The sequence below is a fragment of the Hippocampus guttulatus genome, chromosome 12 (genome assembly GCF_054856545.1).
Source record: "Hippocampus guttulatus isolate MCC_2025c chromosome 12, RoL_Hgut_1.0, whole genome shotgun sequence".
Lineage (NCBI taxonomy): Eukaryota > Metazoa > Chordata > Actinopteri > Syngnathiformes > Syngnathidae > Hippocampus > Hippocampus guttulatus.
In genome coordinates, this window is record NC_141272.1 from 15,571,035 (window position 1) to 15,782,732 (window position 211,698).

The window sequence follows — 211,698 nt, forward strand, 5'->3', positions numbered from 1 at the left end:
ATGTAGACTCCGTGGACCGCAAAAAACGTGGCGTATTATGACAGGCTTAAGGTGAATTTGGACACCTCGTGTGGTTGAGTCGCGCCGGGAGTGACGTCATGCAGCTGAAAATGCGGCTTCTGGAGAACCCAGCCTGCGAATTTGGACACAGCCGGTATAACGAGACAAGATGGCAGAGTTTGCTCAGGCTGATAGATTTGTCATCCCGAAGGCGGGAATGATTTATTCAAGTGACGAGAGCAGACAGGGTGACCTGGGATTAACTGCGGAGGGATGGAGAGAGAACAAGCACTCGTCTATTATTCAAAACGTCGCCGGATGCACAGTGGATGACATGGACGATGACGTCAACACCGAAATGATTACTCCCCGCTGTTTGAGTAGCTAATAAAGGTACTTCATTCATTACAATTCTGTTGTATCTTTTAATGTAAATTATGTAATATAAATGAACGAGAAGCACCTTTTGTCCTGCACAGCTCTCACACTGCTTGCAGGTCAGCATTTATAAAATATATTAATGTGGTCCAGAGGGAAAAGATTTTATTGCACCTCATATGCATATACTGTATGTTAGTATTACAGTTTATAATTTTTTGTTTGAAAGTCAAAGCAAAAACGACGGCTCATATCTCAATTTACCACTGTACAGTATTTTGTATTCGAAAAATCTCACGGTACACGACCAAACAAAAATGTCATGAAAATTACGCATCGCAAAACAATGAGCATCTCATCTCAATTTCCCTACAAAGGTTTCATTGGGACATTAGGCTATTTTTAAGAAAGATACACAAGTTAACCGTCCCTTTTTCTTATTCTTTCTTTTCCTTATTGGCGTAAATAGAGGAACACTGCTGGCAGCATTTCTGTCCATGGTTCTGTCTTGTGGGTGTCCTCAGCCTCTTTGACTCCCTAACAGTCGGAGGAATACTTTCTCGTAATCTGCCTGCGTTTACCACCGCAGCACTCCACAGGGAGGATATTAATCACTTTAATTGCCCGAAAGCCTGAAAACAGAATCCCCCCAACCCCAACCAGAGCGCCCCCTCCTCCCGATCCCTCCCCTCCACTGCTTCCGTGCCTCCATTTTGTATTGTTGGCTCTCGTCTTCCTTGACAATTACTTAACTCCATCCTCACGGAAAGGACTTTTAATCCCCTGACATGACCACTTTGGCTTTGATGTCATTATTTGCTTCTACTTCGATGCCACCATCACAACCCATGCGGGCGTCTGTGTTTGTGAGAGTGCGTGTGTGTATGTACAGTATGTGTCTTCCCAGTGTCTAACTGGATTCGCGCGCATCCCAGCCCGTTTCCTCGCAAATGCCCGTAACGAAGAGCTGTATCAATTCGCAACGAGGTCGAAAACTCGCCAAATCCAGAAGGAAAATATTCTGAGCCTCTCAAGGGCAGGAAAACAAAATGGAAAAGGTGAGAAAAAGGGAGAGGGGAAAAAAAGTGTTGTTGTTTGTTTTTTTTGGGTGACATGATTGGGAGCGAAGCAAATCAAACACAGGTGCGCTGTTGCATTTCAGACATTTTGCCTGCCAGCTTTGGTGGTGACCACCCTACCAGTGTAGACATCAAGATTGGGAAGAAATGAAGTAAAAATACTTTATCACTGTACCTAACACTTGAATACTGTTCCTTTTCCATACACGTATGTTCTAGGTCAATTTTGGCCCAGGCCAAGAATGTCATCATAATGAACTAAAGGTCTTTTTGAAATGCTTTGCTTCTCATCCATCCATCCATCTTCTACCGCTTATCCGGGGCCGGGTCGCGGGGGCAACAGCTTTAGCAGGGAAGCCCAGACTTCCCTCTCCCTAGCTACTTCTTCCAGCTCTCCCCGGGGGATCCCGAGGCGTTCCCAGGCCAGCTGGGTGACATAGTCACTCCAGCGTGTCCTGGGTCTTCCTCGGGGTCTCCTCCCGGTGGGACATGCCCGGAACACCTCACCAGGGAGGCGTTCAGGAGGCATCCGAATCAGATGCCCAAGCCACCTCATCTGGCTCCTCTCGATGTGGAGGAGAAGCGGCTCGACTCTGAGCCCCTCCCGGATGACCGAGCTTCTCACCTTATCTCTAAGGGAGAGCCCGGACACCCTGCGGAGAAAACTCATTTCGGCCGCTTGTATCCGGGATCTCGTTCTTTCGGTCACGACCCATAGCTCGTGACCATAGATGAGGGTTGGAACGTAGATCGACCGGTAAATTGAGAGCTTCGCCCTTTGGCTCAGCTCCTTCTTCACCACGACAGACCGATACAACGTCCGCATGCTTTGCTTCTGAAATTAATAAATGATGATTAATCCTTAGTGTATCAGAACAGTTAATAACTATTTTAGCCACACTCTCATGCTAATTGGGCGCAAAATCAACTGTTGACCCCTTAGTGGTGACACCCTTAGTCTGCTCCCGTGTAAATTTAAAAGTATTTCAGCACAGCTGAGTTTTTGTTAAGTGAGTGTCATCTGCTGTGATCCTGCTTTTTACGCCTACACACATTTTTATAGTGTACATCTTTGGGCATGATAGTTGTACTGCAAATTGTGAAATTATAAATTTTTAGTTTGGGAAAAAAAACGGGGGATCGGTACCATGTACAATATTTTTGTGTTATCTATTGCTGTTGCGCTTTCTCAGTATATATGGTTAACGAGGTTTTTATTATTTTAAAATGTGTTTAAAGATCTCTGAAAAAAGTGAGTGCTGTAAATGTAAAGACATCTACCATTAAAGTTTTGTCTAAACCTTTGTTTCATATACCTGATAGCATATTTCGTATTTGTACTTTTTTATTATCTTAAGTACAGAAGCTGGATCAGTTACTTCTTTTTTTTTAATCTGTATTACTTCAGTACAGAGTGGGGCAATTGAACCGTGGAATTTCCCTGTTTCGAAAGAGCTGACATTTAGCAAATGTCATTCGCTGTGCTGCTGTTTGATAGAATGTATCCAATTTTAAGTCCTGCAGGAAGCGCAATTCCCCAAATGTGCTTACTTGCTCGGGGCTGCTTGAAAACAACAAAAGCCAGGTTGCAATGGAATCTAATGGGAGCGTAAAGATTGAAAAGGCAGGCCATAAAACATGTTTTGCAGTTCTGCGGGAGAATTAAATGAGTTGTGTTCTCCTTATTGAGCTACTTACCACCTCAGGCTGTCAACCTCTCCCCATCCTACCTATTGTCGCCCCCACCCAAGAAAGACAGGGTTTGCTGAGGTGTGCTTTCGGGATGCTGCAGCTGCAGCGTTCCTGGTGGGAGAAAAACACAAGCTTTCTATGTATTTTCTATGTACAGAGCTGGTTCAAACTTCTATGTAAAAGTAAAAGTAAAAGTACAATGAAGTTAAATGTCTTGTTGGTAGTAATTGCGGGACCCTAAACCCAGTGCCGAGTTATCTTGTGCATTGAGTCGGCTCTCTCCATGCATCAAGCCTCTTGCATTCCCAGCATGGGGAAAGTTAAAGGCCTAATGGTTGACTGACAGCAAGGTGGTCGTGGACCTGTGGCCCCAATCCCCTGTTAGCTGATTATTCACAAATTGGCTTGTAGGGAATGAGAGATGGACCATGAGGTAAGAGTCTTATTGTCAACTCTTCACCTTTCCTGACTGAGGATGATGTACCCTTCGCAAATTATATTGAACACCTCTCAAGTCCCCTGTTCACATTGCAGTAATGATCTACATACCCCAAAAGTGGTGGTCCCAACCACCGGTACGCGGGCCATTTGATACAGGGCCGCACAACCCAATATCCAGAGGTGGGCATTGCGTCAGTACAGTCTGTCTTTTTTTGGGGGTCTTTTTTACCTTTATTTAAATAAAGAAGTTGAATTAGCATTTCCCTTTGATAGAGTATAGACAAACTCAAAGTTATCATGTTTAAAGTTTTATTTTGTTGTACGCTTGAGCTGAATGGAGCTGAGGCCTTGTGAACTGATCGTACAGACAGGAAGGTTCAAGTTCGGGTAGGCAGCACGATAAGATGTCCTTGAGTTTGTTACAGTGTCTCAATTAATGCGAAATCTCCCCATTGAATTAACAAGGTATCCATTGTTTGTACCGAGAGATGTTTTGGCCCCCAGGTGCCCACTGAGGGGCGTATCGGTGGGCTGGGCTGAGAGGCGTGACATGTAAATGAAGAAGGGAGTGTTTTTCTGATACTGTATATCACTTGTAATTTGCACACACGATCAATAAAAATCCGGCAGAGGCTGCAGAGGTCAGGCGTCAGTTGAGAAAGAAAGAGAAAGTCGATCTGTTCCTTCGTTCGAGCCTTTGTTCAACTGTCCGAGCGAATATCTCTGACACCCTTCTAACCTGAATCTAGATTATTTTTTCACACAAGCAAAAGAAAAGAAGTGAGAGCCAAGAGGAGTGATCCCTCAGTGCATTGCGTCCTTCCCCCATAGTGGATTCAGAAGAGAAATATGCTTTCAGACAAAGGCTCAAACAATGACATTAAAATAAATAAATAAATAAATAAATAAATACAACATTCTAAGGTGTGTGTGTGTGTGTGCGCGCGCGCGCGTCTCATTAAATAGTCAACATAAGCCAGCGGCGGCCAACCAGGCCATTGATTGCTTGGCTGCGGCGTACTAGCCACATGCATGCTGATGCCTTCTTGAGTGTGACTCAGGAAGGGTCAGAGAAGTGGCGAAGTGGGCATGGAAGTGAGATAACACCACACACTCACGCACACACAATCACTCACGATGCATAACAACGGACCTCGAAGCAACTCCCCCCTCCATGTTTTTCCTCTCCCACCTCTCGATTGCTCACGCCTAGTGAGCAGCTTTTGCACGTTATTAATTTGGGGTAGGGTGGGCAGCCGGACGGATGGAGACACACAGTGAAAGAAAAAAGAAAGGCAGGATCGATGGAACGAAAGGCAACATGGATGGAAATTCTAAGATGAGTGAAAGAGGATGGATGATGGACAGACAGACCGGTGGGCGGAGAGACAGACAGATGGACAGAAAGAAGGGCGAGATGCTTAAAAATAAATGATAGACGGTAGGGGTGTGCTCCCTCCCCAAAAGACGATTCCCTACAATTCTCTATAGATGGGGTACGATACAATTCAAGGATATAACGATTTTAAAATATTACCATTCGTTTTGGTTCAGTGGGATTACGATTTGATTCGATATGGTCGGGCTGAAGCTTTTCTCACGTTTGGATGTTAAAACTCATTCAGTGCCAGCCATTTGAGAGCATTTTGACATTTTCAGAACCCACCGGATATTGTGTTCACTGATTATGTATGCACCGAATATTCACCAAATCTACCAAATGAATGAAAACAGTCTTTCCTTTTGCCAGGGCAAAAAAAAAAAAAAGTTTGATTCTACCTTTTTTCGTTCTTTTATAATCAGGAGAAAAATTCAGCCAATTCTACCAGTGAATTCACAAACTGTGCTAATCTCATATAAAAGTGAGGACATCAATGTCATCTTTTGGCGGTTGTGCATTAGTAAAATGTTTCCAAGTTTGAAATTTACAGTGGCGCAGCATCAGATGCACCTCGACGGTGAAAAAACATAATTGACAAGTATACCTGTTTGTAATGTGAAATCTTACTTTTGGACTTTGTTGATTTGTGCTTTCTTAATTTAATTTTTTTTTTATTGATGTGTCATGTTTACGTCCACTTTTGTTCTTTTGAGATTAACCCTTTGAGGAATAGCGGTTACTCGAGTGGACAGCTATTCAAATGTTGTTTTCTCTTATATTCATTAATCTTAATGTTGAAGTCGTACATTAACTACTACAATGGATCCTGATGTGTGTTGCATTCCACTGCCATTATTTTTTTTCATGCCAAAAGACTAATAAAAACACTTGAAAAAAATGATGTAGATTGTCATTACTTGTGCATGAAAGGGTTAAATTTCATTTTTGGAGTGCAATCCTGCTGTGTTTTTAGGCCCTCTATCATATCACACAAAACTGCAACAGAATTGAATACCCAACAACAGGTAAAAGCTCTTCGAAGCCCAAACTATCCAAGTCAATTAAATTCAAAGAACCAACAACGGTGCAGCGATGTGAAACCTATTTTCATATCTGATAGATGAGTAAAAACAATGTCAACAGGGTTCGAAACAAATGATGGACAAATGAAAACACACACACATGCACGCACGCACGTACACACGCACGTGCACGCGCGCGCGCACACACACACACACACACACACACACACACACACACACACACACACACGCTAACCTTAAACCCCTCCCGGCTGCACGTCTGGTCTTAACCCCAATCCTAATTCCAACCCAAAATCAAGCCTTGACCTTCATAATCCTCTTAAACAAGTAAGAAAAGGCAAAATGTCCTCACTTAGCATGCTTGCCGCTATCCCCCCCAGCAGTAATCAAAACATCAAACACACATATAAATATGAGGTTTTAGGACCCAGTAGTCTTGTGGCTTTAAAGCGGAGGCGGTGAGCTGCAGTATGTGGAAACTCAGCATTATTGAGAGACATCGAGAGAAAGAGAGAGAGAGAGAGAGAGAGAGAGAGAGAGAGTGAGAGAGGGTCACAGGGAAGTTGGGGAGTCAGGAGAGAGGAACGCCACGCTTCCTCCACTGAGGAGGAGCCAGGAGTAGACGAGGAGGAGGAGGAGGATGACGGGAGAGAAGATGACACGCGGGGGGGTGGGGAAGGGAGTCCGATGCAGCATTGACGTCCTACCGTGCGCGCTAGCGTGGATGCAAAACGATGCAGGACAAGTAGCCGATGCTCTCCTTCCCTGGTTGACGATTTATTGAGAGGACACAGCAGCCGACGTGGCCACCTGAAGGTGAGGCATCAACATGACAAGATTACTCTTTCGCCGCATGCAGTCTCGCAACATTCATTCGATTTCATCCGCTTTTTTATGACATCCATTGATGATTATTATTGTTTACACTTATTTTTCTGGATCTGTGTACAGTATTTACCGCTATGAGTGTCATGCTTTAGTATGGAAGTACTGTGTGTATTTTAATAATAATAATAATAATAATGATACACGCAAGGTATATGAGAATAATGACACTTCCATTCACTTTAGATATTTTTCATTTAATTGTCATCCATCATAACACACGTGATGTATTACAGTAATGCACTCACACATGTAAACATATGTATACTGTACATATATACATGTGTGTATATATACAGTATATATATATATATATATGTGTGTGTGTATATATATATATATATATATATATATATATATATATATATGTATACATATATTTCTGTATAGATAGATAGATAGATATCTAAAATGATGAAAATTATGATGCTAATGATAATATTAATGTATAAAATTGAACAAGAACAATTTACTCATATCTTGTAGGTGTAGACATACTTACATAAGATAATAATAATATTAATCAAAATAATAATACAGACAGTGTCATATGATATACTCACATATATATGCTGTATACACAGAGGTAGATAGTGTATAACACTACTACTACTACTACTACTGCTGCTGCTGCTCCTGCAACTAATAATAATAGTAATAATAATAATAATAATAATAATAATACACACACATGGGATATCATAATAATGTATAGTGATAATAGTCACCCACGTAGAACTGATTAAAAAAAGCTTGAGATCACATAGGAAGATATGTCATTTTAATAAAAAGTAAACAAAAAAACAGTTAAAATAAAGCAATAAAAAAAGACTCTAAATTCGGGTTTCGGTAATAAGATGCATGGTTACAAATAAATAATGTCAGAAAAATGATGAGAGAGATGAGGTCAACATCGCCACTACTTTTCAACAGAATGTTTTTTTTATTTACAACAACAAAAACAAAATAGATACAAAAAGATTCAATATTTTGTGTTTCGACTTCATCAAGAAAATGAAATGGAGTTGAGAAGGTTGGTGTCACGTATGTTATAAATGACACTACACAACTTTTTGTGTGTGTGTATTTGACATGCTGTAAAAACAAAAATGCAGTAAACAGTACGTCTACTTGTTTTGTCCCTGTGCATACCACTATGGGTGTTTCACCTGAAACATTATACACACGCTTCTTAAAACGTGTTTTTTTTTTTTTTTGGTATGTTGTGGTGGATGTTTGGCTTGAATGTGTAAGTGACATCACCCTCACAATTAAAATGTGGGCACGTTTGGAAAGTAGAAGACATGATGAATGCAAACTGGGTTGAAAAACAGCTGCAGGAGGCAGCGACACACACCGTTAGCTCATTTGCACACACACAAGTGGGCGTGCACAAATGACAGCTACGCACTATTGTGCTCCACACAGAACACTGTGTCCAACACACTTCATTGCACGCAGCAGTATTTTTAGATTTTGTGTGTGTGAGTGTGTGTGTGCCTTGAACACTGGTTCTCTTTTTACAAGTACCACCATAAAAATACAAACAAGATCACCAAGTAGCATCATAACGACCAACATTCAAATAAAGTACAAGCCTTTGTGTTCCTCAAAAACGAGGCAAAAGAAAGTACAGTATATTTGATATTACGGGACGCTCCCGTAATGATGCACATTACAAAAATTAACCCGCCACTTAAATACAATACGAGCGGGAAACTGGACTGTGCTGTTCTGTATTGTACTCTACATAAGTTAAATACAACTGAATTCCACTTAAAAAAACAAAAAAACAAAATAAGCTTGAAACGTCCAAAAAAAAGTACTCCAACTACTTGAAAAGCAAATTATGGACTGTACTTGAAAAGTAAAACACAATATATTCCTTTAAAAGATCAAATAAATGTACTGTACTGTGTTGAAAAATAAAATAAAATAAGCCCCTGAAAAAATCTTAATCACAGCTTGACCAGTTTAATTTAGGAAAAATTTTAAACGTTCTTCAATTAAAATAAAATGTACTGCACATAAAATTTGAATAAATTTTTCCATAACTCAATGTTTAAAAACAAACAGTTCTTGATGATTAAAGCAAAGGTATTTTATCTAAACGTCAAATACAATTCAACATCAAAACAAACAAAAAAACAAAATGCACTTAATGAAAAAATGAACATGTAGTCAAAATAAAAGTGAAATAAAAGTACAGTGGTACCTCTACTTACGAAATTAATTGGTTCGGGAAGAAATTTCTGAACTCGAAAATTTTGTAAATTGAGACGCGTTTTCCATGTAAATGCCCTAATCTGTTCCAAGCCCCGCCGAAATTCAGACATAAATGTTTTCTAAAGCATAAAAATGCATCAAAATACCTGTATGTAAAAAAAATACATGTTGCAGTTTGATTATTGTACAATAAATGAGAGTTGTGCATAATGTAAAAAATAATGAATAGAGTAAAGAACAGAAATGATGGTCATTCAACATTTCACTGCGTCCTCATCGTTTTTTTGGCCTCTTCAGCTCATGTGAAGATAAGATAAGAAAACATTTATTGTCTCATAATGGAGAAATTCGCAATCTACAGCAGCAAAATTTGGAGGGAAGAAAGTAGGAAAAAAACAAAGGATTTGCATGCACAAAATAATAACACAATTTTAACGAACTATACACAGTAATTGATCCAAGGACGTTTGCTTTAGTTGGCTTTTAACAATCCTTCGAAAATGTCCAAGGCAAACAGCAGCATAGTGAGCGATCGCCCGACTGGTGAACACTTTTTCTGGGTGATTTATGTAAAACTATCGGAACGCCACATGGCCCGAGGGGCGAATGACAAGGACGCTGCATAGGCACATCTATTTATCTATCTAATATCACAAAGACACATTCGGTAGAGGTCCCTCTTAGCCAATGGGATGCCAGGAAGATGCTCGGTAATAGCCAATGGCAGAGCAGCTATAGGTATCTCACGTTCAGGAAACTCGGAGGTGTGAGTAGCAGCCCATACTGTATTTTTACCTTTTGTATCTTGAAATTTCTTTCGTAACAAGAGGCAATATTTTCCTGTTGAGACACTCCGTAAATTGAACATTTTGTATGAAGAGACATTTGTAAGTAGAGGTACCACTGTCGTACCTCAATAAATGTTTACACTCTTGAGGTTGTCCCAGTGCTGTGCATGGACGGTGCAATATTTACCTTGGTTGATTAACCTTTGTCAGACAAAATCTCTCGTACGGACATTGCAGTACAGCAGAACATTTAATCACGAGCACGCAGCTGATGGAGGGAGTGCATACATACATATACTTTCACAGGGACGTGCGGGCGTTTAATCTGCGGCAACACGACGACACTTGCACAGCACTGCCAAACTCAAGACTGAATTAAGGCCCATTAATCATACCGTTTGGTCTGTTGTGTGTGCTGCCAAACCGGTGGAGGGAGCGCACACACACGTACGCACGCACACGGACATACACACACATACCAAGACATGGATATAAATAAATGTCGGTTAACCATATTTCCTGCTTTTATCCTAGTAAGGCTCAGAAGACGAGTTGGGCTTTCTGATGTGTGTGTTCCAAAACTGTGCTTGGCATATCATTTGAGTGACTCGCTGCGGCAACCCCTAACAGGAGAAAGTTGCTGCTGCTTCTTCTTAGAAAATGTTGCCAGTAAAATGTGTCGTATTTCTAACCACAGCTACTGTATACTGGTTACCTAGTAATCCATTTCTTGGTAGCTATAACTCATCAGTATGGGTAGATTTTACGCCTTGTTGGATCAAAACTCTTGATCCAAAATGCTGGCTTAAATCCACAAGCCAATGCACTGGGTCCAAATAACCCAGCATTGGCTCAATCCCTTTTGGACCCAGCGTTATTTCAACCAATTTGGGTTCATTTTAACCTGGAAGGGCCGTTTTGCTGACGAATGATGAGAAATTAAAAAAAATAAAAAATAAAAACGGATAGACTAAACAGCGACGGAACTTACTGGAATCGTCACTAACCGGGTCAATACCGATGGACCTTCTCAGCTCGTCACTGATGGACTCCCATTTGGAGTGATGAAAACGCTCGCCACGTGTCTCCTGTATTTGTCCACGGGGGCATGAGCTCATTGCTCTCCTCTCATTGCACGTTTCTCACGCCTCTGTTTACTTTTAGCACCTCCTAGCACAAATTCCATCGATGAGGGAAGAGGTAGAAATGTTTTGGGTAAATGAGACAATTGCTCCTCAATGTCATCATTTGATGTGGACATCTACCGAAGATGACATCACATCATTGACCCGTGTCACAAATATACCGTCTGCGTGTCAGAATTATAAATATCACCACAAATGTCCAATGCTCAAAGCATTTCCCTGGAAACAGGAAGTGGTTATTTTGCAAATGGCAAGAAAGTTCCGTCCAACACACAATAACAGAGATGAAATCAATGAGTCCGTTTAAGTTCCACTGTGCCGTGTCTCCGAGCAAGGCCGCTCGGCTCCGATTGGCTGGGGGGGACACGTACATGTGTTTTCATTTGCAAATGCGATTACTCGCATCCCGTCCCTGGCTGCTCGTTTGTGGACAAACTCGACTGGTTGACCAATTACTTCCATCACTGTGCATTGTGCGTGTGCGCTGAAAGACATCGAGTAAGACTGCAGAGTGGCTGAAAATCAGACTAAGTCAGCTGCAGCAGCAACAGCAGTTTAGCTTCCTTTTCCCATTCTACCTCAAGGTTTGCCTCCCTGATAGGCTCGCGTGTGAGATCCTTTGTATACATGTCTTCCCATAGGAAATGATGGAAATAATAATCGTCTTTTTGCCATCATAAAACCGTTATTAACTTTGCAAGCGATGTTTTAAATCAGTGATTCTGAAACTGGAAAGTTGTAGCTTGGGGCGATGCAGAATAATTAGCAGGGTTTTCTTGTTTTGTTTTTTTTTAATTCCCATGGAAGTTAGGGGTGCACATGGTAGTTTAAGTGGTGATAAGATTATGAGGGTGTCCTTGGAAAAACTTCTCCCCTGAGCCCAAAAGGTTTGAGAACCCCTGTTTTAATTATCATCATAAAAGTATTACAATCATAATCAAGCAAAGTAAAATGACTTACCCATAGAAGATGCCTGACCAAAACGTTCATCTCAAGTAGCAATCCAAAAGAATTTCTGCAACAGTAAAATAAAACACAGCAAGGTCAAACGTGTATCAAAGCTATGTGTCATGTATCCTGTTCAGTATCTATACTCCAAATTCTGTCTCGGCTAGCTACGGACATCGATCAGGTGTCATCATGCATTTATCAATTCAATATCAGTCATGAATGGAATAAAAACACTTTTCTTTACAACATCAATGAACTGTAGAGACTGCTGGTCTAACCCCGAGCGCACAATGCGATATGACGATGCAATAGCGAAATCAAAACAATATACTGTATCATTCCCGCCTCGTAGTTAAAACACATTGTTCTGATTGAATAAAAGCACAGAGGTGAGTGACAGAGGGCAAGAGGCTGCTCTTGTTACGCGGTGTATGTGATTTGTGGTAGCGTCCTTGTCACCACCACCGTAGCAGTTTTATTAGCGTTGCAGAATGCAAAGATGAGGACGATGAGGAGGAGGAGGCGGGTGGGCGTAATAAGAGGAGTGCATCGCTGCTGGAATGAAGGTGCGGTAGTTGGGAGTGTGTTTGTGTGTGTGTGTATGTGTACGCGTGAATGGGAGTGCAAGTAAAGTAAAAGTACAGTGAAAGATGCTTGATGATGCAATCACACGTTCTTGTTTCTCTCCCAAGTGCAATGAAATGCTCCGTTAACGCGCCATTGATTGCCTTCATGCTTCACCCCAACACTGCAGCATCTTCCCCATGACACAGAGAGCATCATGTCTTTTTGCCACTAAGCCACTGTAGTAGACTGTGACATCCCATGAATACAAAAAGCAAACGTGCATCATCAAGTAAACGTTGATTATCCTTTTCAGGAAATTTTCTGGTTTTCAACATGTATCAGACCTGCATCATCGTGTATTCATCTGGTATCACAAAGTATCGTCTTGTATCGTGTCTCTGTGACTTGCCATGTATCCATCAGGTATAGTTATGCATCGACTGTGCGTTCATCTATAATCACGTAATGGTCGTCTATCAATCACGAATCCACCCGGTGTCCATTTTGTATCACCATGTATGCATGAATCCTTCATCGGCGATCGAGCAATCATATGTTCATTAGTGTCTATTATGTGTACGTAAACTGTCGGAATGTATCTGTGTGACTCATGTTGCATTTAATGCAGGTCTGCCGTTTACCTTCCCTTCTGGTGTATCATACAATCTTCCAAATACATCAGCAAAACAAGATGTCATCTTTTAAAGTTGCTCTGGACTTGTTGTAGTGAAGATCTCAAATATTGTTTTAAATATAACTCCTCCTTTGTGAGTTTCTGCAGAGCCCTTCCTGATCTTGTTTGAAGATCTCTGGAACACATCAAGCTGAACTAAGTAAGTCTATTGATCCAAAATCTAACTTTCTAAACTTTGAGCGAGTGCCGTTTTACCCAAAGGTCCGCTTTATATAACGCTTATGTAGAACAAATCTGTTCTGCTCCAGAATTGAATTAAAAGTTCCTCCTTGGGATTTTGAGGGTTTTTACACTTCACTCAGCGGTTTTCACCGAGACTGACTTTAAAAAGGAAATGACCATAGTTCTAATGATGCGCATTGATCAGTGCACTCCTGGAAGACGATCGTTTCTTGATCAAGGAAACGTTGACGCTGAAATGTCTTTCTTGCTTCTCTTTAATAGACCCCCGCTTCCAGCCCGGATAAAGAGCCTGGCGCTGCTCATTTGACGTGACTTAAACTTTGTGAAGTTTGACAGACGACATCAAAAATACACATCCAGAGGGAGCTCGGTTGTGGCATTAATCAACAAGGAGGCTTTTTGATTTCTTCATGATGACGTGGCGCAGCGATGGACGCTGGATGCCGGCGGGCCAGTTGACCTGCCGACGCGTCCCGTAGGATTCTATTTCTGGAGCCTCATTGCTTTTACAGATTAACCGCCCTCCAATATGGCCCCAATCCGCACATGGCGCCACGACTTTGATGCTTGGGCATAATCAACACGCACTATTTATCGGCGCAGCCATCTGAAACACATCATCAAGCCGTCCATTTTCCTCCACATATTCTGTTCAGTGTGACAGCAAAGCAGGAGTGTATCCCAGCTGACTTTAGGCAAAAAGCATATCAAAACCTGGATCGGTTGCAGGTCAGTCGCAGAACACTGAGACAGACGACGAACCTGCACCTTGAAAATCACAAAAGGCTCATCCATGAAATGACGATCATTCCGTAGCTGTTATTTTTTAGAACTTTCGTTCAAACCCAAACGGTAAAGTTTGATGTGGTACTCCTAGACCCTGGATGGGTCGTTAGTCAGTCGATCAGTGTTTGTCGAGATAGAAACAAAAAGAACCTGAGCATTTAAATCAAGACTCCTCTCAAGCACTTTTTTTCTGATCCTTGACGGAAAGGATTGATGTAATAGTTCTAAACCCTGGAGCACATTGAGACAGACAACAAACTCAGACTTTGAAATTGCAGTCATTCGTGATCAATCCTCAACTCTCATTACTCCCTGCCCCGAAAAACAGAAACAGACTGGAAACCTGACCATTTAAATCAAGTGTTATTCTTTTGCAGTCATTCCCCAACTGTCATTTCCACACAGAATTTTTTTCTAACTCTGGGCGTAAAGGATTCATATGATAATCCCACACCCTGGATTGATAACTACTCAACCGCAGGGGACATGGAGAGAGACACCTGGAAATCACAACAGCCTGTGAGTCTATTGCCTTAGTTAGTGTTCATTGCACAACTGTTTCCAAAACCAGAACCTTTTCTGCGATCTTTGATGCCAAGGATAGATGTGATAATCCGACACCCTGGATTGGTCGCCCGTCAATCGCAAGGCACAGAGACAAACAACTAAACTGAGCATCTAAATGAAGACAGTCCAGAGTCTCATCCATTAGTTAGGAATATTTCTCAACTCTCAATTCCACCTTGATCTTTTTTTCTCCCACGCCATCACAACACTGCGTTCTGTTAGCATTGGACTGTTCCAGGATTTCCAAAAAGAGGTTTTCATTGGTTGTCCATTATCAGAAAGGAGACGTGAACTGGAAAACCAAATACTTGAAGATCAGAGGCTTTGGAATTCTTCAGCCATAACCTGCAGGGGACGACGGATAGAACGTGTGTTGTCGTCCTCGGCAGCTGAGCTTTCACCAAAAGAGAAATCAGCGAATTGGATTAAAGATGGATTATCGCTGAAACACTAGCAGCCGGCAAAGCATCTAATCCCATTGTGCACTCTTCGGGGGGGAGCCACTCCGATTCTGCAGATTACATTTTGGGGCGTGGATGCCATTCAAAGCCAGCGATGGAGAACCGTGATGAGCTGGAGCACCCTCTCCTGGGAGAAAGCCCGCATCGGCCATCGGGACCGGCTCCTGGGGGAGTCTTCAAGGGAATGCTGGTCAAGTGCGAGGAGGACATGGCCTACCCTCCGTTGGCATGGAGGGGCTACTGCGGACACCCTCCAGATGTTCAGCAGCCGCATCAGCTTCTGGACCCGTGTTCCTTACCCCGCACGTTTGAGTCTTTCTACCCGGCTGCGCCCATCTGGAGCCACGGCGACTCGCTGCTTAGTAAGGACTACCTGGAGACCACCTTTGTGGACATCGGTCCGGGATCCACGCTGGAGCGTAAGCTGTTGGCCGAGGCGCACGGTGACTTCCACAGCGCCTCCTACAGCATGGACGAGGAAGACGACCTGCTCCCCGATTCGGACGTAAGTCGGCATGTTGCTTGAACGCTCTGTGTTTGTCTGCTTTTACTTGCATAATAGATTAAAGCAGTGGTTCTCCAACTAGGCTCCCTGGACAATATATTTGGGGTCTGCAAAGTAATTTACAATGAAGTAAACACAGTAAGCCAATGACTCTTCCCTACCTCGACTTTAGGCCAGTGGAAAGCTCTGATATGAATAATAGAAACAAAAGGGGGAAATTCACTGAGTGAAGTCATTTTTAATAAAAGACGTATTATTACAGACAGTGGCACCCCCTGACTTTTTCTCTTACAGCTCAACATCACCACAATACGTTTGCAGCCATGACATCCATCCATCCATCCATTTTCGATCCGCTTTATCCTCACAAGGGTCGTGGTGGTGCTGGTGCCTATCCCAGCTGTCTCCGGGCAGTAGGCGGGGGACACCCTTAACTGGTTGCCAGCCAATCGCAGGGCACACAGAGACAAACAACCATCCGCGCTCACACTCACACTTAGGGACAATTTAGTGTTCCATGAAACTGCCATGCATGTTTTTGGAATTTGGGAGGAAACCGGAGTACCTGGAGAAAACCCACGCAGGAGAACATGCAAACTCCACACAGGAAGGCCGGAGCCGGGATCGAATGTATTTGTTGCCAACTTAGTCATTTTGATAGTAGGCTAATATAGTTAATATGGATACATACAGCATGTGTTGCCTTCTTTATAAGGCTTATATACGGATTTTATTTTTTTGCGGCTCCAGACATATTTGTTTTGGGGGTTTTTTTGGTCCAATCTGGCTCTTTCAACATTTTGGGTTGCCGACCTCTGGCAAGTGATTGGATGCATTTGAATGATTTTGTGACGGCGAAAAAATAAATCTATTCACGTACCGTTTTGCAGCTGCACATATTGCACATACCAGAAACCGCCTCCAGTTACAGGAATAGTCTTTTTTTCCCCAAGAATGCAGTTCTGCAATTTTTCAAGAATAAACTTTTCCCTTTTGGTTCCCCTTTAAAAAAAAATCTCCCCCCCCAAAAATGAACTTGTTATGACACTGGACATTTTAATTATTGGGGCATTTAACCTTAATTGGCATTATTATGAATAGGTCCTTGGAAATATTTCTCCTGAATGGACACATCAAAGAAGAAAAAAAAGTACATTTCTCCATCACACGGCCCCATTAAAAGTGTGATATTTCCGCCATTCCATGAGCCTCGAATGTCGCATTATAAGGCAGACAAGATCTAATAGTACTTCGAGTTCGTCAATTGTGAGTTTGAGAGTCCAAGCAATATTTAATCACATCATTTAAATGTGTGACACATCCTTTGCTGCTGCTGCAGCTGCTGTGACGAAGATAACTGCATTATAAGCACAAGCGTCTCTCGACTTATTAATAGAGGCGAGCTATCAGAGTATTTTGGGGACAGCGGCAAGGCAAAACTGTCAAGCGAGTCACATTACATGGAGTTTGGCGCAGGTAACGATTGTAGGATGACAGCTCTGTTCCAACGGCCAACGGCGTGGTCAGGGGGCACATGCGGTAAATAAGAGGAGGAATGAATTTGAGAAGTTAAATCAGTATGCCAGAACAGATTATTTTACATTTGCTTTTACATTCACTGCCAAAGCGTTTTGTCAAGAGTTTTTGCTGCTCAAGGACAGACAAAAAGCTCATTCGGAATTCTGGCGGCGGTGCGGTCATGCAAAACGTACGGGCCGGCGGGAGGGAAACCTCACCGTGACCTCAAAGGCAACACGGCATCTTCTTCTCCTTCATCGCACTCTGCGAAGCCCAAAACGTTTTGCAAAAGAAAACGACGGACGTTGATGAATTAAAGTGGACAGGAACCACCCAAGCACAAAATCGCATTATTTATACTTCAAACATGAGTATTATTATCTTTCCAAAGGCCCAATTTTCCCCATACAGCTCCTGTATCATGATGCCACATATCGAAAAGCGAGACTCATTTGAGCATTTTCCATCCTTAAAATTAAAGTCAACCAAGACCCGAATCTCAGATGTCACTGAAAGATAATGTTAATTTGGTCTTGTTTAATGAATAAACAAAATCAAAGAAACTGAGGGCTGCTTCCTCTGTGCTAATTAATGGAAAGAACGATTAGCTTGACATCCACTTCGGAAGCTACGCATCAGGTTGAAGTACATTTCAGGTTAGTCGCACGATAACTGCAAATAATGACTGTTGGTAAGACAACAAACTGATTTTTCCGGAAATTGATGATGATTCACTTACTAGTTTGGTCCGTAACATGCCAGAAAACAGGCAAAAAACACTGATCAGTGTAAAAGCAGAATTTTGCAAATTTTCTGATTCAACAGTTTGCTCTTTTTTAGACAAGTACAGTCAATTAATTTGAGGATCAGTTAATTGATTCATTTTGACTCGTCCAATTCAGTCTTTGACAGGCCATTACTCATACATTTCATTTTGATACAGGTGTTTTTCGACATTGAGTAGATAAAGATTTGATGAGAAAAACTTTCATTCATTCCTAGTCATATAGACACACACGAAGAAGAATTTCTAGGCTACTAGAAGTGACCCAGTAACCCGAATTAATATTAGTTGTTTTGAGTATTGTTATATTTTCGGACTACATGTGTTGATGCACCGTTTGTGTTCAAATATTCGTTGCTTCAAGCAGTGATCGCAACCAGGGTTAAGTTGGTAGGTTAGTACAAAGGGAACTTTTGTTGTTTGTTTGTTTGTTTAAATCTCTTTGGTTTATGTTTATTTCAAGAGTATACATCAACTGTGAGTGGCTTGAAGCTTCTTTTTGAGGAATTATGCACAAAGTGACTTGAGTTGAACGAAGAAGTTCAAAATCGGTCCGTGGGTAGTGGTGCAGAGGTGCCTCGTATTTGGTTCAGATCACTAAAGCTGCAGCTGGAGCATTTGCACACGTGCATTCATGCAATAAAGCGAGACATACAGGAAGTCAGATTGAATAAACCCTTGCTTGCCAATGATGTATGAGTCACGAGCGACCGACCTGTCAGAGCTCATTCGGGCTAACCTCATTCAGTCACATGACCTCATTCAGTCACGTGTCACCAGCAAGATTTCAGTGCTGCCAGATATAAACACCGCCAAGGCTTTTTTTTGTTTGTTTGTTTTTCTCCGAGGCCTCTTTTAGAGCAGAAATAACATCAATCGTACATGCATTAACACTGTTCAGTTTGCTGCCCTTATATAACTGTGTGTGTTTTAATGTACTGCAGGGTTGCACTGTGGTTGAGAGAGGAAAGTAATTTCATCTGTGCTGTATGTTGCACATAGAGCATATTTGACAATAAAGCTTGACTTAACTTGACTTGAATACTACTGCAATGGCACGCTTTGCATTATACGACATTCATTCCCAAACGATGCACTGCGGGAAATTAATCAATTTCAATTAACTGGTCCATAAATGATTCATGCTTATTCATTCACCACAAATATTTCTTTCTGCATCTAGCTATGCCAATGATGAAGAATTATATGCAGAATAAAATAAAATGCTATCCCACTAGAGGGCAGAAGGCACAATTAACCTGGGCACCTGTTGCCATTCAAATTACAGAATTAAACTAGACAGGCTAAAATTTCACACCAAGGAAGTCACTTTATGTGTAAACCGAGAACATCATTTGTTTTTATGTAAATGATGCTCCTTGCCTCAATAAAGGTTGGGAAACACTGCTATGGAGTATAAAACTGTGTGCCTTCGCACTGCCCAAACAACCCTTAAATCAGGGGTGTCAAACTTATTTTTGTCGCGGGCCACATTATAGTAACCGGTTCCCTTGGAGGGGTGTTATGATTGTGAAACCATATAAGGAAATCAAGTATAATCGTTTATTCAACTATAGTTTAAGTTACTGTAATGAGGGTTTTGGTAACACCAAAACTTACAATAGATCTCTTATATATTACATATGAGAATTTGAAATTTTGGTAAAAATGTTTGTAACAATAATAGAAGTCAACATGATTGATTTGCTTTCGCGGGCCACATTAAATGATGTGGCAGGGCAGAACTGGCCCCCCGAGCCTTGAGTTTGACACCATGCCTTTAATCATTTGTCTGACTTTGCCGAACTTTAAGAATGATGCTATCCTGGAGATCTCCTGAAATGCGTCCTTTATGTAATTCGTTGGCAAATGTTTGTCTTTATTTTTGCGAAACATGTAAATGACTTCCCAACTTATTTTCACATTCATTGAAGTTCTGCTCTTGGCTACATACAATTTACGTTAGTATTTCCTTGTTAAAATAAATCGTCTGTCTTGAATTGATATAATTTGTATTCCTCATCGATATGAAGACACCTGATGCTTCCTCTTCTGTGGTTATCGTCACACGTATGCCTCTCATTGATACCCACCTGTGATGACATCACCCCCCCCCCCGCAAACAAGATCAATTAATTAATTAAATAAATAAAACCGCACACAAGTGGAGTTAACTAAATGCTCAGTTGCGAGTTTTGTTCGACTTCAAAAACAAAATACTTGTTTGAACTCCAAATTGCTCAATTTTTTGGGCCTCTGACATCCTGAATTCCACTGTAATGGGTCAGTGTTGACATTTTAAGTGGCCAACTCACTCTCTCTCTCTCTCTCTCCCTCTATATATATATATATACTGTATATATATATACTGTATATGTGTGTGTGTGTTTGTTTATATACAGACATATGTTTATATATACACACACACACACACACACACACACACACAATATTAAGGGGTGAGGTACCAGAATTCAAAAGGCCTCAATCCTGTGCATGCATGTGGAAAAGCGTCCTTTCTGACCTCTCGCCTGGGTCCACTCGTGCCCTCAGGACTCGTCCATAGAAGACTTCAGCGATAGCGACAGCGAGAGCAACTTCCCCCTGATGATCCCTCAGGACTACCTGGGCCTCGCCTTCTTCTCCATGCTCTGCTGCTTCTGGCCCCTGGGCATCGCCGCCTTCTACCTCTCGCAGAAGGTAAACACACACGCACACATAGACATTTGTGCCAAACTGACAAGAAGTAACCTGGCACTTAAATTGGCAGCAATGGAATAACAAAAGCTTCGCTCTTAAAGGCACCACAAGTGTTGGGATTACATAGATTTGCGGGATTAAGTTAACCACAAAGGATCAAAAAACACAGACTGTGAGCACAATTTGAAGATGTAAAACAAATGAAAGGAAAGATGGGATTAAATGTTGAAATCTGGGATTTTTCAGGTCCAGTTTGTTTCAGTGTCTCGAGCAATGTTTCTCAAACTGTGGTCCCCGGACCAAGCGCCAAGTGTGTCGAGTGGAGGCAGACAAGGAACATGAGGACAGTCAGAGTCAATGGAAAAACATGTGGCAAAAAGAGCCTCATCGGAGCAGTCTTGGGTTCAGCATGTATTCGGTGTTAAGAGTTTAAACTGCGAAGCAAAGAAAATATCTTCTGCTACATCTCTGGCAATTTTGCAGCATCTCAGTTTGAAAGAGACGATACTAGCTCTGGAGCCGAGAAACGAGCACCTTGACTTTGACACACAAACACAAACACACACACACACGCGCACGCATGCACACACACACACGCACACACACACACACACACACGCACGCACACACACACACACACGCACGCACACACACACAGCCCGCCTGCCTACCTTAAGCTTTTTGGATCCTGGATGAAAGACATTTTTCAAAGACTTCATCATACTAGCCTCACCATTACGCTTTATCCCCAGAAAAAAAAAGTATTTGTACATAAAAGATTCTCACGACTGGCATGCTTTTATCCGATATATTTAGTCAGTTTTAAATCTGCTCTCTGCTGCTGGATCACTTGAATTTCCCCTTTGATGTCATTAAGAATTATGTTGTTGTTTTTTTTTAGGATTTTATCATCCTACTTCACTATACCTATCGTCTTAATTAACTTTAACAACCATTTGTACTACAAAATGCCATTGGAATTAAAAAGTTAAACAACTTTTTGACAATTAAAATACAAATGTATCACTTAGACAGAAAAAGCTGTAAAGTCATTTCGTTCAAGACAATTCTTCTTAAATAAGAATTTGTATTCATCTAAGATCAAATCTTAGGTACAACAATAATAGTACGATACTAAAGTCACTGTTTACTGAGGGAAGAAAGTCAAGTTTAAACAAGTGAATTTCAAAAATACACCTATTTTACTGTAATAATACTCCTGTAATTCTGGGAAAGATGCTTGGAAAAATATAGGGGGGAGAGACTTTTTCCCTGTAACCATACGCATTTCAGATAAGAAAAATACCCCACTCATGTAAAAAAAATCAGATTGCAAATTATTTTACCAAGCGACAGCTAGCGGGCTCCATTTTGAGAACCATTGCCCAAAAGAAACTGATCACTGACTCAAAGTCTTCTGTCCTCTTTCAGACCAACAAAGCTTCAGCCGAGGGGGACCTCCAGGGGGCCAACGCGGCGTCCCGCCAGGCCCTGTGGCTTTCCGTGCTCTCCATCGTGTTTGGGATCGTCACCTACATCTGCGCCATTGCCGCCCTCATTTCCTACTTGTCTGCCAAGCCACCGTAAAAACATAAAATAAAATAACAATTGATTTTAAAAAAAAGCTGTGAATGCTCTCCTGGAGCTAAGAAAACAAACAAACAAAAAAAGATCTTGTGTACATGCTGTCGACAGGTACTTGTAAAATAATCACATTTTAGCGCATCGGCTCCTCTACCTTCAATCATAGTCTATTGGCCTTTCGCTAAGACCCACCCGCCACGGGTCTGGTACACGCATGAATTGTTTGACATTTTAAGGGATATTTTATCTGTTACAGACCCAAACATTAAGATTAAAAAAATTAAAAATTAAAAAAATCTGGCATACAACAGTTTTGACTGTGCGACCTAAACTCCGGTAATATCAACACAGACGCCACAGACGTTAAAATTATGTTCCACCGCTGACCGAGAAAGTAGTCTTCAAAGACAGAAATCTCACATGATCAAATATGATATAACATAAAGAAAGAAGAAAAAGCTAGCAACAACCGGGAAACACTACTCTAGACTCATCATGGAAGAGGACACGAGAGAAGGGAATGAAGGTGGCTTTGGGCCTTTTTTTAACAACAACAACAACAAATCCTGTACTACAAAAAAGAAATAATTGCGGTAAAAAAAAAAATCTTGGAGGCAGGAGAAAACAGACTTTTTAATCTACTGAGCCAGCTACAGTAGAAGCGTTTTCTCAAATCAAGCTAACGGCTAGTTTTATTATCCTTTGTGTTTCGGGTTAGACGTTTGCTTTCATTTATGTCCGCTTCCTTGTTCCTCAGTCAGGTGGCTGATTGGCCACATTCCGTTCCACATCACAATTCATATAGTCATGACTCGGGAGAATATTGAACATGTTTAATATTTAGCATTGTCGACTCGGCCCGTTTCAAAATCTATTGTTGTTCCAACTTCACTCCACAGGACGATCTTATATGATTATCCGACAAAACGTAGGATAACTTGCCCGTTTGTCGTCCTTGGTCGTAAAGGGGCAAAGTCGGGAGAAAATTGAGAAAATTCACGCCTGAGTGACTGGTGTCAAACCAAATCACGACAAATCTTAAAATTCAACAAATGAGATGAAGGACATTGATATTAAGCAGTGACACTTCTCCTGTAAAGTTGGCTAGCACTCAACCTGGAACATGTTGCTCGCCTCGGTAACTTTGTGGCTAGCCCTTTATTTCTATTAGAATCCTTCAAACGTTTCAACCAGGAACACAAGCAGTAGCTAGCCACTCACTCACTGTTTACTATTACACAATGATACAAAAAAAGCAAATCTCTGTTCTGCGTTGCGATTGGCCAATATGCGTTTAGGAGGATGTGGCTTCGCGCAAGATCAATTCTAAGCTGTTTATTTATTTATTGGAAGTGGAAATGCGCTTGATTTACAACCTGCAGCTCCCTGCCGCCCCCTGGACTCTCATTAGCTGTACCGAAGTTAGTCGAGAAACACACTCTAGATATCATCCTCACGGTAAGAACAGAGTGCGTAGTAGAGAAGTGGATTCTAATGGACCTCATCCTGGGGTGGTGACGTTCTGAAACCACACCACAACTCAAATCTTAAAAAAAACAAAAAAAAAGAAAACATAAGTGATGAGGAAAAAATGAATACCCCTCAGACATGATGTTGCCACAATGTAATTGTTTGCTTCGTACAAATGCTAACTTGTGACCACAAAATGGGCATAAAGTGCACACAAAATATGAATTAACTAAAAAAACTTGCACATCAGGATAATCAACTGGAACACACCTTTCCTACCTAATTGTCCGGAATGACTTCTTAACGCTTGCAACGCAAAGCAACACTACATTCATTTGTATTTTGTGGTCTCATTATTTCTACTTTGTGACCATGATTTAGTATTTTGTGCACGCGTTTTACTTTGTTGCCATAAATTAGTATATTGCACATTATACAGTATCTATAGTGTGGCTAAGACAGTTTTGGGGGGTTTTGCCCATGGGACTAAACAGAGGAACACTGCTGGGTGGAAGGAGAGGAACACGGAACACTTTTAAAAGAAAAGTGTAATTCAGGAAAAAAAAATCACAAATATGTTGACTTGTTTGCTGAATAGTTTTCTCCTGATAGGCCATATTTCACATACACAAGCTAGCATCTTGTGCGTTTGAGTTAACATCTCATGTACAGCGCTTTCACCTGTTTTGAATTTGCAAGTCACAAATTGCTCTTGTTATGACGTCCTGAGGTGTCGCAAAGTGATGGCGAGTAGGAAAGTAGTATTGCAAACCCCCACCATTCGCAAATTCACGTATGCATGTTTTTTACCCCATGGGATCTAACCTACTCTCTTTCTGGAACACAGTAAAGTGCCACAAGATGCCGCCAAAGCACTTGGCTCAGAGGAAAGCAGTCATTAGTGTTTTTTAGTGAAGGATCACTGGATCCAAATTTTTATGGAGACAAAAGTATTCAGATACATCTTATATTCACAATACATAAAGCATATGTGCTTATAATTGGCCATGTTTTTTGTTTACATTTGACTGCAATGTCTTTGAGGTATTGTGCAGACAACTGGGATACGTCTGATTTGATCCAGACTACAATGAGTGCACACACAGCACAGAAATCTCTGTGTGAAATCAATATTCAATCATTCGCAATACCTCGCCTTTGTCAAAGGCAAACACACACACATCTGGGGTCTTCCGTCGGGACTGTGATTTGGTCACTTTGCAGGACCTCAGTGTGAAACAGGCTTTGGTCTCAGGTCTTAATCTAACACGAGCACATGGGCACGGACAAGTTACAATCATGCAGTTTAACATATTTCACTTTTACACAAGATGCTAACTCGTGTGCTCAGGTTGAAAAATGTCATCACCCATCAGGACCTAGTGTATTGAATTTTAATATTTCCAATGTGCAGTGTGAGACAAGACAGCCGGAGCATGTGGGATGGATGCAAGTGCCAAAAGAGATGGGAGTTATGTTTGTTATATTTAGTCCATTAAGTTTGCAACATCAACAAAAAAAGAATGCTCAACTTATTACTTTTGAAGTTCCAGAGAGACAAAAAGATGTCCAGCATGAGTCCCTCACCTGACTTGGCTTGAGCTTCAGCGTGCCATTAATGTAAGCCAGTGACTATTTTAAGGGAAAAGTCCACATTTTCTATGTAGATGTAGTTTTTATATCATAGAATGCACCGATGATTACAATAACCGTGTGTGAACAGTAGACAAAGATGACTTGTGGTACCTCGTCAGCTTCCTACCTCCCGACAATCCTCCTCCACCATATCATCTGAACCGGAGCAGCTTCGACTGGACTGCTCACTTCTTCTCTTATGACATGTGGACTTCTTCTCTGGCCTCACATTCTTCTTTTAAATGTTAACAAAACAAAGTGGAAGAAAAAAGTCAATCCCAATAAATAAAAATGCACTTCTTTGGAATTGGCTTGGCTTCTTCTTTTTATTTTTTTCAATTATTCACTTGAAGAAGTAAATGCCGCACTTGAGCCCTTGTTAAGAAATCCTTTAACCATCTAATTTTTAATTTGTCAATTCTGATGAGATACTCTGTGGCTCTGACAAAAATCAAGAGGTTCCTTGATTCCAGCATCCAAAATCGCACTGTTATTGTATTTTGACACAAGTGAAAGGTAGTTTGACAATATGAATTCGTATTATTGTTTTCTGTTAAATCTGAGGTTAGTTTGTTCTTAGCAGGGTCTTCTTAACTCAATGAGAAAGATATGGGGATTTTTCTACCAAAGACTGAAGGTTTCGGTCACAAATTTACGATTGATTTACATTCACTTCAGTACAAGTCACTATAGGCGGATTTTTTACATAAGAGTGACCTAAAAATCCTTAGTCAATTCTGACAAAGTCACTTTATTTTTGTTTCAAATCTCTATCCAATGATATACTGTTTTTTTATATACACCGACATTGATTTGAAATGTTCTGTCACTTCCCTACTGAATGCATCCTGATGCTTGCAGCAACGTGTGACATATGTTCTTCTGTCATCCCTGAATGAACCTTTTCAAGAAAATGTTCCGTTTTTATGTCACTATTTCAACAGGTTGTCGCTAAAAAAACAAACTTCTGAGCTAAAGGCACGCTGTAAAAATGTTGCTTAGTGCAATTTTGCTACTTTGGCGCTTTAAAGTTTAAATTGTTGACAACCACGTTGGACCTTACTGTATAACACACAACAAATAGAATTACACACACCGTATATTTAAATAAGATACATTGTTTTATTTACCTACATTGCCATCTCGCTAGCATTGGCTAGCAAGAATTTGTATTAGACATCATGGGATGTATTTATTTTCTTACAAACAACCCACACGTTGTATGACCACAGACAGATAGGTAATATAACAATACTCACGGGTTTAGATATTTTCAAATGTAGGAAAAACTAGTTAGATAAATAAAATTCACCACTTAATTCTTCTTTTTTAAGTATATCTTCATGTTGGCACTACACTGCCCCTAGGAGGCTAAAGCGAGGATGGCAGGATTTTGAGAACGACATAATCGATCAAAATCATCCAGCCGGAGCCACACCTGAAATAAAATATGATTTTCTTGATACAGTATATCATACAAATGCATCATTGTACTAATTAAGGCCTCCAGACAATATTCCGACATAGTTAAATACTGTATTTAACTATCTCATGGAAGAATTTATAAAGACATAACCTTGTGACCACTGGAGTTCTTCAGGTTTTGGTCTCACTAATCTCATTCCATCTCTTTCATTGTGTTCCAAAATGAACAAAGCACCCATCGACATCCACACAGACACACAATCACAAACATGGCCTAGAAGTGAACTGAAGCAGAGGAGGCGCAAAGTGGCTAATGAATATTTTATTAGAAAAATTGCTCTTTATGCGGCGAATAGAGTAAAAAAAGATCAGACGCTTTTGGAGTAGCGCCGCCTGAGCGACTCTCTGTGGAAGCTGAAGATCTTTTCGGACGCCGCCTGACTGACAGCGATGCACTGCTGCATCTGTACACAAAAATGCACGTTTACCCAAACATACGTAGATAAATACATATGTTTATTATGTTGGTCTCCATATGTGTGTGTGTGTATATGTGTGTGTCTACACACATACACACAACATTTATTGCAAATGGTTTTGCGGACCCCCAGGATATACAGTAGCTCACAGACCCCTGAGTGTCTTTGCTTTAAGAACCACTAGTTCATTTCACCAACCTCTTGTACTGAAAACGATCCTTTGGTTGAGGTCATCATCACTTGGTGCTCTTTGCTGTCGATGGCGAAGGTCATCAGAGCTCGACTCTCCTGTTAAGGGTGAAAGCAGACGAGCACATTCAGCATTCAAATAGCATTGATAGTGCAGTCGTCTTTTGCCATATCGTGCTTCACATGTTGCGGAGTCACCATATCGTGGATTTCTTTATCATACTTTCATAGTGGATTATTTGCTATATCGGGGGATTATTTTTCCACACAGACTGTTACTGAATGCCCGAAGCTTAAGTGGGTGTCCCTGGTTTTTGAATCTGCCCCACATAAGGAAATCACACTCACCGCTTCCTGAGCAGCGGTCGGGTCGGTGATGATACTTCCATCCGTGTGGATGGCGCAGGTGACGCCGCAGAACAGGCAACTCATCGGCAAGCCGGCGTCCATCATAGCCATGCAGCCGGCGTTGAGGAAGCAGGACAATAGCTGGACAGTGGGTCAGGAAGAAACACACGTGCATGCATGCCAAGCTGGCCCAATGCATTAAATAAAGATGTATTGTATTGCATAACCTACTAAACATCTGCTTTGGGCTCCATGACCACAAGGGGCCCCAGGAGAAGTTTTCAGTCAACAGCACAGCCTGGAGTATGACTTTTTTTTTTTTAATGAATGACACTGAAAGGGTTCAGACTAGATTAAATATATATTTGGAAAAAAAAATACTTTGGTAAAGATGTGCAAAGCTAACAACAGAACAGTTCCAGAGCTCCAATGACTTTGTAGTATAGCAGGTATATGAATGATCAATGATCAATATCAATGGAAGTTAAAAACAAATTTTGCTTTAGATCCATGGAAGCGATGGGCTGTACAGAGGAAAAACTGCAGAGGTCTTGCTGTGTGAGAAAAGGATACAGAGCCATCGTTATGGAGCTCCTGTAAAACCAGCGTGAGGGATGATCGAGGGTGAAGGGACAGCAGTAGGGATGCCTCGCAGGTTTCTCGCACACACTGCTCCTGAGCTCGCTCCTTCACACCTCCAAGGGAAAAAAATGCTTGTGAAACAATGAGATACACTATTAGCACTCCCAATCAAAATATGTGCTTGTATAAGTTGGTTCCTTGATTTTATTGTTTTGTTTTGTTTTTGTAACTCCCAGTCTTCCACTAACATGAAACACACAGCCGTACGAACTTTCAGGTCTCCCAACGGACATGTCATATCCACCTATTTTGCGTATGTTAATTAATTAAGTTAAAAGGGTGAAACCTTGTCATATGTGTGCTTGTGTTACCAGTAGTTGAATGTGTCATATCGTCACTGTCCTGTGAATAACACATAGGTCCCATTTTTGTCATTTTATAAATATTACTTTTTTTTTAAATGATAAAAATGGACCTACATTTTTTTCACAGGAGAGCAACTGTGACGTTTATGTTGCAATGCTTTTTTTTTTAAACAAACCGTGACACTGAGGGTGGAAAAAAAAATTCTGCTGCGCCAACATTTTCAAGCAGTGTAACAAGGCCCACAAATTTATTTTAACAAGTGTTGAACACCACTACCACCACCTGGTGGTGATGTCTCGTAAAAAAAAAGCTCCCAACAATTGGACGGTCAATAATGACTTATACAATATCTTAGCTCAGGACTTACTTGGAAGTCCAACTTTGGGTTGTATGATCACCTCCAACGTTGAGCGGTCATAAATTTCCTTACTGACTTTAACTTCAGCTGGTCCGTACACTGCAGCCAGCACACTGGTGTTACCTTGGAACAAACGATATTGCAAATGAACTACAAAATATCATCTGTGATCCAGATTTTGTTCAATGGTAGTTATGAATATACACTCACCTGCGATCATCACATTACATTTAATTTAGAACATTGTTTAATTAAATACTGTCTGAAAGTGTCACTCAGAAATGAACACTTGGTGTTAATTACGTGATCCAATATAGTAACATACTACGGGGGCCAAATGGAAACGGCTCAGACATTGATTTATAAAAGCTCCTACGGGGAATAATTAAGCATAAAAACGCGTGTTGGTTTACAGACCTACACGTCATACAGTGTTTGCCAAATGATACAATGAACTAGACTAGCCAGCAGGTCTAAACACTACTCACACTGAAAACTAGGGACATGCTAAGTCGCTAAAGCTGAGTCATAATTCTGTGTTGTTACCTTGTATGAAAGACGCCGAACCGTCTGAACGAGACAGTAAATTTTGCTCGCAGCCAAACTCTCGGATGGAAACTGTGGACGGACTACACTCCATCATGCCGTCAAATGTGTGTGTTGGTCGCGAGAAAATTGCGTCACTCGTGTTCATCGTTTGTGGAGGCGCTCATTGGTGACATCACAGCCTAGTCTGCCACTGCGCGCTGTTCAGGTTCCTTCAGCGAAAAGAAAGCCCGGCACAAAAACGCAGAAATAACATCAGCTATAACTGTAGATATTTGAGTATATTGTATTATATATTGATATTTTATACACTTTTAAACACTAATATGAAAAGCCACATTCACACAGTCACTGAGTTGGAACCCCACGCTGCTCGCACACAAATTAGTACACTGCACTCAACACCATCAGCGAACATACAGCCTTACAGAGAAACGTTAAATGTCTGCGAAAATGATTTGTGGCGAATGTGTTCTAATCAAACATTAGGTTTAAAAACCAAATAAGTCTTATTTTGAAGCCTCATTTGACTTCCGTTGTGGTGCTTGTCTCGAAGTTGTGTATGTAATTTTTTCCGGGTACGTGCGATTGGACATTGGAAAGTGGTATTCCTGTGTCGTGATCTGATTACTAAAACTAACTTCCTAAGACATACATTGGCCGCTGAAAGTTTGGGTCATTCAAACATAGTGTGAGGACGGTCTTAATGGCAGCTGTTAGCACCTTTAGCAATATGAACAAAATGTATAGAGCATGTTTCCACGCTAGTCGTCAAGCGGCTGCCCTAAAGGCGTCGAGGCTACTTAACAACAGAACTTTCAGAATCAACGTGAGTACATAAATATATTATATATATACCATATTTGTATTCTGTAGCGTCGTTTAGCTTTGCAACCTCGAAGGTCGTGTTAGCGTAAATGCCCCCCAAAATGTTGTTTCTGGATCGAGCGTGGCAACCCGGAAGGGCGATTTGTCCCATTAACACGCAAAGCTATGTGGGATGTTCTCCTTCATAGTGTGACCGAGTGTGTGATTTGCAAAGGAAAACAATGTGGTGATTTCAATTTAATGTTAATTCAGCCACGGTGCGAAGCTAACGTCTTCAAGTCTCGCGATACTTTGGCAAATAATCTGGCCAAGCGACAGTCGAAGACATAAAATGTTTAAATCACAAATAAGGCTTTGTGGATTCTCGCAGCGAAACATACGGGTTTTACAATTTAAAAAAAAATCTTTGATTTCACAGAAATGCGTGCAACCCATGTCAGTTGGGGTGCTCGGAGCGATTTAGATAGGTGAGTAAGTGGTGAGCGAGTCGGTTCGTGTTACAAAGTTGAGTGTGATTGGTCGAGCAGTGGGAGCGTCCGAAAGTGTCGTCACAGCAACGAATATGGTTAGATAGATAGATAGATAGATCGATCGATCACAGCAACAAATGGTGTTATCATAAATATTCAATAAATATTTAATGAATCAATAAAAATGGATATCATCTTTGTGTTAAATCTGGTGCAAGCATCTGTTCATGTCTTGCTATTGATTAATAGATATACACATTGGCCATCCAACTTAAAAAAAGAAAACCCTCATTGTGTATGATATACTGGTATATTTTACGATATGTTTTTTTTTTTCGTATCTTCAATATATGTGGTTTAATGCACAATTTAACTGGCTGATGGATGAATAATGCCATAAATTGATATTTTCCAGTCCACACACAGACAACAGCCGTTCGACTCAACGCTGGAAAAGCCTCAGTTTCCCGGCGCCTCCGCGGAGTTTGTGGACCAACTGGAGTTTATCGAGCCCAATGTAATCGCAGGCATCCCGGTGTACCGGGTCATGGACCGCCAGGGCAACATCATCAACCCCTCCCAAGACCCTCAGGTGGGACACGCCTTTTAGCCCAGGCAAAGCTAAATTCTTTTGAGGGGGCCCTCTGTTTATGAAAATAATATTAAATATTGATAATTCATTGTTATGTTTGTGAGAAATGCAGATTTGAAAGAAGTTTTGTGATAGGTGAAATGGCAACACTCCTTGTGACTGGCTCCAAGTCAGCCCCAAGAAGATTCTGAGGCTCCAAAATTCCATTGCCTGGTAGACAAAATGTCTCAATTTTAGTTTCTGGCATGTTTCATCAGCTCTCTAAAGAGACGGTTCTGAACTTCTACCACAAAATGACGCTGCTGAACACGATGGACCGCATTCTCTATGAATCCCAGAGACAGGTGCTTCCTGCCTGCCGCTCACTTCCTGTTTTTAAGTGTGGAATAAGTATGAATATGAATGATTTTAATGTTTTCAATCACAGGGAAGGATTTCTTTCTACATGACCAACTATGGCGAGGAGGGCACGCACATTGGTAGTGCCGCCGCTCTCGAGCCAAACGACCTGGTCTTTGGACAATACCGAGAAGCTGGTTGGTATTTCTTTAAAAAAAACAAAAAAAAAACAGACCCCCAAAATATAGAAGCCTTTTAATTAAAATAGTTGTGTACGTGAGGACTTATCTACAAAAACATGCAAACTCCACACAGGAAGGCACTTTGAGGTAGAGCATGAAAAATGTTTCTTTTTCTACTTTAAAACCCCAAGCATTGTTTCTAAATCTAACCCAGACTTTAAACTCTAAGCCTGGCTTGATATCTTACTTTGGAACACTAGCCGTAGCTTGATATCCGATTTTATAACCTTAACCCTGTCTTGAAATCACAATTCAAAACCCTAACCCGGGTTTGAATCACGAATGTGAAACCTCAATTTGAAACCTAAAACCCTTACTTAAAATCCGATTTTTGAAGACCTTGCTTGAAACCCTCAGCGGGGCTTGAAACCACGCTTTTGAAACCCATCCATTGAGGCATCCATTTTTTGATCGGACGTATCCCAGCTGTCTTTGGGCATTAGGCGGGGTAGACCCTGAACTGGTTGGCAGCCAATCGCAGGGCACACCTAGACAAACAACCATCCACACTCATAATCACACCAAGGAACCATTTAGAGTGTTCAATTAACCTGCGGTGCATGTATTTGGAATGTGGGAGGAAACTGGAGTACCCAGAGAAAACCCACACGGGCACGGGCAGAACATGCAAACTCCACACAGGAAGGCACTGTGAGGTAGACGTGCTAATCAGTTGTCCACCGTGCCGCCACTTTTGAAACCTTAATTTTAAATCATAACCCTGAATGGAACCCTATTAACACCTGAATTTTAAAAAAAACTCATTTTATTCTGTAACCCTTATTTGAATTTAACTGTAACCCAGATTTGAATCCTGAACTTGGAAGCAAAGTAAATTATCATACATGGTCATCTTGTGATGAGATCTTTTCATTGCTTTCGTGACCATTGAGCTGTTGTGTGCCCCCCGTCCCCCATCCCCCTGCAGGCGTGCTGATGTATCGCGGCTTCTCCCTGGATTCATTCATGGCTCAGTGCTACGCCAACGCGGACGACCTGGGCAAAGGCCGCCAGATGCCTGTGCACTACGGCTCACGGGATCTAAACTTTGTCACCATCTCCTCACCGCTGGCCACGCAGATCCCGCAAGGTGAGTTTGCCGTCCCGCAACGCGCGGGTCGAGTTTTGACTTAAGTCCCCCTCCGCGGCACACGGCAGGTGACGTCCTATTTCCTGTCATTCAGCGGTCGGAGCCGCATACGCCATTAAGCGTGAAAACATCAACCGAGCTGTGATTTGCTATTTCGGCGAGGGGGCGGCCAGCGAGGGAGACGCCCACGCCGGCTTCAACTTCTCAGCCACACTCGAGTGCCCGCTCATCTTCTTTTGCCGCAACAACGGCTACGCCATCTCCACACCCACCAACGAGCAGTATCGTGGCGACGGCATTGGTAACAAAACTCTTGCTTCTGGGGATTCTTTTTGTCTGTTTTTCCATGTTCCACCCTTCTTAAAATGTGAAATAGATGGACAGATAGCTAGATGGATGGGTGGAGAGATATAGTAGGTGGTGATAGATATGTACCATGTAGCATATTTTTCTGACTACAGTATAAATACTACTTTTTTTGTCACAGTTTGGCTGGTCCGATGACCTTGTAAATATTAAGATGAGAGCTTGGACAAGCACCCCAAGTCCCCTTTACTTGAATTGGGTTGACAGCAGCGAACAAGTTCTGGTTGGCTTAGAAACTTCCGCATCTAACTCTGGAAAAAGTTTTTCTTTTTAGTTTAAGATTAAGATTAAGATATCCTTTATTTGTCCCACACTGGGGGAATTTACAGTCTACAGCAGCAATTTTGGGGGGTAGAAAGAAGAAAAACAAGAAAATGGTAAATGACTTACCTTAACGACAAACCCCAAATCCAATGAAGTCGGGACGTTGTGTAAAATGTAAATAGAAAACGGAATAAATACTATTCGCCAGATGGAAGAAGTTGCCACGGCAACTCACATGTGACATATCGCTAGTTTAACCTGCGGCTTCCACCACAACAATGATTTACTATTTACAGCACCAAAAGGTGCAATAACCCACCAAGATTCTACCTTTGGCTCCAATGTGATGTGGAATTCTACTTAAGGTAGGCCATTTTAAACTAAAAAGCAAACATTTTCCATCGATCCAGCCATTCAGTGCCGTCAACACGATTTGGGAACAGGGATTTTGGGTGCCAGTGTTGGTCTCAGTTTTAATAAAATAATTTTCGGCCAAAAATGCAATTTATACTCCAGGGGCAAAATACGGTAGATGGAACTATAGACAGGCAGACAGATATACAGTAAGTAGAAAAATGGATGAATGTACGGATAAACAGATCGATAGTTGGATCAATGTTAGCTGGATATATTAATGGATAGATAGGAAGATCTTATTGATGAATGGAAAGATAGGTGAATAGATTGACGCATAGATGGGTGGGTGATACATGGATAAATTGATTAATCCACAAGAGAAATTTTGAGTCAGTCTGTCCTTGGGGCAAGACAGTGAGATCAGCCTGCCACCAAATGCTGATATTAACACTGCTACAATTGTTACTACTACTTCTAACAATAATCATAATACTAATAACCTAAATACTGGTCAACAGCTGCTCGCGGTCCGGGCTATGGCATGCTGTCCATCCGCGTGGACGGAAACGATGTGTTCGCCGTGTACAACGCCACCAAGGAGGCTCGGCGCAGAGCCGTCGCCGAGAACCAGCCCTTCCTTATTGAGGCCATGACATACAGGTGGGTATAAGCAAAGCGTCGCAGGTCGCCACGTCTCACGCTGCACGATTCCACAAAACACTTAGGTCACATTAAATTCCAACCAGAGCATTTGTTTTCACAAATTGTTGGTCTTTTTTTATTTATTTTTTATTTTTTCCTCCCGCCTGATTCTTGTCTATCTTTTCAAGCAAATATTTTTGTTCAATAATTAGCATTTTTTTCTAATATGTTGATTTTATTTTGGTATATTTGTGTAATATTTTTCCATTCCTCTATTTGCATTTTCAATCAATTTTTCTATGTATGTGTTTCTGGCAAATAGTCGTGTTTTTTTCTAATCATGTCAACACTTTACAAGACAAACATAATGATGTCCAAACAGTCGCCCTCCCCACAAAAAAGTCTGATTTTTGCGAATATTCTTTGTTGAAATTACAAAAATACTAACTGACAACATATTGTTAAACAGTCAAATGTTCTATCTGTAATATCTTTATTGTTCTCCAGCATTAAGTACCTCCAGCCGTACCCCTGGTACCTCCGCCATTGAGAATGAATGGGGAATTTTCTTAAGGGAAAATATATATATATATATCCTGTATATATATATACAGTATATATTTTATTTGTTACTTACATTTCCCTTTAACTCACAGGTCGATAAAACCGTCATTTGAATTTCATTCTTCAAATAACAGAATCAGCCCCCCCTAAATATCCAAATCAGCCGGACCCTCGTTAATAACATTGCGTTTGGGCTGATTTTCATTCAGAATCGGCCACCACAGCACCAGTGACGACAGCTCGGCGTACCGTTCAGTGGACGAGGTCAATTACTGGGACAAGCAAGACCACCCCATCTCGCGCCTACGCCACTACATGGCGTCGCGGGGCTGGTGGAGCGAGGACGACGAGCGCGCCTGGCGCAAGCAGTCACGCCAGACCGTTATGGAGGTGTTCGAACGGGCCGAGAAGCGTCTGAAACCCAACCCGAACCTGCTCTTCACTGACGTCTACGAGGAAATGACGCCCGCCCTCACCAAGCAGCGCGAGTCGCTCTTCCGCCATGTGCAGCAATACAAGGAGCACTACCCCCTCGACCTTTACGACAAAGACTCTCTCTGAATATTTATTTTCCATGGGTTTTCAAACAGGGGTCCGCAAAATAATTGGTAATAAATTGTCATGTGATCCCCCTCCCCCAAAAAAGTGCAAATTGCTAGCCTAATAGCATAATTGTCCATGTCAATTTTAAGTTACTGTCACAAATCAATAAAAATAACAATATGCTTGCTAAAATTGTTTTACTCGTTTCTTTGTAACTGGACACTTTAGTTTGTTGAATTTCCTTTTTCTCGTTTTCTTTAAACGGTCAAATATGACTTAGGCAACCATGCTATTAGGCTAAGGACAAGGGGCACATAAGCCAATTATTTCCCCCTATATTTCCTTTGGACCAATTCCAAGCTCTGATAACATTTTGCTGTATCATGACATAAATATGACTTCTTTTGGCGTATTACAAGAATATGTTTTTTTGGTATAATAAGTTGCTTAGAACGTATTGCCAGCCTATTTTGTGGTGGGAGGGGTTACAGAATAAAGGCATTTATCTCCAAAGACTAAACAGTGTACAGTAATGTCAAAAAAATTTCTTTGAAATAAATTTCTCTCCTCAAACTTTGAATGTAATATAAGATCTTGACCTTGAGAAAATTCATCTTTAATCTGATTACAGCTTTTTATCCCGAAAAATATATCTCACGTTCTTGTCAAGAAAAAAGTTCCCCAACAAGTACTCCTGTATTCTTGGAAAATAACACCTTTTATCAACAGTGTAATTGCTCTTTTAAAGATTGCAGTTTCTCTTCATGTAAAAATTCTTTGTTCTTATTCTTTTTGCTGTCTTTTTCCTCAAATAAGCAACTTCTTAATTCTTATGGCATTCAGAGGTAGTCATTAGTTGTCTCAAAGCACGATTGCCTAATTCATTTTTAACTTACTACTGTAAAAAAAAAAAAATCTTGATAATCCACAGAAGTTGAATTGAGGCTGCTGAACTCGTACTTTATTTTTCCCGAGGCGATATATCAATATAGGTCAACATGACTTAGGCAACTATGTTATTAGGCTAACAGAGCTCACGGGAGGGAGGGGAGTAAAAAATTGTTCCCTCTAAGATGTCCTTAGAGACGAAAAGTTTAAGAACCCCTGCTTTCTTATGATGCACAACAATGTTGTTTTGATGAAAAAGTGTGTTTTCATAGATGTTCTTCTGCTTGGTGCCTTACGGTTAACACACGTGTTTATCATTTTATCACTAATTGGAGTGAACGTCGCATGTCGACGGGAATACTTTTTGTGTGTAGATGCAAATACTTGTTGTCTCCTCTTCAGATTTGTTTGTTCTGCTTTGCAGTGGGTTGTGGAAAACTTGTTACACATTAATACATAGCAGACAGGTGTAGCTCCTTTCATGCCGTGTTTTGTGGAGGAATAAAAAGTTTAATTCTTCTATCCATACAACTCCACGGTTCCTTTTTTCTTTTAGCTATACCCTAAACCATGTGTCAAACTCAAGGCCCCGGGGATAGATCTGGCCCATCAGGTCATTTTCTGTGGCCCGCGAAAGAAAATCATGTGCGTCAACTTGCTAAAATTTGTACCAAAATTCAAATTGTCATGTGCAATAAATAACGTTGAGATTGAGCAATACATTTGTTGCCTGGTTTACACTCACTTGAAGAATAATTGAACAAACTATTATAATTGTTTATTGACTGTTTTCAAAACTAGTAATCTCTTAATTTGTTGTGTACAAGTAATAATTTTGCAGTTTCACTGTCATAATGGCCCTCCGAAGGAAGACGTAACTCCAAATTGGCCCGCGACCAAAATTAGTTTCTGCCCCAAACGTATTGAATTATGTTTTTAGCTAGGAGGTTACGTCCTGATTTGTAGAGGATGACATTTGTTGGCCATTCTGATGACAGCTTTTATTCACACATCTTCATCTTGTTGTTTCGACTAAACATTTCAAGCACCGTCTTTGTTAGCAAGAAGGCTACTTCCTAAACGTGCAGGCGTTTGTCGGCCATTTTTAATGGAGTCTTCCATTCACACAGAAGTTTCTAAATTGACTTTCTTGTTTGTGAACGATTACACTTGTCATAAATTTTGATAAGATCCCAACACTTTGTCTCCTTGTATCAACTTTCTCACAGTGTAGCCTACGAAAGTGTGCTCCAAAGCAGCCTTCGCTCATGACCCATCTCCATGGAAACGAAGATACAAAGGCCACCGGTGTGCGGTCAAGGCACGGCAGAAGTCACATCATGTGGCTATGAAATTCGGCCTCTGGAGGAAGCGGCTAACAAATTTTGATACAGCCTTTATTTTTTAGCTAGCAGGCTACTTCCTGTGTTAGAGGCGACGACCTTTGTCAATGATTTGAATTGGACTGTTCAACACAAACGACTCCCGACAATTCGTTTCCATGTTTCTCATTTTCTCAACTCTGTGTTCCATCTTTGTTCTTTAGCTGGCAGGCTACTGCCTGGCCTGTTGTCCACCATTTTGATTGGCCTTTCCCATTCACACCAAATCCCTCAATCCACAAATCTGGGATTGTTTTAGTTATACTTCCCAACATGCAAAGCAAGGAAGAAAAATACTGCAAATATATATATATATATATATACACAGTATATATTTCATGCCTTTCGAAACTGAACATAATTTAAGACTTTAAATAAATCCATTATATTATTACATTTTTTTAATTGTGTCACTGTGTTTAACAAGGTATGATCCTACATTTGTTCTGTTGGTGGAAATGTGATCTGAAGCCACTTTGTCAGTCTTCAACCACCCCGCATACAGATTTTCGCTCAACAAGTCAGTAGCGGACTGTGGATGCCCTGCCAGATCTTCTTTACCTGCCGGGGGGACCGACGGTGGACAAGAATCAACTTCTTGTAGGCGCACAGGTTCCCACGGTCTCTGTCTCGGATGTCGAAGGTGTAAAAGCCAGCGTGGGCCTCGGGCAAGACGCCCAGGGCACTGAAGCACATGCCAACGTAGACATCATCGATGGGGAAATAGGGAATGGCTCCGCAGGTGGAATAAAGCGGTCGCAGCAAGCCCCCGGAGATTACAAAGCCGCCACCACCCACGTAGGCCGGGTAGGGCCCCTCATAGAAGCTCATGGGAATGAAGTATTTGTTCTTGGGGTCCCGTTGGGGACTCGCCATCTTTATCACGTCTCCGGCGTACAATCGAGAGGCCTTGGAAGAGTCGAGAGAGCTGAGGTAGCTCAGCAGGGCCGGAGTGTTGACCATGACGTCGTCATCCCCGCTGAAGACAAAGGAGACCCTCGGACACTTTTCCAGGGTCCAACGGAGAAAAGCGTTCATCTTGAGGGTCAGGTTGAGGAGAGAATCGTGGAAGTCGGCCTGCAGGATGTCGCCGTAGTGCTCTGCTTCAAACCTGAGCCATTGACACCAATTTAGCACTTTAGTTGCTAGATCTAGCAACTTTTCAGACAAACTTAGCAACTTTTTTTCAGGGAAGCAACAAGTGTCGCTACTTTTTAAAATTTGCGGTTCAACTTTCTTTGGCACCAACATACCACCAAAGCAATACAGTCCTGTTGCTGCTTTCACCTGAGCACGAACCAATACAGTAATGGGTCCATTTTTCCACATGGACTCATTTGTGGGAACGAAGTGCAAATATGCCAGGTTTCGCTGTAGCATAATAGATGTTGGTAGTATAAGTATAGAAATTTTAAGCCATTGAGGCAAAAAAAAAAAAGAGGAGGAAAAATAATTTTTTAAATTAAATTACCGGTAGTAAACATAACTAGCCTCAATAATTGTCTATTGTCTTACAAATTAATGCTATCGAAACTCAGATAATGATGCCTTTTCTTATTTTAAGCTAAAATTGATCATAACAAGAAATACAATTGTAATAAATTTGAATCACTTGAGGGCTTGAATCAAGTGAAATGCTTGGCAGCAAAAAAAAAAAAAAGCATCTTCTCCCCTGACTTCAGATTTTAAATCTTGCTTAGATTTTTTCCCAATTATCATGATGCAACGGCAATGTAATTGAACAAGTTTTAGCACCAAATAGTGATTAACATCTCCTAAAATTTAATTGGCAACACTGACCTGACCAGCACACTGAGATCTGGGTCATCCGGTGAAGCGGTGCCCAGCAGGAACGCTGTCCTCACACGTAGTCCCCTGTTATAGAGGCGCTCCCGTCCCCAGGTGTCACGCACTGCCTGCGCGAAATAAATGAAGTGCCAATTAAGCATATTTTTGTCTTTTCAGTGATTATCAACGTGCCGTGCCACTAGCGGTCGACGCCCTCCTTCTACGGTTATGCGGGAAGAATCACTGCCCAAGTACTGTTCAAATGTATTTAACTTTTAAGCTCAATACAATAAAAACCGTATTGGCCCGAATATAAGACGGCCCTGACTATAAGACAATCCCCTCTTTTTCAAGACTCAAGTTTGAAAAAAAGACTTTTTGAACACCAAATAAATTTTTATACAGAAAATAATTACAGTACATCTGAAACAAATGATTATAACAATATATTTGAGAGAAAAAGCATGTTATTTTGCCTCATTCAAATCTTAATATCTGAACATTTAAATATGTAAACTAAAGTGCAATCATATTCGTAAATGAATGGCTTTTGGTTTTTGAAATGTAAATTACATCATAACTTCTCCTGAACTGCCGGTTAACCTGGTCGATCTTCAGCCCACTTTTCTCCAGATTGTCGCTACGTTTCTCCATTTTCTGTTATCTCTTCTATTATGTTCTTCTCTTTCTTATCGCAATTTTTTATTTTTCTTCTTCGTGCTACTGCTATTTTTATTTTTATTCTTCGTGACAGGGGTTCACTTTGGCTTGGGGAGTCAAGTTCAGCATTCACTTCAATGATATCTGGCGCCATCTAGCGTCGTGAATGGGTATAATGTCTAGACCCTGAATATAAGACGACCCCCACTTTTTCAGTCTTATTTCAATGGAAAAAACACCGTCTTATATTCGGGCCAATACAGTAAAGTGTGAATGATTCAATTCAGTTAAATGAAAACCGATTTCCCAATTCAAATCGTTTTTCCTTACACCCCTCGTAGGTACAACATTGATTCCAATTTTAAGGGCAATACATTTGAATTCAATATGAAGTCACCACACCTGCCGCCGTTCAAAGTGGGCCGGCATGGATTTGATGGCGAATAACAGGAATGTGGCGTTCTCCTTGCACTTGTTGGGCTGGTCCATGAGGAACGGAGGCGAGCGGCACTTCATCCCCCACAGGAAGTTTCGCAGCAGGAGTGGATAGGAGTCTACATCCTGCACGTTGGTCTCAATCAGCTCTTGATTGGTGTTCCGGCAGTCAGGCCAAGGCGGAACTCGACTCAATGGGTTCTCGCCCTGGTCTGCACGTTTCAGACTGGAGTGCAGAAGTCGATTCCAATATGCTCCATTTTCCGGGATCAAAGTCCGGAACGTGGAAGATATGTTGACACTTGGCAGGGTTGGGACTTTGGTTTGGACTGGGATTTGGACCGAGGTGTGAACCGAAGTTTGGATTGGAGTTTGGACCGAGGTGTGGACCGGGGTTTGGATCGGAGTTTGTACCGGGGTGTGGACTGGGGTTTGGACTGGAGTTTGGACCTCCATTTGGCGCACGCCAGCACTCTTCGGAGGCTCTTTCATGCTGGAGTTCACCTCCTTTCGAATGTTGGAGTAGAGGAAGACGAGGAGTAAAGTGGACAGGAGGAGCAATACTCGGAACCTCTGAGTGATTCTCATGAGGGCGTTAGAGGGGGATCATCTTCTAGGAGTGGAGGACCAACCTGTGTGAAAAATGAAAGTTTTGGGTCATTCTAGAATTGCAGGACAGTTTATCACGCCGTGTCGGATGTCAAAGAATAAAAATGGGCTCCTTCCAAAGCTTGGGACCAGCGACAGAAAAAGCTCTGTTCCCTCAGAGCCTCGACTTGGGTGCCATTAGCTGACCCAGTCCAGAGAGGTTAGGCACTGTGAGATGATTTCAAGATTGAAAGAAATAAATAGAAATTTTAAATGAATTCTAAACCAGCATGTGGAGGAAATCCAGAACCTCAGTTACGTGGTCCCTCTTATGTGTTCCAGTTAAGAGGCTAGCAGCAACATTTTGAGCCAGCTGGACCGACGTCAAAGGTCAGGGCTGGCTGACTCCAAAATTAAGTGCATTACAGTCATCCAGCGGAGATGTGACAAAAGCATGGATTACTGTTTCAAATTGCCGTTGTGCAATAAAGGGTGCCTTTGTCTGGTCACTTTTGCTTGAATTGTTAAAACATTTTATTTGGTCACAGACATATTTGAAATAGTAATAATGCTCTGAAGTTGAGTCTCAACATACTGATACTAGATGCCTTCTCGAGGAAGAGAACATGACATCAAGCTAATTGGTTGCGTGTGTATGTCTTTTGAGTTGGGAAAACTGGATTACAGTACAGATATGGCCATCGCATGCCCATCTTTGAAACGATGAAGTCATTTTTTTTCTCATAACATATCATCCATAGTCATCTTTTCATGAAATAAAATGCCCACAATATCCAGAAGCATGCCCATCACAGTCATAATACAAGCCAGATCACGTCTAAGCAAAAAAAGCAAGGTTTTGCTGAGCTTAATTCACAAGATAATGCCACTTTATTTGCTGTCGCTAGGTTTATTGTCTACGATCTCATGCATTGATTTGCATTTCCTCAGGAAGGGTCAATCAGAGTCAACACCATTTTATATACTGCAATTAGTAGCCCTTTCATTCAAATCATCTCTAAAGGTTTTAAGAAAAATAATTCAATAGCACCACAACGGCCTCTCAAGATACTAGCTCACTGAGGATCTCTGCCTGCTACACCTGACATCCAGTCCAGTCCTGATCGCGGGTTCCATCTCAGGGTTGGTTCATGTGTTGTTCATTTTTCTTTTTTTAATTACAGTGAATTATTTAGTGTGTTAAGTAATTAAGTTTGATAGGAATTTCTCTTTTTTTAATTACAGTGAATTATTTAGTGTGTTAAGTCATTAAGTTTGATGTCTAACGTTGCCAGTGGCCCAGGTCCAAATCTGCACAGAACATACTAAGCATCCAAGGAAAATGAACAGTATTTCCGACATTCTAGTTAGTTGTCAACATAAATAGGAGCGCTACTTTCTGGATCATCATGTGCAGGCTTACTGAGTGTTGCCATAACTAAAGTGAACCATCATTGTGTTTCCTTGGCTGGTTGTCTGTCGATTGCTATTTATTGTTTTATTTTTTTATATTTATGTCTTTTTATGCAGTTCAGTTTCGCTGCCCTTATTGTTAGCTGTGTGTGTTTTTAACGCACTGCATGTTTGCACTGTGTTTGAGAGGAAAGAAATTTCATCTGTGTTCTATGTTGGACAAAGAGCATATTTGACAGTAAAGCTGACTTGACTGAACGGTGGAACAAACGTTTCCCCAACAGATTGGCTCGACACAATTGATTATGGCCTAAAGCCTTTTTCAATCAATCTAAAATATTTCTTGTTTTGCACAATGATTTGCCTTACCTGCGAATGCTGTTTTGTAAACAATGCCGATTATATTGTTAAAGAACATTTTGGCAGCCTGCTGTTCCATAAATTATCGTGGTGGTCTTGGTTACTCTCTCCACGGGTGTGCATCGTGTGTTCAACACGGCGCAATTAACCAGGGACTTTGTACGGCGCTCCTTCGTACAAACAAGTACTGTACGCATTAAAGCAAAACGGATGCAACCACATCATCCTTACACATATTTAAGCAAAAGAGAGAGAGGGAAAAAAATAAACTTACTGAAAGGTGACTTGCACGAGGGTTTTTGGGGCTCGACGACTCCGAGGATCACGTGACCTTACCTGGAGTGTTTGTGCAAAATATCAACAGAGTGTAGGTTTGATGCTACCACCAGCGCAAAGGGACTACTTTACTCGGCGGAGAAGACGGTGCAAGAGGCCAAGTTCAGTTTGCGGCGTATTTTCGGTTTTTCATTTCTTTTCAGTTTATGGCCATAAAGCGGTTTTTAAAACACGTTTTCTTATGTTTTTACTCTACTCCTCAGGTAGCAGCAGGGGCATGCAGAGGACAATAACCTATGCATGAGAATGATGCTCCCAACATTTGTGTTTGTCTGTCCATGTGTGTGTGTGTGGCGGCACAGGTGTGTCTGTTATTTTTACAAATTACTCACCAATTTAAAACATAGAAAATGGTTTACTTTCTTTTAAGATTCCCTTTAAGGCATGAACAGCCAGCGATATCTCTAGAGATAGATAGGCGAATAATAAATTTATTTTATTATTATTGGTATGTGAACCTCCGAAGTCAAACCAAGTTTGAAAAATGCCACAAATAAAACCTCGAATCACACGCGATGTCGCATTACGTAAATCTTGTGAGACTTAAATCCAATGAACATCGAAAGGTAGCATGTAATTTTCATTGTGGGTCTCATCATTAGGTTCAAGTTCAATTCTTATCCAACATATAAGGAATGCGATATCACGTTGTGTGGCTTTTTGCGGGATACCAACACCAACAAACTACGGTAGGCTACATAGTTTGTCAAATATTTTTATGGAATGGGACCAACAACACATCTCGTCGAAAGTAATATGCGCACACAGTACGGCAATCGTACGCAGTAATGCTCTGCCATATTTCTGTTGAACAGTATAAATGTTTGCAATACTAGACGTTTACGTGTACAGTATTGAATGTGTTTGAATACGTTTCAGTGATTACATGGTGTGAAGAGGTCTCAGATCTGCGATTCCCAGTGTGATACACAACTGCAATTCAGTTGATTGTCTTAATTTAAATAAATTAGCATCTTTAGTAAATGTTTTTCTTTAATTGTAAATTTAATTTAACTTAACCTGCTCGGCTACTGTATTTGAACGTTTTCCATGATGATTATACTAGGAGAGCCACATTATTGTTATTATGACTGTATTTAGGTGGTACTTGGGTGTAAAAAGTTTGAGAATCACGCAGTTAAATTATAAGGACAAAGGTTTTTCAAATATGTAAATGTGGCTTTAAAACGCTTTAAATGTGTAACACGTGCATGAATAACTGAACTGGAAGCTACAATTTTTGCTCTTCCGTTCCTTTTAATGAGAATGTTGGTGGCGCAAAATGTTGTAGAACGACTCTTAACAAAAACGGAGTACATTATTTGACATTTTATGATAAAAAAAACACCGTATAACCCTCATTAACCTGATGTCAGTACCTGCAAAAGGCCACTAGGCGTCAGTATTGCTTTGCCAACGCTTTCTTGTTCAATCTGTATTGCGTCTGTCAGGCGTCGACAACGGGGTAGGAGTTTGACTTTATTATAAGAGAGTTTTGTAATTTATTATACAGTGAGTGTCAACTTCTTGTTGCACTCGTACGGCAATTGGAGTTGGGGGGGGCATTAAAATGTGAATTTAAACATCGCCTGTAGGTTCGCCAAGGTTTTTACTTGACTTCACATGATTTCCTGCTTTGGTTGGGTTGGACATCACTTTGGAGGTTTCCACGCTATCAACACGCACGTTAAGACAAGAGTCGGAGATTGACCAGGCACGTGTAAAACAAGACAAACAAAAATGAAAGAAAGAAAGGAGAAACGCTAGTCTATTGCTATTGTCGAAAACCATGCAAAATATTCATCATGATGTGAGGGACAAAACCACACAAAGTCCTTGGGGGGGAGGGGGGGTCAAATGAGATTCTCATCCCGAGGCGCTGAAATGAAGACATCACGGTTGTTATTATAAGTGGAGCCATTGTGCCACAATAGGGAAAAAGCCATCTAAGCACTTTGCTTAACGTTGTTCAGTTACGAAAGTCACAAAACATTTAATAATTTAGATAGGGTTGAGTCTATTTCCAAAAGTAGTACAGTTGGCAAAGGGAGTATGCTGAAGTGATACATGTTGATTGGTGGGAGACTAAGTTCAGCCTGTGTTGTTATGGAGTCTTTACCGCATTAGGTGCTTTTTTTTTTGTAATAATCTGTAAATTGTTTATTTTTAACAGAAATGTAAATTAAATTCCAAATGAAGTTCAAGTGTTTTGGGATCACAGTTGGTGGTAAATTCAATATTTAAACTATGTACATAGGCAATTTAAAAAAAAAACCTTTTTTTGCTTCAGTTCATGTTTGAGGTTCACCGTTTGTGAATTTTACTGATTTTTTTTTTTAAACCTGCTCCTCCATTATTTGTTTAAAAAAAAACTCAGATTATGGGGATTTCTTATTGACTTATTTATGATTTTCCAGACACTTTGGTTTGGTATGGTTGATACCACAGGTACCCAACATTGAAATACAAACAGTTAATTTTCCCATGTATTTTAAAATATGGATGATTGGTTTTGCTAACCTTCTAATAGTAATATAGATTTTTAAAAATAATTTTTTAATGCCTAGTTACTTTTTCACCAAACCTGGAACACAGTTGCTCTAAGGAAGAATTTATGAAACGATACATCTCAACAAGAGACCAACACTGGATGTCAGGGAGGAGCCAAGTTTAGTCCAGGTAAAAGCAGAAACTCTTTATCGCATATGCATGTTCATGTGCAATTCATCTATAAGACATTACTTTTAAGGGTAGAGTTATGGGATCAGTTTAAAGTGTTGATAAGATGTTTTGGGCTCATAGTTTGTGCTTATATTTATAGTTTAAACCATTAAAGGGACTTTAAAGCATTATTTGGGCATCGGTTACGTGCATTTTTTTTTCACTCTTCGTAGAATGGCTCCATATCTCGTCATGTGCTGGCAATCTGACAACAGACTAATAACCATTAGTGCACTCAGGAGGATAGTGTTCATAGAGATAAGATCCCGTGGATGTTATGAAAGGTGGATATAAGGGCTTAAAGGTAAGCAAAGATGATGGGAGAGAGAAAGAGAGTCAAGGCAAAAACACAAGGCGCAGTGGTGAGGGCGGAGGTCAAGTCAGCGCAGGTCGTACTCGTCCTCCTGTATGGTCTTCTTGATGCGCAGGAGCATGGTAGTGAGCCACTGGTCAAGCCGCGAGATGGTGTCAAACTCCTTAACCTGTTCAAATTAAAAACATCAATCAATCAATAAAACACGGTTTTATTTTAGACCAAAGTTACTATACTTAAAAAAAAAAACTAATGAAATAACTGAATTTAAAATTGAAAAAAACAAAATAAAACCAAAAAAAGTAAACTGAGAAGTACATCTTTCATTTATGAAACTAACTAAAAATTACAGGAAAAACGTTCTTTGTTTTTGTCTATGGCAATTAATATCATACGTGAGCTTTCAGGATTTATGTTCTTATTTTGGTTTTGCTGCACATCCAGACAGAAGGAAGGTTCAACTGTTGTTTTTTGCAGTTTACTTCATTACACAATACTGACTTTAAAAAAAATATATATATATATATCATTGTGTACTTGACAAGAACTTTAAATATTAAAAAAAAAACTAAAATTAAACCTAAACAAAAATGAAGCTAAATAAAATTGAATAAAAACTAACAAACTTGCTCTAAAAAACTAATTAAAACTAAGTGAATTTAAAAACAAAACAAAAGATACGGCGAAATTACAGGCTAACCATTATGAGAAAAAAAAATCAATCACAACTATTGTAATCCATGTCGAGTCAGAAATGCACAACAGCACAACACAAAGGTTTCCACTCACCGAATCGGTGTAGGCGTCCACGTTCTGTTCTTCATAAGCCTCAAGGAGTTTCTGGTCAAGAAAAAAAAAAAAAGCAGATTTTTCAAGCAAGAGTGCAGCACAGTACCACGTTGTGGGCAGCACTGAGGTCAACTGGATGAACAGGTAGTGTAAATAAATGTATGCCTCTGAGTAATGCTGCACTCTATGATTGAACATTTTGATGTCTCAATGTACAATGTTTAAATCTCTTTTGTTGTTTGTGACGGAAGCTACCTTCAACAGTTGCTTGAAAGTTTGTGTGTTGAAGGAAAGAGAGATCGAAACACTTAAGGAACCGGAGTTCCCTACCCCTGATCAAGACTAATTTCCATTCACAAATCTAAGTGGTTCCACATCACATGTTAGCATTAAGCTAGCAGGCCTTCATGAAAATTGATGTGCGTTAAAAAAAAGAAAATAAAATCCACTCCTATTAATTTTAATTGGTGTCAATAGTATGTGGAATTTAGAGATACGATACCCTCTATGGATGTCCCGATCAGCTTTTCTGGCACCAGAGTCTGATTTGCTTTTAAGTACTGAATCTGCTGACACAGAGTTGCGATCCAATACCTCGACAATGCATTAAGGGGAAAAAAAAGCGTTCTGACGTGTCACAGTTGCTAACCTGTCTGTCACTTTCTCAGCTCTCTCAACTCTTTAACGATGTTATTGCACGAGGACGCTTCTTTATATCAGGCAAGGCAGACTTATTTAGGGGCATTTTTGGGGTTGCTTCTCCCTCCATTCAAGCTATGAAGACAATCCCACCGCTCTGTCTCTGCCTACAGGAAAGCTTTGCACAGCTGAGAACACGAGTCTCCGGGTGTGTGCGGGTCACACTTAACTACATCGCTTAAAAAAAAAAAAATTGGCATTGTGAAATTTAAAACGAAGCTAATACTGTTCTATTTGGCAAGATATTTGCTCATTTGGATTATTTTGTAGCTTTGTGACCTTTAAATGCTCATAAAATAATAAAACCAATCTTTTTCACCCAAAACCAGATCAGTTTAAAGTCACGCGAACAACCCCAATTTCCGATCGGATCGGGACAATCCTAGTACTCTAATTTCCAGCTGATATCGTTAATATATACATTACCAGTAAAATACATAAATAGACAGTTGACAAGTTCATGGTTGAGTTAGTGTTTTTCCAAAGACTTAACAGGCGACCTTGCTCCAAAGACGGAACCTACCTTCAACAGCTTGCACTCTCGAGAGTCCGAAAAGGCCGGGAACATTTCTTCATACTTCTGCACAGCCAGCTAACACGGTGCGAGAAATGCTGAGTATTATTACCGTGACGGGAGGCACAGTTCAAAGCGTCAGTGCGCAGTCACCGCGACTCACTTTGGCATTGAGCATGTCCACGCAGAAATGACAGAGCGCCGCTTTGAAGAAGTGATCCTTGGCGCTGTATTTGAGCAGCGTGCTGTCCATGGCGTGAGTGCCCACCTTCAATAGACAAGCAAAACACTACAGGGAGCCAAATTCACGTTTGTGTAAAATGACCATTCAAGGTTGGCACAAAACCGCCAAACAGCAAACCAACATTCATTGCCAGAACTCATTTTGTATATTTTTTTCACACACACAAAAATGATAAAAAAATCAACTCACTCATAATGCGACTATTATCGAGGTACTATGTGTGTCATGCATGAAATGCCAAATATTCCAAAAATTAGGCATAATCACATTGTAATCACATGCCTGCCAACTATTGGTGAATGGTGATGTTACAACATAAAACTACAGTCAACCTCTGCATAGTCACAGTTCGGCATGCACATTCACATTTACGGTACTCAGATTTATTTATTTTCAATTTTTTTTTATTTTTTATAACGACTAAGTTGTTGAAGTATCATACTCTCCGACTGTGTCAGGTGCAAGTGTGCATTTGTTTGCATGTATGAGAACACTTTTTAGTTTGGTTGGAGCTCGATGATGGGCCCCCTTGTCAGCCAGTGAGTGTATCGGCATTTGAAGCTGACCTGCTCATAGATTTCAATGGCTTTGTGGTATTGCTCCAGCTGGGCAGCGTAGGTGGCGACCTTTAAAAGGCACTTGTTGGCCGAACTGTGAAAAGTCAAGCAAAGCGCTGCTCAGTCTAAGGTGCAGGATGACAAAAAAGAAACCTGATGATGACTACAGTAAGACTGCTGATGGGTTTTACATTCACCTGGTGGATTCTTCACCTTTGTAATAATCTGCGGCTTGTTCATAATGAGCGATGGCCTGCGAGGAAAAGATGCATGTGGGTCATTTAATTTTGAATTTCACTTGATATATCTAAATGATGTCTGAAAATTTTTTCAGACATCATTTGCATTCATGCATTTGCATTCATGCAAATGTAGCATCTCTGAGAATAGCAAATTTAAAAAAAACTGTTCAAGGAGTAAAAGAGGAAAAGGACAAAAAAAGAAGATGTCAGACGCCTTTGTTATGGCACTACGAAACATGGCAGGAGGAAGCCTTCTATTTTGTGGTCTCATGTTTTTTGTCCAACATTTTGGTGTACTTATCCAAATATGTCTTTATCTAACGTTACAAATATTTTTTCAAAAGGTGCGTCAAATATTTGCACACATTTGTAGAATATTTGGCATTACAGTTGGACATTTCTGGATTTTTCATGTACTGGTAATATCGATTTTTTTCAATGCGTGTTCTTTTTTTATTTAAAAAAGTGCATATTTCAGCAAAAGGTTTTGTATTTTTTATCTCATGCCTGTATTAGTTTCTGATAGTTTCTATAATTTTAATATATATAACTTCTTACTTTTTAAAAATGGGTGTATTTTTCCATTTAATATTTGTTCATTTTTGTCTACGGTGTTCGACTGGTTGATACTCTCAAAAAAGGTTTGAGACACCAACTGCATGTTGATGTCACAAGATGTTTTTCTTTTTGTCGACTACTTTTGTCTATACGGAGCTCCTCAACTCAATTCCTCACTTCCTGAGGCTGCTGAGGAAGCATGGCCTGCCACAGGAGGTGCTACGACAGTTCTACACGGCAGTCATCGAATCAATCCTGTGTTCTTCCATCACGGTTTGGTTTGGGGCCACCACAAAAAAGGACAAAATCCGACTTCAACGGACAGTTAGGACGGCGGAAAAAATCGTTGGCACCGCCCTACCCACTCTTGAGGACTTGCACACTGCAAGAATCAAGACAAGGGCACGGAAAATCCTCCTGGATCCCCCGCACCCTGCCCACCACCTTTTCCAGCTACTCCCCTCAGGCAGACGCTACAGATCCATGCGCACCAAATCCAGTAGACACTTAAACAGCTTCTTCCCTCTAGCCTTAAACAGTCACTGACGTAGTCACTCTTCTTGTACTACAAATACTGCTACTGGTTACTCTAAAATGGTTCAATGATTTGTTGTTTACGATGATACTAATGCAGCGTGTTATACCGGAGACAAATTCCTTGTGTGTTCTACATACTTGGCCAATAAAGATGATTCTGATTCTGAATTCAACATAGTTCCTTGGTCCCAAGATGTGCGCACAAAAACAACAAAAAATTGGTGATAAATATTTTTTTGCAAACTACAGACAAGACTCCCCCCCCAAAAAAAAACCTTGATATGTGAACTTGCTAAAGACGAACCACAAATATGCTTAGTTCAATGTATTTTGGAACATTTTCTAACAATTTGTAATTTTTCTCAACTTTTTGTTGAATATTTGGATCTTATTTTAATTTCATATTTTTGATTTTTTTTCAACAAACGGTGCACTGTATTCTAAATTTTCAGAATTTTAAGTTCTTTTCCATGTCTTTTTTACCATTTTTCTAATATGTCTGGATATTATTTTTCCTCATTACTCTTGGATGAACTTTTTTACCATTTTTCTAATATGTCTGAATATTGTTTTTCCTCATACGTTTGGATTAACTTTGGCTCTTTTTAGACAGTGTAAGCATGACTGAGGTTTTGACTTTAGGCACCTTATCGATGTCCACCATCTCCGTCTCGTAGATTTCAGCGATGCCCATGTGATGTTTGGCTGCAATAGTGAAGCGGCCCTGAAGTGACCCAAAAAAACCCATAATAAATTATACAATTGAATAAACACATACAATTGGAAAATAAAAAATAAATGCAAACTCACCATATCTGTGTATATCTCAATAGCTCGGTTTAGACAGTTTATGGCCTCTGTTGACACAAGGAATAAATAAAATACATTCACCAACCACAAAATAATGACATCCAATACAGCAATCCCCTGCATATTTTTTTTTCAAAGATGGTGCCCGGGTCGGCAGCAGTCTGCAAGTGCTCTTCAAGAGCCTTGCTTTTTTTTTGTTGTTTTTTGTTATTTTTGTGTTTTCTTTTGTCACATGGTGTTGTTGTTACATCGTGTGGACCTGATGTGGATTTTTTTTCAGCATTTTTTGGCCATGACATTCGTCAAAGGAGAAGAATCTGTGCTTGGTGGTTGCGCCTTCTCGGCAGCATTTGTGTACCAGCACTGATTTTTGATTGGGAAGAATGTCGGCGCTCTTTGACTGCCGGTGCCGGCGCTTGTGTTTTTTGCGCCTGTAATGGGCAGCATTTTTCACAGCCCCGTTTTGTTCAGCGGAAACGTCGGTGCTGTTGGACAGTCTGCGGCTGCGTGGATGGATGACAAGGTTAAGAACCACTGTTTTATTCAGTAAGGCTACTAAATAATTTGGGAAAACCCAGGTGATGATGTCACATCATCATGACAACATTTGCCTTAACTGGAGGCACTGCCAGTGACGGTGCACAGAAACAAGTGCCAACAAATGACGCGGCCAAAATGGGAAGCTGAAAGAGGGTTTCGTGATGCAAGATGTACACACAAAGTATAAATTATGATCGAAGGTAGTGGAGCTGTTGCAGCAGGCTGCCAACTCTAGAGATTTCACTTTTGAAATCATTCAGACTCATAATTGGCCACATTAGAGTCATTTTCATTTAGATGACGCAAGAGTATTAGAAATACTTCTCGGTGTCATGCCAGTGCAGTTCTACAATCACAATAATAAATCACATGGTCAAATGAATACGTCTCAAAAGTCAGCAGTCCCTTTCTTTGTAAGGGCAGAATGTATAATGATGCCATTCGGTGTCAATATCGGACACTTTTACCTTGCGGGTCGGCTTTTTTGAAGGCGTTTCCGGCATCTATGAAGTTGGTGGCCGCGTCGTGTTTGCTCTGCATCTGCAGGTGGAGGCGAGCCGCCTGGGAGAAGGCATTCCCCGCCGCTGCAAAAAGAGGACAGTCCGCGTGAAAACAGAAATAAAGGAGCAAGAAAGGTGCTGGTGATAAGGAAAAATCAACATACCACACCAGTTCTTTGCCATCTTGAACATGTTGGCGGCCCTCACGTACATGTCACAGGCCTCTTCCTGCTTGGAGGAACCCCTGCACATGACATAAAGCAGATTTATAATTAATATTTATCATGACCTTCTTGAACAACTGACCTGTAATTTCATAGCATCTACCATCTTTCACATCACTGTAATGCCATTGTTGCTGGAGTTCTTCTTGCTTTGTCGCCCTCCATCATTTGCATTATTCTGTTGTTGATCAGTATTACTGCACTGTTGCACACTTTCTTTTGCTTCATGACTGTTTACTTGGATCTAAGGACCTCTGCGCTTGTACTAGTGAATACTATGTCAGGTAGGTAGGAGCCCTGTTAGTCATTTGGAAGACTGAAAATTATGTTCTGGCATAATTGCAAGCACACAGTCCCCACCCATGAGTTTTGAGCGCAATGGGCTGCTCCAGCTCATCCTGCTGCGCTTCTGGCACAACGCCGCAACAACAAGTCAAATGAATAAATGTAAGAGAATATTTGATAAAAACATCACTTCATTTGTCACAGCTTTATTGTATATATTGTGGTATTGTCAAGAAGGAGTCTTGGATTTCTTTCGACTCACTGTATTCTTGGTTGTTAACACACAAAGTTAACATGTCATTCATTCTATGTGTAAAGTCACCACCGCCGTGAGATTTTTTTAAACGTAAACTCTGCCTTGGCTCAATAAAGGTTGAGAAACACTGCTGTAAACAAATGATGACTGACAGCTGCTGACGAGTACGGCCTATTCCACTAGATGGCGCAACCTGATGAACATACAATATTAGCCGTTTTTGGCACGAAATACCGGTAATTCATGTTAATCATTCACTATTCTTGTGGTGAGCATTGTGGAAAAGCAAGCATGCTTCCTCACAACAAGCAATCCTCCATTTCATTCTGTGTGTATTGACAATTCCAACATCAGCGTCCACGCAGTTTTAAGTCGTTTAAGCAGTAACCACATTAGACGTAAATGCCTTAAAATTCTCCGTAACGACCAAATCACACATACAAAACAGACAGTGGGAGTAATAAAGAGGATTTTCATCAGATATTACTTGTCACGTATCGCCGCTACCTTTTCCGCTTAGTTGGCCCTTTAGCTAACGCGGCTACAGTGGTGCCACTCACCCGAAAAGTGCCCCAAAAAAAGACTGTGATGACTTCAACTTCTTTTCAGCTTCGGCCATCAAAGCCGTGGCTTCCTTCTCTTTGCCGCTGTTGTCCATGCTGGGGGCGAGTCTCTCAGTTTAGAGAGAGGAGGTGACAAAAAAGGGGAGAAGTCAACAAACTTTTAGCATAAGCGACAGCCGTTGATTTGATTCGAGTCGCCAGTTCCCTGTCACGTGACATGGAAACACCGGAAACGCTCTCTCGGCGCGTTCAGTGACTGCCAGTAAAACTGATATGTCACCAAAAAATACTTTGGTACATTATTTCACATTGGCAGTGCAGAAAATGCACAAACAAATTAATGATGATGATATAGTGACTGTTTCGGCCCATTACGTCAGAAAATAAGCAAAAATGTTGATGATTGTTTTCTAAAGTAAAACCAAATGTTTGAAAATGGTTTATTTTGATTCAACATCAGTCTGCTTTAACGGAGGACGACTCAAATCTGAGAATATTTACTGTCGAGACGTTGAAATACCAAGAATTCTGACATTTCTCTAAATTAAACGACGTATCTAAATGATTGTCAAAAATAATCATCAATGAATTTGAAAATAGATTACTTTTCGATTAATCATTGCACATTACAAATAATGATTCAATTAAAAAGCATTTGCACAAAATAAAGTTAATTGAAAGTGGAATCTCAATGAAAGTTTGAAAGCAAATACTCCAGTCCGTAACTTTTTTGTGTACAGTATAGGGAAAAGAAAACTAATTTTCCCCCATGCCACTACTAGAAGAAATAATACAATGCTGACGAAGCCTGTCGACTCCTGTAACATTTTGCTATATTTTCCAGTATTTTATCTTTTATATTTGGTGTCGACAGGTGACATTCCCACTCTGGCACACAGAAAATGACACATTGGACATGACACAATTTACTTTGCAATGAACAGAGCGTGGCCGTTTCCCCCCATTTATTAAATGATAACTAAACATATTACTTTGCATTTCTGTTGCAGAAAATATTCATACAATTACCTCTTCAAACAATTCATCTTTTTTAACACATCTGCTAGAATAAACGTGTTCTCGAAGCACACAGTGGGGAGGTGGGGCTATGCATAACTATGTCGACGGCTCTGTTGTTGCAATGCATAGTTTCAGCCTTGGGGGTGACAGAAGCTACGAACTGCAACTTTATAGATCAAACGCAAATGGATTGTGATTAAAAGTTAAATAGAACGGAATTATACTAAACAGATGCACTACATTGGATTTGAAAAAGCCCTTGGAAAACGATGCACAGATTGAATGTTTATTTCAGTGCTTCCTTTTTGTACCACGAGAGGACACTGCATACCACTAGTGGTACTTCTACCACGCGTTGAGTCTCTACACTCAAAAATAAGATCCTTCGGATTTACCGGTACTTAATTTGAACATGTACATCGGTTGCACATGATTCAAATTGTGGTACAGATGTCATTTTCTTGTGTTTTCCTCCAAAATAAACAAAAAATAAGATTTTGTTTAATACAGTCTGATCATTTGCAAGCAAAAAGCAAGCACTTTTTTCAGTTTTTTTTTTACTTAAGTAAATGCACGAGTCATTTACTTAAAAGTAAAAAAGTAAATACCTTGAGAAGTGCAACTCTAAAAAGTGAAAATATTTTTTTATTGTCGACGATACACATTACAGTCTTTTTTGATCATTTGTTTTGGGTAAAAAAAAAACACCCCAGTACACAAAAAGGTTTCCCTTATTTATTAAATTGCATTGTGCTCGTACTGAGATGAAAAAAAATCTCCGAGCATGGCTTTAAACCCAGCTAAATATTGAGAGGGTAATTAGGACTCCACTCACTATATGTCCTGCATTACCAAAACCAAACAATATAAGGAGTGCGAAAGTGCGAAATTAGCTAATGATGTATTACCTGAAAAAAATATACCTGACGTTTGTTTTTGTTTTTCAGGTTGCAAAGAGAATTTTCTAATGGCAGTAGCCAGGGGTTTTAGGCTGCCACAAGACAACACATTGACTATGAATCATTCTCGGACACATAACATCCATCCATCCATTTTCCGAACCGCTTGATCCTCACTAGGGTCGCGGGGGGTGCTGGAGCCTATCCCAGCCGTCTTCGGGCAGTAGGCGGGGACACCCTGAATCAGTTGCCAGCCAATCGCAGGGCACACAGAGACGAACAACCATTCACGCCCACACTCACACCTAGGGACAATTTAGAGCGTCCAATCAGCCTGCCATGCATGTCTTTGGAATGTGGGAGGAAACCGGAGCACCCGGAGAAACCCCACGCAGGCCCGGGGAGAACATGCAAACTCCACACAGGGAGGCCGGAGCTGGAATCGAACCCGGTACCTCTGCACTGTGAAGCCGACGTGCTAACCACTGGACTACCGGGCCGCCCGGACACATAACATAACATTAAAATATATATGTCTGTGGAATATTTTGCTTCTCCAAATCCATTGCATCATCATTGCTAATGTGCCATGGTTCACATTTCTTCATGTTGCTGTTCTCCTTGTTTTTTTTCCCTACCCCAGTTGATCAAAAGTTCAGCCGCACTTGACTGTATCTGTTTCTATTTACATGTGTTTTGAGTCATGTCATCGTCGTTGGAGGTTGAAAACAGTAATGAGCCCATTTAGACAAAGTAAGGGTTTGGAAGAACAAATATCAATTTTCAAAAGCAGAAGGTAAAAGTATGAAGTCATCAGAATAAAAACCTCAAGTCAAGTACAGAAACCTGAAAAAAACACTTCAAGTAAAGTAGCTAATTATTTATACTTTGTTAATTCACATTGCTGGGGACTTGAATCATTGCGATTTGGATTGGAGTTGACTTCTTCACAATTTAGTGTTCAATCGGCCTGCCATGCATGTTTTGCAATGTGGGAGGAAACCGGAGTACGCGGAGAAAACCCACGGAGGCCCGGGGACAACATGCAAACTCCACACAGGGAGGCCGGAGATGAAATTGAACCACTGCACTGTGAGGTTGACGTGCTAACCACTGGACCACCGGGCCGCGCAGGCCCTTGGTTTCAGCATTTAAATCAACCTGGTTGTGGTTAGCAGTAAAGCAGTTTTCGGTTTGGCATGCTATTACATAAAGAGTAAGATGTACAATCTAAGATATACAGTACATGCATCTTATCAAAGAGTGAATACAGCCCACTTACATTCAATCCACTCCAATAGACAATTTGGATGCGGAGATGACAAACTTGTTTTTCCCAAAGGCCACATTGTAATTTTGGTTTTGATTAGAGGGCTGTTGCACCATATTGCGTATTATCGCCCCATCATAATATTACATATCAAGTCAAGTCAACTTTATTGTCAAATGTGCTGTATGTGATACAGCACACATGAAATTCTTCCCTCTCTCAACAGAAAAGTTAACATAAAATGACAAAATAATACAACACAACACATAAGACACAGACAGTCATGCAATCTGAACCACTTTTTCTGCATACATTTTGTTGTTTGAAGCAGTTATAGATGAAAGAGGAGAGAATCAATGTGTCCTTTCACCTGTGGATCAAAGACGTCATATAAGCAACAAATTGATGGGTAACTGTTTTTTAAATCTCAAGTCACTTTCAGGAGCAAGTACTTTTGGTTTCATTTCTGTTTGGTGATGTGCAGAGATGTGTGTTCCCCGAACGTAAAATATGTGCCTTGGCTCAAAAAAGGTTGGGAAACACTGCACTAGTCCTCCATGCTGCCGAATTGCGTTTCCTTCCCCTTTGTTTGTTGTTTGAATAAAGTCCTTTAAAAAAATACTTATTTTCATGAATAACAAAGAACAAAAAATGTCAACAGAATCCTAGAAAAAAGGGGGAAACACTCGTGCGCGGAAATCACAACTGTAACGAGTGTTGGTTTTGCATCAGGCAGAGCGGTGGTCGCCTCAGTTCCTTGCCCGTAGTTGGGTCCTGTGCGGCAGCCCGTGCGAGGCTGTCCTGGAGACCCCGCACTGCTTGCACCTCCATCGTCTCGGGTGAGTTTGTTACAATGTAGCAATTTCTCTATTAATCGCAATAACTGCAACAAAGCTGCATTTATTCACGCACCGTGTGGGCCGCCGCTTATTGCACGGCGAGCGGCGTCGACTCGCCACACTGCCGCACGGCCCGCCAAAAACGGGGGGGCTCCTTTTTCCCAGCGAATTCCCAAGCATACCCCCTCCATCCAAGAATATTCCAACATTAACTCATTTATATACACACACACGCATATATAGCTCGCTGGGAGACATAGGTTGTCTCTCCGCGCTTTTTGCTGTCTTTCACGTTCCAGGTACGAGTAGTGTCTCGGGCCGAGTGTGGACGTGCAAGCCCGGGCGTTTAAAGCGCCTCCGCTGGCGGTTTGTTTTGAATGTCAAAGGCTGTCGAGCTAGCGATACACGTCCGAATATTGTTGGTAGCCTAGCTTGGGCTAGCAGGCTAACCAGCTAAGGCTAATCAAACGGAGCCCGGGTGATGTGACAAATTTCGGGCGTTACAGCTGAAGGCTGGTACTTTTATTCGTCACGCGAGCACCTTGTGCAGTTTTTGGGGTTGTTATCGTAAGCAGAACGTGACGGGATAAGTGTTATTACGCAGGCGTAGATGCTGAGGGTAGACTAGTTAGCATGTAGCTCGCAGCGTCTCCCATTCATATCCTGCCCAGTGGCGCCGCTAAATGGCTAATATCCGCTGTCTTTGTAGAGAAGGCAAGTGGGTGATATGTTTGGATTCTGGGGGTACCGTGTGGATGGTGGATTATTGTGTGTGATTATACCAGGGTCGTCCCGGGGCAAGACGACGAGAGACCGCAAGCAAAAGGTGCTCGAGATGCGTGGAAACCGCGCGATTTCAATTTGTTGACTTTTTACCTGGACGCTGTGCTGCTAATTTGTCGGAAGCATATTAGATTATACAAGATGTTATAAAACTACAAATACTTGTGTAATATGTTTGGTTTGTGTGTAAAATGTCAAATAGTAATTGATACATGAGACGAGCATTATCACGGATCATTTACAAATAATTCCGGTGACATAAGTATCATTTAACCTGAGACTAATATGAAGAACGTTATGACATTTTAAATCCAATTTCTTGCCATTGTTTTCATGCAAAGACAAATGGGTGGAGATTTCTGGTGTGACCGTATTTTGTTAAACTTGAGTTTCAAAGTTTGATAACTTTTTTAACTTTTACCGTGTTTTCATAAGGTTGTTGTCATTGGAAACTTTGCTAAACATAGAAACGGACAACATAGAATAATGATGAATTTAATCTAATGGCCCAGGTTTGTGAAATAATGGCCAGAATTCAAATATTTGCCCCAAATGACTGGTCAGAGGAACATCAAGGCACCTGGCCATCGGTGGGTCCAAAAAATGTGTCTACAGTTCTACCAATTTACATCAAATTAGGCATAAGCATAGAAAAAAACATAATAAAGAGGTTCCTATGGGTTTGGAAAATGGCCTTACATACGTTTGAGGGGGACTTGTCAACTATAAATTAGGGAAATCTTATCTGAATAGTTTAACATGTGTACTTGCTCTTTCAAGAAATTTGGATATCACGATTAAAACCAGGGCACATGTTCTCATCAGTAGTGGTACATACTGGTAAGGTGAATGATGCAAACAACCTAGTAATCATTTTTTCCACTGACTGCTAATAACTTCCTGCTTCTCCAAATTGAGTAATCCCTCAGTTATCGTGGGGGTTATGTTCCAAAAACAACCCATGATAAGTGAAATCCATGAAGTAGTCATCTTTATTTTTTTACAATAATTACACACCATACAATAGTGTATTGAATGAAACGAAAGATTTAACGTTTTTTCAGGCCCAGCATGATGTCTTACAAACAACTGACATTTTTTTAGAAATCCTCTCCAGAACATTTCAATGATATTGTGATTTTTGTCCTAGACAAAATTTGGCAAGGTGTACAGCGATGAGGCGCTGAGACTTAGGGGGGAAAAAAATCCCTGTTACTCTTTTGGCTCAGCACAGCCTTGCTTACATCAAGCTGAAGCGTACTTTATGCGTTATACAGACCACGCTAGTGAGTCCACATTCATTCATAGGCTGGATCATGTTACATGCATTGTCCCTCGGGACAGCATGTACCATAATTCTTGCTTATGTTCCACTGTCGAAGCACGGTTGCGAAAGCCTCACAGATCGCCGTTGCTGTGTGTGACCTCGACAACTTTTGTGAACGCAGTTTCATCTTTTGCATGTTGTTGTCCTCGTCCACCCATCGCGCCATCTAGCTCAGCAGAGTCAGTGCACTCATGTCAGAGGTCCATATGTCCGTGTTAAAGCTGATGTCCCGGAGAAGCCACAACATTGTAGAGTTCTGGCAAACACCTTTCTCCAAAGCAGTGTCAGCTGGAAATAAAATAAAAGTAAATAGTCTTGCAGCAGAGGCTTGGCGCTCAATCCTTTTAAAGTGAGAGTAACCGGGCGAATTTTGGTGTATTTGTGGCGTATCTTGTTGTCGCCTCACTTTATCATTATTATTATTTTTTAAATCGCACCAATGAATGTGACATAGAACATTTGTAATAATCAAAAGAGCACAACTGTAGGATTCGGGGGGAGGGGTGTTATTTTTACAAGAAGTTGGAATATGATGAGCACAGAAAGTTCTTTTTGATTTTTGTCTTGTACTCAAAACATTTTCCCCGCTTCTGCTCATCTATGAATTCTGAGGCAGCAAGTCACAAAACAGTAGAGTGTATTTCTTTTGGTCTCTCTGTGATGACTGACACCATTTAATGTCGTCCTAAATAGTTGTCATGGATGATGAAGACGGCAGGTGCCTTCTCGATGTGATTTGGTAAGTTGTTACCAAGAGGTTGCACATCAGAAACACTTTTTAATTTTTTTTGCCCCCTCTCATGATGCACTGTTGTGAATGTCACTCTTGTTTTCACTGGCAGTGACCCTGAGGCTCTCAATGACTTTCTTCATGGATCTGAGACCCATGTGAGTATGACAAGTGGCAGAGGCTTTTTTTATATGCTGCCCCAACGATGACGATGATGATGATGGTGCTGGTAGATAGTCGGGGGGGAAAAAAAATCTGGATTTACAGTCGGGGTCAAACTTCTGTGCTGAGAATTACTGACTGTTAATGTGTACTTTTAACACTTAAACTATCAATTCATTCGGTGCCAGCCATTTTCAGACCCCTCTTTATCCAAAAATGTAAAAAAATCAAGAAAAATAAAATACATAAGGAGGATTGAATGCCTGATTTCTTATAAATGTATTTTGTATTACATTTATTTTGCATTTTCTATACATGTTATGCTTGCAGTTGTTTTGTGTTGGAAATGTTTACAATGTGTAAACAAGTGCATTTTCATGAGTTTAAATGCCTTTAGCTGGAGGGGTTTCTCTATTTTGCGGCCTTTCCCTTATTGCGGGTGGGCCTGTAACGTAACCATCGCGATGAATGGGGGTCACTACCAATTTTGCAAATATAAACATTACATACCGTGTGTGCCGGCCTTGAATGACCCCCATCGTTTTAAGTGTTGAACTCTGAATCTGCACATAACAGCTACTGTTCATAGCAGGCTATTGGTCGATGCGTCTTGCGGTCACATCCCTTTTTGCTTACTCTTTTCCCTCCCGCTGTTTTGGCTGTTTGCTTTTTGAATGCACTGTTTATGGGTTCAGCCTGTCCTATCCCTTTTGACTCACAAAAATGAGAAACTAACGCTTCCCAAGCCTGGAAAACCCTGTCATTGTGCCTCGCTTTCCCTCAACTTTTGCCTGGTTCCTGACAATCTTGGTTCTCTTTTCTGTGTTCTGTCCTCTTCCTTGCCACTGGCTTCCCCTCCTCCCCACCACCTCGTCCTCTGATGTTCTGTTTCCCTGTCCTGTTGGCTTTTGCCTGCTGGTTTTGGGGCACCTTGGGGATTCTGTCTGTCCTATCCTGGGTGGGCGTGTGTCTGTAGTTGGACACTGACGACCTTTTGGATGGTTCGGGTGATCCCACCACCTCGTTCTTCTCTTCCACTGGGGTGAGTAAAATCCCCCAATCCCTTTCTATCTTGTTTTTTATCTGTCTGTGTGGCCTGCAAGTCCGAATCCTCAACCCCCTCGCCCCTTCTGTGCCTGTCCCCTCCACTAACACACCTTCAAGCTTTTATTTGCTCGTTTGTGCATATTCACGTCTGAGGAAATAGATGGAATTTGTTGATTTGATATGGACAACACAAAAACAGTGGACATAATAGGTAGGTGCATTTGGAGCTTTAGCTCTCGGGCGAATTCTCAACCGTTGTCCACAGAAGGCTTATTTGAAGTTAGGAAATATACAAGAAGGTAGATGGAATACAAGAAAATAACCAAGGTACAAGTGGGTAGATTAAATCCAACAAGGCACCAGGAAATTGAATTTTGACAAGTCTATTTTTAAATTTAGTGTCATGGCAGTTACTTTCAGTATCAGGCATCAAAATGACCATGAAACTTTGTCCAGACTTAAGGCATTTCTTTAGGTCCTTGGGAAAATGTTAGGCTTGACAGAGCCTCAAGTAGCGGATCCGTCCATCAAGTTAATTATGAGATGTACGACCGAACGCCTCTCTTCACCCTATCTAGACACCATAGTTTATTAATGGTGGGAAGAAGTGGGAATCCAAAAATAAGTTGGAAAATGGGAGAATGAAGTCTCATATTTGTTTTCTCCCTGCTTTCAATGAAGCATTGCAACGCAGATGCATATTACACAAAGCTCATTTGTGTTATCAATGTATTTTACACTGAAATCAGCTCTATTCACTCTGTAATGGTAAATATGTGCACCCGACGACTGAAGCGTGACTGTTAATCAGACCCATTTCAGTGGAATTACCTTTTATTGTCAATCATTAGCTCAAAGCAAGACTTTGAATGTCCAGGATTGTCAGCACGTGGCCTATTAAAAACCAAGTAATAACAAATAGCTCAATTCTGACTTTGCTCTTCATCAAACAAAATGGACCAAGCAGCAAATGTAGATCAGTATAAATCAGCAATCTGAAATTCAAATTAGAATATGCGGTGGTCCATATTTTGTACCACGCCTACATGAAATGATCCTTTTATTTACACCTCGATTCCAGGGCCATGTTCCAGAGGTCCAGCCTACGGTTCAGCTCTCGGCTAATGAAGCGGCAGGCCTGCCCAGAGTCAGCGTTGACCTGGACTTCCTGGAGGATGACGACATCCTGGGCGGATCCCCAGACGGAGCAAGCGGGAGCAATGGCATTGGGACGAATCACGAGCCCTGCGACATCTTGCAGCAGAGCTTGGCCGAGGCTAACATCACGGAGCAAAGTTTACAAGAAGCCAATGCAGAGCTGGACCTGGAATCATTTGGGATTCCAGGTCTTCCTCAAGTGGTTCAGACGCTGCCTGATGCCAGCCTCTCGGGAGCAGGGGGCGCGGCCGTTGGTGTAGGCATCAGCGTCGGGGGGGCGGCGGCGGCGGCGATCTTTCCTGGGTCGGCCCAAAGTGCCACCGCGACTCCCCCGAACGCCACCGCTGAGATGCTGGGGTCTGTGCTGGCTCAACAAGGTCTTCAGCTGCAACCGCAGGTGATGAATAAGGCCATCAGCGTTCAGCCCTTCATGCAGCCCGTGGGCCTTGGGAATGTGACGCTTCAACCAATTTCAAGTCTTCAAACTCTCCCAAACGGCAGCCAGTCTGGACATTTGGGGATCGGACAGATTCAGGTTGTGGGTCAACCCGCAGTCATGACTATCAATCAGTCTGGACAGCCCATTCTGGCGAAAGCCATGGGTGGATACCAGCTGCATCAGTCTGGGCCGGAGGTGTCGGGGACGACAACTCAGACGGGGCTCGGGGCGTCAGGACCTGGACTTCTCATACAAAGCAACAAAACCACTTTGGGATCTCCAGCGTTAAATGGACCAGCTGCGGTTGTTAGCAGTGCAAACAGCACCAGTAGCGGCACCATGACCGCACCTGGTGGACTTTTAGGCTTTGGAAGTACGCCCCTGAGTTCAGGAATGGCACCCCAATCTCAGACTCAAGGCCAAATCATGCACAACGTGATTATCCAGCGCACACCAACACCCATTCAGCCGAAACCGCCACAGAGTGGAGCCCTGCAAACTAAACTTTTCAAGCCACAGCAGCAGCAGCAGCCGCCGCAACAGCAGCAACAGCAGCAGCAGTCGACACCCCAAAACCTGCAGAACGACACCACCAAGGCCCTCGGGTTGCAACAAATTCCCGTTTCTGCACCCCAGAATGTAACTTTTCTGGCTGGAAAACCAGGCTCAAACGTTGTACTCAGCACTCAAACCACAACGCAAGGCTCGCAGTTCCAGCAAACGTTGTTCAAGCAACAGGCGGCGCAAGCGGCAGGCAAGCCGCTCAGCGTACACTTATTAAACCAATCAGGCAGCATCGTTATTCCCTCACAGACAGTTCTGCAAGGGCAGAACCACCAGTTCCTCCTGCCACAGTTGCAAGCGGGTGGGCAGATCCTGACCCAGCACCCCGGGGGCCACATCATAACCAGTCAGGGACCTGGGGGGCAGCTCATTGCTAACCAGATTTTAACAAACCAGAACATCAACTTGGGCCAAGTGTTGACTTCCCAGGGACATCCCGGGGCAGCCCACATTCTATCGGCACCCATTCAGCTTCAGCCTGGCCAGATGGGCACGCCCACCCTGTTTCAGATGCCGGTCTCGTTGGCCCAGACGCAGAGCCAAGTGCAGACCCACACCGTCTCAGGACATGGCCCGACGGTCATCCAGGGCATGCCCATCCAGAACTCCTTGACTATGCTAGGTCAGGTGGAGGGCTTGAGCCCCACGGTCAGCCTTCAGACAGCTTTGCAAGCCCAACCAGGTGGAGTCCCTAGCAGCAGCAGCATCAGCAGTAGTAGTAATAGTATTAGTAGTAGTACCAGTAGTAGTAATAGTAGTGGTAGTAGTAGTAATAGTAGCAGCAGCAGCACCGGAGCAGCCACGATAACACAAGTGCAGCCCGGAGAGTGCGTCACTGTACTGGGGAACTCCACCAATCAGGTTGCCCAGCAGGCCTCTATCCTCTCCATGCAGCAAACTCCTTCCGCAATCACCACCGTATCGTCCTCCGCTCCATCCGTGTCCTCGTCTTCGCCGGTGACCGCGGTTGGGCTGGTCTCCCACCAGGCTCAGCACAGCCCAGGAAGGCTCCTGTTCACCAACCAGGGCTCCAGCATGATCCTCAGCCAGGAGTCTCTGCAAATGTTCCTGCAGCAGGTCAGTGTGTTCCTCTTGGCACGCCTGGTCCTGAAACATTCATTAACATTCTCATAAAGTGGGCTGTGTTGGGAATCACTCCTATCAATTAGAAAGTGTTGTGCCCTGATTAGTGAGTTTGCTGTTTTGTAGCGCTGTTCAAATGTGGCGTTAGCATAGGCACAATCCTTCATATTTTGCCCTCAATCATCTTGAAAAGTAATGAACAACAGATGGTCTCTGAAAAAGGAAGATATCCAGGATGTGTTGTGCCAATACAGTAAAATCAATTTTTGTTTCCAGATTTTTGGTATGAGAAAAAACAAATAATAATGAGTGGTGGGTGGGTTCAGTGTATGTGTGTTGAAACACTGAGTAATGCTGCATTGTAATTTTGCGACAGCATTGATATAATTACCTAACAGTGAGGCTGAGTAGTGTTTGCCAAGTGGTTTTCATTTGACTGCTGACTGAATTATATACCGAAATTTCCAGACAACAAACCGCACCTAATTAAAAGCCGCAGCAGTTAAATATAGCCATAAAAACTACTTTGTTCCTACAGTACATTAGCCGGTTCGGACCAATAGCCGCGGGTCTCCACGCTGTTAACTGGGATATTATCAATATTATAAACCCACCGGTTAGACGGTCTTCCTAAAACAGCAATGCTGAACACCGTTATAGTTACACAGCATCCCAGAACCTTTCTCAGACTCTTCTTGTCACAAGAGGCAAATTTGCAGATGATCTTCGACTGCGGTCACACTGCATGGATGGCTGTGTTCATTGCACTCGTTCCCTATTTCTTATAAACTCAAATCTGCTTATTTTGACTGTTAATTCCTCCTCCAAAAAGCCATACGCACCGCCAAGCACAAATGCTTCTGCGTTTCTGTCGCTCATACTCCTCCCGCAGCTGTAAATTGTGTCGTTCCAACCGCAAATAGCTGATGACTACTCCGTACGAGGGCCGACTGTGACACTTTCATTGGTTCATTGTGACGTGTTTGGTAATTTCATTGGTCAGATGGGGCAAGAATGGGTACATCTATTGACGGTTTGAGCCCCGTCAGTAAAAATCCATCAATAAAATGTGTTTCATTAAACGCCGCAGGCCTCAAAGCTTGAGAAAGAAGTAGCAGCCTCATAGTCCAGAAAATCTGGATGTCGACTATTTCAAAATCCGTTGCTCGTGATTAGGGAGTCGGGACTAAGTACATGATTCCGAACACAGCCTTGGTCTGACCTCTCTGGCTCACCATTCTGCTTCTCATCCAACCCCCTGTCATTCCTTCTCTCTTCTCTCACCCCGGGAACGGTAAACTATTAGCCGGAGAACAGAGAGGGTGAATCGACCCCCTCTGCGGGGGTCCCTGCATCTGTAATCGTCAGCAGCGCCTGCGTCACAGCTCCGGCCCACACTGTCCATGACAGCCAATTAAGTGATTCATTGGTGGGTCAGAGCCCCCCAGTGGTAAAGCAGGTAGATGTGCCCTCTACGTTAAGCCCCCACCTCCACTTGCTGTTGCCGCCACCGCCACAGCCCTTAACGTTATCCCACCCCCCTCCCCGATCTGCCGTGCTATTTGTAGTTTGGCTTCCATGTCGCTCCAGTGCACAAACGGCTAACACGCTTGCAGCTTGTGTGTGTTACTAAAACTGCTTTGCTGTGTGAAAGCATGAGACGTTTTGATCATTACGCTCTTGTAACGTTCCGTATGAGTGGCAAATCAAATGGCTTTCTTTGAATTGAAGTCAAAGGGGATGCTTATTTTTTTATACAGTGAACTATAGCCCGATCGATTCATGGATTTTATCGATTACATCAAAGAACAAAGTTGACTGATAACGGGACAAAAATATTTGTTTGCAAAATAGCGTCCCCATGAATCCGGAACCCGCGATGATGTACTGTCATCTTCATTTCTCATTTAAAAAAGTAAATACTATCAAGTATCCCACAGAATAATGTCCTTGCGTCGTTTGCACACTAGAGGAAACTCCATTTCATCCAATTCACATCTTTCCTGAGAAGATGAAATGGTTGTGCCTGTCTCTCACGTGACCATGGAGTGTCGTGTTAAATTCTTGCTGCCAAAGCTCGTGAGTATTAAAATTGAAATCTTGAATTTGGGGGGGGGGGGGGGGTCAAATAATCACTATAATCAATTATGTCAAAAGATAATGATAATATCCTTGTCAAATCATCAAATGCATGGTGTTTCTTCTTTCTTTACTAACAATAATCAAATCCTACCAACTCACTCCCTGTTACTGTGGATAACGAACAGGTCAGTCAATCAGATCTGATAATGATTTACGAAACCAAGGCGAAGTGTCCCTTGCTAGTCGCATCTTGAAGGAACCGAAAAGTGAAGTTTCTCATGCCTAAAGTAGTCCAATCCATCCAGAATTCTGATCACTCAAATTATCATTATCATAATTTGTTGGGTTTTTTTGGGGGGGGGGCGTATTAGTTCCCCTATGAGGTGTCATCATTGTGCTTTTTATCATCATTGTGCTTTTTAATCTTTTACATTTGTTTAGTTTGTTTTTTCTCTCAATCAAGTGTGTGTTGAAGGTCTATTTTGAGCAAGAACTGTATTTTATAACATTGATGTTTTGAAGAAGACAATATTCTGGGAGCTTTTTGGAACATAAACACATACTCACCAGCCACAACTCCTTCTCCTACTCCTAATTATACACAAAATTCACTGCCCCTTTGGAAACTCTTTCCCCTCCAAATGTCTACTTTTCCCACAGTTCCACATTTTCCATGAAAGGAAATCCTGTTAAAATGACCGAGACAGTTAACAAATTGAATGCACCCTTTAAAAAAATATATTTTCAACCAATTCAAACAGTCCAGCTTCAAAATAATTATAAACTTCATTCCCACTTTCTCGAATATTCCATATTGTTCAATTGTTCAGTTCCCTAATTAATAGTCCAGTTAATCAAAATGAATAACTCTGTTTAACTCATTATTTTTTCAGCCTTGTTGTCACTCCTTTCCGCCCAAATTATTCATTTTATTGTTCTCTCCACCCTTTTGTCCTTACAGAATTTCCACCTTTGTCAATCGATTCAACCCGTTGCAATGCCAAATTGTTCAACTGTTTTTCCACAATCCCAAAATTCCCACACTTTTCATTATTGTACCTTTTCCCAAATATCTTCAAACTTGAAAAGGTTCAGCGCATTCACATCATCGACTGAGCTTTGTATCACATTCCTAGAATGCCCACAGTCGCAAAAGTCACCAAATTAAGAGATATTTTTACCTCGTCATTCCACATCACTTAACCACATCAAGCAATTCCAACACCAAACCGCTAAACTCAGGCAAATACCAACATTTCCATAATTTCACAAAGAAAAATCCCCCAAATCCAGAAGTATTTTAAGTTACCTCCTCTTTCCTCAGTTCTTGACCGATTCAAACAGTTCCATCCGATTGTCACCTTTTACATTCAACAATTCAATCAAATCTACATTGCAGTTCAGCATCAGCTCGTCGGCTTTTTACAGAAATTTCACTTTCTAGTTCGTTTTGTGTGATCCAAATTACACCTGCCCAATTTGTATATTCCACGGCCACAGGTACCCTCCAGTGGACACCAGCAGCCCTTGAAGATCCAGGGTTTGTCTCCCTCACCGGCCTTGACCAGTCACGCTGCAGCGCCCCCTGTGGCCAACAGCCCCCAGCCCTCGCAGTCGCCGCTGACTCTGAGCCAACACATCCAGTCGCCGCACCATCAGCAGTCACGTCCTCCCTCGCAGCCCCAGCCGGCGTCACAAACGCCCTCCCGCTCCTGCACGCCCTCGTCCCACCCACCGCCCCTCTTCATTGTCCACAACCAAGTCACCGAGTCTCCCTCGCAGCCCCAAGTGGCCCAGCCGCAACAGACCCAAATCCAAGTGCAGCTCCTGCCCCAGCCGCGGCCTGCCTCCCAGCCGGCGCCCTACCAACATCAGGAGCAGCCCCCCATGTCGCAGTCGCCCAAGCCCCCGCTTGCCCACCCTTTCACTGCCCCTCCCGCCGGTGCACCGGCCCCCGCTGTGTTAAAAACCCAAGTTCCCGTCCACAGCCTGACAGCGGATCAGCAGCAGCACCTTGCGCTGTTGGGATCGCAAATCCAGACGCTGTCGGCCATCAGCCAGCCCTCGCTGCAGCAGAAGCAGTTGCTGGAGAAACTCCACCAGGTATGTGCTGACCTTCAAAGTTCTTACCTCCAGACAACACAGATGATACTACTAGACATCACATATTTGATTTCATGTTTTTCTAGTCAACATTGTTGTGTAACTGTTGAATAGCATTCACAAATTTCACCCGACGACGGCACCTTGAAGATGTTCTTCCTCAACCAATTCCAACCATTTCAGCATCAAAATGTTCAGCCCAGTCAGGACATGTACATATACAAAGTACAGTAATAGTAATGGTATGTTTGAATAGCTTAAGTAATACAGTTCAGGCAGCTCTTTCATCCATGCATTGATTGGTATCATGAGTGAGTGCATGTCACAAAAAGGTAGACACTGAGCTTTCCCGTGACTTGTGTTACCTCCTTCAGGCTTGTGGTTGGGGAAAATGGCCTCGCGGATGGGGGCTCATGTTTCACCTTTTGCATTGAGTCTCACTGTTCTGCTGTCTTTGGCCGTGTGCTTCCAGATCCAGCAAAGCATCCTGCTGCAGGTCAAGCAGCCCACCCAGGCCCAGGCTCAGGCCCAGGCCCAGGCTCAAGCTCAGGCTCAGGCTCAGGCTCAGGCGCTACCACCTCCCAACAGCCAGTTTAGCGTGCAGCAAGACGTGCCTGTCGAGAAAGCGGTGATCACCTCATCGGTCTGTGCTGCCGCACCCGCCCAGCTTTCCTCGGCATTGCAGCCCACCTCCGTGCTCATTACAAGTCCTGCTACAGGTAAGCCTCCAGCACGTCCTCGCAATGCGAGGTGGCAGTGTTCTGGCTTTTCTAACGGTCTGCCTTGTCTTGATTGCAGCCTCAAGTGACTTACACGTAGTCTCAGGAGTCCAGGGACCTGCTGGAGCCAAGGTGAATCAGACTATCGCTCCTGTGAGCCTTACTCAGCCTGCACAGGTGAGCGTTTTTTTTTTTTACTTCATATGAACACGGAATCTCACATCAAGTGTGTGTGTGGGTGAAGGGGGTGGGAGGGGGGGGGTCTTTCTGGAATATATCCCCTGTGATGATGAAAGAGTGTTCACGGAATAACATCCTTTCCTTTTTTTAATACCACAGATTCACCCAAAGCCTGGAGTGATCAGCTCAGGCGGAGGGATGACTCTTAGTAAAGGTGGCATGCAGATCCACGTGTTAGGCACCAATGTCACCCAAATCCCTGCTCCACAGCCGCCAGCCCCTCTCCAACCTCAAGTAAGTGAAGAGTTGTGTTTGTATGGACACCCTTTCACCATGCGCAACAATTGGGTTCGGTGCAGGTCAGCATCGCAGACATTACGTTTTGGCAAGTGGCACAGTGGTTTAGTGGCTAGCAGGTCTCCTTACAGGTCGATAAATTGTGGGTTCAAATCTCGCCAGACTGCATGACAGCTACATCTATCAAGTGTTTTTAAAATCTTTTTTTAGACTTATTATCTTCTGGACCTCATCTCGTGCCGGGCACTTTCCTGCACTTTGTGTTAAAAATGTTAAAACAGACTTGTATCGTCTGTGATAAAAATCTAACATGTCAAAAGGTTGTTGTTTTTTTTTTTCTTTAATTGCCAAAAGGCACTAAATCAAAGTTAAGTATTGGCATTTGTGTTATTCAAAATTCAGACATAAATATTTGATTTATTCCTGCAAACAAATATTTGCTCCAGATATCGGCCTCCTGACTAACACTGGTCATCAAATATGTACAGTTTCTTTTTAATCATAGGTGTATCTTTTAGCGATAATTTTTTTGCTGCTGATTCCTAATATGCCCTAAGTTTTCTCTAACACCTCAGGACTTCTTAAAAATATTATATAATATAACAATATATTGAATATTTATGAATTCAGACTTGTGTTCAACAACAAGTGACATTTTTTTTCTGAAACTGCAAAGCTCTAAATTACAACCCATGGCAAATGCTGTATTGTTCAAGCTTTTATAGGTATCTCATGTACCTATAAACTAAAATACTTTTCAGGAAACATAAAGGCATGTCAGGTTAAAATTTGCTGTTGACCTGTGTAGGAGATCTGTGTACCTTATCACTCTATCTCTAGATGTCATTTTACTTTTCTCATGAAACAATAACCGCTGTGCAGTAGGTCTGGGCAGGAGGTAAAGCACATGTATGCCTCTCATATGCCCATTAAGATGCATCTACTGTACATGTGTACTGTATACGATTTATATTCACGCTTAAATTGCAAGATTAGCGTGTTGCTAACAAAATGATTACGTGTACAAACTCAATTTGGGTGTGTTGACTCTGCATGGCTGACAACATTATTCTGTTTGAATTACGGCACATTCTTATGCATCCCCTGATGTGCCCATTGAGACATGATGTCTGTAAATATACTGTATATCTATGTTGATAAGGTTTATATTGTTGAGTCTGCATTATTAGTGTTTAAATTGGCTCCCGTTTCAACTGAACGCTCTCTCTGTGCACATCGTATCTTAATTTTTTTCTGGCAAATATCGGTATTGACACCTTCTTCTTCTTTTTCTTTTGGCTTTTCCCCTCAGGGGTCACCACAGCGAATCAGTTGCCTCCATCTCACCCTGTTTTTTGTGCGTCCTCTTCTCTCACACCTGCTACCTTCGTGTCCTCTTTCACTACATCCATAAACCTCCTCTTTGGTCTTCCTCTCGGCCTTCTGCCTGGCAATTTAAGACTCAGCATCCTTCTCCCAATATATTCACTCTCTCTCCTCTGGACATGTCCAAACCATCTCAGTCTGGCTTTTCTGACTTTCTCTCCAAAACCTCAAACATGAGTTGTCCCTCTGATGTACTCATTCCTGATCCTATCCAACCTGGTCACTCCTAAAGAGAACCTCAACATCTTCATCTCTGCTACCTCCAGCTCTGCCTCCTGCCTTTTCTTCAGTGGCACTGTCTCCAGTCCAAACAGCATGGCTGGTCTCACCGCAGTTTTACACACCTCGCCTTTCATTTTAGCTGAAACTCTTCTATCGCACATCACACCTGACACTTTTCTTCAGCCGTTCCTGCCTGCCTGTACATGCTTCTTCGCCTCTTTTCCACACTCTCCATTGCTCTGGAGAGTTGACCCCAAGTACTTAAAATCCTCCACCTCCTTTATCTCTTGTAACCTCACTCTTGTAATTGTGTCCCTCTCCTTCACACACATGTACTCCATCTTGCTGCGACTAACCTTCATTCCCCTCCTTTCCAGGACAAACCTCCACCTCTCTTGTTTCTCCTCCACCTGTTCCCTGCTCTCACTACAGATGACAATGTCATCTGTATTGACATCAGTTTAAAAATAAAATCCTTCTTGGTCCGCCTTGAAAAATTAGCTCCTCTGTCATAGGCAGATGACGAAAGATTGTCTCAGTTGTTTAATTTCACACTTGGCTCTTCAGAGACCCAACTATTTGTGTGGAAGCAGTGAAAAAGCCAATTTTACATAATGGGTCCACTTGAAGTGCTCGTTTAAAGGTAATAATCCTCTTTCATCTCACATTGCAGACAGCAGTGAAGATGCCTTTCAGTGCGGAACCGAGCAAAGAAGCCAGGTTCGTGGCACTCGTACCGTCAATTTTCCTCTCTCAATTCCCTGCCTTATTTATCTATTTCTTTTTTTCTTTATGTATTTATTTATTTGGGATTTGGATTAACATTTGTTCCCTTCTCTTTGCAGGTTGCTGGAGCAACTGAGGAAACATCAAAGCTCGGTGCTTCACCCAAACTACAACGCCCCTTTCTACTCGTTTGAGGACACGCTGCACCGACTGCTGCCTTACCATCTCTACCAGGGAACTGCCAACTCCTCTCAAGATTATCAGAAAGGTAACAAGAGCCTTATATAAGGCTCATTGCCTTAAAAAATGCACTGGTGCTTTGACTTCTGATGTAAATTAGTTCAGTGTCCAAGCTTCAAACTCAATTTACTGGCCTATCAAATAGGGGAGGGTGCTTTATGCGTGATTAGAAGGCAGCACTAAACCAAAACGCAACAAAATGGTAACCAAAGCAAGGAGCTGGGGCGTGAAGCCCTTCCAACGTTTAAATCTGATATTTGGGGTCATTTCACTATCTCCCAAACACACACACACACACACACACACACTTCATTTCAGCAGCGGTCTGTCTGAACTTTGCCTGTAATGTAAATTTTGGCTCTCAACAAAAAGCAAAAAATCATCCATCATCCTCGTGCATAAAGTAGTGGAGGGGGGTAAATAGAGAAAGTCATAGGGTGGGGCACTCGTAGGTTAACATCTTTACACCATGTTTACAGAGCAGAAAAGGTTAAATCAAACTAAATGACCATCCGTCATATAAAACTGATGGGTTTTATTTTGTTATGTACAGTGGACGATGAATTTGAGAGCGTCTCCTCTCAGCTCCTGAAGAGAACGCAAGCCATGCTTGATAAATATCGATACCTGCTTTTTTCTGAGTCTAAGGTGAGTCCCTGAATGAGAATCAATGTTGTGTTCATGTCTCCCTTGATTCCCGAACCCACCCCGCACACCTGAAAACTGAACTGACATTTGAATTGCAGCAGAGACTTGGCCCCTCGGCAGAGATGGTGATGATTGACCGAATGTTCATTCAGGAGGAAAAACTTGCGCTAAGCCAGGACAGGATTTTGGCCAAGGAAAGACCAGGTAGGCTGTGCCCATTCGCATTCCAGTTTTTTAACATGTGAGGGAACCCAACATGACCAGGAAAAAATTGTCACGTTGAGTTTAGGTCAGGGGCGGCCCGGTGGGCGAGTGGTTAGCACGTCGGCCGCACAGCACAGAAATACAGGGTTACATCCCGGCTCCAGTCATGCATCCCGGCTCCAGCCGGGAGCCGGGATGCATGATTGCATGTTCTTCCTGTGCCTGCGTGGGTTTTCTCCGGGTACTCCGGTCTCCTCCCACATTCCAAAAACATGTACGATAGGCCAATGAACACTCTAAAATGTCCCTTGGTGTGATTGTGAGCGCAAATGGTTGTTCGTCTATGTGTGCCCTGCGATTGGCTGGAAACCAGTTCAGGGTGTACCCGCCTACTACCCGAAGTCAGCTGGGATAGGCTCCAGTATGCCCTGCGACCCTTGTGAGGATAAGTGGATTCGAAAATGCATGATGTACGGATGGTTTAAGTCCTTCATTTATTTGTCTGGTATCACAGCAAACTTTAAATCCAAGAGTAGAGATGTTTTATACCACATTCCAACTTTGTCGTTAATTTCTATTTGCATTGCCTGTGGCAATTCGGAAAGAAATTCCAAAAATTCACACTGAAATGTAAACCAAACAACATTTACTATGCGATGTTCAATGTGTTTATTTATTTATGTTGATCTCACTCTCTCTCTCTATTTTTTTTTTAATAGTGTGCGCTTAGTTATATTATTAAAACACGTGACAGGCGGATCCACTGTACTTGTACTTGTGTTGACTGAAGGTGATTGTCTGTGATTGCAGAGGAGTTTGTGGCCAACGCTCGCCTGTTGGAGAGTTTAGCTTCGTCCCAACAGAAGTCCCCTCCGGCCGAGCCTGCCTCGAACACAGCCGGTGTTGCTGTGGCCCCGGCTGCCTCCGCCGTGGCCCCTCCGCCATCAGAGCCCTCACCTCTCACTCCGGCCATACCTTCGCACGTCCCACCGAAACCCCCGACTGCCCCCAGCCCATCTCCAGTGCCACCACCCGCTCCTGCGGCCACCCCTCCTTGCGGCCCTTTCCCCCCAACAAAACTAGTCATAAAGCAGGGTGGCGGCGGGGCCTCAGTGTCGTGGTCCAGTAGCTGCCCGCCTCCTCCTGGTGGTTCCGAACCGACCGGCCAGACCCCCTCCTCATCACGCACGCCAGCATCATCATTGTTCTTCTCATCCTCTTCCTCCTCCAACTCTAAAATGGATGACGATGATGCGCTCCCGCAGAGGACCAGCAAGCCGCCCATCAAAACCTACGAGGCTCGGAGGAGGATCGGCTTGAAGCTGAAGATCAAGCAGGACCAAACGGGCTTCGGCAAGGTGGTCCACAACACAGCCTTAGACCCCGTGCACACCTCTCAGCCCAACACCTCCAAATCGCAACCCTCGTCCACTCCTACGTCCACCGGCGTCATCGGAACCCAGTCGCCCGTGTCGGTCACCATAACGACCACTCAATCCAACCCCTGTCAAAGTTCGTCCTCAACGCAAATAAACGGCACCCTGGAGCACCACAACACTGCCTCCGCCACCCCCGCCCCCTCGCAGACTACCTGCCGCCTCCCCCTCAGAAAGACTTACCGGGAGAATGTCAGTCCCCGGGTGCGGCCGGGCGTCCTGGGGGGCGGCGGGGACGACGACTCGGCGCCATACCCCACTCCCGCGCACGAAAGGACGGTCATAGCCAGCGTGAAAGTGGAGAAACGAGGCCGAGACCCCAGCTCTGGCTTGGACGATGTTTTCAACCACGCCGTCAAGGGGGTCAAGGGGAGCGCGGAGGATCGCTCGGAGCAGGACGCCGACTTCCCTAAATTCAAGCGGACGAGCGGGAAAATGAAACAGAGGCAAGCAGGGACTTTTAGGATGGACCAGCACGCGCCGGGGCCCCCTTCACCAGAGTTCCCTTCGTTTCCCGCCAAACGCTGCAAATCAGATTCGCCTGACATGGACAACGCGAGCTTCTCCAGCGGAAGCCCCCCCGACGACTCCCTCAACGAGCATTTGCAATGCGCCATTGACAGCATCCTCAACCTACAGCAGGAGCCCACTCTACGGGGGCACCACCACCACAAGGGGGCCCATGACCGGACAAATTCACGCTCGATCCCCCCGCACAGACCCTCGGGTCCCCCGTCATCTTCCTCCGCCTCGTCCACCCTGGCCCAGCACCCTCAGGTCGGTGGCCGCGGCCACAACGGCAACCTGGTGCCGCAGACTCAGAGCAGATAACGCCCCCCCGCCCCCCGCATGGACTGACCGGGGGAGGGGGGCGCCCATGAGAATAGAGCGGGAGTCCTGACAACTGCCCAGTTTGTCCACGGAATTCTCTCGTCATGTTTTTGTTGTCTTGTCCTATCCGGGCTTCTCCCTATGTTGTCACGTGATCATGGCCCCCACCTTCCCCCACATTCCGTCTTGCCCCCCCACCACCACCACCACCACCACAACGGTGTTTCCAGGATAGTGTTTCCCAATATTCACTGAGCCAAGGCACATATTTTATGAGAAAAACTCTCATGGCACAAGAACAAACTGGAAATGTCACACAGAGTGTAATTTATATCTATCTCTATATATCTATACATAGATATAGATATATAGAGAGAGAAAGAGAAGGGGAGGTAGCTAGCTAGCCTGTACTTACAAGCAAAATTCACACCACGATTGATCCATGAAAATTCCCACAGGTCTCCATTCGTCTGCCTTTCTATGACTCTTCCAGTGTCTAACCAACAATAACAATGATTGAATTAAAACTGGTATTCAAGCGGTCCTCTTCGTCGTGCAGTTCCGTTTGACACCTTGCAATTGAGTAACAGTTACCGTGAGCTTGGAGTGTCAGCAGCAATTTGCAACAGAGCGACTGAAAGAGTCCCAGAAAGGCATACAAGTGGACACCATTGTAAAATTTTATAAAAGGTATTTCATCCATGAAAATGTTCATTCTGCTCTTTGTTGGCGCAAGTTGTGCTGAAACATTGAACAGTTAGTCATGTGCATTCAACGTTTACATAAAGGTCAAACGAAGCGCATTTAGCTTTATTGTGAAATTTCACCCAATGTCCCAAATGTTTTGTGAAGAGCGTAGCTTCCATTTGAAAACCAGTCCGAAATAATGTGGCACACAAATGCATCAAATTGGGTGCCAAGGACATAGCACAAGCCGTATGGTGACAAATGTCTATTGAAAAAGAAAAATCAAGCATCCTTGATTTTCAACTTTGCCTGATTTCCAAGCTCACGAGGCCTTGGTTTATTTCAGTCAGCAGGGGGCAGGCCAGGCTCATCCCCAAACCTTCACCTCCGTCCCCTCTTTCCTTCCTGTGTCTTTTTGTTTATATTTGTTGTTGTTTTTTTAATGTCTGCCCCATGGACAAGTCCAACTGAAACACAGCACAAGGTTACGCAAAGAGCGGGGCGGCGGAGAGAAAGAAAAAAAGGAACAATAATAATGTACAAAAAAGACGGCAAGAGAATTTGAAGTATAGTATTACAGATTAATTTTGTATTGTATTTATTGTGTATAAGGATACTTTTTAAAAAGAAATGTACATTTAGTAAACTGTAAATTAAACCTTTGCTTCTTTTATGAATCCCGTCTTCATTTTTGGGGATATTAAATGTTTGAGCATCAGTCGTTCTCATCAACATCATCAGTTCAAGACAGTTATGAGTGTCGGAACAAATCTTTTTCCCATGGAAAATAATGGAAATCTAGATCAGGAATTTCAGGGTCAAACTAAATCCCTCTTTCCTGTACATGCATGTTATTGTATTTTAAGGAACTTTAAAACGTTTGAGCATAAACACATCAACTTCTAATATCCATCCATCCATTTTGTAATCCGCTTATCCTCACGAGGGTCGCGGGCGTGCCAGAGCCCATCACAAACGAACAACAGTTTGCACTCACACCTAGTGACAATTTAGAGTGTTCTATTAACCTGCCATGCATGTTTTTGGAATGCGGGAGGAAACTGGAGTACCCGGAGAAAAACCCATGGAGGCACGGGGAAAACATGCAAACTCCACACAGGACGGCCGGAGCCGGAATCGAACTCTGCACTGTGAGGTGGATATGCTAACCTGTCGCCCACTGTCCTGCCTTCTACTGCTGAGAGATAAACGTAACAATATAGCTTTAGAAAAAGTTTTGTTTGGGGCAGGGTGGACTTTTTTTTGCAAAGGAAGCAGTACAGTTTTCCATGTTTTTTTCATGCGGTAAAAAAGTGTTGTTTTTAAATAAGATTTCTTGTTAAATAATATTTTGTCTTTTATTTGGAGTATAATTGAAAAAATACATTGAAATAGAATAATAGGAATAAAATTTGACTCTTGAGAAAATAAATGTTTGGAGATGAAAAGTAATTTAAAGGGAAAAATCAATGCATTTGAAAACTTATAAGTTTAAACATAGGTTTCCCACTGTTCATGGTAAAAAAGGTTTCACTCTTGAAAAAAGTTGTATTTTGGGGCGTGAAAAAAAAATCACATTTAAAGAAATGATGTTTGAATTGCATTTTAACAGAGCACCCATACAAGTGCAAAAATAAGTTAACCAATGTTAATCGGACAAAAAAAATCAATCTGCAAAGTCTTGGTTTCAAAAGTTCAAGTTCAAGTTTTTTGCCATCCTATGAATATTAAATAACAAATCTCAGTCAGATGTATTTATTTTTATAAAGCAATTCAGATAATGCAATGATGGAAAGTGGTGTCTACAAAGGTTGGACGACTGTATCCCAAGTAGCAGATGTCATGTGAAATCCTCGTGTGTCATTTCATAAAAAGGCCTCCCCGCCCAAATGCTTTATTCGTGGTCCCCTCCCTCCCTGTCCTTCTTCCTCTGGAGTGTTTTGTGCTGCCCACAGCGTTGCCAGGCATCGGCGCTTACTTGCTGTAAATGAGAGGAGGAGGAGGAGGAGGAGGAGCATCCAAGTAGGAGTGAGGAAGAGGGCTGGGTCGGAAAAAAAAAAAGCTGAGAACGACATCAAACCTTGCAGAAGAAGCAACAAAAAGACCCAACCTCTTACCTCCACCTTCAGCCCTTTTTTAAAATTCAACCAGAGGTACACCCATACATGTAAGTACTTTACTCTCCTGTTGAATATTTGCACCTACTTTGATTTCCTTATTGTGTTTTTTTTTTCTCCTGTAAATGTGAGTTGAAAACTTCCAAAGTCAGATGACACACACAATTGGGGGGTGAAAAGTGACTGTCAAACTTTCTTCGAGCCTTCATACATGGCAGCGAAGAAAGGATTGCATTTACCTGAAATGTAAACTGATCAGGTAACTTCAAGGTCTTCTTCACTGTCGTATTCAACCAAATGATGTTTCTTTGGGGATTTAGGCTTGTGATAATTTGGTGGTGGGAGTCGAGCTCCCTCTGATGGTATGCAAAAGAATTTCTGAATGAAACGGAGAACGTTAACAGTGGATTCGACTTTGTTATTCTTAATCCTGTGCCGTACATTTGTTCAATACCATTCAGTTGGACGGTATTTAACTTACTATCGTAACGTTTGTTTGTTAACGTTGAAAGTTGCAGCATGTTACAGTGGCTTCAACTGAATTTAGTTCAGTACAGTTTGGTTGGATTCAGCCATTCGGTTCAATACCACTGTACAGTTTTTTCCCCCCTATGTTTAAGTGCGGAGGTCAAAATTGTATTTACTGGTAATGTTATGGTGAATTCATCTTTTTTTTTTAATCCAGTACAATATATTGGTGAAGTACAGTTCAGTTGAATCCCAAATGCATGTGAACTGTCCTTCCCTGCACTTATTTCCAGTGGAAAAGCTGTCTTTTCTCCCCGCCATCCTCCTTTAATGCCACTAGCGAATTCCCCTGCCTTAAAATATTCCCACAAGTCTCCTGTTATTGCTTTCCCCATTTCAACACCAACGTTATTTCTCTGCACAGATCTTGTGACATGTCCGCATTGTGCTGTTTTTTTTCCCTCTACCCCACGAATGACTCCAAAAATGGACAAGTCAGCCGCCACTACTCCACTTAAATGAACTGTGCCTTTCAGTCAAAATGAGGATTCCCAAATGGAACCTTTTTTTTTCCTTTTCCCCCCACTATGTGAACACTGTGCACGCTGTGAGGCAAAAAAGCAGAAGGGGATGAAAAGGAATGTCTTACTCACTTTTACACTGAAGTCATGAACTGCGGCCTGAGCATGGGCTGGGTTTGAAACTGTTCCAACTTGGAGCACCAGCTTTTTCCAGGCATGCACTGACAATGTTAGGCAACCTCCTGGAGGGCTCCACAAAAAAAAAAAAAATTCCACATCTGCACTCGAAGTGCAGCACTCCTTAATAAGCAGCTGTCTGCCTCAGGCAGAAACAAACAGGGATGGTCTTTACGGATTGCAGCTATGTCCAAGCTTTTTTTTTTTTTACATTGAGGGACACATACACTATCTAATGGATGGTAGAAAGGGTGGTGGTACGGTGGTCAGCCGGAGGGAAGGGGGGTGGGGAGAGTTAAGGGTGCGCCTCACATTAGCTTATTGAAACATGCTAAATCCAATTCAATACACTGAAAGTTTAAAGTAAAGAAAATCTCTGCTTGGTGTTACTGTGATCAGTGGCATTCAAAGGGGGGGGGGGGCTATGGAGAGGGCTGTTATTTATTGCACTCTCCTGCCGTATTGGGAATGACATCTCACGATTTGCTCTTCCTCTTCCTATTGTAAATTATTCCCGAACTTCAAACGTGATCTTTTTCGGTGTGAGGTTTCAAGGACGATGGCGCAACTTTCACACACAAATAGAGGAAACATCTGAAGCATTTTATTTATTTTTTTTCCTTAAGAGGAAATACAGCCCATGCGCATCCAAGAAGCTCCCGGTGTCACTCTGTGAGTGCGTCCACTTGTCATGCAAGTGTAAAAAGAAGTCAACTGCTGCTACAAGTAAAACAGGAATGAAAAACAACCGAGCTCCTGGGTCAACCTTGATATCCAAAAACGTTACTAACTACGGACATGTTTTAACACAGACAAATTATTAAAAATGACTTTTTTTACAGGAATAAAGTGCCATTTTTTGAGGGAAAAAAGTTGTAGTATATGTAGAGTATAGTAAAAGAATAAAGGCATCGTTTACAGAAAAAAAAGGCATGCTACGTGAATAGTTAAAATGTGACTTTCTTCAGGTATAAAATAGTGATAACTTGCAACAACCTTTTCATTGACAATTTTAAAGAAGGCATTATTTCAAAATTTCTTTTGATTTATTCTTTTTCCTTTTTATCCTTCTATTCTGACATTTTTCAAAATAAATGTAAAAATTCTCAAATCGATGGTAAACGTGATCCTTCCAATGTGATTGAGTGTCTTGTCTTGTCTTTTTTATTTTTTATTTTTTTTGCTGCTCAAGATCCTGTCGAGATGTCGCGCTGGGGGCGTAAGAACGTGAAGAAGGCGCCGGAGGTGATCCGCACGGTGACCGAGGGTCTGAAGTCGCTGTACCGCAAAAAGCTGCTGCCGCTGGAGCAGTACTACGGCTTCCACGACTTCCACTCGCTCAGCCTGGAGGATGCTGACTTCGACAACAAGCCCATGGTCCTGGTTGTGGGCCAGTATTCCACCGGGAAGACCACCTTCATCAAGTGAGACACTCCCGGCTCCCCCTCCCCCGACCCCCGCACCCACAGAAAAGGGTCCAGTATCTCTTCACTGGGCAAAATATCCTTATTTATTGACTCCAAATAATGTTTCTTCCTTCATTTATCTGTGCCAGTGACATGTCGTGACAGGCAGAACAATTAAATGCTTTTGTACTCGATGGCAATTAAACCAGGGGAGACCACATTCGATTTTTGAATTACAGTGGATATTCACGGTTCGGAAGCATTTTCATCTCTTTTTTCTTTTCAAGATTTTTTTGGGAAATTGTTTTTATTTTTTTATTCATTTATTTATTGGAAGCTAAACCCGTTTTTTTGCCCAAAACGCTTATTGACAGCTTAGCCCTGCTTATTCATGAAAAATCTAAACATATTTTTGTTTTTTAAAAAAAATAACAATCATGATTTTTTAAAATTTGCTTAAAAAATAAATTCCAATCATAAAAATAACATTTTTGGGGTGTCTTAATGTTTACAACAATGACGATATGAATTAGAGGCAGAACATCTTGCAGTTTTAAAATACTCAGACTTTGAAATATTTTCAGCCTATATATATATTTATTTATTCATTCATCCATTTTCCGAACCGCTTTTATCCTCACTAGGGTCGCGGGGGGTGCTGGAGCCTATCCCAGCTGTCTTTGGGCAGTAGGCGGGGGACACCCTAAACCGGTTGCCAGCCAATCGCAGTATATATATATTTATCTATTTATCTATCTATCTATCTATAGATATAGATATAGATAGATAGTTAGATAGATAAAACAAATTAATCTGCAAAAATCCCCCCCAATAAATAAATTAAAATGACCCAATTTCTGTTTTGCAGATTTCTGCCTATACTAAAAGAGCTAATATCTGCCAATTAAATTCACCAGGGGCGGCCCGGTAGTCCAGTGGTTAGCACGTCGGCTTCACAGTGCAGAGGTACCGGGTTCGATTCCAGCTCCGGCCTCCCTGTGTGAAGTTTGCATGTTCTCCCCGGGCCTGCGTGGGTTTTCTCCGGGTGCTCCGGTTTCCTCCCACATTCCAAAAACATGCGTGGCAGGCTGATTGAACACTCTAAATTGTCCCTAGGTATGAGTGTGAGCGTGGATGGTTGTTCGTCTCTGTGTGCCCTGCGATTGGCTGGCAACCGATTCAGGGTGTCCCCCGCCTACTGCCTGGAGACAGCTGGGATAGGCTCCAGCAACCCCTGCGACCCTAGTGACGATCAAGCGGTTCGGAAGATGATGACTAAATTCACCAGCCGTCGAATCAGTTGGGTTTTAATTTTAAATATTTTGAGAATCACTTTTTCCATTTTGTCCCAAGGCAGTTCAGTTCTTGCATTCTGTAGTTTTGGTGATATTTCGACTGTAAGTTACAGTATGTGCTTTGGCTCAAAAAAGGTTTGCCAACCACTGAAGTGAGGCAATACCTTAGAGGTGGGACATAACCCCGATGTGATTGACAGATACCTGCTGGAGCAGGAGATTCCCGGCAGCCGCGTAGGACCCGAACCCACCACTGACTGCTTCACTGCCATCATGCACGGCGATGTGGAGAACGTCATTCCCGGGAACGCCCTCATCGTGGATCCCAACAAACCCTTCCGGAAGCTCAACCCCTTTGGTAACACCTTCCTCAATAGGTGAGCGAAAAATGAAATGTTTACGAGTGGGAATGTTGTGAAGCCTTTGGAATTTTTCAAAATGTGTCTGCCCAACTTCCGCCCCCTTACTTTATTTGCGGAAAAGAGGAGAAAGGGAATGTTATCAGGAGGGCGGGTGATGAAAGAGCGGAGGGGAAGTGTAAATGGACGGAGGCAAGGCAAGTTCATTTGTATAAAACCTTTCCCCATGACCTCATACGTACTTCCGGGTGGCAAAAGCTGAAGCAATTCCTGAATAAACAAACCCTTACTTGTCATTTGACCAAGGCCGAGCCAATGACAACAAGGTGAATTTTTGTGAAACCTATTACTGGAAAACATTGAAACTTTCATCAAACACAATAACTTTCATGAAAAGTGATAACCTATCACTTTAAAATGTGCATCATGTCATGTTAAAGCCTGAAATTGATCACATTGATAATGTGATATCAAACTTTTTTTTCTGGTGTTGCAGCAATACACCTCCATATTAAAACAACCAAGCACTTCAATGAAATGTAAGCGAAGGCAATTTACCTCGCAGATGAGCCTCACTCATCTTTTGTTTTTTTTCAAGTGTAAAAATAAGACTTTCTGTGTCTTTTTTGGACTTCAGATGAGAGACAGAGGTCAGGAGAGAAGTAGGGAGTGAGGTGTGAGTCTTTGAGAACCCCAGACAGAATTCCTCCTGTTTGTTTTTTTCACCACTAACGTCACAGGAAGGCAAGCGAAGAAATCCTGGGACTCCCACTTTAGTGTTTGTCTTTGACTTCCTGTCTTTGGGAGGAAAGCGGCACGCTTGTTAATCTTAAACGCTCACCATGATACAATCTAAAAGTTTTTATTTAATTCATTCAAAGACACATTTTTTTTCAAGACTCAATTGGCATCCTTTGTAGAGCGCTTGCCCTCTTTAGTGTTGACATGGAGCCAATCTTTGCTGACATTTAGGGGCGAGAGGTGGGGTTCATCCTTAACCAGTCACAAGCCAATCGCGGCGCACATGTGAAAAACAGCATCACACTCTCATGCCTATGAAGAACGTAGAGCCGCCATTCACAAACTTTTTGGTTCAAACAATATTGAGATAATCACACACTCAAGACAAACATGAGCCAATACATTTGCTTCACATTTTTCGTTTTTTAACATTCTTGTTTACATTCTTACAAGTATTAAAAAAAATAATAAGAAAGTTTGAAGTGAGCAACATTGCCTTGCAGATGAGCCTCATGCAACTAATCTCATAAAGACACTAAGACACTTGAACCATATTTTTACAAATGTAAAATGAAATTAACCACTGTTAATTTCGGGAAGCCCAAAAAAAAAAAAAATCACGCACTCGAGTCAAATGCAAACTGAGATATTTACTTCCGAGATACTCTACATCTCATTATTTTAGCATTCTTACCCGCATTCTTACACATGTAAAAATAAGTTAGTCACCGTTAAGAATGAGTGATGAAAACAATCACACATTTCCAAACTGCCTTTCATTTCCAAAATTCTGGAAAAAGTGGTGCACATGCAGTTGAAAATTTTCTTGGATGAACATAACATCTTGGAGGTCTTCCAGTCAGGTTTCAAGACGATGCATAGCACGGAGTCAGCCCTGTTACGCGTTTCTAATGACATCCTCCTGGCAAATGACGCTGGAGACCACGTGTGTCTAGTTTTATTGGACTTAACTGCAGCATTTGATACAGTGGATCACAGTATTCTGCTGACTCGTTTGCAGCACTTGGTGGGCATTGGCGGCAGTGCTCTTGAGTGGTTTAGGTCCTATTTAGCTGACAGAACCTTTTGTGTCAGCCTTGGCTGCTCTGAGTCACGTACTGCTCCCCTGTCATGTGGTGTTCCACAGGGCTCAATTCTGGGGCCTCTGCTGTTCTCGCTGTATTTGCTCCCATTGGGTTCCATCTTAAGGAAACATGGTATTCCCTTCCACTGCTATGCAGATGACTGCCAGATCTATGTCCCACTGAGCAAGAAAGACGCCTTCTCATTAAGGCCACCCTATCCTGTCTGGAAGAAATCAAAACCTGGATGGCACAGAATTTCTTGAAATTCAATGAAAAGAAGACAGAGGTGATATCGTTTGGTCCCAGTGGCCCTTGTACATCCCATCCTGCAGACTTGGGCCCCCTGTCTCCTTATCTTAAGTCAACAGTCTCAAACCTGGGCCTTAAACTGGACAGTGATTTCAAACTTGATCGGCAAATTGGTGCCGTTGTCAAATCCAGCTTCTTTCACCTTAGACAGCTGGCCAAAATAAAACCTCTCCTCTCACATGAACACTTTGAGACAGTAATTCATGCCTTTGTCACATCCCGGCTCGATTACTGCAATGCCCTTTACTTTGGAGTCCGCCAGTCCTCCATTAAGCGCCTTCAGCTGGTCCAGAATGCCGCTGCTCGCCTCTTGACTGGTACTCGTAAGAGGGAGCACATAACTCCTACTCTGGCATCCCTTCACTGGCTCCCCATACATTTTAGAGTTATTTTCAAGATCCTCTTATTTGTTTTCAAATCTCTGAATAATCTCGCGCCACCTTACCTCTCTGAGCTCATCCGCCCCTACACACCTGCCCGGCGCCTCAGGTCTGTGGACCAGACATTATTAGAAGTACCAAGAACTAAACTCAGGCTCAGAGGGGATCGAGCCTTTTCTGTTGCTGGTCCCTCTCTCTGGAATGACCTCCCACTGAACATTCGGCAAGCCTCCTCGCTGCCCATCTTCAAAACCCTCCTCAAAACTCACTTGTATTCTTTGGCATTCGACTCAGCATGACTTAGATTTCTTCTTGGTTTTACTGTTTGGTGCTTTCTACCGCCTTTATTACCCATTTGTCTTACTGTTTATTGTGCATGTTAAATTGCTCCATGTACAGCACTTTGTATGCAGCGATGGCTGTTTGAAAGTGCTCTATAAATACAGTTGACTTGACTTGACATTCGTGTCAAACACAAATGAAGACTTGCTTCGTAGATGAGCCTCACATATATGTATTTTTTAATTTTCTAAACTACTTCCTAACAGATATAAAATGAAGTTAACCACTGCTAATATTGAGAAACCACACTTGATTTAAATGCAACCAAAGATAATTAATTTCCTAGATGTCGCACACAGCTCATTATTATCAATGTTCGCAACTACGTTCTTGACGTTCTTACGTGTAAAAAAATGTGAGGACTGTTGATATTAAGTTGTCAAAACAATAACGCACTCGAGTCAAACGCAAGCAAATACAATTTCCTTTTTTTCTACATTTAAAAAGTGTAAATATGAGCTACGCGGTGTTAACATTAAGACCCAAAAGCAAGCAGTGACGATTCTCTGTCGGAGAAATCCCGGGAATCCTGCCTTGGTATTGCCCTTTGTTTCTCTTCTCATCCGGGCGAGGAGGGTCGGGAAACGGGGCGCTCGTTTAGCTGGCGGGCCACAGGAAGTGCTGTTGTTGTTGTTCCAGAGGCGCGACATCATTAGCAAGTCTTATTGTTTGATTCTGGCAGCTGGGACTGCGTTTTTCCATTCAGGAAGTGGGAAGCCATGAGCGCTCCCTTACACAATGGAGCAGGCGTTTTTCCGTTAGAGTCCGAACCCGCCGTGGTTTGAGTTCAGGCGGGGTTGGCCACATCTCAATTTCCAAACGGACACATGGGTCGGCACATTCATGTCGTAAAAAAAATATTATGATAATACAGTAATAAAAAAGTTATGTGTTTTAGGGCAGCGCAGCTCTCCAATTAGAGTGCGATACCCATCGCAATATATGGGGTGCGATATGATGATTCAAGGACGGTTGGATTTTAGAGCGGATTGACTCGACTCAGTTGCGATTCGGTGGAGTACGATTCGATTTGGTGCATTTCATATCGAGAGGGTATGATGCAATGACTGTTGTCCTTGTCAGTTTACAAACTACAATATGAATGAATTCAGTATTGTAAATGTGGCATTCCCTGCTGACGTAACTCATAACGCTCGTAAACTGTATTTTGCCCCTCAGTTGTGTCTGATGTGCGTTCATCTTGTGTTGCAGGTTCCAATGCGCCCAGATGTCCAATCAGGTGCTAGAGAGCATCAGCATCATTGACACGCCCGGAATCCTCTCAGGAGCCAAGCAGAGAGTGAGCCGAGGTGAGAAATACGACAAAGGAAATGAAGGATCATAATACTAATTACCCATGGATTTGTATGTTTTAAACTGGGGATAGGCTTTCAAACTAGGGTTGTTAATTCTGTTAAATTCCACTCTATTGAAGTGGTTAGGAATATTTTTTTCATTTTTTCAATAAAAAGTCATCAATTCCCACAACAAATGCTTACTTGCGACACCCCAGTGGAAAAAAAACTTGTATCTAATCTGTGGAGAAACTAGTGCAAAATATCTCATGTCTAGCGACTAAGACAGATTGCTACACAGGTAGGCATTCTTCCAAAAAAATGACATCATGTTGTTATTTCCACATAGTGTAGAGGTACTTCGCCCCAAGTAAGTGACTGTATGCCTGCACTTCCCATGACGGCAATGTTCCAACTGGCGGCATTAAAAAAAATGGTTTTCATCAACAGCATTGCATAATTACTTTGGTTCTTTGGCAATCAGATTTATTATCATCATACTTCCTTCAATTTTCCGATCCGCTTATCCTCACAAGGGTCGTGGTGAAGGCTGGAGCCCATCCCGGCCGCCTTCGGGCAGTAGGCGTGGGACACCCTGAACCGGTTGCCAGCCAATCACAGGGCAACCAGAGACAAACAACCATCCGTGCTCACACTCACACCTAGGGACAATTTTGAGTGTTCAACCAGCCTGGCATGCATGTTTTTGGAATGTGGGAGGAAACCGGGATACTCGGAGAAAACCCACGCAGGCCCGGGGAGAACATGCAAACTCCACACAGGGAGGCCGGAGCTGGAATTGAACCTCTGCACTGTGAGGCGCTAACCACTGGACCACCAGGCCGCCCCTATCTTCATACCGTACATTATAAATGATATGTGTGTGTATATCCACATATATATTTCATATGCAGTGGATTTTTGACTTCTATAGCTGTCAATGGCTTATTCACTGCCAGCTGAATAAAAATGGATCTTTGACATCTATAGCCGTCATTGGCAGTGAATGAGTTTTAATCAGCACGACCAAAGCTACAGCCGTACTCCATTGACTCAAATTGTAAACCTACCGAATCGTTCATTTGAAAATGTACAAAGTACCATTCTTGAATCTTATTGTACCCCATGTGGCGAGATAATTATCCCATCGTCTTTTTACGGATAGATGCACAACCTTAGTAAGCACGGTAATAGGGCGTCAATTCTTTGCGTTTTTTTTTTTTTTGTATATTTGTGGCAGGGCTCGGTCTTGTGTATTCCAGCTCTGATTGGTGAACCCATCCTTGCCCGCAGGCTACGACTTTCCCGCCGTGCTGCGCTGGTTTGCCGAGCGCGTAGACCGCATCATCTTGCTCTTTGACGCCCACAAGCTGGAGATCTCGGATGAGTTCTCGGAGGCCATCGGCGCGCTGAAAGGCAACGAGGACAAGCTGCGAGTGGTTCTCAACAAGGCCGACATGGTGGGCACCCAGCAGCTCATGAGGGTCTACGGCGCCCTTATGTGGTCCCTGGGCAAGGTGTTCGGCACACCTGAGGTTCTGAGGGTCTACATAGGCTCCTTCTGGTCCGAGCCCCTCATGGTGTCAGACAACCGCAAGCTGTTTGAGCTGGAGGAGAAGGATCTGTTTGCCGACATCCAGAACCTTCCTCGTCACGCGGCTCTACGCAAGCTCAATGACCTGGTGAAGAGGGCACGCCTGGTCCGGGTGGGTCTTTGTTTTTTGGAGGTTGACTGTATGGAAGGAATACAGGAGAACTTGGGTCCGCCTGACTAAAAAAAAAAAAAAAAAAAACTTTTTATCCCAACAAATACGGCTTTGGTCTTGTGAAGGTTTATTTTTAGTTGGGTTTAAGTGGGATCAAACCCTGGCTTAAGAGATTCAAGACCAACTCAAAAAGGAATTCCACGTTGCTTGGAGGGGAAATAACTTTACGCCTACCGTGTTCAGGTGCACGCTCACATCATCAGCTATCTGAAGCAAGAGATGCCGTCGGTGTTCAGGAAGGACAACAAGAAGAAGAACCTCATCTACCAGTTGCCCGTCATTTTCTCAAAGATACAACTGCAGCACAACATCTCCGCCGGAGACTTCCCCGACTGCGCCAAGATGCAGGTCAGTTGAATTCATGGATGGCTAAATGGATGGATGGCTGACTGGATGGATGGATGGATCAATGAAATGATAGACAGATGGAAGTTTGCGGATGCATGGAAGAATAAATGGACGGATGGATAAATGAATGGCAGATAATTGGATCGATGAAAGGATGTACTGTATATCGAAGGGTAGACAGATGAATGGTTGGATATACAGTTGGAAGAACTAATAGATAGCCCCAACTTCGTCACAGATTCAAACAATCCCGAATTAAAATTGTTTTTCTTCTTCAAGACATCCGGAAATTGCTTGTGTCGTGATGATACGTATTTGGTCATTTCTAAATTGTGGTTGTCAGGAGCAACTGATGGTCCACGACTTCACCAAGTTCAAAACCCTGAAGCCCAACCTGATGGCGGCCCTGGACGAGCTGTTGTCGGTGGACATCGCCAAGTTGATGCCGCTTCTGCGCCAGGAGGAGCTGGAGGCCGGCGAGCAGCCCGGCGTGGAGGGAGGCGCTTTCCTGGGCACCCACGCTGGACCCTTCGGCGAAGGTGACCCATTTACCAATGAGGACGACGAGGCTGACGATGGCTGTGAGGACGAGCCAGACAAGTGGGTGGTGACCAAGGACAAGCCCAAGTATGACGAGATCTTCTACAACCTGGCGCCCAACGAGGGCAAGCTGAGCGGCACCAAGGTCAAGCACTGGATGGTCAGCTCTCGTCTGCCCAACTCCGTGCTGGGCCGCATCTGGAAGCTGTCTGACGTGGACCGCGATGGCATGCTGGATGAGGAGGAGTTCGCCTTGGCCAGCCACCTGATCGAAGTCAAGCTGGAGGGCCACGGTCTTCCCCCGGAGTTGCCCAGCCGCCTGGTGCCACCCTCCAAGCGCAGGCAGAAAGGCTCTGACGTGTGTATCGAGTGATGGATGCATGAATGCATGGATGGATGGACGGATGAATGAACTTATCAATAGATAAACCAATAGATGACATCTAGACGGGTGGATACAGTATTCCCCAGCTACTCGTGCGGGACAGGGACAGTTCAGATATGTTTCTTCAGAATATTTCCTTTATGCCAATTACTACCTGTGAGGCAATTAATGTTGGCTGAATGGATAGATGTAGAATGGATGAATTTATCAGTGGATAGGCCGATGGATGACAGCTCGACATACAGTAATTTGTGTGGGATAGGGAGAGTTGAAATGTCTTTGTACTACTTTCCTCTTAGCTGGGCTATGGTGCCAACTTGTTGTGTCTTAGGCCGTTATAGATACAGAACAAAAATGGGATATCGGAAAAAAACGCAATGAGGTAAATTTGCAAATAGTCAATGGGGATTACTGTAATGGTCTATATTAATAGTCTAATCTGTAAATATTCCACAAACTGAAAATGCAAAATCCTTTAACTCATTTACTGCCAGCGCCTTAAAAATTTATTTTTGACGTCTATAGCCGTCAATGGCAGTCAAAGAGCTAATATTCTACACTCATCTTATAATACTGCCTAGATAAGTAAATGGTTTACGGATGATTTTATTTCAAAAAGGCCGATACGCAAATATCTTAAAAACTTCTCAGTACTTCACAGTACTTCCTTGATACCAATTACAACTTTCCATTTATCTGAGCTTTGGCACCATCTTGTGGCATCTCATAAAAATGTGTCAAAGACCACAAATTAGGGAGGTATTGCGAATAACTAAAGCTAGTTTCAAAACAACGTGAGTAAGGGATTTTGCGAATACTGAATGAGTAAGGGATTTTGCAAATACTGAATCGCCATTATGCAGGTATTACTGTAATGGAGGAAGTGATAGAGAAGTATATATGGACAGATGGGTAGAGGAATAGACAGATGGTGATGATAGACAAGAGATTGATGAATGAACAGACTCGTTTGATGCGCTCTTGTCTCTCGGACCCCCGACAAATACATACCGTAATATTAATTTGAATTTTGTACAGCCAGCGCCGCGTCCCATAACAAGATGGCGGCACTACTAGCTTTAAATAACTCACTGGTCACAACGTTAGGTACACCTGCACACTTCCAGAACTAGAGCTGCATTCAAAGTTTTATTTTTGTAAATGTTTTGCTGCTGGGAAACCAGAAATATATGCATACTGCACTTCACTTGGAGCTGGATAACAAACCTATTGTGATACTTGCAAAGAACTCTGTTTATGTTTCATATCACTGGGATTTTAGAAATCTCCTCCAAGGAGACTAACTAAAACCATAAGGACAGAAAAAAATTGACCTTTGTCAAAGCCAAACTCCAAACAAAAAATGCACAGTGTATTTCAAGTTGTGTCGCTGCATTCAATGTTGCTGGAAATTTGAAAATGTTCCTTTGGGGGCAAACTGAACAACATTAATCGACCCATTGTTGAACTAGTCCAACCTCATACGTTTTTTTTTTTGAACCGATAACCAATTAATCGAGTGCTTATTCTTTTAAAATAGATATGTAATGACTATAAACTTCTCTTTTGGTCCCTTAACACTCACATCAATAAAGATATGGTTAAAGACAGAAAATGTGACTGTCATACGTTACTTTGTGCTTTCGTATTCAACAGCATATACTTTTTTTGGAGAGGTGGGGCGTTTTGATGTCATTATCTTTGTCTTATGTTGGAATGCTACATGAGTAAAAAAGAACAATCGGCAAAAATCGGACAATCCCCCCCCCCCCCCAATTTTAAAAGAGTGATCGGCTGATTAATTCGGCCAGCAGAGTGCATATTTTTTATTAAACATTTTACTGAATACATTATTGCAAAAAAAAAATAAAAAAGACTCATTCTCATGCGAAACAATTTGTGTTAAATGCCAGTATCATTAATAATTAAACTTAAATATATTCGACTTTTACGTCTGTGAGCTTCACTTTGCTAGTTTCCTTGAATGCAGCATTAGTTAGTGCCTGGTTCATCCTGGAAGGATGTCATTGACACGTCAGGAGAGTTGGGGCTGTGCCATTTTGATTTTTGAGGGGGACTGTACCATATGACACCAAAGAGCCTGAAATGGTGCAAACAAACTCCTTGATGTGATAACCACTTTTCCTTGCCGAGGGTCAGAAATGTCCATGTTTCCAGTTTTCCCGAAAGCAGCATTTGTTTGTTAGTTCTGCGTTATTTCCTGGTCTTTCATTGGTTCGGATTAGACAGTGCAGGTGTACTTAATGAAGTGGTTAAATAAAATGTATTTATCGTAACTCCTAAGTGTGATGTATTATAGCCATTTGCTGTGCACGCCGCTTCCTTAGCTCACCCGTTGTGTATATCACCACTCTCCTTCACATCATTAAGCATATATTTTGCCACGAAAACACATTTGCGGCTCGATGCGCACCTTGGTTTTTTTTTTTTTGGGTGTGTCTCATTGCTCACATGACTGTAATAAAGCGTACACAGAGACCCAAAATTACTACTACTACTGTGCACAGTGCCACCGCCTGGCCTCATGTCGGCTACACAGCAATAAAGTTACTTGACTGTGTCTCGTGTCATCTTATCTGGACTTTGACTGTCTACAAGTGTATTTTGTTGATCAGAAAGTCGGCCATTTTGGTTTGAACTAGCCATTTTGGCTAATTTTTTAGAGCTCGTACTTTGATGAACTCTAGAAGGGAATTTGGCCAAATGAGCCCAGATTGGAAGGAGGTATTAAAGATTCGAGGCTAAATTTTGAATCTTTTTTGTCTATACTGTGTGACAAAGAATTATGTCCGTTCTGGATGATAATAAACACCTTTGCCCAAAACTCACTCAATTGCGCAGCCTGGAAAGTTTGAAAAAAAAAATTGTCTCTGGCAACAGTTTCATGGAGCAACACAAAATTGGGTTTACATGTCTGTCACCATGGAGTGCACAGTCCAAAGTCCATCCATCCATCCATTTTCCGAACCGCTTGATCCTCACTAGGGTCGCGGGGGGTGCTGGAGCCTATCCCAGCCGTCTTCGGGCAGTAGGCGGGGGACACCCTGAATCAGTTGCCAGCCAATCGCAGGGCACACAGAGACGAACAACCATCCACGGCCACACTCACACCGAGGGACAATTTAGAGCGTCCAATCAGCCTGCCATGCATGTCTTTTGGAATGTGGGAGGAAACCGGAGTACCCGGAGAAAACCCACGCAGGCCCGGGGAGAACATGCAAACTCCACACAGGGAGGCCGGAGCTGGAATCGAACCCGGTACCTCTGCACTGTGAAGCCGACGTGCCAACCACTGGACTACCGGGCCGCCCTCAGTCCAAAGTCTCCAAATTGAAAAGGAAGTCCACCATTCTGGGTTGAACCAGCTATTTTGGCTAAATTTCCAGAGCTCGCTCTTTGACAACGTCATGACTCATGACCAGAGTGATCACTAATTGAAAAGAAGTCTTCAAGACTGATTGGCGACGCGAAATCTCCTTTCTTTTTACCCTACGCCAGATGTGCCCAAGTCTGGTTCTCGGGAGCCGCTATCCAGCCTGTTTTAGATGTAGCCCTCCTCCAACACCTGATTCAAATGATCCGCTCATCAGCAAGCTCTGAAAATGTTCCTGAGCATTTGAGTCAGGTCTGTTGGAGGAGGGAGACATCTAAAACAGGCGAGACAGGAACTCAAGAACTGGACTTGGGCACCCCTGGCCTACGCCATTTCATCTCTGCACTAATACCGTAACTTCACCATGTACAGTTGATGGCGGGATAATGCAATTTATTGACTTTACAAGATTTCCAATGGAAAAAAAAATCCACTCCTTCATGCTCTACAGGTTTGTTCTCATTGGGGTTAAGGGTGAGCTGGAGCCTCTCCCAGCTGACTTTTGGAGAGAGGCGGGATGCACCCTGACCTGGTTGCCAGCCAATCACAGAGCATATATCATAACAATCATTCATGCTCATATTCATACTTACAGACAATTTTGAGTCATTTTTGAGAGAAACAGGTTCGTTTTTGAAAGGCGTACCTGGACTAACACAACACACAAACTCCACACAAGAAGGCCCCAGCAGAGATCCGAACGCGGACCATCAAAGCTGTGAGGCAAACACGCTTCAAACTACTGTGTTGCTCTCCTGTGGGTTTTGCTTTGGAATTTACATCAACGTGTCAGTTGCACCGTGTGTCATGTTCTCTTGCAGGCCGTCCTGATAAACAGTCGCTCTGACTCACTCGGGCCGACCGGGCCAAGTATGCATACCACTTTTTTCCAATCCCCCCCCCCCCTTAAATCACAACATCAGCCGCACAAAGTGGAGTCTATCCACATCACTATTTGTGTACACTACGCTCCCTTAAGGAGCCGTCTGTGCTCGCGTGTGCGTGCTCGCTCGTTTTTTTTTTTTTGCACGAAATGTTCCATTTTTCCCAGAGGAGGACATAATCATTCCACTCCTCCTCCATGGGAAAGGGAGGCAAATGAGAAACAGGAGCAATCCTCCCGACTCAGTGAGTCGCTGGTTCGCTGCCTCTGAAGCTGACTCACATGTGAAGAATGCGGAGGGCCGAGCCGAGAGTTATTAATATCTCTTTTCCTAGCCTCTGTTCAGTTTCCCCCTCAGGATTGGTGCGCTGTACCTTTAAGAGAAAAAAATGATGTGCCTCGTGCCCCTCATTTAGGTCTGTGGCTTACAGTCGGGCTGATAAACGTTTGTGATTGTGTAAAACCACGTCAGAAAAATCCACCTGGAATGCATCGGTGATGGGGGGCCACAGTTATAATAGTTTGGGATTTTTCATTACAGTTTTTGACATTTGTTTTTTTTTTCATGACTTTTCGGAGCAGGCTTCTTAGTTTGTATTCATTTTTTAATGCATCGTTTTTAAAATTAATTTAAAAAAATCAATTTTAGTTAAGTACAATTCTCAAGCGACTGTGCGATCTTCCTCCTTCTGGACGGATGTGGAGCAATATGAAAATAAATACATTTGAAATGAACCCTGAGAGCTCATGTAAAAGATTAATTGGCAAAAACCAAAACAAAAGTCATGTTTGCTATCATTATAGTTAAGATTGAAAAAACATCTTACATGAATAAAACAGTTTGTTCTACTTTTTGTAAAAGATTTTTCATTTTTATTTGGTTTTGTGAACAAAAATGTTTTTCAATTTTAGTTTGAGTTATTTTGTTAGCTTTTATGAAGTATAATAACCTTGGATGGGACTGATAAGTACAAATAATTTGTTACTCGAGTAGATTTTTCCAGATGGCCCCCAGCGAGAGTGGCTCCCTTTACAGCAGCTCCTATACTTTTTGTTCTTCTACTTTCTTCCTTTCGTAACTTTGCTGCTGTAAATTGGGAATTTCTCCATTGTGAGACGAATAAAGGTTTTCTTAATTTTATTCTTATTCTTATGTGGCCTGCGAAAGCAAATCAAACATGGCAACTCCCATGATGCTTGCTAAAATATGTACCAACATTTCAAATTCTCATATGGAATAAATAAGAGAGATATTGTAAACATTTTCTTGTTGCCAAACACCCCATTACAGTAACTTAAGCAATAGTTGAATAAACCGTTATCCTTGACTTCTTTGTATGATTTCAGTATTATTGTCCCTCCAAGGGAATTGGTAACTAAAATGTGGCCCACAATGAAAATGGGTTTGACACCACTGTTCGAAGGTTTCCAAGTAGGGTTAGAGTTTTAAAGCAAGGTTTCACACTTTGTTTGGGGGTTCAGAATAGAGTTTTAAACTTGGGTTACTGTTTACAAGTAGGGTACAGATTTTAAAATAGGTTTTTAAATCAGCGTTAAGGTTGTAAATGATGGTTAATGTTTCCGAATAGGGTATTAAGCAAGGGTTGGGGGTTTTAAATTAGGATCAGTGTTTCCAACTAGGGTTTCGAACTAGGGGTAGGGTTTTATACTAGCATTAGGATTTTAAAATTGGGATTTCAAACTAGGGGTGGGGTTTGAAATTAGTGTTTTAATCTATGAGTAGGGTTTCAAACTATGGTTTTAAATAAGGGTGAGGGTTTCCAAGTAAGGTTTTAAACTAGGGTTAGGTTTTCAAGGGGGTTGAAACTAGTTTTATAATCGAGTTGTTTCCTCAAAACAAACATTTTTTTCTGGGGAGGGGTGGTAGAGAGGTGTCAGCATCTACATTTTAAGCCGCAGTTTTACTTAAGTTGAAGTGTTGAAACAGTACTTGTACTGAACCTAACTTTTGTGGGTCGTGTTTACGTCCGGAGTGCGATGACTTCAGCCAAGTCTGCTTGTCAGTTTGACAAGGACTCTTGCTGAAGCTTGTTACATCACTCTGCTGAGTCACCAAAGCGGTCTAAAACAGATGTGCACGACTGTCATCAGAGAACCCCAACAACATACACACCTCCAGTGCAAACCACAGGCGCCCCCACCAAAATAAATAATGCAAGCTCAACAGAATTCGGGGTCTCCGTCCGTGGGCGTTTACATTGGGAATTCCTCGCTGCCTGGGAAATATTGACGAGAGGAACGTAGGGGGGAGGGACCTCTGGTGGACAAAAAAAGCACTAAATAAAAAAACTTGGGCAAAAGTATTGGGATGGTTCCACCTCGAGAAAGTGAAGACTTTCGTCAGGATCTGCCGTTCTACGTTCGAGATGGCTCGCAAGTACCAGGATATGGTGCACCTAATAAAGTGGGATGTGATGTTTTTGTCTCAACGCGACATTGATCGAAGGCTCAGAGAACCAAAATAGGTTACTCAACTTTGCCACAGACTATGCACGTGGCATGGAAACAGCACATCGGAACTTCAACGAAAAGAAACAAAAAGCTTTGGTTAACTTAATTCAAACACTAACATTTACAATGTTTCGTTTTGGGCCAAAAAGGGGACACGCAGTCGAAGATGACGTGCTTGTTTCAGTGTAGTTTTAAATACTCGTTTAATGCATTCTGTGAGGTTTTCGAACTTTTTACAATTCACGTCAAAGTGTTGATAGCTTCAAATGGTGAACGACACGGCTTACCTGTTTTGTAGGGTTTGGTCACGTGTCCGTGGGCACTTGACAATTTCAGTCGATAATGGTCACGTGACGTGTCCGTGAGCACTTTCGGTCGATAGCAGGGGTCGGTGCTGCATGAAATGTCAACCTCAGTAGATGGCTGAAAGCAGGTTCATTATTCTGCTTTATTCTGATTCCATGTGAACGCAATTAATAAAAAGATGATCAAGTTCAGACTTGTTGGGGCACATACAAACATATTACAGAGGAAGGTTGTTAAAGTTAACGAAAACAAATACACCGAAAAAAGAAAAATAGACATTTTACACATATAAAACTTCATGCATGAGCTTTTTATATACACACACACACAAAACAAAAACTTAGCATTTTCAAAACAAAAACAGGAAAAAAAAATCCCAAACTATTAATAACCTATAGAGTATCATGACTTTTGCCATTTCTGAGGGTCTCTTAAGAGAAATGACTGAGAACCATGAAACATTTTTATTGAACATACAAACCAACCATTTTAAAGACTGCTCAAAAATCTTACGGCATTACAAAAGAGGGCGCGATCAAAAGTCAAGTCACCGCCGTTGGCCACGTCTCATTTGTGGTTTAAATACAAGTCAGAGCTTCTCATGGAAATGAGGCAGGACATTTCTTTGACTCTCTTCATCATATCTACGATCTGCTGGCCTTCCTCCCGAAGTACATCTTGCACCACTTTCTTCTGCGGGCCGCTCAGTGAGATGGAGGACTGCCCTTGGGTGGCCGCAGCGCCACCGCCCAAGGGTGCGTCCTTCTCCACCTGCGTCTTCTGGTACTCCATCTTCATCTTCACCTGCTTGATGCAGATGTCCAAGTGACGGAGCTGTTCGCTCATGGCCTGCAGCTCTTTGCGCATGTCCTTCTCACTGTTGGACAGGATGGGCAGGCGGCTCTGCTGGCCGGCCAGCCCGCGCTTGACGCGCTCGGCCACGGCCTCCTGCCGGTACTTGGCGTCCTCGTACTTGTCGGCCAGCCGCTCGGCCGCCTCGCGCAGGCTCCGGCGCTCCTCTCGGTATTGCGCCATCTCCTCCAGCTGCTTGGCCCGCTGACCTCGCAGCAGCTTGATTCGCTTCTGGAGCTCCTCGCGCGCCATATCCTGCTTCAGGATGTACTCCTCGCGGAACACCTGCGTGGCTCGGCTCAGGAGCTGGAGGCGTTCCTGGGGGGACGGCTCCCCGTCGCCGGCCTGGACAAACAAAAAAGAATGACTTTTTTTTTGTTTTTTAAAACATCTGTTCTGTCACTTAGTCACAGAACACTTGCAGCGGTCCTCAATTTTTTTCTGCTAAGTAAAGCCACGAAACAACAAAAACAAAACATTCCAAATAGAATCATTATGATCAAGAAAATTCAATGAAAATTGAAAATTTATGTCAAATATTTTGTAAGCCACCATCAAAGTTTTGTAGAGACTGTAAAAGATCCTTGGATTGTGGAATTTGGAACGTGACACAGTTACCAAGATGTCCCGGATGAGATGAACAGTTCGAGGTTGGAGTTAGTTGAATAGACAAGAAATGTGGAAGCAGTTCAACACGTAAAATGTCCCTCAATTTGAGAATGTCGGTGTGAAATTTTGGGAACACGATATGGGGAAAGTCAGAACGGTTCCCAAAGTGTCCCGAGTAAGCCGAACATTTTAAAGATGGAGCGCTCGCAATCAGTTTAGGAATGTGAAAGTAGTTAACGATGTGTTGGAATGGTTTGAATCAGAAGAATGTGGAAGGAGATGAATGTGTAGCATCTCTTAAATTGGGTATTCCAGTGTGAAGATTCCAGATTCAAAAACAGTTCCTAAAATGTCGTGAATGTGCTCAAGAGTTTGGTTCGGCTGCGAAAAGGTGAAAGAGGATATGGAAAATGTCTGTTAAATTTGGGAGTTTTATTGTGAAAAGTGTGCCACTTTGGGAGCGGAGGAACACGGAAAATGCTTTGGGTCTCGTCCCCTTGAATGGGTTCATTTTGAGACTCCAAAGATCATTTCTCACGGCCGGAACCTTTGTGAATCTTTTGAAGTTTGAACCATTTAAATCAGCTGAGATGGGGAAAGCGGGTGCGTCCCAAAAAGCGCGGGACGACCTAAAGGGACGTCTTGCCTTGAGCAGAAGTGGGTTGGCGGAGCCTCTGGCCAGGATGTTGCGGACGTGCTGCTCGAAGGAGCTTCCCGCCAGGCCGCGCAGAGGTGAGCTGACCGAGCCCGGGTTGGACTGCGTGCACAGCAGCGGGGGCGAGGGCGCCCGCACGGCGCTCAGCAACGGCAGCAGGATGCACTCGTAGGCGGCGCTGACGCAGATCATGGTGGCGCCCAGAGCGAGGTCCGCCACGATGAGGAAGCCCTGCACCGGCGCCGGGCGGCTGCTGGCAAGGGGCCGCGTGCATACGATGTGCTCCACGGCGCAGCGCCGCTCGGCGGCCAGCTCGGGCAGGCCGTCCTTGTTGTCGTCGCGCGCTCGCAGGAAGGCCTGCAGCTTTTCTAGCCAGATGAGGCCCACGCTGTGCACACCTGCCTCGTGGGTGCAGTGGTAGCGCCGCGGGCACAGCGGGTCCCGGTGCAGCCGGATGGGGCAGGTGAAGTCCGACTCTTCCTCCGCGTTGTCGCCCGCCGCCACCCTCAAGGTGAGTTCCAGCTCCACGCACTCAAACACGTAGAGGGCCGGCACGCCGCCCGCTATCCACCTACACTTGCAAAATAACGACAACGATCAAAAGTTGAAAAGCTCATGGGAATTCGTGCGACAATGAAACAGGAATTTTCAGGGCAAGAAACCTTCCATGGAGAAGAACAATAACTTGTGGGGAAGAAATGGAATTGACCAAATTGACTCACGTTTCAAAAGTTGGAAACGGTCCATATGAATTTGTGAAAATTGGCAGGACATCATGGGAATGAATGAGAACAAAGCAGGCGTTCTTAGAACCCATCCATGACATTTACAGACTTATACAAATTGGATGCTTTCCTGGTGAATTAACAGGAAACAGGAAGCTAGTGGAAATTCTGATACTTGGCAGTTTAAAATGATAATAACTAAACAATTGTCCGATTTATATTTCCATGTCGTTAAAGACTCCACATAATCAATTTCAGGTGTTTATATATATTTTTCCATGAGTTAGGACAAAAAAGGGTATGAAAATGGCTGGCACGAATTGAGTCAAATTACACTCAACATCCACCCCGTGCCTGACTTACCACGGAATTCTAAACAAAACTTGCTGGACAGGTTTACGGAAATGTTCCACCCCTTCACAAGCCCTCCATCCCTACCTGGGCACCGTGTCATCGTCATCCTCAGACTCCAGCACGACGCAGTGGTACAGAGTGCCCGTTTCCGTGGCGATGACCAGGATGCTGGGCACGCAGGGCAGGCAGAGGATGGCGCAGGCGTCGTAGCCGTAGTTGTCCTCGGCCGCCGGGTACATGGGCAGGGGCCCCACGCGCTTGCTCACGCTCACCATGTTCACTTGGCTGGTGTGGCACAGGTAAGTCTCGCCGTTCTCGTACAGGATGTAGAGGGGGTAGACGGGCCTCTCCCTGACGTAGGACACCGGGCCGAAGTCGAAGGCCACGGCGATTTCCCCCAGCGAGGCCGCGTAGGAACGGGCTGGCGCCCGCACGCTGCCTTCGTCATCCGACTGCGACACGGGAACCACTTTGACAGGAGCCTCGGGGGCCTTCAAGCCGTAAAAGCGGATGGTGTTGTCGGACGTGAGGAGCACCAGCAGCGGCTCCCCGGTCTCGCTCGGGTACCAGGCCGCCTGCCGGAGAATCACCGATGGCGAGCTGGTGAAGAAGCGCTCGGCCACCGGGGTTGTTTTGCAGTTGACGCGGCTGCGCCCGCCCTCGAACTCGGACCGTTTGCCCCACCGCTGCGGGAGCTCCAGCACCGAGGCACCCCGCTGGCCCACAAGCGCGACGTGGCCGTGCGTGGGGCTGAGGAGGAGCTGGCACACCGGGAAACGAGGCGGGTTGATGCACAGCAGCGTCTGGAAGCTCCCGCCGTGCTCCTCCGTCGCGTTCAATTGGCGTAAGCTGGTCGTATAAAACACGCGGTCCACGTCATCCCACAGGAAAAAGTCGGCGCCCAAACAAAAGGTCAGGTTCTTCGCCAGCGCTCGCTCGGAAGTCTTGGGCTCCGAGTCCAACTTGTCGCGTATTTTCTTGAAAATTTCGTGATTCGCCAAGCCGTTGAGCCAGCGGTCTGTGCCGAATGCCGCCATCTTGATCAGTCAACAAATGGGATGAGGTGGAGCATCCTAAGTGTGATGTATACATAGACCAAGACACGATCGGATTGGCCGTTGGTGCGACACGTCAGCGCGTCTACCATATTTGATGGGTCAGATGTAACGCAAATGATTTGCCAGAATGTCATTCAGCGACAATTTACAAAGGTGGGTCGTAACCAGGACTGTAATTGACTAGTTTTGACATTTGTTGTTTAATTTCAGTTAGTTTTAATTACTTTGTAGAGCCGTTTTGTTCGGGGTTTTTTCTCTCTCGAGGAAATGCTTCATTTTAGATGAGATTTTATTCGGTTCAGCAGTGTATTTAGTACAGTACAGTATTTGAGTTTTTAAAAAATATATATAGTTTGTCAAGTGCAAGATTAAAAAAAAGGTCACTGGGTGTTATTGGTGTCTGACACAACTTTTTCACTTCCAAATCAATCCTGATACAGTCCCGTCCAATAGTGTTATCAATACAAGATATCAGCAGGAATTATACATACATACACACATACTTTTATTTAATTTTTAGTATGGAACGTTAGAAGAGACTTGACCAAGGGAGAGTGGCTGCCATTACGGCAGCTCCTATACTTTTTGTTCTTCTAATTTCTTCCTTTCATAAATTTGCTGCTGTAAATTGGGAATTTCTCCATTGTGAGACGAATAAAGGTTTTCTTATTCTTATTCTTACGCACGGTCTCCCCAGGAGAATGCAGTCACATTGCCACATCCAATATGTCGGAGAATTTGACGAATGTCTCAAAGACTAATCTGATATTTCTTTTCTTCGTTGCCTCTGGGAAGCGCTTTCCGGTTTTACGACAGACGTCTGCCGCATTGCGTCGACCGGTGTCGTGCTGTAATTTGCAGAATCACCATGGCGTTGAGGGAGACAGCGGGGCTGTACGAGACGCTGAAAGCTGAGTGGAACAAGAAAAGCCCAAATCTCAGTAAATGTGGCGAACTACTCACGAAGCTCAAGGTACAGACTTATGATAGGACTGTTATTGTTGAAGTGTTGAAGTCGAACCTGTATCGCGTGTTTTCTTTTTTACGGCTACCATTTCGCTAGCTACGTTAGGTATCAGGGGCTAAACTTGCTAATTTCCGAAAACGCTGTGAGTTTATGTGGTACATGTTGAAGCTTGGCGTTGTAATTAAAACAAGGAAAGTAGTATTTAGTAGTGTATTTATCAAAAATACGCACAAACGCACCAAAAGTGTTGTAGCGAGCGCTCAAATGTTTGCACTTTATTTATTATGTCGTTGACTTCGCAACTGTCATTCAAAAATAATCACACTGATGGCATTTTGTCACTCTGTTTCTTGTATCGATCGATTTATTTATTTTTTGTCTCTACTTTCCAATATGTTGTGATCGTGACATATCTTCAAATGTTTCCCGTACGTTTGTATATCACGGTTAATTATATACTTACCACTTAAAACGAATTATACTCATATGGCTGTAATAATTACAGTGGGGCTAAAAAGTATATCGCACTACTAATTGTGCCAACTCTCCCACATAAAAAGATGAGAGGCCTGTAATTTTCATCAGAGGTCTACCTCCACAATGAGAGATAAAATGAGAGAAAAAAAATCGGGGGCTCCCAGCAAGATCTCACCCCGTGGAGTTAAAATAGGGGTGTTCACACGGCAAGATTCGATCCGGTGCTACGCCGGGGCTGCCCCAGTAGAGCCTTCACAAGTGCAAATTAGCTCCGGCGTAGCTGCGGAAAACAGCTTACACCGGACCAAATTTGATCCACCTCAGGGAGGTGGTTTAAAAATTTGCCCCGGAGCAAATGCTCGTTTGGGAAGCAGCACCGATGTCAATTTGCACGTGTGAACGCAACTGGGTTAAATTTGCTCCAGAGCAAATGCTTGTGAAGAGTACGTACGGCGAGAATGCGTTGCTTTCGGGCTCTGTCGGACTTCCGTCATGTGTTTGTTTAATAACGACACAAGACTTGGCTGGTAACATCTTTCCTTTTGTAGGAGACTGGACTGTCTCGGAGTTGTTTGTGGAGTTTGTTCCTTTGTTGTGTGTTCACAACCCCCCGCACCCCATATAATTTATTTTGTGATTTCCTCTCTTGATTTTCTGTTTGGCGCATTACGTGTTTGCTTTTCTGAGTGTCATTGAAGTCATTGTTGATTTACGTTTTCGGGGGCGGTCACTCTCGAGCAGAAGGCACGGAGACCGAGAAGGAGAAGGACGTGCCTGTCCAGTAGTCGCTTGAGTTGTGTATACGTTTTAAAAAGAACCAACAAGACAGCTCATTTGTTTTCTGTCGTTTTGCTCCGCTGCAGAAACTGCCGTGTGAACGCAAGTGGGGCTGCACCGACGCTCAGCGGCTTTGTACGTGTGAATGCTCCACACAATTTGCTGCGGTGCAAAATATATCGCAACAAAATACATCGGTGCAGCGCAGGAGCAAATGTGTGCCATGTGAACACCCCTAATGATCACAAGAACCGTGAGCAAAAATGCCAGAACCACACCGAGGGACCTAGTAAATGACCTGCAGAAAGCTGGGACCAAAGTAATAAAAGCCACCATCAGTAACATACTGGGCAACCAAGGACTCAAATCCTCCAGTGTCACCCTGCTTAAACCACTGCATGTCCAAGCCCGTTTGAAATTTGCTAGAAAGCATTTGGATGATTCAGAAGCGGATTGGGAGGATAGCATATGGTCAGAGGAAACAAAAATATATATTTTTTGGAAACATCTCCACTTGGCGTGTTTGGGGGAGAAAGAATACTGAGTTGCATCCAAAAAACGCCATCCCTACTATTAAGCATGGTGGTGGAAAGATCATGCTTTGGGGCTGTTTTTCTGCAAAGAGACCAGGACGACTGATCCATGTGAAAGAAAGAAAGAATGAATGAATGGGGCCATGTATCGACAGATTTGGCTGTGTCTTTCAGCATGACAATGATGCCAAACACACCATCCGGGTAACGAAGGGGTGGCTTTGTAAGAAGCATGTCATGGTCCTTGAGTGGCCTAGACGGTCTCCAGATCTAAACCCCATAGAACATTTTTCTGACCAAATATTTATTTTCCACCATAATTTGCAAACAACTTCTTTAAAAATCTGACAATGTGATTTTCTGGATTTCCCCTCCCGCCCCCCATTTTACCTCTCACAGTTGTGGTATACCTACGATGAAAATGACAGACTTCAACTTTCTAGGGCGGAGAACTTGCACACCTGGTGGCTGACGAAATACTTTTTTTGCCCCGATGTATATTTCAGGAAATATGATGAATGTCTGCCTATTTATAATGTACCATCTATTTATAATACCGTTCACCGCCTCATAGGTGTCATTACTGGAGCTGAACTTTTTACCCACAAGTGGCTCCACGTTCACCAAGCAGCAACTTATTTTAGCGCGTGAGTATTTTCTATGTCAGTAATCAATATAAATTCAGATCTATGATGAACCTGTCATTTTTTTCCTCTCTCTCTCACTCTCTCCAGGCGATGTCCTTGAAATTGGAGCCCTATGGAGTATCTTGAAAAAAGACATCCCCTCCTTTGAGAGATACATGGCTCAGCTCAAGTGCTACTACTTTGACTACAAGTAGGATTTATCTCTGTATATTTTTTAAAAATCCTTAAAGCAGTATTTTACATACTTTTTGAGCCATATTTACTCACAAATTGTGAAATTTGAGCCTGTTTAGTTGAACGCAAAGCTCTTCTGCTGTATGAATGGACCTTCAGCCATCGAGTGGAAGAGCATTGATTGTTCTGCTTTTGCTTTACAGGGAGGAACTGCCGGAGGCGGCCTACATGCACCAGATTCTGGGACTCAACCTGCTCTTCCTGCTCTCGCAGAACCGCGTGTCCGAATTCCACACAGAGCTGGAACGGCTGAGTGCGCGGGACATTCAGACCAATGTGTACATTAGGCATCCTGTGTCCTTAGAGCAGGTAAAACTCTGATTTGTTTCGTTCTTTTTCTCCCCGAACATTGTTTCATCTGCTCATGTGGCCATTGAAACACCATGTCTGGAAGTATATGTTGCTAAGATTCGTGTTCATGCTGAGACTGCATTTTGGTGAGTCGCCACCGAATTTAGGGTGTTTTGATGACTGTCTGCATGGCTGACAAAAGGTTATTCTGTGTGAATTGACTCCGTCTCATCCTCTAATATACCCATTAAGACATAATGTTTGTAATAGTGTGAATGTGTGTGTATTCAACTCTCTCTCACGCACACACACATGCGCGCGTTCTTGTGCTCTTTGGATTATTAGATAAATACTAAAGGACAAAGTATTTTAAAACAGTAAAGGATTTTTTTCCTTGTAAGCATTAAAGGACCAAAAGTGATGTGATTTTATTCATTGTGTATTTTTTAAAATTAATCACTTGATTAATCGTGATCAATAAAAAAAAATATATATATATATACAGTATATATATGTGTGTGTGTGCGTGTGTTATTTTATTTTTTTTGCCAAACCTCAACCTCGGTTCCTGTACAAATGCTGTTGGTCTCTTCCAGTATTTAATGGAGGGAAGCTACAACAAAGTGTTCCTGGCCAAAGGCAACATCCCGGCAGAGAGCTACACCTTTTTCATCGACATTCTGCTCGACACCATTCGGTAAGGAAGGCCTTGGGAACCAGCCGCCAATGGATTCTTCTCATCTGTTTCAGTTCACCCTCGAGGAGAAAAGAAACAGAGATACCCGACTCACAAGTGCCCATATTAGGAATATTTCATGTCGAAACCTGTCGCATCTTTTTTTTTTTTTCTAAAGACATTTTGAGTTCATTTCTTCAAATTGTGTGTGTTTTTATTACTGTATGTATTTATATATTACAATACACTCCTCATTTGAAAACGCAACAAAAACTTTCAGATGCTGATTTGACTTGTGAGCTTTGGTTACGGAACAAATAAAATTCTTCAGGTACCATTGCATGACGAACATGACGATGATGACAAAGAAAAGCTTTTTTTTTTTTTTTCCCCCACGCAGTGACGAGATTGCTGGATGCATCGAGAAAGCCTACGAGCAGATTCAGTTCACCGAGGCCACACGTGTGCTTTTCTTCACGTCGTCAAAAAAGATGACCGACTACGCTAAGAAGGTACCCGTGCTTTTATTTATATGCAAATACAATATGACCACCCTCACCAGGAGGTGCTGTTGACCACAAGTCACACCCAAACGCTCACAGACTAACCAGCCAACCCGATTCCAGCTCCTGACATAATTTTTGTAGCAATTTATGCTCCATATATGGAAAAAAAAAAAAAAAAACTCGCCCAATGGCTGTTTTGAAAGCATGCCACTTACCCAAATGTGTGCTGCCGTTGTCCTTCAGCGCGGCTGGAGCCTGAACGCGGCCGCTTGCTACTCGTTCAGCAGTCAGCAGCAGCGCACGGAAGAGGTCAGCATCCCATCCACAGAGTTGGCCCAGCAGGTCATCGAGTACGCCAGGCAGCTGGAGATGATAGTCTGAAGCAACCTGCGATATGGGACACAAGCTTTCCTTTCAGATTATTATTGCCTTTTTTTTTTTACCCCAACTTGACAAAGTTTACTGTCTTTCTACGATTACACGTGATGTCGTACGTCTCGCAAAAGTCAAAACAGTACTCGTAATTGTAATTAACTTGATTAAAAAGAAAAAAAACAACAACTTGTTTTTTTTTTTTTTAACTTTTCCATGCCGTGGCTCTTTGCAACTAAAATCCCACCATGTTTTTGTCAATTGGAGGCAAAATGTTGTTCTCTGCCTACCAAGTTATGTTGAAGGAAGGAAAGTAGAATCTATGGGTGCATGAATAAAGAGCAGCTCTAAGGAGGAAGGCAGGAAGCAACGAAGGAAAGGAGTTCAAAAAGGAAGGTAGAATTTCATCTTAAAATCAGGAAAGATATAGCCATGGCAATTTTCCGCGGATACGCGGAAATCCGCCGTTTTATTTCTTAAATTGATCATTTTTGTGAATCGTCTAAATCCGTTGAGAAAATTTTAGGGGGGGTCAGGTACCTTATCGTCGAGTTTTCACAAGCTCTCCCGATCAGTCTTTCCATCTTCCGATTATAAACAGCCCTGCGATTGGACGTGCATGATGTCTTACTTGTTGTGATTGGTCGCCCCGTCCAGGCCACGCCCCTTTCCGCTTTTTTCATTACTAGCCATTGCCATCCCTGTTAGTGAAAAGCAGCTATGGGGGAAGAAAAGCAATAGGTTGCGTGAATAAAAAAATGAGTGAAGGAACTGGATGGCAGAAAAGTGGCAGGATAGAAGGATGCATGAATTCAAGTGAGTGAGGAAAAGAAGGCAGGAAGAAAAGAAGGTGAGAGGGAAGAGAAGAAGGAATCAATGACCGGAGGCATGAATAGGGAAGGAAGGCGTAAAGTTGTTTTTTTGCACAAAAAGGAGAGATGACAAGATGCTTAAATAAAGAGTGTGTCTGATGGAATGAAGGAAAGAAAACAAGGCAGAAAAGTAAACGATTATTTGAAGGAAGGTGTCATGAAAGAGGGCAGGAAGTATAGATGCATGAATAAAAAAAACAGGTCTGGCAGAAAGAAGGTCGGAAGAAAAGGAATGTGAAAAGAAAGCAAAGACGCACATACAAAAATCAGATCTGAGGGACGGAAAGAGGTCAAGAAGGAATAGAGAAGAGTCAGTTTCAGTGAAGGAGGCAAGGATGCAAGAGCAGGTATGAGTGAATGAAACAAGGAAGGGCAAAGCGCCTTCGAGGGTAGAAAGGATTTCACAGCCTACCATAACGCTACTTTTGTCCAATTTGCCATCTTCATCCTGTTGTGTGGCTGACCGGCGCTGTCCATGGTCCTGCTACCTCATCGATCCTGTCGCGCGCACCGGCCCGCTCCACGCGTTGCCATCCCACCCGTGCACGAGCCTGTCAATGATTAGTGCGGGATGTGCAGCAGGTAGCGCGGGAGAGAGAGAGAGAGGAGAGGGAGGGAGGGAGGAAAGGACCGAGGGAGGGAGGGAGGATGCTGCCAGCGGAAAATGGCTGCTGCAACCTCCAGCCTGTCCTGATCGGCCGAGACAACGCCGAGGAGGCCCCGGCGGAGAGGCCGACTGCGGGGAGGCAAGCGAGCGGATGCGGGGACGATGTGAGCCCCATCGGCGTGTGTTTGCTGCGAGGAGGCTGAGCACAGTGAGAGGAGAGCCCGAGGTGGGCTCCGGGGAGCGGGCAACGGCAAGCCATGGAGGGCGAGTAAGTCCCCCGGAATGAATCACGCTGTGTGATTTAAAAAAAAATTATTATCGTCATGACTAAAAAGCAAACAAACGTGCGTCCATGTGTGCGGGTGCTTTCTCCCTATTATTTGGTGTTCCAAAAGCCGCCTACATGTCCATTAACACGTCATCTATACATGAATGAAAGGAGACTTCCATGAAGCGCGAGCAGGCATTGAGAAATAAGTCATAACGATCAAGGCGTTCTGTGTGAACTAGACAGCTTGACATGATGGAAATGGAGGCCAGAAGAATGGCGGTAAAACGGGGGGGGGGGGGGGGGCAAAATATGGCGAGTTTGTCTTTCCAGGAGAGGAGGTGAAGAGGAGGGAGGGGAGGGAGGGAGGGATCGTCGCGCCATTCAAGGCGAGAGGCGTCGTGATTTTTTTTTATATCAACGTGTCTCGGCCTTTCATTATGATTTTTAAAGCCAAACTTTATGAATGAAATGTGATTCCCCTCCCCTTTCTTCCCTCTCCCCCCCCTCCTCTCCCACCGCACATCCTCCCTAGCATCATCTCTCCTCCCCCCCTTAATCGCTCCTTTTTATAAAAAAAAAAAAAACAGCAGCAACCTCGCCTTGTTTTTCGCTCCATTCATAAAAAACCCCCAACATGTGTGTCTTAATGGCTGGCAGGAGCAGGGCGGGATGGAAGTGAGGAAGGAGAAAGGATGGGGGGGAGGGAAGGGAGAAATAAAAGCGTCGTCTGATGGAATTATCGCGATGTTTCCTGACGCCCCCCCCCAAAAAAAAACGTTCGTGCGCACACACCGTTCATTGATGTTTTTAGCTAGGGAAACACTAATTCTTCCTTCTGTTGCTATTTTATCACCTTGCACTTGAACGTCACATATGCACGCGCATGCACGGGTTGTGTTCGGAATCATTCATTCATAGCCCCGAATTAAGTCCTATATGGAGATTTGGATACAGTGCATGTTATATGTATAGTGTAATAGGGATGAATGATTTTGAAAAATAATCTAATTGCGAGCCCCCCACCCCTCATTATAGAATTGCGATTTAACATGTGATTTTTTTTCGCCAAGGTCCTCTTCCCATATATAGTTTTTAGCAAACACAAACTGCAAACTCATCTGTAATACAAATTGACAAGAAACAATATCACACTTATTATACATAAATGTTTCTGGATGGGCGGCCCAGTGGTTAGCGCGTCGACCTCACAGTTCTAGCTCCGGCCTCCCTGCGTGGAGTTTGCATGTTCTCCCCGGGCCTGCGTGGGTTTTCTCCGGGTACTCCGGTTTCCTCCCACGTTCCAAAAAACATGCATGGCAGGCTGATTGAATACTCGAAATTGTCCCTAGGTGTGAGTGTGAGCATGGATCGTTGTTCGTCTCTGTGTGCCCTGTGATTGGCTGGCAACCAGTTCAGAGTGTCCCCCACCTCATGCCCGAAGGCAGCTGGGATAGGCTCCGGCACCCCCCGCAACCCTCGTGAGGATAAGCGGATCGGAAAATGGATGGATGTTATTTTTGGATAGCAGTCTTATTGCAGCCTTCAGGATTTGAAATTTGCATTCTACTTCATTGCAATGTCAACTTGAACACGATTAATTGTTCAACCGTATGCACTGTAAAAAATGTATTTTTTGGTCTGAAACAGTAATTTAAGTTGGAAAACTAAAACATAAATTACTGACATTAATGGCAACAATGTATAGTTCAGGCCAAAAAAGTGAGCAAGGTGTTTTACTCATACATTATATATATTGGACAACCTTTCCGAAACCCATTTCTTTTTTGTGAAATGCAAAAAAAGACCATTTTTTTTCAACAAAGTTTAAAACATTTAATCGAATTCTTCAACTTAAAATGTTATCGAAATCTTGAGTTCACTTTACATTTTTATTTTTATAATTTTTTTTTAAACAATGTGATAGTGGACCACATAGTTCACTCAAATGTTTTGTGGTCACTATGGCGTAGCGATTGAAATAAATGGAAATGCCATAAATGCATCAGCCTACCAAAAAAAAAAAAAAAAAAAAGAAGACATTTTTCCAAATGTCATTTTTGAATAAGAACATTGTCGCTCTATAATATTGTACTTTATTATAACATGAACGACATGAATCTAATCTAGAGAAACATTTTGTACTTAATTCTGGAGACATTGTGGTGCTCCTTTTGGTGTCCCCATATGGATATTCATTGGCTGGTCAGAACTCGTCATTAAGCTGTATTAGTCATTCTTCACAGAGGATAAATAATATACTCCTAGGAGTTGTGTTAAATTGTCTTTGTGTTGCTCCACTGGTTATGGCCAAATATTTGTTAATTAAAGGATTATAATATGGCACAACACTGATGCCATTTGTTCGCTCGTCTTTGGAGTTTGCATTGTTTGCTCGCATTAAGCTAAACGGCTTTTAGGGGGAAAAGGCAAAGCTTTGTGGTTGTTTTAAATATGCAAGGTGTATTTGTCTTTGTTAAATGTTCAGTTTGACAGTAACTTCAACTGGGAGGGACATTAAACAGCTTGAAGACTTTTTTTTTTTTGATAAACTGATGCTCGTTGCGAAGTGAGCATTTCTAATTGAAGAATGAAAACAGCCACAGGCAGACGAACAACACTGGCATCTTACAAAACTAGTTCCAAACTTTTCAACAAATGTGAACACAAATGGTGTGGCAACACATGCAGACAAGCAACATAATAGCACTTAATCACATATTTTTTATCCTCTGCAAAGAAAAACTACCGTATTGGCCCGAATATAAGACGGCCTGATTATAAGACAACCCCCTCTTTTTCAAGACTCAAGTTTGAAAAATGACTTTTTGAACACCAAATAAATTTTTATACAGAAATTAAATTACAGTACATCTGAAACAAATTATTATAACAATATATTTGAGAAAAAAAGCATGTTATTTTGTCTCATTCAAATCTTAATATCTGAACATTTAAATATGTAAACTAAAGTGCAATCACATTCGTAAATGAATGGCTTCTAATTTTTGAAATGTAAATTACATCATAACTTCTCAGCTGCCGGTTACCCTGGCCGATCTTCGACCCACTTTTCTCCAGATTGTCGCTACGTTTCTCCATTTTCTGATATCTCTTCTATTATTTTCTTCTTTTCTTTCTTACCGCTATTTTTTATTTTTCTTCTTTGTGCTACCACTATTTTTATTTTTATTCTTCGTGACAGGGGTTCACTTTGGCCTGGGGAGAAGTTCAGCTTTCGCTTCAGTGATATCTGGTGCCATCTAGCGTCGTGAATGGGTATAATGTCTAGACCCCGAATATAAGACGACCACCACTTTTTCAGTGTTATTTCAATGCAAAAAAACACCGTCTTATATTCGGGCCAATACGGTAATATTGGCGACGTATTGAAAAGCTACAGGAGTTGAGCCATTTCAATGGACAGTCCACACAATCAAATACATTTGTCTGTCTCATACTGCCCGAGGTGACCAAGAGAAGGACAACAGATTGCGCGTACAACAAAGTCCAAATAGTTACTGTACCAAAGTAGAATTTTCAGGAATCTATACTTTACTGAGCGGTGCGCTGGCCAACTGGTTAGCATGTCCGCCTCACAGTGCAGAGGTGCTGCACGAAGGCTCCAGCACGCCCGCGACACTCGTGAGGATAAGCGCATTAGAAAATGGATGGCTGGATGGATGTACTTGACTGTTCTGACTTTTTACTTTTGCAAACAGATATTCATACTTTAAACTCATTACCAAGTCAAAATAAGATGGTTACTTCGTGGGTATGGTGGACATTTTGAATTTGGCACAGTAGTTCAATACATTTCAGAGAATGAGCGTTTTTACTTTTACTTAAGTGCAGAAGTTAAATCAGTACTTCTGTAATTCATAAAGAATTACAGAGTGCAAGTACTTATGCACCCTGACACTAACGACGCCTACAAACGGCAATAAAAATGGCAGACTCACGATATTACATTATAGGGCGCGACAGGTAATATAGTGGATAGGTAGGAAGTGATTCCGAAAACAGCCATGTCGGGCTGCAGCTATTGAATATTTAGTGTCCTACTGAAAATTATATCGAATAATCGAGTAATTTAATTAAATATAATTTTGCTCGATTAAAGAACAATTATGAATACACAAGAGAAATTTTCACAGAATCATGAATGACCGGTTGGTTTCTTTTTGAGATAATCAGCAATCTTTTACCTGAAATTTAAAATTGTGAAGAGCAAACTACTGTATTTTGTAGTCTAGAAACATGTGTAGGTGAGATTTTTGTGGCTCTGGGGCGCAGCGACATCAGAGCCAGTGTAGCGCTTTTGCCAGCTAAAACAGCAGATTTTGGTTCAGCCTGGTGGTTTGTTGAAAATGGATTGGTGGAACTGCAACCTTCAGGCTGCTAGCATGGAACTGTTCATTTTCGTCTTTTAATGCAGCGGCTGTTGCCAGGCTAAACTGGGCACTGGCTCCTTGCTACGAGCCACTCCCGCCGACAATAGTCGGCATATTATACAATGACAGCGTAACTAATTAGCATTTTTTAGCATCCTTAATTAGCGATTGAGCATGATTTCGGGATGATTTTGTGTTGGATAATGGTAGAAACAGCATGGGTTGTGAGTAAATACCGAATGGGCTCAGGCTAGCCGAAAAGGCAAGCAGCAACCACGTGCTCCGAAGGCCAACTTAAAAAAAAAAAAAAAAAAGTCTGTTCAGGCATTGATTGACATTCATGTACGAGGTCTTATGCTTTTATTTTGAAGTTGGCCTTTGCTGCATGTTGGTTACCGTCATTCATCGCATGAGCATTGTCTTTGGGCTTACTTGTCTTGTCTTCCCGACATTGCACAGCAAATACTGTAAATGGTTAAACAAGGCAGAAGAACTCCTTGTGTGTTTTGTTTTTAAATCAACATACTCGCGGACTCGTTTCATTCCCAAGGCCATAGTCACACTCTCACATTGTCTTGTCCTGCCTCCTCCAGCGTACGTGTTCGTGCCGTGGTGATGACACGTGACGACTCTAGCGGCGGCTGGGTGCCGCTTGGCGGGGGCGGCCTCAGTCACGTGGTCATATGCAAGGGGCGAAGCCACAAGCTGAGAGAGTACGTCATCCGCGGGGAGAGGCTGCGGGACCGAGCGGTGAGCACAAATGATGATTGAGTTATTCGGGGTGGGGTTGTAATATCTTTTTGGAAAGAGGTTTCAATGGAGGAAACGGGTTTACAGTAATTCATTCCGTGAGCTTCACAAACACATTTTCCCATAGAAATGTCATCAATCCGTTCCAGCCCCTCAAAAAGCACAATTCTTCTTGTTGCATCAGAAAAATAGCATTGTATTGTCCAAAAACATCAGAGAATGTCAAGAAATAAACTGGTTTTAAAAAATATAACTACCATACATACCATAGTATGTGTGTGTTGGATGCGTGCCTTAAAGGGGCGTGGCCTAGTGAGTTAAATCAGGAGGCAGGTTGGCGGTTATTTCAATGCGGCGGGTGAGAGTTTTGGCCCACGGGGGTTCCTTGCGAGTGTTTCCAGTTCTCTGGCCTCCATTCAACTTTTGTGAATGACACTGACGTGGATGAATGAGAATCTACACACAGACATGTTTTGACAGTGTGTGTGTGTGTGTGTGTGTGTGTGTGTGTGTGTGTGTGTGTGTGTTTAGCCGGTGCTGGAGTGTGCTGTGCAAAAGGGCATGGTCTACAACAAGGTGAATCCCATCTTTCATCACTGGCGGGTGGACGAGCGCAAGTTCGGCCTGACCTTCCAGAGTCCTGCAGATGCCATCTCCTTCGAGAAGGGTTTGCAGGCAGTCATCGACAAGCTAGACCAAGGTGGGCGTGCACCCCGCCAAGCCAGAGTGTAGTCCCCAGTATTTAAAAAATAAATAAATAGCAAAAGAATACAATTCGCAGCAAGGGAGGGGGGTGGGGCGACCAGTTGAAATATCTCTCCTCTGATAAATTTCAGGCTCGGACTCGCCCTCGTCATCCACGCCAGAGGAGGCGGACACCGAGGATGATGGGCAAGCTGTAAGTATCCAAATGGTTTTTGGCTCCTGTTCCAAAGAGAAATCCATTCGTGTCCTTTAGGTCCTTTGTACACCATAGCTCCCAGTTTGCCTATATGGTAATTGTGTATGTTCCTAAAAGGGTAGAAAAGTAGAGTACTTGGAGGTAAGTTTAGCGAGGACCCCATGAAATGGGCACACACGTTTTGGCGTCCAGGTATGTTCCCATGGCGTCCAGGCATGTTCCCATGGTGTCCAGGCGTCCAGGTATAATAATAATAATAATAGATTTTATTTATAAGCGCCTTTCCCCAAAGTGCCAAAAGTCAAGGGTACACAAGCAGAATAATTTTGATGGTACCACCCCAACAAACCTGTTTGTTTGGGAGAGTTGAACTACAAAAACTGTGCAAAAGTAGAACAGGTGGAGGTAGCAACCCTAAGACAGGTCTGGACCTGACAAACTATGAGTGGCCCTCAAGTCCACAGTAAGGTACAGTCCATGGTGATGCATGCTCGTAGAGGGATATCATCAATTTTACAAGTGTGCAAAAGTAGAACCTCTGAAGGTAAAAACCAAGGACAGTTTTGTATCCTGTTAAATGGCGCTTCACCAAAGCAATTTTAAGGTACCGTCTATGCTAATGTATCTTCGTGGAATCCTGTTATAACGTTACGTACCGATTCCGACTTCATAAGTGAAAACAGGTGTCTTCCCAAACAGTGCGAAATGATAACCCTCAAAGGGAGCAAACCAGGGACAGGACTGGACCCCAACTCCATAGGAAATAGGGGAAGTCATTTTAAGGTATGGTCTATGCTGATGTAACAGTCTGCGATTGGCTGGCAACCGGTTCATGGTGTCCCCCGCCGACTGCCCGGAGACAGCTGAGATAGGCTCCAGCACCCCCCGCGACCCAAGTGAGGATCAAGCGGTTCGGAAAATGAATGAATGAATGAATGAATGACGTAACAGTATTGGACTCCAAGTTAACTGTTCGGACCTTTTCCAGGTCCAAAAGTGTACAGGTATGTTTTGTACAACCAAGGGGAAATAGTCGAAAATCAAAATCTACAATCCTAGGTACAAAACACAATACGCCTGGATCTTAACCATGCAGTGTTTAGTACCTGGTTTAGAAACGCACAGGTAGGTTCCCAAACTGTATAAGTTAAGGGGGTAAAAGCAGAATGTTTGAAGTTCAATCTGGTACAGGATTGGATCCCGACCTGATATGTAAGAAGCATAACTCTCTCCAATTTATGTTCCTGTCCCTTACTGGTCTCGGAGTTTGGACCATTTCCAGGTCCATAAAGGCACCGGTAATTTCCCAAACTGTCATGTCAAGTCAAGGCGACATGATAGTAGAAACTTTGAGGGCACCACTCCAGAGACAAGACAGCTTAGGTCTGGTGCAGCTAGACAAATGATCTAGGTAGATCTCCAAGGTTTGTACCTCTTCCAGGTCCAAAAGGGTCCAGTTGTTTCCAAAATGTAAAAGTCTACAGTAGAGCATTTTAAGGAAGTCAGTCAGGGACAGAATTAGACCCTGAGTCCATGAAATCAAGGTGGCCATTTTAAGGTAGAGTCTATGGCTATGCTCCTGCACTCCCGTGGGTTTCAGTTGTTTGTATTTTTTTACAGGATCAAAAATGGTACAGGAAGGCTCTTGAACTGGTAATGTAAAGTGAATAAAACCTCTTGAGAGTAACACCCGATGGACAAGACACTAACCCTGGTAAAACTACGCTAGGTACCATTTGGTCTAAGTGTTGGGCTCGGATGTAACACTTTGTATGTTTTCCTCATCCAAAAAAGTTCCAGGTATGTTGCCAAACTGTAAATGTCAAAGGTACAAAAGAAGCAACCAAGGGACAGCATATTGGCTCTCTCCAATGAAATAACAGTGCACTAAGGTACTTTCTATTTTATGGTGCACTTGTAGACTCCAAGGTAACTGTAGCCGGTATATGTACATGTCCCCCCAAAATTCAAAGGGAAAACATTTCATGGTACCATCCCCAGTGACAAGCTAAAGGACCTCCCACCCCCCACTCCCCACCCCCCAAATTTTGAAGAGTGTTGAATCATGGGATGATGTGCGACCTCTGCCAGTCCCATACAGGCAGCGAGTCATCATCCAACAGCAGGAAGGAAATGTTACCCAAACCCATCACCATTGTGACCAGCGAGTCATCCTCCACCTGCTTCGTGCGGACAGAGGAGTTCGCTTTTACATCCGGCGTTACCACACAGACACCTGCCCAGGTAGTACAGAGAGCTTTGAGTGTTGGGTTCTCAAATGTTTCCACCAAGTGGTCCAGCTCAGTTAAGCTCCGTTCGGAAGTGTGAATGCTGATCTGATGGGTTTACGGGGGAGGGCTGGGGATGGGGGTGCGGGTCTAGGCCGGCGGAAATCAGGATGCAAGAATGAGTAAATGCAAGAATTCAACATTCATTCCGATTTAACGGGCCAGGACTAGGGGGGTAGTTATGTTCAACTGGCGTAAGGATTTAAGGGGGTCCTTGGAATTTCTCACAGGATCCAAAGGTTCGGTAGAGCCCTGGTCTAGGCAGCCAACGGTGCTCAAAAAAGAGTGTAAAAATCGGAACAGTAAGGACTGACCTGATCTGTAAAGCTTGGGAGGTAGTGGGCATGCGAAGGCCATTAGGTCTAAGTGAGGTAACTCTACACCTGAAAGTGCTGCGTTTGTCGCGGTCGCGCAGGAAGTCAAATGAAAATGAAAGTGACCTCTACTCAAGTGAAATTTGATGCCATTTGAGATGTGATATGAAACCCGGCAGCAGTGGACTGTTCTCTTCCTGACTCTGCAACTCTACACCTTCTCTGCAGATCCACGCCAGGCCGGGACAACACCAGCTCTCGCAAATGACCGGCGCCTTGAATCCCCCATTGGCCCCGCCTCCGCCTCCAGCCCCACCGTCTCCTCCCACGGGCCCACCGGCCTCGTCGCCACTGTCCCCTCTGTCGCCCACCATTTCCCTGCTGGAGGAGGGGGACCTGCACAGTGTGGATCCTTGCAAGGACCTGTGGGGGTCCAGAGGATATGAAGACTATCGACGAGCGGGGGCCACCAGGACTATGGTTGGGGGGCTGACCGGAGGCGTTGTTGTAGGTAGCGGGGGGAGCCTGCAGGACAAGTCCGAGCTGTGCGTGGTCCGCTTTGAGAAGGAGATGTCCGTGATGGGCACGGGGGGCTGCGAGGTCACAGTGAGTCTGGACAGTAAGGCGGCCCAGCGGCTGTCCTCGTCCTCGCCCACCGGCATGTCCATCCATAACGCTGTGTCCGGCGTGTCCTCAGGGGCCGGCTCCCCCCAGGAGCCCGGCAAAGGCTCTCCCTCGCCCTGCTGCATTCACACCTCCCTGGCCACGCCCCGCTCACGGACTCGTAAACGGGGCGGCGGCGGCGGGGCCTGCGGGGACCCGGGCGCCATCTCTCCCGATGACGATAGCCCGTGCCCGCAGGCGTCGTCGTCATGCTCATCCCGCTGCGTGTACTGCCGTTCTGTGTTCAGCGCCTCGGAGAACGGCCGGGGCCGTTGCAGGGATGCCCCAGACCCGGCCCTGCACTGCCTGCGCCAGTGGACCTGCGTGTGGTGCGCCGAGAGCCTACTCTACCACTGCATGTCGGACTCCGAGGGCGAGTTCTGGGAGCCATGTTCGTGCGACGACTCCATGGGAGGTCACCCGCACCCGCTGTGTTGTGCCCGCTGGCTGGCTCTCGTGGCCCTGTCGCTCTTCGTGCCCTGCATGTGCTGCTACCTGCCTTTGCGCGCCTGCTTGCGTTGCGGCGAACGGTGTGGCTGCTGTGGGGGAAAGCACAAGGCGGTCCGATGAGACCAGGCTCGGGTGGGAAGCGATGTGGGGTCCCCTTTACGTGGGCTTCGACGTGACCCTCCCAAGCCCCCCACAGCATTCCGCTCTTTCTCTTTCTAACCCGGGGGGCCTTCTTGGACTAGGGAGAGGAGTGTGGGGGGTGCATCGCACTCAGACCAGCTTTCACGGAGCCTTTCATTGTGGATTGTGCCGACGTCCAGTTGGTGACCTGAGACTTAACCCAAGGATGAGGGTGGGTGAAGTGTACACTGTTTTTTTTTTTTTTTGGTTTTGTTTTGTTTTTTTAACAGATACTCCCCGACTCATGTACAAGTGACACGTGGCTGTTCCTATCTCATAATTTTGGCTTTTTTAATTGTCACAACATATTATTTCCATGCATTAGGGCAATGCAGTTTCAGTAGCCCGATGTCTTTCAACACTACACATTTTGTACTACAAAAATCTCACGGCATACTGCCAAATGAAAATGACACAAAAAAAAAGTATAGCTTCTGCAATAATGATGACCTTGTCCTCAGTGTGAAATCTGGCCTTTTTTAGTTGAACACAGCCAAGCCCTCAGGCAAATTAGCGAAAGTCTGCAAGTAATAAATAGTCTAAAAAGATTTATAATTGCAAAGGTGTATCACACGGCAGCCAAAGCGAAACTCTTAAATTCACTTCAACATTGTTTCTTGGCAACAAGATGCCACAATTTGATCTCAGAGGACAGAAAGTCAGGAAAACCGAGGCCAAAATGTCGTCCCAAAAACCCTGAATAGAGAAAAAGCTGACAAAATGGTTTTAACTGGACTACTGGGGAGATGATTGTCAACTCTCTACTCCTTGTCATCAAACGCTTTGCCAGTCAGGTCGATGGCAATAGTCTGAAGAAATTAGCCAGGGAAAGAAGTTTGCATCGTGTTTCCTTTCACGTCTCCTCATAAATACACTGGTAGCACTGAGGTCTCTCTCGTGCTATTACACTGCAGCTGCGCAACTCAAAATTCTGACTTGCGAAAGTATTTAAAAAAATTAATTAACATGAAAGTGTGCATATGTCCAACATGTTCATAAGTAGGGGAGTGTTTGTATATTTTATTAAATGTGACAATGAATCACCCCGTCACCCAATTGACACACACACCAACTCAGAGGGGGTCCTCCAGGGATTTGGTGTGAGTCTGTGTAGTACTGAGACATGTTGTTCTTTACCTCCTCCAAATTTACCTCACGGTGGGAAAAATAAAATAAATATAAGAGAGCGAGCTTTGGAGAAAATGTCGACAAATGCATTATGGCGGGTAGGGACTGCAATGACAACCACCAGCTGTAACGACGAGAAGGAACACGTGTTCAAACACTTTTGCATCCTCGCCACCCCGCCCCAAAGAAACCCAACTAACTTAATCTGTAGACGTGTCAATGCCTCCACCCAAAATACAAAAAAAAAAAAAAAAAATCAAAAAACAAAAGAAAAGAAAAAGTGCAATGAACAATGTATTTAAAGATTATTTTTGTACATCACGTTAGGAGAAGTGTGGTAACAGACTACTGTCATGTGTTATTGTGACCAATAAGAAGAGGCTGCAACATTAGCCACGCCCACAAAATCCAATGAGATCAAGTGCTAGAGCTCTATAAAACAGTGCTTCCCGACCTTTATTGAGCCACGGCACGAAAATCTCATTGTACACCATGAAACAAAAACGGCACAAAAAGTATTTCTGGTGTTCCACTGCGATTCACGGCAAAGAGGGACCGAGCCCTGCCGCAAATAGCAAAAATCCGCCAGTAACTTATGCTGCACGAATAAGCTTGAAAATTTCCTTGAAGATAAACAGTAACACGTGGACAAAGTACGAATTTTGTCTCAATGCAATTCTCCAATTCACCTCAACAAATTTCTCCATTGTGAGACAATAAAGGTTTTATTATCTTATTTTAAACACAGATTCTTGGCACCAAGATAAAATGTTACTGTTGTCCAAATGCGGCTCCTCAATTCATTTCAACATGGTTTTTGGGGGGCACCAAGATTCTTTAAGATGGCGCCAAACTTATCCCTTTCTTGCTCAAATAAGGGAAGATCGGTCCCCGTCAAACGATCAATTGTCGAATGCCAAACCGTGACTATAACGATGACCTCCTCTCACAATCAATCACAAATTTACTGATGCAGTGTGAGATTGAGACTTGAACAGAAAGCTATTATTCTAGTCTGTGAATGGCATCGAGTTGACACGTGGGTTAATTGGACCTAATGCTATCGAGCGGAAGAGCATGAAGCGGTTCTGCCTGTCACTGTACGTCTAGAGCATAGAGAGATGAACAAACAATTTTTTTTGCAGATATATTTATATTTATTCTGCAAATTTTATTTGCAGAATAAATATACCTTTTTAGACCGATGAATTGAAATTGCTACACCCGGTGATTTCCCATGCTACACTGTGGTTGGGAATCGCTGCTCTAACCAACGACTGTTGCAACAATAATAAACATGATGCTTGCATTTCATATTGGATTTGATTCTACAGGCGTACCTAATAAAACGGCCCGGTGAGCAGCAAATTGCGGCTAGTTGAAAATCCCGCTCCCCCCTCATGTTTTATTTTTTTGGAGGGAGTTCGTTTTTTTTCGTGCTGCCGTTGGCGAAATTCACGGGACCCTCATACATTTTTTAGGACGTATTAACCGGCAGACACGATTCAGAATGCAGACTTCCAAAAGAACTCGACTACAACAAGATGCATCTTCATGTTACTCGTTCCACTCACGATTCCATCCGATGCAAAAACTGCTCCGGTTCGTCAACAGAGACTGGGAAAGGTTTTAAGTTGCGGTGCCCTGTAGCTGTGTGACATTTTTGTGACAGGTTTAATTTTAGGGTGAAAACAGGCAACTTTTAACACGCCTTATCTTAAATTTGTGTGAGGATTATGAGGAAGGTCCTGGGGAAAATGTCTCCCCTGGAAGCCCAAAAAGGCTGAAGAACCCCAGTCTCATGCACACAATAGGGAGCCCCTAAGCCTGAAAATTGGCATCAATGTTTGTAAAATTTACGTATAAATCAGTCACGTCACCATAGCCACTGTGCATTTGTTTTTCTTATTGTAATCTCCTTTGCAGCAGCAAAGCCTTGAAAATGAAAACTGCGCTGCGGGATGGTTCTGGAAAGCCCCCCGCCTCCCTCTCCACCAAAATGTAACACAACTACATGACACAGTTGATCCTGCACCACTTTTCGAATGAACCAACTCGTCATCACAAAAAAATCACAAATAAGTTGCTCCAGGAAGCAAAACTGCCATTCTCTTACCATTGCCATACCTTGCCCGCAAATACACGCACATTCACATTCACGTCCACTGGCTGACGCAGATGGACCAAAGCCGTAAAAAGAAGCCATTGTGCACTCACACGCACACGCACACACACACATCCACACACACACATCCACGTACACACGTTTGTTACTTCCGCTTCACACCCGCAGATGGCGTTCCTGTCAGCACACTCTCACAGGCCCTCTGCCCGTTATTACATCTTAATAAATGTGCCTTTTGATTTGAGTAATCAATACCTTATGATTTACCCGAGTAACTCTGTATTCAGTAATGTTGACCTTATTTCTTTTCTGCCAATGTGCATATTTCCAAATGTTTTTAATTATGATTCTGAGTTTCAAAAGTAAGTGATGAGATATGATCTGTTTTATTCTTTATTTATTGCGATATTTATTCTGATTCTTCTTTTTTTTTCCCCTTAAGGCAGGTTTTTATCTTCCGTACTGTCTTACTTCTGACTTTGTGCCAATGTGCTGCTTTGAGGTGTTACATATCGTGGGTTTGTATCCTTATTAAACCCTCACTCTATATTTTAAAGGCTCCTTCTCTCGCTTGAAGTTCATTTCTGCGCCTCGATGAGACCGCGATCGCTTTTTTGCAGCGAAGAGGTATGCCGAATGAGTTACTTAGCAGAGAACATGTGTTGCCTTTTGTGCTTGAGGATCTCCGTGGATGTGAGCGTCAAGTCTTGGTCACAAACATCGCAGTGGTAGACTCGGCACAGAGTGGAGGAGGACGAGCTTGGCTTTACAACATCCGTCCCTAAGGGAGGGGGGAAAAAAAAAATTAAACGCAGAGCCCTAAAGAGACATTAAAAAAAAAAAAAGTATCTTGTGCACACTGGGTTCTAAAGCTAACGCAATGGACAATAACACATGCTCAATGGAGAACAATGCATGTGTCCTGGATATCGCCTGTTCACTGGTCACTGACGTGTTTGCACAGGATACTAACTTGTGCCTGCACATCAAATACAAACAAACCAGATGCTAATGCGTGAGCACAAGATACTACGATGCGCACGCCGGATATGATTGGTGGACGTCAAATAGGAATGTATATGTATCGGACACTAGTATGAAGCAATGAAAATGCGAAGCACTTTTTGAGTTCGTGGTCATGTATGAAAAGTACTCTCCAAATAAAGATTGATTGATTGATAAATATTAACGGACCAGATACTAATACATGTGCATCAGATACCAACGGGTGAGCGCCAGGTAACAACGCAGCAGATGCTTGTGTGTGCACACCAGGCATGGGTCGATATTAGAATCTGACGGTATGACAACCGTGAGCAAAAGTATCGCAGGATCACGGTATTATATTTACAACTGTATCATGCCCAAAGGAGTCCATCCATCCATTTTCTAGTCCGCTTATCCTGACAAGGGTCGCGGGCGTGCTGGAGCTTATCGCAGCTGTCTTCGGGCAGTAGGCTGGGGAAACCCTGAGCTGGTTGCCAGCCAATCGCAGGGCAAACTTGCACAAACAACCATTCACGCTCACAGTCACTCCGAAGGAGAATTTTGAGTGTTTAAGTAACCTGCCATGCACTTTTTGGAATATGGGAGGAAACCCGAGTACTCGCAGGAAACCCACCCACACAGGCACGGGAAGAACATGCAAACTCCACACAGGAAGGCGGGAGCCAGAATTGAACCCTGCACCTGTGCACTGTGAGACCGATGTGTTCACCAGTCGCCCACCGTGCCGCCACTCTAAAATGTCCTTTTTAAAAAAAATCTTTGGGTAAATAAAAAACTTTTTTTTTTTGCGCATTTAACACAATCTATTTTCTTTTACAACAAAAGATGTAATATTTGGAATATGAAGAAACACATACTGTATCATGCTACTTTATAAAAGATACATGTTTACATTTGTTAATTCATCTGACTAAGCCAAACTGCCCCATCGCTTGTGGACGACTCACGTTGACTAGCACGAGCCGGAATAATTCTTTATTTATCGTGCAATACAGATTCTTCACCAGTTGAAAAAAAAAAAGGCATCAGTGTTTGTAATGTCTCTTTTGTTTCCTTCACTCAACCACTCTGCGTAATTGCTCATCCCTCCCCTCTCTGCTTGCCGAGAAGGAGCAAAAAAAGTATGACTGGCTCCAAATAGGTTCAAAGAGGCGGCTTGTTTACTCAACTCTGGAAGCAGCCAATATCATAACGTGCCCTACTTCGAAGTTCCTTCCATAAAAATGATCGGTGACAGGCAATATTCTTGATTATTGAAATGTTGACATTTCAAAACCAAAGTAAACCGTCAAATTGGTAATCGATCCATGCCGAGTGCGCACAAGATATTAATGTATGCCCACTGCATGTCAATGCGCACGAGATACTAACACCCCTGACACGAATGCATGCTCAGTTGAGACCAAAGCTTGTTCATCAGATACTAACACACCAGATACCAGCGATGAGTGATGAAGTACAAATACTGTACTTTGTTTTCGTTAGTGTACCTAAGTACATTTGTCAGGTATTGATACATGAGCATTTATTAACAATTTATTACTTTCACTACTAGCAGATACTCATGCACATCATATACCGTACGAATGTATCATATATTAAAGCTTGCACGTGCGCACACGTTGGTATGGTGCGAATGTGTTCGTTTTGAATGGAAACAAGCAAGTGGTTCATTCGAATCCGCCCACCTTCGTCCTGTTCCTGTTGTTCCCCTGCCGGCCTGCAGGTGGTCTCGTGCTGCATACGCTCGAGAGGTGTCAGCGGCATGTAGAGGTCGCAGTTGGGACAGTTCCAGAAAGTACGCAGGCAATCGCTGTACAAGTCCCGGGAATCCTGACCACCAGTGGGGAAAAAAAAAGTTTTGGATTCTATTTGCGCTCTTTATTGCGTACACTCGAACCTATCACATACACGAGTAAAATAAATGTTGATTTGTGTTAATTAACACCAGAATGCAGCAAAGATCCATTTCCACTGTCAAAATGAATGAATGAAAAATTAATCGGGCAGATGTTTTGTTGCAGCTCTGGTACGGCAATTTGGCGGGATGTCGGTGTGAAAGGCAACACAATACGTTACTTACGGTCAGACAATTGTAGGTGAAGAAGTTGCTAACGCGCAGTCCTCCCTTGATAGGGTCGGGCTTGGCTTCCGCGCCCGGAAAAAGCGGTGGGAGACCGGCACCGGCGCCAAGGGAAAGTTCAGACTCAGCCCGGGGTCCGACATACAGGTTCTGAGTGTGGAGGGCAGAGAGGCGCTGCAGGGTGTAATTGATCTGAAGATGACAACACAGGAAGAATTGTGTCAAAATTGAAAGAGGTATGAGCATAGACACATTTGCAGAGATTCGAGTACCTCGGTGTAAAGCAAGAAGCGGACCAGGCGCTCGCTTAGCTTCAGCATGGACTTCCGGGACCCCTCGGTGGCGGGACTCTGCCCCAGTTGGGCCTGCAGGAGGCGCTCCCACTCGGCTCGTAGGCTGAGCGCCGTGGACAGCGCCTTGAGGGCTTCCTCGGGTACCTTCAACTGCAGCTCCAACCAACCGTCCACCACCAGACGGGAGCAATCAGCGTTGCTGTCCAGAGAGTTGGCCACCAGCAGCAGAGCCTTTTGACAAAATTTTGACATGATGTCCAAAATGTTCCCAAAATGTAATACTTTATATCAGGGGTGTCAAACTCATTTTTGTCGAGGGCCACGTTATAATTACTGTTTCCCTAGGAGGGCCGTTATGACTGAAACTATATAAAGAAGTCAAGAATAACGTTTTATTCAATTATTGTTTGAGTAACTGTAATGAGGAGTTTAGTAACATGAAAATGCTTTCCAATATATCACTGATTTATTACATATGAAAATTTTAACTGTTGGTTCAGATTTTAGCAAGCATTGTGGAAGTTGTCATCTTTGATTTGCGTTCGCGGGCCACATAAAATGATGTAGCGGACCACATCTGGCCCCCGGGCTTTGAGTTTGACACCTGTGCTCTATACTCTACAACACTACTCCAATTTGTTTGAGTGTATTTTTAACTTGAACCCTTCTGTTACGTTTGTTTCTTTGGTGTACCAGCTCTCGCTTACCCGAGACACAAATGAGTCTGTGTGACCCGCTGCATGATTCGTCATTTTACAACACACATTACAAAACAAATTCAGAAAAGTTTTTTGTATATACAGTTGACTCCCCGATAGGGGCCGAGTCTGACCGCACTTAATGAAAATCTGCGAATTGACGCGCCTTATAATGGTTATGAAAAAAAAAAGGCACAAAAAAGCAGGGGATCAGTCAAGAAAAAAAGGAGACATGGTGGATCAGATTTAAAAATGTCCAAAAGCAGATGTTTGCATGAATAACCAAAAAATATATATCTGTGAATATGGCAATTGGCAAATGCCAAAGCGTGAATACTGCATGCAGGGTTCCACTTTAATACAAAGAAGAAAACCAATATAGGGCCAGGAAGGTTTTATCCGATTTGTTAAAATATTGTGCTTGATATTAATGTTAAAATATGAATCTATCACTTGGAAAAATCCAATTTAATTCTCGGCAGATTACAAATTTGTATCCAGACAAAATACTTTTTTCTCTAATAATTATAGATTCACTATTGTAACTTTTTAATTGCTACGGCATTGAGAGGTACATGTGGTCATTATATTTATTTTATAATCTTATGTTATTATCGAAAGCAACAGTTGAATCTTTTTGTGCAGGTCATTTCTGTTAACAGTGAGAACTCACCTGCAGTGCAGGAACGCGCACACAGTTGGACAAATATGGTCTGTTGGTCTCAAGCAAGGTGACGAAGGCCAGCAGCTGATGTTTGCTGCTGTCTCGTCCTTGTTTGTCGGGGCCCACAGACAGACAACACAACGTTTGTGACATCCATCCTCATCATCCTTTTTTTTTGAAAACCACAGAATATGAAACCGAGTCGTATTATGAAACTACGGTTGAAGAATTTTGAAAACAATTCTAATTGCGACCCCCCCCCCCCCTCAATATTTCAATTGCAATTTAGCATTAATGATTTTTTTAAGGTCCTCTTTCCATGTATAAAAAAACACAAGCATAAATGAATCTGTATTACAATTAACAAATTACAGATTTATGATACAAAAATGTTTTGGTCCAGTAGGTTAGGCTTACGTTAAAATAAAGGCAAATGAATCATGAATGGATACAAAAAGACTATTTATTCACCTACTTTAATTCGAGTTGTGAACATACTAAATACCTTGTCATGCAGTCTTTCAAACGTCCAACATGACCACTGCAGTTCTTGAACTTCTGAACTTATCGAGGCACTATTTAAATAAATTAAAATAAAGCCTACTTACTGACTGAAAATGAGGCCGAGGTTTTGTTTTTTTCCAAATTGCAGCCCATACAACATGAAAAGCACATTCTCCTACATTGCGATTTTGATTTGAATCTGAGGAATTGTCCAGTCCTATTCAAAACATCTCATAAGGGTGTGCGGACTTGTCCCACATCTGAGTTTGTTTGGGAGGCTCACCCGTATCCCGGGCGTCATCCCGCACATGCAACACCTCCGGGTCACTGGCAAACACGCTGGTGGGATGGATGACGATTCCCTGCTTATTCTTCGTATGGAACACCTGAGGGCAACAGTCAAACAGCATCAAAAAAGACAACTCATCAACAGGATACCGGTGCGATGGCGGATCTCAACCTGCTCAGTATCCTTGCGGGTGCCGTTGTGCTCGTCGGGCAGAGCCAGCTGAGGGTAGAGACCCCGGCACAGAAGAAGCTTGAGGAGAGCTTGCTGGCGGGATGACAAATCCTGGCTGGCGTTGACGGCGTCCTGCAGCGCCGACACGTTGTGGCGCAGCTTGAATTTCACTTCCTGTTGGAGGAACCGCCAACAAATGATATCTGGACTTTACACAGCACTCTCTTTTGTTATTTGTACCTCTACCAAGCATGAATCAACAGGAGGTGGGCGTCGTGAGTCACATGACTCGCCAAATTTAGGACCTGCTTGACTAAAATTTGAAAAAGAATTGACTTGCCCTTTTAATTACAAAAAGTTGAAAATGTGCATTTAATTTTTTTTTTTAAACTTTTTGTGTAGATCGCACAAATCTGGCAACCCACCAGTATGCTACTAAACATAATGCAGATGGCACGTCACAAAGCAAGTATCATGGAGGGAGCTCCTATGATTATGACATTTGGATTCAAGGCTTACACTGGATAAAACTGGGGAAAAAAAGAGAATGACAACCTACACGGTTTGCAAGTCAATGATAAGTGCAGGTTGTATGACAATACAAAGAGGGAGTACAGCCCTTATGGCCTTTTGTGCCTTGGTGGCGCTCTGTTACCTGGATGTCCACATTAGCTCCGTCCTTGGCCTTCTTCTTCCTGCTTCGTCCTCGTCCTGGTTCCTCCGTGTCGGATCCAGAGGAGAACTCCCCTTCCTGGCCCTCTTCCATTTTGAGGACTTTCCGTTTGGTGCCTTCCTGCTGCTCGTGATCTCTCTTCATCTGATGAAGCTTCCTCCTTTCTGTCAAATGCTCGCGCCGCTGCTGCCGGTCACCGCGATTGTCGCCGTCGGCCTCCTCCTCCAGCAGGCCGTGGCTCCTTAGAAGTTCCTGTGGGCCAAAAGGAGATGTGACGTAAAAGGCATGTCAAAGTATAGGTACAGTGTATGACAATGACAAGAGCATATGTACAATGTATTTTATTCCCTTGCCGGATTCCAGATTTTTTTGCATACATGTCACACTTAAATGTTTCAGGTCATCAAACCAATATCAATGAGAAAAAAAAAACGCAAAGACAAAATGCAGAGCGCAAAAATAACATTAAAGCTTGATTCACATTTGGAAAAAACAAACAAAAAAACCCATCTTGATAATTGATAACTTTTGGAGAAATATTTTCTGTGGACTAGTGAGAAAAAAGTAGAACTTTTTAGGTTTTCGACTTGTTACATCTGGCGTAAAAATGACACATTTGATCAAAAGAATGTCACACCAACAACCACATAGGTGCTGGCAGTGCGATGGTCTGGACGAACACCAGAAAAACCTGCAGGCACACGTAGGGCCAACAGTTCATGCTCTCAAGCTCAAGCAGAGTCTGGCACTATGCGGCAGAACAATGAACCCAAATACTGTACACCATGACCAAGTCCACCTATTGCCCTAAATAACTGAAGATTTTGAAGTCCCCATGTCAAAGTTGGGACTTAAATCCAATTAAGATGCTATGATATGCTCTTAAACAAGTAGTTTATGCTCAAAACCCCTCCAATATGACTGAGTTCAAACAATTATATGATAGAAGAATGGGGAAGAAAAAAAAATCCTCCAAACAGATGCAAAAGCCTTATCACCATTTTGTATTTACTTGCCTTTGTGCGATATTAAACGGCCTTATTATCTCAAATTTAAATGTGGAAAAAAAATCTGAATGAGGGCAAATATATTTTCGTGGCATTGTCCCTTCACGATGCTTACCTTAAATTGTCTGCGGAGGTTGACCATCTCGTATAGACGCTGCTCCTCCAAGCCTCGCCGACGGCACCACTTCCTGGACTCACCGCCTCTCTCACCCTTCACCTGTGGACATAGAAAACAAAAGACAGCATCACTGAAAAAGTCAGCAGGGATGCCTGTGGACCACCAAGTGGCATGAGATACCGCGCTAATCCATGTGAAAATCTATACATATTCTACGGCCACTCCATTATGTACACTCGAACACACTAACGGCATGCAGAAACCAGAAAATTCACAGTAAATTTCACATTTGTCCATCAACCCATCTATCTCTCTGCTGACCTGCACCCAGGCGTTGAAGGTGTTGAGCAGCGTGAAGGGGTCCCCCTGGTTGCAGTGCAGCGGCTGGCGGGCGGTGGCGCAGTCGGGGTTGTGCTGCGAGCTGCGCAGGAATGGCGACTGCACGCTGAGTGCAGCGGCCACCGTCAGCATTGGCTCCACCAGGTTGAACAAGGAGCCCAGCACCAACATCTTGCCTGGGGGAACATAACACACACACAAAGTGGTGTTTTCGTCTTGCCTTGTGAGGAAATTGATGTTAGGGAATCCCCGCATATTTACAGGTAGCTATTTACCAAGTCACAGACACTCCAAAATCTAAAATCCGACCATGGTTAAATGTGAATAGGAAAAATGGGGGGTTACTGTATACTTTCTGGACCAGGTATAAGATGCCATAAGATTTATTAAAAGTTTAAACTGTTAATAAAAGCAATTATTACGTATTTTTTATTGTTAATAATATAAACATATATTTTTTTGTAAACAGGGATGCCGCTACCGATTACAACGTCGACAGGAAGCTCGGCCAGGACACTCCCGATAGTGGTCAGCTCGCACCGGTGGTCCAGTGCCCCCTGCTCCTTGAGGTAGGTAATGGCGGTCTGGATGCTGGCTGCCGGCGGAGGATCGATGAAGACAAACGAAAGCGGATCGCTGAGTCCCATGCTCTTCATCTGCGGGGGAAACAAACATAGTCAGCCACACTCGGAATAAACAGGAAGTACAGTGAGCTGCCACCTATTCACAGTTTGTCCACAAAAGCCCTGCCATAATTGACACCCATCCCCAAAAGTGATTACCTGTATTATTTACTATATTAATACTGTAGTTCAAATCACTATGTGTTGTGTTGTGTTATTTTAGTTATTTTGACTTCAAAATGGCGCCGCGTGAGTGGCTGCCTTTCCAGCAGCTCCTATATTTTGTTGTTCTACTTCTTCCTTTCATAACTTTGCTGCTGTGAATCGGGAATTTCTCCATTGCGAGACTAATAAAGGTTTTCTTATCTTATCTTATCTTATCTTATAAATATACTGTAAATTCCACTTTGGTATTGCAAATTTTTTTGTATAGTTTATAATTCAATTTAGTACAAACTAGGATCTGCAATGTCATTTCAAACTCATCTTATAACACTACCCTTCAAAATTAATGGCTCACAGATGATTTGATTTTAAAGGTGTTTTTTTTTTGGGGGGGGGGGATATGTATATGTATGTAGCTCACCTGCAGAACCAGGGAGTCCAGCGCCACTCGGTGGATTTCAGGCACAGGGTAGGAGGCGAAGGCGTCGTAGTCTGACTCGGCGTAGAGGCGGTAGCACACGCCAGGGCCCGTGCGACCAGCACGGCCCTTTCTCTGCTCCGAACTGGCTCGACTTATCCAGAACTCCTGAAGACGCTGCATCTTGGCTTTGGGGTCGAAACTCATCTCCTTCACCTTGCCTGTGCAAAAAACCCCCCCACAAATAATAATTACCTTTTTTAAAAGCTGACAATTTTTAAATTAAAAAACAATAATAATGAACAAAAGAATTATAGGAATCATGTGTAATTGACAGTAAAGTTCATTTTTGTGATGAAGTACATTTCAGAGTCTGTACTTTTTTTTTTTGCATTTATTTAAGTACAGGAGTTGAATCAGTGCTACTCTTTCCAGAATTTTTTTTTCACAAGTATTTTAAGTAAAGATCTACTCAAGTACAGAGTGTGAGTACTTGGGAGTATCAGTACTTACTACGACCAGAGTCTGCTTTTACTCGAATGTGAGTACATTTTCCACTTCCGCCTACCTGAGTCGACAACAAAGCGCACGCCATCTATGGTCACTGAGGTCTCTGCAATGTTGGTGGAGATGATGCACTTCCTCACGCCAGGAGGCGCGATGTCAAACACCTACACCAATAACACAAGGCCAAATACATGAAAAATTGAACTCTAAATTATGGCCCTGGAGGGAAAAAAAGTAATAACATAAGTCAATGGAAATAAATAAATAAATAAATAACCCATCACGATTTAATGCTTTAATTCAATGGACAGTGAGCTACTCCTATTGTGTACACACTGGCCACCAGGGGGCAATACAATACATAAGGTACATAAATATACTAAGATTACTAAGAATCTGTGTGTAACTGACATCCATCATAAATACACTGGGAATTTTTTCAACCCCCTAAAAGGTAAGATAAACCTCCATTTTGCATTGTACTTTAGCATTTAGCTAGCACCTAGGCAAAGTTATGTGGTTTAGTCGAATCCATCCATCCATTTTCCGATCCTCTTTATCCTCACAAGGGTCGCGGGGGGTGCTGGAGCCTATCCCAGCTGTCTTCGGGCAGTAGGCGGGGAACACCCTGAACCGGTTGCCAGCCAATCGCAGGGCACACAGAGACGAACAACCGTCCATGCTCACACTCACACCGAGAGACAATTTAGAGTCAGCCTGCCATGCATGTTTTTGGTGTATGGGAGGAAACCGGAATACCCGGAGAAAACCCACTCAAGCAACATGCAAACTCCACACAGGAAGGCCAGAGCTGGGATCGAACCCACGACTTCTGCACTGTGAGGTCGACGGGATAACCACTCGAACACCTGGCCGCCCAAGGTTTAGTCTAATATAGAATGTAATTATCTTTGTTTTATGTTTCATTTTACAGTACAAGTTGTACAACAAGTCGGTTTTAGTCAAAAAGAAAGGACAGCGTAAAGCAAGCAAGCACTATTCACTATCTGCCAAACAGCTGCTTGTTGTTGTGAAGTTTGCTGCTAGCATTGAGTGGTGGAGGGTCTGAAGGGTAATCGTTAATGACTACTTTGCTGGGAAAAAAGAAAAAAAGCCAGCAATGGATTGTATCTTGAAAAACTGGTTAAGTTGGTCGGGGTATAAATCCATACTGGTCAGGCACGGATAATAAGTCCATTATGTGGGTTCAAAATGGTGTCGGTACCTTGTCCTGCTGGGCCAGCGAAAGCGTGCTGTGCAGCGGCAACACAATCCAGCGGCGCGTGTGCGTGGCGTACACCTGACACGCCTCTTGGATGGCACCGATCTCAGCCACGCCACTCAGGAAGACCAGCAGGTCGCCGCGCTCCTCCGGCGGGTAGCGTTGGTCAATGCCCTGCAGAATACGCAGGTACGGCCGCGGCTCCAGCTTCTCCGTGCGAGTCGATCCCTGCTCTTCGGGGGGGATGGGTTGATAGATCACCTGAAAGAAGTATTCATTCAATTTTTATTTGGGGGGAGGGGGCACTGTTTAATTGATTAATCAATAACTCATTGATTACAAAAATGAAGTGATAATTATTTGGATAATTGATTACTTATTCGACCTTGTTCAATAACAGTTTTGAATTTCAGCTTCTAAACAGAAAGTATTCTCCAGACCCTGGAGTCCGCCGCGAAAGTGGACTGATTATCTTTGTGTTGGATTAAAATCAAACATTTGCAAATGTCTGCTTTTACAAAACAATGAATCAAAATGCTTGCATCTTTTCTGACATGTTACGGATCAAACCCGAAAGTGAACTACAGTATATTAAATTTCTGTTTTTGCATTTTTGACACTGTCAATTTCAAATGATGTCCTGTTTTTTTAACAAAGGAATGAAAATTAAATCATGTTCTTTTTATCCGATTCCTCGATTAATTGATTAAATGACAGATTAATTGATTATTTTAAAAAAATGTTACTTGCTGCCCTAATTTATTTATAAAATGTACAGTCCACAGGTTTACATATACTGGTTTCATGACACACAAATTGAAGTGATAAAGCCGCAGATTTGTATGGATTATTGTGGCAATCTAATTTATGACTTTTTTTCATGTTTAGGCCAGATATGCTTGGAGTAATTTTGTGAAGTTGTCGTACTGAATTCTTAAATGACTGCAAGTCGAAGTGTTTAGTCATTTGACTCTCACTGGATAGATGAATTCGATTTAAAAAAATCATATTATGGTTCATTGCTCTTTGCCTAACATATAAGAGCATTTATGTAGAATAAACCTGATATTTGTTTATTATCACGCAGATTGATTTATTACTTTGTTTGTGAAATACATGGGAAGAAGACCTTGAAAAAGAACAATTACACATTCAATCACAATTGCAATATTGAGGGGAAAAGAAATTTGATTATTTGTCAAAATGGTTCAGCCCTTTTCTTAAGTGTTCGACTTACTGGCTTACCTGTATGGGGAAGAGCCTGCCCGGCACCTGCAGCACGGGAGCGCCACCGAAGTAATCGGAGAAAAGCTTGATGTTAATGGTGGCCGACATGAGGATGAGCCGCAGGTCGGCGGGCCGATCAGCCGACAGCGAGCGCAGCACGCCAAGCAGGAAGTCGCCATGCAGGTGGCGCTCGTGAACCTCGTCCACGATCAGCACTTGGTACTGCTCCAGCGTTTTGTCCTGCTGGATCTGCCTCAGCAGGAGACCCTCGGTCAGGAAGATGAGCTTGGTGGCGGTGGTGCGCGTGGTCTCGAAGCGGATCTGATAGCCCACCTGTGGAAACACGGCTGCGTGTTGGGAGGCCCCTTCTTGTCCACCCATCAGAGGTGGGAGTAAGTCACAGATGTGCCACTCGTAGGTACCGTGCAGTAAGTTTCAAGTCTTAAAGGTAGAGTGTGCAGTCTTCACACTGCTGGGAGGATTTGAGTATAGTCTATTTATTTTGATGCACCTACACCACCTAAGAATGGTGAGTACGAATTGAACCATTGGGAAAAAAAAATCAATAAATACCCGGAGTGTAATAAGTTCTACGGAGCTTCTGCCATGGAGGTTAAGACACATCTGACTCAAGATGTCAATTAGTTATGACATGCCCGCTGGACCATCGCTGGGTGCAGATGATCCATCTGCTGCTTGTCCAATCAGTGCTGCGGGAAATTTAGTTCACTCAGTAGTCACAGTGTGACTGCCGTGATAGTACGTCACACAATTTTAAAAACCTATACTTGTGCCATGTAATTTTATTTACTTTTATTTGGTTTTAATAAGTGTTTTTTAATGTCTTGAATTTGTAAAAAAAAAAAAATCATATTTTTCACGAATGAAGGGTTCGGTGAACGTGCATATGAATTGGTTGGGTTCGGTACCTCTAACAAGGTTAAGAACCACTGCTCTATAGTCTAGCATGCTAGGGTACAAAAACGTCATTTCCGGTAAATGTGTTAAAGGTGTTTAAAACAAACAAACAAACAAACCTTTGAGCCATACTGGTTGAGACTCTCAAAGCTGACCCTCTTGGCCAAGGAGATGCAGGCGATACGCCGGGGCTGCGTGCAGGCTATTTGGGTGAACCCAGCTGAGAGGAGATACTGGGGCACCTGAGTGGACTTGCCACATCCGGTGTCTCCTGCCACCACGACCACAGGGTGGCGTCTGACCAGGTCCACGATGCGCTCTCGATACTGGAAGATGGGCAGGTTCTTCTGCTCGCGCTGCAGCTTGGCCAACTTGGCAAAGCTTTGCCGCTGGCTGAAGTCCAGGTAGTGCAGCAAGGAGAGACGAAAGTCTGCGATCACATGAGAGTTCAGACCCGAAAAGTCGCGCCTGCTGTGGTTGGGGTGGGATCGTCCGAGACGCTCCTCGATGTCTCTGGTCACCAGAGAAACGTTGATGCGGTACCGGGCATCATATTCCTTAGGGAGGTCCAAAGACCCCGTTTGGCGCCGGTCTCTGTCCTCATCAAGGCTCGGATCGGGTCCACACATGTCCTTCTTTAGTTTGAACCTCTGGAAGCGGTCAAAAAAGGCCCAGAAGTCTTTGTGTTCCTGGCTGCCGGCTTGGATGTAGTCGCTCTGACGGAAAAAGATCTCGTCCAGCTGGGCCCGGCAGCGCGGACTGTCCCAGTCCCAAGTCCGATTGTGGGATCTCCCATCTACATCCATCATGGTCTCCCTTAGGTCCCCTGGCTCTCTACATTTTGGACATTTGTCGTTATCCCTTGAATGCACATTTTGTTGTCGTGGATTTTTTCCTGTAACACTTCAACTAGCACAAACTAACATCATGTATTCTTATGCTGATTTCAATTTACCGACTGACATGAAACAAAGTCGCTTTGCTTCAATACCACATAAAGAAGAGAAACGTCATTCAAAAAAACGATTTCCTCTTCTTTTTGAACACATCTGACGGAAGCGAACGCGTCCTCGAGGTTATTTGAACAATTTTAACATTTAAATTACAGCACCCGTGAAAACATCACACACTTACAGCAGGTAAAGTCGAAATTGTTTTCAGACGGAAGAAAATGACAACCGGACCAACTTTCGTTCCGCCCCTGGATTAGTCCGACAGAGAACAGCGTCGTAAAATAGTTCTGTCTTAAATTACTTCCGTGGAAAAACACGTAAAAAACAAACAAACAATACAAGTAGTAGAATCAGTGCATGTGGAAAATTTCTTTCCGTTTCCTCCAATCATTAGTCAGAGAATGAATTCAGTATCTCTAGAAACAGTTACAAATGGGACGTACCAATATATTCGAAATATTTTATTTAAAACACTGTTATATAAACATTCACAGAGACAGTGAATTAAAACGGTCGCGTTTATATTACTACTCCAATGAGCTAAACAAATAAAAATCATACACAACATTCTATGCACTGTTGATATTGCTGGCAAAATTATATACAGCACAAAAAAGTATTCAAAAGCAATCATGATGCATTCAGGGACCTCTGTTGACCAAATATTTGTGGTGAAGCTTCGTCGGATAAAAATCTTGTCACTCCTTGGCTGCCTTCACACTGTTAACAGTGTCTAACTATTTTGTTTCATGCTACTATGCCATTTTTTCTCCTAATGAATTTAAATCATTGGATTTGTGTCAACATCCATAAACAACAAAATCCAAACAAAATATATGAGTAATAGAGGCAAAGAGCGAGTATGTTATTCTGGGTTACACTGTCTGGAGGTAGGATGGATTGATGTTACAGTTGTTGACATTTGTGAGGAAATACAACCACAAAAAAAAAAAAAAAAAAAAGACAGTTGCAGTGACACAAAGGGCCGAACATTTCACGTGTTCAACAACATATTAAAAACCAGTTTTTATGTATGCATGTTCTCAATCCAAATATGCAAAAACATCAACAGAACTCACAGGAAATACAACATATTTACAATTTATCAAGATGAATATGATAAAATCATAGTGGACACAGAACAGTGCTGCACTTGCTCCTGAAGCATCGCATGGAGTGATGGCGCTTCTTGTGGAAGTTGACAATCCACAATGCAGTTCCTGTGTGTGTCAGTCCATTTTCATGCTCATGTCCACGGGCCCCCCGTGCGGCCTTTTTTGTTCTACACACCCGTCTTCTCTTTGATCCAGCCGCGGAATTTGGTGACCTTCGTATAGATGCCCGGCTTGTTCCGACGGGCGCAGCCGTCGCCCCAGCTGACCACGCCTCCAAGGAACGTGCGGCTGCCTGACTGAATGGAGAGCGGCCCACCAGAATCCCCCTGATGCAGACAAACGCATGTAGTCAGTAAAAGTTATTTATATAGAATCTCTAAGAGAGAGGACTCACAAAGCTAAACACATTGAAATTTTACTCGTATAGTTAATATTAGGGTTGCAACAATATCAAAACATTGACGTCACAATACTAAATTATTATGAACTTCATGATACGTTAATTATCACAATATTGTGGGAAGGATGGTGATAATACATAACAATTTTAATATCGTAATACAGCCGTTATTGTGACATCAACAGTTAAAATTCGGGCCTGACCTATTAAACATCCATCTGGTTTAAGTTATCTTGTGTTTTGGGTTTGAATAATAATAATAATAATATTATATATATATACATACACACACACCATCAATCCATAACAGAATTTTATATTATTGTATCCATTATTCAATCGACTAATCACACAAAAAATGTATTTTGCATTAGTTTTATTTTATTACAAAACCATTTTCCCAAGGACTGTTTATTAACCAATTATTTGGTGTTTATTTAGTGTTGCATTTTGCCGATTCTTTTGGTTCTTATAAAAGTGTGCATACCTAAAAAATAAAAAATGGGAAGGTACCTGGCAAGCGTCGACTCCTCCGCTCAGAACACCGGCGCACATCATCCTGGAGGTCAGCTGACCACCCATCAGAGAGTCACATACTGTGTGGTTGATAGAGCGCACCTGTGCTTTTTGCAACACCGTCGCTGCGAATCCTGAACAATACACACAGGAAGACGCATTTGTTTAAGTTGGGGGTACCTACAAGTTGAGGTACCACTTCATTAAAAGTAAGATCCATGTTATTACATGTTTGAGGATTGTAATTTGTGCAATCCGTACTTGCCACAAAAAAAGATAATGAAAAAGTCAAAAAAGCCCCCAAATACACACACACAGTCTTAATCCTCACTGAAGAGAAAGTAGTTGCTGTTGGCGGTTTTTGGGGAATCTCACCTCCCTCCCGGGTGGCTCCCCAGCCCGTGATCCAGACGACGTTGCCAACGGGGAAGTCGTGCTGTGCGGCAGGCAGGCAGATGGGCTGAATGTAGTCGCTGTAGGTCACGGGAGTGTCCAGCTCCATCAGAGCGATGTCGTTGTCAAAAGTGTAGTCGTTGTAGTTGGGGTGCGGAATGACCCTCTTCAAGTTTCTCTTCATCACTGAGCTGCTGATGTTGCGCTGCGAGTGGAGGCCCATGTATGCCTCCCAAGTGCCCGGTTGAGAAAACCTGTTTTGATGAACATTTCCTTTCATTGTGAGGAGATGGAGTACAGAATGAGTGGGCAAAATTTGGCCTGCCAGGCAGTTATTGTCCATTAGCAGGAGTCATATAAAATTAGTTGCTTTCTATTTAGGTTTTGTGTTTCCTAAAAATTCCTTTATCCGCTTTAAAAATCCCATTTGGTCACTGAGCACAAATGTTTGCCCACCCCGACGTTGAACAAAGCTAGCAAAGGTGAACTCTACCTCGTACTTCTGTCGTCCTGCACGCAGTGGGCGGCGGTGACGAGCCAGCGTGGGCTAATGAGGCTGGCGCCGCACACGTGTCCATAACGCTTGACGTGCAGGCTGACTTGCCAGGGGTATTCGCCTGCCACCGCGTCCTGACCGCCGACAATACGCGACGTCTTGAACTTACTGCGTCCGCAATCTGCCAAACCAAAGCAGACTCATCAAAAGAGCATGCATGCAAAGGAACCCCCCCCCCAAAAAAAAATCCCAACAACAACACCCCCCCCCAAGAACACGGCCACACAAACACACACATACAAACAGTGCCTGCGCACAAAATAAATATGCACCATTACACACACACACACACAAATTGCAACAAAACATACACACAGACACATAAGGTACATACCACAGTTGTCCTCGTCCGAACCGTCCTCGCAGTCTTTGATGTCGTCACATTCGGGGTTGACTTTGCTGATGCATTTGTTGTTCTTGCATCTGAATGTGAGGTCAGTGCAGACCACAGAACCAGAACCTACACAAAACACACCCACCAAAGAGACAAACATTGCAGTTAAAACAGTGATGGAAGAGTTAAAATGTGACAAATGGCGGCGGGGGAAGACTCTGGAAAGAGTCAAAGTACTGATTCATCTCCTGGACATAACTGAAAATGAAAAAAAGAAATATACTCAAGCACAACATAAGTATGAATGTCTCTGTCAATTAGAAACACAAGACCCAACAACTAAAACAGCCCAACTTGGGAACAACCTCCAAGCGGTGTTGGGCGTGCCTTCGGGCTACGAATGGGTCCCAGTCAACAGCCGACAACTGGGTGTGCAGGTGCCCGGGTCGCTGCGGCTTTAGGAGCCGCTTTGGGACCCAGTTGGAGGTTGCCCAATAGCAACAACAACAACCCTTAACTTGCATAGTGCTCATAATCAGAAGATGAAGAAAAAAGAAAACAGGTTACCTTTGTTTTCAAACAAACCGCTAGCTCGTGCTGCCTTATTAAAACAAAGCCCATTCATAGCAATGGTCAACTTGTGTCCACTTGAGACCTTTTCACGCCATGCTTTTCTTTGTGTTGGCTCAGGGCAGTCCTCAAGGACAACATTGCCCCGGTGCAAGCTTGCCCATATTTGATCGTGCTTGCATCACAACCAACCAGGAAATAACAGGGAGGTTTTTCCCCACTAGTTCATCTACTGCTGTTTGCACTCTGAAATCACCTCGCCATCCCCCTTGTCCCACCGGATGCATCTTGCGATGTCACAGCGGCATCACTTTCAAGTTGAACATTCTTTAACTCATTCACTCCCAAAGACGTTTTTAAATGTCTTTTCAGACTTGGGTCTAGAATTGGCTCGTACTGAATGAGTTAACTCGTCGCAATGTGCAAAAACATGAGTGGAATCGTTTTCATATTGTTTTGGCGGTTGAAGGTAAATGCGCAGGGCATTGCCAAAGACGACTGTCTGTTGCAAAAAAATAGGGATTTGACTTCTAAATTGGGTTGAGAAGTTCACCTCGTCCGCAGTCGAGCTCATCGGAACCATCGCCGCAGTCGTCTCTTCCGTCGCAGCGACTCTTCTTCGAGACGCATTTGCCGTTTTTGCAGGTGAGCTGTCCAGTAGAACAAGTGCCTGTCGGGACAGAAAGTGCACAGTTTAAAGCAGGCGTTTTCACACTTCTGGAGTTCAGGGACCACTTAAAAAAACATTTTTTCAAGGAGGCTCTCATAATCATAATAGCAATTAAAAATAATTACCACTTGGTTAAGACAATATATTATTTGCTGAAGTCATTTTTAATTTACTGATGTAGTCACAGTAAAATTATGGATTTGCCTGCAAACAGTTGCCTTGTGTAATTATCTTCGTAGATTCTCAGTCATCCAGGTGCTGGAAATCTGCAAAGGTTGAATCGAGGCCACTGGACTCTTCTTGTATGTTGAATTTGTTGTGCTTTTTCTTGGTTTGACAAAATATTGGAAAAGGACTTGGGCAATACTGTCATTAGGATAATGATGTATAAAAGTACAAAAACCTCACTATTGGTATGCTACGCATTTGATGCATTTCCTAATTTGTCCACACTAATTACTACTTTGTGCGCATTAAATAGCTACAGCGTGCACATGAAGTAGCGCCAATCCCTTATTGGACAAAGGGTAAACAAATCGAGCGCACCTTCACTGACCTAATCAGTGCCTTCAAAAACCCACAAATTATTGCATCGGACTTTTTTTCATTTTATACCAACATGAAGTCATGATATGATGACAAAAAGTTTTCATTTCATATACTGTACATCCATTGGTAACCATGATCCGCCCTCCCACAGCAATGCAGTTGTTGAACAATAAAATCGATCCCCGCGTTTCAAGTTGTGCCTACGCCAGGGAAAGCAAGCTGACTCTCAATAGCCTATTCAAACGTGTTTCGGTGATAATAATTCCTTGCGATGCCAAGCTTTTCATGGTGTCCTTGTAACTCATACCGAGCCTAAAATAAAATTTGATTACGCTGTCCCTGTCCATCATGTAGCTTTCCTTCAACCTTTCAACCACGGTTGCATAGTGCGTACGCTCTATTTTACGCACACAATGTAGAAGTCCATGTACACGAAGTAGCAGTTCCAATGTCATTTCTAGAGCGCCGTAATTTCCCGCACATTTTTTTTGTTACCCCCCCAAAGTGAAAGAGAGAGAGAGACTATGTAAGGGTTGTCAAATGTATTCGCTAAATCATAAATGAATTAGAGCCTTTTATTAGCCCATAACTAATGTACTGAGGATTATTTGGTTTATTAAGTTTGCTTGATCAGCACGTGGGTCCCCATTTTGTAGCTATGTACAGGTTTTTTAAGATACAACATAATTTATTCCAAATTATTTTGGATTCCGAACCACCCCATTAAAGAAAGAACTGGTTTGGGGGATTTTACTAAGATGCGTTAATACTGATGCGTCAGAAATTAAGCTGCCGTACCACAGTTCTTCTCGTCGGTGCCGTCGCCGCAGTCATCTACGCCGTCACACTTCCAAAACATGGGCTTGCAAAGCCCGTTTTTACAGTGGATGTGACTTGAGTTGCACTCTGGAGAAGGAAACAAGCGATCAGAATAATAATGGGAATGACATCGGAAACAGTCACGCTAGCGGGAAATGACGTACTGCAGTTCAACTCGTCGCTCATGTCGCCGCAGTCATTCCAGCCGTCGCACTTGAGTTCTGACTTGATGCAGCGCTGGCTCTTGCACTGGAACTGCTTGGGGCAAGCTGCACATCACACAGTCAGGAAATAATCACAATTTGTCAGAAGGGGACCGAGATTAGGAGAGAGTAACATATGTGCAATTCAGAAGTATGTCTCCAGTTGTACACTCAAGTTTCAAGCAAGTGTCATGTTTCTGTGGCAAAAATTGAGTGAGTCAAGTGGACTCTCCACTAAATTTCAAGCATGCCTTACTTGGATTCAGCAAGCCATACAAAGTACAATCTTGATTAGTCAAACCTCGAACTGAGGCATTTTGAAAAATCTCATTGCAATTGTTTTTCCGCCATTATGGAGATTTTTCATCATATTTTCAAGGTTGTTTATTTCATTTTGTCTTTTGGTTTTCAATTCAGTTTTAGTGCGGGTTTAATAGTCTATTATTTTGAAAATGTTTCATTTTCATTTAGTTAATGTCTATCTACAGTATCTATGGAGATTGAGAGAGATAGAGATAAGAGTTGTGGAGTCCAAGATATAAAAAAGGTCACAGTATTGTGCCATAAAGCAAATTGACCAAACAACTGACATTCATACTTCTGCGTGGCCAGACACTAATGTTCATTAATATATTCAAGATCAACCCTAAAACCTCATCTAAGGAATTAATTGACAAAGAAGAAATCAAAGGACATTTTTGATTCAAGATTTATAAACTGAAAAAGAACTTTCAGTTACCGGTACTAGTCCTTTTTTAAAAGCAGTCTCAATTTTATTATGTCTTCGACAAAAATGTTTTTCCAATTACTATTATTGTTTTTGATTTTGGGAGGGCAGCGTGCATAAGGTGCTAGAGTGGCCGTCTTGAAGGTTGTGTGTTTGTTAAAGCGTTAAAGTGCTTTGAGTGCTAACAGTAGAAAAGTGCTCCATAAGTCCATTTCATAGTTTCATTTATCTTATTAACGCTAATGACCTTAGCCAGAACTTAGAGCTATTCCTGCTTACGGTCGGTGACATCAACTGCCTCATATGTGGCGTCGAATCCGATGTCTACATAGGATCCGTCGGAGAAAAACTGAACGGTCATTTTGTTGGTGCGGCTGGTCTCCGTGAGCGAGCCATCGGGCTGATCACCACAAAACCTAAAAATAACACAACGGCCATCAGACGGGATCGAACGAATTCCTTTTTTGTTAATGTTCACTAGGACTCACTTCTTGCCGTTGATCTCCACATAGTCCTTGCGGCAGCCCTTGCTTCCATCCTGACCCGGTTCAGACATGAGGAATTTTTTGAACGTCACCTTTACCGCGTTTCCAGCAGGGACCTATGAGATGGACAGAGGTTGGTTGCTTCAAGTTCACACATGATACTTTTAAAATCGCTCTATAGCGTAGCAGCAGGGTTCAAAATACAGATATAACAATACCCTTTAAAAATATTCCATGTTAACTGCAAGGGCTTTAAGCTTTTAGCTGAAAATCAACTTCTGAACATTCATTGTTTATATGACCTCTGCCATTTTCATGGTTTCATTTCATTCAGTTCAGAATTTGAAAAAACTCAATTAAATGATGTAAATAAATCAATTGTATATAAAAGTTTATTTATTTTGACCAAAATAAACTGCGAATAAAGGGCAGCTCGGAACGATTAAATGGAAATGTACATGTATTTAACTGAAATACTATATTAGGCTTAGCACCAGAGGGCGCCCACATACTACTAGTGCAAACTATCACATTTTGACAATCAGGGCCATAAAACATTAGCTGTACTGTACTCTTTTGGGTTTTATGATGGCAACATCATGAAATAATGAAATGCATTCATTCTTTTCCCATGAATTCCGACCGGGAGCCCGTAATGGTTTGAAATGGACCACTGCATTATTGTTTAGTGTGAGGTGTGCTCATTTGAGTGAAGTCATATAATGTAAACTATTTAAATTGTTTAAGTAAGCAAGGGGCAGCACAGCAGCTGTCTTCACTCCTCACCTCGATGGTCCACTTGCAAGACGTCCGAGGTGGGTAGTAATTTGGGAAGTTGGGAGAAGTAAAACGGCCTACTTCACCTGTCAGCTGGCTGCCGCACGTGGTCCCTGTTTGGGGAAAAAAAGAAATAAAATTAAAAAAGAACCGCAAAATTTCACCTCCATGAATCTTGGCAAAATGGTGTTTGTGTCTTTGTGTGGCTTCCTACTGGTGCTGCCGCGTCGCACCTGCGACACTTGCGCTCGGAAGCCCGGGTAGTTCTTCTCTTCGTTGGTTGCCATGGTGACCAGCATCACATTGCCAGAGGACAAGAAGGTCAAGGGCTCGCTGGGTGAATAGTAGCCGCACATCCTAAAAAGAGAATGGAATGTTCCTTTCATTAAAAAAAATAAAATAAAAACTCCACTTGAATCTTCCAAAATTATTTTCTACAAATGTTTATTTGTTTCACTGTATATGCTAGTGACATACAGTAAAAGACAAACAATGTAGGGCTTTTCCACAAGATAGCAGATGGTACACAATCCGCTTCTTGTGATTCCTGTTTGGTGGTCCATTTTGAGGTTTTTAATATTCTAAAATACTAGATGTCACTTGGCTCATTGAAAGCTGGGAAAAGCTGAAGTTGAAGTCTATTTTGCAGGCCAAGGCCAGCAGGGGGCCACCCCACACACCACATTGTCATTTTCAAGCTCTGCAAGTCTGACTCACTCCTGCAAGACGTTGGCCTCGATGGCGACCAGGGAGTCGTAGATCTTGACAAAGTCGTTGTTGCAGTTCTCCTCCAGGTTCATCGTGTCGAAGTCCAGCTTGATGATGTAGTTGGGGTCGGCCCGCACCTGCCACTGGATGAAGCTGTTGGGGGGGTACGAGCTGTCGGGGAAGCCGGGGGACCTGATCTGGCCGATGTGGTTTGTCCTCGTGTGCTCGGAAAACCTCAAGAATCCTGCGACGCCAGACATTAAAGGAGTGCATGTTACCTTGCGATGATTTTGAAACCATTATAGCATGATAACATCAAAACACAAAAAATGGTGTGACACTTCTGGATTTATTTGTTTGTGTGCAATTTTATATATATATATATATATATCATCCAGATTTTTTTCTTTATGCAAAGGAGGAATTGATGCCAGTAAATGTTGTTTTTAACAAATTTAAACCGAAATACCCAGATATATTTTATAACATGTAATATATTAAATGAATGAATCCTAAACAAACAGGAAGATCACTTACTGCTGAATTCCGTAGAAAACAATCGAGAATCAAGTTCTGTAAAACAAAGACTGGCCGTCAAGCCACTGGTTGACACCATGGAATGGCGAGCGTTTTTTTTTTTTTTTTGGTGACTCATCCTACCCGAGGACACGACGTCTTCCAGGAGCAGAGCGTTGCCCTGCCTGTAGACGCTGCGCTGCTCTTTGTCCACCAGTTTGTCCATGGCGGACATGGCGCTGTCCACCGCTGCCTCCTGGCCGCTCGGCACACTGAACTCGGAGATGTAGTAAGCAATGACGCTGCCCTCGCTGCCAGAAAGGAGGAGAAATATGTGAATAAAATGTGACTGTTAACACAAGGGAAAGTTTGAAGTGTGCTTGCTGTTGACACCATGGATGCGGATGGTCTAAGTGCCGCATGTCTGCTTCAAAATAAACACGTAAATGTACATACAGCTGACTCGACACAGAATTGTTTCTAGTGTCAAAGCTGTCATTTCTGGTGCATTTTGATTAAATTCACTGATGTAAAACAAAATTCTATGGTTCATATACAGTACCGGGATGCCGCAATGAGGTGGTGGTAATCAGGAAACTCCCTAATGGGGCCTCTTATGAGCAGACATACAGTATTTGGTAGTGGGGTGTTATTCACGTTGTATGTCAATTTTCAAATATAATTTCAGTGGTACCTCTACTTACGAACGTCTCTTCATACGAAATGTTCAATTTACGGAGTGACTCAACAGGAAAATATTGCCTCTTGTTACGAAAGAAATTTCAAGATACAAAAGGTAAAAATACAGTATGGGCTGCTACTCGCAGCTCCGAGTTTCCTGAACGTGACATACCTATAGCTGCTCTGCCATTGGCTATTACCGAGCATCTTCCTGGCATCCCATTGGCTAAGAGGGACTTCTACAGTATGTGTCTATGTGTGTAGATATAGATAGATAAGTAGATATGCAGCATCCTCGTCATTCGCCCCTCAGGCCGTAAGGCCTGAGGCGTTCAGATAGTTTTACGTAAATGTGAATCGCCCAGAAAAAGTGTTTACCAGTCGGGCGATCGCTCACTATGCTGATGTTTGCCTTGGACATTTTCGAAGGATTGTGAAAAAGAAAATGTCCTTGGATCTGTTCTTTACAAAACGCTAGGCAAAAACCACTTCTGAGAGAGAACATGAACTAAAGTGGGCAAAAAACAATTATTTTTATTCTTTGTTTTCGACATTATGCACAACTCTCATTTATTGTGCAATAATCTAATTGTAACATGTATTTGTTACATATTTTGATGCTTCTTTTTATGCTTCAGGAAACATTTGGAACGAATTAGGGCATTTACATGGAAAACGCGTCTCTACTTCCAAAATTTTCTATTTAAGAAATTTCTTCTAGAACCAATTAATTTCGTAAATAGAGGGACCACTGTATTTGCTTATCCATCATCACATTATTTATTTTTACGGGTGGTGGAGGTGTCGGGGCTCCATGGCCTGTCTTGTACTCGTCTACAGGTCGAGCAGCTCTTGCTTCTACCTGTGATGCGAGTTATTTCATTGTGACACTTCATACCTGAAAGCCTGAACCGTTGATCCAACGTAGTATTTGGCCAGCTGCGGGCTCTTGCTGTAGAGCGATTTGAGCTGCAAAGGACACAAGAGGAGCGTGAGGGAGGTGCAGACAAACGTAGCCACGTCATCATCATGGTCGTACCTGCGTCTTGACCTGCTTGGCCAGCGCCTGGAACTCGGAGCTGTTGGCGTTCTCGTAGGCGTCCTCGAAAACCTGGTTGGTGATGCGCATGGAGCCGCTGTACATCTTCTTGACGCGCACGTCTTTACGGACTGCGAGGACAAATGGGCAGAGGTTAGGTTGAGAGGGCATCAACATTTCTGGGGGGGGGAACGAAGTACAATGTTGCCTCTGCAAACGGCAAAAATGACAACATTTTCATCATTTCAGATAAAAATGCAGCCTTTGATGTTTTAGTGTCACTTTTTTTTCTTCTTCTTTCTGATACGTCTTGAAAGCCCTCAGGATTGCTCTTTGTTAAGGCTGATGCCTCCTTCATAAAAAAAAATAAAATAAAAGGAAAAAAAAAACATCAATCAAGAATACACGAAGACAAAGAAGAGCGCAACTTTCTGCCACTGCATCAAAAGCAGCTCAGCGGGAGACACCCAGGAGCGAAGGGAATAGAAAGTGTGGAACTTTCTTTGTGATGTGTATTTTTATTTCTGTTTATTCTTTTTTCTTTTAACGTTTCCAAAACACAGCAGAGCATCTATAGGAGTTCCAAGACTGTGAAAATAAATGATTCTAGCACACACAGATATTACATTTGTTATCTTTGGCTCAGTTCTGTCAGTTTTTGCACATGAGCGAAAAGTAGACTTTACTACTCTGCATCAACATATAACGCTTGTCCACTCATTGTTTTGCATTTTACTTTACAACTTACAGAGGACTTTCAAATCGCCAGGCACCAACGACAACGTACCGTGGATATTGGTTAGCCTCGCCCATTTCAACTATTCAAACTCCACAAGTCTTAAAATATTCATACGAGCGCAACCAGATGTAATGTCATGTTGCGTGAACAAGAATTTCAGGCATCGTATAGAATTTGTTCGCTACAAGCTAGTCCCACCACGGGATGGTCAACGTATCAAAAATTATCATTCGTTCGCGGAGGGATGGGCAACTGGCGGTACCCACACTCGGCGTGGTCCTCGTTTAATTTTTGAAAATAAGGATGTGTACTGAAGCTGATAAGTTTTAAGTTATGACAACGGGGGTCACAACTACATGGCAGAAATTGCTTCCTCGCGCTTCCAGCTCCAAGACTGTACTTCTTCATCAGAGGGGCCGGGACCAGCGTTCGGTCATGAAAATGATCTCTTTCGGGTAAAATACAAAGCAAATTACACGTTCGCCAAATTTAAATGCAAACCAATCTGCCTAGTTAGCGCACCGATGGTGTCACCCATAAAAGATTTCAACCGCCACTACCAAACCCACCTCAGAAGTGCATAACAGCTTTGTGAGTGAGTCGGCCTATCTAATTTGAATGGCATGCAAGACAAAAATATGCTTTGCAATCTTAAATATAATGGGTTCAGTGGCGCATCTTCGCCCGTGTGACGATGAATTGCGGCTGCATCACTGCTGTACGAACAGAACTCGGCAGAAAACCGAGGACTCCCTATGCTGTGCTGTACTAACAAAGCCAGCAATCAACATGCATAGGGGAACAAATACGACATAAATATTCATGAGCAGTTCAATATAACTTAGCTAAAGCCGAACAAAATGCAACTGAGTGGAACCGGGTGAACTTGGAATATAATGACGTGGGTCACGCTTACAGTGGAAGTGCCAGACCAGCAGGCCGGCCATTAGCGCTATGACGGCGCATAAGATCAGCACTCCGATCACAGCTCCCAACTTCCCCGGACCTTTCTTCTTCTCCAGCTTCTTGTTGTCCGATGCCGGCAGGAATTGAACAGTCGTGTCCCATTCTTTGTCCTGGAAGACACGCACAAGCACTTAGCTAGTGTTGGAGACCTAAGACTGGTTTAATGCGTAACATCCCAGTTACAAATTTGCTTGTTGTAAATATCGAGCAATAAAAATCTGCTTTTTGGAGTGTTTCCACTTAAAAGCAACTTCCAAGCCACGTGAAGTAATCATCTGAAAATAGGGGGCAGCAAGTCCCCGCTTGCGTATACGAGGAATGGTTTTGTCTGTGGTGACCAACAAACTCCAAAGAGACAAAACATGCCACATCGGTCGGAAATAACGACGCTTTGCTCGTGCCATTCACACCAATAGCAAACAGTTTCAATGCGTGGTCATGAAATCAAAAGGGAACTTCTGCGCGTGAGTCACGACTCACTGCGGTTGCCTCTCGAGGGTGACATAGAGCAAGGAGGAAGAGGAGGAGTGGGGGCAGGAGGAGGAAGGTTTCACCTAGTAAAATCCTGTCAAACCTGCTGGGAACGAGCCACCCGCGCGGCTGAGGAGCACGACAACACGATAACGCGACACAATTGTGCGACCAGGCGGGCTCCAAACACAAACTGTGCTTGAAAGACCTGCAACGTCAAAGTACTACCAAACAATATAAAGAACCGCTATTTACAACTCAATGCAAGTGTCGACATGCTTATTATCGTTCAAGCCAAAACTGTGACAATGACACTTCTTTTACACTGTACACCTCCATCTGAGTGATTAAACAGATGCCAGAAATCTCGGTGAGGAGCCAGGCCACGCATTCATTCCCGGCGGGGGTGACTTTTGATTGAGGCGGATGCAAAACCAAAAATGGACTTACAAGAAGACGACGTGTCGTAACACATCACTATGTCGCATCAATACTATCCTCTCCTTCTACTGTAGATGTTCGTGACTTGAAAAGACACATAAAAATAACAATTTCTTAAAATAAGAGGATAAAGAATACATTCCTGAGTATTGTTATAGTTATCTGTCGATATGTTGTTCTACCATTTCTTTTGTGAAGAATTTATCATTATTTGGCAAACTGCTGCTTTTTGTGTGGTCAGTTGATTTTGGATTGACTGCCACCGTATAGCAATCGCATCGTTTAAATTTGCGTAAAGTCAAAACAATAAATACATAAATGAATAAATAAAGAGATGAATATTTGGCCAAACGCCTGCTCAAATGTCAAGGCACCGTTGTACTCTTTTCAATTCAGCCCAACTACAGTAGGATCTCAATAATTTGGGATTTCGCTAAAAGGTTTATTTCAGTAGTTCAGTTGAAAACGTGAAACTCGGATATTATGTAAAAAGACTGAAAACTGAGCAAAATAAATCACAATTTTATTTGCCAATCCCTAATTCCCAATAATTTTCATGATGAGAGTTTACAGCAAACAAAAGACAGAAATTCACTTCCGAAAAAACAATAAAAATATTGTAATATTTTAAAATGTGGTGGAAGTTGACCTTCAAGTATTTTGGTTTCTGTTTGATGAATCTATAGCGTATAATCTATTACTTTCACTTTTTGAATAGACGTACTGAAATAAATGGACCTTTCTACCATGTTGTAATTTATTGAGACGCAACTTGGATGATTGTGTCTCTTGAAAGGCGCTGTATATTCATATTATCTTTAAATGATAAGGATTTTTTTTATTAAACGGGTCTGATAACAATAATAATCTCTTATACTATTTTTTTGAACAACTATAATTCTTCAATAATGACCATAAAGTCAAATTGTATCTTGTCACCGGTGAATAGAAGAGGAAATGGAGCTAACGCCAACATAGCAAAGCACTTGGCCACTCGGTACAATGATAAGCGACAGCAATGATTACTTGTCACAAATTACTTGTAGAAAAGAGTAAATATTGCCAATAAACTGCTCCTTGTCTATTCTGCTAAATAGACACACAGTAGAGTTTGGTACAGTCAATTGTTTGCCGAATAGCATAATTGCCAAGTTATTTTTAGCTTATTGTCAACCCCCCCAAAAAAAGTGCTTGCTAAAAAAATGTGTGCAGAGATGGTCAGTTAGCCAAGTCATAATTACCCTTGAAGACTGAATAACTCTTGTCGATTGAATTTGTTGTGATTTTTCCTCATCTTGCGAAAAATAAAAAATAAAGCAATCATGGTATTTGATTAACAAAATACCGTCTCAAAATGGCCATAACTTCACCTGAGAGAACTGACATTACTTCATCGGGGAATTTTTGAACAACTTGCAAGTCAAGCAGTATCACTTGCTTAACTGTACTGTACGTAAAGTTTTGTAGGAATGAGGTCACAGTTGGGGTTAAAATGTCACAGAAATTAAGAATTCGAAACGAAAGTTTGACTTTTGCAAAACTCTTGTACTCGGTCGGACATGAACACCTCATGGCAACTATTTCTAATTTGTCATTTCGGTTTTGTTTTCAGTGCATTTTGGCATTGGCGCAACTGCATCCCGGTTCTAACAGACAGCAAAAGGGACTCCTGGAACAAGTCCCGACAAGGCGGACGATTGGGAGGAATTCAAGCTTGGATCTGAACAACCACCATGGTAGACTGATTCGAGCCGGGACTCTGTCTGGCTGGGGGGCTTTGAAAACATCCACACTGATTTATTACAAGTAAAAATGTCCTGTGTCAGTGCGTATTTTTCAGTAGGGCGGGTCATGATGCAAGAAAAATTTGGAAGCATTTGAATGGAAATTCACCCTATACTGTATTTATATTCATCAAATTTTTTATATAGTTTTGACTGTATAAAAAATTGCATTTTGGTTGTGTTGGAGTGTTAAAAACACTGACGGAAAAAAAACTGTGAAATTAAATTAAGAATTTAAAAAGGCTGCTCAGTGTGCTTTACAGTGTGTCATGAAAATGCAAGTGTCACACGCATTTAAGGTTTACTGTACACAAACGTGACACATTGTGATAAAGTTGGCGGCAAAAAAAAAAAAAGATGAATTTCCCTTAAGTGATCCCAAAATACACAAACCTGTGGAAGCGCGTGCAGTTTGAAGCACACGCACTACAGTGACCCAGAGAGACGATACCTTGCAAACCAACCACTAATTTCTTCAGATGCAAGCAAAATGTCATCCCAAGCAACTTCTAGTATTCCCTCAAGTGACGAAGGTACACATGCTGGAGGGGAACGATAGTACATTGATTAAGTTTTTCTCCTTCGAGTATCCGTAGCAGAAAGATGGCGGCGAAACATGACGGCCTCCTGTAGGGGAGGCCGGCACTACATAAAATAATTAGCAATTACTATTTACAATTACATTGCAAAATTACATTGACGTGAAAGAACACATTTTTGCATATTATTGACATGAATAGTGGGTTTTTGAACATTGACATATTTTTCCCAACAAACTGGAAATGGTGGGAATCTGGAAGTTGTAATGCAATTTCAATGGGACAGTTGTAGGAATGCTCAAGCGGGAGCTTGAAACTGCATGAAGAACTGTGTTTCCATGACAAGGGGTGGCATGGTTCTGTGGTAGGGTGGTCGTCCCCCAATACAGAGATTAGGGGTTCGATGCCAGGCCATTGCGGCCTTGCCCAAGTATCCTTGGGCAAGATACTGAATCCCCAGTTGATCCAGATGCTGTGTCATCAGTAGGTAAAATGAGGAAATGGTGTAAAGCACTTTGAGTAGGAATTATTATGAGAATATTCTTGGCCTGGGGTCAAAGTTGAACTTGGACCAAATGAGTGTGTGGGCATGTACAATATACATGTACGTATGTATGAGGTCAGTATTTTATACACACACACACACACACACACATTTATTTGGTTCTCCTGATGTTTCGTGATGTCGTCAACAAGGTGAGGTCGTTCAATGTCAGCTTTCTAATAATTGAACACGAGGAAACGAACCAGTATTGTACTGTACGACTTACCTGGGCCGGGGTGTACTTCAGGCCACTGTCCATATAGTCCATCTAGTAGCGAGGTTCAAAGAAGAGCGAGAAAACAAAACACCTGAGCCGTCTTTGCCGCGATTGTTGCTCGTACTCCTCTTCCTCCTTGTTGTCTTTCTGGAATAGTTTTCCACACGGCGAGGTTTCCTGGAGTGTTCAACAAATTCAACTCAAAACGCTTTAAAAAGGTTTTAAAAGTTGTATTTATCCATTTAAAAGCCTTTAAAAAGTTGTTTTATTAAATGTCCCAAGGTGTCACCGGATCAATGGTCGACTGATCTTGTCTTAAGACGCAGAGAAATGAAGCGAAAGAGCAGAAAGGAAGGAGAAAAAGTCTTCCGGAAAGTGGAGGTTTCTGTGGGCGTGGCCGCACCTAGCGCACCTGTTGGCAGCAGTTCCCTTCACGAAACGCCACTCTTTTTAAAAATATACAGTACATTGAAAAACAAATGAACCCGTTAAAACAACAAAACAATCAGCAGTAACAACATATGTCTATGGTAAAAGAACATAGGAGCTGTTACATTTGATAAGGCCACATTCTGTGACAGGATACTGCATTTCCAAACGCGCAGGAACTACTTTTGCGTACGGATTTACCGCATTTTAGCGATTTTACTAGCGGCTGAACTGGTATAGTGGCGGATCTGGGCCAAATTTAGATCAATTATTGCGTGCGGTCTATTTTGGTATCGGTTGTGTGATTTCATCCCAAATTTAAAGATGATTCACTTGTGCTGACTCACCTGCTTCGAGCAGTGACACGTCATTTCACTTATGTCGTGGGAGAAATTCCCGGATTTCCAAGAGGGAATGGCATACCTGTCAACTCATACGGTTTAGCCATAGTTCATACGGATTTTGTGGTGAATCTTACGTATATGGCCGTATCGCACAAATCATACGGATTCTGAAAATTTCCGTCCCCCCCTAACAGGTAGTTCCGTTTGCTTTTGCCCAGAATGGTGCTCGTCTACTCGAATGCTTTCATTTCCGGAATACAACTCTGAACTAATGCCACTAAGTAGAATGATGATTAGACATTAACCAGACATTGTATTATGGAGATCTACAATAAATATCATTGAAAATTTCGTGGTTTTTTTTTTCTGTGCCGTTATTTTGACATATAAAATGCTTTGGTATGTTATAAGGATTTTTTGCTCTTTATAAGGATATTTTTTTGTAGTTTATACAGGTTGGCGCTCCGAAAGGTTGACAGGTATGGAATGGGGTTGAAATGTCTGGTGCCATGGTGGGCTATAGTGGTCTGCACACCTCTTTCACAGCTCAAGCGTTGCGGTGGCGTTCGAATCTTTCGTTTCCCTGTTAGATCAATTATAAATAAATAAACGTTTTTCTATATTGTAAGAGCTTGAAGGCTCTGAATTAAAATAAATAAAATAAAATAACTTAATTATGACGCTTACAATCATTTTTTTTACATTTGATCATCTTTATTTTTACATGCAACATAATGTAATAATATCGTACAAAAGAGGAGTATTTTTTTAAAATTCTATCCAAGAAGCTTGTGATGTAATATTAAAGATTGCGTTTTGAAAAATACCGCAATCTTTTAACTACAAAACTGAAATCTTGATTAATGTTCTGGCGGCCCGGTAGTCCAGTGGTTAGCACGTCGACTTCACAGTGCAGGGGTACCGGGTTCAATTCCAGCTCCGGCCTCACTGTGTGGAGTTTGCATGTTCTCCCCGGGCCTGCGTGGGTTTTCTCCGGGTACTCCGGTTTCCTCCCACATTCCAAAAACATGCGTGGCAGGCTGATTGAACGCTCTAAATTGTCCCTAGGTGTGATTGTGAGCGTGGATGGTTGTTTGTCTCTGTGTGCCCTGCGATTGGCTGGCAACCGATTTAGGGTGTCCCCCGCCTACTGCCCGAAGACGGCTGGGATAGGCTCCAGCACCCCCCGCGACCCTAGTGAGGATCAAGCGGTTCGGAAAATGGATGGATGGATGGATGATTAATGTTCTATTTTAATGTTATCAAAAACATTTATTTCCATCCATTTGCCAACAATCAATACTGACTTTATTATTTTTGTTTAACTACCATTAACATTGGATTTTTGGATGTCGTGATTTGTTGTACAATACAAATACAAATATTACAGTACTCCAAGTTGTAATGTAAATGCTTTCTAGATCAAATATATCAACACACACACACACACACACACTATATATATATATATATATATGAAAGCTATATAAATCAGCATATATTGTATGTAACTCAGATTTTACTTTTTTGTCCATTAAAAACATCTACGAGATTACATAATGAGTTTATTATTTTTGTATTTAATGACTACTGAGTCAATATTTTTGCGTTTAACCACCATTATCACACACTATTAAAATCAACATTCCATCATTGTCGGGCTGTGTGAAAAAACAACGCATGGGAGTGGAAGTTGTGACTTTATTGACACGTGTTGTCCCCTTAACCAGAAAACTGCTTGTTACGCCACTCTCTGATGACTAATAATAAAATACAAACGAAATACAGCAAAAATTTAGCCATGTGTGTGTGTGTGTGTGTGTGTGTGTGTGTGTGTGTGTGTGTGTCGCCACACAGTCAAACAGGCAGTTATAGTTACAAGACTGAAGCTGATTTTTTTTTTCTGGGGTGCATAGTGAGACATACAGAGCTACAGTACTGTCACAAGAAGAGGAACAAACAAATAGAAAGAGAAATTTCAAAAAGATAAATGTATACATATTTTTATATAGAACACCATCTAATGTATCAGAACAATGCACAGCAGCACAGAAAAAGTCCTCTGGAAAGAAAAAGCCATGATTGTAACAGTGATTATATAAAGACAGCAGAGAGGAAAAAATAGGTTTTATTGAGTTTGATTATTTGGAGCTTCGGAGGCAATTCCTTTTAGTTGTGAATTCTGGCGTATCTTTTTTCTATTCATATCTGTTATAGTAAATCAGTTTATGTACAGTGTTTGTTCAAGCAGTGTTTTTGTTGGGAGGAACAACATTTGTTAAGTTGGGGGGGCTTGAGTTGGAAAAGTTTGGGAAAAGCTTAAAAAAAATTGTCATGCAAAAAACGAAATGATTGAATTTGAGACGTGGTTCCAAATCCAACCAAATATGACCTCTGATGAGGCAAAAGTTGTCCCCTATCACAACCTGAAATGGAACATTCCATTTTACATTCAATCTCGGGAAGAGCGGTAGGAAACCTTGGGAAAAAGTTCTTCCGCTGACGGCCATACTAACATTTATGAAAAAAATAGATGAGTTTTTGTTGTTTTGTTTTAATACATGTCTAATTATAATTCTTAAATGGGCTGGGTGCCCACCTTTGTTTCAGGACTTCCCCAACACGTGTGACTGCATATATAGCTCTGGAAAAAAGGTGAGACCCCTGCCCCCCCTCCACAAAAAAAACCCTAAAATAATATGTTGTGTTGTTTTATTTAAGCTTTTATTTCTCAATTTTTATTTAACTTTTATGACCAATACATTATAATAGAATCATATTTAAAGGTGAAGTCAACCCCAACATTTTCTTTACAATAATAAGCTCTATGTAGCCCAACCAGCCTTAAGCTTGGCATTCTGATGAAAGTTGCATTTGTGGAATATGATTTAAGCAGTAAAATCCAGCCATTATTGTCCATCGTGGGGGGCGGCCATTTTGACTGAAAATGACATCACAGTTGCTCAGGGCTGAGGTAAAGACCAATCAAGGCCGAGCTTCGGAGAAGAGGTGAGCCGTGATTGGTCAAGTAATATTTTGTCCTCCATATTTATGACACTAATGTCTTGAATGTTGGCCACGATAGTGATACTTGTTGTAAAAAGCCTGTAAACAAGTGCTTGAAAATGACAATATTTGTATTTGGAAGTTGGGAGTTACATTCTCAATACTTTGTAGAATTAAACAAAAAATTTTATTTTTCTACCTATAAATGAGCCGCTGAGAAATAGAATGGGTTACCTCAATTTTGCAAGAGAGTGATGAACAGTTTGATGCCTGTCACTCATAGTTCAGCTAAGTAGTGGTCCAAGTCTAAGCATCTGTTTATTAAGATTTCATAACAGATGATAAATAACATTCTTTTAGACTATCACATAGATGCACTGGGACTCAAGCTAAGAAAGTACTACGTGCAATAATGGCCTGCCCCCTATGTGTCAAAACTGGAACGAACTTTGATTTCGACCAGTATTTTACATATTCCCATCATATAATATTTTATCAATGTATCATCTGTAAATAGTCTTTTTTTTACCCCTCATCAATTGTTTCATAATATATTTTAATGGGTACAAATATTCATTTCCAAGCAAGCTATCGAGGACAAAAGAAACGGAGAAAACGGCGGCGTTGGCATCAAAAACTGCTTTTGAATCACGTCAAAAAAACCAAAAACAAAACAAAAAAAATTGTCAGAAATGTTATATATCTTTTATCCAAGCAAGTGAAAATGGTGACAAAACAACCCCTCGTAATCAACAACTATGCAATAAAAAAAAAAGAAAAAAAAAAGGAGCTCCATGATACAATAGTAGCAAGTAGGAGGGTTGTTTCGGATGTATGTAAATGAGTGGAACAACAGCATTGTTATGGTCATCATCTTATTACGGAATTATTGGTCAGTAGTATATGCCAGTCGGCTCCGTGGCGGCGCCCCCTGCAGGGTCAGATCTGCATCTGCTCCAGGTATTTGTAGGTGGGGTTCTCGTAACCGTGGTTCTGCATCTTGTTAAGGTGGCGCTCCTCCGGCGTCAACATGGGGTCCACCTGCCACCAAGAGCACAAAACACACTCCTTTTAGGACACTGGTGGGAGTTTTTCAGGCTGGCTATTGGGCTGTAATGAAAACCAAGTTGAATCAGAAGATCAGTTTTGATTTTAAATTATTTTATTATTTCTAATGACAATGGGCGGCCCAGTAGTCGAGTGGTTAGCACATTGACTTCACAGTGCAGAGGTACCAGGTTCAATTCCCGCTCCGGCCTTGCTGTATGGAGTTTGCATGTTCTCCCTGTGCTTGCGTGGGTTTTCTCCGGGTCCTCCGGTTTCCTCCCACATTCCAAAAACATGCATGGCAGGCTGATTGAACACTCAAAATTGTCCCTAGGTATGAGTGTGAGCGTGGATGGTTGTTCGTCTGTGTGACCCCTGCGATTGGCTGGCAACCGATTCCCCCCGCCTACTGCCCGAAGACAGCTGGGATAGGCTCCAGCACCCCCCCGCAACCCTAGTGAGGATCAAGCGGTTCGGAAAAGGAATGAATGAATGACTTCAAATATACCGTCCTTGAATCGGTATAGCACCCAGTGCATGTAAGGACAGATGTACAGTATTGCCTTTTATTGGTGGGAAGGAAATGCCACATTTACAGCAGCCAACTGACAAATTTAATGCTATTATAAAATGACAATAAGAAATTTACTGTATCATACCTGCTCAAATTTAACCATAATATATCGAATTGAATTGTAATCACACCGAATCGACTCATTCCACGTTAAACAATAGTTTTCTTTATTCGTATCGCACCCCTTGTACCGAGATACATATCAAAGTATAAAATCGTCTCTTATTGGAGCGATGCATATATATAGCGAGAGAGAGAGAGAGAGAGAGAGAGAGAGGTTTTCTCTGGGTACTCTGGTTTCCTCCCACACACCAAAAACATGCATGGCAGGCTGTTTGAACACTCCAAATTGTCCCTAGGTGTGAGCGTGAGCGCGAATGGTTGTTGGTCTCTGTGTGACCCTGAGATTGGCTGGCAACTGATTCAGGGTGTTGTTCCCCGCCTACTGCCCGAAGACAGCTGGGATAGGCTCCAGCACCCCCCGCGACCCTAGTGAGGATAAAGCGGATCGCAAAATGGATGGAATGGACGGACACACACACACACACACGCACACACACACAAATCGTCATTTCGTGGAGAGGTGCATAGTCCTAATAGCCACTCTATTTTTAATACATTTAGTAATTCTTTCCATGTCAGATTTTCCACTTTGATTGGCAAATCATTTAGCTGATAGAGGAACTTAATCCTCAAATGTTTAAAGCCAGAACACATTATATTCTAGCACAATTCAAAACATGGTCGTCACCGAATTTACCAACATCAGGTTGAACCCGTCTCTGCGCAGAGACACACCAGGTGCCGTGCAGATTGATGTCAGTCACAAAAATGGGAGTCCTAGCTAATGAACAAGATTGCGCATATAAAATACAACAGAAAGCTGTGACGTCTAGGGTTCAGTCCCTCTTTAAATTAAGGAAGCACAAAGGGCAGCACAGAGACGTCGCCTACCTCCACAATGCCGTGTCTGATGGTGCCGTACTGCCTCTTCCGCAGCAGCACCAGACTGATTATGATCACCGTCGCTATGGCAACCGCGATCACCAGCAGGCCGATCAGAACGCTGCTGCCGAAGCTGAAGTCCTCGCCCAGGGGCCTGTAGGTCTCCTGGTTGGAGGGAGTCGGGGGGGGGGGGGGGGGGGGGGGAAATCAACTTCCATATTTAGTTTCTTGTTCTTACAAAATGTCCATAAAGAAGTACACCACAATATGTAGGGATATACTCGTGTGTCTCGTGTGGGTATTTTGGAACCACAAAAAAGAATCATGAAACCTCATATGTTGGGACTATTGTGAACAGAGGACCACACATATTTGCTATTTTTTCGATCCCGCCCATCCCAATGATGTTTTGGGTCCAAAATGATAAATTACTGTCAGATTTTAATTCAGATTTATTTTCAATTATTGTTGTAATTCTTATTTTTCTGCATATATTACATAATATCTGTGTATTCATGTGTAATATTTTATCCAGCAATCCTATTATTTTGTATTTTTCATATGTTAAGAATGTAACTACAGTATATCCTAACGTGACACCTCACGATACAGTAATTATCACAATATTGTGGGGAACATCTTGGGCCCAAGTCTCCAGGATGGCATGTGCAAGGGCCACTGGGACCAAACACAATCACTTCTGTTTTCTTTTCATTGAATTTCAAGAAACAATAATTCATGCCTTTGTTACGTCCCGGCTGGATTACTGTAATGCACTTTACTTTGGAGTTAGCCAATCCTCCATTAAGCGTCTCCAGTTGGTCCAGAATGCTGCTGCTCGCTCGCCTCTTGACTGGTACTCGTAAGAGGGAGCACATAACTCCTACTCTGATATCCCTTCACTGGCTCCCTAAACATTTTGAGAGTTATTTTAAAGATCTTTGATTTGTTTTCAAATCTTTAAATAGCCTCGCCCCACCACCCCTATGTACCTGCCCAGTGCCTCAGGTCTACAGACCAGACACTATTAGAGGTACCAAGAACTAAGCGGAAGCTCAAAGATCAACGAGCCTTTTCCGTTGCTGGTCCCTCTCTTTGGAATGACCTCCCACTGTACATTCGGCAAGTCCCCCGCTGCCCATCCTTAAAACTCGTCTCAAAACTCATTTGTATTCTTTGGCTTTTGACTCAGCATGACTTCGACTTGATTTTAGTTTTACTATTTTTGTGCTTTCTACTGTCTTCGGTATTCATTTATTGTTTATTGTTGTATGTATGATATTATGATATTTGCCCCATGTACAGCACTTTTTATACAGCGGTGGTTGTTTTCAAGTGCTCTATAAATACAGTTGAGTTGAATGACAAACAAATAGGAGTGGATTATCTCTTTATTGTCAATTTGTCCAATTGGCTCAGCGGCGCAAAGTATCATGGTCTTCGTAGTTCACAATGCTGCGTTCGGCTGACTACACTATATATTGAGGCACTTACTTGTGAATGCATGCACAAATTGCCAATCAAGTCAATTTGTGGAGGAGCTGAAATGTGTCATGTTCCTCTTCATATGGCGATTAGCGTGGTTTCTAAACGTAGGTGGTCAAAACATGTCAAATTCATTTTAAACTGCTCCAATAAAGTAACTAGCAGAGGATTATGGAATTGCACAAAAAAATAATAACCTGCCGTATTAAACAGATGTGGTGCTTTTAAAATCATGACATGACGGCAATAATATCGTGGCAATTTTAACATCACCGTATTGCGATATTGCCATTATTGTTACCAATCGTTATTATGTTTGACCATTTTTTTACCATCCCCCCCATATTTTTTTTTATTATTTGTTGATTTTCCATCTCTAATGGTTGCAGTTTTTGTCTCACTTTCAAAATTATTTCTTTCTGATATTGAGCAGGTTTTACATAATATGGTTTGTATTGTACATCTAATCATGTTCTATTTTTTTGTTTGACCTTTTTCTTCACAACACAAATACAGTACATACAGTAAATAGGGCATAAACGTAGAGCCTTGCTGGAAATCAAAGTGTGTCTTGCTGCAAAAATTGTGTACTTGGACTGAATAGGAAATGATACAGGTGAAATCTGTGTGTGTGTGTGTGTGTGTGCGTGTGTGTGTGTGTGTGTTGTGTGAAAGACGTCCGCTCGTTTCAATGCAAAGTCACAACAACAAGTCTCCTACAGTCGCCATCTGGCACATATGACATCATATGTGGTGTCACATGACCCAACAAGTTAGGTGTGCATTACATTCGCATAAAGACCATGCACACATGCACAAACCAGCACCATGTACTAGCCTGAACAAAATAACAACAACAACAACAACAATAATAATAATAATAATAATAAACAATAACAAGGAGATGTGAATTTAGTTTTGGGTTTCTGAAAATCTGTAATATTTTTACGAGTGAAACCAGTGAAATGCCCCTGCAATCGCAATCATTCAGTTAATTTGGGGGGGAAAGTACGGCATCTGATGTGGGCAAAGCGTGACGTCAAGGTGTAACTTGACAAATATTTGATAAAATATACCCATATCCAAAACTGAACAGGAAGTCAGCTATTTTGTTAGAAGCAGCCATTTTGGGCAAATTCCAGACCTCGTCCTCTGTGTGAAAGTTAGAAGAATCGGACTCTCAAGACCTTTGAGGTTTTCGCTGCACATCCAAGTTCAAAGTCACACTGGTTACTTTGCACTAAGGACTACTGAGCACCCTCTGGCGCCGCAAGTTGCCCACGGAGGCTTGTGGGGGACGGGGGGGGCGCCGCCATACTCACCAGCTCATCATCATGCAAAATGTGGAGTCTCTCTGCACTGTAAACAACTTCTTTAACATCCAGAGACTCATCAATCACCTGTCAACACAGACAGGGCAGCCCGGGTTACTGTACGCGTGTATATGTATTTGTGTGTGTGTGTGTGTGTGTGTGTGTGCGCGTGTGTGTGTGTGTTTGTGTGCGCGCGCATGTGTATGTGAGAAAGAGAGAGAGAGACAGGTTGAGAGCGTGCGCAGTAAAGTGGAGGGATTATCAATGCGTGGGTGATGATGCTGTCTGGGGCAAGCTGGAAGTAGAGTGCATGTGTGAGTGCGCGTGTCTGCATATATGAACATTAAAAACAGTCCCCGGCACACACACATACATGTTTTTCATTACTGAGAGCACAAATCTTCAGAGGAGGCGCTGCCTGTGACAGGATGATGATGTTCTCTGTCTTGAGCACACAAACATTGTCACAAAACACACATGCACATAGAGGCATGCGACAGACACAGGCAAACTGCTTGTAGACTACGGGTCTCATGTTCTCAAACATTTTAGTTCCAGGTCGAATTTTTTTTCAAGACCCCCCCACCCACTCCAAAAATGTGTACATGTATCCTTATTACATTTTTAAGAAATCATTGTAGCCGAGGAAATTATAATTTTATTATTTCGCTGTACACCTTTTCCTCTCCCAAAAATTAGGACTGTTATTTATTCCTCATAATAAGTGACGTTATGTCACAATTGTATCAGAACGTTTAATTGGACCAAAGCTAAGGTAAGAAGGAGTAATTAGTTCATGAAGTTTGGTTTACTGGTCCCGCGATGCAGCTATGCACTTCTTTCAAACGACAATTCATTGCAAACTCTTTCGCCAACCCCCAAGCCACAGCTGGCGAACCTCAGTTTGAGAACTGCCATTTTCCAGGCTTGTTAGCATGCCACATACACAGACACACACACAGACACAGACACACACAGACACACATGCAGCATGCGGTCTAACAAAGCCCGGAGCGGATTGTCGGCAGGACGCACAAATACATCCAGTTTGCTGCAACATAGTTCACTTTGGAGAGTTCTGTGAGTGTGTGTGTGTGTGTGTGTTGTCTTCAGAAATCAGGGTGACATCAGGTCACGTGAAAGACTGAGTCCCACGTTAAAGCTAAACTTGAACTTTAGTGACCCAGTGCTGAGTGTAGAAAATGATATGTTTGTTGACTTCACAGTGCAGAGGTACTGGTACTGGTTCAATTCCAGCGCCAGCCTCCCTGTGTGGAATTTGCATGTTCTCCCCGGGCCTGTGTGGGTTTTCTCCGGGTACTCCGGTTTCCTCCCACATTCCAAAAACATGCATGGCAGGCTGATTGAACACTCCAAATTGTCCCTAGGTGTGAGTGTGAGCGCGGATGGTTGTTCGTCGCTGTGTGCCCTGCGATTGGCTGGTTACCAGTTCAGGGTGTCCCCCGTCTTCTGCCCTAAGACGGCCGGGATAGGCTCCAGCAACCCCCGCGACCCTTGTGAGGATAAGCGGATCGGAAAATGCATGGTTGGATGTATTTATATCGTGCTTAAAGTTTATTTACATTGCTTTGTTTTTCAGTGCATGGTGTTTTCTGATGATTGAAAATTACTTGCAGTTTGTATCTTTGATGAACACTTGAATGTATTTTATTGTTGGTCATTGTGGTGGTACATGGAAAGTGAAATATTTTCGGGGTGGTACTTGCTGTAAAAAAATTGAGAACTCCTCCAACTCTGGTAGCTTCCTATTATTTAAATTATAATAATTGCAATGTTTCTTTTTCTTCACAATATTTTAAAAGCAGAAATAGATTATGCTTAAATTTCTTCTTTGGAGATTTTGTACAACTTTTGAAATAATAATGTGCATGAATAGGATATACAAGTATATTGTTTTTTTAAATTTTATGAAAACATTTTCATTATTATCATTACTGCTCTTTGTTGATTGGCTGTGATAAATCACATGCTTCAATGGCCTCTGGCCACGTGTATTTTTCAGTCACTACAATGATACCAGATGTATAATTAAGATCTACCGGTGTCATAAAGCCTAATTTAATTCTATTCTATTAATTATCATTAAGGCTCTTTGCTGATGGGCTGGGATTCATCGTCATGGTTATACGGCTTTGTTGTGAGGCATTCGACGTTAATTTTGACGTATGCGCCCTTTAAATAACAACAAAGTGATAAGTCCAACACTTTGCTCGTGATTAGCAGCTTATGGTGAAAAACTATCATTGTGTTAGAAAATATTTATTAGAGTAACCTTGTTGTAAAGTGGTACAAATAGGAATGTTCGATACCACTTTTTTTCCCAGCCCAAGACCAGTATGTTTTTTTTTATGCCTCGGGTTACGACCGAAAATCGGTTCTCGAACAAACTGAGCGCACTTGAATGCGCCACTTGACTGCTGTCGCCTTCCTTACAAGAAGTGATGCTTCCTCGTGTAGCGTTCCATTGTGAGCAGACGTGCTCAATACAGAATTTTTTTTAAAAGAGCGTGGTTTCGGTTTTCGAACAAATCGGTTTTCGAACAGCCTTCTGGAATGGATTATGGTCGAAAACCAAGGTATGACTGTACTTAAAATTGTAAATAAAAAGACCTTTCTTTTGGATGCAGATGATGATTTGCCGATGTATCATAGTCATATGTCATATGCCGATGTATCATATCATAGAGAACAGCGCCAACTACGCGAGGAGGATTTACTCGATGTCAGCTTTATTTTGCCTTAGTTACTGGTGGCCACGAGTACCTTCAAATAAGGCTGGTATCGGCCCGATAGGATACCAGATATCGCTACCTGCCCATCCCTACTAATGTTTGGCATCAACATGGCCACTCTTACTTGTGAATGTGTGGAGTTAAGTAAATAGAAAGAAGAAGAAAAAAAATGCTGTTCTTACCACATTGGGTCCCATTTTGGTCTTGCTGTTGATGATTCTCTCCTCGGCGCCAATCAGACCGTCCAGGCCGGACACAGCGGAGCCTGCGAGGGCGAGACGGAAGACTTAGCGCAGACCGTTAAAACACAAATCAAAATTATCACGCGCATGCTCGACTTCTCTCCGCAGCACGCGGAGGAGGATGACAATAAAAGCCTTTCACGGGTTCAGCACAATGCAACGACTGTATTGCCTGCCACAAAGGCCTATCAAAATGGTATGCAGTGGATCCTAGTCGACAAAAACAAACAAAAAATAAAATACATTACACAAGAGATTCTGATGATTAAAATGTATTAAATGTGTGCAGATTGCTAGGGATGTAATTTGGTAGTTGAACAGTTTTGCTCTGACCAACCGCGGGATGACAAAAATGCAGATTATTACTTATTTTTAGCTGTGTGTGTTTTTAATGCACTGCATGTTTGCACTGTGGTTGAGAGGAAAAGAATTTCATCTGTGCTGTATGTTGTACATAAAGGCATATTTGACAATAAAACTGACTTTGACTTTGTTACTGTCCCACGGTGAATAAAATTGAATTATCTGTGCTTGTCCTACTGATTCTGGAGGCGCTGGGCAGATTAGATTGCCATGGCAACACACAGAGGCTGAAATCTGATTGGACAAAAAATTCCAACATCCAACTACATGCACTGGATGCAGGGCAGCCAAGACAAATGCCATAAAATGAAGAGATTAGATTGTTGGCAATCAAGTATGACAACTTCATAGAAGAACAAATTGTTACAGTAGTCTAAAAACATGACTCCTTTTTAAACCATTTTAAAATGGTTTCAGAAAGCAACAAAGAAAACACAACGAATTCCAGAATCCACTTGCCTTGACATGCATGACTGAATCTATGCTTGGACGCTATCTGTTAGCATTTTAGCAATTGTCATTCAACCTCATACTCTACTTCCGGGACAGGATGTAAAACATGTATAAAACGCTGTTTTCTCTATTGAAAGCACAACCCTTTATCCAAATTGCGGCAGAAAGGCAAGGATGAGAAACATGACAGAAGAAAATGTGGAAATCAGAAGGGAAGGAAGACGCCACATTGGGCACCAACCTTTCTTGAAGGCTCGCTGCGGGTCGGACAAATCGCCTTGTTGTTAACACAAGATGGAAAATAAAGAAGAACAAAGAGGAAGAAGAGAAAAGTTAATGAGTGAAGAATATGGCAAGATAAAGATATTAAGATATGCTGGGATGAGGCAAAAGTATGGCAGAGTGTTCAGAGAGACACAAAAAAAATGCTAACAGTGTGAATAAAGTTGGATTGTTGAAATTCACTGACTGACTCTCCCTTTTCGTTAATTGTGAGTTTAATGACACCATTTTTCAAATTTATTTTGAACATCGTAACTAATAATTGTGAACTACCGGTAATTATAACATCAATATGACTTTTTCTCAAAATTAGGCAACTTTTTAATTCCTGTGGCATGGTAATAATGTTGAATTGGTATTAGGATTTTGAGGAGGTCCTTGGGTATCTGGACCCAGCAGAGCCACATCACGTCAACCACGCTCACCTTCTGGCTCCGGGCGGGATCCCAAAGAAGTGACCTGGATGGGCCGGTAGGGTTTCCCCTCGGACACGACGGGCACCTCCACGTTCTCCTCCGAGGACACGGTGACGTCGGGCTGGGATTCGGAGATAGACGACAGGAATTGGTCCATGTTGGCTTTCTGCTCCTGCAGCAGCTCACCTGGCACATTAAAAAAACAATAAAAAATTATGGAGATGTTCTCCACAGCCCCAGACACAAGATGCAGATCTTTAAATTTCATCATCATTAGTGTGAGCAAAATGTTCCCAAAACTCAAAACACCTGATCCCCATTCTCTGAGAACTAGCAATTAGCGTTTGTCTGTGTGTTTTTTCCGAGGGAGTCTCCCAGCAGGAAGCCGCTCAAACATGACCCAATTCTGTCAGCGCACTCGCTCGGCTTTCATCTCGACGTCGACACAGCGCGACTTTCATCGATACATCCATGCTCAATCTTCCGCAGCGCTGAGAAAGAACAACACATTTAACCGCTGACCTCGGCTTCCTTATTATTAATCAGTAGGGGTTTTTTTTGCCTTGATAACAGGGATTTTGCAATACTGTTTATATAACAGAAACGCCAATGACATGCCCATAGCAAGCACTGATAGTCACAGTTTCAGAACCCTTTAGGCAAGGGATATTTGATCACAAATGCTTGAGCAACACATGTAGACAGATACTATAACAATGTTGGCAAAAATCAGTTGATTTATTTACAAAAAGCGCTAATATCGGCAAATGAATTGTTCAGGCCCTATTTTTTGGAAACAAATTCATTATGTACATTCAGTAGTTTCTAAACATTTTATGCGTGCCATTTTTGTCTGTGTTCAAATACATTTACAATGTATTTAAAAAGTGCTTTTCAAGCTGTTTAACTGTGAGGGAGGAGGAAACGTAACAAAAATATTTTCAATTTGTTGCTGATTTTCCTTTTGCAGGTGGGGCTGGAATGCCCCCCCGTGATCATCCCGGTTCCTTCTGAGGAACTCACCGATTTCATCCTGGATCTCCTCGGCCACGTAGGGGACCTTGTAGAGCAGGGATAGACTCTGGTTCATCCTCTCTTCGATCACATGCAGGTGAGTCATCACCTGACAAATCAGAAAAGAGACAGGAAGTCAACTATGACATGTTTAAGACACACACAAACACATCTTGTGGCAGTGAGTCTAATATGGAAATCACGCCACGTTTGAATCACTCCACAACATCCTCTAGGCTCTCGGTCTTAATAAGCATTGTGTACCGGTACTCACGCACGCACGAAATGTTTGAAGGTGTATGCAAGAAACAACACTGCCAACAGGTGGCGATAATAAGCCATTCCTCCACGTGCCACATGGTCTTTCCTTGCCATTCTGTATGCTGCAGTGGTGTAAAACTGCAGCACTCAAGATCTGCTTCAAATATTTTGGAAACCCTAATCCTGTGTTGATATCCTAGCCGGAATTTGAAACTCGCAGGCCAACTTGAAATTATAATCTTTAAAAACCCTATTCATGTACCTGTATTCAAATTGTGATTTGAAATCACAATCCCAACTTTACATCCTGACCCTCACTTCAAACCATACTTTGAAAGATTAACTCTTATTTGAAACCCTAACTGAGGACTGAGACCCTAAAAAAAAACTTGGCTGGAAACCTTACTCTAAAACACCGTTAGTGTTTTTTGTAAACATATTTATTCCTTGAAAACCTAATTTTGAAAATCCAAACCCTGGCTTGAAACCCTAAGCCTTGATTAAAACCCGAGCCATATTGTTTGAAGCCAGAGTTAGGGTTTGAAGTCAGGTCTTTAAGGCTGGGTTAGAGTTTCAAATAAGAGTTAGACAATTAAATGGGGGTCTCAAGACTGAGTCATCTCTTGTTAAACTTTCAATCTAACCTTAGGGCTTGAAGTTTTAATCCTTCGTAAGGGTTTCAGACAATAGTATGGCTTTTAAATTGGGGTTCTCATCTAAATTAGGGTTTCAAATTATACCACCAGGCCAGGGTTGAGGTTTTAAACTGGGATTACAGATTGAAAATGTCACAGAAAAACAACCTGACAAAACGCAGATCCGTAAATCTATTACGCAGCACGTCTATTTATAGCATAGCATGCTTTCGAAACACAAATGTCCACACTGGAAATGGAATTTGGAGACATGCCAACGCACATTAAACGCAAGAATAATAACACACAGACAGACTCACACACTGTTACACAAGCCCAGCATGTCTAAGCGTGATTGTTGCCAGGCCAAATGAGCCTCCTCACTTCACCCCGACTCCAAGATGACACACGGTTATGCCTGCATCCCAACACACTCTCTCGCCAGCTCTGGCGTGTATTGACACAATCTCAGCCGGTCTGCGATCTTAGCTTAGTGCGTCGGCGAACAGATTAATTGACTGCATGCGGTATAGGGCATTCCAAGCTTTGTAAATGTATGTTATGGCCATTTTTTTTTTACATGTCACATTTGGGGCTGACAAGATTATTCGTTTCTGCTTCACAATGATTTGATGGAGTCACGAGTGAGTCAGCAGCTACAAGGTACTGGTTATTTTCCACACACTTCTATCTGCGTGTCTCCACTTGAGTTCACACTCATGTTGTAACCCGGCATTAGCCGACCTGCATTCACCCAAGATCACCTTTTGAAAAATATCATTCATACACGACTAATGAACTGAGGTAATAAACTGTGCTTTTCTCCCAGCTAACTCGGGGCGGAAAGCGGACTACAGTTGGTCACTCGTCAGTTGCAGGGCAGAAATCTTAAACCTATCATGAAATTTTAACCCTTCATTTGACAATCTAAATCAGGTCCGAAACCCTACCCTGAGACCTTAAAGATGACTCAAAACCCTACTTTGAAACTCTATTCCTTGTTTGAAATCTCAAGCATATGTTGGAAACCTACTTTGAAACCTTAACCTTTATTTTAAAAATTGAAACTGGAAACTTTACACGGTACTCTACTTTACTCCCCTAATCCTGAAGTGAAATCCTAACTTGACCCGAGCTTAACTATAGAACAGGGGTGTCAAAGTCAAATGGACGGAGGGCCAAATAAAATTTTTTGCTGCAAGCCGAGGGCCGGACTGATCGAATGTTCATTGAAAAATTTAACAACTACCACATATAGTTTATTGAACCAAATTTAATCGACTGAAAACCTAACAAATACATTCCAATTTGATCAGATAAATAAAGCAACATTTTCTTATGGCTCTGTCAGTAAACTTTAATTTTCAACAGGCACAAAAAACAAATTTCCCTTGTATAAAAATACCCATAACATGAATGAAAGAAGCCGGTATTATTCAATAGTCCATATTTTCTCTTTTAGCAAAAGTAGGCTACATTTACTTCAAAGACAAACATATAATAGCAATTTTCGATCATTCACTCGAATAAAATATTTTTAAAACATAATTGGATTGAAATACACAAAAAGAAAGTGCAAAAAAATATTAACCAAAAACAACACTTTCTTCAAGGAGAAGTAACATGCAGTTAAAGCAAATATTATACTTTAATTTTTAAACTTGAACTGAGTAAAAACTCTTAATATGTGATTGCACTGTAATCCTGTATTCACTTCTTTGAGGCTGAGGCTGATACTTGGTGGTGTCTCATCTTTTCTACAAGTTAATCAATATTTGGGGTCAGGCTCTGAGCTGAGCAATTCCTCAAAATTGAGTGAAGGTGTTCAGCAGTAAGTCGACTTCTGTGTGATGTTTTGTTCAGCTTCATCAAAAAAAATAGTTGTTCACACAGGTATGTGCTGCCAAACATCGACAATGTTTGAGCAGCCTGGATGCGCAGCTGGGCCATTGTGTCGGGGAGGAAACGGGCAAACTGTGCAGCACCCACTGCCGTATCTTTTTCATGCACTATAGTTGTGTCATGCATAGGATGTAAAGCCAAAAACTCCTCTGTCACGCTTAGGCTGGAGTCCACTCCGCGGATGAAAATAGCTACATCCATGAACATGTACTCCGACTCCCACCTTGTTTGAAACCCCCGGTTCTTAGTGTCCACCTTCCGTTTTGCCATTTTTGATGGGTATCTGAAAGCTAACGTCACTGTCATGCGAGCGACTGCTGCACTAATAAATCTTGAAATAAAGCGGCCTACTGCTTGGCGCGTCAGGGTTGCATTGTGGGAAATGCAGTATTGGTGCTTGTAAAAGATCTGCGGGCTGCCGGCTTGCTGCGGTCTGCGGGCCGGTTCTAATAATAAATCAATATCATCCCAGGGGCCACTGAAAACCTTCTCGCGGGCCGGATTTGGCCCACGGGCCAGCACTTTGACATTATGGTCTAGATGTATTCATTCCAGAAGGTTGAAGGGGACGCATGTCTGGATGACATTTTTACTTTTGTTATGACTATTTGCTCCAAGAATTACCCAATTTGTTTTGGGAGACTTGCGTTTTTGATTCGGGGCAATATTATTTCCTCGAAAGTGTTTCAGTAGGTCTGAATCATCTGGCAATTAAAATCGACAAGAATAAAATCCATCCCAGTCAATAATGGCCTGGCATCTCAAAAACAAAGGAAGAATCTTCTTTTTGGTGTGAGTGATTTGTGATTTCTTTCTGGCCAGCGGTTAAGTGTGATCGTCTCTGCTGAATGTGAGGGTCTCGTTTCATTTGGACTGAACAAACTTGATAAACGACACGCACACAAACATCTTTTCTCTCAAATGTATTTACAGCACTTTGATGACGTGTTACTTCTCAGTCCACGGGGTCCAAGCGCAAAGTTCAATTCTTTGGGATGAATGGTGTCTGACACCTGAAGGTGACGAGGTGCACACAGCAACATCAGTTCATTGAAAAAGATCGCATGTGAAAAAAAAAAGAAGACGCTAAAACTCTGATCACGAAAAAGCTGAATTGAAGATTTTTTTTCCTTTCATGCTCCAAAACAATGTCGACTCTCCAACAGGTCAGAGCAAGTAAAATCTCCGTTGGAGGACCCCCCCCCCCCCAAAACAGTAATCATACAAAATGACAAATCAGATTTCAAAATCTTTCATAGCTTTTACTGAATGGGGATGCCCCCCTGCCATTTCAAACAATTGTGGGAGCGGCCATCATCACTTACTTTCTGTCATGATTCGGTTTGGGACCAACAGGTGGCACTGTAGGGCTCCCCCTGCAGCTGCACACCTGTTGGTCATTAGGTAATCAATCAGTGCTTTAAAAGGACTCCCAGGCCGACCACTCATTGTCGGGTCATTGTTTGCTCTTTGCTACTGTCATGTTTGTTTGTTTGCTGTTCCTTTGCTGCTGTCAGGTTTGTTTCTGTCATGTTTTGGTCACGGTTCTGTTTTAGCTTCAGTTGCTATTTTTGTTTGCTACTTTGGACTATGACTGTTTTTGGATTTTGTTTTCTGTGTTTTATCAATACACTTCTTCAAGTACACCCTACCTCTCCCTCCTGCCTGCTTTTTGGGGTCCACCACCACCACGCAACGTGACACTTTCAGTCTTAACCCAAGGTCGAAGTGGGATGATTTTCAGAGGAATTGCACACCTTGTGGAGAAATAAGGAACTGTTTTCCACCGGAAAAACGTGCTATCATTTTTGATGATTTCGGTGTTTGTACGAGCGTCAGACAATACAATCGCTCTTTGTGTTGTGGACACACGAATCCTCTGCAGTTTTTCCGGTGGGTTCCAGGCTTGAAATGGCAGAATTTTGTATTTGCCGTCACAAAATTGAATGCCCGTTTCTCCATAAAACATTAAGTATCGCCACTTCAGCCCCACTTCCCAATCGGTGTTGTCTCCCACCTCCACCTCCACTTCCCAGCTGTCAGGTGAGCACAAAACTGAAGCCACCACTATGTGGGACTCGTGATTTCGCTCCGGGTTCTTTGGACGGCGCTGTCCGACTTGAAAACTCACAGCGGTCAGATCTTCAGACAGCGCGAGTTCCGGACCGGCCATGTTGGGATCCAGAAGGAGGGGACTGAAGCGGACCTTGTCCTTCATTCGCTCTCACACGTTGAACTTGAGGTTTCCCACATGTTTGGCTTCGTCCAGCAGCGCTCCTTCAGGAAGCTGGGCCCCGTCGGGCCCTTGCTGGAATCTGGCCATGGTGCCCCGGTAGTTGTTCATGAAGGAAAGGGGGTCAGAGGTCAGCAGCTGCTCCGTGGTTGCGATCGTGTCTGAGAGAGCGGCGATGTCTCGCCCGAGAGCCTTCATTTTCTCCTTCAACATCCGACTCTTCTGGACTTGGCCTCTGCGATCTTGCGCGGCTTCATCGAGGGGACAAAACTTGTGGCCGGCATGGATTTTCGCATCCCTGCAGACGAGGCACACCGACTCCTCGTGGTCCAAACAGTAGAGTCTCAGTTTCTCCTTGTGCATCCCGCAGAGGTCCTGGGGGCCCACCGAGGCTTGCGAAAAGGCCTCACACACATTCTTCAGTGCCAAGTTCAAAGGTGGGTCCATCGAGGCAAACTCCGCACGACAGACCGGACACAACAGATTTCCTTTCTCCTTCCGCCACTGCCGCAAGCACGCGTGACAAAAGCTGTGACTGCACGGCAGCAGGACGGGATCTCGAAAGATCTCCAAGCAGAGCGGACATTGGAGATTGTCTTCAACTTGGCTGGCCATGGTTCTGGTGAGGACGCTGTCTGTCTCAACGTTTGAGCATTCACTCTCCAAAGAGCTGCAGTGCAATCCGACCTTCGGTCACGAGGATAATTTGAATTGGTTTATAGCCAGAAAGTACAAAAGTCCATTTCCTGCTCGCTGGAGCTAAGCTTCTCTTTTTCAGACTTCAATTGAAACAAAAACATTTCTGCGAGCTCTTAAACTTTTTTTTTATCGATTTTTTTTTTCTTGAACTGAACTTCATTTTCAAGCCGTCTTTTATTTCTGTCCTTGGCGCGTGAAAGTTCTGTTTTAAATGCTTTTAGATATTTTGAATTGAATCAGGTGAAGTACATTCAGTCAGACAGTGATAATTTTAAAGTTTGAGTCCTGCGAGTCCCAGGGACTCCCTGATCAGAGAAGTATGAGTCCCATTATGCATTTAGAGCAGGGGTGTCAAACTCATTTCACATTGTGGGCCACATTCGGCCTCGGTAGATGTCAAGTGGGCCGGACCATTAAAGTTAAACCATACTCTGCTATAAATAACCAAAATAATGTATTTCCTTTTTTTTTGGTCTAAAGAAGCACAAGAACATAAGGAAAATGTTGAAATTTAATAAACAGATCTTTTACAAAACATGAAGCTCCTTAGATTTCCTTAGACAAATGTGATTTACTTTTATCATTCACATATATGTATTGCAACTGATCCCACTGATTGTACAAAGGCACACAACTTTAACAAGTAATTGGTATTGAAAAATATAGTAATGCACTTTTAATACTAAACGAGATTTATAAAGAAAGGAATGTTTCAACCATTTACACGTGCAGAGAAAATCTAAATGTAATCCCTGCCTACACCTTACAAACTAAAGAGAGTGCTATTAAATGTGTAAAGAATAAAGTATTCACATGTCCTTGATAGCGTCTCCTGTGTTGGGTCTGTCTCAGTGATAGACTGAGGCTGCTGTTGTCTTCTTCTCTGATCAAAACAATGTTGTCTTTTACTCAGATTAAAACAGTGTGTCCCCCTAGCAGATACTCCATGAATCGCACCGTATTAAAAATATTAATTCCGTGTTTTTAATTCATTTTTTCACTTTTAAATTATCCTGTGGGTCTGATCAAACCTCCTTGCGGGCCGATCCCGATCCCGGCCGTATGTTTGCTATAGACCCTTAACTCTTATTTGAAGCCCAAATTCAAACCCTAACTTAAAACCCTAAACCTGATTTGAAACCTCAATTCTGTATAAAACCTGTCAAACATCCATCCATCCATCCTCAGGGCTTCGCTCAAACATGACCCACCTGTGACTTCATCTGAGCTGCCTTCTCGGGGTCCACGGCCAGGACGTGCTGGTAGTGGCGGATGGTGTGCTGGCGGTCCTTGTTCTCAGCGCGCACATAGCGGCGCAGTGCCTGCAGGATGCGGTGAGGCTGCAGGCAACAAACACCTGTTATACTGTTACTGACACTAAAGCAGCGGCTCCCCGTTGATCCGTCAGCTGTTACTTTGGGGGTCTACGTATTGATATGCAAAAAAATCGATGTCAGATCATTTTAAAAAGCACACTGACATATGGGGACCGCCAAGTTATATTTAATTGGCATTAGTATTATGAGTGTGTTTCTCCCTGTACCCAAAAAGTTGTCATATGTAAAGGGCGCTCACCCTGGGGGGGTCGGCCTGCAGGGCCGCCAGGTAGTTCTCCAGGGCCAGACGCCGCCGGTCGTTGAGCATGGCCTCCACCCGGGCCAGGTGGGTCTCCACCAGCTGCTGCTTCTCACTGGCGGCCTCCTCCTCCAGTGACTCCACCATGGCCTGGAAGTGCTGCACAAAAAGACGACCTTGTCAAATGTTTCATGGACATGTCTGAGTTTAGTTGTTGGGTGACTAGTTTGGCATTGTCGGCCAATCTTTTACTTCACAGGTGTCAAACTCAAAGCCCGGGGGCCAAATCCGGCCTGCCACATCTTTTTATGTGGCCCTTGAAAGCAAATCATGTGTCAACTTCCATGATCCTTGCTAAAATCTGTACCAAAATGTCAAATTGTCATGTGTAATAAACAACATTGACATTTTGCAGTAATTTGGTTACTCTGTTTACATTTGAACAATAATGGAACAAAATATCATAGTTGACTGATTTCCAAATTACCAATCCATCACTTTGTCGTGTACAAGTAATAATATGATGAGACGATTACACATTTATTTGGTTTCACTGGTTTCATAACGGCCCGTCCCGTCGAGGAAAGACATAACTCCAAAGTGGTCCGCGACAAAAATGAATTTGACATCCCTGTTTTAGTTCCTATGTAATAGTCAAAGAAAGCGTGCTAAGGTGTCCTATCTGACCCAACCACAGGGAGCGGTGACTGACCTGGACCAAAGTTTGCCTCTCAGCCTTGGGCAGGTTCTTGGCCTGGTGGTCAGCCTCCTCCCACTCCTTCCTCACCTGCCGCCATGAGGAGAAAAGACTCAAGATCAACAATAAGACAAGTGTGACCATTTCCAGTCATCTTTGTGTGACACTCAGCATGCCAATCTTTAGGAATATGTACTGTATATTGTTGAAGATTGAATAAATATCTAAACTTTTTACAATATTTAGTTTTGTTTCCAACATTGTGTATGTTCATGTGGTTCTTTTCTTCTTTTAAGACTTTCATTTATGTATTGTTGTCTAATACTTTTTGCTGACATTTTTTGGTCATTTTTTAAACTTGTATTTATGTTTTTATTGTATTCTCTTTTCATAGTTCGTATCATTTTCTATTTTTTCTCAGTTTTGTGATTGAAGTTTGCATTATTTTGTAATATTTTTGTATTGTATTTTTTTCCTCAAACTTAAATTTTTTTTTTTACCCCAATTCTTTTTTGTTTTGAGACATTTTTTGCTTTGTATGTTTTGTCTCTTGCCAGGCTTCACAGCTGAGCACTCCTGTATAGACGAATTCCCAAACTGCCTCTTTGATTTTGAGTATTTTAGCAGGTGCGGTACATCCCCCGGCTCACCCTCTCCATGCGGTTGCGGTGCCTGATCTCTAGCTGCTCCTTGGCCTTCTGGAAGCGACTGTGCTCCTTGTCATCTGCTGGCGTCTCAAAGTAGATGTCCACGTCGTCGGCTGGCTGAGGTGTCGGGAGCGTGGCTGCCGAACCAAAACATCCGCCAAACCAATATTAACAAAAAACGGGATTGGAAATAAAGTGCAGTGAACCCCCTGCCTATTCGTGCTTGGTGAATTAATTTTTTCACGATTTTGTTTTTGGACACGATCTTTAGCTCTTTATACTGTACAGTGAACTAGGGCTGGGCAATTTTGTATAAAAATAAGCCTCCCAATTATTAACATGATTCTTCACTCATTTCAAACTGTACCACATATTACCCTACCCAAAAACAACTTTAAATATAATTTTCAAGCCTTAGTGCAACTGACAAGCTTTCACTCACCGAGTCGCTTGCACACGGCCATGCAGTACTCCTCCGAGTCAAAGTTGTTGCGATTTCCCGCGCAGCCTCCGTAGATGAAGAGCACACACTTTCTCTGGCTCAGGTTGAAGTGCCAGCGGGGCATGGAGGCCCTGCAGGGCCCTGTCTCCGCCTCCAGGGTGCACACGGCTGCAGGGGGGCCCATCAATGGGAAGTCAGTCGTGGAAATACAACCTAATACGGTATGCACACTGCTTCTGGGGATTCTGCGCTTGATTTGATGTCCAGGAAGTATGCGACGATTAATTCAAATTTTAATTGCACAATCATACCTACTTCCTGTCTGCAAGTGTGTATTGTGCAGCCACAGTATTTTGTGTGCACAGTATAATACACAATGTCATCAATTTTAATTTCAACTTTAGAGTTCTGCCGAGTGATGAGGGGCTGCCCATGTCACATAACCAAGACAATTAATTGTCATTAGACAAAAAAAAAAAAAGAAGAAGAAGAAGAACCTTTGACTTCTTGAAGAGTCTTGTCCTCGTCCTCACGGCTGTCCGACATTCTGCTGCTGTCTCGCTTGTGATCTTCATCGTTATCTGCCTCTTCATCCTCGTAGACATAGTGGTAATCCTCTTCATCTGCCTCATCCACGTCTTCCTCTGTGTCCTCCTCATCCAGCGGCTCCTCTTTCTGCGTGGGTTGCTCGACAGCCGGAGCCTCGCTACGATAAGGAGACAGAACAAATTATGTACAAAGTTAATAATTATATCACCGCAAAATTTTGAGAAAAGGAGGGTGGTTCTAACTTAGGAGGCAAATATAACAAACAAACTAAAATTTGTGCACATAAACTACTGGGATGCTCTGCAGCACTTAAACACAGAACTTGGAGGAGGCCAACACGAGGAGTAACTCATGGAACCTGTTCTCAAGGGCGTCCTCGTCGTCATCCAGCTTAGCCTCATCGATCTCCTCATCCTCCATGTCTTCCTCCTCCTCCTCATGCTCGGGAGCTGAATCGGCCGACTCCTCGGTGCGGGAAGGCGGGCAGCAGACGAACTCTGTGCCGTGGAACTTATCGGTGCCGCATGGGAGCAGCATGCCGTAGCTGTGCAGCACCGTTGAGCTTTTGGAGCACGCCTGAGGATGAAACGTGATGACAATCATTCATCTGTACATTTTCAATCCAATAATGTCCAGGATTTGTTCAATTTTTTATTTCCTGGTCAAATACACAGGCGAGATGCGAAGCGTGGAAACGACCTGCCAAGCCTAAACTCAGATTGCACAATCCCTCACTAACTGGGTGAGAAGGCCAGTTTGTCTTTTTACATGTCTCAAACACTTTCGAGATGCATTCTTAGCATTCTCCATAGTCAAGCTAATATGCTTAATATTTGTGTTACATCGTTTTGCTGATCACATAAAACCACAGAAAAAAGTGTGAAGGTGAGGCAGACTGTACTCGAGCTCACCAAGTGGCTTTACAGTTGAGGCAATTGCATGCACCCCCAAAACATCTCCTAAAAAACGGATCAATGAACGTTCCTCCAATCTAAATTCAAGAGAAAATATTGTTTTGGTTCATTCTAGCGCTTAAAAACATGTTAAAATGCTCAATCTACCATGATTGTTTTGACCGCTCAAGCCTCCCTTCTCATGTAGTGGAGTAGTCTATCTTCTAATTGACTTGATTCAAGAAGCCAAAACAAACTTGCTGGTGCAGTTGTGAGGAAAATGAAGCGGTAGTAAAAGTTTCATTCAGTAATTTAATGGCAAATAGGCCATTAAATATAAATATCTGTTTGTCTCATACATTTGTAAATCTGACTCGAATGTCACAATAACACCAATAGACAATTTCGAGCAAGGGCGACCAACCAACCTAAATTGGTTGTCCCCTGTTCAAAACCACAGGTAAAGACGACTCCCCCAATCTGCTCTGCAACACTGGAGTCAAGTCATGTGATCTGTGTATCCTGTCTTACCTCCTTGGCCACGCCGTGCCACTGTTGGTGGCTAGCGCACAGGTCCATTCGTTCCTTGTGGAAGAACTTGCACTTCTCTGGAACCAGCAGCACGTCACTCACAAACTCACCCACTGCGACATAACAAAAAAAAATCAATAAAATCTCATTATTGCACACTCCCTCGGAGGCGCTGCTGACCAAAAAGTTCAGATTTTGAGGAGGACCAACCTCTCCGAAGGTAAAGCTACCACATGAGGGTTAAGAATTGCATTTTACTATGTTGCAAGGTCGATTTGAATTGAATGAATTGTTCAGCCCATGTGTGGGTGTGTGCTTTTCTCTTCTCGACCTGATTGGAAAAAATAGTGAGGATGACTTTTAAGTGTAGGCGGCCCGGTAGTCCAGTGGTTAGCACGTCGGCTTCACAGTGCAGAGGTACCGGGTTCAATTCCAGCTCCGGCCTCCCTGTGTGGAGTTTGCATGTTCTCCCCGGGCCTGCGTGGGTTTTCTCCGGATGCTCCGGTTTCCTCCCACATTCCAAAAACATGCATGGCAGGCTGATTGGACGCTCTAAATTGTCCCTAGGTGTGAGTGTGGGCGTGAATGGTTGTTCGTCTCTGTGTGCCCTGCGATTGGCTGGCAACTGATTCAGGGTGTCCCCCGCCTACTGCCCGAAGACGGCTGGGATAAGCTCCAGCACCCCCCGCGACCCTAGTGAGGATCAAGCGGTTCGGAAAATGGATGGATGGATGGACTTTTAAGTGGGAATTTAGGCAGGACGAATAATTGTAGGACCAAAAGTGAGGTCCACACAAACTGATAAACAGACTGATTTTAAGAAGAAGAGCTTTTGATGAAGCTCCAGTATGGCGTTGTGTATTGTGAGTGTATCTAATATTTAGGCCCATGAGTAAGCAAGCAAGTATGCATGTCAACCAGGGCTATTATGAAGAAAATAATGGATAACAGTTGGAAAGCCACACGGTGGAGAAGCAGGAATAGAAGAGCTTCTGTTCAAGAGAGTTCGGAGACCACACCAAAAAAACAGGGAGGTTGAGTAACAAGGGAGGGGAGGGAGCACTCCGATAACAGCTCGTTTGGTGGTTCGTCCAGTGTGGAAGGCAGCGTTTTGGAAAATTAGGGGGTAGCATGGAAGGAGAGGAGGATGGGCGAGCTGCAAATTGCAGCGCACTCTAGAGCTGCTGTTTATCTCTGCCCAGGACGCTTCCCCTGCACTTCAGGCCTGACAAGTTTGCTTCGGGTATATGTAGCAATTTTTATTTTATTCTCTTTTTCATAGCAATTTTCTGTAAAGACATGTCCCTCGCCGCCCCCCCAAAAAGAAACAAAAATCTGCATTGTTTTGTGTGATGTCTGAAATCTGAACAAATATTTCAGGGCAAGTGAAATATTTCAACTCGTTTGGTGCCAGACGAATGACAATTTGGAGTCCAACGCCCATTTTTCAGAGAAATATGCTTCCAAAGTCAAACAAATAACTAACTCAAAAAGTTTTAATATAAAACCTTGAAGAATAATCCATCCACCCATCCATTTTCTGAACCGCTTTATCCTCACAAGAGCGTGCTGGAATTTATCCCAGCTGTCTTCGGGCAGTAGGCGGGGGGACACCCTGAACCGGTTGCCAGCCAATCACAGGGCACACAGAATCGAACTACCATTCGCGCTCACACTCTCACCTAGGGACAATTTAGAGTGTTCAGTCAGCCTGCCATGCATGTTTTTGGAATGTGGGAGGAAACCGGAGTACCTGGAGAAAACCCACGCAGGCCGGGGTGAACATGCAAACTCCACACAGGAAGGATCGAACCCACGACCTCTACACCGTGAGTGCCTCAAAAGGCAAACAAAAATTGAGCTGTTCAACGCATCATCCATCATAAATCTGGAAATCAAACACTGAAGAATAATGCCAAACGGGTTGAAATTTGGGCATTAAAACCAAGTATCCTTTCAAAATCAAACAAAACGGATCATCATGCGTGACAGGAGCAAATCTCAGATGGAGTTCAAACAACACTTTCTGCAGAAGTGTGCCTCAAAAGGCAAACAAAAATCAAGGCCAGAGTGGCTTGGGAAAATGGTTCGCAAATTGGAATCCCATCTTCCTTTGTGGAACACTAGACTTCACGGAGAGTTGCCTTTTGTATGCCAGCGTGAAATAGAATGACAAATGAATGGGCTCCTTCAACATTAAATGTGCAGTTTGAGGCAATTAAATTAGCAGCTGCCATGCACGCCGGATGACAGGCCGCAAAATGCTCTCTCTGGCGTTGAAGGGAACGAGGCCCTGAATAAAATAATCCCAGGCTGAATCACGCAGACACGGTAGATTAGTGCCTGTGACGATAAGCAGTGCGCCGTTGCGGTCATTGAACTACAAATCAAAGTCGACAGCCAAACCGGAAGTTTGACTCATTTGGTTGGCTCCAAGATACTCAATTGCATCCCACTACCAAATTAAGTCAACCTGAAAACTCATTTCATTGGTTGATCAAAATGTTTGCTATTGTGCAGCAAATCACTGTGCTGCATCAATAATAATGTCATCATCATTGAACAAAATGTTGAACATTTTAGCCGCGTTCTTTGCTTCAATGGACATTTGCTGTTCCTTCTCGTTTGCGCGCCTTGGCGTGCCTAATACATACAAACATACAAACGGATGTACACGCAGACGGTCAAAACACCTCAGTTAGCTGCAGGCACATTAGTTGTCAGTTTTCGCTAGCCGGTCAATGGTGTTTTGCATTGTTAATTTGCGCTAGTAGAGCTACGCTAAGTTGTGTGGTTGTTTGAAATTCAGGTAGGCTTCTCTTTGTTTAGTTTGAAAGTAAATTTTAACTGCAAGTGGCAAAAATCAGATTGAAGTCTCTTTTTGAAGAACTGTTTTAAGCTGATTTGGGTCGAGTTCAACGCCACTAAACAGTGCTTGTTTGTCAAAATTTGGTCACAAATCAAAGCACAGAATCGGCCTGAGGAATTGTGTGAAATTCTTACGTGGACTCTAAGACTCAACGATTTGGGGAAATTTTGTAATTGTTACTTTTCTTCCAGTCGCTGATGGGTAGTGGTACCAGACTTGTGTGCGGGCAGCGTGGGATCGGTTCCACCCTGTGGATGTGGGTGTGAATGGTTGTTTGTCTCTATATGTGCTCTGCGAGTGACTGGCGACCAGTTCAAGGTGTAGTCTGCCTTCTGCCCTAAATCAGCTGGGATAGGCTCCAGCAACTCCCCGCGACCCAGCTCAGGATAAGCGGTGTTGAAAATACATGGATGGATGGACTTTTCTTCCCTCAGTATTGCGATTTAATACGGGTTTATTCTTTAAATTCGTATTCCCATCAATTTTTTAAAAAAATACATAAATCTGTATTTGAACTGCTGCTTTCCCACCACTCCTCATATTCATGTAAATAGCTTGTCTCCGGCTTTGGTTTGGATGCTTATCTGTCAGCAAGTGGAAAAATTCAGCCTGAAATTTTCTTCATCTGTATTCTGAGTTTAGCCTGTCGTGATGTTTGCTGTATGAACATTAAAAAAAAAAAAAAAAAAAAAAAAATCATTAGCCTTCGCCCGCTGCCAAGAATGCTCATGAATTGTTGCCATTTTCACACTCCGGCGCAAACGCTAATGGATTTTTTCAATCACGGACAGCAAGCCGGCGGCACGACTCAAACAGTAAAAAAGGCTTCCGGCCCGAGTAAGAGTGGCAGAAAGCTGGTGCAGCACAGGAGGACTTGGTTTGATGTTATTTTTCCTTCATCTTTTTTTCCCTCCCAAGCTCATTCTTGATTGTGTTTGCGATTCTCGCCAGTCGCCAGTCAGGCGTGTGTTGTCTTGTTCCAAATTGCATACAGAAACGAGGACAGTTACGTGACATGGCATTCAGTTCAAAGTATTCACAGCGCTTTTACTATTTCCACATTTTGTTATATTACAGCCTTATTCCAGAACAAATGTAATCAATTTTGGAATAAGGCTGTAACATAAAATATGAAGAAAGTAAAATATGTGAAAGAACTGCACGCAGCACAAGACTGTTTTCCGTTGTGTTTTTAGTCAGAGAAAAATATATACTATTCTAGTTTAGTCCAGTCCTATAAGCTTTACGCTGGCTCCCAGTCAGCTGTAGAATAGATTTTTAAAATTCTGCTTCTCGTCTAGAAATCACTGAATGGTTTGGGTCTTGAATGCCTTACTTTTAAAATGTTGTACATTGATGGTTGGATATTGATGTTTATAAATGTTGCCATTTAAGTTTTAGGAATTTTAGTCGGATATTTTTGTTTTCTTGGCCTTGCCTCTGAATGTCTTTGAACTGTTGTGTTTGTAAATGCTTTTAGGTGTCTCTTTGCAGTTAGCACATTGAGTAACCATGCACCTTATGTAAGTAATGTGCAAAAAAAAAAAAGCTGCCTCGCCTTGCCACTCTCTTAATATCAAAACTCAAAACTTTTTCATCAAATGAAAATATGAGTTGATTCTCATGGTATTACAACTTTCCCCTCAAAAAGATAGATAACTTTTTTTTTTTATGTTGAGAAATAAGAATATTCATGTCGGAGTAACAGTTTCCTTTGAAAATAATTCTGATTTGTCATTTTTTAAAAAAATTATACTATGAATATTTTAAAAATAACAATTCTTGAAAGACTGCCGGTTTTCACACACTCACACACAAAAGGTTTTTTTTAACCTATTTAATTAAGTCTGTTTTTCATCAGAACAAATAATATTCTGGTAATATTACGACTTTTTTCTTGCAACATTATTTGAACTAAACAAACAAAAAAGACAATTTTCCCTATGAAATGTGTTTTGTTTGTTTTTCTGTAAATTATACAAGTCATTAAAATGTGACATTTTCTATAAAAAATAGTTAATTTTCGCAATATGCCTCTAAATTTTCATTATTTTTATTATCGCAACAATTTGTCTCATCAGACCCCTGCCTGCCACATGAATGGTTTTTAGACTTTTTGATAACCATCGCTCAGATGCTTTATTTGTTTCTCGCACTGCATGGCAACTGGATTTCAACCTTTTGCATGCGACAGAGGGCCATGCCAAAGGTTTCCCACCCCTGCAAAACGGAGCCAGGGCAGGAGGGAGTATGCTGCAGCAGACCTTCTGCTTGCTGACCCTGCACGTCAATAGGAGTTTATGGTCTCGGGTTGAGCCGGAAGAGAGAAAAAAAAAATCAGATCGTGATTTATTGCATAACAAGCCTCCTCGCCAATAATAAATAACGGCTGCGGCCCTGGAGGCAGCCACTGTGACAGACGGAAGCAGTCTGCTGCACCAGGCTAACATTAGACACCTCACATCCAAGTTCAATATTGCGCCAGAGACAGATTAGAAGATCTCTCACACACACACACACACACACACACACACACACACACACACACACACACACACACACACACACACACACACACACACACACACACACACACACACACACACACACACACACACACACACAAAGGACAGTGAGGACACTTGAGATGAGCACTTACCGAGCCATTCGGAAGGCATCATGATGATTTATTTTTTCCGATGACTTTACTCTCACAATAATAAAACAAGGGGTGGGCGATATGGGCAACATAAATAAATAAATAAACAAAATCTCAATATACTGTACCTGTATGTTTTCCAAAAAATTGGATAACGATAATTTGGTGATAGTCTACTGAAATACCGTGACTTTGCTTCACAGAACAATTATAGATCGACAGTGGTTCTGAACAACAGCTCTTGTTTAGATTTTAAATTGCTTCATACGTGTTCTGCAAAACACCGTACAACGATATTCCATGGCAATATTTAACAATGTTCAACTTTGACAGATGCCCAAGCTAGATAGAGCGTTTCCATTGTTTTTGTGAATATTTCTGACAATTTACTTCATTCAGTTGCTCCTTTGAGATATTATCAAAGGTTTACTACCACTTCCAAGTACTACAGCAGTCAGAATAAAAGGGAAAAAAAAACATCTTTCATTTGATATATTGTCATTTGTGCCACGGGCGCCAAAATATGACATTTGTGGACGGTCCTGAACACGGCAATAGAAGTACAGCTGTGATATAGTTACTAATGTCGCTAAAATGCAGCGTCTAAGTACTGAATATTAAGCAAATATCAAACATCCGGCAAATTTTTACCCGCTCACAAAAAGCAAGGTATGTGACAGCGGCGTTAGTGATGTGTCGGCAATGTTTATTTGCTTTGTCGGCAGTACAGTACGGGTTCGCTCAACTTGGGGAGGGTTTCATGCGTGTGTTGCTCAGCTTTAAGCAGTAGTCCTGTTTGTGAAGTTGCAAAGTCACGTGATCCTCCATTTGGTTTGAGTGAATTGCTCTTCACGGTTTATCTTTTTTCAGCACATCCCAAAATGTTTTGTTTTTTTGAATGTTGGGCTCCCTCGGCTGTTGCCACCAATTCATGTGACTGAATCCTGCCCGCTGTTTCACAGAATGAAGACTTTGTACAAATCTGTCTTTGAGACACTATGAATACTCAAAAGGTAAAATTGCGCATTTGACGATCATATCGAGGACGATGTAGTGCATGTGCTGATTCTAGTCATTAAAAACAATGTAACTGTATTCTTCAAGCTATTTTTAGGTAAGTATCGCATCTGACTCTCACTTCATCCGCCCCGCTGCATCGAAAGCGACTGTCGCGAGGACCCGTGAGATGAGCGAGCGCTTACCGAGGCATTTGTAAGGCACCACAATGTGGCCGTGCCCCTTGCACACCTTCTTCTCCTTCTTGCACCAGTTGTCGATGCGCAGTGGCTGGTTGGCCTCCACCACATTGGTGATCTGGAGCTCAGGATACATCTGCGAAAAACACAGTGGTAGTAAATAATCACAGAGGGGGATGGGGGGTAGTGTGAGTGAATTATTAAGAGAAATAGCTGTAAATTTGGTGGCGGGGGGAATTAGATCATTCTATAAAACAGTTACTTTTTGCGAAGAAAAAAAGTCATTCAAGATGAGACAAAGTTGTAAAAAAAAAAGCATACATTTTTTTGATGTGAAAAACTGCATATTTTCAAGATAAAAATCTTTAAGAAAACATGATTCAACAAGTTGTTTTTCTCTTGGTAAAAGTCCGATTTTTTTTAAAGAAAAGTTTTAATACCATGAGAATAGTCATATTTTTTCCAAGGAAAAAAGTCACGTGAAAAACAATTGACAAAAAAGTCAATATTGTGAGACCAAATAAGTGGGTTGATTTTTTTCATTTTGAAAAAAAGAGTCAATTTCAAGATGCTTTGAGAAGTTTCATCTCGGTTGGTTTTGAGCTTTAGCAAAGGTGACTTACCTCCTGACAGTAATGCAACACGGCCTCCTTGGTACCGACGCAGCTCTTGGTTCCGGATGGATCAGGTTCCCAGCGGCCCGTCTGGATGTTGACGTGCATGTTAAGCTTGCCGCAGAACATGGCCACCTGCGGCTCGGACATGGCAAACCCGGTGCCTGCGTTGGCTGCCAGCGCCTACAAGATATATATGTACGGTAGATTTAAAAAAAGGCCAATTAACCAAAATGGGAGTCTTTCAGAAGCACTGAACTACATTGACAACATGAATTTGAATATTTGTCTTTGTTTGGCAGCTTTCTCTTTGTTGTATTGCTTCAAGTGCATGTATGGGGATGTTGTATGTTTTTCCGTCCAATCAGTCGTCAGCTTCTATGTGTTGCCAGGTCAATCTAATCTGTCCAGAACCTTCAGATTCAGTAGTATTGGCCCACGTCCCTTTAGCTATATTAACAATGGGATGTGACTTCATGGGTGCATCGATATGGATTTCTTTCTTTTTTCTTTTTTTTTTTTAGGGCTATGTCTTTTCCTACATTGGTCAGACTAAAATTTAGGTAACTGCGCATAATATAATTTCTTTACGGTCCCTTAATGCTTATGTGAAAATCGTGAATTACAAACAGTTGACTGTTTTACATTGTTGTAATGTATTTAATTTTTAAAATACTTTGTAAAAGTTTATATTTGAAAAGGACTTGGGCAAATATGCTATTAGGCATCTTAACTGTTCTAACTGGTCCTGATGATGTACTCTCCATGGCACAGTATGTGTTGTTGTATTGCATCTTGTATTGTATTGGTTGTTTCTGCAATTGCAACACGATGGCGGTGGTATGAAGTCAAGTACGTAAGTCGCCACTGAAAACAGAGGTGCCAAACGCACAGCTCGCCACTGGAACTCAGGGAGAGTTACGTTTGGATTCGTGCGCGAGGTTTTGGTCTGGTGGGAGCAAAGTGCGCTCCGTCACGCTTCAACAACAGGAACATTTCACTCCTGATCCTCAGGTGGATCATTCACTCCCCTGCTAGGTTCACTAAAGACTGTGGCCACAAGTATTTTTATAGACACTTTTTAGTTAGGAAGCACATAAGCATAAGCACCTTACTGTTCTGAGAGAACAGGAAGGCAGATCTTAAAAACATGTTAATCGGAGACTATATATTGTCCCATTGGTATGAATAGAAGTGCAAATGTTTGTCTATTGGGCAAAGTGGTTACTTGATTCATATTATATACTGTATATCTTGGCAGAATTTTAAAAATATTGAGACTTTATTGTGAAAATAGGAGTGATGCCTCAATAGGGAACATATCATTATTTCCTTGACTATTATTTTATCCCCCCCTCCACTGCCACCTGTGCCAATGACAAGTGCAGACCACCGCAGAGGTGCAACAAAGTAAGTGCTGCGTAATCAACGGCCGAATGGCTGGCTGGCTGGCTGGCCTGCGTGATGAGCTGCAGAATTGTCGACTCTGCTAAGATACACACACACACACACACACACACACACACACACACACACACGCACGCACGCACGCACGCACACACACATACACACGCACACATCCTCATTCGCTCTCCAGAGGATGTGACGGGCATTTTGGGGACGAGCACTAATGCGATTTCAAATGCAGGAATCTAAGGAATCAAATGTATTTGAACACATACACAAATTGCAAGCATACACCATATAGAAACATACTGTTTGTATTGTGGTATCTGTGTGTTGTCTGTTTCTTTAAGAAATAGGGTGTGAGAATCTGGACGTGAGCTGTGGCCGACAACAGCTCCTCCGTGAGTGTTTTCATTTTGTCGTTTGACTGTTTCTCCTGTTAAATAAACTGCTGGCAAGTGTGTCAGTGACTGCGGCTCTCCACGTGAGGGCATTACATTAAGTAAGTATACTAAGGCTGCAACGCAGTTATTTTAATATTAAACTATTGTTTTGATTAATTAATTAATCAGATGTGTTTAATCTCAGGATATTATTTCAAATCAACACTACAGAAAAACAAATACGAATATATTAGGTTTGATGTAAATGAAGCTCCTCAACTCACGACAGCACCATGATGTTACCGAATGATGGCAAAGCAATCTTATTGTTTGGCCTGTGCAAAAACAAACAAACAAATAAATAAATAAAAACCCTACAACAACAGCCAAATGGTGAGTTTTTTTTAGCAATTAATGCAGTATAGGTTCTCCCTAAAAATGTGAGCGTAGGCACAATTTCTGTTGTCATGCTCCAACTCATTCACCTCTGAATAAAAACCTTATCGACAAATTGTCAAATTATTATCTCCAGAATACAAATAATGCATCTTTGCTCATCTAACTTTACCAGTGACACATGGTGACAAGTAGAACAATAAAATATTCTTCCACTAGATGGCAGAAAATACAATAAACCTGTTTGCCCACCTGTTGCCATTCATACAACACAATAATTGGGTTGTGTTCAGTGAAACAGTGTCACATTTCACAGCGGAATCCTGTGTGACTATATATATACATATATATATATATATATATATATATATTTTTTTTTTTTTGGGTGCGTGTCGTATAAAGGCAAACGGGATTCCACGTGTCCATTCACAGGTCAAAAGGGTTCGGTAGATGGCTCTTGGTACTAATTAACATCATGGAACATGTGGGACAAAGACAGGAGGCAAAGGTCATACTAAAGTGAAATTAATATGTTTAACCAGTAACACCTTGTGTGGACACAGTGTTGTTATCGTGACATCTTGGGAACATTCCTAAAATACCCACACTGTTCACTACTTTTTACAGACAGAATTGATTCCACATCCAGCCTTCCTGTGTGGAGTTTGCATGTTCTCCCCGTGCCTGCGTGGGTTTTATCTGGATGCTCCCGTTTCTACCCACATTCCAAAAACATGGGTGGCAGCTTGATGGAACATGGACTACTAACTAATCACGAAATTGAAATGAACAAATCTCAGTTCCTCGGAAATGCTCAATTCACAGACATTACAATACATTGTTGGTGCTTTCCAAATTACAATGATTCCAAACTGCAGATAGTAACGTCGCCTTGAGACGCCAGCTTCACGTTTACGCCATCCAATAGTTACAGAAGGCCCACTTCTGTGGAAGACATTAGTGTTCAGGAGTAATTGTGTTCATTGTGTTTATTGCTTGTCCACAGACACCCTCTGCATTTGGTATTCGATTGCACAGGACCGCAACCTTTTTTGCCCCACGGACCGGTTTTATGTCAGACAATATTTTCAGGGACCGGGCTTTAAGACTGGATAGATCCAACAATATAATATTGTATGAAAAGTGTGGTATTTTTGAAACATAATAATAAACACGAATCATGATACGAGGATCGTCCTATCTGGCCGCAACATTCTCTGGTCGCTATGGCAACGTTTAAACGTGCCTTCAAAATAAGATACGCCGCAAATAAAAAGTGCATGAAAAATACGACTCACCATCGCCGCTTGTTATGCAGAGTAGGCTTAGTGAGTGTGAATCTCCCATTGAGATAAAGCCATATTTGAAAGAGGACCGATTTGTTGCTTCACTGTAGTATATGTTAGTTGCTCCATGTACAGTATAGCACTTTGTATGCGGCGATGGCTGTCCGACAGTGCTCTATAAATACAGTTGAGTTGAGTTGAGGACTCCTGATACTGTCTATTAAATGTAGCCTTCTCTTTCTTGAAATTTGTAGGCTCCTCTTCTGTCTCCTGGCTAGGCCTTTACCCCCTTCTTGAAAAAAAAATAATTCAAAGATGTTTGTTTTTTAATGCGGTAACCTATCACATGACCGAGAAGCGTGCATTCACCTGCGTCAAGAGTGACACACTGTAGACTGACATAACAGAGAATTTTTCAGATTAAAACATCTTTCAGATTACGAAAAGGAATAAAACGGAAGGAATGTAAGTTATTTATTCTTTCTGTGCGGCCCGGCACCAAATGACCCGCGGACCGGTACCGGTCCGGTGGTAGGGGATCTCTGTTCTATTGCATTTCAATGATGTCTCCAGATGGATGGGAAAGAACATCAAGTTGTGCAAAAAGTACTAAAACTTTGAGGGAAAATAAAAGTAAAGGTTCTGGTGCATGTCAGGTTATTCCAAAAATTCCCCCCGAATGTGGAGCCACTCGTTTAGGATTGTGCTTGTAGTTGGGGGTGGTGTGCAACATTTTTCCTTGACACGATTGTAACAACACAAGTCACCTGCTACACAAGCACCTGCGTTGGATCCAAATAAAATACCGGTAATCCAGTTTTGTGTTTGTGCGTGTGTGTTTGAGAGCGAGAGATAGCCGACACACAAAACACAGCCCGTTGGGATGCACAATGACATAACGCCAAATCAAACACGGCATACACCCATCCCGGGAGGAAGTAAACAGTAAACAAAAATGGACGGTCAAAGTATCTGTGGACTTTGTGCACTGTGTGTGTGCTTTCCAAAACGTCGGGCCTGGCATCCCATGACAAAATGGCCGCATCTCTCGGATTTTCTCGGTTTAAGACTTTTCCCAGAATGCTTATGGGCCATGTGACTGCAGAGAAAAGCCTGGTATGGTGAAATCCACCTAATCCTTCCCTGTGGTGACTAGATGCCTAAGTAGGATCGTCGGGTGTGAAACCACACCCACACCCACATGTATTCACACTCACACTCGCTCACTCAGTACCACATGGCTCCCCACACACCCACACACACATGCATGCATGCACGCACGCACGCACGCACACACACACAAACACACTCATTTGAGCCGTCAAATTACATAACTTTAGCCCAATTTTGAGCTGACAGCCGTGTCGCAGACAAAACGTAGCTGATTTTGAGTTGTCTTGAGGCATCATAGCCCGTGTCGTGTGACATACACAATGAAAGGCTGGCGTGTCAGAATTTTTGTTTGCTTTGCCGCAGTATGACATGTCCAATGTCATCCTCAGATTAGATCGGTTCTTCGGCATTGACCAATAAGAAAAATGTGCCCTCCGACAGTACATAGGACGAGAGACTGGAAGCGTCGCACACAATCAAATGCGGTGAACAGTAATTAAAAAGTGACTTCAACAAAAGGAGAAATATTGGAACGGATATGTTGCATTTCAACTCATGCAACGTTTGCCAACTGCAATGTCACTAGATGATTTGTGTCATTAAACAAATTCTTTTTGGAGAATAGACAGTCCATACCGCCCTCTCCCCAGCATCCATGGGGAGAGGGCGGTATGGACTTTTTTTTTTTTACAATAATTTTAAAAAAAAATTATTGTTATTATTATTACTGCCCTTTTCTGATCAAACAAACATTGCACTTGCACATAATGCCCTCGTCGACATGACTATGGCAGTTGCTTGTCAGCTGCGCCGATGGACTGAATTTTGGTGGAAGCACGCAACAATGGGGCGGGGTCTGGTCGGTGACGGGCTTGTAGTGAGATATCTTGCCCGGTCCAAGACATGGAATAATGATATTTATCGGGTAGTCCGACAACACAACCATCGTGAACGACAAAAAAAATCATTTAGATTGAGAATGCCATTACTCAATCACCCCCAAACTCCTCAAACAAACAAACGCACACACACACACGCACACACACACACTGACGTGATTCACTGAGACAGTGAAGCCGTGGGAAGGCCGAGACCTGAGACACTACACAAACATCACTTGGACACCAGGACAGGGTGGAAGGGCGCTATTCAACGACACCCACCCTCATACCTACAACCACACAGACGCGCGCGTGCACACTCACACACACACGCAAGGCAGGCCCTTCCCCGTGTCAAAGGGTGGACAGTAAACACAGAGCAATAAAAGGACAAAAAAAGACGCGTCATGCTCTGAATTCGAAGGGCAAAGCCTGGCTGGAATGCAAATAAGCTGCCTCGTTGCACTGAAACACTCTTTTGTCCTCACGGCCACTGGACATTTTGACTACGACCACAACAAAAAGTGGGGATGACGTTTCGTTCCTAGCTGCGCGCAAGCATTCCTGACCCAAATATGCAAGCTGTACAGACACAATTCAATCAATGGTGATTTTTTTTTTCCCCTCTCAGTATTGCGAATGCATTTTAACATGTCATTGTTTTTTTCAATGTATTGTTCCCATGGTTTTTTTTTTTAAACAAAGACAAGCATTAAAAATTAACCTGTGTAAATCACCAATTTATTACACTTTGTAACACAAATGTTTTGGTTTTGGTGCAGAGCCTTATTTCAGCCATTGGGATTTTGAATTTGCATTTTAATAGATTGCAATGTGGATTTGATTTTGAAATTAGTTGTTCCGCCCTAGTTTGAAGCCATGCAAATGGTTTCAAATTAGAGTATTGATTCTTGGTTAAGGTTTCGTTAGGCTTTTAAACTAGGATTTCAAGCATGCTTCAGGTTGCAATAGGGCTTCAAGACTGGGCTAAGGTTTCAAAAGTGACTTTCAAAAAATGGAGGTTTCAAAGAAGGGTTTCAATTCAGGGTCAAGGGTCCAAAGAGGGATTTTCAGAAGAGGTTAAGGTTTTAAAGTAGGGCTTCAAGGCATGGATAGGCTTTCAAATTAGGGTTTTTAAACCTGGGTTGGTGGTTTCGAGCCTTGGTTAGAAGTTTAAATTTGGGGTTAAGAAACTTGGTTAGTCTTTTAAAAGAGGGTTTCAAGCCATGGTTAGGGTTTTAAGGTAGGGTTCTGATTCTGGGTTAGGGTTTCAAACCACGATTTTAATCATGGGTTAGAGGTTCCACACCTTGGTTCAGGTCTCAAATTAAGCCAAGGTTATGGTTTCCACGTAAGGTTTTAACCCTGCATTGAGGTTTCAAATGAATGTTTCAAGCTTTGGTTATAGTTTTAAATTTAGGTTTCAAGCCTGGCTTTGAATGTTAAATTAGGTTTAGGGTTTCAAAGTAGAGTTTCTAGCCCGTGCTATGAAGGAACGTGTTATTCTAATTCCTTCTGTTGCGCGTTGAATTAAAGACAAAGCCCAGCGAGAGACGACCGCCATGATTACAACTGGTGGCGGACGCAGCGACCATTCCAGTTGGCATGCCTGGCTCCGTCTCCCTCGACCCAGCTAAAGGAGCCCAATGACTCCTCAAATAGCCCGTTGCCACGGAAACCAGCACAAAAGCATCCCAGCTATTCACACAAGCTGGAGGGAAAACAACCCCAGGCATGAAAATCTTGCTTTCAAACACTACACCCGGTTTGACACGTTAATTTCAAACCCTAATTGTAAAGCCTAAACTGTACTTGAAAGAGTATTTTCTTCTCACCCCATCCAAACAACACTGAGCGACTACATAAGAGACTAACGATTTCTACAAGAAGGCCAAAAAGTTGAGTTGATTTTTTTTTTTTGGAGGGGGGGGGGGGTAGAGCGGACCACTGAGTAAGTCAGCAGAGGAAACAATGAGAGTCTGATGTGGAGATACAGACAGGCTTAATTAGAGCCAGCCGGGGTTGTTGCAAGGATACGCAGGTGTATGACAAGATAAATCAAGCGGCAACAATTACTTCCCGCAAGAAAGAAGATAAATTGCTTGGAAAGACTTGAGCACTTGAGTGACTGAGGATGACTGAGGTCCATTTAGACGTGAATCTGTTGGATGCCCGCGATCCCTCAAAAGCCTCCGAGGTGGCTCTTTGCCTCGACCACCTAGCCACACATTTACCTCCCTGGAGGGTGAAAGACAAATTATTGTGTTAAATTTGAAACCCTTGTTTGAAACTCTAAACTGTGTCTAGGTCTGGTCCGGGTTTGAAACCGTTCTTCAGTTCTATTGAGACTTCGATCCCAATCGTGTTCTTGCATTACTGCTGCGCCAGGATCGTTGGCAAAATGCCATGAAAATATCCGACCCTGACCCTCCACCTGGTGTGACTCAGCATGTGAGCCTTCCGTCGCGGCTTAGCGTCCACGTGTCCTCCAGAGGATTACACTCCTGACATCTCGGCGCCAATTGTTTACGGCTGAAATAGACCAACTTCGCACCAAGTTGCACATTCATCGGACCTCAACGAGAGGCCCCGACATTCAGCCGTTGACCTCATCGTCCCCGTTGTTTGCCTTCACTTTCTTCCGCCGCTAATCGGGGTCTTCATTAAGTTCAAGCTAAGCTAAATTGACAGGCTTTGTCCCGTCTTTCTTTTCCATCCGTGCGGCTCACGGCAGCCGCTGCGGGGATCCAACGGTCGATGAGCCTCGTGCTGTAACGCGGGCATTAGGCTGATTAAATTAGCTGCACAAGGTGGAGGGGCGGGCAGAGTCCGAGCGTCAAGTCAATGGAGGACTGGCATGGAAGATGAGATGAGGTGATAGTGGTAGTCTTCCGGGGGGGGATGGGGGGGGGGGCATTTAAATATTATTAAATCGTTACACCGGTGGCCCATTTGTAGGTATTCATGGGGGAATGGAATAGTATTGTCAAGTTTGATAAATATCCGGGGTTCCCATTTGCGTGTCCAGTCTTGTATTGGCTAAAACAATCTCCCTGGTTCATTTTAATGGTAGGAATGGATGTGACATCAAAGCGTTGACTGGGTCGTCCCTTGCACCCACTAGCTGCTATTGAGGTTTACGCCAGATAGTTTGTCAATGGGTGTAAATCTGTCTTGTCTTACTTTTTTTTTCTTGCCATAAACGTGGCATCAAGACTGGGATATTTAGGGATTCAAATGGAAAGGATGTAACCTGACCTGCATAACGGACAGGCTTCCGTCTGCGGTGGCTGATTATTTATGATGCTCTGCGCATCGGCCTCGTTTGACACAGAATCAGCAAAACCGGCGTCCGTCAGCGATGATTGACGGACCTTCCGTCAGTCTTGACGGATTGCCACCAGTGGAAAATGGCAAGACCGACTTAGATTCGTCAGAATCTGACCAAGAAAATGCCGCGTTGAATTGGAGAGACAAGTTGGTTCAACTATTTGAAATGTGCTAAGAAGCTACGACAGGGTGCCAGATCGTGGAAAAGAAGAAAAGGAGTCATTCGGTGTCCAGGAAGGATTAGAGGTCAGGGTAAGGGTTTTTAAATCCTAACTCGCTTCTCACCTCTCAATTCCATGTTTTCAACCAATCACACATCTCTAAAAGAGTAAACATTTCTATTCATAACGCGCCAGTGAATAGAGACAATTCAGTTACAAGTGCAAATAGCAAGAATTGCAGTCGCTTGCTCCACTTTCTGCTTGGTGTCTGGCTCAGCGAAGAATAGATTGCTCTTGTTGTGCCTCTGAATGTGGAGAAGGGATCCTGCTGCTGCTCAGTGCAGAAGCAGATGTATCCAACACTTTATAGGCGATTCGAAATATTTTTAATTACTCCTGGGTTTTCGCTATTCATGGTTTACTGTAATATTTAAAGTGCACTTTAACGGTAAACCTTTTGTCAGTATTACAACCCGAGGAGTGTCTTGGCGATGTGAATTTCAGGGTGTGTCTTTTCCTTTTTTTAAGGTATCGGTTTGGGCACTTGTTTAAAAAAAAAAACAACAACAACAATTAAACACCCAGCTCTGTCTCCCGCTGTAACAAAGCATTAGGCTGATTGATTTTGCTGTGGCGGGGCAACTAAAGCCTGAGGATCCACGCTGACGAGATGAGGTGATATCGGTGTTCTCGCTGGGAAAAAGGAAACGAGTTTTGAGGCTTAGGTGACGGGGGCCCAGCAGGTTTCGGGCAACGGGGCCGTGTTAAAACCACCCGTCTGTCCATTCCGTGGTGCACGCTCAGCAGTTTAAAAAGAGCAGGATTAGTTGCGGGAGTGGGGCCTCGCCGCGGTCGGCCGGCTAATCTGCGGCGCACAGAAGGAGGATTTGGGAGGAGATGACCAGCGCTCGTGTCACTTTCTCCCGTCCTCTGAGTCGAAGGGCTGGGAGCTGTCAGTAAAATACGAACTTATGTTATGATCCATATTCATCTCTCTCTAGTTGCACTTTTTGGGGGCTGCAGAATGGCACTCTGTGATTAGCACATTTACGTCGTTATTTGTTTCATCGTTTTTAAAGTCTGTTCATTGTGAAACAGCTATTGGAGTTTATATGCGCTGCGCCTATTGTGTGAAGTTTGTGCCACTGTCAACAATATGACACTGCTCACTTTGCACAAATTGTACAACTATTCCTGTAGCAAAATGAGACTAGGATTTATGGCTTAACACATACCAACAAGGTCATCTCTTCAATTTCACCTTGCTTACATTGGAGTTCCATTTCTTTTCAAGCCGAACGAGGGAGGAAAAAAATAGGGCCCGACTGATAGGGATTTTTGGGGTACAATATATTTGACTGTTTGACATTACTTGGTCCTTTATTATTTCCCGCCCTAATGCCGTTCTTTGTTTTACAGAGCACTTTGGACTGTGTTGGTTGTTTCTATATCATGAAGACAAGCGTGCGTGTGACTATTGCTGCCATGAAAATGTATCTTTCTTCGCAGGATGAATAAATTATCTCGCTCTCTTTATCTAGCATTCTACCTCGGCCTTAACTGCCTCGCCTAATGAGCACGTATTTTGCAAGACACAAGTGTGGAAGACTGGTGAAAACTACAGAGTGAGACACCGAGACACAAAGGGAGTGAGACGAGCGCTATGTCTGAATCCCAAGCGAATGACATTGGAGTGGACACAAGGACTAATTAACCCTTGTTTGAAATCTTCTACTTAACTCAGTCTTGAAACCCTCATTTGAAAGTCTTTCAAACACTAACCCAGGATTGAAAAGTCAATCCAAATCCTGCAACCCTGGTTTGAAACACTAATTTGAAAGCTTCATCTTTGTTTGACACCTCAATCCAGTCTTGAAACCCTGAATTTGAAACCACAAAAGAGGCTTGAAATCCAAATTTGAAAGCCGAACCTTGGATTAAAACTCCAGTTTGAAATCATATTTTTCCACGGAAATCGGCTGATCGCAAGCTGTGGCCATTTGATCGGAACACCTCAAAATGACACAATGGCCCGACTGACAAGTCAGCTGGCGGTCATACTCGCCGATATTAGCTCTTTTCAAATCTATAACAATGTGGCCAACTTTTGCTGTTTCTGTTGACACATGAATACGTCACAACAAAAGACACTCTCCTGCCAAAGAAATTGCAGTTTTCTCAGATTTTTCGCTCTGTTGTACAGTCAAACCTCGGTTTTCGAACGACTCTGTTCTCGACCAAATCGGTTTTCGATCAAAAAATTTTGAGTTTTTTTTATGCCTCGGAAAATCGGTTCTCGACCAAACTGAGCGCACTTGAATGCGCCACTTGACTCCTCTCGCCTTCCTTACACGAGGAAGTGACGCTTCCTCGTGTAGCGTTCCATTGTGAGCAGACGTCTTCAATAAAGATTTTTTTTTTTTTTTTTTAAAGAGCGTGGCTTAGGTCTTCGAACAAATCGGTTTTCGAACAGCCTTCTGGAACGGATTATGGTCGAAAACCGAGGTATGACTGTATAAAGAAATGATAAAGGACCAAGTAATGTCAAACAGTCAAAAATCCCTATCAGTCGGGCCCTATTTTTTTCCTCCCTCGTTCGGCTTGCAAAGATTAGCAAACTGATTGGGAGTACAGAGAATAGACATATTGTGCCATCTTGTGATCGTTGATCGCTGATCTTTTTTCTTAACTCGCTAATCACCCCAAAATCCTGATAGTCCAAAGCCTCATTCGTCAGTATGATACTGTGGAGTGCTATTTTTCTTTTTAAAAAACATGTCCCAAAAACCTGTTGGTGATGCTTGGGTAGCTGGAATGGATTTCTGACATTTCCATTTATTTCAATCGGGAGAGTTGACTGCGCTACGAGTGATTTAAGATGAGAGCAAGCTCATGGAAAGAAATAAACTTGTAAGTCAAGGCGCCGCTGTCACAAGTGCATTGCAGCGAAACAAGGTCGAGACACGAATGGCGTGGAAATCGCTCGTCGCCGTGACCACACAAGCGGATCCATCAGACATCTGACGGGAGACAGATTGGCCACCGAGGGAGAAGATGATGAATGTCACAGACTTTGGTTGGTCTCGTCTGTCATGCGGGAGCGAGGGAAGAGAAAGTCATTCCATCAGGCGAGCAAATCAGTTCCATCCCACGACATCACAGTTGCTTGTCTGCTGATTTTATTTTTCAGGGTTTTCACAGGCTCGCTATTCACATCGTCACACTTGTTGTCACGTATTGACACACGATAATTGTTGTGTCACTTTTTTTTTTGTTAATTCATATAATAGCACAAATGTTAACAAGGAATACAGGAATCCCGTTTGATATTGAATGAACTTTAACAAGTTATCCAGCCAAATACAGCAAAAAAGATGTAACTGAGTGTTTGAAAACTCACGGAATTGCTTGCATCTGACATATTTGCAGGAGGAAAAGAGAAAACGAAAAGGCTGCTCGGTGGGTGCTAAATTTAGCCACGGAAGATCAAATGACTTTTAATGGCTTCCTCTGACTATTTCACTTGCTGCGCCTGCGGCCAAAAATCATAACCCATCAAATTAATGGAATTCTCATCCGTGCTTGATTGCTTTTTATACAGGATCAAAAAAATGGCGTGTACCGTTTTAGCCTGGAAGAAAAAGTGGGAGATCAGGCAACTGAGCTGGTATTAGAAGAGGATCGGCTGAAAGTGAATAAACTCCATTGATGGTTGGTTCATTGACATCGATGTGCTTATCTGTACTGTATATTACTGGAACAAAAGGACCTGAGTTGAACAGATGTTCATGATTTGTTATTTTTATTGCTGGGTATTGTTACATTTACATCTATCCGTGGTGTTACGTAACATTGTTTTGAGAACAAGTACAATTTGTCTTGTCATTGTTTTGTGCCAAGGTCTTCGAGGTGTAAGCCTTGATTTTAGTGTGCTTATCTGTCCATGATGGGGACAAAATGACCTAAGTGAATATTTGTAATTTTTTTTTCTTAATTCCAAGGCCACGCCTAAAACAGTGCTTCTCAAAGTGGGGTCTGCAGCTTGGGTGGCAAATATAAAAACTGAGAAAGACTGAATAATTTATAGTCATTGGTGATCATAATACTGTCATTATTATAACTGGATAGTTTGTAACATAGAAACGGAGAAAAATTGGATGACTTGAGTATGTCTTGCTTTACGCAAGCGATTGCTTGTCACGTGACTTGCTTGAAATTTTGCTGGCACTTGATTTGACGGCCTTGAATTTCGGTGCAATTACAGTAGCACTTGAAACTTATGACGTGACTTATGACGAAGACTTAATGACGTGACTATGTCCCACCTTGGCTAAATGCTAACAGAGCTCTTCTGTATGATATCGTCGTGTCTTGACATGAAGTTTGACATTATCAGATTTTTTTTCATGTATGTGCAGCAAAGATCATAAAATCACCACTCATAAGATCCATGATCTAGGCGCGAGATCTAATGTGACTCAAGAAATGGTCTAAAACGGTTTCTCCCTACCCTTTCCTGGCCCAAGGCACATATTAAAATGAGACAAATCTCACGGTATTTTAAAACACACACAAAAAAACCCCAAACAGGTTAATGATGTAACTTCTGAGATCTAATGGAAAAATATTTTGTTGTTCTCCTTGCCACAATACGTTGCTGGCTTAGAAGGGTGAACAAAGACATAATTTGAAGGGAATAAATCATTCGAATACCGATTAAGTGAAACTGGACCATTTGCCATGACATACCCGATAAGCAGTGCCACAGCACAGCGGTTAAGAAGTACTGGTGTCAAATAATTACAGCCGACTAAAGTAGGTGATCCGGGGTTACCGTGGCAACCACAGAGATGCTATTCTGCCCCCCTTCACAAACCGGGGGAACCATCAACATGTCAACCATGCAGCTGAAACCATTCGCTATTGTTTTAAGCGCAGGTTTTTTTTCATTTCCAGGGTTTTCCGTCAGGCATCCGAGCGACATGAAAGAAGAGCGCATACAGACTCGCGTGAAAGCGTGCCAGATTACACATACAAATCTGAGGCTTTTGTGTCTTCCTGTGGCGGCTTGCTTTTTGCTCTCTCTTGTGGAATTGATTACATGGTGAGAAGGCAGGAGGCTTCTAAGATGATGAACACTCCCCATGCCCCCTGCCCATGTCCCGCGGGGGCCACCGTTTGTCCTTGAGAAATGCTGGATCAAGCGGCGCCAGCCTAACACGCTCTCCGGAGGGAGTGTACACTTACAACTCATCTGTCTTTTACAGCCCCCCCCCCCCCCCCACACACACACACACACACACGTCTGTAAAGAGACCCAGCTGACCACCTGAGTATCCCCTTGGCTCACATATGAATCAAAGCAGAGGTCGGTACATTTTTGTTTGACCCTTTCCACAAACTAAACATTTCAACTAATATAAAAAAAGCTTTTAATCATTCCTTTACACTTCTTCTCATTCTGTCCCTGTCAGGAAATGGGAGATTATTGTATAAATCCCTTTTTTTTTTCAATCCCAATTGAAATTTACTGTAAAACTGACACAAAAAACAAAAGGCGAGTTAAACATTGTACTCACGAGTTATGAACAGTGTGTTGTAACAGTGTGTCACGTGACAGCATCATCACTGATCAGCGACGAGTTGACGTGCGATAAAGGGGCGTGCTGACAAGAAACGTGTTCCCTCCACCTTTAACCACAGCCAACGAGTCCTGCCTCAGCTTTTATTCAATCTTCCTCCTTTACTATTCCTGCCACCTGCTCCTCTTTTTCTGCTTTCGTCTTTTGCATTCTCACATGCTGCGTCATTCTTTTTATTCCTTGCACCAAAACCTTCTCCCTTATTTCACTTTGACTTTTCTTGCTCTTCAGCTGTGCCAGATTCTGCTACATTCCCACCTCCCCGCTTTTGTTTCAACCACCACCAAATTTTCTGATATTCTTGCTTCCTCTGCAGTTATCGCTGCATCTGCCCAGATATTCCAGTTTCCGACACTATTCTCTCTAATTCTGAAACACTCCCACTCATTTACCCCTCCCCTTCATCCTCTCATATCGTTGCTTCCTCCTCCTCAGGCTTCCTTCTATTCATTCACCTTTTACTCCCTTCCACTTTGATCCTTTGAGATCCTTGCTATCTTCTGTTTCCTTTCTGTAACGGACAGATGGATACTTTATTCCAGATTCGGTTACTGTACTGCCATGTCTTTGTGCTCTATCCCCTGCCAATCCCTCCTGTTATTTCCTGCTTCTATTCCTGTCAGCTCTTCCTGAGACATCTCCATGCGTTCCATCCTACAGAAGCATGCAAAGAAGGGCGAGCTAATCGATGTCGTCAGCCTGCAGGGGACTGACGTCCTCACGAATGGACGCACAAGGACTGTTTGGGGACAGATGGTCTCGAGGCGGGCTTGACAAGTGCTCTATCACTCGGAGACATTCCGCTTGATGTTTTATAAATGGAATAAAAGCGTGCTCGCACACATGGAGGGGTGAGTGGGTTTAAACCGCCAGCGTTGCCTCGCATCCCCCAGCGAAGAAAGCATGAAATAATAAAGTCAGGAGAGGCGGTCCTGCTTCCAGCGGCGTTATTGGTGGTGGGTTGGGGGTGTGGGGGGGTGACTCGCTCCATGGGAGGAAGAGAGCTCACTCGCAGCACAATACGAGCACAAAGCACTGCATTCCTGCACACCCTGCCGCACAAAAGATATCGCCGTGCAGCTGTTACGAGGGCGCACAGGTGTGCTCAGCAGCCATGTTGTCCTACATATGACCAAACGAGTTGAATGTTTCAGAAAAGAAAAGGGGGGGGGGGGTCATCAGGGACATCCTTGTTCCATACGGTGGATGCCCCCAGGTGTCTAATCATCCATTTTCTATACAACTTGACCTCATTGGGGGGTGGGGTTGTCACACGTGAGCTGGAGTCCTTGCCATCTGATTTGGGATAGGGATTGGGTTAGGGTTCGTGCTATTAGCTTGTGTATAAATATGCTTATTATGTGTTTGTTTAATCATCTTTTGCTCAGTAATGCGACGAAAGCGCATAGCCGGCTGTAAGTTTTTCCACTCAACCCTTTACTCAACCTCTTTGCCTGTCCCCGTGGCTGGGTGGCATTTTCCCCGTCCTGCTATCTGTGGATTATAGAGCTTTACTTGTCCCATCCCCCTTAAATCCTCAGAAACTCTTTTAGATGGACTTTGGACTAAACCGCATTGCCGCTCACTCGTTTGTTGCTGGACTCGCCGCAGTTGATGTTAAAAGTTATTTTTAACTATTCTGGTGGTTTGTGGGCATTTGGGTCCTATACATATCTGTGACTGATTTGTTTGTAAATGGAACTTGATCAAGTTTTAAATATTTTATTGAACCACCAATTATTTCATTTAAGACAAAAACTTGAATGTTGAGCAAAATATGACTGAAGCCCCCATGGACCCAACTTATTTAGAAATAACCCCACCACCATCCAAAAATACCAGCGAGTCCCATTGAAAGTGTTCAATGAAAAGAGCCTCTTTCTCCCAAAAAGTGCCACTCAAAATGCAAATAAAGCATCTTTCCTCAGGCTTCTCAAGCCAAGATGTTTCATTTATGCTCAAGCCTTTCAAGCAATGGGCTCTTCATTTTTGACTGTATTTGCATTATTATTATGCGACAATGCAATTCCCACTATTATTTTCAGTTGACTGCAACCCTAGGCCAGGGGGTCTGAAATCATTTTCTCAAGCGAGTGTTGTGCATCTACTTTGTGTTTCCTACTAAAATCAGGACCAACATTATAATTTGTCCTATATTATAACTTCAAGATACTATCAGCATTGTATTGTCACCGAACTTCATTAAACTTCTTTTAGACGTCTGATGAGGAATCAAATATTTTGTCTTCATCCCTCTGTGCTTTCGAGCAGTTAGGGGCCGCTCTACTGCCAGATAATCAACCCACAGCCAGCAGAGAAAAGGCAGGCGCAGTGAGAACAAGGCTCGCCTGATGAGGCTTTTGCCTTCAAAACCGCACGATGAGCTTTTATGAGCGTGTCTGACGGTGCAGTTGCTTCAGGAAGACGAGCAGAGGAAGGAAGGGAGGTGGCTAAATCTGTCGGGAGGCACTAAAAGGAGGCTTTTTTTTCCCCCTTCCTTGCTGCTGGTTACAGGTCATTGTTCTGCTCTAAACACCACTTCCACTCTGCAGGATGAGATTGCAGTTAGTAGGTCCACAAATCTGAAGCCGCTTTTACAGAGAGATTCTGCAAAATTGACGCAACACAGCCCCAAATTGCAGCATTTAGTCACCTTTGTCTTTTACATGGAATCCAGAAGAGGTGAGATATTGCCCTAACTGTCTGCAATTTCCATTTGAAATTTCCCGCAATCAAATAATTGGTGGTTCTCAAAATCCTTACAAAATACATCTTTGTTCTGGTAAATATTGCAGATTTCTTGAAAAAAAATAAAATTTTCATTTTTGTCAAAAAAAAAAAAAATTGAATTTGTTATGGTACTCTTTTCATCTGTATAATAGGCCACTTTTAGTTCCTAAAATTGTGGTGTTACAATTTTTGGGGGGTGTGGGGTGTACTTGCAGCAGGGTCGCCCATTCCATGTCAAGACAAAGTCTAAAAACCTGGCCAAAAATGGTGAAAAAGCTCATTTCTGACAACTGAACCAAAAGTGCCGCCGAGTGCAATTGAGACTTTGGCCTTCTCATTTGAGCACTCGAGTGTTTTTTTTCTTGTCACTTAAGAGGATTCGCAACAACTGAAAACAAGGTTTTACCTGCTAATCCGCCAGTGAAGGACAGAGGGGGCAGCAGATGACGGGCACGACAGAAGGTGATGAGGTAGCCCGGCACACAAGGACATGGTTAGCGATCCAAACAGCGCTTGGGAGTGGGGGCTGATTTATCTGCCACCGACACTCCTCCACACAACAAAGCCTTGGTTCGTTCCCAAAGCAAAACGACTTATTCAGAAGAACAAGCGTTCTTCTGCCATGCTCTCAGATCTTATCCTGTCTGCCACATACAAACTTGATTGAATGTACCGGCAGAAACTTGATAAGACGAATATTGCTGACGGCCGTGTTTCAGTTTGGACTGAACATTTACCCCAATATTTTTTGCGCATATTTTTAAGGCTGCAAAAACAATTTCACAACTGTTTCTCCAATCACCTTTCCCCCTTGAAATGAATGGAAATTCAATTACCGGTAATCTATTCTAGCCTCCACCCCAAAAAATGTGTGATTTTTTTTCATTTGGAAATTAGCACTCTATACTGTTGTGCTTTCTAAAAACATCCACACATTGACTGGAGTCGGGCTGCCAGCAACGGTGATGATTCACCGATGAATTGGATTAAAGAGGCTCCAACTCCCCTTTGGCAAGACACTGAACACTAAATTGCTCCCAGGTCTGCATTGTAAATGAAAAACTGTTCTCAATTGCCCTACGTGGTTAAAAAAAGAATTCATACCTTCCTTCAAAAATAGGTCATGATTTCACATTGGGAGAGCTGAAAATAACCAAACATAAATGAATGAATCAGATACTTGAATGGGAAAATGGTCAATTTTGACTTGACAAGTTTTCTTGTCAAGAAAAAAAAAAGTAAAAATAGCCAAACTAAAAAAATACAAACAAAAAATAACATTTTAAAATTAGTACATTTATACACATCTGTAGTATTATTAAGGTTCCTGCGGTTGTTAGCATAATGGCCACGAAAAAAAGTCATGTTAAGCTTACTGTTCCTGTTCCAGACGCAAAGAAGTTACTGAACATTTATTTTCTGAATGATATACAATTTTAGATTAATTGTCCCATTCCATCCATTGTCCCGCTTATCCTGAACAGGGTCGCGGGCGGGAAAGGAGTGGGGGGTGGGGGGGCGGTTTGCTGGAGTCTATCCCAGCTGACTTGGTACAGGAATTACCATTTGTTCCAACTATACAATTGGCTAACAATGTTTACATGACTGGAGTCAAGCAGGTGTGCATTTTCAATCAACTGATCAATAATCATCTCAAAATCCTGCGAGATCGCAAACCCGGGAAAAATGACTTGATTTCTTATGCTAACATCTCAATAATACTTATGAAGCATTTGTAGAAAATAGATGAGCCAACTGAAATGTCCTTTCGCAAACACAACCGGGGTCAGAAAAAATATCTTGGCAGATGAACAACAGATACATTTAATCTTGGTTGGATTTGAGTTTATGCAAACCGAGTGCGCAGCCAACACGACAATGGTGTTTGCAGTCGGCTGAATGCTCGAGAGGCCGCCGTGAAACAACGAGAGGGCGAGCAGGGAATAAAATACGTCTGTGGCAAGCGAGGGAGCATCTCGTTCAAGGTCAAGGTTGGCGTGACAGGGCAGCATCCACCACGCGACACTTGTTCACATTTAAATTGCAAATGCAACAAGTCAAGTGTTGTTGATGTTACTGTTTAGTGGCAATGGGAAATATTCGACTCAAAGTTTAAATTCCTTGATAAATTGTGAACATTTATGTATGCATGCAAATTTTTTTCTATTATTTTACTGTGCATTTTCATACACAATATTGGTAACAACATTGAGGTGTTCTTTTTTTTTGCTTCAGAATTTTGGGAATGTTGGTTTTACATAGCATCATCTGTTTTAAAGTATTTGGGTTCGAGTATCTTTTGTTACTTTATTATTCATTTATTTCAATGTGTGCTGTTCATATTTGAAAACAATATTTATATGTATTTAGCTGTGTTAAGATAAGAAAAGACAAGAAAACCTTTATTTGTCCCACAATGGGGAAATTAGCATTAGTTAATACATTTAATTTTTTTTTTGTTGCAAAATTTGATTTTCTTTACTAATCGATTATCCGTGCCACTTACTTTTATATTTTGTTGACAGTAGGTTTCTTACATGTTATTGGTTACATATTTTCATTCATACTCTATGAACTAAATACATTTTAAAAATATTTTTCATCTTTCGTAATCGATTATCAACATCAGTTACTTTTCTAGTATTTTGTTGACAGTATATACTGTACTTTTCCTTATATTTTATTAATTATATATTTGAATTCATAGTGGATATATTTAACATATTACTATTTGTTTAAAATATTTTAGTCACCATTTTTTATCTTTAGTACAGTCATATTGTCATTGTTTTCAAGTTGACACATTTTTTTTATTATCAATACATATTTTGCTGAACAATTATTTGATTTCTGTGTCAAAATTTGTCCTGTAACATTATGAACGTTATTCCTTTGTCCACACAAATTCTCTCTGTCAAGTGTTTATTGATATTTTCAACAGTGTTGAGAAGCCAATGAAGTCTTAAGTATTTGCTGTTGGGAGTACAAATAAATTCCCTCCCAAAAAAAAGACGACAAGTCACACCATTCAGCTCGGCTATCGATTAAACAACACCCCCCAAAAAACTGCTCAGCATGGGACTCTTCCGCTGCCGGTACCACCGTACAATTCTGCCATTTGTTCACGCTGACTGATCTGGGTGGAGCCGCGCGTTTCCTCCATTAATCATATCGACCGCCGCTTGGCGGCATCGATTCTGCTTAGCTCTGTGTTTACAGGCCACATGGGTGAGGGCGCCTGGTGGGTGGTAAGGCCTTCTAATGGTGAGGACAGTTGGAGAGTCTGGTTTGTTGTCACACATGTGCAATCTGGAGTTAGGTGTGAAAGTGGACCTCGGGTGGGTGTGAAGTTGCAGGGATGTGGGTTCGTTTTGTTTGGACAGGAGAAGGTGTCGGACCACCAACCACATTGTTTACCAATCTTTATAGGATTAACATTTTAGTACAGTATGTCTGGGAGGAGACATTGTTTAGCCTGGATTGTTAGTGGAATTTATGGAGAGTCTTTGTCGCACGCGTGTACACTTCAATTTCATTCTCACTGCCAGCTACCTTTCAATCGAACTACATTCCCCCCCCCCCCCCCACATTGGTTACTTGGCAGTGACCGGCAACTCGTGACCTATTTTGCTGTGAATCTTGCAAGAACTACAAGTACAAATTCTGCACTGATTAAAATGTGCCAGATTGTGGCGTAGTCGCCGCGGAAGTACTGCTTTATTCCTTCCTGTTCAAATCCCACACTGTACTTTTTAAACTTTTTTATTTATTTATGCATTCATTTATTTAATTATTCTCACAATTTCTTGCAGCCAGTCAGTCGGGAGTTGTAAAGAAGCCATTTTGTTTCACACATTTAATGAAGAATTCAACTGTTATGCAGTGTAACAATTTCAATGCAGCTTGTAAAACATAAATAATTAGCAAAATGATTGTGCCCACAAAAATAAAAGGTTATGGGAAGGATAAGTACAAGGTTAATAATATAAAGAGGGATACATTTATCTAAAAAAGGAAGGATAAGTACAAGGTTAATAATAAAAAGAGTGATAAGATTATCGTAAAAAAGAGGTTGGGTTAGAATTAAGAAAAATTCTAGAGTTTAACCAATGAAAAAAATGTAACAAAGTTGATTCGGAAACACTAAGTTACTGGACAGATATTGCCATAATGGCCACAGCTGGAACTGAGAGAGTTAATGTGGAAGCCAGTAGAACCGTAACATGGCAGTCGACACATTATGATAAAATTAACAAATCATAAAATAGCCGATTCGCGCCAAGGCCAGAATTCCTCATTACGCGATTGACCAATCAGAACCATTCACGGCAAAATAACGCCAGCAAGAGTGTTGTCTGTCATGGAAAATCACCTCCGCCCCTTTTCTCAATCCACTGTACAGCATTAAAGAAAATACATGGAAATCATGCAATCTCACAGTTCTGTTGAATTATTTTGAAGCCATTATCCGTGATATGATGAGCTCAACATAAAAATAGCTGTTTTGACCATCAGCCACAATCACTGGGGTTGCTGTTATGAAAGAACAGCCCCCAAAGTTGAGAAGGGCAAATGCCATTCGGACCATCGTCAGACATGTCACATGAGATATTATAGAGTTCAAGATCCGTAGGATTCTTGACTAACTCTATTTCTTATTATGGTGATCAATGACAATGGTAAACTCCCGTGTCAGCCATGTTTAATTTATGATTATTGTGTATGGTGTAAGAGCAACACACAGTAGATAGATACTATGGGGAAAAAAACCTACAACCGTTATAAAAAGAATTATGAAATATCAAACCGAGAAAACCAGTTGCAGGAATAGAATAAAAACACATTTTATACCTCGAATAAATCTCGTACATCCTTTAATCATACTAAAAGTTTTTAATTTTTAAAAAAATAATTCAACACCCAAAACTGACGTCCAACAAAAATGTGTGCAGACAAAACAGCATGTGGGGGTCTGGCTACGGAAGCGCAGGGAGTCAAAAAGGCTCCATTAGGGTTAAAAACGTCCTCCTCCGTGTTAAAGATAGAACCGAACAGCCAGCATGGAGGCAGGCAGGTTACTTTGTGTCATCTGCTGATTCCCCCGAGGCCTGACAAAGCCCTTCGTCTTTCATTTGATCACTGCACCACGCACCTTCTCGAATGAAAACGGGTGTGGGGAGGAGGGTTATCTTATTCACCGTTTCAGGTCAGTCTGACAATACCAATATACATTTTAATTGAACGTTACCAAAATGCCTCCCCCCCAAAAAATAACACAGGAATGACCAGACATGTTTAAGCGCCAACAAAACCACAGAAGAGGAATGTTGACATACCTCAACACGGTAATAAGTGCATATAAAACCACAAAAATGTTGTCACACCCGTCGCTGGAAAACCATAAAAGAAGCTACACGAATACGTACCTCGATATATCCGGCCAACGATGGCACCACAACGGCCAAAACCAGAGCTAATATCACCGGGACGCAACCCATCTTCCACGAGTGGGAAATAACTCCTTCACAGAGCTGCCCGGCGTCAAGAAGGCACACTTATAAAGTCCCAGGGCACTTCACGACGACAGCCGCTTTTCGTCACTCGACGAGCGGGACTGAATTCTGCTCCTGCTTATTTACACGATCGCAGAAAAAAAACGCAGAGAGGGCATAGAGTCACGGAGTGGCTCCGACGTAGAAATGTGGGCAGATATTATTGGGAAGACTGCTCCGTGTATGGTGCCTCCTCCCTCATCTCTCCTCTCTCACTCTGTTTCGGCTCCTCCATTCGTACGCACTGTAGGCTGCACGCATTGCGCCCTCCGGTGGCAATCAAGGGAAACTCCAAGCTGTTCACCAAGTCTGTACTATTTTTTTTAATTAGAGATTTGATTCTGAATCTGCCCTCAATTGTTTTCTCTAGAACATTAGGTTTGTATAAACACAATAATTTTATAATAATAAACACCAAGGTCGGCATTAGGTTTGCTGACGGTCGCCCAAATGCAAACTCGTGTGGGAACAATAGCAACTCGGGTGAGGGAAAATAAAGACGAGGTCAATGGGAAACTAAGCAATCAGACAAGCCAAATCGATAAAGGAGGTCTCTCTCCAATGACTTCAACGTGAACTTTCCATAGTGCATAATTACATGGACCACGTTTCCTTCAACGTCACATCTCTCTCTTTCATTTATACCCCTGAAATAATGTGATTCAGTTTTTGGTTTCTGAAAAAAAGACCAAGTCAATTATTTTAGCAGGCTGACAATATCAGATCAAATCTCTCCATAAAAGCTTAAATTCTGATATTTTATTGTTATCTCAATGGCAGGTGGCTATCTATCATAATAACAGGGTTGAGTAACAGTGAGCTCCTCACCAACTATGATTTGAGAGTATAGGAATTAAGACAACCAATGCTACAGTTTAACGATGTCAGAAAATAAGGGGTTCTTGATTAACATTGCATGCATACGAATATGGACATGTAGCTGGCAATTTAAATAAAATATCCATCTGAATCTATGTGTGTAATGTGTCAGTTGTAAACTTGTTTTGGATAGGCAAAACACCAACTGATCTTTCTGTACCATGTGTAGACCGCAAATCGTTTTCCCCATTGACTTCACATCATTTGGAATTGAATGAGATGCCCATTACAAACAAACAAACAAACAAATAAATACATAAATAAATGTGTTTATCCATCCATCCATCCATTTTCCGAACCGCTTGATCCTCACTAGGGTCGCGGGGGGTGCTGGAGCCTATCCCAGCCGTCTTCGGGCAGTAGGCGGGGGACACCCTGAATCAGTTGCCAGCCAATCGCAGGGCACACAGAGACGAACAACCATCCAAGCCCACACTCACACCTAGGGACAATTTAGAGCGTCCAATCAACCTGCTATGCATGTTTTTGGAATGTGGGAGGTTTATGTCGTTTAACAAATTAGAATGAAGCTTTGCATATTGGGGAAACTAGAGTACATAGTACATATAGTACAGTATGTCATTAAAACGATGTGAGGCGGCCCAGTCGCGGGCAAGTGGTTAGCGCGTTGGACTCACAGCGCAGAGGTATCGGGTTCAATTCCAGCTCCAGCCTTCCTGTGTGGAGTTTGCATGTTCTCCCCGTGCCTGCGTGGGTTTTCTCCGGGTACTCCGGTTTCCTCCCACATTCCAAAAACATGCATGGCAGGCTGATTGAAAACTCTAAATTGTCCCTAGGTGTGAGTGTGAATGCGGATGTACATCTCTGCGTGCCCTGCGATTGGCTGGCAACTGGTTCAGGGTGTCCCCCACCTGCTGCCCGAAGACGGCTGGGATAGGCTCCAGCACCCCCCGCGACCCTTGTGAGAATAAAGCGGATCAGAAAATGGATGGATAAAACGAGGTGAAAAAAACGGTGAAAATGTGACAAGGGAATGAAGATGACGTCTCACTGACCATTGATTGCACTCCAGCAAGTCAACATGTAAATTCGGCGTCCGGTAATAGAAAAGCAGTCTTAAAAGCAAGTCCAACACATTCTGAAGTCAGTCCAGTAAATTTTCGAGAAAAGGGGCCATGTGTGAGCTATTTTCACCGCGCCCTCCAGTTTGAAGTATGACTCCACTCTACCACATACAATATGGCGGCAAGAACGCCATAGGATTTTGTGAACAAGGCGGAATCTTTATATGCTTCTCGCCCAGGCCACCAATGCGAGTAAATACACTGCAATCCCCAACTCCTTCACCAGAGGGTAGTGTAGTTGGTTATTCTCAGAATGATTTCTGGAGATTTTGGTGATATTTTAAATTTCTTACAATTAAAAAATTAAATATGAGTACAGTATTTGATCTTGCTGAAGCGCACCTGTACTCATCAATACATAGCATTCCCTGAAATGTTCACCAGAGGGTAGTACAGTACTAATCTGTACTTCGTAATGTTTGGTTTGGGCCAATCGCGAACGATCACAGATCCAGGCCTGCTCCCATTGGCTATGGCCATACCGCTCAACCCACCCGTTCACCCTCCTTCTCCAAATCGATACTTAACAAAAGATGACTGTGATATT

The 211,698-nt window shown here is 42.6% G+C and overlaps 14 protein-coding genes and 1 long non-coding RNA gene across 21 annotated transcripts; 6 read left to right on the forward strand and 9 right to left on the reverse strand.

Moving 5' to 3' along the window:
- The first annotated feature begins 6,692 nt into the window (after positions 1–6,692).
- On the forward strand, positions 6,693–25,770 carry tmem91 (transmembrane protein 91). The gene is made up of 5 exons (XM_086125969.1): positions 6,693–6,830; positions 13,358–13,409; positions 13,715–15,772; positions 20,628–20,774; positions 22,206–25,770. The coding sequence occupies exons 3-5, from the start codon at positions 15,362–15,364 to the stop codon at positions 22,359–22,361; spliced, it is 714 nt and encodes a 237-aa protein (XP_085982095.1). The 5' UTR covers positions 6,693–6,830; positions 13,358–13,409; positions 13,715–15,361; the 3' UTR covers positions 22,362–25,770.
- A 1,424-nt stretch (positions 25,771–27,194) lies between these two features.
- exosc5 (exosome component 5) lies at positions 27,195–29,958 on the reverse strand. The gene is made up of 6 exons (XM_086125985.1): positions 29,757–29,958; positions 29,220–29,333; positions 28,478–28,599; positions 27,905–28,045; positions 27,566–27,655; positions 27,195–27,352 (listed from the first exon to the last, which is right to left on the reverse strand). The coding sequence occupies exons 1-6, from the start codon at positions 29,902–29,904 to the stop codon at positions 27,257–27,259; spliced, it is 711 nt and encodes a 236-aa protein (XP_085982111.1). The 5' UTR covers positions 29,905–29,958; the 3' UTR covers positions 27,195–27,256.
- A 334-nt stretch (positions 29,959–30,292) lies between these two features.
- On the forward strand, positions 30,293–37,661 carry bckdha (branched chain keto acid dehydrogenase E1 subunit alpha). Its single transcript, XM_086125983.1, has 8 exons — positions 30,293–30,585; positions 31,470–31,646; positions 31,904–31,990; positions 32,074–32,182; positions 33,156–33,317; positions 33,412–33,618; positions 34,823–34,964; positions 35,720–37,661. Exons 1-8 carry the CDS (start codon positions 30,463–30,465, stop codon positions 36,069–36,071), a joined length of 1,359 nt encoding a protein of 452 aa, XP_085982109.1. The 5' UTR covers positions 30,293–30,462; the 3' UTR covers positions 36,072–37,661.
- Positions 37,662–38,809: 1,148 nt separating this feature from the next.
- Positions 38,810–41,863, reverse strand: b3gnt2l (UDP-GlcNAc:betaGal beta-1,3-N-acetylglucosaminyltransferase 2, like). The gene is made up of 3 exons (XM_086125611.1): positions 41,174–41,863; positions 40,124–40,239; positions 38,810–39,434 (listed from the first exon to the last, which is right to left on the reverse strand). The coding sequence occupies exons 1-3, from the start codon at positions 41,792–41,794 to the stop codon at positions 38,837–38,839; spliced, it is 1,335 nt and encodes a 444-aa protein (XP_085981737.1). The 5' UTR covers positions 41,795–41,863; the 3' UTR covers positions 38,810–38,836.
- Positions 41,864–45,140: 3,277 nt separating this feature from the next.
- Positions 45,141–54,456, reverse strand: napab (N-ethylmaleimide-sensitive factor attachment protein, alpha b). Its single transcript, XM_086125999.1, has 11 exons — positions 54,253–54,456; positions 53,092–53,171; positions 52,895–53,011; positions 51,888–51,934; positions 51,724–51,801; positions 49,938–49,993; positions 49,750–49,834; positions 49,103–49,207; positions 48,949–49,017; positions 47,727–47,777; positions 45,141–47,106 (listed from the first exon to the last, which is right to left on the reverse strand). Exons 1-11 carry the CDS (start codon positions 54,348–54,350, stop codon positions 47,005–47,007), a joined length of 888 nt encoding a protein of 295 aa, XP_085982125.1. The 5' UTR covers positions 54,351–54,456; the 3' UTR covers positions 45,141–47,004.
- A 3,785-nt stretch (positions 54,457–58,241) lies between these two features.
- Positions 58,242–78,014, forward strand: bicra (BRD4 interacting chromatin remodeling complex associated protein). Of its 2 annotated transcripts, XM_086125878.1 has the most exons (15): positions 58,242–58,283; positions 61,087–61,132; positions 61,236–61,281; positions 62,262–62,327; positions 63,414–65,570; positions 66,883–67,035; positions 69,159–69,761; positions 70,234–70,480; positions 70,560–70,657; positions 70,820–70,954; positions 73,239–73,285; positions 73,411–73,559; positions 74,085–74,179; positions 74,278–74,383; positions 75,194–78,014. In XM_086125878.1, the coding sequence occupies exons 2-15, from the start codon at positions 61,092–61,094 to the stop codon at positions 76,648–76,650; spliced, it is 5,400 nt and encodes a 1,799-aa protein (XP_085982004.1). In that variant the 5' UTR covers positions 58,242–58,283; positions 61,087–61,091; the 3' UTR covers positions 76,651–78,014. The 2 variants fall into 2 exon arrangements, with proteins under 2 accessions (XP_085982004.1, XP_085982003.1); XM_086125877.1 differs by lacking the exon at positions 66,883–67,035.
- A 1,352-nt stretch (positions 78,015–79,366) lies between these two features.
- Positions 79,367–93,452, forward strand: ehd2b (EH-domain containing 2b). 2 transcript variants are annotated; one of them, XM_086125295.1, is made up of 7 exons: positions 79,367–79,504; positions 81,813–82,044; positions 83,522–83,698; positions 87,750–87,847; positions 89,126–89,538; positions 89,782–89,946; positions 90,290–93,452. In XM_086125295.1, the coding sequence occupies exons 2-7, from the start codon at positions 81,824–81,826 to the stop codon at positions 90,857–90,859; spliced, it is 1,644 nt and encodes a 547-aa protein (XP_085981421.1). In that variant the 5' UTR covers positions 79,367–79,504; positions 81,813–81,823; the 3' UTR covers positions 90,860–93,452. The 2 variants fall into 2 exon arrangements, with proteins under 2 accessions (XP_085981421.1, XP_085981423.1); XM_086125297.1 differs by lacking the exon at positions 79,367–79,504 and adding an exon at positions 79,609–79,713.
- Positions 93,453–98,054: 4,602 nt separating this feature from the next.
- nup88 (nucleoporin 88) lies at positions 98,055–102,158 on the reverse strand. The gene is made up of 3 exons (XM_086124630.1): positions 101,206–102,158; positions 100,034–100,613; positions 98,055–99,123 (listed from the first exon to the last, which is right to left on the reverse strand). The coding sequence occupies exons 1-3, from the start codon at positions 102,156–102,158 to the stop codon at positions 98,494–98,496; spliced, it is 2,163 nt and encodes a 720-aa protein (XP_085980756.1). The 3' UTR covers positions 98,055–98,493.
- An 832-nt stretch (positions 102,159–102,990) lies between these two features.
- On the forward strand, positions 102,991–107,848 carry psmd8 (proteasome 26S subunit, non-ATPase 8). The gene is made up of 7 exons (XM_086124633.1): positions 102,991–103,152; positions 105,508–105,580; positions 105,668–105,770; positions 105,958–106,123; positions 106,702–106,802; positions 107,182–107,293; positions 107,531–107,848. The coding sequence occupies exons 1-7, from the start codon at positions 103,048–103,050 to the stop codon at positions 107,666–107,668; spliced, it is 798 nt and encodes a 265-aa protein (XP_085980759.1). The 5' UTR covers positions 102,991–103,047; the 3' UTR covers positions 107,669–107,848.
- LOC147197622 (uncharacterized) lies at positions 106,723–109,293 on the reverse strand. The gene is made up of 3 exons (XR_015102390.1): positions 108,944–109,293; positions 107,503–108,803; positions 106,723–106,861 (listed from the first exon to the last, which is right to left on the reverse strand). It is a non-coding gene; the product is annotated as an uncharacterized LOC147197622 (long non-coding RNA).
- On the forward strand, positions 109,178–119,423 carry spred3 (sprouty related EVH1 domain containing 3). 2 transcript variants are annotated; one of them, XM_086124631.1, is made up of 6 exons: positions 109,178–109,406; positions 114,394–114,550; positions 115,082–115,250; positions 115,387–115,448; positions 117,543–117,695; positions 118,282–119,423. In XM_086124631.1, the coding sequence occupies exons 1-6, from the start codon at positions 109,396–109,398 to the stop codon at positions 119,284–119,286; spliced, it is 1,557 nt and encodes a 518-aa protein (XP_085980757.1). In that variant the 5' UTR covers positions 109,178–109,395; the 3' UTR covers positions 119,287–119,423. The 2 variants fall into 2 exon arrangements, with proteins under 2 accessions (XP_085980757.1, XP_085980758.1); XM_086124632.1 differs by having other exon boundaries at positions 109,184–109,302.
- Positions 119,424–120,346: 923 nt separating this feature from the next.
- dhx34 (DEAH (Asp-Glu-Ala-His) box polypeptide 34) lies at positions 120,347–136,671 on the reverse strand. The gene is made up of 16 exons (XM_086124629.1): positions 135,646–136,671; positions 134,627–134,941; positions 133,385–133,642; positions 132,221–132,323; positions 131,656–131,873; positions 130,928–131,102; positions 130,429–130,622; positions 130,105–130,206; positions 128,965–129,234; positions 128,310–128,483; positions 128,133–128,235; positions 127,355–127,452; positions 125,963–126,214; positions 125,691–125,882; positions 125,296–125,440; positions 120,347–123,380 (listed from the first exon to the last, which is right to left on the reverse strand). The coding sequence occupies exons 1-16, from the start codon at positions 136,333–136,335 to the stop codon at positions 123,241–123,243; spliced, it is 3,429 nt and encodes a 1,142-aa protein (XP_085980755.1). The 5' UTR covers positions 136,336–136,671; the 3' UTR covers positions 120,347–123,240.
- Positions 136,672–136,925: 254 nt separating this feature from the next.
- Positions 136,926–154,240, reverse strand: st14a (ST14 transmembrane serine protease matriptase a). The gene is made up of 20 exons (XM_086125751.1): positions 154,015–154,240; positions 153,248–153,415; positions 149,193–149,352; positions 147,538–147,668; positions 147,397–147,467; positions 145,962–146,128; positions 145,839–145,874; positions 145,311–145,545; positions 144,808–144,950; positions 144,603–144,706; positions 143,820–143,932; positions 143,611–143,747; positions 142,566–142,670; positions 142,381–142,488; positions 140,917–141,033; positions 139,794–139,919; positions 139,397–139,580; positions 138,886–139,157; positions 138,508–138,644; positions 136,926–137,920 (listed from the first exon to the last, which is right to left on the reverse strand). The coding sequence occupies exons 2-20, from the start codon at positions 153,287–153,289 to the stop codon at positions 137,762–137,764; spliced, it is 2,547 nt and encodes an 848-aa protein (XP_085981877.1). The 5' UTR covers positions 153,290–153,415; positions 154,015–154,240; the 3' UTR covers positions 136,926–137,761.
- Positions 154,241–155,698: 1,458 nt separating this feature from the next.
- On the reverse strand, positions 155,699–209,358 carry aplp2 (amyloid beta (A4) precursor-like protein 2). Of its 4 annotated transcripts, XM_086124964.1 has the most exons (18): positions 209,062–209,358; positions 186,316–186,489; positions 185,699–185,828; positions 178,969–179,081; positions 177,903–178,120; positions 177,493–177,701; positions 176,996–177,163; positions 176,557–176,690; positions 175,922–175,996; positions 175,210–175,368; positions 174,846–174,974; positions 167,914–168,013; positions 166,900–167,076; positions 166,434–166,469; positions 165,317–165,399; positions 162,391–162,468; positions 159,593–159,748; positions 155,699–158,058 (listed from the first exon to the last, which is right to left on the reverse strand). In XM_086124964.1, the coding sequence occupies exons 1-18, from the start codon at positions 209,131–209,133 to the stop codon at positions 157,957–157,959; spliced, it is 2,313 nt and encodes a 770-aa protein (XP_085981090.1). In that variant the 5' UTR covers positions 209,134–209,358; the 3' UTR covers positions 155,699–157,956. The 4 variants fall into 4 exon arrangements, with proteins under 4 accessions (XP_085981090.1, XP_085981093.1, XP_085981091.1 ...); XM_086124967.1 differs by lacking the exon at positions 162,391–162,468; XM_086124965.1 differs by lacking the exon at positions 166,434–166,469 and having other exon boundaries at positions 209,062–209,357.
- LOC147197627 (E3 ubiquitin-protein ligase TRIM4-like) lies at positions 171,991–173,698 on the reverse strand. Its single transcript, XM_086124969.1, has one exon. The coding sequence runs from the start codon at positions 173,548–173,550 to the stop codon at positions 172,927–172,929; it is 624 nt and encodes a 207-aa protein (XP_085981095.1). The 5' UTR covers positions 173,551–173,698; the 3' UTR covers positions 171,991–172,926.
- Positions 209,359–211,698: the final 2,340 nt, after the last annotated feature.

Excerpts from the sequence above, each read along its gene's own strand:
- exosc5 (XM_086125985.1), bottom strand. The coding sequence starts at position 29,904 with ATGAACACGAGTGACGCAATTTTCTCGCGACCAACACACACATTTGAC. Across the intron at positions 28,046-28,477 it reads AGCTCCATAACGATGGCTCT|CTATTGTCCTGCTTCCTCAA; the intron begins GTATCCTTTTCT and ends CCCACTGTCCAG. Across the intron at positions 27,353-27,565 it reads GATCGTTTTCAGTACAAGAG|ATGCAGCAGTGCATCGCTGT; the intron begins GTTGGTGAAATG and ends TTTTGTGTACAG.
- ehd2b (XM_086125295.1), top strand. The coding sequence starts at position 81,824 with ATGTCGCGCTGGGGGCGTAAGAACGTGAAGAAGGCGCCGGAGGTGATC. Across the intron at positions 87,848-89,125 it reads CAAGCAGAGAGTGAGCCGAG|GCTACGACTTTCCCGCCGTG; the intron begins GTGAGAAATACG and ends CCTTGCCCGCAG. Across the intron at positions 89,947-90,289 it reads CCGACTGCGCCAAGATGCAG|GAGCAACTGATGGTCCACGA; the intron begins GTCAGTTGAATT and ends TGTGGTTGTCAG.
- b3gnt2l (XM_086125611.1), bottom strand. The coding sequence starts at position 41,794 with ATGAGAATCACTCAGAGGTTCCGAGTATTGCTCCTCCTGTCCACTTTA. Across the intron at positions 40,240-41,173 it reads CCCACTTTGAACGGCGGCAG|GCAGTGCGTGACACCTGGGG; the intron begins GTGTGGTGACTT and ends TATTTCGCGCAG. Across the intron at positions 39,435-40,123 it reads GATCTCAGTGTGCTGGTCAG|GTTTGAAGCAGAGCACTACG; the intron begins GTCAGTGTTGCC and ends TCAATGGCTCAG.
- tmem91 (XM_086125969.1), top strand. The coding sequence starts at position 15,362 with ATGGAGAACCGTGATGAGCTGGAGCACCCTCTCCTGGGAGAAAGCCCG. Across the intron at positions 15,773-20,627 it reads ACCTGCTCCCCGATTCGGAC|GACTCGTCCATAGAAGACTT; the intron begins GTAAGTCGGCAT and ends TCGTGCCCTCAG. Across the intron at positions 20,775-22,205 it reads CCTTCTACCTCTCGCAGAAG|ACCAACAAAGCTTCAGCCGA; the intron begins GTAAACACACAC and ends GTCCTCTTTCAG.
- LOC147197627 (XM_086124969.1), bottom strand. The coding sequence starts at position 173,550 with ATGGCCAGCCAAGTTGAAGACAATCTCCAATGTCCGCTCTGCTTGGAG.
- bckdha (XM_086125983.1), top strand. The coding sequence starts at position 30,463 with ATGGCAGCTGTTAGCACCTTTAGCAATATGAACAAAATGTATAGAGCA. Across the intron at positions 31,647-31,903 it reads ACCCCTCCCAAGACCCTCAG|CTCTCTAAAGAGACGGTTCT; the intron begins GTGGGACACGCC and ends ATGTTTCATCAG. Across the intron at positions 33,318-33,411 it reads GGCCACGCAGATCCCGCAAG|CGGTCGGAGCCGCATACGCC; the intron begins GTGAGTTTGCCG and ends CCTGTCATTCAG.
- spred3 (XM_086124631.1), top strand. Across the intron at positions 114,551-115,081 it reads AGAGGCTGCGGGACCGAGCG|CCGGTGCTGGAGTGTGCTGT; the intron begins GTGAGCACAAAT and ends GTGTGTGTTTAG. Across the intron at positions 117,696-118,281 it reads CCACACAGACACCTGCCCAG|ATCCACGCCAGGCCGGGACA; the intron begins GTAGTACAGAGA and ends CCTTCTCTGCAG.
- napab (XM_086125999.1), bottom strand. The coding sequence starts at position 54,350 with ATGGACAACAGCGGCAAAGAGAAGGAAGCCACGGCTTTGATGGCCGAA. Across the intron at positions 53,012-53,091 it reads GATGGCAAAGAACTGGTGTG|CGGCGGGGAATGCCTTCTCC; the intron begins GTATGTTGATTT and ends CTCTTTTTGCAG. Across the intron at positions 47,778-48,948 it reads GAGAGTGCAAGCTGTTGAAG|AAACTCCTTGAGGCTTATGA; the intron begins GTAGGTTCCGTC and ends TTTCTTGACCAG.
- dhx34 (XM_086124629.1), bottom strand. The coding sequence starts at position 136,335 with ATGATGGATGTAGATGGGAGATCCCACAATCGGACTTGGGACTGGGAC. Across the intron at positions 133,643-134,626 it reads GCAGGCTCTTCCCCATACAG|GTGATCTATCAACCCATCCC; the intron begins GTAAGCCAGTAA and ends TACTTCTTTCAG. Across the intron at positions 127,453-128,132 it reads GGATGACGCCCGGGATACGG|GACGAGACAGCAGCAAACAT; the intron begins GTGAGCCTCCCA and ends CCGACAAACAAG.
- bicra (XM_086125878.1), top strand. The coding sequence starts at position 61,092 with ATGGATGATGAAGACGGCAGGTGCCTTCTCGATGTGATTTG. Across the intron at positions 62,328-63,413 it reads CGTTCTTCTCTTCCACTGGG|GGCCATGTTCCAGAGGTCCA; the intron begins GTGAGTAAAATC and ends CCTCGATTCCAG. Across the intron at positions 69,762-70,233 it reads TGCTGGAGAAACTCCACCAG|ATCCAGCAAAGCATCCTGCT; the intron begins GTATGTGCTGAC and ends GTGTGCTTCCAG.
- psmd8 (XM_086124633.1), top strand. The coding sequence starts at position 103,048 with ATGGCGTTGAGGGAGACAGCGGGGCTGTACGAGACGCTGAAAGCTGAG. Across the intron at positions 105,771-105,957 it reads TGCTACTACTTTGACTACAA|GGAGGAACTGCCGGAGGCGG; the intron begins GTAGGATTTATC and ends TTTGCTTTACAG. Across the intron at positions 107,294-107,530 it reads TGACCGACTACGCTAAGAAG|CGCGGCTGGAGCCTGAACGC; the intron begins GTACCCGTGCTT and ends GTTGTCCTTCAG.
- nup88 (XM_086124630.1), bottom strand. The coding sequence starts at position 102,158 with ATGGCGGCATTCGGCACAGACCGCTGGCTCAACGGCTTGGCGAATCAC. Across the intron at positions 100,614-101,205 it reads GACGATGACACGGTGCCCAG|GTGGATAGCGGGCGGCGTGC; the intron begins GTAGGGATGGAG and ends TTGCAAGTGTAG. Across the intron at positions 99,124-100,033 it reads CCAACCCACTTCTGCTCAAG|GCCGGCGACGGGGAGCCGTC; the intron begins GCAAGACGTCCC and ends TTGTTTGTCCAG.
- st14a (XM_086125751.1), bottom strand. The coding sequence starts at position 153,289 with ATGGACTATATGGACAGTGGCCTGAAGTACACCCCGGCCCAG. Across the intron at positions 144,951-145,310 it reads GAGGCCAACGTCTTGCAGGA|GATGTGCGGCTACTATTCAC; the intron begins GTGAGTCAGACT and ends TTCTCTTTTTAG. Across the intron at positions 144,707-144,807 it reads GGTGCGACGCGGCAGCACCA|GGACCACGTGCGGCAGCCAG; the intron begins GTAGGAAGCCAC and ends TTCCCCAAACAG.
- aplp2 (XM_086124964.1), bottom strand. The coding sequence starts at position 209,133 with ATGGGTTGCGTCCCGGTGATATTAGCTCTGGTTTTGGCCGTTGTGGTG. Across the intron at positions 178,121-178,968 it reads GGCACGGCGTGGCCAAGGAG|GCGTGCTCCAAAAGCTCAAC; the intron begins GTAAGACAGGAT and ends TTTCATCCTCAG. Across the intron at positions 165,400-166,433 it reads GCAGCGAGCCTTCAAGAAAG|GCTCCGCTGTGTCCGGCCTG; the intron begins GTTGGTGCCCAA and ends TCGCCCTCGCAG.